The sequence below is a fragment of the Ceratotherium simum genome, chromosome 24, assembly GCF_057802395.1.
Source record: "Ceratotherium simum simum isolate JZ-2026a chromosome 24, ASM5780239v1, whole genome shotgun sequence".
In the NCBI taxonomy this organism is placed as follows: domain Eukaryota; kingdom Metazoa; phylum Chordata; class Mammalia; order Perissodactyla; family Rhinocerotidae; genus Ceratotherium; species Ceratotherium simum.
Genome location: NC_141923.1, coordinates 5,389,775 through 5,671,727, shown reverse-complemented (window position 1 = coordinate 5,671,727; position 281,953 = coordinate 5,389,775). Strand labels below are relative to the sequence as shown.

Below are 281,953 nucleotides of genomic sequence, written 5' to 3'. Positions count from 1 at the left end.
CATGTTACATACAGAGGAACAAAAATGAGGATGAATGCAGAGTTCTTATTAGAAACAATGCAAACAAGAAGACAATACAGCAACAAGATTTAAAGTACTGAAGGAAAAACCTGTCACTCAGAATACCTTCCCTGATACACCTGGTGAAAATATCTTGCAAGAACAAAGGTAAAGTAAAGCCTTTTTCAGATATACAAAAACTGAAGGAATTCATCACCAACAGATCTACACCTCAAGAAATGTGAAAGAAGTCCTTCAGACATAAGAAAAATGGTATTAGTCAGAAATCTGAATCTACACAAACGAAAGAATACCAAAAATCATAACTATGTTGTTAAATAGTCAAGACAGTTTTTTATTTTTTAAATCTCTTTAAAAGATAATTAACAGTTAAAACAAAAATACTACCAATGTATTGTTGGGTTTGTAATATATGTAAACATGAAATTTATGACCAGGATAGCATAGAGTTCTGCTGGGAGTAGAGAAATGAAGTCTAGAACGTAAGGTTCTGATACCATATGTGAAGTGGTATTTACTGGAAGCTAGACTGTGATAAGTTCATGATGAATACCATAAACCCTAAATAATGACTAAAATAACAAAACTAGGAGTTATAGCTAATAAGCCCACAAAGGAGGTAAACTGGATGAATAAAAATAACAATTAGTCCCAAAAATGCAGAAAAAGAAGAAAAAGAGAACAAAGAATTGATGGATCAAAGAGAAAGCAAATAGTAAGATGATTGGCTTATGCTTAAGTAAAATCGATAATCATATGAAATGTAAGTGGTCTAAACACCCCCATTAATAGACAAGCAAGACCTAATATTGCTTACAACAAATGCACCTCAACTATAAAGACACAAACAGGTAAAAAGCAAAAGGATGGAAAAAGATATAGCATGCTCACACTAAGCCAAAGAAAGTTCAAGTAGCTATGTTAATATCAGACAAGTAGATCTCAGAGCCAAGACTATCACCAGGGCTAAGAAGAGTTCATTCGATAACGATAATGGACTAGTTAATCAAGAGGACAAAGCAATCCCAAACATTTATGCACGTAATAACAGAGCTTCAAAACACGTGAAACAAAGACTAAGAGAACTGCAAAGGGAAATAGCCAAATCTGCCAAGTGTAGTTGGATATTTCAATATCGCCTTCGCAGTAATTGATAGAAGAATTAGTAGGCAGAAAGATAAGAGGCAGAAAATCAGTAGGGATATAGTAGACTTAACAGCACCATCAGCCAACTTGACATAACTAACATTTATAGAACACTCCACCCAACAACTGCAGAATACATATTCCTTTCAAGTGTACATGGAACATTTATAAAGATAGATCACATTCTGGGCCATAAAACAAGTATCAGCATATTTAAAAGGATACAAGTCATACAAAGTACATTCTCTGACCACAGTGGAATAAATTAGAAATCAATTACAGAAAGATCTCTGGGAAATTCCTGAGCGCTTGGAAATGAAGTAACACATTTCTAAATAACTCATGAGTCAAAGAGAAATAAAACGGGAAAGTAGAAAGTATTTTGGACGGAATGAAAATTAAAATACAGTGTATCAGGATTAGTGGGGTGCTTCTCAAACTGTACTACGGTGGGAATTTATAGCACCAAATGCCTGTATTAAAAACAAGAAAGGTCTCAAGTCAATGACCTCCATTTTCAAATTAATAAGCTAGAAAAAGAATAGCAAATTAAACTCACAGTAAGCAGAGCAGAAGAAGTAATTAAGATCAAAATAGAAATCAGTGAACGATAAAACAGAAAAGTGATAGAGAAACTCAATGAAATCAAAAGCTGATTCTTTAGAAGATCAGAAAAATTGATAACCCTGTAGCCAGGCTGACTAGGAAGAAAAGAGAGAAAATACAAATTACCAATATTGGGAATGAGAGAGGTGACATCACTATACATCTTCAGGTATTAATAGGATAATAAGGGAATATTACGGACAATTCTGTGCCTATAAATTCTGCAACTTATATGGAAAAATTCTTTATAAGAAACAAACTATGAAAGCTCACCCAAGAAGAAATGGATAATCTAATTAGCTGTATATATATTAAAGAAATGGAATTTGTAGTTAAAAATGTTCCCACCTCAGAAAACCTCAGGTCCCTATGGCTTCACCAGAGAATTCCACCAAACATTTAAGGAAGAAATAATAAATTCTACACAAACACTTTAGAGAATTCAAGAGGAAGGAATACATCCTAACTTATCCTATGAAGCTAGCGTTAACCTGATACCAAAATCAGATAAAGATATTACAGGAAAAGAAAACTATAGACCAATATCCCTCATTAACATAGATGCAAAAATCCTAAGCAAAATTTTAGCAAACTGAATCAAACAATAAATATATAAAAGGGAAAATATTCATGACCAAATGGAGTTTATTCCAGGAATGTAGGACTGGTTTAACATTTGAAAATCAATCAACGTAATTCACTACATTAACGCACTAAAAAAAGAAAAACCATTAGAACATCTTAATAGACACAGGAAAAGCATTTAATCAAATTAAACATCCATTTGTGATAAAAACTAGGAATAGAACAGAACTTGCTCAATGTGACAAAATGCGTCTACAAAAATCCTACAGCTAATGTCGTAGTTAATGGTGAAAGATTGAATGCTTTTCCCCTGAGAACAGTAACAAGACAAGGATGTCTGTTCTCACCATTTATACTGAACATTGTACTGGGGGTTCTAGTCTCGCTATTTGAAAAACAAAAAAGAAAGAAAGAAAGAAAAGGCATTCAGATTGGAAAGGAAAAAGTAAAACTGTCTTTATCTGCAGATGGCATGATCATCTATGTTGGAAATCTCATGGAATCTAGTACAATGAAGCTGCTAGAATTAGTAAGTGAGTTTAGGGGCCGGCCCCGTGGCATAGCGGTTAAGTGCGCTCACTCCGCTGCTGGCGGCCAGGGTTCAGACCCCGGGCGCGTACCGATGCACCTCTTGTCAGGCCATGCTGTGGCAGCGTCCCATATAAAGTGGAGGAAGATGGGCACAGATGTTAGTGCAGGACCAGTCTTCCGCAGCAAAAAGAGGAGTATTGGCAGATGTTAGCTCAGGGCTGATCTTCCTCAAAAAATAAAAATAAAAAAATAAGTGAGTTTAGCAAGATTACAGATTACAAGATCAATATGAAAATCAATTGTTTTTATATACACTAGAAACAAATAATCAGAAATTGAAATAGAAATGCCATTTACAACAACATCAAAATATATTAAGTACTTACGGATAAGTCTGATAAAGATGTGAAAGACCTGTGCAATGAAAACTACAAAACTGTTGAGAGAAATTAAAGATGTTAGTAAGTGTAGGGATAGATCTTGTTCATGGGTTGGAAGACTCAATGTGAAGACATCATTTCTCCCCAAATTAAGCAGTAGAACAACATAATCTCAATCAAAATCCCGGCAGGATTTTTAAAAATAGTCATTGATAAATTCATTCTAAGCTGATTCTAAAACTCACGTGGTAATGTAGAAGACCTCCAACAGCCAAAGCAACTCTGAAAAACAAGAATCAAGTGGGTAGGCTAAAACTGCTGATTTCAAGGCTTATTATGAAGCTATAGTAATGAAAACAGTGCGGCATTGGTAAAAAAGAGAGACAAAATAAACCCATGGAACAGAATAGAGAATCCAGAAACAGACCACACATAGATGGAGTCCTGATTTTTGACAAATGGGCAAAGGCAGTTCAGTGAAGAAAGGATAGTTTTTTCAACAAACGGTGCTGGAACAATGAGATATCCATATGCACAAACCCTCTAGTCCACACTGCACAACAAATACAAAATGCAACATAGACCCAAATGTAAAACCTAAAACTATACAACTTTGAAAAGAATACATAGGAAAAAAATCTTTGTGAGCTTGGTTTAAGATTTCTTAGTTACAACACCATAAAAGAACAAATTGATAAACTGGACTTCATCAAAATTAAAAACTTCTCTTCCAAAAACACTTTTTCTTTTTTTGGTGAGGAAGATTCGCCCTGAGCTAACATCTATGCCAATCTTCCTCTACTTTGCATATGGGTTGCCACCACAGCATGGCTCGATGAGCGGCGTGTAGGTCTGCACCTGGGATTCTAACCTGCAAACCCCAAGCCACCAAAGTGGAGCGTGCAAACTTAACCACTATGCCACCAGGCTGGCCCCTCAAAACTACTTCTATGCCACAGACTGGGAGAAAATATTTGCAAAGCATATATTCGAAAAAGAACTTGCATCAGAATATATAAAAACTCTCAAAGCTTAATAGTAAGAAAACAAACAATTCAAAAAATAGGCAAAATATGAGAGTATACACTTCACCAAAGAAGATACATGGATAAAAAATAAGTACACAAAAATCTGTTCAATGTCATTATTTATTAGGAAAGTGCCAGTTAAAACCATGATGAGAGAATACACACAACTATTAAAATGGCAAAAATTATAAAGACTAACCATATCAAGTTTTAGGGAGAAACGGGAATTGTAGTACATAGCTGAAGGGAATGTACAAACTTTGGAAAACAATTTAGAATTTTTTTTTTAAGTGACAGACATGCACCACAGTCATTCCACTTCTATGTATGTATCATCCACGAGAAGTAAAAGCATGTGTCCACACAAAGATTTGCACATGAATGTTCATAGTAGCTTTTTTATAATTGCCTCAAACTGGAAACAATCCAGGTATCCATTAATAGGTAAATAGATGAACAAATCGTGATATATCCCTACAACGGAATACCACTCAGCAATAAAAAGGAGTGGACTGTTCATAGAGGCAACAACAAGGGTGAGTCTCAAAATAATTATTCTGAATGAGAGACGCCAGGCTAAAAAGAGTACATAGCATACGATTCCATCTCTATAAAACCCTATAAAATTCAAACGAATCTACAGAGGCAAAAAGCAGATGTGTTGCCCTGATGCAGAGGCGTGCTCTTGGGCAGAGGAGCGTGGCAGGGAGAAATTGCAAATTTTGGGAGGTGATGAATACATTCACTATCTTGATTGTGTTGATGGTTTCACGGTTGTGTACATAAGTTAAAACTTATTACTTTGTACAATTTAAATATGTGCAATTTATTGCATGTCAAGTCTACCTTAATAAAGTTAAGAAATAATGCTCCAAATCTCATCTTCTTGGGTGCCACTGGGATGGAGTTAAACACATCTTCAGGCTTTCAGTGGGAAAGAAACTTCTGGAGCATTAGACTTGGAAGAGCCTTCCTTGCCCTCAGGAATGATATGGCAGGACTGGGAACTCTGGACCCTGCCATGTGCCTGCCCTGCCTCGGGCGAGCATGGCTGGCTAGGTGTGGGTTCACTGGAGGATGGGACGGTGAGGCCCTGAGTGCCTTCTACTGCCTCTGGGGCAGTGTCTCAGTGGGGGCTCTCAGGGTGAGAGAGGGTCGGGAGGAGGCTGCTGCAGGTGTTATATGACACAGAAGTTCCCAGAAATACCAATAGGTAAGTATATATGTGCATCTTCCACCCACATCACTTTTAGATTCAATTTTGTCTGAAAATGCTCCGAAAGTCTCATAGGGAACCTACCCCCAGAGCACCCTACTGGCAGAGGGTGTCTCAGTGGGAAAGGAAACTTCTGGATTGCCCTAGGCTGGATGTAAGGCTGTCCCTGGAGCCTCTGACAAATGAGAAAACAGAGGAGTTTGCTGATTCCAGAACCCCCTTGCTCTCTCCCCCAGGTGTGGACGGGTAAGCATCCCTCTCCATCCCTAGGGCCAGCGGGGGCCCCTGCTTTGCAGCTACTTTCACACTGTAAACTCCTCCAATGTCCAACTTGCTTACGGACACGGCTGATGATGCTCACAAACTGGAAATTAAGATTGTACAGCTATTGCAAGGGGGATGATTCCATCCAGGGCTTGTCTCCAGCCCACTGCTGGGCATGGTGCCTGGCCTGGGGACAGAGTATCAACATGGGCTGGCCCCCGTCCTTCTGAGTTGGCGTAGGGCTGGGGAAGTCCCTAACCCAGGCAAGAAATGACATGGGATGGGATGGGGAGAGGATGTATCCCCAGTAAGCCCCAAGCTCTGTCCTGAGCACAGGGCCTGGGCCAGGTGTGTCCACTCAGCAGCCCCTGGGCTGCCCCTGGGTGCCCTCTGCGCTGGCACCCTGTGGTTGGGGGCTCTTCCTTCTGACACCTGCCTCAGGGCCTGCTCCTACCCTACACATACGCAGCACCCCACGAGTGTTCCCTCCATTGCCTCTTTCTTTTATTCTCCGAGGATGTTGGGCCAGCGATGTCTGTGGGTCACACAACTGAGTGTCAGGGATTGTGTTCCCGTGTCCAGTCCCTGCTGCCCGGGGCCAACCTTAATCCCTGGGCACTGACTCTCACCTCAGCATTCCATTTGAGAGGCAGACATGTCCAGATCTCTGTTGCTGAAGAAGGTCAGAAGAAAGAGGTTCCCAGCATGAAAGTTCTGGGCCCTTGGAAAGCATGTCCTATTCTTGGCAGTTTGCTCAGGGCCTAGCACAGAGCCAGCCCCAAGTCATCCTTCAAGGAGTCCCGCCACCCTTCTCCCCCTCCCCGGCCCTACTTACCTTCAAGCCCTTTTTGGGGTGGCCGGGTCCCCTGGACCACTGGGGTGCGCTGTCCAGAAGGTAATCCTGGGAGCCGGGCATCCGGTGCAGCCTCCGCCCTCCATCCAGCGCCGGAAGTCCCGCCTCGGCCGCCACCATCTGGGCTCCAGCAGAAACGCCGCGCTGGGAAATTAGAGTGTTCTCAGGCCGGGCACAACGGGCGTCTGCCTGCCTGTTGGGGCAGACAGATTGCAGCCGTTGGCCTGTGGTTGCCAAACTTCCCCCAGAGACTCAAGGAAAGCTTGGGGCCGTGCTGGGGCCCAGCTCTCAAAACGGCCCTGGGCAAATGGCCTCCTGGTCCTCATTGGAAGGCAAGGCGCCCGGGTCCCTAATGAGATCTGACAGGGCGCAGCCCTCCGGCCGGCTTCCCCATTGAGTCTCCCCTCATAGCAGAGCCCAGGGGGTGGAAGAGGGGCAGGAAGTCGGGTCTGGAGCTGTCTGGGGCCCTGCCCTGCCCTCCTGGGTGGAGAGGAGACCTGGGAAGCTATGGGTCTGGGGTGGGGGCGGAGGAGAGAGTGAAGGAGAGGGAGAGGTGAGATGTGAGCCCAGGGAGGAAGATGAAGTCTCTTTTTTTCTAGGCCTCTTCCAACACCGGACACCTGGCTGAGGAGTAGGGCATAGAGTGAGATGCCCCCAGGCCTTGTATCTTTGCTCAGCAGAATGGCTTCCACTTAACACAGCTGCCTCCCACTGCCTCCTCTGTTAAAAGGGAGTCTGCAAACCTGCTCCCTGGACATTGTGAGGCAAAAGCTGGCACCCCGGGGAACCACTCCATTTCGTTTCAGACCCAGGAGGGCCCATCAAGTAGTCATCCTTCTCTTTGCATTTCTGGAGGGAGAGGATTGTGGGCGGAAGGGACAGTGAACCTGAGTTAGAAGGGAGTTGCATCTCCCGGTCAGCAGTGTCCCTCCCTCTCCCCAGCATTTCGGGGTTTGCCCTCCACCCCAAACTCTGAAATCTGCCTTCTCCTCAGCAGAGCTGATCTGGGAGGAATAACCGCCTCCACAAAACACAAAGGGGTTCGCTGTATCTGTCAGCGCCCTCCCCAATCATCCTCTCGGGACATGAGGAAACCCCTGGACCTGCATAAAAGAGTGGGAGGGGCACCCTAAAACTGAGTGTTTCCCCTGACCCTCCAGTGGTGACATGGAGCTCTATGGAGAAGAAGCTCTGCCCTCCAAGACCACCTTCCCATCCCCGTCCCAGTGGACCGGGGGTGCCGCAGGGGAGCAGGCTGGGGGACGGTTAGAATGGGGGTACGGAATCGCACTTCTCGTGGTCACACACCACTGCGTCCTTCGGCTTTTGTTTTGTGTTGTTTGTTCTTGTCTTTTTTTTTTTCTGGTAACAAGAAACAAGAATTATTCTTGTAATTGTCTTAAAGGTTAAAATATTATGACAGTTCCCTGATTGGGCTGTTTGGAGAATTAAATGGAATGAGGCTCCAGGGAACATCAGCACGGCTTTCCGGAGCTTTCTGACTGTGCAGGAGAAAGGACGGCCCTTCTGCCATCAGGCTCCTTTGCCTCAGTTGTCCATGGGGAGCGCGTTGCTCCCCTAAGCTTGTCACTCACCAAATCCTGGCTACCGGCATCCTCCACATGACAGATTCTCTCCCGGGAGGCCTCGCATCCTGATGGCGCACTTGTCTTTGAGTTGAAGTGTAGTCACAAAGCACTTAAGAGGTGCAATCCTTTTTAGAAGATTCAGCCCCTCCAGACCTGCCACGTTCCCCCCCACCAGGCTCCCGTCTCCAACCAGGACTTGTGTCCCCTGAGCCCACCACTGCGACATTAGTCCCTGAGCTGCTGCTCACCACTGCCCTCCCTGGTCTTTTCTCCAGGGTCCTGTGCCGGGGATTCTGTGCCCCCAACTTCACCTCCTCGGCAGCACACAGGCCTGGGGCAGTCACGAAATTGGGATACAGCCTTAGCGCTGTCAGCGCAGGAAATCAGTGCCCTCACTTTCCTGGTTTAGACATCTGTAACGTTGAACAACAGAAAACACCCCTCCAGGGACTGCCATGAGATTCAACGAAACAAATGCCAAGTAAAGACCCCTGAGATCACAGCAAATTGACAAGGAGGCAGAAACCAGGCACCCAGGGTCCCTGAAGAGCCCTTCTTAGAGTGGCGCTGGAGCTGGAGCAGGGCTGCCCGCCCCGGGCCCCAGGAGGCAGGCGGAACCTGCCCAGCTCTCAGCCCGGAGATCCGGCGGCCCCTGTCCCAGCCTGCGGCGAGGGCGGGGGCTTAGCCCAGGAAGTGAATGGAATTAAACGCCCCCAGGGGATTGCGGTCTTTTGTCCGAGGGGCTGCTCCCTGCTGCTCCTTTAAGAAGGGGAAGAACTCAGGAGTACTGGCTGGAGCTTCCGACAAACAGAATTCAAGTTTTCTGGCCCCTACCTGGTCGTGCTCAATAGAAAATGTCTGATGGGGGTTGGGGAGGGTGGGGGTAGGACTGGAGACATGCGAAGCCCCAGGACTGGGGAATCGGGCCGTAGGTACATACAGGGGCCACGCCAAGGCTACCCGACGCCACTTGGGTGCTTCTTGCCCACTACGCTTACCCTTTGAGCAAACAGAGGGGTCTTGATGCCCAAATGTGTGGGAGGCTGCCTGGTGGCACTGGGGATAAGATGCACTGAAGGCCCCAGGATCCCAAGCAGCAGCTTCCGTCATTAGGAAGATTGCGAGAAGTGGCTCAACCTGGCCTTGCCGCGGTTTGCCGCCGCGTGCCGCGGTACGCCTGGTCCCTGGGCCGTGGGCACTGGCCGCACTGGTCTGGCATGCATTGTCCTGCATTTGTGGTGCCATGGTCACCTGGTTCCCATCACTGGCTGTGCTCCAGTACCCATGCTCTCGCTGTCCATGGGGGGCCCTGTGACCTTGCACGGCCACGTGCCGCGGTTCCTGCATGGGAGTCCCGCGCCCTCTATGGCACTACCACTGCCATCCTAGCAGCTGCACGGTGCCCCACGCATTTGCTAAGTGGCAGGGAGCGGGGCCTGGAAATTGCTCCAGGCCAATGCCCTGAAACCGTCTGCAGAGGAGATCCTGGCTGTGACGTTCAACCCTTTCCCCTGGGTTTGTATAGCCCAGCCTTCCCCATGCAATAGAGGGACCAGTTTGGGATTCTATAAAACTGGAGACTGGAAGACCCATTTCTTAGGTCTGTGTGTTAAATAAATGTACAGCCCAATAAAGCACTATATGTTGTAAGAGTGTGCAGGAACCAGACCCCCCTGAGGACCCCCGAAATCTCTGATACACAGAGTGGAGTGTAGGGAGGGAGGGAGGGAGGAACATCGCACTGGCCTCTCCCCAGACAGGAGAAAAGGATTATTTAGCTAGAATGACTTAGTCAGTGTCACTACAAAAATGTGTGGATCCCACTCTGTGGGTCCCCTTAAGGGAGAGAGCACCATGAATACGTGCACCGCCCACTCCCAGGCTGAACTCGGTCATTTCAATCTTAAACGGCTCCTTTAAACTGCCTGGAGATACTCTACTCCTTTGAGAAGACCTGCTGGGTTGGAAAAGACCACACCACCCAAAGAATTACTGTATTCCTGTATTCTGCACTTGGTAAAGTGTGCTGCTTGGTAAATGGCTCTGTCTGCCTGAAGCCAGAGTACTGGGATGGGCAAAGTGCCCCCAAAGAATGAGAACAGATTCACCTCTTGGTCAAAGACAGCACAACTCCCCTTTTTTCAACCCTGGGGGCTGTAGAATTGAACTTTGGTATTCCTGATGAGGTTTGGCACCTGCAGAGTTCCCCAGACCTCGAGAGCACTCAGCCCGGGTGCAGGACTGGGCTGCTAGTGGTTAGGAAGTGAAGAGGATTTTCATGCCCCAGGCCCTAAATAGAGATTGCAAAGTTTGCCGGCCCGTGAGAGGCAACTTCCCATGGGCTGTGGTTCGCCAGTGGCCCGTGGCCCAGGGTCCACCAGCACCCAGCACTGTAACCCTGCACACAGGCTGAGGTTCGCTGTGGTTCCTCTGGTCTCCTCGCCCTACCCCACCAGACTGTGGTTTGTGCCCACAGTTCACCATGATTTGCCAGGATTCACTGGCATTTGCTCAAATCTCTGACACTTGGGGTGGCAAGTGACCATTCCCCAGGTCGAGGGGACTGGTTTCCAGTCGCACCAAAATGCCTAGGGTCTGCTCTGTGCATCTCTGGCCTAGGGTGACATTGGTAAATTTCTCCCTTAGAGCAGCTCCTTAAAGCCTGTTGGGGATGTCCTGTTCCTTTAAGAAAAGGAAACTCAAAAGCCAACTGAATTCCGGAGGAGACTCTGCACTCCTTTTACTGTTTTGCAAATTACTCTCTCCACCGGAGGCCGGTCTGCTGCTTACTTCTCCACTTTGAGTCCTGGGGTCCAAGGAATTGAGTTTGGGGTCTCTGGAGAGGTTTGGCACCTACAGCTTCACCCCAAGACCATTAGCTACCCCTTTGGGCAAAGGGCACAACCTACTGTTGGGCTGGGGTCCGCCAGTTGCCCGAGGTCCGCCAGTTGCCCGCGGTCCGCCGATTGCCAGCGGTCTGCCAGTTGCCCGAGGTCCGCCAGTTGCCCGCGGTCCGCTGTAGTCATCCTACAGCGCTGTAATGGCCACACTGGGTTTGTCCCGACCCCCTGGGCTTCCCAGCCTTCTTTGCTTGGAGCTAGTTCTCTGCAGCACAGCTCACTGTGTTTCCCCAACATTTACCCTGGTCTGCGACTTCCCAGGTCTCTGTGATTCTCAGGTATGCGGGTTCTCATTGCGAGGTGCCTGCATATCATCACGCCAACCCCAGTGGTCCCAGGGCAAGTTTGTGCACCCTCTCGAGGACTTGCTGAAATTCTGCAATGGAAAGTGCTTCAGGCTTGCACCCTAACTTAGGGAAACTGTTCAAGGGGTCCTAAAGATCCAGTTCTCTTGCTTAGAGCCCATCCATAGTCCCAATTCTTTTCCTTTATGGTTTGTGTGGTCCTGGTCCCCACCTGCTGAGTGAGAGGAGCCAGTTTGGGATTCTCCCAAACTGGAGGACAAAAGACCCATTTCCTAGCATTGTTGTATTGAATAAATGAATAAGTGTCATGGTATAGTTCCTGAAAACACTGTGAATTGTATGAGTGTGCCCAAACAAACCCCCTCAGGAACCACAAAAATTCCTGATCCACAGAGGGGATGTGGCCAACCACACTGGCTTCTCTCTGCATCTGGGGAGGATGGTGTAAACATAATGGCATTGCCTGGGCTGCTCCTAGATGTCTTGTGTCCATGCTGTGGCCATCTCGCGTGGGGTGAGGGAGAGGACAAGAAGCACGGCAACTGACCTCCCCGCTAAGAGGAACTCAGTGAATTTCATCCTTAGAGCTGCTCCTTACACAGCCCGCCTGAGGACACCCTGTTCCTTTAAGAAGAGAAAGACTGGCTAGGGTTGAAAAGATCAACTCCTCTCCCAAACTCCAGGGTGGGGCGGCCCCCCACCTGGTCCTGCAGTTTTGCAAATGGCTCTCCCCTGCGGCGGCCTGAGCAGAGAGGGGCTGCCCTGATCTGTCCCGAGAATGAGATCTGTGGCACCCTTCTCTTTCAGGACTGGGGTCCGAGTTACTGAGTTTTGGGGTCTGAGGAGTTTTGGCACCTATAGTTCCACCCTTTGAGCAAAGAGAGCACAGGCTGTCCTGACGGTGGGCTGCAGGGTGGCTTGGGAGCCAGCACGATATTCATGCCCCAGACTGAAATCAAGGGTTGCCAAGAGTTTGCAGGTCTGTGAGAGGAGACTGCACTTGCCGGGCTGGGGTCCGCCAGTTGCCCGAGGTCCACAACTGCCCGTAGTCCGCCATGCCCGCGGTCCACAATTGCCCCTGGTCCGCCAGTTGCCCGCGGTCCACCGCAACGTAATCCTAAAGCGCTATAATTGCCACACTGGTCTGCCCTGACCCCCTGGCTTCCCGGCCCTTCTCTGCCTAGATGCATTTCTCTGCAGCACAGTTCACTGTGATTCACCTCAATTTGTTATGGTTCGTGATTTCATGGGTCTCCACGAGTCTCGGTTCCGCGGGTTATCTATGGTCCTCGGGCAACTTTGTGCCGGGTCTCAAGTATTTGCTGAAAGGCTGCAGCAAAATTGCTCCAGGCCCTTGTTCTGCACCTCCCCCAACTGAAACTCTGCATTTTAAGAGGAATTGAGACGTGACTCTCAGTCGACCCTCCCCCAAGGCTCTTGGTTACCAGTGAATTGCCAGCCCTGGTGGGGGATGGTGGAGTCTGATGGTGGCGCAGCCTCTGCTCCCACTCCTAGGCGGACTTCAGTCCCCTGGATTGTTTGAGCAGAGGTGGTGGAGGCCTGGCGGTCCTGTCAGTGACACGCTGGGTGTCATGCTCCCGCAGGCACAAGCTAGAGCTGTGTTATGTGCTGCAGCCAGCCTCACTCTCACCCCAACACACGTACACACGCGCGTACACTCACACCACTCCATCCCTGTGAGATGAATCTCAACTGTTTCCTAGACCCAGAGGTGCAAGGCTTAAGTCCTGCATTATTCTGAGGAGGAGCCATTCTTGTTCCCCAGCACTGGGCAGAGCTCTGGGTCCTACTTTTCCGGAAGGAAAAGACTGTCAGGAGACAGAGAGGCTGGCCAGGGGGAGCACCAGGGTTCACCAGGAAGGAGTTCTGCGGCCCCCGAAATTCCTCTCTCATTGGGATGAGGTTTTCACAACACTCGTGTCTCTCCTGGTGAAGAAGTCACACCGGGAAGAATTCTCTGTCCCTGAATTGCCCCACTACCCGTGGCTCTCTGCAGCCTCAGTCGTGACCCAGGTCGAGCGGGCCTCTGGTCCTACGCACACAGCAAGCACAGGAAGTGCCCCAGCTAGCTGAATGGTGCCCTTTTCCTTTTGACATTTGACCACTGACATTGGCCTGCTGCCAGTGACGCCAGGAGATACTATCCTGCAGGACCCGGTACGGTGGGCCCCAGCGTCCCACGCGATTCCCAGGCCTCCTTATCTCCTGGCATCTCCTTCTCAGGCCGGCGACTTCCTCGGGAGGAATGAGGGGAGAAGCCTGGCTGTCCGCAGGCTAGCCCTGCTCTGAGTGTTGCTAAATCAGAGCTGAGAATTTGGGCAAGTGTCTGGGCCTCCTGGAATCTCAGCTGAGGCATCTGTAAAAGTGAAGTTCTGGTGGGCAGGATTTGGGGGTAAAAACAAGAATACAGGACCATATTGCGATCCCCCAAATCACAATAAATTGTAAGAGGAGGCCTGTGCTGGTTCCCCAGGCACCCCCAAAGATCCTGCCTCACTGTGGTGCTGGGTGGACTGCCCGCCCCTTCCCAGGCTCCGGGGGACAGCATGGAACCCACACAGCCTCCGGGATCTGTGGGCTCCTTCCCCCATCCTGGAGCGAGGGGGTTGCCACTTAGCCCAGGAAGTGACTGGACACGAACCTCCCCCCAGGTGTGGTGGTCTTTGGTCTCAGGCTGCTCCTAGCTGGGGTTGCTCTGTTCCTTTAAGAAGGGGCAGAACTCTCCAGTTGGAGTTTTCAGGCCCCCAGCCTGGTCTTGTTAATTTGCAAATGACTGTGTCTGCGATGGGGGAGGGGTGAGGCTGAGGCTGCCCTTCTCCCTTCTCCTGCTCAGCCCCAAGGACAGAGGAATGGGCTTTAGGGTCTGTGAGTCCCAGAGGAGGCTGGCACCTGCAGGGTTCACCCCAAGACCGCCTGAAGCCTCTTGGGTACTTCTTGCTGGACATGCTTATCCTCTGAGAATATGGAAAGGGGACTTTGGGACGTGACAACGCATGCCTGCGCTGCTCGGTGGCTTTGAAAATAGGGTAATTTAAATGCTATAGGCTCCAAATCAGCGATGAGGAACCTTTTGTGGGTCTGCGAGAGGCCAGGTCACCTGGCTGGTGCGCAACGGTCTGCTGGTCGCCCTCCTCACATTGCTGTGCCATGGTTCAGCAGGACTCACCATCGCCGCCCGTGGTCCCGCGGTTGGCGGTGCGTGGGCACCTGCTGCAGTCTCTGTGGGGCCTTTGTGTATACTGCCACTCCCTGAGTGCCACGCACCTCACAGCCACTCGGTCAATGACCCCGGGGCGACCACAGGCCCCCTGGTATTTGCTGACGACTTGGGGTGGGAACAGCTGCAGGCCTTTCTCTCAAGTTGGGAAACCGAGAGTCCCAAAGTTCCTCTGTGGAGAGTCAGCTCAGACTGACCTCTGCGTGGGGCTCCATCTCCCACCGTCCAGCCAGAAACAGCGATGCCCCTCTTCCGTGCCAAGTATGGGGGGCCAGTGGGCCTCATCACATCTGGAAGGGGAGAGAAGGATAACTCCCAGACTGGAAAGTCACACCCAGATGACCCCCCCAACCTCCTTGGGGTTCTCTGTCACCCACGTGGCCAAGAACGTGGCCAGAACCACGTGGTCCTGAACCTTTGTGTGTTCTCTGCCCTCCCGGTGAGTGTGGGGCATGGGCGAAATGTGAACGCAACACAACAGGGAGAAAAGGTGCCTCCTGGCACAAACCCAGGTGTGCTTCTCACAAGCTGTATCTCTTTGCCTCGCTTCCCTTATCTGTAAACACGCATATAGAGTACATTCCTCTTGGCTAAAGATTAGATGAGCCATTAATCGGTGCAAACGCCCTTACAACCCTGCCCAGCATGTAGGAAGCGCAGAGTCAGCCTTGTTTTCAGTTTTCTGATGGACCACAGCTCCATGCCAGATAAGCCCTGTTGCTCTGCATCTTTGCGCACTTGCGCAATCGTTTCTGTGGGAATCATTTCTAGAAAAAATGGCTGGGCTGAGACCCATGTCCATTTAAATGTTTGGTCTGTACAGCCAGAATGCCTTCCAGAGAAGTGGTACCTGGTTAGACCACAGACGCAGCACAAAGTTGATGAGAGAATCTGCATGTGGTGGGGTGGGGGCGGTGTTTGCATGGCATGTTTTTCACTAGGTTAGTAAAAGATTGTAGATCTTAAAAAACAAACAAAAATCCTGCAGGGACATTTGGACCTGGTCCAGATCAACCGTTAACCTTTTTACTTCCTGCAGAAGCCCCTGTGGGGTGATGCTGGCCTCTGGGACCCAGAGTCCCACTGGCCATCACACCTGGCTGCTGGTTGGGGTGAAGGGTGCTGGGCTGGACGCTCACAAAGCTGAACTTGGCCAAGCGAGGAAGTAAAGCAAAGACAGCCCCAGCACACGGCCTTGCTGGGGGCAAGTGAATCCTGGTACAGAGCGGGAGGGATGGGATTTTCACTTTATTCAGAGGGAAGAAGCATTTAAGCGTGAAATCCTGATCTAGGGGAACACATCTCTGCATCTGGGCTCTGCTCAGTGTGGACTTCTACTTGGGGGGCTGCTGGGTGATCCCAGATCCTGGTTCAGAGACCCCCCCACCCCGGCCTGCTAAAGGTGCGGCCTCTGGGGTGAGGCCATCTTGACTTGACTGAAGGGGCTCTGGCAGCAGAAGGTAAAGTCCTTCACATCTCGCTTCTGCCTCATGTGGCCTTCCGCTGGGGTTCGAAATGCAGGCCCAGCATGGCCTTTAACATGTGAGAACATGGCACCCACCTCTACCAAGCACCCAGCCCCCCTCCCTGAGACCCGCCTGAGGCTGTGGGCCTGCCCTGGACTGTCCCTGAAAGCCCGCAGGGTGAGCTGCTTCCTGTCTACTGAGTCAACACAGACCCTCACACATTTCTTGGGTAGGAGGGACACAGCAGGCCTTGGCTTTTGGGCTGCCTTCCTGGACCCCAATCCTGCTCTTAATTCACAGACTGTGCAAGGACCCTAGGGAGGCCCGGAGAGACCAGGTTCCTCCAGCTGTGGGGGTCGGGGCTCCTTTCCTCGGTGCTGAGACAGCCTCTATTGGGGTAGATGACCCCAGGCCTGGGACCCCCATTTCTCCCAGCCTGCGTCGCCCACCGGTGGGACGTGGCACATGCATGGGTGTAGCGTGTCCACCAGGTTTCTGAGCACCTGTTCCCTCTTCTGCTATATTCATTTGGGGGTGTTTGTTTGCGGGCTTCATCCTCCGGTGAGCCCTGCTTCATGGACCACGAGAACCCAGCAATGACATGTTCTAATACTAGACGGCAGTGATGGGGATGCGGAAACAGAAGGGGCTTCTCTTAAGAGTCAGAACATCACTTCTCGCCCCCTTCTTGGCCCACATTTCCTCAGCCATGGTCACTCCCCGGTGGGACTGGTCAGCCTGTCCTTCTGATGAGGCCCTGGGATGGGGCAGGAAGGAGCCTTCCCATTCCATATGGACATGCTCTTCCCTTGTGGAAACCCCACCCAGGGAGGGGACATCGAGTGGGCTTGCCAGTGAGCGCCGGTCTGCTTGACCACTCTGCCCCCCTCCCCTCATCTCCTCTCTCCACCTCCTGCCCCCACCCTCATCCCGGCTTCCTTTCCAGCCCGGTAGGAGAGGGCAGCTCATAAAGGGCCCCCAGCCACTTCCTGACCCCCCTCAGCCCAGATCCATTCATATTTCTCCAAATTAGGGCCCTGATCTGGGCTGCGGAAACCAGCCATAAGTCCAGGCCTGGGTCTGTGCTGGCTGTTCAGGGCATGTGTGAGGGCCCTGTGCGAACCCCCAAAGCAGGGGGCTGGGGTGCACACTGAGGCCTTTCAGGGACAACTCAGGCAGGGCAGCCAGACAGTTTTGCTTGGATCCTGGGGGCGGCCACGTGGCCATACGTTCAATGCCCTGTGATGTCTATGCCCTCAGCCCGCCCGAAAGTGACTTATAGGCGAAAGCAGGATTTGACCGGCTGCTGCTGCGGGAGGCCCCTCAGAGTAAACAGTGAGAATTTCTGGGAAACGTACAGAAGGCCAGACTGTCGGGAAAGGACGTGGGCCCAGAATTCCTGATACTCAGACCGGATGAGAGGTGCCAGCCTTTCATGGCATCCCAGCCCCCACTGGGCTCTCTCTTCTGGTTCGTGACAATTCTTCACTTGTTGATTCCTCCTCCCAGGGAGGGGCCGAGTGGCTTGCTCATCTCAGGGCCTGGCCTGAGCACGCTGTCCACCTGAGATCCGAGCAGAGGCAGCTGGGGCCGAGCTCTGCACACAGTAGGTGTGCAGCCCAGCTCCTCTGAGCTGTAGGAGGCAGGGAGCTTGTCCATCACTGGTCATTTTATTTCTAGCACCTAAGACAGTGCCAGCCCTGGGCACCCAGTGTTTCTTGAACTGAATGAATGAATGCATGAATAAAACCATCTAGAATTTGCCTTTCAAAATTGATACTCAGGTTAAAGATGCAAAACCTGAGCTGGTGTGTTTGGGGGGCAGCCAGTTCTGAGTGTGCCCAGCCTGGCTCCCCAGCCCATGTGCCACCTACGAGGTGACTGGCTCAGCAAGAGCCTTCACCTCCCCAGCCGTGGACGTTGACCCTCAGGGTCCCTCCAAACAATGTGGGAGGCTTTTTGTTTTGAATAGTCTGTTAGCCTGTCTTACGCTGTGTTCAGAGCAGACCTATAGCCTGAGTACTGGTTTTCACATGTTTGCAAAAGGGAACCAGAGGCTCAGTGGGGTGATGTGGGCAGGACCCTCCTCAAAGGGCCAGTGTCCCAGAGGCCTCCACCCCCGACAGCTCACAAAGGCAAAGGTGTCTCTGGTTGGGAGCCGGAGGGAGCAAGCTGGCCTTTGAAAGGTGGCTTCTGTTTGCTTTTCTTTATCATCAAATGTGCAAGGGCAGCTCCGTTTACCTAAAGGCGGGCGCCTTTGAGCTCATCCTTTCCGCAAACACCTAAAGGGTATGTTGAACATCCGAGCCGTGTCTCAGAGGGTGAGGCGTTTGCAGAGCATAAGCCTCAGCAAGTTGGTAGAAGGGGCTGAGGTACCAAGACCCTCGGTGACCCGCAGTCACCCCCAGCACCCCGGGTGGTGAAGTTACCTCTAACGGGGGAAACGAAGCTCTTCCGTGGGCTGGGGCTGCAAGATGTGTCGGCATCCTGGCTCTAGAAAAGGCACGCAGCAGGGGCTAGTGTGGAGGTGCCTGGCCACCCTCAGAATCTTTGCCACTGTCTCTATCCTGGGATTTCTGGGACCAAGAGGCTGACAACTCTCCTCTACCAGGCCCAGAGCTGTTCCTTCTGAATTAGGAGGTGGTGGTGAAGACTTCGTGCTCTGCATTCCTGGGGAAAGGGTGGCACTGTTAGATCTGCTCTCCCTGGGGGCAGCGGGGCTGTCTGCATGGGGTGGGAAGATGCCACCTCCTTTACTGAGCATCTCCTGGTACCCAGGTGAGGGTTTCACGTGTATTGCCTCATTTAACTTTCTCAACAACCCCGGGAGGTAGGTACTATTACTATTCCCATTTTACAGATGAGGAAATTGAGACACAGAGAGGCATAAGGGACTCACCCAAAGTCAAGCTGCGAGTAAGTGGTGGCATCAGAATTTACCCAGGGTCTCACGTCAGAGCCTCCATCCTTACCCACCTTGCCTTGCTGCCTCCTTGCCAAATATTTGATGTCAGCTGCACAGTGTCTGTCCTACCAGGTACAGGAGAACGGCAGGAAAGGGGGGGAGGAGGCAGGCCAAGAGTTCTGGGAATATTTTTATCTTATCAGGAAGATCTGTTTTCCCACTGAGCTTGCAAACCGCATCTCACATTCCAGACTCTGAGACAGGAAGTCATACCAAGGAAGAGGGTTGGCACTTGGTGGAGGTGGGGATGGGGGGTACTGGGCCAGGCGGCTGCTCGAGGGGGCCAGCCTGGTCCAGAGAGAGCCCCCCGGGGCTCAGCACAGAGGCTGCGAGCTGGGAGGCTTGTTTCTCTCTTTGCTCTGACCGATTGTGGGGACTGGCAGAGCCCATCACCAAAACTGTTGGGGGGGCAGGAGCCGAGCTCTCAGCATTTTGGAGAGACCAGGCTTCAGGGCTGTTCCACCCACATGAGAAGGGCGTGGACACATCACAGGCAGGGCGACAGGGTGCACACGTCACAGGCCTTTGCTCACTGACCTAGCACGTATATTGGATTTACTTGTTATTTTTTAATTTTTTTGCTGAGGAAGATTTGCCCTGAGCTAAGATGTTTTCAATTTTCCTCTCTTTTTGCTTGAGGAAGATTCACCCTGAGCTAACATCTGTGCCAGTCTTCCTCTAATTTGTATGTAGGACACTACCACAGCATGGCCACTGACAAGTGGTGTACGTCCACGCCCGGGAACTGAACCTGGGCTGCCGACGCGGAGCGCACTAAACTCAACCACTAGGTCATGGGGCTGGCCCCGGATTTACTTTTTTTAAAAATGGGGCCGGCCTGGTGGCATAGTGGTTAAGTTTGAGTGTTCCGCTTCTGGCGCCAGGGGATCGCAGGTTCGGATCCCAGGCGTGGACCTATGCACTGCTCATCAAGCCATGCTGTGGCAGGCGTCCCACATGTAAAGTAGAGGAAGATGGGCACAGATGTTAGCCCAGGACCAATCTTCCTCACCAAAAAAAAAAAAAAATACAAAATGAATTTATGCTTCTTGTAAAATAAATGCAAACAGCATGGAAAACAAAGATGGTCTCTTTGCCCATCCTCCATATCCTGTAGCTGGGGACCCACAGTGAATACAGTACACGTTTCCCCCCCCTTTTATCTTCTCTCCTGAAGGAGGTATTTTATCCCCATTTTACAGATCACAAAAATGAATTTCAAAGAGGTTAAACAATTAACCCAAGGCCATAAAGGTAGCAAGTGGACATTCACCTGAGGTCTAACCTCAGGGCTGAAACCCTCCACCACCAGGCAAGACAGCTGGTCTACCCACGAGCTGAGAAGGGCGGCCAGCAGTCAGCGTTGTGACTACGGGGCTGCAATCCCCCCGATTCAGGGGCCAGGTGTTACCGACTTGAGGCAGCACGGGCTGCTGCACAGAGGGGCACCCACCTGCATGCCCTGCTCTGCCTTCGGCTGGTTTCTCGTCTCCTTTCAGCTCCAGGATAGCACCAGGCTCTGGGAAGCATCGTCCCGTCTCACGGTGGAGACACAGCCCCATGAGCCCTCGCTCCTTCTCACTTGTAGAGGAGCTTCTGAGCCTTCCCTCAGGCAGGAGTGTGGGTCCTTCTGGCTTTTGCGTGAAAGCTAAGGGGCTGGGGTCCCTAGGTTTGTGGGTGCCCTCCCCGGGGCATGGACTGTGCCATGGACATTGGCAAACCTAGGGTCCACAAGGGAAGACTATGTGCCCCCCATAACGCCTGCCCGCAGCCTCTTTGTGCATGGGGCATCTAACTGCAGAGTCCTCTAGGCACCCTTGACCTTCCGCGAATCAGCTGGTGGCTCCTGGGTGAGCGCTGAGACACAGACATCACCAGGCTTGGCCCAGGGAGGCCCACTGTGGGCTCTGGAAGGATCCAGACCTTGAATGTTGAAATTGAAGGTGTGCTCAAAATTGGCCCCCTTCCCTTCACCGTTAGAAGACAGGTCCTTGCTGGAGTCTTTGCTGAAATCTAGTACAAATGTCTTCTCTTGGAGCCTCTTGGGTGGGGTGGCAGTTTTTCAACTGTCAGCGATCTCTTAGTTAAAAAAAAAAAAAAAGGCAAACTTTCCAGTCCTGTTCTACCTTGAATACATTTTCTCCCGGGGGCCCCTCCCCAGGCCTCTGCAGCTCTCTGTCAACACGGCAGAGCCAGCCCCCTCCCTAGCCGCAGGCGGCTGAATGGAGCGGTTCTTTGCTCCTCCGAAGGAAATATTTCCATGGAGTTGGGCCAAGAAAACCCCCCCGTGTGATTCTGGGGCTGGCCCACGCCTAAAGCCAGGAGGGCTGGGTGGGGGCAGGGCCATGCCAGGTGGCCACCTTTTCCCGGTGTCGGCATGTGACTTCTAACACCCAACCCATGGTGGTGGCTGGCCTCGTCCCCTAGTGAAAGGGGTTCTAGGTCCCTCCGGGAGGAATGAAGCCGTTGAAGTTCACTCTTTTACCAGCTTGGAATTCGTTCACCTCTGCGGAAGGTTCAAGAGGGCCCTTCCAGAAGTCAGGCATGGCTGTGGGGCTCCCCCAGCCTCCCATGCCCACCCCATGCTTGAATTTCTCTGTCTGGGGACTGTGCCTTGAGCTACACAGAAGGGGAGTCCTGAGTCTCTTGCTTTTTATTTGCTTATTAGAAAAATATTTCATGTTTGAGGTCCCTAAGGAAGAGGCTCAGATGGTCAGGCTTCTTAGATTGTTGCATTTTTAGAAATCGCACGTTATAAAACCAATACATGCTGGTAGAGATTTCCATAAAAGTAAAAAGAAGAGAAATTGCCCGGGATCTATTCACTCAGAACAATGAATGGTTTTTTGGGGGGGTACTTTTGGGGTGTTACCTTCCAGCTCTTTTCACTGGCTCTAGTCATGAAAAGTATTCCCAAAGAGCAATGCCCACCCTCTCTCCCACGTACCAGGGACTCCCAGAGTCAGATATATCCATATGCTGCCTTGAACCCCAGCAGCCTACCAGGAAGTAAGCTTTATCCTTGGCCTTTTGCGAAAGGCGGTGAATTTTATTTGTCTTTTAATATCTACAATTTGACAAACTCCTCTATGAAAAGTTTGGGGCTGCACCTGGAACTCAGCTTTCGGGGGAGCAGAGCACACCTGACACTGGGGTCCTTGGTAGGAGAAGTCCAGAAGTGCACAGCCGGCCACGCTCCCCACCTCCCAATCCCAGGATCACGACACACAGCAGGGACCCTCAGGCATCCAACTCGTGGTAATGTGGGTATGAATTGTGTTTGGATAAGTGACCAGAAATAAGAGTGAGGCCCTTGCACCAGTCATTAAATGCCAGACTGAAAAGGTTAGACTTCCTTTGGAGGGCAAAATCGAGTTCCTGAAGGGTTGTTAGCACAGGAGCAATGGGTCAGTGTGCATTCTGGAAGAGTCACTGTCAGTTCCAGGACCCCAGAAGAAGGGACTGTTATTTATTTGATCACTTCCCCCAAATCCTTGACTTCCTGATACCTGATCTCACACCTTACAGGAGGCAGAGGTTGTACCTGATGATGCCAGGCTCCCCCACCCTAAAACAGCCTCATGGGAAGACCCTCTGTATACCATGCTGCTTCTCTGACTTTGGCTGAACTCTATGGGTGAATGGCAGGGGGTTCAGGGACATATGATTTTGGAGGGTTCACATTGCCAGAGGCTGGCACTGAACTAGAGGTTAAGAAGGCAGCAACATCAGCTATCTCAGCAGCTACCCATGGGAAGTGCAGAAGAGAGCCTGGAAAGATCTCTGGAGAACACTACCATTTTAGGGGTACCTGGAAGTCTGGAAGGTCTACTTAGAGGCCTACTTAGAGGGGCTGGCACCTAGAGGATGCTGTTTTGTAAAAGCCCTCAATACGGTTCTTGAGAAGAGAATACATTTACCCATGCCCAGGAGATGGATATAGGAAGACCTTGTCTTCATTTCTTAGCCAAATCTTAAGATGTTTGTACACTTGCTCACAAGTATGTACATGTGGATATGAGACTGCTCACACAGCTTTTGAGGGTTCCCAAGTATGAATTAAAAAAAAAAAGAAAAATGTGTGCTTTGAATTAGATCTAAGTGAAAAAAAAAAAAAGGCAGCAGGCTAAGCCATGCGTCTGGGACACTGGCTCTCCTCCAGGCTCTTCAGCAGAGCTGGGTTCCAGCATGCACAGAGAGAAAGCCAGCCACTTCTCAAACCTGGATTTCCTTGTCTGTTTTGCCCCATAGATATGAATCGAAGCCCTCAAATATCTTTCTCTAGCAAGGAAAGCTCGCTTGACATTGCTCAGATTGAGAAACAGTTTGGGTCCAAATATTACCATCGATTTGGCTCTTTCAAGTTACTTCCTCCAGTGCTTTGGACCAATAAATATTTAAAAAGTTAGGTTCTGAGCCCCAGAAAAGCCAACAAAAACAGTTAAACATATGGATTTTTTTTTTTTTGTTGTGGTTAAACCAGGCTCAGTAGAGATTAGTTTACAGCAGTCTTTTCTTTCTCTCTTTGCTTTTTTTTTTCCTTCTATCTTTTTCTTTCTTTCTTTCTTTATTTTAGGAAGCCAGAAGGATAAACATGTTGCCATGGAGTTCTGTTTAAAATAAAATACAATGGAAAGAAAAGCAGCATGATGAAGTAACCACATGGACTGCAGGATACACCTGATACTAATTACTGTCATGCAGAATGTTCTGGAAGACATTTGACTCGCCTGATGTATACATTCAAATCAAGCAGAGCAGGACTGGAAGGCTCCTTGGGGACCATCTTGTCCAACTCTTTCCTTTTTCCAGACGAGGAAATAGGGGCCCCGAGAGAAGGGCCTGGACCTCAGCCTCCCCGCTAGGAGGGAGCGGAGCTGGGATTCAAACCCGTGGCGCTCTTGTCGGAAACACATACTTTCCAGTGTCCTTTACCTTGGCCTTGTCAGTTAAGACCTTGAAAAAGAGTTGGGTTTACTGCTTAGGAACCAGGAAGCCCAGAAAAAAAGGTTGCGATGGGAGGCCCAACCTTCCTCATGGGGCCTGACCTTGAGGAGTGAGAGGCCCACTGCATGCCTGGAGTTTCTCCTTCCAGGGCCTCCCGGGGGCACCCCAACCAAGGCCGGGGGCTCCTACGCATGCCTGGAGTTTCTCCTTGCAGGGCCTCCCAGGGGCCCCAACCAAGGCTGGGGGCTCCTCCGCATGCCTGGAGTTTCTGCTTGCAGGGCCTCCCAGGGGCACCCCAACCAGGACAGGGGGCTCCTCCGCGAGCATCAGCTCACGTCCTTTCGGGGCTGCAAGGCTGACTCCAGGAGGCACCGTCTCTAAGCCTCCAGGGACCCCAACTGCGTAGCTACTGAGGCTCTCTGGCGGCCGCCTCAGCTCCCACGCAGGCCTCCCACGCGCGGAGGGCCAGCGGGAGCCCCCGCGACAATGCGCACCTCTCGCCTCTGCCCCCGGGAGGCTAGCAACCGGGCCTGCCGGCGTCTGATTGGCCGCGCGGGCCTGACGACAGGGGCTCCTGGCCGCTGATTGGTCCCGGCCGGCTCCGGCTGTTTCCTAGCTATTAATACCAAGGCTAATAAACGTCCTCCTGTTGACTCGGATGCTCGGAGCCATGATTTTTTGAAGCTTTCTTGACGTCGGCGGCTGGTGCGGGCCTATCCGCCTTGCAAGTCCTGCTGGGGGGCTCTAGTCTCTGGGGCTCCTTGCTTGCTCCCCAGCTGTACATGAGGTGTTCTCTTTCTCCCTCACATTATCTGACATGTTAAGGTGCCCCCCGCGATGCCCCCCAAAGCCCACTTTATCTTCATCTCCTCAATAGCACACCTGTGCATCTATAAACGCGCCCTCCGCCCAAGGCTCGGGGTCTCGCGTGACCTGGTGGTCCATTATCATCTCCTTGTTACTTGCTATGGGGTCACAAATAGCCCCGGAACCTCCCGTCTGTGTTACAGCCCCCTCGCAGGATCGCTGGGCACGGGGGGCTCGCTCTGACGCTGCTTTGGAACTCCCCAAGAAGTGCGGGGGAGCTGTTCTAACTGGGTACCCCCGCGGGGCCCCTCTGCCTTTCCCGTTTGGGACCATCACTCATTCTCACCCCTCTTCTGTCACCAGGCGCTTCATCCTTGCCCTCCCGGCTGCCACCCACCTGTCACCCTAAGATAGATCCTCAGTCCCTTTCAACAGCATTTTGACCTTTGCGAGAGGACATTTGATTGACGGCCCTGCCCGTTTTGCCACTCAGTGCCCGGCAGAACTGCCGAAGGCGCCACCTGTTAAGGATTAACTCTCATGTGCCAAGTCCCGGAGCACGAGGCCGCGCAACTATGCTCTGCCGCAACATGTGTCGCTGCCCGTTTCCCCGGGGCGGTGCGTGGGAGGGGGGGGGGTGCTTTTCAAAGCGTATGTGTGGAGAGATCATCTCAGTTTTGGGGGTACCCCATCCAACTCCATGTGGGACACAGTCCTCCTCGGAAAGTACCTTCCCTAGAGGGACAAGGCTCGTGTCTAGATTCTTTTTACAACCCCAGTTAGGGGGTACCCCCTTATTAACGTGGAGGAAACGACTCTCTGGCAGAGAAAGGGACATTGCAGGGTCTGGGTACACAGGTTGTACGCGGCAGAGCCGGGGACTCAAAACCTGTTTTATTCTGACGCGGAGATGCTGTGCCGAGTCTCCCATGTCAAAGATAACCAATCAGAAATGGACGGGTGGGCTAAAAGGGGGGTGACAGCCGCCGACTTGCATTTGGGTACCAGTTATCTTGCCTGGGGCATTTTATTTTCCAAATAGAAGCAGAAAGCATCATTTTCTTTCCCTAAGCCGCATCCTCGGATAGCGGTTCCGAAATAGCCAGGTGTGTGATCTGCTGGCCCCAGCTCCGCGCTTTACCCGCGGTCCGCCTGAGGACACCCATCCCTTGTCCCGTTCTCCCAGCAAACTGTGCACACCAATCGCCCTGCTTGGCGAGTCGGGCTCACGTAGGGAAAAAGCACCAGCGAGCACAGGGTGTTGGTCATGGCGGCGAGGGGCACTGCGGCAGAATTTTTTCCTCTCTTCTTTGCTGCAATCTGGGTGCGGCTAGAGCAATTTGTCATAGAATCTGGGGGGCTCATTTTTCCGGCCAATCACTTTTGGAGAAATGAGCGCATTGCAGCAGAATGCGCTGACGTCAGAGACCACCCCTTCTGCGCCTCCATATAAACCCCACCCAGCCAGCCCCTAGCGCAGACGGCGGAGAGCTGGGATGGAGCGCGCCTTGGCTCGCTGGCCGTGGCTGCAGCTCCTCGGGAGAACCGGGGCGCCCACGCGAGAATCTCCCCACCTGGTGAGTGGTTGGCCATCCTTGCCCAAAAGGATGTGCAAAAGGAAGACTACACCCCCTTCTGGGTTGGGCTCTATCCTTCTGGACATGCCGAAAGACAGACGCCAGACGCCGGAGACCTTCTCCAGAAGGCGGCCACCTCGCCTGGTCCCCAAGGGTCGGCAACAAAATTCTGTCAGGAAGGGAGATCTCGAGGCACATTTTCCTGAGGGGAAATCAGGGCCCCTTACTTGTCCAGTCGTTGAGGTAGGCTGGGTGGTAAGGGCTTAAATTAAGACGAGTAGGAGGAATCAGATCCAACCCCTGTCGGAACCCGGGGTACCGCAGTCATTGAGGTCCAAAACCCCAATTTTCTGTGTTTGAAGCCACCGTTAGAATCACGAATGGTGGGAGATATGGCGCCGAATGTATTTTGCATACCCCAGAATTAGGGGGGAAAAGCACCCGAAAAAAAGAGTTTCCTGGGCATACTTTCCCCTAGTTTTTGGCCAGGTTCTTGGCGGCCCGCAGGCGTGAGGAGTAGAGGTTCCTGTCCGCTAGGGATCCCTAACCCAAGTACACACAGGTTCAGCGCAGATCAGACTCCAGTGACCACTTAGGAGTAAAATTTCCAGCTGGTATCATTTGGCTTCACCCTGATCAACCACTTTAATATTGGGGAGATATGGCGCCCAAGTGCAGACCTGCCCGAAGCCCCCTAGGATCAGTTTCGCAGAGAAGGGCGGCTGGGGGCGTCAAGTAATTGGGGGCGCAGGCAAAATAGAAGCAGGGGGTGGGTTGGGGTGGAGAGAAGGCCGTGTCCTTGGATCTGGGAGAGACTAATCAAGAGGAAAGAAATACAGAAAAGGGGGCGTGTTGCGGGGGTTCTGGGCGCTGGGAGCTGGGAGTTGGGGGTCGGGGGTCTTTTCAGTGTTGTGTGATGGTCGCTGGAAGCTTCTGACGTGTTGCGGGTTTTTGACATTTGATAAAGTTGCCTTTTGCCATTTCCTTTGTCCCTGTCAAGCCCCCCCCCACGCCGCCCCCTCCCCACTCTAGGCCGGCAGGCTGGGGGGGGGGCGCGGGTTGCTACGTGGCAGGTTTCTGGAAGGTTTTCTTTCTGACCGCCAGAGGGCGCTGGTGGCACTGCGGAATTTTGGGGGGCGGGGTGGGGAGGGGAGGTGGCCTTTGTTCTCCTGCTGGAGGGGGTCGGGCGCGGGATTTACTAGAATATTCTGGATTCATTTACCTAAGGGGGAAATGTTTTAAGATGCCAGGGTTCCCTGGGGAGCGGCTGCAGGATTCGCGCTGGGCAGAGATGTCGTGATCCGCATTGGTTGTGCGACTTGGGGTGTCGTGGAAGAGTGTGGACGCAGATTAGTTTATTTCCATCGATTTTGCTTTTGGGGGTCTTAGGAAGATGTGGTTCATTTGAGTAGGATGAAGAGGACTGGTAAAATGGTTAATTAGGCGCCATCGTGCGGGGTCTTGAAAATCTTGCTGTGGCGAAGAAGAGAGGCGAGATTTGGGGGGGTCGATGGTGGTCTGGATGATATTAGGCGGTTTTGGTTTTGGCAGCCTTTATTATTCTCTAGCAATACCATATTTTGTATCATGTGTCCTGAGACCACAAAAAGAGTGAAAACTGGGTATTGAGAACTGGGCCTTTATAATTTTAATTAATTTATGTTTAATTGGATTTACCGAAGGTCGGAGCCAAGAGTTCTGTGTTTTTACTTATTACAAGCGGAATCGTGTTCTGGAAAGACCCTCATGGCGGGTGTCTCCTTGATATCCTCATGTCTCTGGTGCAGAGTGACACCCACAGTTAGAGGGGCGCAGAAGGCCCCCTGGGCTTGTGTGGGAGTGCGGCCCGAGGTCCACAGGTGGATTCTGGCTAGTGATGGCAGACGTGGCGTTTAGGGGACGTAGCGGCCCTGCGTGATGGGCTGGGGTGCGCTGTGCCCGACCTCCTAGCCAGAGACCTGTTGGGCAACCCCGCTCATCCTATGCCAGCTGTGTCCCTGGCAGCTGCAGGCCAGGCGCGGGCCGGGGCGCGGGAGGCTCCCGCTGGGCGCGCGCCTCAGGTGGCTGTGCTCTTGGGCTTTGGGTGCTGGCCGTACGCCCCCTAGCGGTCTGTGCCTGCAAATGGTTCTCGGCCCGCTAAACCGGGCTTCAGGTTGCGCATGCGCACACAGCTAACACTTGTGCCCTGTCAATCAAGTCTTCCTTACCCCCTCCCACTTCTCTCCCTCCTCCCCCTTCCGCTTCTCTCCCTCCTCCCCCTCCCGTTTCTCCTCTTCCCCCTCCTCTCCCGTTTTCCTCATTCCTACTTTCCCTCCCCTTCCTCTCTCCCATTCTCTCCTCCTCCCTCCTCCTCCCTCCTCTCCCCTCCCTCCTCCTCCCATACCCTTCTCTCTTCCCTCCCAACCCCTCCTTACTCCCTCCTCTCTCCCACTGCCCCCTCCCTTTCCCTCTGACTGCCCCCTCCCTCTCTCTGCTGTTCCTGTGCTGGCCATTAGAGGTCATTAAGACGGTTTCTAATCCGGCCCCCTCCCATGCCATAGGGTCTGTCTTCAGGGATGACGTCATCTGTTCACCTCCTTGTCTTCAAGGACCACCTCTCCAAGCCAAGCTGTTGCCAAGGTGCTTGCTGCTCATCTCCACCTTATGGTACCTAACCCCTCCTCCTGGCAGTTTGTACACAACATGGTGGCCCAGATCCCCCACCCCTGCCACCCTCCTTGCACCACCCCCAGACCCATTAGCAATTATAAGACAATTTTAAATTTTAACTAATTAGTTTTAGTTGTAATTCATGTAAATTATAATTAATACCTAGACTTGGCCTTTTAAGTGAGTCCTCTAACCTTTGATCAATTGCAGAGGACACTAGGAGCACCGATTCGTGGATCCCACCAGCATACACAGCAGCCACGGGCAGAGACCCCCAGGACCAGGATGACAAAGGATGAAGAGGACCAGAACTGACAAGCCAGCTGTCCCTCTTGGCTAAAGGCTTAAACCGGTGCCCTAGTGAGGGGGCATTGGCCGCTACCCCTGACCTTTGTTAGTGAGGGGGCATTGGCCGCTACCCCTGACCTTTGTTAGTGAGGGGGCATTGGCCGCTACCCCTGACCTTTGCTATGCTTGTGCTTGGTCTCTGTAAATACTTTCCCATAAGTCCTTGCTGCGTTAATGTGCCAGCGACCTGGAGTGCTTCCCTCAGGAAGGTGTCAGTCTTTCTGAACTGACCCTGCTGTTGCCCTTATGACGTCCTGAATGGAAGGATCCCTTTGGGAACTTTTCAGGAGGGGGACCTGGGCCAGAGGCTCTAGCAGCATCTCACTGGCAATTCCAAGGCCCAGGGTGGGCTTCTGGAATGAGCATGAGCCCTGATGTCATGCTACTGAACTGCCAAGGGCATGCCCACGTCTTTTGAGATCTCCCCGTCCTTTCTGGGAAATGGGGATGAGACGAGCGACCTCCCAGGGCTGTTGTGAGTCTTGAATGAGAGAAGGCAGCCTCGAGCAGGGCTGGGCATAGAGGAGGTGGTTGGCAAATGTTTGTTGAAGAAGTTTGGCAGGTGAGTCCATTCCCACCCCTCTCACTTGTCTGACTTATTCTCCTACAGCACTCTGGACAGCCCCTGTCTGCTGGGCTCTCTGTACACCAGGTAGGGGCTCCTCCTCTGGGTGCTGGGCTGACTTGAGTAGGCACACAAATTACGCATGTGGTCATTTGCAGAGCACTTTCTGTGTACTCTGAGTGTTATTTCTATGTCACATGAGTATGTGAAGGAGGCAGCCTCATTTACAGGTGAGAATGAATTTGGCCTTGACCTGAGTAATTTTAAAAAGGTGAGAGAGCTCAGCGCCCCTCCCGTGGGATAGGACTTACTCATGTTTACAGTGAGGACGCTGAGGCTGGAGGGATGTAAGTATTTTGTCACATTGCTGGCAAGAGAAGAGGTCAGAGTTGGATCCTGGGTGCCATTGTAGTCGCCCTGTACCCCCTGGCCCAGAGTTATGCTAAAAACCCTTTGATGTCCAGTCAGACATTTGACAAAGGGACAGTCTGTTTGAGATCCCAGCTGCCCAGGGTGGTCTCGGGGTCTGGGTGGCCCCAATACTGGTACTCTGTGCCGGCTCCACCTCTCAATAGCAGTATGACCTTAAACAAGTCGCTTAACTTCTTCGAGTCTCAGTTCCTTTCATGGTCTAAATGGGGATTAAAAAAAAAACACAAAAAACCCCCGAATTTATCTACCCCACAGGGCGCTTTTGAAGACCAAATGATGTAACTCCTGTGAAAGTGCTTTGTAAATTGCTGTGGAAATTGCGAGATACTTAACACCCCGAGGCTGTCCCCCATCAGCCACATGCCCAACCCTATTCTCCTTCGTAATAACAGCTAGCACCCAGTAGGTGCTGTGTGTTTGCACTCCATAAATAAATTCCAGAAGAAATAAAACCAGAATGAATTCAACAAACATTTTCTGGAACACCGACAATATGCCCAGCACACCAGGCCTGGTATGTGATACAAAGATGATGAAAACAGTCTCTTGGAAGCTAATTGGGGTCCTCATTTGACTAGCACTTTCTTTCGTCCCCTTTTAAGCCAACCAGTTTTGTCCGGACAAGACAAAAACAACTCCAGCCGCTTTAGAGAAGCCCAGCTTGGTGTAGACAATAGCTCCTGGGCATCTGAAAGGGGCTGATTGGATTATGTGGCAAATGAAGGTAGAAGGATGACTTGGAAGGTGACAAATGAAGTGGGCGGAGATCTGCTTTGAGTTAATCCAGGCTATTAGGAGGCAACCTTTTGTCTTCCAGAGGCTGGCAGGAGCTTTTACCACTGGTTTTTACATCCTTAATGTAAGGACGCATAATTTATGGTCAGTGAAAATCCAGGCCCCAGTGAGATTGGAGTGGGCTGTAAAATTGCGCGTCCCGCGACCAGTGAGTAATTACAGTGAACGTTTCTGTCTCCTTTTGCAGTTTGCAAAGGCCTTTTTGCGACCATCAATTCATTTGAAACTCACAACTCCCTGTCTCGACCCGGGGCTGGCCTGCGCCTTCTAGGGGAACAGAGGCCATCAAGTGGCCTTTCAGATTGGGGTCCCGCTGCACATTTGCACCCCCATTGCCTCTCGCCTTGTAAAGGAAGGGGTGTCCTCTGTGCTGGTCCCTCCTGTGCCAGCCCTGGACTTCCCACCGTCAGTGATTCTCTGAATTCCTAACTTGGCTCTCTCCACAGCCGTGAGCCTCCCAGGTCCCTCCTGTCCTGCTTTCTAGACACTACAGTCTCTCTCTTTCCTTTCGCAGCCAAGCTTCTCGAAAGGCCTGTCTCCACTTGCTGTCTTCCTTCCTCACCTCCAATTTCCTCTTCAACCCACTGCTACCTGACTTGCTCTACTCCGTCGAACGGCTCTCACTAAGGTAATGACTTTTCTGTAGCTTAACCCTGGACGCGTTTCTGGCTCCTGGACACATGGAGACATTTCCATTCTTTCTCTCACGTGGGTTTTCGGCTCCGGTTCACTTCTGTTGACATACACACCTCGTAGACTTCACAAGGACACCTGCTCCTGGCTTCCCTTATTCTTAGCTTCCTCCTAGGAACTCGCATATCCAGATCTCCCAACTTCTGGAACCTGCCTCTTGCCATCTTGCCCTGGGTTTGAGCCTTGCCTAACCCACCTAGTGCTGAGGCCTTGGGGTAGGTCAGTTTTTTCCAAGCCACCTTTTTCTCAGTTGTAAAATAGGGTTAATCATCTTTCCCTGGCAGGTCAGGTGGGCTATCTTGCAGGTAAGAACCAGACACTATTTAAAAGACTTGAAATAAGGTCAATAAAGTACTCATGAGAAAATACAATTGGAGTCACCATTAGATTTTCTTACAGGTTAAGTTCCCACCGGGAGGACCAGAGAGAGAAGAAAGACGGGGCGGGGGGGGGGGGCGGGGAGTGGGAGAGAAAGAAGAAAAGAATTTAAAGAAAAGCACTGAAGACAAAAAAGTAGGGTAGAGAGACTTAGAAAATATTAAAAGACACCAAAAATACATCCGGAGAAAGGTTTCCTCATGTGTCAGGTTCGGCTGAAAGAAAGTAAACAGGAAAAAGGTTTTAAATTGATGATCCCAGTGACAAATCCCAGGAAGCTTTCAAATCAAATTGCCCCATTTTGGGTTTTTAACTCCTCCTATCAAGTTTAACCTTTTTACCTCCTGCATCCTGGTTAAACCCACCCCCCAGCCCTTTGCTGGTGATTAAATCTCGAAGGTACACGGAGTCTTTCAATGAATGAATGGCCAACAGAAAGAGCCCTCCCCCTCTCCCCAGCTGTGTTTTTCAGTTTTATTCCACTTTCCGCCCTTTTCCCTTAATGAACACAGGGCTAATCTCAGGCCTTGTCGAGGAAGAGGCTGCGGACGTTAATGAGGTAGCTCCTGGATTCCAATCTTCGTCTCATAAGGAGCCTTCTTTGTCTGCAAAGGAAAAATACACTGATTATCATAATGAGGTGAACTGCGTCTGCAGGGCAAGGGCGACTTGGTTCTTAGGGCACGCTTCTAGTTTTGGTGCCGGAGCCGAGGTTTCATTTGCTACTCATTTAAGTCTTTGCCTCCGTCCCAGCGCGCAGTCCATTGAGCGGGGTTGAAAGTTGAAGGATTCATTCTCCAAGGGCCGAGGATCGACAGCACACGTTTCCCAGTCCCGCACGCCACCTGGCTTGTTTCAGGACCACTGAACGTGGAAAACTTAACTCAAGGTTGCCAGATGGTAGAAAAGTGCCAAGTCTTGGGTGTAGAAGTCGTGGAATTAGCACAAAGTTGACACCCACAGGATGCTCCATCTAGGTTAAGAAATGGATGGATGTTGGTGCCCCAGAGGGCCACCCCTGGGAAGGGCATGTTTTGGGGTTCACATTTGGCTCCCACATACTGATGAGAGAGAGGTTCAGAGTCCAGCGATCACTGTTGGTTAGGATCACTCAGTGAGCCAAGTGCAGAGGGAACATTACAGCTCAGATCTGGCATCAGAACCTGTAGTCACTCCTTTTACCCTGTAAAGTCCTCCCTCCCATATGTCCTGCGTCCCGCCTGAATCCCCTCTTCTGTCCTGGTCCTTGAACTCTCCAGAGCCCATTAATGTCTCTAGTGCAGGTATGCCCCGAGTCTGAAGCTTGTCCTTATGTGTCCCAAGTTCTGGACATTTCTCACCCCAAGGCAGATCAATCAAGATCAGATCACTCCAATTAAACTTCGAGCTCTAGCCAGACCTTCAGCCAAGTGGAAAAACACTAAGGGAGAAGCGAGGTGGTTGGAGCCAGAAAATTGTATTAGAAAACTTCCTCCTTAACTTATCTGTTGGCTGAAGGTTCCTGGCATCATGGATCAGAATTAGACGCATTTTCCAGGTTACCAAAACCAACTCTCGTCCAGCATCACAATAAAAACGTCAGAGGATGTCCAGGTGGCCCATTTGGGCGACTCTACCCCTTTTGGTGGAGGTCACCCAGATGTTGCCCAGCCTGGGGGCCTGGATGGGGGTGAGTACCTCTGAAAATGGGGATCCCACAAAAACCTACCCCTCTCCTCCATGCAGTTATTGGAGAGTGAAAGAATAGAGCAGTTCCTGGTGTTTCTAAATGAGAGGACTTCTTTTAAATAGTAAAAAAATGGGCAGGACCCTTCCCACCCTCAAACAAATACATACCAATAATTAAAGACGAGCCCAAAAGCCATTAATATTCCAGCATTGGAGAACCTGGGAAGAGGGTGGAAGGTGTTAGTCAGCTAGGATCTTGAGGGTTTTGTGCTCATTCCTGGGACCCTAAGAGTGCCTGGCACATGGTGAAGCTCTCCACCAACCCCGCTCCTGCTTGGGTTTCTGGAAACCAGGCAGTTGTCTTAAACTTTCCTGAGGCTGCCAGCAGAGGGGTCCGAGCGAATTGCCCCCTTGAGTGGAGGGGTTGCCCCTTTCAACTTGTTTCTTGTTTCTGTGGCACCCCTTTCCCGCCTGGGATGGACGCAGCTCTCAGCTGCTTGTGGACCCCTGCACCCCATCTTCCAGCCCAGGGTTGGCTTACCGTGTTGGTCTCCTGACCCCCAGAGCCCGCTGGTCTCAAGATCCATCATTAAGTCAATCCTGGAGGCTCCGGAGATGTGGGAGGAGGCAGCTTAAGCAGATGGGAAACCAGAGAACAAGTGAGGCCAGGAGATGCCCCCCCACTTCTTACGAGTTTCTGTTTTTCTGCTTTTACTGCCCCCACTTCTGTTCTCCATCTCCCCTTTGTCTCCTCCCCTACTCCTCCCTGATGTCCTAACCCGGTCCACTGGGGGTGCCCTAGGCCGGCCCACACTTCCTTGGGGCGTCCCATCACCAGCCTGGCACAAAGTGGGGTTCAGTCAGAGTATGTGGGATGTCTGTTTGGACAGATGAGTCAATGAAGGAACTCGACCGCCGTCCCTGAGCATCTAGATGGGAGGCATTGGGGGCGCGAGGAGTTTTAGGTCAAAAGGTGGGGGGTGAGTTTCCTTTGACTGAGATGAGTGGGAGCCGCCCCCCCAGCCCCGTTTGAGTGGGGGTCTTGCTGGTCTCGCCCCTTCATTCACTCATGCGTCCATCCCGTCAGCCAACAGTTGATCCTTACTGAACAAGCCCACAGCCCGGTCTGGGCTGGGCGCCCGCCACACTAGTGTGTCCCTTGATGGCCTCTGCCACCCCAGGAGGGGAGGCCGGGGGGTTGCTTCTGCTGAGGGCCGCCTCGCAGCCGTCCCAAGCGCTGGAACAGTGGACCCCGGCTCCGCAGAGAAGGCAGGCAGGAGGGTGCGAGCGGTGGGCTTGGTTTGCCTTCCTTTGGCCAGTTGGCCCCCGTGGCCTTTAATTCAAACCTGCCTGTCCCTGCCGCCTGTCCCTGCTGCCTGCCACTGGTCCAAGCCAGCCCTCCTGCCCTCTCTGCCTCCCACACTCCATCCTGTGGCTGAATGCTGATGGCTGTCCTGGATCCCTGGCCCTGAAGCTTGGGACCGAGGTGGGAGCACAGGAACGCTGTGGTGTGTGTCCCCTCGGCTCTGGCCACACAGGTCTCCCTCTTGAGCTGGGGTCTGTGAGCTGGACCCCGCCCTCCATGATGCCTTCCTCCCCCGGGGCTAAAACCAGCTCCTTTGCCCCCCAGTCATTGGCTGGGGCCTGTCCTATGCAGAGGACAGGTAGCTAGGAACCTCCAGGGAGCTCTGCAGGCTCTGCCTCTGTCGGCTGCCCCCCTGCTCTGCTCTGCCTTGCCTGGGGCCCCTCCCCTGCCCTCCATGGCCGGGTTGACTGCCCACTTGGAGCTCTGCTTGCCATAGTCTGTGCCCGGCCTGGCCCGCTTCTCCCTTCTCTGTGCCTGAGTCACCTGGCTCATGCCCTGGGCTCACGTGGATTTTCCTTGCTGAGCCTACGCCTATGGTTACCTGGTCTGCCTGCTGCCTCACCACCTCCTGCCTGCTTGCCCTTTGCCCTGCTACCAGTCCAAATGCCCCTCCCCCTCAGCGATGCCCAGGTTTCCAGCGGCCAGCGGGTCCCCAGTGCCCATGGGACAAGCCCCTGCTGGCAAGCATCTGCCCCCGCCGTTCTCAGATGCCTCCAGCGTGGGTCTAAGTGACTGGGATGCAGGCAGACCTGTCCCCCCCCCCCCCCCCCGTCCAGACCCCTTGTCGTGTCCTAGCAGGAGTCCCCCCTGGCCTGCGCCAGGTCTCCTGGTGGGTTCAGGGGCTGCCACCTGGGCCTGTTGCATTTCTTGCCCGTTGCTCATCCCATGAGCCACCTCCCTCCACCAAAAACCCGGCCACAGGTGAGACTGGGCTCCACGCCTTTTCTTGGTGTGTTTGTGGCTTTTCTGGGGTACTTGTCTTTCGATATTTCTAACTTTCTGTCCATCCCCAAGGTTGGCCCCGCCCTTGGCACACTGGCTGCAACCTGGCTGGGTCGGCTGAAGAACCAGATAGAAGAGGCAGAAGAGCCCCCGGAGGACCACTGCCCCGGACTACCTCCTCGACGGCTGCCTGGCGTCTCATGCCCAGCCCTGCGCCTCTCGCCTCCTCCCTGGTTTGGGGTGAGTTTCCCATGGTCTTGGGATACCATGATTTCATTAGGTTCAGCTTGTATCTCTGCTCGAGAATGTGCACATTTAACCTGGGGAGGGGCCACTACCAAGGGTAAACCCTCTTCTACACCGTCCGGGGCCTGGGGGCCTGGAGGCTGCCTGGAGCTGAGACCCTTGCCTCATGGAGCCAGCATGCACGCGGGCCACCCTGGGCGATGGCCTACTGTGGCCTGGTACGGTAAGTGAGGAGCATCCCACTCTGCTCTGGGCCCCTGAGAACTGGCTAGGCGCATAGTAGGTTGTCAGCAAAGCTTTGCTGAGCGTGTTGATGAAATGAATGATGGTGCATTCATCCATTTGGAGATGTGGAAGCAAGAGTCCCGGTGTACTCTGCAGCTAGAAAAACCTTTCTCCCCGCAAGCCGCGATAATGCCAGTCCCGGAGAGAGTGCGTGCTTCTCACGCCTGAGCCTTTGATAATATCCTGTAATCAAATAGTGGTTTTTGAGTGAGTTCTTCTCTTGGCCTCTTTCCCTCACCCCTGAAATTGCAATGAGATGGGAACGTTTTTATAAAATCGGTAATGGTAGAGAAGAAGAAAGCCGAGGATTACAGCCACATGCTTCACCCCAGGACTCGTCCTGTTTCTCTGTGGCTCACTTACTGAAGACGCGTTAATGGAGCCAGGGGGGCTCGGGGCACCTAAGACCAGCTTTGCCTTAAGGACCAGAGAGTCTAGCTGGGTGCCTTGGGAGGTCCCACATGGTGATGTGGCACATGTGGCAGCTTTGCAAGGTGACAGGGAGAGAGGAGGCTCAGCTGAGGGCACCTTCCTTTCTGGGGTCCCAGTGGCCAAGCCTGTGGCAGGGCCCAGCCCTAGTTTCACGGAGGGACAGTAGGGTATCCACAACCCAGTGAGGCTGTGCTGGTGTGTGGCTGGCTCTGTGCCTGGCATGCCTCAACTGATGCTCGGGAGCAGCTACTGGGGTGAATGGATGAGTGCAGGTCGACTCCCAGGATGGTCCGAGGGGAGATGAGACAGGCCTGGAGGCCGGGGTCAAAGCTGATTCAATTCCCCAGGCGTGTAAGGAACCCCTAGTGGGCCCCAGCACTGTCCTCTCAGTTCAATGCCAACATCACCCCTTGACACTCACACACGGGTCTCTGTGAGAGGGAAGGTGATGCATGAGCTGCCTGCTGGAGCTGGGGCCCCGCCTCTGGGTGCATCAGCCTCGTGCAGCCCGCCGCCCAGTGGGCAGAGCGGCCGGACCCCTGCACTCCCCGCGGGGTCTCGGGTTTCCAGCGCCGCTTCCGTAATGCTCTTTCATCAAACGGAGGTTTCAGAGACGGCTCTTCCGCAGCCCTGCCCTTCTCCCCTGAAATGGAAATGGGGTGGGGATCTGATTTTTAAACAAAACCCATGAGTGTAGGCAGAGAGGGGCTGCCGTACCCAAACCCAGGGCTGCGCCTCCATCCGCTGGTTTCGCTCTCTGGAGAGCCCATCGGGCCGCAGAGAAGTGGGCAGTGTGTGCCCAGGGCTCCATCCAGGGACCCCTGGGGAGGCTCTGCGCTGTGATATTTGCTCCACAGCTGGCATTTGCTGAGCCTTCTGCAAACACAGTGACGTGAAAGAAGGCCTGGGAGGGGATCTTTACACAAGGCAGGATGCGGGACTCCTGGGGGGGGTGTCATATCCGGAGCTCACCAGACAGATCCGTGCAGTGAGTCTGCACAGCTTCTAGACTGTTCCTCAGGGACATCTCAGGGCTCTATCAAGGTGGGCTGAGCCAAGGGGCAGAGTCAAGGTGAAGGTGAGTCTCCAGCCAGATCAAGACCGCGCCGGCCCCCCGCTCCTCACCCTCCTCAGCAGATGGGACGGGCCGAGTGATAGTCCAGGGACCCTTGTGAATGTTCAGTCTCAGGCAAACGCGTATTTTGGGTTTTGTATATCCTTAAGCAGAAAATAGATAAAAATAGATCAAGTTCTCAATCAAAGAAGTTGAAACATAACATCATAAATCAGCCTTGCAGCCAATCATCCCAGGAATTACAGAAAGGCCATTATTAAGTGATGAATGAAATTATCGTTTTTGGGAAAATTCTTTTTTGATGGATTGGCCCATCCCTGAGCAGTAAGTGGTGGAAATGAGACGCTGACCAGCCAGACAGGCAGAGGACCCAGTCACCGTGGCAGGAGGGGTTCTCTGGCTGTTTGTCATGGTGCTAAGCTGTCCCCTGGGGTCTGCCTCTAGCTGGACGCTTCTGGGTGGGCACCGACATCAGGGAAGAGATGGTGGTCTGGTCTGAAGGCTGGCCCACCTGTCCAGCCTGCCTCCACCTGAGTGGATGGGACAGGGAGCCGAGAGCATAGCTCAGCCTCTGTGCTCGTGGAAAGGAGAAAACTGCCCCCTCTGTCTCCTGCACTTCCCACCTGCAGGTTGCTTATGGGGCTGATTGCGGCTTTCAGGGCCCCTGACCTTGTGCCTCCTGACTTGTGATTCAACCCCCAAATGTATTTCTAAGCACATTTCTCCAAATAATGTCAAAACCTGGCGAGACTTAAGGGCAACAGGATGCATGTGTTTCTTATTCGTTCATTTACATGAAGTAATATAAATGTGTTTTTATGAGCAGTCTGACTTCCAGAAAGAAAAAAAACTGCCCATCTTTAATGAGCTTGCTAATGAACTTTTCCTTGAAAAGAGAAAGGTGGCTTTACATAGAAGGGGATGTGGAGGGAGATGCATGAAGGTCCCGGATGGTTATAGGACAGTGGACAGTGTAGAAACCGGCGTTGTCAGCTGAATTGGGAAAGGTCTGGGGCCCTGGGAGCGTCTTCTTTTTAGAAGACTAGAATTTAACAAGTTGTGAATAAGTCCCAAGAATGAGGTCCCCCTTCCCTCTGCTGCTTGAGCCCTGTCCCCTCTCCTAAAGGAGGAATAAGGAAGTACAGCCTAGTCTCCCATCCCCAGTTTGAACCGATGGAAAATTCTGCAAAAGAGTTGCATCTTTCCTAACGACGCCATCTCAAGTGTGGGGTTCCCATCCTGAAAGAGAGAGACAAGACTAGGTAGGGAGGGAGGGAAGGCTCTCACGAAGGTACCTGGTTCCAACAGGCAATTTCCAGTCCTGGCTGCCCTTGTGGGGCTTCAAGAAGCCAGGCCCTTTGGGAAGCCTGAGGGAAGGGATGTCACAGAGGCAGGCTCGCCTCCTTGGTGTGGAATGAGTCAGTTTCAGAGCCAGGAAAGGTGCGAATGGAGGGAGCCCTTGGGACTTTGTTGGGAGGAGGCCTGCCCCCAATGGTGTCCCCTCCTAGCCACCCTGCAGGCCCGGCAGTGGGACAGAACAGTGCCGGGGAGAGGGGTCCCAAGTTCAGTTGGATCCAGCAGAGGTGGAGGGACCCCTTATCTGTGCCAAGGCAAGCTGCCCGGCACCCAAGAGCCCCAACTTTGAGGTGCCCACACATCCTGGAATTTCTAGTTCCTTCTGGATTTTAGACACTTGGTCCCATATCCTAATCTTCACTGTAGAAAGCTGATCCCTCTTGCCACGCCTTTGGGAACTAACTGATGAGAGAGTCTCCAGACATATCTATATTTGTCGTCTCAGCTCCCTTCACCCCCAAGTCCTTGGCGATCGTGGAGATCAGTGGGCAGAGCCGGTGCTGGGGAGCTGAGGCCCGGGTAGGCCCCAACTTGGGGGTTGTGTGTGAGAGAGGAATTCATTAGGGGAGAGGAGGATGGTGGAGGGTGTAGTCATGACTGTCCTAATTGCTCTCCAATTTCTTTGGGCTTGAAAAAAGATCCAGATGGAGAGTTCTTAAGTCCCCCACCCTGGGAGTCGGGGAGAGGAAGGCTGCCCACCACCTTTTGCCTGGCTTCTCTGCGCAGTGAATAGGGTCTTTGGCAGGGGCTTAAGGAGGAGACTCTTAGCCTGGGAGCTCCCAGGGCCGTTTCAGATGGAAACAAAGACGCAGGCAGAAAGGAATGTGGGGAGCCCCCATGGAGTACAGCCACCTGGGGATAATTGGGAGGGCTGAGCACAGACGAGTTTTCCCAGGTTCTGTGAATACATTCTTTCAATAGAAGGTGCCTTTTCTTCAGATGAAAAGAAGAAAACCTCAATTACCTTCCCCTGAAGCGGAGTGTGTGTGTGTGTTCCCTCTGGGACTGACGTGGGGCCCCTTGCCGTTGTGTGCGTGTCGGGAGCTCCGAGGCGCAGACAAGAGGCTGCACAATGGCGCTTAACCAGCCACCCCGTCAGCGTGACCCTGGACCTGCTCATGTCCTCTGTTCTAGGGCTTTCTTTTTTGCAAGTTTCTCAGGAGGCAGAATCAGAGTGGCTGTGCCTGTAAACAAGGATTGGATCAAACTGGGCCTGATGCCCGAGGGACAGCCAAAGAGACAGAATGGGGCCAGGGAGACAGAACTCCAGAACGGAAAGCCAGGGAAGGAGGACAGTCGGAGGGGCCAAAGACTGACCGCACGCCTGTGCTGGCCATCTGGGGCTGCAGCTGTGCTCCTTCTCTGGGCCATCCTGTGGGTGGAGATAGTCATTCCTCCCAGGTTAAGAAATGCGGGCTGGGGGCTCGGAGATCTCTGGGCCGGCGTTTTTGGTTAGAGAGGATGAGTGGGGCGGTCAGCATGGCCCGCAGGGTCAGGGGCAGCCCTGAGCAAGGGGTCCTTGAGTTAGAGGGGAAACAGTTTGCAACAACACTGCCCCAAACTGCCCAGAGGGCTCCAGCCCCTCTGGAGGAACCAGAGCCAAAGTCCCGGCCCCGAGAGGAAGGAGTCCTGGCTCTCAGTCTTGGCCAAGTGTCTTTGTTACTGCTGGCTTCTGGGCCTCAGTTTCCCCATCTGTAAAATGGGACAGTAGCCTGTCAGGTCTGCATATTCTGTGAGGCAGAAGCAGCACAGGATGCCGGGAAGGCAAGGACCCTGTTTCACCAGAGGAGGGGTCGGAGGTCCCCAGATGTCCAGATTGGGCCCCTGTTAGCCTCCTGGCTGGGAGCAGGGCACACTCCCTGCTCTTCAGGACTTGTCAGTTGGAGGAGAGAGTTCTAAACGGGTGCTCTGGGCACAGGGTTAGGCAGCAGCCCTGGAGCAGTCTTCTGGAGACCTGGCTCCAGCCCATGTTCAGCCCCAACTATGGGTGTGACCTTGGCCCCTGTCTCCAGCCCTCTGGCCTCAGTTTTCCCATCTATGAAATGGGGCAGTGCAGGATCACGGTCATCTGAGGGCCCTTGGAGCTCTGGGTTCCTTCTGGCTGCCTCAGTGGTCATCTGTGGTTGGTTTGTTTGCTGGGTCTTTAGAGTCAGGGGGCTGGAGATCCCCCTGGTCCACTGCCTTCCAATGCCCTCTACTTTAGAGACGAGGAAACCAGAGACCCAAGAGGGCTGGCGCCTTGCCCGAGGTGGCAGCCCCTGGACGTGAAACCCAGTGCACGGGTACTGGGGTTGAAGTCATTAGCTGGTCCCCCTGGTCAGCTTTTTGTGAACAGATCCTAATAGTGCCCACGCCCCGAGCCAGCTCCCAGGGGCTGCCGCATGCGGTGGGTCAGGGATCGCATTTTATGGGGTATCCTTTTAACAAGGCGGGCCACCGGCCAGGCCTGGAAAACCTTTCTGGGCTGTGGAGCAATTGCCGTGTAATGAGCCTGCCAGTGGCCGCAGTCCCAGGAGGGTGCGGCCGCTGTGCCGTCCCCTGTGGCTCACCCCGTGCCTTTTGGTCACGAGACCCTGGGCAACACCTCCGCTGGCGCCATGGCCCGCTCAGCTGAGAACTTTCTGAAAAAGCCGTCAGGGTGGCAACTTCTGGAAAAGCGATCAGTAACCAGGCCTGTGCTGGCGGCCCGGCTCAGCCCCAGCTTTGAAAACATCTCGAGCTCTCTCTCTGTGCTTCAGTGTGCGGGAATAAATAGCTCACAGAACCCTCGGTCAGGCCTGCACCGGGTTATTACCATGGGGGGGGCTGCAGCCTTTGTTTCCTGACCTTGGTCGCGACAATACCTGCGAGCTGAAATGAGGAATCCAAAAATTGCCAGCTTCAATTAGACCAGCAGACTGCCTTTCCCGAGGCTGCCTCCGCCACTCGAGCCATTAACGGTAAACATACGCCAAATAGGCCCTAATTCTCTCTAATTGCCCACTCCTGAAGCAAAGAGTGAAATTCCAGGAAGAGGCATATGTAAACATCCTCCATAGCCCGGCCAACTGAAATTAGAGGGCTGATGGGGCCGGCAAGAGAGAGGGGACATGATTTCAAAAGATGTCCCAATTACCTCTCCCATTTTCATAAATGGGCCCATAATGTCCAGGGCCCAGGCCTTCACAAAGGTACAGGAAATAAGCTCTGCAAAGAGCCTGCATTTGTAGGGGGAATTTGTAAGAGAGTGGTCTTGACTCAACAGGTAGGAAGCGTAAGATCTGAGGCTCATTATTTGTATAAAGTACAGGCTCTATTTCTGAAAATCACCATTTTATTAAAAATAATCCTTTTACATCTTTCCCTGCTCTCAACACCCGTAAGTTATTTGTACCGAAGACACGACAGATCAATTAGGTCCTGTTTACCTCCAGAAAAGAGTGACTTTTAAAATCTTGAGATGCAGAGCTAGACTTTTCTAATCCTATTAAGCTGTGGAGAATGTTTCTGGGGTGTTCACCGGGGCTTCCTACGTGGATCATCGCTCAGTGCACGAGTTTGTGAGGTCTTCAATCAGATGCTCATGGCAGTTGTTCCTCTGGACCCCGTAAGGAGGTCTTGTGCTTTCCTTGGGTTCCAGACAGGGACTCACGTCTGCAGCTTCGCTGACGTGTGGTACAATTCCAGCCCGGCGCTGCGTTGTTAATCCATCACGGCAAACCCAGAGCTGGGACACGCAGCTTTGAAACCTAGGCATGACTTTGCCCGGGCTGCGTCTTCACAGAGCAGCCTGGGGTCTGCACAAAAGTTAATCCGGGACAATCAGGAACTCCAAGGGTTCATGGGGCTCCCAGGGCAGAAGGAGGAAAAACCCTGAGCTGCTTTGGATTTCCCCGGTGCCATTAAAACACCAAAGAGAACCAAACCAGAACGACAGCCCGAAGTAGTTTCCTGGCCCTTATTCCCTTGGGAAGTGGCGGGAAGTGGCGGTGCCTGTGGTCTTGCTGTGTGTTCAGGGTCTGGAGTCCTGTTGTCACCGTAGGACCGTGGCAATGATGAGAGGGCCACCCCAGGTGCTCCCGGGCTCCCGGGGCAGGCTAGAAAGTATCTCGGGTGGTATCCAGCACTAAACGGGGATCTCAGAGCTTTTCGATAACCAGAGTCTGCCCTTAGTCCCCCATGAACTGATAACTGCTTAATAACACTTACTTTTTAAAGACTTGTTTCTTGGTTATAAAATCAACCAATTAGGGGAAAACTGTGTTTGGGAAGCTCGAGGCCAGGGAAGGAATTTTTAGGAGGATTTGGAAGTAAGAGGAGTGCCCTGGCCAGGTCTTGGGTCCCCAGTAAGTGACTCGACTGGGGATGGAGGGGCAGAGGCAGCTGTGGGTGTCCCAGGTGGCTTAGGTCAGGGCAGGGGACTTGGAGAGGGCCTCTTCCTTCCTTGGTGTTCCCTGGAGGGCCAGGGGCAGCCTGCGCCCTTTCATTCTTGCCCGGGTCTCTGGCTCTGCCCTGGCCCACCTTACAGTGCAGTTCACACATCAGCCTCTGCAGACTGCCTCTTACCTTCGCTAGACTCAACTGAACATATGTTCAAAATCAACTCATTTTTTAAAAGTATTTTTTCAGTGAATAGACTTTTTTTTTTCCTGAGTAGTTTTAGGTTTACAGAAAAAGTGAGTGGCAAGTACAGAGAATTCCCATGTCCCCCTGCCCTGTTTCCCTTGTCATTCACATCTTGCATTAGTGTCCACATTTATACAATTGATGAACCAATCTTGATTCATTATTATGAACTAATGAACCCATCATTTGCATCGTTAGGGTTCACTCTTTGTGTTGTACAGCCTGTGGGTTTTGACGGATATATAGTGACATGTGTCTACCGTTAGTCAACTCACTTTTTCTAAACTTTAAGGCAGATGCTTGAAGTCAAAAGCTTGATGTGCCTGGTCATGGCTTTTCATGGTGCTGATTAAAATTTGTACATAATTATGAAAGGGAAGATGTCTGTCCAGGTGCCATTCTCTTCCATCTAGTGACGTATGTGCCATGGCTTCAGGACACACTGCCCATCAAAGACCCCGTAAGCCTTAGCGTGGCCCACAGCCCTCTTCTCTAGTCTCACCTGGGGCCAGCTGCCCAACAGACACATACTCGCACCACGTCGCACTGCTAGCTTCTCCCTGAGCACGTGTGAATGCTGGCATGGCTGTGCCTCTACAGTGCCCTTCTTTCATGGTGGAATGCCCTTCCAGGGAGCCATTTCCCTACCCTTTTAGTGTCCAGCTCAGCTCTCATTTGTGCTGTGGCCCTAAACCTGTGGGTTCCGTAAAGCAGCACTTAGCCTCATGGGTAGCACCCACCCAGAGCTCTTGGGTGGGAGCCATGTTCCATGCCCTGCGCCTGCCCCCATCCACTCCATACGGAGCTGGAGCTGGGGTGGGAGTGAAAGCATCAGCCAGTGTCCTGAAAAGAGAAATCCTTGGTTTCACCAATTCCGCACTTGCCAAAAGTTGGGGAGTCTCTGCGTCAGTTGGATGAGGTTCTATTTCAGTGACCCAGTGCTTTCTCATTCTAGCTGAAGCCATCATCCGGAATCTTCCGTGGGAAGGGACCTCGGACATGGGATCCCAGCACCCTCCAGCTTTAAAATCGTAAGTTCCTGGGGTGTGGGGAGCACATCTGTGGTCTCATCACTGAGGGTGGGGGGCTGCACCTGGAGCACGTGGTGAGCCTCGTGGGAGGGACTGGTGAACACTGGTCGGTGGTCTGCTCACGGGGAGGTGGGTGCCCAGCGAGCCAAGCTTGCTGCGTTCTAAGTGGGGCTTGTGTTCTAAGGCAGGACCCCCAGCCTCCTTGTGTTGTCTCTGTGGCAAAAGAATTCTATAGGCGGCTTCGAGGGCCAGACCCCCAAAGACTTTCTTCTCTTTCACTCCTCTAAATGAATGGCCCTTTCATTACTGAGTCTCCCTTTGGCTCTTGTGCCGCAGGGCAGACTAGGATGGAAGTGCCCTTGTGAGCTCGGGGGCCCTTCAAAGGGCCAAGGAAAAGCGCGGGCCAAGGGACCAGCCTCTCAAATGGGCTTCGAGCTCCAATGACCTTCGCTCACCCCCTTGAAATGTCTGGAAAACAGAATGGGCAGATTTTCTGTCTTCAAAGTTTCCGGCTAAACCTCTTCAAGTTCTTTATTGTTTGGGACTGAGACACTCAGCAATGGTAATGGGTCGTTTCTTTTGTATTGGCCTTGAAAGGCCAAAATATTTTTATATTGCTACAGACAAAGCCGTCTATTTAAAAATGAACTCCGTGTCCGTCGTTTCCCACCGGGGGACCGTGTACAACGTGTGTGTCTCTATGTACTCGAGGGTCTTGAAACAGGTTTCTCATGGGGATGGCCATTCACAGGGGTCCATGGGTGTCTGCCTTGCCCAGGGGGCTAGGGGATCTGGCCCTAATGGCAGGTCTGCCCCCCATTTGTCTGGGATGTGAGCCCCACAGGGTCTAGCTGCACTGACATTAACTCTGCCCGTGCCTGCATCCATCACGCATATGTGTGTAAGGACTGTGGGTGTGCACACCTTGGTGAGAGGAAGCAGGAAGGTCTAAGATATTGTGAATGTTCTCTGTTTCTTGTTGGGAGGTCATTTCACTGATATCTGTTGCGTGATCCACCTAGTGAATGGATGAATGAATGAATGAATGAAAGCACAGGGGAATGAATAAACAAATAAATAGGTAAATAGGTAAAATAAATACGCAAGCCAGGATGAGAGTGTACACTGAACAAGATCCAATTTGCTGTATAGATCAACATGTAAATCAATAAAATATGAAATCGATATGTAAATAGGGCCACACAGGAACCAATGTCAGATCATCATGGATGAAGGAATATGTGTAATTCAAATATATAGCACTTAAAGTTTGTCAATAAAAGAATAAAACCTAAGTAAAAGAAAGAATGAATAAAAAGTGGAAATACATAAACTCACGGTGACAATACTGTATTGTATACTTAAAAATCTGCTAAGAGGGCAGTTCTTACGTTAAATGATCTTATCATAAATGGTAGTAATAATAATAAGAAATAAGAGTGGGAGGAAACTTCTGGAAGCTATGGACAGGTGTATGACATGGATTGTGGTGATGGTTTCACGGTATAAACTTATCCCCAAACTCATCGAGTTGTGTGCATTAATTATGTACAGGTTTTTGTATGTCAAAAAAAATTAAAAAAATAAAGAGAAAGTAACTGTGGAAAAACCCCACAAACCAATGGTGAGGATGAGATTATGAGGCACGTTGAAATGAACAGACGCAGGAGAGAGGGGTCAAGTGATTGAAAGGGGGAGGCAAGAAACAAAGTCATAAATAAAAGGGAGAAAGATGATTTTTTTTAAATTAGGGGATGAGTAAATATATAAGGAAGGCCACACTGGGTTATCACAGGCTCACCATTAGGATTGATCCAAATACATGCTCCTGGCATAGAAAAATAGACGACAGAGAAACAGTTCAGAGTCAAAAATGAAAGAAGACCTAGGGGACCAAAGATGAGAGTTAACTTTAACCAAAAGCTTTCTAACTCTGGGCATGCATTAATAAATAAATACTGACATGAAAGAAAGCCAAAAGAAAAAAAAAAAAGAATGGTAAGTGAGCAGTGGAAATACCTGGACCCAGGTAGGAGCATGGCAGGAGCTGAGGTCTGTTATATGAAAGGATAAAAGGAAGAGAATAAAATAAAATATCTAAATAAAAATCAAGAAATATGGAAGGAAAAGTAACAAATGTTAAGTCTAGAAATACACTCCTGGGTGAATAAATAAATATGTAAAAGAAGGCAATGGTAGGCGTGGTGGTAAAAGACCGTCAGGAGTCAAGGATATGGTCAGTCCAATTCTAAAACCCACAGATCAATAAATAATAAGTATCTAAATAAACAAGTAATGAGAATCTAAAGAAACAAAGACAAGACCCGTGACGGGGGGAGGAGCCTGGCCCTCAGGCGCTCCTGATGAGTGGGCTGGGAGGGTTGTAATTAATCCCATCTGGGCACTGAAGCTCCAAGAGAATGAAAGAAGACAATAAGAAAGAGGGAGAAAGGCGGAGATGTGGAGAGCTAACAAAAGAGAGAAAGGAAGGGTAAAAAGGTGGTGATGACTACATGGGTAAATGGGTAGGTCCACCGGGAGGGTTAGGCTAGACTGATCATAAGGGACCCTCACAACTGTGGGTTGTAACTGGTCAAAATCTGAGCCCTCAGTTCCATTAATAGAGAGTAAACACACAATACGAAGACAGAAAACAGGAAGGAAGAATGGTGTGAAGGAAGGAAGGAGGGAATGAATGAATGAATGAATGAATGAGAAGTGGAGCGGCAGGAGCCAGGGATGGGTGTTTATAGGTGGCATTAGGATTCATCACTGCATGGCCACTGAGCTCCAAAGAGGGAAAGGATGCAAGAAAGAAAGAGTGAGAGAGTGGAAGAGAGAAACAATGAAAATTAGAAAGACATTAAAAATTACCTAAAAAAAGAAGAAAGGTAATATATTAACAAACAAATAGATAAATACATGTATAAGAGAGCTGTTCTCAGAATGAGAAGGGGAGGGAGTATGCACCAAGTATGCTGATTAATTCACATCCATGCCTCTGAGATGGGCAACCACCCACCCAACCAGGACGCAGTTCAGAGCTGAACTATTGGATGGAGGACCTCAGAGGGGCCAGGGAGGGGAGGACCCATTGACTATAGATTATCATGTATCCAATTAGGTGCACCTGCCATCTAGAAGTGTAAAAATAATTATTCAAATAGAAAGAAAGACTGAATGGATGCATGAATGCCTGAATGAAGGAATGAATGAGTAAAAAGAGTTGCATTGACCGATGAGGAGGGTGTTGCAGAAGGGGTCAGGGTTCATCCGATCCCTGGCGCCTGATCTCCAAAAGAATGAAAGGCAGAAAGAAAGAAAGCAAGGTTGAAAGACTGGTAGAAAAAAACAATTAAGATGGAGAATATAATCAAAATAAAAAAAGAGGAGTAAAAAAGACAATAAATAGTAGGTCAAACAATGAAGTCTATGAGAGGGGACTGGTTTGGCACAGACCATCCACATGAATTTAAATCTGTGGCCCCGAAGTTTATAAATAATAGAAACAATACCATCAATAAAAGGCTGAAAGAATAAATGTGTGTGTTCCATGAGAACGCAAGAAAAGGAGTTTGAAACATTGAAGGAAAGACCTGGAGAAAGATCTAGGAAAAGAAATTAAAATAGACGTGGAAGAAAAGGCCCTTACTGGATAAGTACTTAAATATAACGAACAGTAGTGTTCATTAAATATAATAAATAGTAAGGGCTGAGGTTCATCAGTAAAAAACCACATACCTAAAAGAAAGAAAGAATAAATAGAAGAATGGCTGTGTGAATGAATGAATGAGAAATAGTGATTTTAATTAATTCACTTCTGCACCTGAGGCTCATAAGAATAAAAGAATGCAAAAAAGAGAAAGCAAGAAAGGAGGGGACACAGAAAATGATGACAAGATGGATATAAGCAATAAAAACATATTGAATGAATAAATAAATACGTAAATATATGAGAGAGAGGGTCATGACCTTCAATACCTTCATGCCTTCCTATCATTCTTCCTACCAAAAATGAGAAGGCATCATGAACCAAGAATTATGATGAGTTCAAAACTGGGCTCTTGAGATAGTTAAATAAATCCTAAATCAATCACCAGTACACGGAATTAGCGAACAAAAGGGGGCCCCACGTGGACTGGTGTTGAGAAGGCTCCGGGAACCACAGATTAGGGTTAATCCAATTCTGTGCACCTGAGGTCCATAAATAAAAGAATAAATGTTGAAATAAAAGGGTAACAGAAAGAGTGAATGGACACATGAACGACTGAATTAGAAATGGAAATGCCTGGAACAGCCAGGAAGGGTGACCCGTGGGATTGTCACTCATCTCCCTCCAGGCACCTGAGGTCCGTGCACGGGAAGAGATGCAAGAAAAAATGCATTACGGAGTCAGAGAAAGATGAAGAAAGGCAGAATGAAGCTAAGTGAAAGAGAAAGGGAAAAAAAACCCATCCAATAAAGAGAGGACCAACCCTAGGTGTGTCTGAGACAGGGGTATCTGTTAGGATTGGGAATGAGGTCGTCATTAATCCTAAAGGTGGATGAGGTCGTCCAGCCCCTGTTTCTAGGGCCAGGGCAAATGGAGAGAATAAAAAAAGAAGCAAAAAAGGAAAAAGGAAAGATACTAAACAAACAGCTGAAGTGATGAATGGGTAGTTAAGAGAGGTTGTCTGAACGGAGATTGTCATCAGTTTACCTCCGCACTCCTTAAATAGATGAATACGTCATGCCTTTCAAAGGATAAATGAAAAATAGAAGAAATACCCGGCCCAAAGAAAAGGTTGCATCTTCCAACACTGCAATAAAGTATATGCAATCAAAGTCCATAAATAAAAGAATAAATACCTACACGTAAAAGGTGACTAAATGCAGGGAAGAAGGATTGTACATGCAAATAAATAATGGGGCAATGATGTTTATTTTGCACATGGGGTTTTGGCTAATATGATTATTTCACAGGAGACTAATAAGTAAAAGAATACCCAAAATAAGAAAGAAAGGAAGGACAAATGAATGAGTGAATGAATGAATGAATGAGAAATGGAGCTCACCGACCAGGGTTGAGGATGTTGGATGTGAGATCCCAATTCATCCTTCTGTGCGCCTGAGTTTGTAAGAATTAGAAAATGTAAGGAAGAGTGAGAGAAAGGGAGAAAGATGGAATCTGGGAAGAAATAAAAAAGAAAGGAATAAAAATAACAAATGAATGAATAAATAGGACTTGCGAAGGGAGGTCTTCATGAACTAAGGGCTGTGGTTGATTTAAAGCTGTGCTGCCACAAAGTGCATCAATAAAGGAATCAAATCTAAATGAATGAATGGATGAGCGACTGACTGGAAGGAAGAGAGGAAAGACGGAAGGAGGAAGATAAGAAGGAAGGAGGAAGGAAGGGAGGGAGGAAGGAAGGAAGAAGGAAGGAAGGAAGGGAGGAGGGAAGGAAGAATCATCCTCCCAGTTTTGTGGCCCTTGTGTTTTAGCCAGCTGAATGAAGTGGGTACCAGGAGAGATGGCTCTTGGCATGCTGTGTGCTTGTTACATGCACTTTACCTGGCAGGGAGGAGCTGGGTCAGGAAGAGCCTGGCCTTGTAGTGCCATTGTCACATCCTGGCTGTGTGGGCCACATCATTTCCTCTCTCTCATGCTCAGTCTCCCCATCCGTAAAGTTGGAATGGCATCAGCTCCCCACTTGGACTGATCATGGGGAAAAGGCTCTCCTGCCCCTTGGCGGTGCCCTACCTATAGCCCTGAAAGGAGGAAGAGCTTAGGTCCTGGGCCCTGTAGAAGGTTGCGTGGACAAGGAGTGTTGGGCCCGGTGGGCGTCTTGGCCTCTCCCTGGGCGTGGGTCACCTGCAAGGGAGGCTTTTCCCACCAGGGGGCAGCAGAGGGTAAGGGAGCAGGAGGCCCTGAGTGGCGGGTGGGCCCCGCCCGCTGCGCTGTCCTAGGTGTGGCGCCACTCACATCCAGGGGCCGTGCAGGAAAAAGGCAGGCTGGCCAGAAAGTGGCCAGGAGCGCTTGAGAAAGGTGACCTAGGAGCCCAGTGACCCAGGCACCCAGAGGCAAATCACCAGAAACCTTGTTCTTGCAACTTTCTGAAATGTGCCCGGGAGTCCTCCAGCCAGGTGTTCTATGGGGCGGGCGGTCCGCCCTTCACAGCTCAGGGGGTGCTGGGGCAGGTGCACCTCAGCCTGGGTTTGCAGACGTGGTCTCAGGATCCCGGCCCCCTTGACGTGGCATCCCCAGAGCCCGTTTCAAGACCTTCCTGTCTCCTCGACTGTTTTCCAATGTACTGTGTATTTCTGCGGAAGGCGCGTTTGCACGGTGTGTGGAATTGTCCTCTCTCTTGACCTGCCCTCCTGGGGCCGCGGGCAGGTCTGGGGGCAGTTTGTACTCATGTTTCCAACCCCAGGATCTCCCTGGTTCTGTCCAGTCTCTCTTCTCTGTAGAGGACAGGATTTGTGCAGTTGTGTGTGGTGTGCCTGTGTTTGTCTGTAAAAACAAGGATCAAAGTCCCTCTCAACTTCTCAATTCCTATTTGGGACGTTAAGAAAAAAAAAACCTGGATTCTTAACAAGTGCCCTGAGCAGGAGGAGCGAGTTTGGCTGGACCCAGGAGACGTGGCTGGGAGCACGCAGAGCCCAGGGAAGATGGGTTGGGGTGGGGCTCACGTTCTCTCTGGTGGGCAAGGGGGAACATGGGGACAGTATGTGGCCCGGGGGGGTTACACTTTGGGGGTTACACTTGGAGTGACTTTGGACCCTGGGTGGGAACAGGGACTGTCGGGTGGAGAGGGGGCACAGGCACGAGGTGGGGCTGTTCTGCCTGGTGTGCGCTGAGGACATGAAGTGGGGGCTGCAGGAATCAAAGCTGTAGGTTTGCAGACAGGATGCAAGGAGGGAGTAGGGGGATCAGGAGTGACTCCCGTGCTTCTAGTATGGGCCCCGAGCTAGAAAACGGCATTTAGAAGATGGAGGACACGGCATTCACGTGTCGGGAGCCACCCTTCCGTGCCTCCAGCACCACATGTCTGGGCCATGTGAGCAGGGTCACATGGGCCCGATGTGGTGCTGGGGGCGACAGGGCTCTGCTCTTCTCTTCTTTTGGAATCTGGGGGCGTCGCACTCTGCCTTGGCCAGCCTGAAGCCTGGGAGTGTTCTTATTACCCCTGGAGACACCTGCTAACATGGGGTCCCTGAAGAGCCTCCTCAACCAGCCAAGTGTCACTGGGTGGACGAGGGTGGGGGCAGGGGGGGCCCAAGGCAGGTAGAGACTGCGAGGATTGTTTAAAAAGTCCACTGAGGCTTAGGAAGACTTCAAGTGTTGGGTGTAGAATGGAGGGAGGCACAGCCATGCGCCCCCAGAGGAAATGTCGAGGAACGGGAGCAAACCTCGGGCAGCCTTCTCCCACCTGAGGGGCTGCCGAGGGCCCACGGTGGGTGGAAATGGGCCAATGGGAGAAGCTGCAGGGAGACCCACTGGTGCCCTGATGGATGGGCGAGTTGGGATGGGGCGAACTCTGTCTTCTTGGAATGCAGAGGGCGTGAGGGTTGTCAGGTCAGGGCTCTTAGAGTTTGGGATCTGACGTTCTAAAGGTCTCCATTTCTGGGATGCTGAGATTCAGGACAGGGTTCCTGACGGCTACAGAAGCCAGGGGTGGAATTCCCCCGTGGGGCCCCGTCGGGTTCCTTCCGTGCCCCACCCACGAGGCCCGAGTGGGGATCTCAGTGCTCCTCTCTGATCAGGGCCTATCTTAAGTGTGTGTTTCTTTCTTTTAATTTTTCAAAACAAAGACAAATTTTGTGTCTTGACTGTGACCTTTGCATGCCCCCCAAGCACAAATCCTTCTCCTGGTGCCACCAGGAGCTTCAAAGCTCCTTGGATTCCCCTCGACTCCAGACTCCACATTCCCTCCTTGGGACGCTTGGCCTCAGGGCTGGCCTTCCAGAGGGCGGAGGATGGAGGCTGGGCCTCTGGGGCAGACGGCCCAAGGGGCCCTTTGTATTCTTAATGTAAACTGTGTGGATGGCGCATGACCTGGAGCAGGAGGTCACCCATCACTCTGACACGTCACCCATCTTTCACCCCTTCAGATTCTTGTCTATGGGCACACTTATTTTTAATGGACATCAATTTTTTTTTAATGAGCATCCATTTCTTAAACCTAATTGCCATTCTTCACCACGTACACTTTTTTTTACATCTTGCCTTTTCCATTTAATATTCTGTTGTCAACGTTTTTCTTTTTTCCATGGTCTTCATTACCTCACTGGCTGAGTCGTGTCCCATTGAGCGGCTATGCCATCATTTGCATCACCGACCTGCTAATGTTATGCATAACTCATTTTTTTTTTTAATGTTATAAATTATGCCACAGCTAGTGGCTTAGCACACCCACTTTTTTTCATTCTTACAAATTACTTTCTTACACCCACAGTGGTCATTGCTTCATGGCATGTCAGTTTCTCCTGCTAGACTGTGAGCCCCTTGAGGGCAAGGAGCTTGTTGATGTGACCTTTGTGTCTTCGATGCCCAACACGTTGTAATGTTCATGGATGCTTGCTGGATGAGTGGATGGAAGGATGGATGAAGATGTGAGTGAGTGGGTCAGTGGTTGGCTGATGGATGAGCCAATGGAAGGATGGAAGGATGGATGAATAAATGGATTGGTGAATGAATGAATGCATTAGGGTTGAGCTTCTTGAGTGAAAGGCCAGGGATTCTTGTATGAATATTGACTAATTTCAGAAAGCTCTCAGCATTTTACAATGTCCAGCAATGTATTAGCATTTTGTTAAGATATTGCTAGTTTATCTCTGTTAAAAAGTGTTTTTCTGTCATTTTAACTTGCATTGCTTTGATTACTAATGAAGGTTGAAGATTTTCACATATGTTTGTTAACAGATTGTATTTTATCTTCTGTGAACTGTTTGTCCAAGTCCACTGGGTCATGGCTTTCTGATGAGACTGGTCAAGGCTGGAATGGACATCCTTGGGATGTAGCGAGCCATCCGTCATTGGAGGCATTTAAGGGGCAGGCCAGGCAGACACTCAATGACGGTAGCTGTAAGGAGATTCAAATAGTGGGTGTGGAGTAGGCTTAGATGGCCTTGCTTCTCCCTGGGAAATGGGTTGGTGGGGATGACATCTTCCATTTGGCATCCCAGCGACTTTTAAGGTCACATCCCTTGGGTGGGCTCGTGCATTTATGATTTATAAACTCTAACTCACCCTCTGTAACTCTTGTGGGGCAGGAATATCTCTTTGACCCTCCAAGGCCCAGACAGCCTTGCCCAGCATCTTGTATAGTTAGCTGGCGGACTTCCCACCAGCCCTGTCCCCGCGCCCCCCCGCCGCCCCTGCATTTCACCTTGAGGAAGCCAGACCCCTGCACCACCACTTACCACCTCTTAGGGCAATCAGGTGAGGCGATCTGCTCCCCTTTGCGCTCCCAGTGTCCTGTGATGTGTGAGCCAATGTCCCCTAGGCCTCCATGGTGGCCTTTAGGGTATCATTGGTTAATGGGACATGTTGGATCGGGACTGATGGAGAATCCTTTGGTTTTTCTTCAATCGGGGCAATTAAATTCTGCGATCCAGGGAGCAGAATGGACCCCATGCTCTTCTCAGACTTTCCCTCATGCCCCATTCCAAAGCTAGCAGGGTTCAAAGGTCATCATGGCCATTTGGGGAGGGCGTATTACCCATGGAGGGCTCGCCCCTGCTTCTTCCCACCGACCCCTCTACTATAGCACTGAGTGCTGTTTGCCTGCATCAGAGTTACTCACCCACATGTCGATCCCAGCATCAAAGCCTGGGAGGCCAGCAGTGGTGTCCCACAGTAATTTAATCCATCCGTCCATCCATGCATTCGGCCTCCATTTCTTGACCTGGTGCTTTTGGCCTCTCCCTCCCCCGAAAGCAAACCTTTCCCTTTTGGGCGGGCTGTGTAGCGCCATGGGCTGTGGTGATGAGGTGAACGCCCTTATTTGTAGCTTTCTCCTCCGGGGTCACTGCTCTGAGCACGTCCCAGCTGGATCTCATTTGCCACCGTCACCCACACGGCTTCCTCCCCATGGCGCTTTCCCATGCATCACGCACCGCGGCAGATCCAGGCCAGGGTCCGAGAGCGACTCCCCCCCCAGTGAGCGGAGATGTCCCCCCCAGGCCACCCTGCCTGGTGCATGGTCCCTGCCATGAGCTTTGCCTTCGGCCTGTCAGCTTCCTCCACCAGACGGCAGTGGTTGCAACTCATCTCTTCATTCCTTCATCCCTCCATTCCTTCACTCAGTCAACAAACATTTTTCAAAATCAGCTAGTGCTATACTAGAGCTGGCTCACAAGGACTTATTGAAAGAGAAGATGAGCATGTTTGCAAGGGGCCATGTTTGTGTGTCAGTGACAAGGCGAGACCCTTGATTCAACTCCAGCTTCTAGATCTGAATTCTGTTGAAAGTTTGATTGCCCTTTCCAACTTTGTTCCTTACAAAACTAGGTTGATTAGTAATCAGCAGACTGTGTTCTCTGGGTGCTCAGAAATCATTGCCCATATTCTCAAGAGGCCAGAATGAGAGCTGGGAGGTCTGAGATGATGGCAGATTCTGGCCGCGAGCAGGCTTTCAAGTCGTTAAAACACCCTGATCTGCCCGGAGGCGGTCTTAGAGCCATTCCTGTCCCTTACGAGATTAGTTAATGCCAGGCTCTATTTAGAGAAAATTGGGGGAGATGATTGCTCGTGTGGATGAGAAGGATCACGCCCGGTGTGGGGGTCTGTGCAGAATGATCCACTGACAGAGCTGGATGTCCGAGGCACGTGGCACTTTGCAAATCCTGGATGCAGCCCTGAGCATCAGTGTGGGTCCCAGGCCAGGTGAGGCCCCCCTTTAGCTCACTGCTGCCTGCGTGGGGCAAGGCATAGGTCTTAGGGGCTCTGCTTAGAATTCTGCATTTTATTTGTTGCACTGGAGAGTGAGTGTCGTGGGTAAAGCCAGGACCCTGGAGCTGGACAAACGTGTATAGTTTAAATTTACGGCGACATCTTGAGTCTGTCTTCTGGGGAGACCATAGTACCCACCTCGCAGGGCTGTTGTGAGGATCTATGTAACCAGGATTTTGAACTGTGATTCTGAAAGGCTGGGCGTGTGCCCCTGGGGGAGTGCTGGAGGCGAGATGAGAGGCCAGGAGGGGCAGCCTCATTTGGGCAGGTTAGTGGGAAACTGTTTTGCCAAACTTGCAGGGGGATGTTGTGGGATAGAATGCTAAATTTGTATGACAGTGTTAGATTAGAGAGGAGTAATTTTGGCAGGAACCTTCATGCTGGGGAATGGGCCTTTTTGGGCAACGCCCCTGGACTCCCCTGGGGTATGCGTTCACCATCGCCTCTGTAAAAGGTTGGAGGTGCCTGGCTGTCTTGCCTACCGCTGGGTCTGGCCTGTGGGCAGCGCTTAACACACGTCCCTCCACAAGAGGTCCCCCCCAGCAGTGTCCTCCCCCCAAAATATTAGGCACCAGCCATCAAAGACACTGCACGACCCCTCCCCAGTTAACGACATTTGGGCTCTGACGCCCACAGCCTGGGTGCCTAACACAGGCCCAGGCCAGTGGTAGGGGTTGCCTCCCATTTTTGTTGAATGGATGGATGGGTAGATGGTCAAATAACGAAATTGTAACCAAATGCACGTGGTGGATGTTTCTAACCTTTACTAAGAGATTGTGTTTTGCTCCTGATTCACCTGTGAACAATCGTTGTATTGTATCTCATGGACTTTTGTATGACGTGTGTTGTTTGAAAACCAGGATTCTTGTTTTGGGTGTCACGAGGTGGAACTCGAGCTGTCCAATTAACGAGTCAGTGTTTTGTGTTAGAAATTAGAATCTGGCAGACCCCGGGGCCACTTAACTGTGCAGTGTGCAAGTTGCTTCTCCTCTCTGACCCTTGGTTTCCTTTTCTCTAAGTTGTGGGTCACCAGAAAGCTCACCTCACAGGGTTGTTGTGAGGGCCGAGGGCTGGGTAAACTGTAAAGTGCTCATCAAATGCTGGCTCTTACTGAGAATGGTCAGATGTTAGGGGTTGTCTCGAAAAGACCAGTGAAGCCTTTGCTGCTTCTAAGTGAATAAAAAGTCAGCCTATAATCTTATGCTAAGATTGTATTTCCAACAGTCAATGGAACGTGTAAGACAGAGACTGAGCAGTCTGCAAGTGTTTAGCGATGTGGGCCCAGGGTAAATATTGGTTTGATTAAATGAGTGATGGCTTTCTTCCTTCTTCGGAACTCCCCCTCCCCGCCCCCAGGCTGCTGCTTCTCACATGCAGGTTAAGCTGGCTGGGGTGACTGCTTTGGGTTTGCCATACCTGTGGGTGCTGTGTCTGCTTGGAGGCGCTTCTGCAAATGTCTGTAGATGCACTGGTGTGGTGTGTCAGGGAGGAAGGGGGAGGCGGTGGAGAGAGGGTGAGGAGGGGCTTCTGGGTACCCCCTGGGGACTAAAACTCTTTCTTCTGCCCTTTAGGGGAAAGGCCTGTGCCCCTAATTTCCTCACGCCCCTCTTCCTTCTCTCCCTGGCTGTAAGGTAAAGGAGTTAGTCTTCAGCCCCCTCTGTGGGCCTGGAGCCCAGCTCGGGGCTGGTATGCCCCCTGAAGTCCCCGCTTGATGGGGTGGGCCCCCTTTGGAGATGAGCAAGTGGAGTATCAGGGACAGCGGGCATGCGCCGGGACTGAGCAGTCCTGCGTGAAAAGCCGGTGCTCTTTCGACGCCAGCCCCGAGCCCCACCCGCAGTCACTGTGGCTGCCTGTGCCAGTGTCCCCGTCCCCACCGTGCGCCTGGCCGTGCTCTGGCAGAGGTCACGCTCGTCCAGAGCTCAGTCGGGTCTGAGTCAGATGCGGAAACGCGGCTGCACTCAGTAAGACATCGCCCCTGCTCTGGCAGAAGACTCGGGGGACATCCCCTCAGGGCTCAGTTTGGATCGGGGGTCTCTTCACGAGACCACTGACTTCCTTTCCTGGCCCTTGTCTTGGGTGTGGGGAGCAGCATTCTGCTCTAGCGCCCCCCAGTTCTGTCCGAGGTGGGGTTGAGCTGGGTATCCGTTCTGCCCCGCCCCACCCTCCTTCACTGGCCTCCCCGTTTTGCCTCCGGCTTTCACAGCCGCAGTGGGCAGGCCCTGGCCCGTGTCTGTGGTCCCCGCTTCTGTCAACCTGGCCACTTCCGTGAGCAGCCTAAGCTGTTCTTCTGTGTCTGGCCTCCACACCTTTGCGCCTGCCGGGCCTGCCACCGGGGCCCCCGCGCAGCTTCCTTGACGCTCCCCTCCCTTGGGCTTTGCTGAAGGGGCCTTGCAGTATCCCCTCTGGTGTCTGAACCGTGGCCAGCCCGAGTCCTGAGAACTTGTCTCAAGCAGAGGGGGCCTTACCTCGGTGCTTCTGAGGGGCCCCACGGTAGGGACAGTTAGGTAGGGCCCTCCTCCCAGGGGACTGTGGGTCTGTGTTCAGGTGACTGCTCCCCGAAGGGCCTTGGGCTCCTTGAAGGCCAGGCCTGTGTGTGACCCAGGGATGAAGGACTCTAAGGTGCCCAGTGTTTCCACATCACTGTCCCCTTGAGGTGGGCAGGACTGGGTCCCCGTCTCCTGAGGGCAGGTGAGAAAGTGGAGGCTCGCTGAGGTCATGGCTAGGCTACACGTGAACCCCATCCCTTACTCCGAGACCTGTGTTTCTTGGACCCTTTACAACGCTGTGTCCTGCACCAGTAGCCACCTAATAGATGTTCACTGACTGATGAGGCAGGGTTTTTAATGGTTGCGAAGAGCTGGCTTGACAGTTGGCTGATGTACAGGCTGACTCCACCTGCGTTTCTCTAAGAGGAAAGGGTGTGTTTTCTCGGCAAAGACTTCACGCAAATCCTGTGGTCCCCTGGTCCTTGCCCTGGGGAGAGGAGGTCTTCTATCTGAAGTCTTTGTCCTCGTCATTGGTGACAGTCAGTGTTGGCGCGTGAGGCACATGCCAAGTCTGGGATGCAGCCATGGGCACCCAGGAAACTAGGGGGATCGGACCCCAAACCTTGATTCTTTTCATCCATTTTCGCCCCCCAAAGAACAGCCTCATGGGCGCACATGGAGGGAGGGGCTCTGGAGGTCTGGCCCATTTGAGTTCTGGTCCTGGTCACCATTTGCCAGCATAGTGGCCTTGGCAGGTTCCTTGAACCACCCTGAGCCTCGGTTTCCCCACCTGTAGAATGGGTACTTACTGACAGTGTCCGCTCAGGGGATGGCGGTAAATAATGACCGTGCTGGCTTCATGCCTCTCTGCACTCCATATGCTGGCTCCCGAGAATCAAGGTCTGGGTTCGAGGCCACCCTAGTGCCTCCCTGTGTGTGACCTGGGCGAGTTTGCTCACCTGTAACCTGGAAATAGTCACATCTGCCTGGCATGGTTATTGTGGGAGTTAATGAGACTGTTTATGTGAAAATAAATGCTTTGTTACCTCGTGCACAAATGCCCTTGTCCTTTGCTCTCCCGGTGGGCCCTGGGGCTGGTCACAGAGCCCTGTGCTCCCAGGAACCAGGGTGGCTCAGACGACTGCTGGGTGGAGTGGAGGGAGTTGGGGAAGCACCCGGCCAGCTCCGGGGAGACAGTGAGAGAAGGAAGGGTTTGCTTTTAAATACAGAGATTTAACAGACTCGGAGGGGAAGGCCTTGAGGCTGGAGTGGGGGGATTAGGGAGAAATTTTAGAAGCCCCCAGAGGAAGAGGAGGAGGCTGATATTTTAGAAAAGATCCAAGTTTAGTAAGTTTTGGGTTGGACAGGAGAGCTGGGGTGGTTTTCAGAAGGGCCAAGAGTTCTGGATTCTGGGTTAGGAGGTGAGACCCATCGGAGGGTACCGGTGCAGGAGGGAGCCAGGACTAGAGTTGTGTATGCTTCCAGAAGGAGACCGGGGAGGGGCTGACTGTGGGACACCAGAGGTTGAGGGGCACTAGGTAGAGGGGCAGGAGCTGGTGGCCGGGTATGCCCCTCACCCCATGGCTGCTGGGGAGCCAGGGCCTTCTCCCCGTGCTCTCCAGGCTCTCAAGTGCCCAGTCTCCTCTCCTCGTCCCCGGCCTGCTGTCTGCATGAGAACTCGTGTCAGCCAGTGAGCCCGGGAGCGGAGGCCTTCACCTGCACCTGTGTCTCTCTCAGCCTCCACAGCCACAGGGACACCCGCGCACGTTCCCGCGGGACAGGCTGGACCCAAAGACTCTGGACCCGGGCCGCCCCCTGCGAGGAGGGCCGTGCCCTCCCTGACCTCCCCTCCAGTAGCCGCCCATCCTCTGACTGATGGACTTCACTGATCTGAGGGTCAGACACGCGGGCTTGACCCCTGCCTGCCCCTCGCGAACCCTGAGACTTGGGGGAGCCACCGAGCCTTCGTTGTCTGCATCTGTGAAGTGGCCTCGGACACCTACCTCACAGGGTTGTTGTGAGGAGCATGTGATGAGGTTTGAAAGTGCCCGACCTGGGGCTTGGCACACCCGATTGTGCTCTCAATAAATGTATTTCTTGCCTTAACAAACAGTGATGGATGTGCTACTAATATGAGGAGGGTGAATGTGGGGTGTCCTGTCGCTGGGGATTCCCTTCACCTCGGGCAGTATGATGGGTGGGGAGGGGCGGGGGAGCCAGCTCCACTCCCAGGAAGCTGCCTGTCCCCTACCCATCGGGCAGGGTGACGGGATGCCCTGCAGCAAAGCTGGCCCGGTGGGAGCCTTGAGGTTCAGGTATTGGATGAACTAACTCGGGCTGGTCCCCCTCCTTCTAACGGTCAGAGGATGCCAGGTGTCTTTCCAGAAGGGAATGTAATCAGGAGGTGGAGGAAGTCTGAGCTGAGCTCACTGCCCCCAGGGCTGCGACTCTTCCTCTCCCTCCTCACACATTCCCAGGGCCTTGGCCGGGGCCTGGCTGAACAGTCGCCATGCTTGAACTGCCGGCGAGTGGATGGTGGAGAGGGTCCAGCCTGGCTGTGACCCAGCGCTGACACTCGTTCCACAAGATGGTTACTGGGCAGGGCCTTGAGGAGCTGCCAAGGTAAAGCCTTGAGGGAGAGCCAGCAGGGCAGGGGCACTGAGCCTTGCACCCCCGCCACCCAGCTCAGGAAGGTCAGGCTGTGGCCAGCAGCATGTGGGTGGGGCTAAATGGGGCAGAGGGAAGGACAAAGGAGCTGTGGACCCACGTCCGCATGGAGTCCTGGGGTCGGCACTCCTGGCTTTGCTGAAGCAGATGAGCTGGACATGCAACCAGTGGGAAGGGAAAGCTGCTGTCACCGCCACTGTCACTGTCAACGCCAAAGCCACCACCACCGCTGCCGCCATCTCCTGCTCCTCCCCCTCCCTCTCCTTCCCCTCTCTCCTTCCTCCTCTCTCCTTTTCCTTCTCCCCTCTTCTCCTCCCTCCTTCCTCCTCTTCTTCCTCCTCCTCTCTCCTTCCTCTTCCTCCTCTTTCTCCTCCCCTCCACCCGCCTCAGGGAGATGCCTCAAGAGAACTACAGGCGTGTCCAGCCGTGAGTGCATGGGGCTGAGCATGGCCTCTTTGCGGAGAGAAAGAACCACCTTGGGGACCGTGGCCATGTCCAGCCAAGGAGACCTGACCCCAGCCCTGATGGAGATGGAGACATGTTGGTGCTCAGTGATGGTCCAGGCGGCAGTGAGAGGAGGAGATGGCCTCTAGAGTGTGCCCCACCCAGATGAGTCCATGCCCAGCCAAGAGGGGGCTGAGAATCCAGGAGAGTCCTGAATGTGGTGGGCAGAGCCCCAGCCTCTGCTGAAGCTCAGGCATCCAGAATGAGGGCCCCCTCGATGTTCTAGAGCCGAAACTCCAGCTGCAGCCTCCAGTGAAGCTCAGACATCCGGAATGAGGGGTTCCATTGAAGTTCCAGAACTGAGACCCCACCTCAAGCCTCCAGTGAAGCTCAGATGTCTGTGGGGAGAGGTCCCCGTGATGTTCTAGAGCTGAGATCCCAGCTTCAGCCTCCAATGAAACTCAAGCTTCCAGAATGAGGGCCCCATTGATGTTCCAGAGCTGAAATCCCAGCTCCAGCCTCCAGTGAAACTTGGGCATCCAGAATGAGGGTCTCGTTGATGTTCCAGAGCCAAGACCCTAGCTCCAGCCTGCAGTGAAGCTCAGATGTGCATGATGAGAGGCCTCCTTGATGTTCCAGAGCTGAGATCCCTGCTCCAGCCTCCAGTGAAACTCGGGCATCCAGAATGAGGGTCCCCTCAATGTTCCAGAGCCGAGACCCCAGCTCCAGCCTCTACTGAAGCTCAGATGTCCATGATGAGATGCCTCCTCGATGTTCCAGAGCCAAGAACCCAACTCCAACCTCCAGTGAAGCTCAGATGTCCATGATGAGAGAGAGGCCTCCTTGATGTTCCAGAGCCAAGAACTCAACTCCAGCCTCCAGTGAAGCTGAGATGTCCCTGATGAGAGGCCTCCTTGATGTTCCAGAGCCAAGAACCCAACTCCAACCTCCAGTGAAGCTCAGATGTCCATGATGAGAGAGAGGCCTCCTTGATGTTCCAGAGCCGAGAGCCCAACTCCAACCTCCAGTGAAGCTCAGATGTTCATGATGAGAAGCCTCCTTGATGTTCCAGAGCCAAGAACCCAACTGCAGCCTGCAGTGAAGCTCAGATGTCCATGATGAGAGGCCTCCTTGATGTTCCAGAGCCAAGAACCCAACTGCAGCCTGCAGTGAAGCTCAGATGTCCGGGATGAGAGGCCTCCTTGATGTTCCAGAGCCAAGAACCCAACTCCAGCCTACAATGAAGCTCACATGTCCATGATGAGAGGCCTCCTTGATGTTCCAGAGCCAAGAACCCAAGTCCAGCCTCCAGTGAAGTTCAGATGTCCATGATGAGGGGCCTCCTTGATGTGCCAGAGCCAAGAACCCAACTCCAGCCTCCAGTGAAATTCAGATGTCCATGATGAGAGGCCTCCTTGATGTTCCAGAGCCGAGACCCCAGCTCCAGCCTCCAGTGAAGCTCAGATGTCCGTGATGAGAGGCCTCCTTGATGTTCCAGAGCCGAGACCCCAGCTCCAGCCACCAGTGAAGTGAAGATGTCCATGATGAGAGGCCTCCTCGATGTTCCAGAGCCAAGAACCCAACTCCAGCCTCCAGTGAAGTTCAGATGTCCATGATGAGAGGCCTCCTTGATGTTCCAGAGCTGAGACCCCAGCTCCAGCCTCCAGTGAAGCTCAGATGTCCATGATGAGAGTCCTCCTTGATGTTCCAGAGCTGAGTCCCCAACTCCAGCCACCAATGAAGCTCAGATGTCCATGATGAGAGGCCTCCTTGATGTTCTAGAGCCAAGACCCCAGCTCTACCCTCCAGTGAAGCTCAGACATGCAGAACTGGTGAGAAAGCCTCAAGGCCGTGGGCTCGCCTGGTCAAGACTGGATGTGGCCGAGGTTTGACTTGCGAGTGGAGATGATGGAGGAGACTGCTCACCACCCATGGTCTGCGGTGCTCCTCACTAGCAACACCAGAGGTAGCATTTGACTCCTGTGGGAGCCTGGGTTCCAGATGCATAAGCAGCTGTGGAGTGGGGACTCCTGATAGGAGGAAGAGTGTTAGGAAGAGCACAGTCATAGATTGTGGGTGGGACACCGCCGATGAAGCCTGCCCATGAGTGTGTATCTCTGCAGCAGAGTGCTGTTTTATGTCTTTTAGTAGTGCTGGACTCATGGCTGGCTGCACACCAGCCTTGATCCACGGAGCTGCCAAGTTGGCTGGACCCTGGAATGTAACCCAAGCTTGTTTCTGCGGCTTAGCTCCTCTCCCAGGGGAAGGTGCTAACCGCCCACTCGCCAGCCCGGCATGAAGCTGCGACCTTGGGGCTGCTCAGATCTGGTTGCCTCTTTCCAGCAACGGAAGTTCATCGAGGTTGGGACTGGGACAGGGCCAGGCCATCGTGATGGGTGTGAAGATGGCATAGATGGCAAAGGAGGCCCCCAAATATATGGGGACAAGATGGCAGCTTCCCACGTGGAGCTGTGTTTTGGGCTGGGACCCTGCCCCGAGCACATTGACCATAGCTGTGGTCCTTCAGGAACTCGGTTGACACCAGACTGTCCACTAAGCCAGAGAGAGATGATGGTCAAAGAAATAAGGCCAAATATATTGACTTGCTCACAAACCATAAGGAGGTCATGGGTAGATAGCATCGAAGCAGTGAAAAGTGTAGACTTTGGGAGGAGACTGCTGAGCGTTATCCTGGATGTGCTGACTCTGAAATCTCTAGACTGGGAGGTTCTGAGAATCTGATATCATCAGTTATGACATTCAGACACAGCTACAATAATACGTCCCAGAAACTGACTTAGTTTTTGCAGTTGGAGTCTGCAGGAAAAGGGAGCAGCTAACAAGAGTTCTTGAAAAACACATCCTAGCGATGCCAACATCATTTTGGTGATATTTCCTGGAAATTCATTTGAATTTGGAACTATGCACACAAAAACTTCTTTTATGAGTAACTAGGACTCGAGGCCTGGGATGGAACGGAGGAGAAATTCATCTTAGAAGACTGCCCTGCCCGCCTCACCCCCACCCTCGTTTGGCCAAGTTATTTTAGGATATTTCCAAGAACAAGTAATTATTAGACTCTCTCATTGCTGATTTCCTAGAAGTCCTCACAACAAACTCTGAGGCCAAATGCAAAACGGGTGAGCTGGGCTTGTAATGTCTGTGAAGAAAATGTGAAGTCTGCTCCTTAATGTCGTCAGCCTCAGGGAGCTAGGCTCAAAGTAGAGCCACAGGAGTGGCAGTAAGGACAGGATGGAACTTCTAGATCATCAGGCAGAGCCCCCTGACTTAAGTGAGATAGGTCAGAGATTATTCTACACCCCCTTCCAGGAAGGTCTTCGAGCTCTCAGATGTTTCTAGAGTGTGCCAGGCATTGTGCTGAGACTCAGGAGGAAGAGATGAATTCAATTCAGCCCCTGCCCTCCAAATGAGAAAGGCCAAATTCCAAGTGTGGCTGTCATGGTCTCAGCGTAGGGCTCACAGTGGTCTCCCAGTCCGCTCCCCCATTTTACAGATGTGGACACTGAGGCTGGGAGAAAGGTTGGTTCCTTGATGCCCATTAAGACCAGACCTCTCTCTCGAGGCTACGGCACTATTCCCTACCCCAGGCTGCCTCTGATTTTACCAAGATTCAGGAAGAGCCCGGAAGGCTGAGTGGATTGCTGCGGTCACCGGTCGAGAGAGCAGAAGTGGGAAGGCTTGGCGCCAGAGCCCCCGCCTCCTTGTGCAAACTGTCTGTGGTGGTACCCAGGAGCCCAGCCCAGCCCCAATGCCATGCTGGAAGACGAGACCAGAGGGAGCGAGGATGCTCTGGAGGGTGTGGGGGTGAGGTGACAGGAGGAGCCTTGTCTGGGAGTCCAGGGAGCTGGGCCCAGCCGCAGTTTGTCTCCGACTCTCCCCCTCAGGGCCTCAGTTTGTGGCTTGCTCTCAAGCGCCCCTCACACGGAGGGCTTTTTCCTGAGCCAGCCGTGGGAGACAGTGCTCCTAACAGCGCCTTCCTGTACTGCTCAGGGGACACTTTGGATTCGACCCTGCCCCTGCACCCAGCAATCATTTAGGGCCTCTGGGGAAGCCAGTCCCAATAGCAGCAATGCCCTCTGTGGAGGCTGGGCCCACCCGTAGGTGGGTGGGAGGACGAACGGGCAGGCAGTGGGTGGCAGGACAGCAGCCAACTGGCCCAGAGAGTCAGGCCAAATTCAAGCCAGATGTTCCTGGATTAGTCAGCAGAGGGGGAACCCCCCACCCCAGGGAGACATTTATTAGGCTAATTTGATAGCTCTGCATTTCCCAGACAGCCCACAACCCCATAGCTGCCTTCACCTGCACTGAGGGGTCTCTATGGGTAGAGCCCCCCAGGCCCCAAATTGCCCTGGGGTGGGTTGGGTGGGGGGCGGGGTGGGGGCTGGCAGGGTGTTGTGGAACGTTGCCTATATACCTGCACTTTACAAAGCACTTTATCTGTTTGCGTGGTGTTGGCTGATGGTGGAAGGAACGGATGGAAGTGTGCCTGTCAGTGCGCTGGGTGCTCATCATGTCAGAGGGGGAGACCCTGGGCTCGGAGACAGGCAGAGGCCATTCGGGGATACTCCCATGTCCGTGGGGGATGGGGATTCGCCCTCCTGGGGCCAGGAGGGACCTTTCCTGTGATGCCATGGCCGGGGCTCCCAGTGCCCCGGAATCAGAAGGCCACACTGCTGGGAGGAAAGCCCCCCAGTGCACCCCAGACCTGGCCTTCTGGGATTATTACCAGGCTGGCACTTGCCTCCCTTCACTTACAATTGACTGTGACCCCAAAGGGCTAGGCCTTAGCCAACACTCCCCATGCAGCTAATACTGATGTCACCTGTGATCACGATGCTTCTGGAGGGTTTCTGCAACCTGGGACCCCTGGTCCAGGGATTAATGGGCACCCCTTCACCCCAACTCCCACACAGCCCCCAGTGCCAGGTAGGGGCCCGATGTTGGTGTCGAGTGACTGGCCCAGATTAGGCTCTGGTGTTGTCCTGGCCCAGGGAGGGCTCAGTGCATAGGGTTGGGGCTGGATGTGTGCCTGTGCCTGTGCCTGCCTGTGTGTGCATGGGTGTGCATGCCTGTGCGTGTGTGCATGTGAGTGTGCATGCACGTGCGGTCTGTGCTTGCATGTGCACGCGTGTGTGCGAGAGACGGATGGTGGAGAGTGACTGGAAGTGAGAGAGAGTGGGTCTCTCCCTAACCCCAGACGTCCTGAGCACAGATTCCCCCTCGGCTTCTCCTGAGACCTGCTCCCCACAGTCACCCCTGTAGCTTTGTCACCAGCCCATCTGTGTGTCCAGCACTGCCGCAGTGGGCAGAAGAGTGGCAGCCTTGGTTCTCCACCCCCTACCCTTCATTGCCGCCCCCCCATTTCCTCTCTTTGGCAATGCTGTCACAGGTGGGGAATCTTGCCCCCATCAGCTGCCGACACCCCCTCTCACCACCTCTGCCCAGTCTACGCAGTCAGCTCCTCCCTCGTGTGTCTTGGAGTGGAGCTTTCCCCTCCCAGAACCGCCCCCCCCAGCTCCTACCCCCTTGCTGGGGTTCTGACCAGCCCCTACCCCAGCCCTTAGACCCCAGCTTCTGGGGCAGCTCCCAGTAGAAGCTCAGCCACCTCATGGAGAGGGACAAGAATGGGTTGAGCAAGGGTCCTGTGCCCAGCCTCCCCAACCTCCCTGGCCGCTGCCTGGGGCATTTGCCGCTCGGAGATGCTGCCCGGGGACCACGCCCTCGACAGAGCCTGGGACCCGAAGGACGACTGTGCCCCCCATGGCACTCGGCCCAGATACCGCCTGATCCAGGTCAGTTCCCAGCGGTGGTCTTTGCGAGGCATGGCCAGGTATCGGCTTGGATTGAAAAGTGCACCAAATGACGTCAGACTTTTTCTGATGAAAGTCTGTCGTGTCCGATTTGTTTGCCAGCGAGATTGAGAGTGGACAAATCGAGGGAGCTTCACCTGCAGCTCTGAGGTTTTGGCAAAAATATACAGTTTACATGTCACATGTATATTATGATATGCAGGAGGTTACATTGTTGCAACTCTTTAAACTTTGTTGCCCGTTGAAATATGCGCTGGGGGAGGGAGAAATGGGGGCTTTTCAAAAATTCCTTTTGGGATATGCAAGCACAAATGTTTGCTGCACAACCCCCCACCCCCCCCCCCGCCCCCTGGTTCTGGGGCATCTGCTGTTTCTCACTGGCAAGGTTCTCGGGCTTGGTAATTGTTCTCTGAGCTTCGCACATGATGGGTATGCTGTTAATGCAAGTGGGCAGGGCGGGGGTGTTGAGCTGGCCGCTGGGCTGGGCTGCAACTGTAAAGGCTCTTGATTTATTTCTCACCTGAACCCTCAGAGGTGTCCAGGCCCAGCTCGTGGGTCCTGGGTTCCTCCTCCTCCCCCTCTAGTCTTTTGGGGGTCCATCTCATGCATGTCTATCACCATGGGCTCCATCTTCGTGGCTTCCTTCACCCAGCACTGCTTCACTGTCACCTGCAACTGCCAGGTGCCAGGACCTGGCCCATCCTTCCTGGTGGGCTGGTCATCTCCAGCTCCCGTCACCTCCACCTGGCCTCTGTCATCCTGGGCACAGCATCTCATCTCTATCACTGTGGACCTGGCCATCACCCATCCATCATCTGCCTCACCTCCATCGCTTCGGGGCTCCCTCTGGCCTCCAGGGCCTTGTACATGGTAGGCTTTCATTCATTCGTTTGCACATTCGGTGAAGGTCTACCGTGTACCAGGCCCTGTGCCAGGCATCAAGTAAATGGACGTTGCCCTTGGGAGTGCACGCCTCGGGGAGACGCACAAGAGCCGGCGGATGGCAGAGAGCCTGGGCCAGGGTGGCTTGCGGACATGATGCTGAGAAGGGCGAATCTGATTGCATAGGGGCAGGGGGTGGGGGTACTCGGTCAAGGTCCTGCTGAATGGTGTTGGGAAGGAGAGGTCACAGTGCCCTCTGTCTTACCTGCTGGTGGCCGACATCTCAGAAATGGCGCCAGGAGCCCAGGGCCTCCCAGCTTGCCCAGGGGGACTTTGCTCCTAGGCCCCTGACATGGTTCCTGTCCCTCCAGGAGCCTGGCTCCTTGCACTCTGCACCCTGTTCTCTGGGTCAGCTGCCTTGCTGTCCCCTTGTTGGAGATTATCCAGTCCTATCCAGATCCTTTGATGTCATTCCCTTTCTAGATGGTAAAACTGGTGCTCAGACAGGTTCCCTGAGTGTTACACGTCAGAACTCACATGGAAGGTTAAGGACCAAATTTTGTGCTCTTATCACCAAAGTTGAAATGAATGAATAAATGAATGAGTGAATGACATGACATGAGAAAGTGGAAAATGGAGGAGAAGAAGACCTTACTTCTCATTGCTCAGCCCTGGAGTGGTTTCAAGGCAGAGTTAGACCACACTGGAGGAGGAGGAGTTATTGAGGGGAAGGAGTGGGCCTAGTCTGTGATGAAGTATTCATGCTTCTGGAGTAAAATCAGAAAATGGTGGACAAGCCAGTGAATTTTGTGTAAAGCAAAATTTATTCCATTGTAAAATTCTGAGCTATGTCTTTGTTACTTTGGTGCTGTTGCAATGTACTTCTGTTCTTTAAAATGATGGTGGTCAAGGATGGGAATTGCTTTGTCTATTGACTTGAATGTCTTTGGTTGGCCAAGTGTTCGTTGTCAAATAACCATTTTGGAAATTTCTAGGTCTCGGAGGGTCAGAATCTGGGACCCTCGTGTGTCCATGAAGACCCTGTGGATGTTTTAGGGAGAGGGGAGGTGGACTTGAGGGGTATGATGGTGGCTCAGATGTCTTAATGGTCCCCTTCAAGAATTGGAGTGGACTCAGTTTTAGGGGACCTTGGTGGTCTTCTGGAGATGTTTCAGGTTTGCTAATTTGGAATTGTACCTTTGGTGCATGAAATTCTGTTAACTCGCACGATTGTTTAGTTACCTGTTTCAATTAGATTCTGAATCAGAATTAATGTGGTGTGTACAGACTGCCTTGGGGTCTGTTAGGATGAGGTGGCCCCCTGGGTGTCCCACCTTCACCCCAGGATGCCCATCACGCTCAGTGGGATGTTCATGGGATGTTCATGAGGGTGAAAACCACTGCTACGTTCATGTGTCAACCAAGCCCCTCCTTGAACATGTGTCACACTGAGCCCCTCCTCCACTCATGTGTCACACTGAGCCCCTCCACACTCATGTGTCATGGATCCCCTCCCCCCTCACGTGTCACAGAGCCCCTCCTCACTCATGCGTCACACGGAGTCCTCCTCCACTCACGTGTCACACTTGTATCCATTCCCTACTCATGTGTCACATTGAACCCTCCCCCTACTCATGACTAACACTGAGTCCTCCCTCACCCACGTGTCATGTGGTGCCCTTCTTCCACTAACGTGTTACACTGAGCCCCCTCACGTGTCACATTTGAGTCCCTATCCCACCCATGTGCCACATTGAGCTCCATCTCCGCTCCTGTGTCACACTGAGCCCCTCCCACACTCATGTGTCTCATAGAGCCCCTCCAGCACCCTTATGTCATACTGAGCCACTCCCTAACTCATGGGTCACATTGAATCCATCCTCTACTCGTGTGTTATATGAAGCCCCTCCCCCACTCATGTGTCACATGAAGTCCCTCCCCCACCTGTGTGTCACACTGAGCCCCTGTGAGACCCATGTGTCACGCTGAGCCCTTCCCCTACTCATGTGTCATATGGACTCCCTTGCCTACTCATGTGTCACATAGAGTTCCTCCGCCACACACATCTCATACAGCACCTCCATCACCCATGTGTCACACCAAGACTCCCCACTCATATGTCACTCTGAGCCCCTCCACTAACCTGTGTCACACTGAGTCCCTTCCACACTCATGTGTCACATGGAGTCTCTTCTTCACTCATGTGTCACACCAAGACCCCCACTCATGTGTCATACTAAGTCCCTTTCCCACCCTTGTCACAACTGAACCCCCCACTCATCTATCATTGTGGAGTCCTTCCCATTTCATGTGTCACGCTGAGCCCCTTCCTTCCTCCACTCATGTGTCACACTGATTTGTTTCCTCACCCATGTGTCACATGGATCCCCTCCCTGGTCATGTGTCACACGGAGCCCCTCCTCTACCCATGTGTCACACCCAGGCCCCTCACTCATGTGTCACACTGCGCCCTTCAACTCATGCATCACATGAACCCCTCGTCCACTCATGTCACTGAGCCCTTCCTCCACTCATGTGTCACACTGAGCCTCTTCCACACTCATGTGTCATATGGAGCCCCTCTTCCTCCCATGTATCACACTGATCCCTTCACTCATGTGTCACACTTGAGTCCATTCTCCACTTATATGTAACACAGAGCCCCTCCCCCCACTCCTGAGTAGCACCGAGCCCTCCCTCACCCATGGTGCCCCTCTTCCACCCATATGTTATACTGAGCCCCTGCACTCAAGTGTCACACTTGAGTCCCGTTCCCATCCATGGGCCACACTGAGCCCGTCCCCTACTTATGTGTCACATAGAGCCCTTCCAACACCCAGATGTCGTACTGAGTCCCTCACCCATTCCTGTGTCAACTGAACCCATCCTCTACTCCTATGTCATATGGAGCGCCTCTCTGACCCGTGTGTCACGTCAAGTCCCTCTCCCACCTGTGTGTCACACTGAACCCCTCCAGCACCCATATGTCACACTGAGCACTCCCTACTCATGTCACACTGAGCCCCTCCCCTGCTCGTGAATCACATGGAGCCTTACCCACTCATCTGTCACGTAGAGTAACTCCCTTATCCATGTGTCAAATTTAGCCCCCCCAACTCTTGTGTCACCCTGAGCCCCTCCCTTATCCATGCATCACATAGAGCCCCTCCCCCACTCATGTCATGCACAGCCCCCCACCAGTGTGCCACATTGAGTCCCTCCTCCACTCACGTGTCACACTGAGCCCATCCCCCACTCATGTATCATATGGAGTCCCTTGACCACTCATGTGTCACAGAGTCCCTCCCCCACTCATATGTCACACTGAGCCCCTCCCTCCATCTTTGTGTCACAGTAGTCCTTTCCCCACTCATGTGTCACATGGAGCCCCTTCTCCACCCATGTATCTCACCAAGATCCCCCACTCGTGTGTCATACTAAGTCCTTCCCCCACCCGTGTGTCACACTGAGCCCCTCCCCTACTGATGTATCATATGGAGTCCCTCTCCTCACTCATGTCACATAGAGCTCCTTCCCTACTTATGTGTCACACTAAGCCCCTTACTCCACTTGTGTCACACTGATCTGCTCCTCCCTTCCACGTGTCACATTGAGCCCCTCCTTGACTCATGTGTCAAACTGAGCTCCTTCCTCCACTCATGTGTTACACTCATCACTTCCCCTGCTCATGTGTCACACTGAGCCCCTTCACCTACCCATGTGTCACACTGAGCCCCTCCTCCACCCATGTGTCACATGAAGTCCCCCCACTCATGTGTCATACTGAGTCCTTCCCCCATGCACATGTCACACTGAGCCTTTCCTCACTCATGTGACACACTGAGCCCTTCCTCCCCCCATGTGCAACACTGAGTCCATCTGCTACTCATGTGTCATGTGGAGCCTCTCCTCCACTCATGTCACACATATGCCCCTCACCATTGTGCCACATCCAGTCTCTGCTCCACCATGTGTAACACCGAGCCCCTCCACTCATGTGTCACACTGAGTCCTTCTCCCTACTTATATATTAAACTGAGTCCCTCTCTCACCCATGTGTTACACTGAGCACTTCCCCCACTCATGTGTCATACTAAGTCCCTCACTCATTCATGTGTCACAGAGTCTCTCCCCCACTCCCCCACTACATGTGCCATGTAGAGTACCTCCTTCACCCATGTGTCACACTAAGCCCCTCCCCTACTCATGTGTCGCACAGAGCCTCTCCCCCACTCATGTCACAAAGAGCCCCCTCCCCCACCTATGTGCTACACTGAGTCCATGTTCCACTCGTATGTCACACTGAACCCCCCCAACCTGTGTGTGACTCACTGAGTCCCTTCCCCACTCATGTGTCACATTGAGCCCCTTGTCCACTCATGTGTCACATAGATCCCCTTTGTCAAATAGAACCCCTATTTCACCCATGTGTCATACCAAGTACCCCCACTTATGTTTTATACTGAGTCCTTTCCCTACTGTGTGTCACACCGAGTCCTTCCCCATTCATGTGTCACACTGAGCCCTCTTCCCACTCCTCTGTCACACCAAGTCCCTCCCCCACTCAGTGTCACATTGAGTCTTGCCATTCATGGGTCACACTGAGCCCCTCCTGCACCCATATGTCACACTGAACCCTCCCTGACTCATGTGTCCCACTGAACCTCTTCCTCCAATCATACACTGAGTCCCCCTCCCACTCATGTGTCATACTGAGTCTCTATCCAATCATTTGTCACACCAAGACCTCTGCCACTCGTGTATCATATGGAGTCCTTCTCCCACCCATGTGTCACACTGAGCCCCTTTCCCTACCCATTTGTTACAGTGAGCACCTCCCTCATTCATGTGTTATCCTAAGCCCCTCCTCTGCTCATGTGTCATATGGAGCCCCCTCCCCACCCATGTGTCACACTGAGTCCGCCCACTCATATGTCACACGATCCTCTCCCCACTCATGTGTTACACTGTGCCCACTTCCACTCATGTGTCTCACAGAGCACCTCCTTCATGCATGTGACACACCAAAATCCCCCACTCATGTGTCACACTGAGTCTTTTTCCTTCTTATGTGTCACATTGAGTCCCTTCTCTACCCATGTGCCACACAGAGCCCCTCCCCTATTCATGTGTCATGCTGAGCTCCTTCCTTCTCTCCTGTGTCACACTGGGTCACTCCCCCAGTCATGACTCACATGGAGCCCATCCTCCACCCATGCGTTACACTGAGCCCCTGTACGCATGTGTCATACTAAGTCCCTCACTTGTTCTTGTGTTATATGGAGCCCCTCCCCGACCCGTGTTACATTGAGCCCTTCCCCCATTCATGCATCACCCTGAGTCTCTCCCTTATCTTTGTGGCACACTGAGTCCCTTCCCCACTTGTGTCACATAGAACCTCTTCTCCACCCATGTGTCACACGGAGTCCATCCCCTACTCGTGTGTCACATGGAGCCCCTCCCCCACTCATGTCACATCTAAACCTTCCCACCAATGTGCCATATGGAGTCCCTCCACCACCCATGTGTAACACTGAATCCCTCCCCCTACTCGTGTGTTAAACTGAGTCTCTCCCCAACCTGTGTTATACTGAGCACTTCCCCACTCCTCTGTCACACTAAAAGTCCCTCCCCACTCGTGTGTCACACAGAGCCCCCCTCACTCATGGACCACAGTGAGTCCCTGCTCCACTCATGTGTCACTCTGAGCCCCTCCCCAACCCGTGTGTGACACTGATTCCCTCCCCCACTCGTGTGTCACATTGAGCTCCTTCTCCACACGTGTCACGTAGAGCCCCTATTCCACCCATGTGTCAAACTGAGCCCCCCAATTCATGTGTCATACTGAGTCTCTTCCCTCCCATGTGTCACACTGAGCCCCTCCCTCCCTCTTGTGTCCCACTGAATCCCTCCTCCCCTCAGGTGTCATATGGAGTCCCTCCCCTACTCATGTGTCACATAGAATCCCTTCGCCAATCATGTCACACCGAATCCCACCATTTATACATCACACTGAGCCCCTCCTGCACCCATGTGTCACACTGATCTGTCCCCCATCCATGTGTCACTTTGAGCCCTTCCCCACTCAGTGTGTCACACTGGCCTCCTCCTCCGCTCACATATCACACTGAGTCCCTCCTCACTCATGTGTCACATTGAGCCCTTCACCTGCTTGGGTATTATATGGGGTCCCTCGCCCACTCATTTGTCACACAGATTCCCTCCCCCACTCATGTACCACATGGAGTACCTTCTTCACCCATGTGTCACTTTGAGCCCCCCACTCCTGGGTCACACTAAGTCCTCACTCTACCCATGTGTTACATATAGTCTCTTCCCTGCTCATATGTCATACTGAGTCCTTCCCCTACCCACATGTTGCATAGAGCCCTTCCCTCACTCACACGTCTCACCAAGTCCCGCCACTTGTGTCACATGGAGCCCCTCCCTCCCTCATGTTACATGAAGCCCCTCCCTCCACCTGCGTGCCACACTGAGCCCCATTCTCTTTGCAACACCTAGTCCCTCCCCCATTCATGTGTCACATAGAGACACTCCCCCACTCATATATCACACTGAGCCCCTCCCCTACTCGTGTGTTACACCAAGAGCCTCCTCCACCCATCTGTCACACCAAATCCCCCACTCGTTCATGTGTTCCCACTGTCCCCCCTCATGTGTCTTACTGAATCCCTCCCCCATCCATTTGTCACATTAAGCCCCTCCCCACTATGCCTCACACGGAGCCCCTCCCACCCCCTATGCATTACACTAAGCACCTCTCTGACCTGTATCATATAGAGCCCCTGCCACACCCATATTTCACGCTGAACCCCTCTCTCTCTCATCTGCCACTCTGAGTCCCTCCCTCACTTGTGTGTCACATAGAACCACTCCTCCACTTCTGTCTCATACTGAGCCCATCCTCTACTCGTGTGTCATATGCAGCCCTTCCCCCACTCATGTGTCACATACAGCCCACCCTTCACCCGTGTGTAACACTGAGCCACCTCACCAGTGTCACACTGATCTCCTCCCCCACTCATGTGCCACACTGAGACTCTCCCACACCCCGTGTCACAACACGCCCCTCCCCCACTCGTGTCATATGGAGCCCCTCGCTCACTCATGTGTCACACCAAGCCCCTCCCCTACTCATGTATCATATGGAGTCCCTCTCCCACTCATGTGTCCCACTGAGTCCTTGTCCCGCTCATGTGCTACACTTATTCCTCCCCACTCGTGTCACATAGAGCCCCTCCTTCACCCATGTGTCACACTGAGCCCTGTGCTCGTGTCACACTGAGTCCCTCCCTACTCGTTTGTCACATGAAGCCCCTCCCTCACTCATGTGTTACATGGATTCTCTCCTCCACCCATGTGTCACATGGAGCCCTCCCCCATCTATTTGTCACATGGAGTGCTTCCCCCACATGTGGTGCCTGGAGCCCCTCCTCACCATGTGTCACATGGAGCCCCTCCCCACCCATGTGTCACATGGATCCCTTCCCCCACATGTGTCACATGGAGGCCTCCCCACACATGTGTCACATGGAGCCCTTCCCCACCTCCCTACCCTTCCCCCCATCCATCCCCAGTTCTCCTTAGGGCCAAAACTCCACACCCTGGAGCTTTTCTTCCATGTGCCTTTTAGGGAATTTTCTATCATTAAACCATTTATTCAGCAATAATGGTGTTTTTTGACCACCTACCATGTGCCAGGCTGTGTGTCTGTGGAAGTGTGTGGACGGTGTTGCTGGTTGGCGAGTTTATGGCCAGGCCTGCAGCAGGGGAAGGTGGACATGGTGATCGAGAAAGATAGGCAGGAACAAGGGAAGCTCTTTATTTTTTTTAAAACAACTTTATTGAAATATCTACATACATGCAATCCACTCACTAAAGTGCACATGTCACTGGTTTTTCACTGATATGGGCAATAGTCAACAATTCAGTTTTAGAATCATTTCCTGGTTTATCCTAGAGCCTTTAGCTGTCACCCCCATCTTCCTCTCTCCGGCCCTTCAGCCCTTAGCAACCCATCATCCACTTGCTGTCTCAGGGAAACTAAGCTCCTGTTGGGCTCCATGACGCCGCGCTAGGTTCCCGGAGGTGTCCAGTGAGCTCCATTTCACAGACACAGACAGTGAGGCGGGAAAGGTGCCCGGGAATAGAAAGCAGCAGAGGGGATGGGATCGGACCCCCTGATGCCCACCCACAGCTCCTCTGCCAGCATCAGGACTACCCCTTCCTGGCGTCCCCAGCCTCCATGATCTAGCTGTCCCCACAGCCTCCTGGGGCCTCTCTGTGGAGCTCAGCTAAGGGACACCCAGGCCCTAGCCAGAGGAGGCAGCGGCAGGGCGAGGTGGGCAGACACCACTGTGCTGCAGGTCCCCAGCAGCGGGCAGTGCCTGCAGTCACTGCTCTAACCTCTAGCCGCAGGTGTCCCACCTGCTGTCGCTCCAGGGTGCACACGGCGCTTCCGGGAGGAGGGTCGTGGCCGTAGTCAGTAGGTGGGGGGTGAGAACGGCTTCATACAGGAGTTGACGCACGGTTACCCAGCTCCTATGCGATGCCTTTCCTCACCCCCTTCAACCTTGCGCAGCCCCCGGACCCTCCTCTGCACCCCCACTGCACAGGGGCATGTCTTCAGGCTGGCTGCTGCCCAGGCATGCTCTTCTCTCTCTGTCTTCTGTAGCTCCCGAGTTCCTGGAGGCGAGCGCCTGAGGCTGGGCCATCTCTGAGGCCCCCGCCTCGGAGGGAAGGCTGTGTCCCTGGTGGGACACTCCCCAGGGCTGGGCCCAGGGCCACACCTCTGACTTGGTGGCCACAAGCAGACAGGCCAGAGGTGGAGACAGGGCCTGCCCTTCTCCCACGGATGGGGCTGCGGCTGTGCTGCCGTAGGGAGCCCTCTGAGGGGACCCAGCTCCCAGGACAGATGGGCAGACTTTGGAGAGACCTGCCCTTTGTTCCCAGGACCGGGGGGCGGGGCTTAGACAGAGCAGCCTGATGCTTCCCACTGCCGCAGGAGGAGGGTCTCCTTGAGGGGCCTTAGCCTCTACCCAGGATTCTTGCATGACCAGGAGGCTGAGGCCCTCACAGGCGGCTGCTTACTCTCTCCTGAAACCTGGTCCAGAGACATCTCCAGCATCTCATGGGTTCCTAACTCTGAGGCTGTCAGCTGGCGCCCCATTCTTTCTCGGTCCAGCCCTACCCAGGCTGGGTGCCCGAGGGTGCTAGACCAGTGTCCCCCTGCGCCATGGCCACTGTCTTTTGTGTCCCTCACTAACTCACGTCCATGGCATGACAGGAGGGGACCTGTGCCAAGCCCCTGTGCTACTGGAATCATTAACCCATTAGCCAGCCATGGCAGCCAGCCCAGGCTCCCGCATGGGGCGGCAGGCTAGGGGAGGCCGTGCCCACAGCGTGATACTATTAGAGTGGGACAGGAGCCGAGGCTGCCTGTCCCCTCCGCCGCCTCCTAACTCTTCACCCCTCCCCCAACCCCCTACCCTCTCCCCACCCCCCCACCACACCTCCCCTCCCTCTGCCTATCTTTGCACCTTTCACCCTTCACAGCGTCAGGAGGTCCTTGTTGAGTTCAGAAAGGCCGTCCTGATTAGGCGAAAGCTTGAACAAAGGTGGGGCGACTTCAGGAGTGGTGGGAGTACATGTGTATGCCTTTGTTAGCTGGAGTGGGTCAGAGCAAGACGTGAGACAGGGAAGACTGAGGTGCCCTCGTGGAAGGTTCCATGTCAGCCAAGGGAAGGCCCTTAACCCCCTCAGGGTATAAACAAGAGCTTCGAGGAGGGGACAGCATGTGACACATGGTGGACGGTGGTTCTCCAGCCCCCTGGGCACCAGGTTTCCCGGGTCTGACGGGTGGCCAAGGCCTCGAATCTGCGGGTTCAGCAAGCTTCCCCAGGGACTGGTGTGGGTGGCCCAGAGCCGCACTTTGAGAAACGCTCCGTAGGAAGAGGTCAGAACATGGGACTTCCCTCTTCCTGCTCCTGCCTCTACTGACTGGACAGCCTACCGCCCGAGGCTGGCCACACTCACTCCATCCTCTCTTTCCTAGGGCTGCTTTCCTTTGCCTCTGGGTCCAGCTAAACTGACCTTCCACAGAGGCCTGGGTTTTGGCTGCCTGGGTGGCTGTGCAACATCTTAGGTTGAAGGCGTTTCAGAAACATGTCCTCTGTTGTTGTGGAGGACCCTGGCCGGGGGCCAGGATGAGGGGCCCTGTTTGGGTTCGAGATCACCTCTTGGTGATGCCCGTGGGCCCAGCAGGGCCTGGGGGGAGTGGGGGGCAGGGTGTGGGAGTGGGCTCTATTGCCTTCCTCTGTGTCACTTTGGGAGCGGGCCCTGGTGGGCGGAGAGGGGACTTCAAGCTTCTGCTAGCCCAGCCCCTGTCACAGTCCCAGCTCAGGGGCCTGCATCGGGGCCCCTAATCAGACCTGCGGCCACCTACAGGAGGGATGAACATACCCGGACCCCAGTGGTGAGTAGCCATCAGCTGCCTGGGGAGTGTTGCGTGTTCCAGAAACAGGCCCCGTGTGTGCCAGGCCTGAAGGCTGGAGTGCTAGGGGCATCTTGAGGGTGGGCTGGGAGGGCAAGGAAGGTGGGAGAGGGGTTGACAGTCTTACCTGGGGTGGAACTCAGGGCTCCCCCACTCCCTGGACGCTGTCAGAGCTCGCCGGATGCCCGTGGTCTCAGGGGCGGGGAGGAGGTGGGCGCAGGCACGTGCACAGGGGTCTGGAACGGGCTGGGGGCCTGTGTCCTGGGAGCCCGCTGTGCAGGGGAACCAGGTGCTTGTCTTGATCTTGCACCTTTTTTGTGGCATGATGTCATAAGCCAGCATGTCGTTTAACACTTTCTTTTTCTTCTTTCAGGAGAAAAAAAGGTTTGTGTTGTGTTTTTTTTTTAAATTCTTTTTCTAGGAAGGTGGGGACGTCATCACCCAATGTTTTTGCCTTGACAGTAGTTCTCGGCCTGGGGTCTGCCTCTCTTCCCTGTCAGTGGGGATAAAGCCCCTCTGGTTGGACTGGGGCGGGGACCCCGTGAGGCCCACATGTGTGCGTGTGTGTACGTGTTCACTGTGGAGAAGCGTGTGCATTGTAGTGGGTAACTGGACTCCCCACTGTAGGGCAGGGCACACTGGGGACAGATTGTCCATTCGGCCTTAGCCGAGAGGTCGTCATGTCTGCCCCTCCACCTGCACTGGCCTGGCAGGAGTGGGCACGTTCCTGGCAGGTGCTGGCTGCAGGGACACAAGGGGTCATCTGTCCAGCCCCCGGTTGCCCAGGGCAGCCCCCACCAAGCAGGCACATGGATCTTGCCCTGGAGGACCCCTAGGTGGTCTGAGCAAGGAGCCAGTGCTGGGTGTGGCCTCCCCACCATGACCCCAGGCTCCACCACAAGGGGGTTCACACCAGCGGATTCAGGAGCCCCCGGAAGAGTGCCATCTGGAAACAAAGGGGGTTTAGGAACCAAGGGCCCTCAGAGGTTGTGCCTTGTTGCCCCCAAAACTCCCCTTTCCTCTCACCATGTCCCCATTTGATGATGGGAAAACGTGCCCGACAGCCACCAGCCAAGGTCACCCAGCAGGTTGGGGTCGGGCCACTAAGCGTTCTTATAGCTGAGCCTCTGACCCGTGGGGACCGCCCTTGGTCTCTTGGGGCTACTGTCAGGGGCAGGTGCTGGGTGGACAGACAGACAGACGTGTGCCCTGGGCTCCTGGGCCCTGTGACTGCAGGCAGGATGCAGGGTGGGCATGGCGGGGGTGGAGTCACCCAGGGAGAGAGGGCAGAGGCCACCAGGGAGGTCCCAGTCCTGCTTCTGTTCCTGACTCCTCCACGGCCACCAGCAGGTTGCCTGCTCTCTTGGAGCCTTGGTTTCCCCAAGTTCATCCTGAATAAGAGGCCCAGGAAGTCCAGGCAGGGGTGGAGGTGAGGATAGGAACCCCGAGGGCTGGCTGTGCTGAGCACTTCCCTCCTGACCCTTTGAGTCCTCACAGCGGCCCTGTGGGGTTCGAGCCACAGAGGAGGAAACTGAGGCTGGGAGAGGGGTGTGCAGCCAGGCATCAGGGGGCAGGTGGAGGAACCCAGGGGTACAGCCTAGCCCCTGGCTTTGACCGTGGAGATCCCAACCGTGATCTCTTGGTGCTGCTCTCAGGGGTAGATGCCTTGGACAGATGGGTGGGTGGGCGACGGCCAGTCGCCTCTGGGGACTAGTGAGTGCACAGGGCGTGAGCCTGGCATGGGGCCGCGGAGGACGCAGAAGTCTGGGGGTCATTGTGGGACGTACCTTTCCTTAGGGTGGGGCCAGGAGGGGCAGCCAGTGAGGGGGTGGGCAGTCAGGCCCCTGCAGAGCCCCTGACCTTTGAACTGAACCTGAGATCTGGTTGGTGACCTCATGGTGCTGCCGTCAGGGGCAGATTCGAGTGCTCAGTGGGCAGATTGGGGGTCCGCAGCACCGTGCATGAGCGTCCATGTGCACGGACCTCAGTGTCAGGCCCCCTCTCCCAGTTGAGGTTCCAGGTCAGGCTGGGAGTGGTCCATGTCCTGCCACTGCCCAGTGTGGAGGGGCGGGGCAGCGTGCCCTGGGAGGGCAGAGGCCGCTGCTGGAGGGTGGCCCGTGAGGCCAGCCAGAGGGTTCCCGGTCAGCGTGTGCTGGACTGTGGGATGAGTGAGCCCTGAGGGAGCGAGTGGCTCCCTCCCTGCTGCCCTCTCCTGGGGGCCCCTCCCCCTTCCCAGGCAGTGCACCCTCAGAACATCCATTTTGCCATTTTTAGGACAGTGTGACCTTGACCTTCTCTGTTGGAGGTGGTGGTAGGGGAATTGCTTGAAGCAGCGGGGCTTCTGGGCTCAGACCCTCTTAGTTAGGGAGGCCTGTCCACCCTGTCTTGTGTGGGAAGAAGGCCCAGGCCAGGGGTGGGATTTGGAATTTTGGGGTCCCTACTCCAGACCCTCAGGAAGAGGCAGCTCCCAGTGTCCCCCACTCCCCGGCTTCTGTGCCAGGCGCCAGGGGGGGTTCGTTTCAGGGGAGAGCCCAGCCCCCCCCGTCCCTCCTCCCTCCACCCTGCCTTCCCCCCACCCTTCACCTTCAGAACAAATCGCAAAGTCAGATAACCTTTTATTCTGCTTTATTTTTGGGGTGGGAAGAGGTGAGAGAGGTGGGAAAGCGGGGGCAGGGTATCCTCCCCGTGGCGGAGAGCGGTGGTCTGGTGGGAGCACTCTCAGCTACTTGGCGCAGACCGCTGGGGGTCTCCGACCTTCTTCAGTGTCTCTGGGAGTCCCCTTCCCTCTTCCTGGGCCTCGGGGCCCCAGTGCTCTCAGTGCTGGTGGGGAGGGAGCCCCTCAGTGTCCCGCGGAGTCCTGGGGACTCTCAAAGATGCACGTCCGGTAAGTACTGGTACGTCGGGATGTTCCATGGAGTGGCACTGTCCAGGTAAGAGCCCAGAGCTCAGGGTCAGGCAGAGTCAATGTCGAGGGAGCTGAACCAGACTGGCGGGGGAGGGGGATGGCTTTGTGGTGGGGTGGGGGTGGGGGGCACCACAGCACAGCACGAGACGTGGGGAAGTTGGGTGGGGGCCCAGGGGAGCAGGAGCACCAGCGGTGGAGGTAGAAGAATTCAGTGGAGCACCCGAGGTCAGTGTCCCAGTGGCACTCGGCAGCCACCCGTCACTCGGGGAGGGTGAGGGGTCCCTGGCATCTGCTTGCTTGGCTGCGTCTGCTGTGCCTGATTCCTCACCTGGCCTTGGGTCATGGGATCATTCCTGCTCATCTCTTCTTCTGTCATCGATCTCAAGCCCAGCTGCAGGCCTGGGACCTGGAGAATCGGGGTTGTGTAGCCCTGAGGTGTCTCTGGGTCTCTGATGGTTGGATGGTCCTTAGCACAGATGGTGTTGCTGGTTGATGAGTTGAAGAAAGTTCTGCCCTTCACGAGTAGGTTCCCCTTGGGTCTGGAGTAGCAGGAAGAGGGCGCTGGGTCTGAGCGAAGCAGGCTGAGGCACGGGGAGGTTCAGGAGGTTCTGTGGGCTGTCGGGCAGAGGAGTAGAGGGGCTCATTGCTGGCGAGGAGGCGTTTTCAGCTGAGGTCCGAGTCTTCCTCGTCCTCAGGTAGTTCTTCCAGCCTTGCATCTCCCCTGGATGGGCTCACCCAGATACTGGGGGGTGGAGCTTGTGTGTAGATGCCGCTTAGGAAGTGGCTCAGGGCCCTGGCCACCAGCTCCGGGCTGACCATGCTGGGCTGCCCATCGGTGCCACGGATGTAGAGCAGGCGGTTGTTCAGGAAGGCGAGGACTTCAGAGTCCTCGGGGAGGTGTTGGCGGGGTCGGAGGGCTACGGTGAGGTCAGTGGTGAGGGCCTCCTGCACGTCGTCCTGCCCGTCCTGCGAGGTGTCTTGCAGGCCGTCATGCAGGCCACACTGACGGTAACGTTGCAGGTCGTCTTGCAGGGCTTCTCGCAAGACGACATCTTCATCACCCACGACGTGCAGCTCCAGGTAGCGGTTCTCGCACGGGAGGGGGCGGGTTCCCTCTCGGGGGGCAACTCTGACAACGAAGAACTCACACAGCATCAGCCAGAACCCGGGCGTGAATCGCAGGCCCCAGCGGGCCTGGGGGACCAGGGCGGTTTGCTGCGAGTGGCCAGGGCCTAGGAATAACTCGGCCAGCTCCTCGGCCGGGACAACATTAGTGCCCATGAGAGGGGGCATCTGGGTGAGCATCTGAGCGATGGCGGGGGCAAGGCCGCTGCCTGTGAGGAGGGAAGAGTCCAGGATGAGTCGTAGCGAGCGCCTTGGTGGCAGCCGAGCCACCTCCAGGGTGGGAGCGGGCAGCGGTGGGAGGTCCCGCCTCAGCTTCAGGAGCACGAGGAGTGCTGCCATGGCCAGGGTGTTCTTCCAAAAGAGGAGGCCGCGGAAGAAGTGCAGAATGACTGCCCTGATCTGGGCTATGCTGAAATGGGCAAGGAAGCTGCCAAGTATTTGGTCAATTGGTATCAGAGCCAGGAACTCCTGCTGGAGGCTCTGGTGAGGGGCATCTTCATTCTCCTCTTCTTCCCCGGATTCTGGTAACTGATCCCTGGGGGATCTTCTTGTAGCCAGAAGCATTAGTGGTCGAGTGGCAGTGTTGTGCTGGAAAGCTTTCCGGCTGAGGTTTCTCAAGGGTGGCAGAGGTCTGCCGCCATCTTGTTCTGGCCGCTCCATGACGTCAAAGTTGAAGTGGGAGAAGAAGAAGACCCAATGCCCGGGGAGAAGTACGGTGAGCCTGTCATTATTCAGAGAGGCTAGATCCTCTGTGTTAAGAAGGATCATGATGGGCTCCTCGGTGTTCTCCAGGTAGCGGCACCACACCATGAAGGCAGCCCTTATTGGAAGAATCTTCATCTCCAGTTGAGAGTAGTCGACCTCGATAGGAGAGATGTTTCGGGAGTAGAAAGCGCAGGAGACTCTCTTGCCGGTTTGGTCGTCTATTTGGATCAGGGAGGCGTGCAGAGCCGTCTTGGTGACGCCTGTCTCCAAGTAGAATGGGTTCTGGGGCTTGGGGTGGTGGAGAAGGGGCGCCTTGCGGAAAGCCCGCTTCAGGCATTCGAAGGCCTCTTGCTCCTCGTCTCCCCAGAAGAACGGTTCAGTGGTCATCAGCTGCCTCACCAGGGGCTCCGTGATGATGGTGAAGCGCTCCACAAAGTGCCGGTAGGGGAAGGTGAACTCGATTAGGTGTCGCAGGGACTTCTTAGAGCCAGGGGTGGGATACCCCGTTACAGTGGTCACGATGCTCTTGTTTAGTTTCACCCCTTTGGGGGTCATGACGAATCCCAGAAATTCGACAGTGTGTCGGTGGAACTGGCTCCTGTCCAGTGAGCAGTAGACGTTGTGATGCCGGAAGCGGACCAGGACGTGGCGGACGTGTTGGAGGTGTTCCTCCTGGCTCATTGAGTAAATCAGGACGTCCTGCCCGTAAGAAAGCACAAAGTAACCTAGCATGTCCTTTAGGATAAAGTGAATCACGTTCTGAGGGATGATAGGGTCTGAGGATAGCAGAAAGGGCTTGTAGCTCTCCATCTCTTGAAGCTCCAAACCAAACGCTGCTCTCCATACATCTTCTGCTTGGCGTATGTTCATGCTTTCCTCCACAATGGTCCCACGCAACTCCAGCTTTGTGAACCATGTAGCTCCGTGTAACTGGTCGAACAGTTCTGGAATCATCTGTATGTAGTCCTGTCTGTTGGTCAGCATGTTCTGCAGATCCCAGAATTCATCCTGTAGCCTGGCTCTTTCTTGCATCCTGGCACCCACAGGTTCCCAAGGCGCGGTGGAGGGACATTCGTAAAAGGTCTCGCTGTGATCACTGTCTCCAGCCTGCTGAAGCTCAGAGGGCTCTGATTCAGAAAGATCATCGGATCCGTCTGAGCTTGGCTGGTCGGAAGTCTCATCATCTGCTTCCTTCGGGTTAAACACGTCGGCCAGGTCGGAGTACAGGGGCGGCAGTCCGGGCAGCAGGCTTATGGCATGTCTTTCCAGTGCAATGCATGGGGGGGCCGGGCGGAAGCAGTTCTTCAGGCAGTAGGGAGAGTGAAAGGTGCAGCGGCCTTTGATCCAGTCAACTTCGGGGGCGTGAACTCGGAGCCAGTTGATGCCTAATATCACGGAGAAGTTGGGTGAAGGAACAATGTCAAATTCGATGGACTCCTGGTGGTTTTGATGAATGCACACCAGGGGTTCCGTGTAGAGCCAGACAGGTTCGTCGCCAATCAGCGAGCCATCCATGGTTCGGATCGACTGTGGATAGGGCTTCTCGTAGAGCTCCACGTAGTGCTCTTGGGCAAACCTCTCATCCATGAAGTTGCCACCTGCCCCTGAGTCAACCAGGGCCTGGACTGCGACACTGTGGTAGGGGTTCACTCTCACCATGAGCAGCAGGAAGAGATGGTCACGATCAATGGTGGGGTGGACTTCGCAGGGCAGCCAGCTGCTGACCATCCACCTCTCTGGAGCAGGTGAGTCAATCCAGGTCAGGTTCCGTGGGCGGGCCTCTGGGGGCAGCCTGAGCATGGCCCTCCTCTCCGCCAGTTTTTCTTCTATTTGCAGGACAAGCACAATCAGACTGTCCAGCGAATCCGGCTGAGGGACCCGGAACAGATAATGCCTGATCTCTTCATTGAGCCCATGGCACAGGTGGGCCTGCAGGACTTCATCTGGCCAGCCCAAGGTGGGTACCAGGCTCTGGAACTCATTGATGTAGTCAATGGCAGCGCGATCCCCCTGTCTGATGTTGAACATGGCCTCTTCCGCCACACGCAGTGCCTGCCGGTACTCAAACACATCGGACATGGCCTCCAGGAAGGCAGGGAAGTCGCTGATCAGGGGGCTGTCTTCCTCCACCAGAGCTTTGGCCCATTCTAAGGCCAAGCCCGAGAGGTGGCAGATGATGTACCTGACTCGCAGGCGGTCGCTGCAGAACATTCTTGGGTAGCTTTGTAAGATGAGTTGGCAGAGCACGATGAACTCGTGGTATTCTCTGCGATCGCCCGAGAACTGTTTTGGGAGTGGCAGTTGGCCTGCGTTGATCCCTTTCATCAAGATCTCTTCTGCTACCCTTTGTTGTTCTCTGAGGTCTTGCATTCGGAAGTACAGAGAGATGATGGACCTCACCATGGCCATGGTTTCTGCAGTTGAGGTCTCAGTCTGCTCTTCAGGGCGCTCCTCCTCTCCCAATTTGGCCAGGTTGGTGTTGTTGACTTGCCCTTCCTGGGCTCCACATGGGTTGACTGATACTTCTTCCATTCTATCAGGTGCCCCACTGAACGGATCCCCCACTTCCTGGCGTGAACCATTGCGTGACTCCTCCAGGTCTTGGAGTAGGTCATTGGGTGGATCCTTTATTTCCCTATGTGGGCCACTGGATGGCTCCTCCATGTCTTGGAGGAGATCAATGGGCAGCTCTTTCATTTCCTGGGCTGGGCCGCTGGCCAGCCCCGCCACCTCCTGCTCTCCGCTGCCTGATGTTTCCACGGTGGAGTTGGATGAGCCCTCGGAGGACTCCATTTGTTTTGATGATGGATTCTTATGCTCCATCATCGTCTCAAATGAGTCTTCAGAGGGTTCTATCATGTCGTCGGATGGAAAGGAGTGTTCTCTGAAGACTGGTAAGATTGTGATGCGTCCGGTCAGCGACTCGGGCCGCAGAGATCAGAACCTGGGGGATAGGGAGAGGGGTTGGGAGTAAAGGCAGTAGTTTAGGGTCTCATGAGGTCAGGGGCAGGTTCTCCAGGACAAATCAGATGCCCAGGTCATCAGAACAGGGAGAAACTGGGGAAGGTCTCCTGGTGTCCATCCTGGGGTGCCCCTAGGGAGAGAATATCTGTCAACCCCTGAGCTTCTCACCTCCTCTCCCAGGCTCACTCTGCCTGTCTGGCCTGCCTACTCCCCCATGGCTGTGAGAAATTCACAGCCCATAAATTTGGTGGAGCGATGGGCCCGGAGCAGCTGCCGTGGCAGGCAGGCACCTGGCAGGAGGCACGGGCCACTTCATTCACCCTGGCACACATGCTGGGCAATTCTTTTTCCCATCTTGGGTCACTCAAAAGTCATAGAGGTCACGTCTCACTGCTGTCCAAAGCTGTCCCTGGTAGGCTGGGTGCTCTGCCAGGGTGCTTGCGCCTGGCATCCTTGGTCGTGAGGCAGGAATCTCTAGCAGAGATGCTACTATTTAACAAGTTTTAGGGACGAGGAGAAAATGGGCAATTGGGTCAGCAGCCCCAAATAGCTCTTATTTCCTCCCCTAGATTCCAAGTAGAAATCGGGGGAGAGCTTGGAGATAGAGATCTGGATTCCAGCTTTTATTTTTGCTATAAACATTTATAAAACACCTACTATGTGCCAGAGACTTGCACATTTGTGACTTGATTCTGACTCGGAATTTTTGCTGGTTTCTCTTTCATCTCCTTCCAATGCTGTGTTCTCCCCAGCTCTGAGCTGTTGAGGAGATCTGTAAATCATCTCCTCACCCCTCCTGAAATTTTCCCTTTCCTAGGATTGCCCTCTTTGCCTGGGGAGGTTCGGGAACTTCAAACATTTGGCCTCAATTCCCCAGGTGCAAATGTATTTACACCCCCTCCAGTCTTATCAGGTGGGGCTGGTCTCTTCAATCGAGCAGACACCTCCTTCTCTGTTGCTGGTTTGTTTCCCCGGATTAGGGGTGTATGTAGAAGAGTTGGGATATGAGTAAGGGGTGGAGGGAGGGCAGGAGATATCTTTGACATCTGATTGTCTTGGAATGGATTTTTGAGAATCTAGTCATGAGTGGTTCTAGTGGACCGAGACTGGATAAAGAGATGTTTTGCTTGGGGTTATTTGCACATTTCTGCTCTGCTAGTGCAGAGCGAGTTTCATTCTGGTTATCTGATAGATTTGCTCTATGGTTACTGCTCTTTATACACTTAGCACTTTTGTTACTTCTCAATTTCCTCTTAGCCAGTGGGCCGATCTATTAAAAAAACATGGATTTTCTTACATAAAACTCCTCATTGGCTAAAATCCAAACTTTCCAACAAGACACAAAATTCTGATCTGCTGTTTCTCAAAATTAAGTAAGTTCTTGTTGGCGTGACAGTTAAATCTGATCCTCCAGGCCCTCTGATTAAAACCTTCTGCTTTTTATTTACTGTCTACAATATGAAATTTAACCTTTTTGCATGAAAATTCCTGACGTAAACTCACCAAAATCATTTTCTGGCTAAAATTTAAAGGCCTTAGAATAATAGAAAATTCTGATCATGTCATTCCTCAAAGCATGATGTACAAATTAGGTAAAATCATCACCATCATCACCATCACCATCACCATCTCCATCTCCATCTCCATCTCCATCATAGCAACATATACATAGCACATTGCATAAATTAACTCATTTCCTCTTCATAAATGTCCTGTAAGGCTATATTATCCTTCTAAAATTCCAAGTCTCTAATATAATGTTCTAATTGAAATACAAAATGTGACTAAGTAATTCATTTGCAGACTCATCTATTAGAAATAATCTCAGTACGTCTCTTAAAATTCTTAAAACTCAGTATTGGCTAAAATTTAAAATTTAAAAATTCAAATCGGCTAAAATTTAAAATTCAAGTTGGCTAAAATTTAAATTTTAAAATATAAAATCTCAATATGTCTCTTAAAACCCTTTATTGGCTAAAATTTTAAATTTAAAAATTTAAATTGGCTAAAATTTAAAATATAAAATCTCAGTATGTCTCTTAAAACCGTTAAAACTCTTTGTTGGCTAAAATTTAAACTCCTTAACAAGATGATTTAAAAACTAGGTTATACCCCCTTCTTAATAGAAAGTCTACACATCTTCACATATTTACAAATTTGGTGTAACTGATTAAATCCTTCAACTTTCCTGTCTTCAACCTAAAATCTAATATCCTTGGCATGTTATAAAAATCTGATCTTAATGCTCTTTAACATCAAAGTTGACATTTTAGCAAGAGGCATAAAAGTTATCCTGTAACGTCTCTATTTAAAACTTAACAAAAGTTTCTTTTCATTGCTTATAATATGAAGTTCCAGTCACTTAGCATAAAAATGAAAATTTTTACCATGCAATTTATCTGCAAACTGATGGATATAAAAACTCTACCAGGCCACTCCTTAAATTCTTTATTGACTTCACTCCAGACCTCTAAGCATGATATAAAAATTTGACCATGTTATTCCTCAAAATAAAAAGTCACACTTCTTGCAAGATACATGAATTGGGTCCTGTAACTTCTGCTTAAAGCCTTATAGTATCTTTTAATTACCTATGAGATAAGATCTAAACTCCTTAGCATAAAATACACATTTTACTATATAATTTCTCTGCAGACTGCTCTTATTAAACATAGAAATTTTGCCATGTCACTCTCTTAAAATCTCTTAATGGCTGAAATCCAAATTCCTTAGCACAGCACAAAATTGCGATCCTGTCATTCCTCAAAATAGTGTCCACACTTCTTAGCATGCTGTGTAAATTCAATCATACACCCTTTGCCTGTGACCTGCCCCCCTCGATATTACTTGCTGTAAATGGTCCAGTTCCTCAGCATAAAGAACAGACAGGGTGCACTTGTACCAAAGGGTGCCTCCTCTGAGCTATGGATGCTGGTTCATTATCTAGTTCATCAAATCCAGACACCTGAGCATAAATTATGTTTTACCAGCTAATTCCCCTGGAGACAAAACTCTCATCAGTTGCTCCTTAAAACCCTTTACTGGCTAAAATCCAAATGCCTCTGCATGAGTGTTCAAACGCGAGATCATATCCCTTCACAAGATGAAATGCTTGAACGCCTTCAACTCTCACATAAAATCACATCTCCTTGGCATGTTATAAAAATCTGACCATATTATCTTCACCATAAAAATCCACTCTTGTAGCCAAAATGCATAAGTTTGATCATATAACGCCCCTATTTAAAATCTTTTAAGGTTTCTTCATTGCCTGTAATGTAAAGTTCCAACTACTTAACATAAAATGCAAAGTTTTACCATGTAATTTATCTTCAGACTGGTCTATAAAAACCCCCAAATCTCACCCCGTCATTCTTTTAAAGCCTTTATTGGCTTAAATCCAAACTTATTAGCATAATAGAAAAATTCCATCTTGCCATTCCTTAAAATAAAATTCACATTTCCTAGCACAGTCTATAAAATTTGATCTTGTGACTCCACCTTAAAATCTCACAGTGTCTCTTAATTGTGGAATTATGGAATAAAAGTCCAAATTCTCAGCATAAAATGTGAATTTTATTTTGTAATTTCACTGCATACTGTTTATCAAATACAAAAAATCTCACCATGTCACTCTCTTAGAACTTTTTATTGGCTAAAATCAAATTCCTAGGTGTGTGCAAAAATCTAATTATGTCAGAGTCTCAAAATAAATTCAAAATTTCTTTGCATATTCCCAACGTTGATCATGTAGCTCCTCTGATTAAAGTCTTTCAACTTTGGTATCAACATCAATCAAATCTCCTTGGCGTGCTCCTACAATCAGACTTTGGCACCCTCTCAACACGTAAAGTCCAAATGTTTTAGCATGATACTTAAATTTGTGGCTGTTAGTTTTCTATTTACAATTTTTCAATGTTTCCTCATTGCCTGTAATGTAAAGTCCAAAGCTGTTAGCCTTCAAATACATTTTATCATGTTTTCCTGCAGACTTATCTCCCACAAGCAAAAATCTCATCATCGCGTTTCTTAAAGCCCTTTGGCAAGAATCCAGACTCTTCAGCATGATATAAAAGTTTGATCTGTTGCTCCTCAAAATAAACTCCAGATTTCTTCCCTCAAACACCAAATCTATTCACGAAACCCCCACTTAAAATCTTTTAATGCATTTTCATCACTAACAAAATGTCTCAACACCTTAGCATGGCACCCACATTTAATCATTGTATTCTCAGTTTAAAACCTTTCACATTTCATGTCCCCAACATAAAATCCAAACCCCTGAGCGTGAAATGAAAATTGGACCAAGTATTTGTTATACTGAAAAATCTTTACATTGTTCTTCATTACTTAGGATAGAAAACCTAAATTCCTCTGCACGAAACCAAAATTTTTCACCATGTACAGTTTCTAGCCCCACTTCCTTATTCCTCTCACAGTTCACTCCTGAAGGACTGGGTTTCTGACTTGCTGCCCCCAAACATATCTTGATTTTATTGTCCCAGGTCTTTTTAATTTTTAAAGCTAGTCTCTCTGCCTGTCATTCATTAATTCATACAGCAGCATTTCCTGGTTCTTTTTCTGGGCCAGGCACTGTGCTAGATCGCCAATGTGAAGAAATGGAGGCAGCCTTGCCTTGCAGAACGTCACCAGCAGGGAGAGGAGGACCACGCCCTCATGTGAAATACCCTGCTGGAGGTGAGCATGGGGTCTTGGGGGGCAAGGCCAAGGGGTCTCCTTCTACCCCTGGTGAGGGTCTCCTTTGAGGCTCTGCTGGGCTCAGCTGTCTGTCCCTTTGCAAAGACGTTGGGCACATTGTCGGGGCCATCATCTCACAAAGTCCAGGTGCCATCATCCTCCCACTTCTCTCTTTAACAGTCACTGTGGGCTTCCCTTCTGACTCCCACCCCTCCATGCCCACCCACCGCAGCTCGGTGTAGCCCAGAGGCTGCCCCTGCCTCTTCTCTGGGCTCTCTAGCAGTGATATTCTCAGTCCTACAAATGCAGCTCGATACATGTTGAGGTCTCAAGCCTCACGACAATTTCTTTAAGAAATATCTACTGATTTGGAAATTCTCACCCAAAAAATCAAGATTTGGTGTACCTGGTTTGAGGTCTTTTTGAGTTGGACCCTGTTCCCCCCAACACTCATAGACAGACACCCCGGCCTCACCACCTTCAGTGCCCAGAGCCTTCTCGGTCTGGTCAGCTCCTTGCTTGCCTCTGAGCAAGTGGCCCATTGGGTCAGGGCTGCCAACGTGTGTCTATGAAGGGTTGGGTGTGCGGGGGGGACCGGGGGGGCCAATCCCTCAGCAAATACCTCTCTCTGTCAGCTCACTTGTACAGTAAAGGAAATCTGATTTTAAAAATAGAGCTTGGAAGAGGAGATGAGAAGATATTTAGGAGCAGAGTTGAGCTGGGGTGGGGGTGGGGGTGGAGGAATTAGGGGAGAGGTAAGGACACAGGGGAGGAGGGCGGGAGGCCCAAGTCGTGACGAGGAAGGTAGACAGGGAGAAAGCGGAGGCGTGAGGGCAGAAGGGGAAGGAGGGAAAATGGGAGTTCCCCATTCTCCCTCTCTGTCCTCCCAGAGAGTAGCCGCCACACCTGGAGCCCTGGCTGTCCAGGCTGCCAGGATGGGGTCAGGGCCAACATTGGATGAAGACCCCTGTCAGCCTTGGCCTGCCTCTAGGCCATACTCAGAGCCACTTGGATTTGAGGGACATGGCCAGCAGGTCTTAGAGGCCAAGTGACCTGGGAATGAATATCTCCCATTGACTCGCTCCACTGCCCCGGGGCTGGTGGTGGCATGGATGGGAGTTGAGCATCACAATGGGGGTGGGCTCGCAGGGACACTGGGAGGGTCACAGGTTATTGTTAGTTATTTTGTCAAACTAATGTCAAAGTCAAGATGTGCCCTTGGCAGGCTAAGCTGGGAGTCCTTCTTGGTTTCCTTCTGTGGACTGGTGGTGTGGTCCCTCTCCTCATTCAGCTTTCTAGTTGGGAGCAGCCGAGGAGAGTGATGGGACTTCTGAGGGTGGCTCCCTGAGGGCCCCTTGAGGCGCTTGGGTTGGGTGGTGGGTCCCAGTGGACTGTGGGACCTACAGGGCCTGCTGGCCTGGCACAGCTCGCGTTGGGGTCCTCCCTCCCAGTTGCCCACTCAACCCTCTGACGTCTGGCTAAAGCCACTTGGGCCTTACAGATGGGAGACCCTTTGCATCTTGACCTAGAGCAGACAGTCTCAGTTACTGCCCTCTCTTCCTCGGACATCACTGGGGAAACTGAGTCTCTGGAAGGGAGTTGCTGTGCCTTAGGACAGACAGTGAGTTATGGCAGAGCTGGGGCCGTTCCCAGGGCTTCTCCTCCAACCCCAAACCGGGCTGGGTTGGGGGCCTCCTGGAAAGGGGCCTGCAGCCCCTCACCTCCCCCAAGCCGTCGAGGTGAAGGGCAGGGCCCCCGACCCAGCAGTGTGCCTGCGGCCGAGTCCCTGCCCCCTACCACTTGACTGGCAGCTCCTGGGGCAGCTGGACACTCTGCCCAGAATAGCCCTGGGAGGGGGAGAGTGCCGCCTGCGGGAGGGGCCGGAGAGGGATCACAGATGAGAGTGTCCTTCTTCTTCGGCTGCCCAAATGGCCGGGCCAATCAGCTGCTCCTGACGCTGCTCTTTCAAGGTCTTGCCTTTCAAGGCAAGTGGGCAGGGGTGGGGGAAGCAGCCTGTGCCAGTGTCAGCGGGACCCACACTGACTTTCTATGTGACCTTCTCCTGGGCCCTCAGTTTCCCCAGATCTGCGAGGAAGCCATGGGCAGTGGTCTTCTCACTTGGCTTCTGCAGCTCTGGAGTCCTGAGAGGCACCCAAGGGTGACCCTGGGGAGCAGTGTGAGGGGAGGGGTTTGGCTGAGCGGGTGGAGCTCAGGAACCCCACCCCTGCCTCATTCCACCAACTGCTCTGAGAAATCGGGGGTCTTCCTACTCTTTCGTTGAAATAGAGGTCCCCACGTGAAGCCACGGTTGGGAGAACAGGTGGGATAGTTCGTTCTAGAGTTTATCTAGGTTGACAACCTGGCTGGGAGGGGTCTCAGTGGATCTGTTCATGTCCTTGATGGGCTTCCTCCATGCCTGGTGTTCTGCTGCTGTGGGGACGAGTCAGGAGCTGTAGGCCGAGGAGCATGGGGACTTCAAAGTGAATGAGCGGGGCTTGGCCTTGGTGCTGGTGGAACTAGGGCCAGAGTGGGAGGCTGAGGCTGGCCGCAGTATCGCCATTTGCAGAATGGAAGGAGCACCTCCTTTCCAGCGGAGGTGGGCGCATCAAGCCCTTTGTAAACGGTGAAATGCTCTGAACAAGTCAGGCCTGTTATCATTAGGACTCTTAGATTATTACCTTTAAAACACTCGCTATAATTGTAATGGTCAAGATTGAGACAGCATTTCCATGCATGGTGTCAACTTTAATTTTCCCATTAACCCCATGAGGTGACAACTCCCTGCCTTGGAGGTGAATGAACCCGAGTCCAGAGGAGTGAAGCAACGTGCCCAGGAGCTGTAATTAGCAGTGGCGGGGGCACTCGGACGTGAGCCCTTGAACACCCCCAGCGATAAGCCGCTGACGCCTGAAGCTAGTGAGGGATGGGGTGTGTAGATGCAGAAGGTGCATGTCTTCCAGCCAGGGGTAGTTAGAATTTATTTATTAAAGTTGATGTTTCCTGAGGGTCTGCTCTGTGTCAGGTGCGACCCTAGCCGTGTGGCCCCTGATACTACTGACTTTGCTCCTTAAGAGGCGGGGAGTGTCCCTGTTTCACAGCGTTACCTTGAGATCCAGAGGGCCCAGTTCAGGAAGGAAGAGGCAGAGGCAGGCTTCAGAGCCAGCTTTTCCTCCCTCCATGGGCGGATGGAGAGGGCAGGGCAATGCCCTGAGTGGGGGAGGCAGTGGCCATTGGGGGCTGCTTTTCATTCCATGGCAACCATATGGTCAGCCTTGTGGCCCAACGGGAGGCTAGACCAGAGGAAGGGGGGCCTCAGTGTCTGCCTCCATCTCCCCAAAAAGCTCATATGGTCATTCCCAACTCAGTTTGGCTAATTTGGTTGTCAGCAGCGGGACAGGACAGCTGATCCAGGACCTGCTAATTATAGTTGCTCAAGTATTTGAACAGAGGTACTGGGTCCCTCATGTCATGGTTTTTTCTTGCAGATAAACTAACCATTTAACCTATGTTCCTGAGCGTTGTCGCACCCTCCATTAGTTGCCCAGGCCCCCCCGCCCCGCCCCCGCACCTGCCCCCCGGTGGGAGGTCACATGAGGACCCCCTGCAACTCTTACCTTTGATGTAAGTGTTCAGCGGATCTGCTCCCGTCCCGTTGACCGGAACGTCGCTTCTTTCTAAAAAGTTATTAGATAAATGGATTTCTTTAATGATCGAAGTCCAGGGTTTGGTGTGTGGATGCATCGTCCACAGTAGCAACCACGCACACTCAAGGCTTCCCTCCTGCTTTTCCCACGTGGCTACCTTCAGGTGCCCCCGTGATATTTCTTTGTGCTGACTATGTGCTAGGCACAGTTTTAATTCTTTTAATCCTTATAACAACATGTGTAAATTACTTTTATTACTTTTATTACCCATTTTTCACAAGAGAAGCTAAGGCCCAGGGACGAACCTCAAGCCACTCGTGGGCCCAACCTTGCTTCTCTAACGGGGACTGACGGAGGCCGTACCTCCTTCAGGCCTCAGGGCCTGCAGGTCAGCCCTGGTCCTCATGGTCCTCCAGCCTTTGCCCTGTGACTCCCGAGCTCTCGGCAAGCCTCCTGTCCCTGCCAGACCCTCGTTTCGCTTCTCCAGCAAATGCACACAGGGGTTGATGTGAGTCTGGGGCCTGGGCCTCTTGTGCAACCTGTGAGTCTCTCAGCTCCTGAACTTTGGCTCCTCAGGCGGCTGTAAGCAGCATCTTCCTAGGTGCTGGTCCCTCCCTCACCTGGGACCACCGTCCATCAGGACTTCAGTGGCATTTTTCCAGCCCCTGGTGTCTGCCTGCCCTTGCCCCTCCCTTGTTCCACCTCCCTTAGCACACAGTAGGGCTGTTGGCTGCAGGTGAGGCCTAAGGGAGCAGCTCGGAGCGGCAGCTGCACCGTGGCCAGGAGCCCAGTGAGCAGCTTGTCCTCTCCCCTCCCAGGTGGCCCGGAGGTGAGACGGTGGCTTCCTCCCAGGAAGGGAGCAGATGCCTGGCCCAGGATCGAATCAAAGGTCTGAAAAATGATATATTTTTTTCTGATTTGTAAATTTGGACACTCTGTAAATGTGTAGACTCCTCGGAATGGAACTAACTTGAGCCCTTCGTTCCTCAGCTGAGGCTCACTGCCCCCCGACGGGCAGTGAGTCGGTGGGTTCCTGAGGCCAGGGTGCAGCCCAGCCCCTGCCTCTCAGGATGGCACACCTGCGCAGAGGGCTGTGGCGCCCTCCCAGGCTGACCTCACAACAGACCAGGTATGTACGCCCTGCTCTGTTACACTGACAGCCTCTTTGGGGAGGCAGGGGCCTCGAGGAACAGGGGGATTATGCAACCTTAATGTAATAATATGATTAAAAATCCAGAACAGCGCTGTTACTCTTGTCTGTCTGTTATGTGTAACAAGGGAGGTGTTAAAATCTCTCTCTGTGATACAAAGAGGTGCCGAGAACTGGGACAGCTATAACAGGGTCCCAAGGGGTCTGCTCGGGGGTGGAGAGGGCAGGCTCCCCTGGGAGGAGGTTGCTGGCCTTAGACAAGTGACTATAAGTCCCACTCGCCCTCTCCTGTACGATGGGGCCTGCAGTCTGCAAATGTGGCCTTGATGCCTTAAATGAAATAAAATGTAAAGTGCCTGGCTCACAGTGGGTACTCAATGCCCACAAAAATTGTTCTTACTTTAGGTGGATCTGTCCCCTAACTGTCCCTTTGAAAGCCCTTCTCATTTTGTAGAGGGAAGACAGGGAACAGAGACAGGGAGGGTCCGTGCTGGGTCTGGAGGGTCTTTTCTTGAGTCAACTATATAACTTTTATTGGCACTGCCTGGCTTTATGTAGCCTTCCGGAGGAGCGAACGTCTTCACGTTGAATTACCCCGGCCAGGAGATGAATGCAGGTAACTTCAACCTGGGTACTGTCTTATTTTTATTTATCACAAAAATATTTTGTTTCCAAAAAACTATGACAAATACCTCAAAGTATTCGCCAGGACTAAACCCAATCCAAAATAAAATGCAATGTAATAGCTAGCAGAGCCTCGCGTGCAGGAAAGGCGATTAAGAGCTGATCACGTTGGCAGAGTACTGGTTAACCTCTGCTCACATTTCTTCTGCACAAAGTCATGGTTGAAAATAGCTCTCTGCCTGGCAGGGGGGAGGAAAGTTCTAGAAGGTCCCTGTCTATGTTAGCTTAGTGAGAGGAGAGACTCTAACCAGTTAACCAATTAGTTGATCTGTGCAGATGGAGGCCAGGACAAAACCGGACGGGGGTTCAGACTGACTTGGGTTTTAAGTTGGCTAAGTTTTGTGTTCTCGGGACCCCTGAGCCTTGAGGTCTTAATCTGTAGATGACAGTAGCATCATCTTTGTGGCTCACCTAGTCCTGTGCCTGTTTGGGGCTTCTGACATCCTGTGACAGCTGAGGGGGGCCTGGGGAGTTGGGTCTGAAGCTTAGTGTGCAAGCAGGAGTTGGGGAGAGGGGGGATTCTGATGGGAGCAGTATGCTCCCCTGGACATGAAGGTGGGGCAGGCAAAGACTGTAAGGTTGCTCCCCACTCTCCTGGAGCTGACAGCTTAGAAATACCCGTCTCCCTTAGCCACACTCTGTCTTGGTTAGAACTGAGGAGGAAACACGGCATCTGCGGGTTCCGCAGGGGAATCGAGCTGTGGGAGGAGGATGCAGTCAGGCCCCGGCTCTTTGCCAGCAAGACGAGCGCGGGGCTATTGACGCATGTGAGCTGCGGGGCTGTGGCTCCCCAGAGGCCCATGTGTCCCCTGCGCTGAGCCTGTCTCATGTCGCACTCTCCCCGAGTTCTCATTCCAGTTAGCTAATCCCCAAGAACATGGGCCAGGGCGTTAGCTTTCGGGGCCTCTTACAGACCGAAAAGGAAAGTGCTCCCTGATGGGTGCATTGCAGGCCCCCGCCGGTGGCCCGGGAGGGATTTGGGGCCTGCGGGGGGTGAAATCGCAGCCGGCAGGCCCACACCTGTTGGCCTCATGTCACTGACACCCCGCCCGGAGGCCCGGGGCTCCAGCTTTAGAACGTATAAAATTAAAAAAGGAATGATCTTTCGGATAAAGTAAATCACCTGTGTCTGCAGAACTGGTTAGGGGAGATGTGCCCGTGCCTGATCCATCAACCAAAATGTTCTTCCTTTTGTATTTGTGAAAAAACAAAAACCCAAATCGCCCACAAATAAACAAAAAAAAACCCCACAAATAAATAAACAGAAAAACCAAAAAAAAAAACCCCAGAACCCCACACAAAATGTTTATTTTAATTATGCAAGAAATGCATTGGTGATTAATATACTCATTACTAAAAATCAAATATTGCAGATAAAGCTGGAGGCATCTTTAACCCCTCCCTCCATCCCAGCCCCCAGCCCCGACATATTGGTTGCTGTTATCACTTTTAGGTGTATCGTTTCAGGTATTTTTCTGTGCATTTGCATATGTATTGACATAGACCTCTAAAATATATGATTGTGTGTATTTTTTACATAAACTACATCATAGTGTACATTTCCTTTCTAGCGGCCTGTTTTTCTTCAATCAGGAATCTGCTTGGAGATGATAAAGATCAGCATCATTTCTTATCACAACCCCTTGGTCTCCTGTAATCCATACACACTGGAGTTCATTTAACTCCCTGGCTGCCGTGTAGAAAGTCCTAGGCCCTTCCACGGTGGGGGTGGATTGTGGCCCCAGGTGTAAGTCATTGCTGGGACCTGGATTTGAGGAGTGGGCTCATGCATGCTCCCGACATTATTACAGATGAATCTATGAACGCATAAATTAGCAAAATAAAAGCAGGATGTTCCTGGACCAATGAGGAGAAAGTGTTTATGAACAAAAGATCATGATTAATCCAGTTCTGCGCAAAATACTGAGGTCCGTTAAAAGACAATGGGTCTCCGCTGTTTGATTCTTTTTAAGAGCTGTTTAATATTCCGGGGTGTGTAGGCACAGTTGTTGGTTAGACTCTGCTCTGTTGTTGAAGGTCCGGGCTATAAGTGTGCTGGGCTGTAAGTGTGCTGGGGGAGGGGGATGTGTACACAGACGCTTGATCAAAGTCCTCGTCATCGAGGCGGGTCACAGGTTCGTGGGTGCTGTTATGTTATTTAGAAGAATAAATAAAAAGGAATACGTAAAATAAAGAGTGGTCTTTGCATAGTTAAATGAGGAGGGCACATCACGAACCGAGGTTTTAATTAGTATGATTCTGCTCAACTGACGTCTGCTGAAAACGACCTAACATTTTTTGTTATTGCTAACCACCCTGCAGTGAGCATTCTTGTACCCGACTCTGTAAACACATCCCCCACTGCCCCTTCACCCCAGCCTCTTCAAGGTGGGATCGCTGGGTTTTAAATGGTTTGGTTTACAGTTTATTCTCGTTGAGTGATCTTTCTAAAATGCCATTTTGCCTTGTCACTGTCTTGCTTTAAATCCTCCATCTGACTTCCCAGAGCTTCTGGGACGTGGTCCAAGAGCCTTAGCCTGGCATGTAAGACCCTCCAGGGTCTGGCTGGAAGCCCCCCAGCCTCGCCCCCCTCCCCATATTCGCACACATTTCCCCACTAGGCGCTGCAGCCCGAGCTGCTCCTCCCTGTGTGCGTCCTGCCTTTTCACACTTGGGGGCTTCGGCTGTGCCTTTCCAGCCAGCTTCTCCTCGGCCTTCAAGACCAGGCTTGAAATGCCCCCTGTGGTGAACTTAAAGTTAGATGCACCTCTGGCCCCCCACCCAGCACCTCATTCAAAAGTCCAGCAAAGCATAGTCCCCGGAAGTGTGATGCCTCATTGACATGTTTTCCAAGTTGACAATGTGTTGCATTTTTCTAGAATTCATTAAACTGTCCACCTGTTAATCGCTCCCTTTCCTTTGTCCCTTTCCAGTGTCCCCGGCTCCCGTGTTGCCTGGGTCTGGTGTCCCCCAACTGAAAACTGCCTCATAGTCTTCCCTGGGCTGATAGGCAGTTTCACAGGACTGAGCTGTCTGCTCTGCGGTGCTGGGTGAGTCTCAGAATGCTGTCACACTGCAAACACACACCTAGGGGGTGCAGGCTGGCGTCCCCCAGTGCCCCAAAACGGTTCTGTCGCATCCTCTTGGGCACCCATGCCGGGTTCCCCCCATGCCTGCTGTAGGCTGTGTGCAGAGCCCCAGAACCCAGAAGTCCTGGGGTCCGGGGTCAGGGTGGTAGCATCTCAGAGTCGGGAGCGCCAGTGACAGGTTTTCGGGGCATAATTACAGCCTGGGAATGGTTGATCGTGTCTTTTGTGGCCTGTTCCTTGCCAGAGGGCCACGGGCCTGGTCCTGGAACACGAGAAGAAGGAAAGTCCTAGCATATGACAGCAGGGCCACCAGCTGGGGTGACGGTGATGGCTCTGGGGAGAGGACAGGGTTGAGTAGTGCTTCTACCTTTGGGAAAGGTCATGTTCTAGAAAGAGCCCAGGCTTTGCGGGGGAGGGACTGTGATGCCAAGTTCGCATCACCCTCGGGGGCAGAGGACTTCACCTGCTTGTCAGGAGGAACAGAAGTCACCAGTGTTCAAGGTTTGGGTCCCCTTTCTTTCCCCGGGGGTGGTGAGGGGTGGGTAGGAGGCATCTCGAGAAGCCACCATCTTGAGCACAAACCCAACTACAGAGCAGACCTAGAGCTGTGTGTCCTTGGCAAGTCCCCAAGAATTCCTGTGCCTCAGTTTCCTGATATTAAAAAAGGAATCATAAGCTCCCACACAGGGTACTGAGAGGCTCAGGGAGAAAATAACACAAATAAATCCCCCAGCACACGGACCCAGGAAAATCAGTGGCCTTTCCCTCAAACATCTCATTCCATCCCGAGACGCTTGACCCTCCCTCCCTCTGGAGACACAGGTAGCTCGTTTTCAGAGCAGCAAGACCACAGAGGAAAACAAAAGGCTGAGAGAGAATGTGAACTGGGACAGAAACCTCAGCTCCCCTCCCCCCCATCACAGACACTCTCCCACTCCCTGGGGGCGGGGGAGGGGATCACAGGCCTTTTCTCGAACACCTGGGGCCGGGGCAGGGCTGCCCCCGCCAGTTTTTATTGCATTCTCCTGAAAAGTTTGCCGATAGTTTATTTTGTTTTGTTAATAAATATATATAAAATGTCAGACTACTCTTCAGGCAGATTTTTTAGGCTTGTATTTTATAGACTTTGGCAAAGGCTGCTCGGAAGGAACAGTGGTTACAGTCTCCAGAGGTTAATAATTCCTGGAAAAACTTCTGGCTAAACCTGACTTCTCCTAAATTTCACAGAAAACGCTCCCTGGGCCGGACCCAGCCTAAATGAGGGGTTTGTGCCTCGGTGCAGCCTTACCTAGTGGAAGTCTGACTTGCCTTTTACACAAAAGTGATTTTCCTTGGCCACGGGGCACAAAGGCTCCACTCTCCTAAATTTTGGGTTTATTTACTCTGGAGTGTGGGCTGGGGCAGACACACGGCTCGCCCCGGGGCTGTTTCTCCGGGCTGTTTGTGCAGCCCCGCTTCATGCCGAAACTCATTCCTAACTTCCTCATGCACAGGCAAGGGAGCTGGGCTCTGTTTGTGTCTGGAGCAAAAAGGAACTATTTGTGGGAGGGGGCTAGTGCCCCCTCCTCAGCAGGAGCCCCTCCCAGCCAGCCTGCCCACGGGGGCTAATGGTTTGCTGCCCCGTGTGTGGCCTCTGCCCCATTAGGGATTTGGGTAGGTGACTTTTCAAATCCACACCAAAGCGATTCTGAGCCCTTTATTTTTCTGCGCCACCAGCTACCCCTGATCAGAAACCCGATTTGCACGATTTCATATGTGCATGACTTCTTGTTCCGCACCCTGCGTTTGCTCCCCCCTCCACCCCCTATGTGATGCCGCAGAGGCCAGAACGCATACGCAGATGCCACTTCACCAAACATTTTGAAATCGACAGTTTCAAAGCAATCCTTTAATAGATTAAAACAACAGCAATGATGAAAATAAAAAACCGAGGCTCTGAGAAAGCAACCAGTTTCCCCAAGGGCTCGCTTGCAGCTCCTAAGCGGGTCGGCCGGGCAGTCTGTCTGTCTGTCTGCGGGAGCCAGCCTGTGCTCTCCACCTGCAACACGATGCTGCCCCCCCACGGCGGGTCGGAGCAGCTGTTGGGACCCTGAGGCTGACAGCGCCCTGGCAGATTGGGTTGTCAGGAGTGGGACAATTAGGCAGCAGTGACAAGGGGCTCTGTCCCTGGGTCCCTGGGTGTCTCTGCCCTCCCTGAATCTTTCTGCCCCTTAGAGGTGTCTCCCTGCCCGAGGGTGAGCTAGGGCAGCAGAGTCATTTCACAGACAAGGAACCCGGCTGGCCCCTCAGCCAGCCTGTTACGTGTGCGTGCACGCGCGCGCGCACACACACACACACACACACACAGGGTGCCTGCACTGGGAACAAAGACAAGAAAACTCCTTTAGAAACTGCAGAACAGAGCCTCGTCTAGCGGGGGTCCCCTGATAAAGGCCCGTCCACTCGGAGTTCCTGGGAACGGAGCCCCCATGAATGGGCCTGGAGAGCCAGCGCCTGACTCCAGCGTGGGCTGCATTCATCAACAGGCAGGCAGGCCCCTGGACCCCGCTGCCGGCAAGGGGGCTTTCACCAGTCCCCAGAGCTTCCAAGTCATGGTCCAGCAGCCGGCCGAATCTGTGGCTGCAGCCCAGCCTCCAGAAAAGGGCCCTGCTTTTCCCATGACCGGGCCAGCCTCTCAACTCACCGTACCCCCCTCCTTCTACTCCCCCCGCTGGAAAGCTCCCCCCACCCTCTGCGCCAGCTTGTTGCCCCAGAGAGGACCCAGGCCAGCCTTTCTGGGCCTGGGAGCCGGGGCGGGCACTTGGCCACTCCAGGTGGCCTGGCCCTTGAGATGGGGAGTTGGCTGCAGGACAGCCCCCCACCTCCCCCCCCCACCGCTGGCCCCGAGCACTCACCCCCATTCTCCGCTCCTCTCCCTCACTGCCTCATTGTCACAGTAGCGCTCCACCAGCCATCTCCGTGCCTCTGCCATTCAGCTCAGGGCAGGGTACATGGGAAAGTCTGCGCATCCTTGCTCTGACCCCAGCCTGCCTCCTCTGCAGCCAGCCCCGCTCGGGACTTAGCTCCGTAGGAGCTTCTCAAAGGCCTAGACGTGCGGGCTGCCAGCCCGGGCAGGGAGCCGTGCTGCAGCCTCCCGGCCAAGTACCGGCCTGCCTCTCTCTGCTCGGATGCCTCCCGTAACAGGGAGCTCCCTCTCTCCCGGAGCAGCCCGCTCGGGGCTCGCACACGGAGCTGCTTTGCCGAGCCCTCCCCTGCTTTCCGCGTCTGCCTCCGCGGCTCCGCAGCAGCCCCCTCGCCCCCTCTGCCCTCAGCTCTTTGCAGGCAGCAAGCTCAATCTCAGTCCTCTCTTTTCCGTGCTAAATAGCAAGCCCCCCATCAACCGTGGGATCAGGTTTGGAGTCCCTGTCACCGTCCTGATCATGGCCGTCTACACCTGTCCTGGGGTGCCTCTGCCCCTGCACGTTTGGAGCTGGGATGGGGCCCTTTGCCCTGCTGTTCTGCAAAGAGCCCAGGGGAGGGCGCGGGTCTCCCCGCCCGGGTCTAGCTGCTCTGTCGCTATCTGTTAAGCGGCTCCTGAGCCCTCTCGGTTTTTTATGGCCCCTTTGCCAGTTGCCAGGGAGAACGCTCTCCATGCAAACCCCCCTGCCTTTTCCACAGGAGCCGCTGGTGGCTGGGCCGGCCCTGGGCAGCCCGCAGCAGCAGCGGCGGTGGGGGCAGCGGCAGCAGGCAGCCGTGGCGAGGCTGTGGGGCTCCTGAGTCAGACAGACCGGGCTTGGCTCCCTCTCCCTAGCTGTGAGACCATGGTAGTTCCCTCTACTTTTCAGAGCCTCGGTTTTTCCTCTGTGAAATGGAGATACGAGGGGCTCCCTCACTGGCTTGAAGTGAGACTCAATGAGATGAGAGTAGCCCAGCACATATCAGACACTTCACATATGCTTGTGGAGTAGACAGCGGGACCCCGGGAGGGAGGCACGCGTGTAACCACTGTCGCAAGAAAGAAAACCGTCTGGCCTTTCGAGACCCTGCACCGAATACAAACGGGAACTTTGCCTGGCAGAGACCCCTCTGCCGGCTTAATCGCGCAAGTCAAGTCAGCCAGAGGTGGCCCCGGGCCTGTGAGCTCACAGTAGATGCAGCAGGAGGCAGAAATGACATGCAAGCCCATATCTGCATTTAATAGAACAAGAATTTGCGTTGTCTATGACAGCATGAGAGGACCCAGGGGTAAGGCAGAAGGGAACACTTTTCCCTGCTGCTTCCTAGAAGGGCCAGCTTAGACAGGGGGGCTTCTGGGAAAGAGAAGACCCGTGGGGTCCAAGCATCTCACAGACTGTGGGGTGCTCCATGCACTCATTCTCCAGACCACCACAGTGCACCTACCTTCCCAGGCCCAGACTCGAGTGGGAGGCTGGCCACGAAGCAGTGCCGGTCGGCTTCCTGTCCTCGAAGCTCAGTCTGGTTGGGGAAAGAGACAGGGAGTAAGTCACTGTAAATCAAGTGATCGAGGGGGGGTGATGGCAATGAGATTTGTGGAGCCCTGTCTGGGGCCAAGCCCTGAGCTGGGCTGTTTGCCTAGGATTCACTCTGGTAGCAACTCTGAGCACTAGCCTCATAATCCCCATTTGATTGATGGAGAAACTGAGGCAGGGAGATGTGAAGTTCAATACTTACCGTCTCTCAGCTGCTGTGAGGCCGGACCAGGATGGAACCCCAGTCTGTCCGAGGCTCCCACCACACCCTGCTGCTGAAGACAGCTCAGCGAGGCAGTGTTGAGTGCTGGGGGGGCGTGGGTGGGCAGGGGATGGATTGATTAGTTATAAGCACCTCCCAGCGGTACTTGAGATCCCAGCTCCTCTGTGGCCCAATCCGTTTGAAGGGCAGATTCAAAATTAGGTGGTAGCACCTATGGGCAGAGGCTTAGGAAAATGGCATTATTAACCTGATGCGTAGAGGGCCCTGCCCACCTCCAGGCAGATTGCAGATGGAGATGGAGGGGGCTGGGGCTTGTTTGTGAAGAGTTAGAGAGGATGGGGCACATCCGGGGGGCCCACTAGGGCTGCCTCCAAGGGGAGGACTGGCTTTGCAAGGGATGTGGGCTTGATGGCTGAGAGGGCCAAAAGGGGACAGTCTTAAGGGCAGCCCCCTCATCTCAGGAAAACGCCCCCCACTGGAGCCCATTCTTGGGGGGAGGGTCCCTACCCCCTTCTCTGACACAGACAAGGACTATGAGCCTCCCTGCACCTCAGTTTCCCCATCAGTGAGATGGAAATGGAAACCAAACATCATTGCATAAGAAGCCCCTGGTCCCGCACCTTCCCTCCGGCCCCGACCACTGTCACAGTCACCGGACACCTGTCTGCGTGTCAGAGCAGTGTTCAACAGGAGAGTTCCAGTTCCGGGAGGGAGGGAGCCAGGAGGGAGAGCTGTGGACCGGAGAGGGAGCAGAGCAGAAGGATGCCCCTGACGCAGGGAGACGCTGAGCTAGGTCTGCATCCGGTAGGAGTTGGGCCACTTAAGATTTGTGCCAACTCACGGTGCGGTGGAATCAGACAGTGTGAGTGCTCCAGACACCAGTCAAGAGTCTGTGGCGCCCCCGAGTGCCACAAGGGGGCTGCCTGGGCCACATTTTTGAGCCCGGAAAGTGAGGAGGGGGAGACAGTCAGGAGGGCCCGGCGCTTTTGGTTTTTTGGTGGCGCTTTTCATTGCAGAGATGCGCGAGGGGGCCGGGCCCTGCCCTGGCTGGGGGCGCCGGGGGGGGGGGGGTCTGCCTGCTGTGCCCCTCCCGCACAGAGGCCTGCACTGCAATGCAGCAGGCTGCCCCCAGGGTCTGGGAAGGGTCCCGGGAGCTGTCCGGTGGCTGGCTTTCCAAAGTGGGAAAGGAAAGATGAGGGAGGGAGTGCTTCCAGGCGGGCATAGGGTGGCGAGGCACCCAGGAAGCCTACTGCGCGGAGAGTCTGCAGCTGCAGAAGGGCCAGAAAGGGGGAGAAGTGGAGGGGCGTGGGGCGGGGGTCTGGGGGCCTGGGGAGGTTGGCGTGGACCTGGAGTTCTGTGAGTCAGTTTTCAGTGATGTGACTGACAGGAAAGAGGGAGGCTGAGAGACACGGGGCGGGGGGAGAGGGGCTGAGGGCAGCTTGGCACACAGTTGTAGGGCAGAAGCACCAGTCCTGTCCTCTCAAAAAAGCAAAAAAAAAAAAAAAGAAGCATTTGATAGCTGAATCCTTCTCAGCCTGGCTGAGCTGGTCCTAGGTAAGGAGACATCAGGTGGCTGCTCTGCGTTGGAGAAGGGAGACGCCCTCAGGCCCTTTGGGAGCCAGTGAAGGGGTTGCATAGAGGCAGGAGAGCCCGAGGGAGGGGGCAGGAGGGTCTTGGGGAGTCAGGAGGGCCTGGGGACCGCTAGTGGTGTGTTGCTGTGCCCCCTCGCACTTCCTACTTAATCACAGCTTGGAATGGCTGGCCCCGTTGCCCGGCGTCTTTCTAGTCCCCTCTGCTCTGAGGCCTTTGTTCCCTGTGGACCAGCTCCCCAGTCCCCTAAGATTTAGCTTAGACCCTGGGCCTTTTGCTCTGTTACATGGCTTCCCCTCTCCCACCCCCTCATCTCCTGCACTGTATTTTTACTTGATTTTAACATTTTAATTATGAGAAATTTCAACCACACAAAAGTAGAGAATATAGTACATATTTTCATCACATTTGACACAATTTTCGTATTGCCATCGCCCAGATGTGGTCACTCTTGACCCTCAGCCCCTCTTGTTCCATCTAAACCTCGGACCGTCCTTCCACCCCCCTACACCCTCAGACTATTTTGAAGCAGATTTCGAACCCCATGTAGTTTCCTCCGAGCCTTTTTCGGTGTGTGTCTCTAAAAGGAAGGACTCTCTTCTGTTTTAAAAGTATAACTACAATGCCATGATCACAGTTAAAAAATTAACAGCATCTCCTTAATGTCACGCAACATCTCTTTAGTGTTCAAATATCCCTGGTTGGCTCAAATTTCTCTTACAGTTGGCTTGTTCAAATCAGTGTCCAGATTCTTTCCTATACTTTCAAGGGACACTTGGATTATAGAAGGTAAGGACAGCTACAAATTCAGAGGTTTGAATATCTACCCACCCCTTCAGTGAGTAACCGAACCTCGGCAAACCTCAGTTTTCTCACTGAACGTGGGGCAAATTCTGGGTCTTCGCTAGGATGATTTAGAGGATTAGAGATAATACACGTGAGTCTAATACATAACAAGGTACTCAGCAAACAGTAGCTGCTAGAATTATTCTTTTTCCCAGAAATCTCTAGAGGGGAGTTGGGTTGGGGTAAGCAAAACAGAGTTGGCTATCGTCCACAAAACAAAAGGCTCCTGGCAGACCGGCCCCCTGAGTGATTAAGACAGTACGTGCACCACATCCCAACAAGGGCAGCCCGCAGTCTGGGGGCTGGGACCTCCCGGCTGGCTCGCAACTCTGCTGCCCAACAGCAGACAGCAGCCACAACCCCCGACCGACCTGGGACCCCACGAGTTGCCGATCCACTAGATGGCACTCTCTGCTATGAGTCCAAGAGGGACCTCCTCCCCAAATTGCTCCAGCCATCACCCAGCCCCGGGTGCCCCAGGGCCTTGCACACCACTAAAGCACTGCAGAAAATTTCTAAAAAGCATCTCAATATGTCGTGCAAGAAGCGATGGTTTTCACCCAGCCTGCAATCCAGCCCGACTGCAGAAGCAGGGGGAGTAAACGTTTAAGGATTATTTGCTCAGGCCAGGCACCGGTATGTCCACTCTCTCTTTAACTTCTCACCCCAGCCGCATCTGATTTGATTTCCCTTTATTTTACAGCTGATAGGACTTTGAGAAGTTAGTGGCTTGTCCCAGATCGGCTAGGAGACGGGACCCAGGATTCCAACCAGGTTTGTCTGGCTTCTCGGCATCATGGAGAGGTGGAAGGATGGACGTTGGGTCTGATGGATGGGTGGATGCCTGCATCAAGACGCATCAGGAGAGGGAGAGGTGGCTGGCTGGGTGATGGATGCTGGTGAGCTGGATAAGTGAATTAAAGTGCAGAGAGTGCATGCATGGGTGAATGAGAGAGGATAGTCAGTTTCTCACCAAGATCAAAGGCTTTCTTGAGCGGTGAAGAGAGGTTTCTTCTGGGTGGAGCTCGCGGGGCAGCTCCTGCCTTCTGTTCTGCCTGAGTGTACTGATTGGCTCCGCTGGCTCTGGGGCATCAAGTGGGATGCCCACTCACAGGGACCAGGTCCCGGCTGTGCTGTTGGAGTTGCTCGGTAGCAGCTCGCAGTCCCAGCTGCTTTCACACTGCGCTGAGAAACAGCAGGCTGCCTCCTCACCACGGCTTCTCTTGGAGGACGAAGCCCTGAGCCCACCTGCATGCTTGTCCTTTTCTGGTCACTTGGCATCATTTTATTTATTTCATTTCCTCTAAATCATCACAACCACCCTCCATGGCAGCAGTTAGCATCCTCAATTAAGATAAGAGGAAACTGAGGTTTAGGAATGGTATGTGACTTGCCCTAAATCATGTAGGGAGCGAATATGGCACCGGGATTTGAACCCTAGTCTGCTTTTCTTCCAAACCCATACCCTCTCCCCAGTTCCTTTTCTGTAGGACTGTGCCTGAAAAATATCTGCACTTCTTGGGGTTCACTCATGTCAGAGTCACCCTCCTGGTGGTCAGGGAGCTGAACTTATCCCCGGGACTCTAAATTTACTTCTCAAGTAACACCTTCTCTCGTTTATCCTGTTTGTTACTATCACACACAGGAGAGTCAGACACATCGCTGACATCTTGCAGTATAGTGAAGTTAAATTAAATTTATGGTAGCTCATATTATGAATGAATGCTGAGGGAAGCAGATGTAAAAATGACTCTAGAACCTGGAGGGGTGTAAGACGCAGAGAGAGGGAATCAGACCGAGGGCTGAAGGGGAGATCAGCAAGCTTCCATGAAGACCTGGCTTAAATGCTGCAGACGGGTCTCGATACCTCGTTTATGCCCCAGCCCCATTAGACTCATCCCAAATGTTCAAGTTTCAGTCCCTGCTCTGCCATTTACTAGTTTCGTGAGTTCGGACACAGTATTTAACCTCTGTGCCTCAGTTTCCTCAGCTGTAAAATGAGGATGCCAATAGTACCTTATAATGAGTACTTGAAGATTCAAACATTTAAAGTGCTTAAAATAATGTTTCCTAGATGATGAGCACTCCATAAATATTTTCTTACAATTAAAAATATAATTGTTAGAACTATTCTCATTGAGATGGCATTTAATATCTCTGACTGCTAAGAATTGTTACCCACATTTTACAGAGAGCCGAACAGGTGCTCAGAGAGGTGTGTGAGTTTGCCTTTGGAGAGGGAGTCCATGAACTAGAAACACCAATACAAATTTAAGATCAGAAGATTTTAGTTGTAGTTATGGAAACAAGAGTCACATGCGCCAAATGGGCCTGATCCCTCTAACGAAAGACCAGGCCCTGGAATAGTGCAAGTGCCCTGGAGGAATTTTCTCCGTGTTGTGGAGAGTTACACAGAAGCTGGATGGGAGCTCAGAAGAAGCTGAGTAGGTGAAGGGCAAGACAAGCAGGTGGAATTCTCTGGGTTCAACTTTGTGGCTTCTAGAAGCAGCGGGTGTTTCCCGAGTTCTCATATGTGCTCTCACCCAACTTCTTTCCCTACCTGTTTTTTTTTGGCTGGGGCGGGGGGAGGAAATAGCCACTTTAGAAATGTTTCTTTGTTTGCTCTTTTGAGGGTGGCCTGTTGGAACAAAGAATTGTTCCAGTTGAGTCTCACACCATGTGGGGCACGAGGACTGGGTGACCTCCCATTTGGAGGCAGAACATTTACAATTTAAGCCTCGGTGGTGTGTGGCTGCGTGTGGAGGTGGTCCTGGGTGGTGAGCGCATTTGGATGCCCTAACGGCCGAGTGGCAGGAGATGCGTTGAGCATTTTACTGACTTGCTGGGCTGTGTTGGGTGGATGCTATGACCCCAGCATGACCTGAGCCCAGAAGCTGTGCAAGTCCTGTGGGACCTTGTTGCCACCGCATCTCCTCCTCCTCCATCCTGGGGATGCCCTGTGCTCCTGGGGCTGCCAGTGTGGGAGGTCAGATAAGCCCTCTGACGCACCCACACATGCGCGTGCACACACTCACATTGTAGGTGACAGTGGGGTATCAGAGAGCAAGAACTGCTACAAAAATGAGGCCATGGGAGTAAGTGGGTCAGACAGACCTGGAGCCACTTTCCATGTTTGCCTCCCAGCTCAGCATCTTCCTAAGCTGTGTGACCACTTGTAAGTCACTTAACTTCTCTGAGGCTCAGTTTCCTCATGTGTAAAATGGGGCTAATAATGTCTTGACTCAAATAGCACCTTCTCAGTGAGGCTTTCTCCTTCTCGTTGTTTCTTATCATCTCCTTTCCTGCTTTATTTTTCTCCATAGTTCTTATCACCATCTCACATCCCACACAGAGTACTTATTTATTTTGAATATTGTGTGTTCCTGTCTCCACCCACAAAAATGTGAGCTCTTAGATTCTGTCTGTCTCATTCGTTGCTGTATCCCCGGCCCCTAGACCAGTGCCTGGCACAAGATGCATGCTCAGAACTTTTTGGGGGAAAAAAGAAAAGAGATTTTGTTGAATTTTACCCATCCCAGAGGACCGTGAGTACATGCAGAGCAGGCAGCATGGTGCCTGGTGCAGCGTATGTATTCAATAAATATTGGCTAATTATGATTATTATGTCTAATTCACAGGACGGTTGTGAGGATCAAATGAGATAACGTATGCTAAGGCACGCTGAGAACACTCCGTGCTCGGTACAAGAGGTACCACATTAATGATCCTCTGCTGCGTACAGGGAGCTTGCACTTAAACCCCATGCTTTTTGTTTTCACACCACCTGGGAGGGAGGGGAGACTGGGGGATTACTGCCACCTGAGGCCCGCAGAGGGGACGGGCCTGCCCAAGGCCCCGCCCGTGTGATGAGGGCAAAGGCAGGAGCCGTTATACACACGTATACGTAATATATGGATGTCTTTAAATTTCATTTATTGTTTATTTTTCCTGTCTCAGTTTCACTGAGGCCAGTGTACTGGGCACCGACCAGGCCAGGCTGGGGGGATAGGAGGGAAGCTGACTGTGTCTGTCAGTAGGGGGCAGAGTAGAGGCCTTTTTGGTTTCTGGGAGACAATTCAAACATCAAGAATCTCGTGGCATAGACTCCCCCGAGGGCAGCCCCATTTCAGGAAATGAATCCCTTAGTCGGATTTGTGTTTTCCAGGGCACTTGTTTAACCTCTTATGCCGTGTCGAAAAAAAGAGCAGATCCCAAAAATTTCCTGCCCGAGGCCCATCCTTCTCGAAACCCTCCGCCTGGCCTGAGCGTTGAGATAATTCGTTTCTTGGACTGGGGGGCTGTGTGGCCGGGCGCGGTGGGGGCGCGGGGTGGGGAAGGGCAGGGGGCAGCTGCTGGGGGACTGGCCGGAGTTTGGTTCACGCTCACCTCGGACTCGCAAGGGTGTCGCTGTCCGCAGTCTGCAAATCGTGCAAGTCGGGGCACAAGATAGAGAGGCCAGGTCACGTCTCTGCAGTTACACAGCTCATGAGTGCCTGCTGGGGTGGAACCTGGTCTGTCTGTCTGTCTAGCACCACAGCTCGGGCGCTGCCGCAGAGGGAACAAAGATTTGGGTGAGGGGCTCAGAGACGGGGTGGGGAGGGGGTGTACCTGGCTGACTCGGGCGTGAAAAGAATAGCTAGTTCTGCTTAGGGACTAGTGCTGTGACTATCTTACAGATGGGGAAACAGGCACAGAGAGGTTAGTTAACTTTCCTGATATCACCCAGCTAGTCAGGAGTGGAAGCTGGATTGGGAGGCAGGCAGTGTGGTGCGAGCATATGTGCTCTAACCATTGAGAACACTACCTCATGACTGTGAGCACAGGTGGAGATGGCACACAGAGTTCAAGAATCTGGGTTCGAGTTCTTTTACAGCTCCCTGGTGGGCGTGCTCTCAAGTCAATCATGCATATTTCATTCTTCCTCTTAACAGAGGCCCAGCAAGCCACTGGCTCATGGAAAATATTTTTAAAGAGTACATATATGTGATAAAATTTTACATCTATAAAAGGAGAAGGGGCGGGTACACAGGAGATTTGAGAGTGATTATTTCAGGGAGAGGGCAGCAAAGGGATGAGAGGGGGAGAAACAGAGGTGGGGGTCACGTGTGGTTATGGTTCTGCTTTTAACCGTCAATAAAATGAGAGGCGTGCTGGGAACAACGATGAGGGTGGGTCATAAACCAAGAATTGTGAGGAATTCCTCACAACCAAGGGACGTACAAAAAGAGATTAGAGCGGTTTGTGGTTGTTAATTTTATTATTAAAAATAATAAGAGAATAAAGAAAAAATGTAATGAAGCGCTTGAATAGAGCAATTGTGAGAATGTGTTCTGGATAAAAGATTATGATTTGTCCAGGTCTGGTAACCTGACATTAACAAACTAAAAAGGTCTGTGCTATTTTCTTCCTCTCCCTGGGGCTTTGTGTTCCATAGAATGGACACATGGGGTGTCTCCACTGGAGGAGATCTTGGTTGGGGGGAGGAAATTGTGGACAAGTATAAGCGGGGCTTTTGTGGGTGTTCACTGAATAGTTAAAAATAAATGAATATGTCAATAAAGAGGGCCAACAATGAGAACGTGTTCTTAGACAAGGATTATGAGTAATCTAGTTTTATCCCTCCAAAACCCAGCAAGTTCTGTGGGTGGGAAGCATATCAATAGGTGTATAGAACAGTCATTGGTCTTGGGCTGAATGGTGGCTTCATGTGTATTTGCTGTGTGGTTAAAAATGAATTAGGTGAATAAATAAAATAAACAACAGCGGCTAGGAATGAACCACCAAAGGTAATGTTCTATGAATTATGGATTAAGATTAATCCCCTTATGTACAATTATGGGCTACTTAAAACAGCAAAACAAAACAAAGCTCTGACCTCTGTGGATAAGAAGCGTTGGTATGTACACAAGTACTAATCGATGTTTTTGTTCTGGGTTCGTGCTGAGCTCGTGTGTGTTTGTTGTAATTAAACAAAATAAGTAAAAACAATAAAAAGGAAAAGAAGGAAACAATGATAAAATTTTATCTGGGATCAAAAGTTGTTATTCCTCCAACTGTCCATATCTGAGTCCATTAGGAAGAAGATCTGGGCAGGTTCCTTTGTGGGTAAGAAGCATAGAGACAGATGCTTGTGATAGTTGTTATTCTTGGTTTTGATTAAGGTGGTGAATTTATGCATGTTTATTGTCATAATAAAATTATTAAATGAAAAAATATGTACATAAATGTAAAAAAAAAAGAAAAAATATGTACAATGAGAGCTATGCTTGGGCCAACAGTGAGACTGTGTCATGAACCAAATTGTGATTAATCTTGTGCTACTCACCCAATGGCCATTAAAAAATTCCCAGGTTGTTTCATCCTTTTTAATATCTGCCTTGTGTTCCACAGAATGAAGGCCTTAAAGTGGGTCTAATGATACCTTGTTGATGAAGATCTTGGCTATGACCTCTGTGGGAAGTGAGCCATGGACCAACCAATGTGAGTGATGGTTAGTGCTGTTGTGTTAAGGTGGTTGGTTGATGGGTGTGTATGCAGTATTAAACATGAATGGGCACAAATAAAACCAAAGATGGCAAAGCATAGACCAATGATGAGACTGTCGTGAACCAAGGGTGATGAATCTCGTTGGGCATAACTTTCATCAAATTAAAAAATGAGCAAATAAAAAGAAACAATTACATTCAGGTATAAGTATATTAATTGTATATATATGTATAATTACATTATACATATATATAACATATACATCTGTTTATATAAATATAATTGTTACTTTTTCTTATTCTTGGGTTGAGTGGTGGGTTCATGTATGTTTATTGATTTATTAAAAATAAATGGATGCAGGGGCTGGCCAGGTGGCATAGTGGTTAAGTTCGCACACTCCACTTCGGCGGCCCGGGGTTCGCAGGTTTGGATCCTGGGCGTGGACCTACGCACCGCTCATCAAGCCATGCTGTGGTAGCGTCCCATATACAAAGTAGAGGAAGATGGGCAGAGATGTTAGCTCAGGGCTAATCTTCCTCAGCAGAAAGAGGAAGATTGGCAACAGATGTTAGCTCAGGACCAATTTTCCTCATACACACAAAAAAATAAATAAATAAAATAAATGGATGCATTCATAAATAAAATCAAAGAGGCTCAAGCATGGATTAAGGAAGACAATGACCCAAAATATATGAATACACAATTCTTCAAATTTGAGGGACATTAAAACAAAAATATCTATGCTATTTTATTTATTTTAATAGCGTTCTACTATTAATTTATACACTATGGTTTATACGAACACTTCCTTATTGATGAATTTTAGGCTGTTAACTCAGGGAGAAAGGTACACATAGAGATGTGAGGTACTGGTAGTTTTCTGTTTGTTGGATAAGATTCGTGGGTATTCTTTTATGATTTTTTTAAAGGGATAAATAGAATTTAAAAAGGCCAAGCTTACCCCAATGAGGATAATGTTTCATAAACTAAGGTTGATTAATTCAGTTCTACACCAGAGCCATTAAAAATGATGTTCAGTTTTTAAACAGTTGCTTTAGTTTAAATAGTTTATTTAATCATGCAATATTTATGAGAATTTTAACTCTTATTTGGGTGTATAAAGTAGGTAAAGAAAATGTAAGTAATGGTCGATGTACTTAAATCTTCAGCTGGAAAGTTGTTCAAGCGTGTTCATAAGCAAGTCAATGAGTGAGTGAGCACATTAACGAATAAAACAAGAGAGGGCAAGCACGGGCCATTGATGATAATATCTCATTATCCCAGAATTAAGATTATTCTAATTCTGTACATGCAAGGTACATACAAAAAATATGTTGGTTAAGGATTAAATAGTCAATATTCTTGTTTTTGCATGGTGGTGTGTTGGATGTTGATTTCAGTACTAAAAATAAATAAATAATTATCTAAATGTATAAAATATAAGCTAGGCCAAAACATAGACTGGTGATGAGAATGGCCCAAGGATTAAAGGATTTTAGTTAAATCAGTTCTGTGCTCTTGATTTTCATAAAAATAGTCTAGCCTGTTTCATTCCTTTTCCCAGCTGTTTTGTATTTCGTTGTGTATAGGTACAGAGTTTATTTAAACATTCCTCTATGGATAAAGACCTAGGCTATTAACTCTTTGAGCAAGGAGCACAAAAGAAGATGAAAGCTATTGTGAATGTTTTACCTGTGGAGTAAGAGATTGGATTTATGTTTGCTCATTAAAACTTCCTCAGAAATGATCAAATCAAACAAAAGAGAATCAGCATGGACCAAATGATCCATAATTATGATTAATCCAATTTAGCTTCATTAGAGAAAGTTCTAAACTATTACCTAAGGGTAAAGAGTCTATACTAGGGTTGTCCCATAGAACTTTCTTCAACGATGGACTTTTTCTATAATTTGTTCTGTCCAAAATGGTAGCCACTAGCTATGTGTGACTATCAAGTGCTTGAAATGTGGCTTGTGTGCATGAGTAACTGAATTTTTAATTTTACTTAATTTTTGTTAATTTGAATTTAAATAGTCCTATGTGGCTAATGGCTACTCTGTTAGTTGCATTTGGTGGTTGGTTAATGGGAGTTTCTTGAATGTTAAATATGAATAAATAAATACATGAATTAATAAAAGAGGGTTAATTATGGGCCAGAGATGAGAGTGTACATGAGAAAAAGATTATAACTAATCCACTTCTGCACAGCTGAGATTCCCTGGTGAAAAAGTCTTTGGTTCAGGAAAAATAGACATACGCTTATTCATTTATTTTATCAGCGATTTAGTATTACCTTGAACGTGTGCCCCACAGTTTATGAGAACATTTCTCTAATGTTGAAGATCTGTGTATCTAGGTGGGAGATGATCAAAAATCTATAGTCAAAGTTGTAGTTGGTGAGTTGAATAATGGTTTTATGGATATTTATTATATTATTATATTATTTACTTCAAGAAATGAATAATAAATAATATAGTCCATGTATGGTGCAAGGATGATAATGTGACATAGACCAAAGTTTGTGATTAATACAAGTCATCACAAACTGTTGTCCATAAATAAAAGGTCTCTTTTACATCTGTTGGTGAGGAACACATGGCAGATGTAACTAATTGCCAATATACATAAAGAAGACCAAGTGTGGATCAATGATGAAAGTGTATCATGAACCAAATATTTATGTTAATACATTTCTGTACAACTGAAGTCCATTGTATAAAGGTCTTTGTTTCTCCATTTATGGATAAGAATTACAAAGATTACCTACCTTTTTCTCTCTCTCTCTCATCTATCTATCTATCATCTATCTATAATTTGTATCCATATATATTATATATGGATATAAATGATAGTTTTTCTTGAGTTTGCTGGTGCAGTTGTGGTGATTTCATTCATTATGTTATAAAAGTCAATAAATGAATAAACTCCTAAAAATAAAAGGACAGACATGTATGAGTTAGTCATTGCTGTGACAATGCTGCATAACAAGCAACCTAGAATTTCAGTGGCTTACAAAATAATAGCAACAACAACAATATTTATTTCTTGCATATGAGTCTGTGGGTCTCTTGCAGCAGTTGTGCTGCAGGCTGTGGGCTGGGTTCACATGTGCCCTCCTTGTCTTCTTATTCCAGGTCCCTAGATAAAGGAGTTGTAGTGTCTGGGACATGCTCTTTGTACAGTGAAGGCTTGAAGCTCCAGAGGCTAAGCAGAGCCACCCAAGCACATTTAAAGCTTGTGCTTTAAGTCGCATGTGCTTTGAGTCACATCCACTCGTACTCCATTGGGCAATGCAAGCCGTGGCCAAGCACAGCATCAGTGGTGCAGGGAAGGATATTCTTCCTGTGGGGGATGGGGAAGGGAGAGGGAGTATTTGCTGACAAATGACGTAACCTGCCACATTTCCCCCAGTTGGTATGAAATATTCACGATTCGTGTCCGTACATGAAATATAATCGTTATCTCTTCAAAACATCCCAGAAGTCCATAAAACCAGGGCTTCAGTTCAAAGTCCAAAGCATCATGATTCACTTCTATTTTGGGTGTGACTCTTCTTTATTCAGAGACTTGTAAACAAGAGACAGGTTATCTGTCCCCACACGGTAAACATGCTGTGTTGGAACCACTCCCACTTGCCAAGGGAGTGAATGGAAGGCACACAGCAGTCCACTCCATTGTAACTCTGGAACCCTGATGGGCAAATGATTTGAGATCCCCCTACCTGTGGCTGTCACCTGTATAGGAGGCAGAATAATGATAGATATTGGTAATGGTCATTTTAGGTGATCAATTCATTGGTGTTCATTGAAATAATAATTGAGAATTGTTAATTGATTAAATCAATAAAAACTGGAATGTTTTTTGTGGGTCTTGGTGAGACAGAGGGCCAAGCATGGACCAATGTTGAGAATGTGGCACAAGCCAAGCATTATGGTTAGTCCAGTATTTCACACTAACACTCATTTAAAAAGTTTAAATCTAGTATCTTTCATTCTTTTTCACACCTGATTTCAGTTCTACAGAGTGAATACTCTAGAGCTGATTAGCCATTCTGTAATGATGAAGGGCTTTCCTCTGTGGGTAAGGAGCGTGGAGGCTGATGTAAGTGACAGTTAGAGTTCTTGTTCTTGGTTTGAATGGTTTGCTCGTGGACGTTGACTGTATTACCTAAAAGAAACAAATGGCTTCATACTTTGATAACATCACAGGAGGCCATGCGTGAACCAGTGATGAGAGTGTGATATGAACCAAGGATCGTGATAAATCCAATTCAGCACAACTTAATTAAAAATACTCTATGGCCATTTTATTTATGTTATTGACATTTTAATATTCCATATTAATTTTATACTACTATTGATTTAAACATTCCCCCTTGGATAAAGATCTGTGCTGTTAACTGATTGAGAAGATAGGCCGTAGGAAGATGGACAGATATTATCAGTGTTCTATGGTGGAAGAAGATGGTGAGTTCATAATAGTTCATCGTGTCATCTTTGAAATATAGACTAATTAAAAGAAAGAGGGCTAAGAACAGACCAATGATGAGTGTGGGATTGCTATGTAGCAAGAATGTTGATAGGCTCCTGTTATTGATCACTATAGAAAGACATCTAGTGTACTATTTCTGTGAGAAATTATGCCCATGTGTTGTCTAATGTAGTGACCACTAGCCACAGGTGGCTGCTGGGCACCTGGAGTGTGGCTAGTCTAAACTGAGATGTGATCTATGTGGAAAGTACACAGCAAATCTAGGAGAGGCAGTACAAAAGAAAAAGTAAAATATTTCAATAATAGTTTATGTATATTGATTACCTATTGAAATGGTAGTATTTTAGATATATTGGGTTAAATAAAATATACAATTATGATTGATTTTACCTGTTTCTTTTTACTTTTAAAAAATGTAGATTCTAGAAAACTTAAAATATATGAGTGGCTTGCATTATATTTTTATTGGCCAGCACTGCCAATAATATAGACCAATGATAGCAGTAGTCAAGGATCTTTTCCTTTATGTTTTTCTGACCCATGGGTATTGATAGCATTATTATTAGCCAAATAATAGATCAGTCAATGAAAAGTGAATAAATGAATGAGAAAAATAGGAAAAAGCATACACTAAATATTAAGATGTATACTGAAATAAGGATTATTTTAAATATTTTTTTGAAACACCAAAACCCATAAAAACAATGTGAAGTGGTTAATCCCTTTGGGTAATGAACATATGAACAGTTGGGTGTAGTAATCAGTGCTGTTGTATTGGGTTGTCGGTGTGTTGCTAGTCTTTAAGGTTTTTTTTTTTTTTGAGAAAATGATCTACATGAACAAATTGCTTATTAAATAACTAACTAAATAGAAAAGAGTCAAGGATGGGAAGTATCGAGTGAGGGCAGCCTAGCGAGCAAAGGTGTTGGTTAATCCATATGGGCACCACTGAAATTCACTGCAAAAAATATCTAGTCTCAGTTCTGAGGAAAATGAGCCTGTCATCAGGCTCATCAGGTTAGGAAGATTACAGGGTCTTAATCTTAGACTTTTGAGGCTCATGGGTTTTGATTATGTTGTTATTATGTAAATGAATCAATGCATAAATTAAACAAATATATAAATGAGTGAAAAAAGAAGGCAAAGCATGAACCAATGATGAGTGTATATAATGAAGCAAGAATTATTGTTAATATGTTTTTGAAGCACTGATGTCCATTAAAAAAAAGCACTGACATTGATTTCTAAAAAAAGGAAGAGTTTTAGATGGTCCCATGATAGATGTTTACATAAATAAGAAAATTGAAGAGGACCAATGTTGACATTGTGTCAGATGATAAGAATTATGATTAAGTTTATTCACTGAGTTCGTTAAAGAACAATAAAGATCTAGTTGGTTATCTCTGTAGATAATGAACAGGTTGACAGATGTTAGTTTTATTTAGGGTTTTTGACCATTTGCTTTGGATTCTAAGCTATGGATTGTCAGGGAATGAATGAATAAATTTATGTCACAGTCAGTTAGTTAAAAGGGGTTAAGTCATGGACCATTGATGAACGTAAGTTGGAAAGCAAGTATTAGGATACATTCAGTCTTCATTGCCGTGTCCATATAAAGGACATAAAGTCTAGGCTGCTACTTAGTCATTTAAGGTTCACAGATAGATTCATGTTAACATTGTTTCAGGTTGGGCTACTGGGGGCTTTGCTCTTGCTAATTATCTTCTAAACAATAGATATAGGATTAAATTAATCCATAACTACTCAAATTAAATAATAAATAAGCAAATAGATAAATACATGAAGAGGGTCAAGAATGAGCACTGGTGGAAGGTGCCATGAAACAATTTTAGATTAATCCAACTTGGAACAAGTGAGGTCCATCAAAAAAAGAAAAGATGGAAGAGGGTGCTTCATTCATTTTGCAGTTGTTTAATATTTCATTTTATTTTTCATTACTGTTGATTTACACATTCCACCAAAGATAAAGATTTAGGTTTCTAACCTGTTGAGAGAGAAAACACAAGGGAAGATGGAAAATAGTTATCGAAGTAAGATGATCCTTTCCTGGATTTTCTTTGTTACATATTTAAAACTTGAACAAATTAAAGGAAGACTAAAGAAGAGGACCAAGCAATGGCCATGACGAGTGTGGGGTTTGCATCAAGAATGTTGATTGATTCATGTGTGCAACAATGAGTCCACTGTAGGAGGACATCTAGGGTATTAGTTCTGGCGAAATTTGCCAAAAGTCAGAAGTTAGTAATATTCTTAAATCTTATTCTTGCTTTGTTGTCGTAAATGGATATTAACTAATTATTAGTCAATCAATGAATGAATTAACACACAAATGTATAAGGGAATAAAGAAAAAAGTCCTGAGGCTAGACCAATGGTGAGTACCCTGGGGTGTCTGAACCAAGGACTTTGATTAAATCCTGTGACTCTGAGGTCCGTTGTAAAAACACACCTGATTTCCTGCCTTAGTGGGACATGAGCTTGTAGCTGAAGATAGGAATACAGGCATCTTGCTCTTGGCTGTGGTAGATCTTAGGTATGGATCCTTATATTAGCGAATCAGGGCATGAGTGAATAAGGAAACGTATCAATGAATGAAGACAAAGCTGGTTAGATAAGCTCTAATTATGAGAGTATGTAATGAGATATAAACGATTATTAAAACAGTTCTGAGGAGCTGAGCTCCAGTGAGTGAAGAGTCCAAGACTTACCATGTTGGTTAGGAACATATGGGCAGAGGTACGTAAGAGTCAATGTTGTTTCTGGGTTGGCGGTTGTTAATTTTATTAAGAAAAGGGAGAAAAGGAGAAACAAAATAATCAATTACAGAACTACCTAATTAAAGAAGACCAAGCATGGGCTAATGTTAAGAGTGTGTTATATGAGAGGAGTTATGATTAAATCAGTTCTTCTCAATCAGTATCATTTTTGAATAACACATCTGGTTGTTTTTCTGTGGATCTTGAGTTTATGGGCAGAGGTTAGTGTTATTGAGGACTCTTGCCCAGGGTATGTTGGTTCATGAATATCGATGATATTATAGGTGAATAAAGGAAAAGATTGTTTAAAAGAGGGCAAATGTGGACCACTGAGGACACTATATCATTAAAAAAAGTTTATTAATCTCACTCTACTCTTCTGATGTCCATATAAATAAAGGGGGATTGGGACTCTGCCCACTTTGGGTAAAGAGCATCAAGACAGTTACCTGTAATAGTATTTGAGACCAGTTTGCATTTGCTTTGAAAAAATGAAAATATAAATAAGTTATTCCATGATTAAGGAAATAAAAAATAAACAAATAAATGAAAAAATTCATAAGTAGTGTCAAGCATGGATCATTGGTGAGAATATGTCAAGAAACAGCGGTGTAAATTTACCTAATTCTAATCAAGGAAAACCTATAAAAAAGATAATCTAAGCTCTTACCTATGTGAGTAAGGTTTAGTAGACAGAATTTGGAACAGGCATAGTTCTTAATTCTTCTACTAGGATGTGGATTCAGCAATTGTCATCATATTACATACATTAATAATTAAAGAAAATAAATAAAAAGGGGGCCATTCTTAGGCTAATGGAATGTGATGAAAACAGGGATTTCTGATAAATCTGGTACAGCAGGACTAACGTCTCTTAAAAAGATCTAAATCTACACTGCTTCTTCAATTTTCTAAAATCTGCTTTTTACTCCACAGAATCAATATACCCCATCTGATTTATTCATTATCCAATGATGAAGATCTTGGCTGTCACTTCTGTGGATAAGGAGCAAAGGGACTCATGTAAGTAACAGAGTTCATGTCCTTGGTTTGCAGATGATTCATGTGGTCCATGGAATTGTTTCCAAGGAATGAATGGCTACTGCAGACATGCATGGACCGCTACTGGGAATGTGTAATGAACCACGGATTAAGATTAATCCATTTTAGTACAACTGAGGTTCATTTAAAGCAAAGTTGGAGGGTTTTACATTCGTTTTCACAGTTGCTTAATATTCCATTTTATTTTTGCACCACATTTTAAGAAAATTTCTCTATTGATAATGATCTAGATTGTTAAATCATTGAGAAGGGAGTGCCTAGGAAGATAGAAAGTATTGTCAGTGTTCTAGTTGTGGGTTAAGATGGTAGGTTCATTGTACCATTTTAAAAATATGAAGAAATTAAACAAAATATGAGCAAGCAGAGAGTGGTGAAACACTTGGGATGGGTATGAAGCGAGGTTATTGATTAATCCATATGTGCAACAGTGAGGTCCAATTAAAAAGAGACCTTGTTTGCTAGCTCTGTGGGAAATAAGCCTGTCAACAGCTCTATGCAGTATTCAAAGATCTTGTTCTTGGGTTTTTGTGATTCATGGAAATTAATATTTTTTAATCAGTGAAGCCATGAATGAAATAATCAATAAATAATGCATAAACAATCAATAAACAATGTATAAATAAATAAATGAAGAAAAAGAGTGTTGAACTTGGATCAATAATGAGTAGTTCTGGGGTATATGAATCAAGAATTTTGATTAGACCCTAAACTCTGAGGTCCTTTAGAATTAGACCTAGTGATTCCCTCTAAGGGAATAGAAGTATGAGCAGAAGTTCAGGCCAATTGGGGATCTGATTCTTGGGTCTTAGTGGTTCCTGAATATGGATTGTATTGATGTAAGTGAATCAGTGAATCCATGAATAAATAAATATGTAAGTGAATGAAGACAGAGAAGGTCACATGTGGATCACTTATAAGAGTGTGTCATGAAACAAGTATTATTAGTAATATATTTGTTTCCCACCGAGTTCTAATATAATACATAGGTAGAGGCTGTTATCCCCTTTGGAGCACACAGGAACTCCAGACCCACAGGTACACATAGACAGATGCATCTAAGTGTCCGTGTTGGCATTCTGGGTTGGTGGGTTGTTGCTGGTTGTTGGTTTTATTAAGAAGAAGGAAAAAATATTTCTATAAACAAATGATTACATAACTATTTAATTGAAAAGAAGCGAGCATTGGCTGGTGTTGAGAATATGTTACATGACACCAGTTATGATTAATCTAATTTTGTTCAATGAGTTTTATTAAAAAAAAAAACAAATGGAGAGTGGTATAGTCAGTTATTTCTGTGGGTAATGAGCCTATGGGCAGTTGTTCGTATTTTTAGTGTACAAGTTTAGGGTCTGTAGATTCTCAGGCAATTATATATTGTTAAAAGTTAAATTATAGACAATATGGAGCATGTGACGTGAAATAAGGTTAATGACAAATCCTGCTCCACCCTGCTGATGTCCATAGGAAGGAAATGGGACCTGGTTTCTTCCTACTTGGATTGTGTATTATATTATTGTATTTTATATTTATCTAATGTATTTTATATATTTTTGTTATACATAATATATACTTTTAGAAAAGTGAAGAGATGATCAAATTATTCCATTGATAATTAGATAAAAAAGTGAAAGAATGTATAAAGGCATAAAGGAAGATAAAGCTAGGATTATTGGTGAGAATGTGTCATGATACTACGTATTAAATCTATCCAATTCCGCACACATAAAGTTCATGAAAATGATTATTAGGCTATTAACTAAAAGCAGGAAGTATACGGCCATGCACCTGTAGTACTTGAAAAGCTTATTGTTGAGTTGGATGTTGGATTCAATGTAGCTTACTGCATTGCTTAAAGTTAAAAATAAACTGATAAATAAAAAGGAGTGCATTTTCTGCACCAATAATGAGAGTGTGATGTGATCCAGGTTTATGATTAATCTGGCAATGCAAAACTCATGTTCATTTAAAAACATCTAATATAGACTGTTTATAATTGGCTTTTTCCTTTACAGCATTAACGCACCACAGCCAACTCAATCATTCTCAACTGGTGAGGATCTTAGTTGTTGCCTCTGTGGGTAAAGAGCATAGAGATCAATACAAGTAATTGTTAAAGTTCACGTTCTCAGTTCAGGGAGTTTTTTCATGGATTTTCAAGGAATTATTTTAAAAAGCTGGTTATATATTTAAATAAAATCAAAGAACACCAAGCATTGACGAAGGATGGGGATATGTTCTTAACCAAGGTTCGTGATTAATCATTTTCAGGACCACATAATATTCTGTTTTAGTTTGGCATCAAAGTATATTTAGACATCCCTTCCTTGATAGAGATCGAGGTTGTTTACTTGTTGACGGTGGAGAATGTAGGAAGTTGGGAGAAAATTGCATTGTTCTAGTTGTGTGGGAAGATGGTGGTTCGTAGTTGTACATTCTACCATCTTTACAATATGGACAAATTAAATAAAGAGACAAGCAAAAACCTATTATCAATATGGTGTTGAGATGAAGCACAGCTGTTCATCGATCCGTATGTACAACCCAGAGGTGCATTGAAAAAAGACATCAAGTGTATTAGCTCTGTGGGACAAGTGTGAATAGACATATCTAGTAACAATCGTTCATCTCGTTCGTGGCATTTGTGATTCATGGATATTGATTGTATTATAATTTATGCATGTAAAAATGATCCAGAAAGGAAGATGTGAATGAAGAAGACAAAAAATGCCAAGTCTGAATCAATGATGAGCATCCGGGGTGTCTGAATTAAGGATTTTTTTTGTGTGTGTGTGAGGAAGATTAGCCTTGAGCTAACATCTGTTGCTAAGCCTCCTCTTTTTGCTGAGGAAGACTGGCCCTGGGCTAATATCTGTGCCCATCTTCCTCCACTTTATTTGGGACGCTGCCACAGCACGGCCTGACAAGTGGTGCGTCGGTGCACACTTGGGATCTGAACCTGTGAACCTCGTGCCGCCGCAGCGAAGTGCGTGAACTTAACCACTGCACCACCAGGCCGCCCCTGAATTAAGGATTTTGATTACACTATGTAGCTCTTAGGTCATTACAAGAAGGTATCTAGTTATTCCCTTGTCTCATAAAAAGGGAATATTCAGGATCCTGTTCTCAGGCTTTGTGTCCCTTGAGTATGGATTGTTTTTATTATAAATGAAGTAATGCATGATGAAGGAAAGAAAGGAAGGAAGGAATGAAGACAAGGAAAGCCACACATTGTTCAATTAGGAGAGTATGTTTTGAAACTTTGCTGAAGCACTGAGGTCTAGGAAAATAAATAGATCAAGTATTTACCCCTTTCAGCAGAGAGCAAATAGGCAGGTATGCCCAAGATTAAATGTTGTTATTTCAGGTTGACTATGGGTTGCTGATTATTTATTTTGTTAAGAAAAGGGCAAAATGTTTGTGTAAATAAATAATTAGTTAAATATCTAATTGAAAAAGAGAACAGTCATGGACCAATGATGACAACAGGTCTTATGACAAGAGTTATGATTGATTTAGGATGTTTACTGTGAGCATATGACCACATGTTAATATTATTCAGAGTTTTTGCCCAGTAAGTTATAAGTATAATAATGACATATTATACTTATATATTTTTATAAGAGAATGAATAAATAGGTTCATATTTTATTTAAATGGTGCAATCACACACCAATGAGGAGCCTTATTATGAAATAAGGATAATGATTAGCCTATTTTACACAACTGATATCCATATGTTTAAAAATCTAGGCTTTTCCTATTTTGCATAATATGCACATAGATAGATGCACATAATAGTATTTTGGTTCTGGGTTGCTGCCCATTTTACCATTTTGCCTTTTCTTTGTATAATGAGTAACTGGTGAAATTATTCCATGAGTAATTAAATGAATGAATGAATGAATGAATACATTAAGTAGAGTCAAGCATGGACCATTGTTAAGAATATGCCATAAAACAAAGATTTAAATTTATCCAATCAGCACAAGAAAGATCCATTAAAAAGGATAGTCCAGGGGCCAGCCCATGGCTTAGTGATTAAGTTTGGTGCACTCCACTTTGTTGGCTTGGGTTCACGGATTCAGATCCTGGGCACGGACCTGCACCACTTGTCAGCCATGCTGTGGCGGCATCCCATATATAAAGTGGAGGAAGATTGGCAGAGATGTTAGCTCAGGGCTAATCTTCCTCAAGCAAAAGAAACGAGGAAGGTTGGCAACAGATGTTAGCTCAGGGCTAATCTTCCTCAGCACGAAAAAACAAAAAGGACAATCCAGACTTTACCTCTGTAAAGTACATAGACATGTTTATATAGTCATAGTTCCTACCTGTGGGTTGAGTCGTGGATTCAATGGTGTTCATTATATTGTTTAAAATTAAAATTAAATAATTGAGTAAATAAACAGTAGTGATATTCTCAAGCCAATGAAAAGAAGTAAGTTTTATGTCTAATCTAGAACTCTACAATTAGTATCCTTTAAACATACCTAAATTCATGTTTTTTCATTATTTTTAAAGCTTACTTTTTACCTCAGAATTAACATACCATAGTTTATTTAATCATATCTAATGATGAACATTTTGGCTGATACCTCTGTGTTTAAGAAAGTAACATTCAAAGTTTTTGTACTTGGTTAGGGAAGCTTCTTCATGGATGTTCACTGAGATATTTAAAAGTAATAAATAGCTACATAAAAGTATAGAATTAAAGAATGCTATCCATTATCAATGATGGGAATAGATTATGAACCATAGATAATGATGATTAATTCAATTCTGCACAACTGATGACTCCTTAAAACGAAGATGGGAGGTGTTTCATATGTTTTCAGAGATGTTTGCTATTGTCTTTTATAATCACATGACAGTTGATTTCAACACTTCTCCCTTCAAAAGATCTCAGTGAGGGAGTACATAGGTGCTACACTGAGGGCCATCGCAAAAAGAGGTCTAATGTAGTAGCTCCATGGGAATCATTTCCCATATAGACAGATCTTAGTAATATTCATGGATCTCATTTTTGAGATTTTATGATTTATTTGTATTGATTATATTATAATGGATCAGTGAATGAATCAATAAGCAAAGGGATAAAGGACTGAGGAGACACAGTACAAAGCCTGGACCAATGATGACTCCTGGAGTGGGGGTTGGGTCTGAATCCAAAATTGTGGTTGGTCCCTGTCTGGAAATCAAGGGACTGTTGCAAAAAAGAGACAAGGTAAACTCTTTGGCAAGTGAAATCATGAATGGATAAAGAGATGTGTAATGAATGAAGATAAGGAGGGCCACACATGGACCACTTATGAAATTATGTAGTCAAACAAAGATTATTCTTAGTCATATTTGAAACACTGGGTTCCATAGATAAATAGATCAAAGCTCTGAGCCCTTCCATAAGGAGAAGAGATGTACTTAAGAGTCCGTGTTGCTGCTTTGATTGATTGGTTAGTTGTTTTAATTAGAAAAGGACAAAAAAAAGTTTACATAAACAATTGGTTAAATAATTGTCTTATTGAGAGAGGGCCAGACATAAATCAATATTGAGAATGTGTCATATGACCAGAGTAATGATTAATCTAACTCTATTCACTGAGTTTTATTTTAAAAAAATCAAAAGAGGATTTAGTCAGTTATGTCCATGGGCTTTGAGCGTGTAGACAGGATATTCAGTGCTCTTGTCCAGAGTCTTGGCTTTCACTGATGTTAATATGTTGTTATAAAGGAATGAAGGAGTGCATTTATATATAGATTAATTATTCAAAGGAAGACTGAGCAAGGGCCAATGGAGAACATGTGTTATGAACCAAAGATACTGATTACTCTTGTTATACCCAAATGTTGTCCAAAAAAAGAAATGGAATTCTAAGTTCCTCCTACTTTGAGTAAAGTACACATAGAAATTTGAATGGAGAGGGGCTGGCCCCGGGGCTTAGCGGTTAAGTGTGCACGCTCCGCTACTGGCAGCCTGGGTTCAGATCCCGGGCGCGCACCCACGCACCGCTTCTCCAGCCATGCTGAGGCCGCGTCCCACATACAGCAACTAGAAGGATGTGTAACTATGACATACAACTATCTACTGGGGCTTTGGGGGAAAAAAAAGGAGGAGGATTGGCAATAGATGTTAGCTCAGAGCCGGTCTTCCTCAGCAAAAAGAGGATTAGCATGGGTGTTAGCTCAGGGCTGATCTTCCTCACAAAAAAAAAAAAAAGAAATTTGCATGGAGAGATTCTTTAGGATAATGGGTAGATAAGTAATTAATTTCATGCCTAACTGAGATACATGACCAAATAAACGAATCACTAGACATGTAAGTCAGAAAAATTCGTGCATATTGTTGGTGAGAATATGCCATAAAACAGAGCTTCACATTTATTCAATTTTGCACAAGTGAGGTCCATTACTAGCAATCACTGAGCTGTTAAATATATGAATAGGGAATATATAGACAGATATTTATGATAGATAATGGTTCTCATTCTCATGCTGGCGTTTATTGTATTATTTAAAAATAAAAATTAAATAAGTCAATAGATAAGGATTGCCATTCTTGGGCAATGATGAAATTATGAAATGACCCAAGTTTATGATTAATATAATGCAGCTAGACTAACTTCCATTAAAAAAAATATCTAACTATAGGTTCTTTCTTTCTTTTGAAAGGGCGTTTTCACCAAGGGAACACCACAGGTGATTTAATCATTCTCTAATGCTAAAGATCCCAGCTTTTACAAACTCTGTGGGTAAGGAGAGAAAAGACTGATGTAAGTAACTGTTAGAGTTTATGTTCTTGGGTTGGGAGGTTGCTTTATGGGTGTTGCTTGAATTTTTCAAAGTAATAAATAGATGTGTTAATAAATAAAACTAAATAACACCAGCACAGACCAGAATTGGGATTTATGATTAAACTGATTTAGTACTACTGAAATCCAATAAAAAAGATGCAGTCCTTCATTTATTTTCAAGGCTGCTTCACGTTGTGTTTTATTTTTGCATTGCAATTCCTTTAAGTACCTCTCCATTGATAAAGATTTAGGCAATTAATTCCTTGAGGGAGGAGCACAGAGGAAGATGGAGAATATTGTTGGTGTTCTAGTTGTGGAGTAAGGTTATGGGTCTCTTGGTTATTCATCGCACCACATTTAAATGAAAAAGGGACCAATGGGACTGATATGAAACAAGGATGCTGATTAATTTATATATGTGAAAAGCACGTATATATATGCTGCAAAAAGCAGCCTCGTCTATTAGCACTGTGGAAATGGGCATATAGACTGTTAACTAGTGATATTCAAGGGTGTTGCTCTTGGGCTTTTTGATTCATGAGAATTGATTGTAATATTATTATTGAATCAGTGAATAAAGGAATAAACAATGTCTAAATAAAGGAAGAAAAAGTGTCAAGTGGAGATCAATGATGAGTATTCCCAGATGTATAAACCAAAGACTTTAATTAAACTCTAACTTTGAGGTTCATTAGAAAAAAGAAATCTAGTTATTTCCTCTGTGGGGGAGGGGCCTACAGCAAAAGTTAGGAGTCGTCAAAGATGTGCTTCTTGGGCTGTGGTTCTTAATGTTTGTGAAATGTATTATAAGTGGAGCAATGCAAGAATAAGTAAAGCTGTGGAAATGAATGATGACCAGTTATGAGAGTCTACACTGAAATAGGGATTATTATTAATTATATTGTTTCCTGAAGCACTGAGTTTCATAAGCTAAATGGATCAAGTCTCCGTTACTGTTTTCCGTAAAGGGTATATCCCATTGCATGAGAGTCCATATTGTTGTTTGGGTTTGGTGGTGGGTATCTGGTTGTTGGTTTTATTTAGAAAAAGGAACAAATTATTTACATTAAAAATAATTGTTTAAGTGAGTGCCTAATTAAAAGAAGGCCAATCGTGGACTAATACTGAGAATATGATAGTAGGTATGCTCAAACAATTCTCTTCGCTGACTATTGCTTAAAAAAGCAAAAAAGAACCTAGCAGGTTGTATCTGTGGACAATGAGCTTGTGGACAGATACTAGTTCTTGTCCAGTGTCTTGGCTTGCAGGTATTTTGAATGTATTGTTAAATGTGAATAAATGAATGAATTTGTATTTTGGTCAATTATTTAAAAGAAGACAGTGGGCCGGCCCCGTGGCGTAGCGGTTAAGTGCGCGCGCTCCGCTGTTGGTGGCCCTGGTTCGGATCCCGGGCGCGCACTGACGCACCGCTTGTCGGGTCATGCTGAGGCGGCGTCCCACATAAAGTAGAGGAAGATGGGCACGGATGTTAGCCCAGGGCCAATCTTCCTCAGCAAAAAGAGGAGGTCTGACATGGATGTTAAAAAAATAAATAAATAAAATAAAATAGGGGCCGGCCCTGTGGCGTAGTGGTTAACTGCATGCGCTCCGCTGCTGGCGGCCCGGGTTCAGAACCCCAGGCGTGCACCGACGCACCGCTTGTCCAGCCATGCTGAGGCCGCGTCCCACATACAGCAACTAGCAGGATGTGCAACTATGACATACAACTATCTACTGGGGCTTTGGGGAGAAAAAGGGGAAAAAAAAAGGAGGAGGATTGGCAATAGATGTTAGCTCAGAGCTGGTCTTCCTCAGCAAAAAGAGGAGGATTGGCATGGATGTTAGCTCAGGGCTGATCTTCCTCACACACACACAAAAAAATAAATAAAATAAAAATAAAAGAAGACAGAGCATGGGTCAGTGAGGAAAAAGTGTCATGAAACAAAGATAATGACTAAATCATTTTAGATGAAAAAAGAGAAATCTAGACTTATCCCACTTTGGACAAAGTGCGTTATCAGCTGCTGCATGAAATGGTATTTCAATTTTGCATTACTGGTGGGTTTTACTCTTTTTCTTTTAAAAATGAATAAATGGTTAAATTATTCTTTGACTAATTAAATAACAGAATAACATGAGTGAGTCAGTAAATGTACAAAATAGGGTAAATCTTGGACCAATGCTTCATGGCATACTCTAAGCAATGCACGAATATGGTCCCTTAAAAAAGATTAATGAGGTGTGAACTATGTGGTTAGGGGGTACGATGTGGTTAGGGGTTAGATGGATAGTAGTCCTAGTTACATTTATTAGTAGTGTTCACTACATTAATTAAAAATTAAACACTAAATAAGTCAATGCATAGAGAGTAGGGTCATTCTTGAGTCAATAATTAGAAAATGATAGGAACCAAGGTTTATGGTTGATCTAGTACTTCGTGACTCCAGTCAATTAAAAAAAGTTGTCTATGCTGTTCCATTCCTTATAAAATGTACATTTTATTTCATAGAATAAAAACACCATAGCTGATTTAATTATTCAATAGTAATAAAGATTTTAGTATTCACCTCTGTGGGCAAGGAGCTTAGAGGCTGTAGTAGATAATGTTCAAAATTTGTGTCCTTGGTTTAGGTAGTTTGTTCATCATGACATTATGTCAAAGAAATAAATACTAAATACATAAATAAAGTCAAAGGATGCCATGCAGGGACCAATGATGGAAATTATCCATTGTTTACAATTAATTCAGTTCAGTGCAACTGAGGTCCATTAAAAATGGTGGAGGACTTTTATTCATTTTCAGAATTTTTAGTATTATATTTTATTTTGTACCATGGTTAACTTAAACATTTCTTCAGTGATAAAGAGCTAGGCATTAACTCCTTGAGAAGGGAGCAGATATAAAGAAGGAAGATAGTATCAGTGTCCTCATTGTGAGATATGATGGTGGTGGTTGATTGTTGTCTTGTATCAGTTACCTATTGCTGTGTAACAAATTACCCTACAATTTAATGGCTTACAACAGCAAGAAGCATTTGTTATCTGTCACAGTTTCTATGGGGCAGGAATCCAGGAGAAACTTCGTAGGTAGTTTTGGCTTAGGGTCTCTTGTGAGGTTGTAGTCAAGATGTCAGGTAGAATTGCAGTCATCTGAAAGCTTGACTGGGGCTGGAGGAGCTGCTTCCATGGCTCACTCACATGGGCAGAAAGTTGGTGCTGGTTATTGGTGGGAGGCCACAATTTCTTCCTCCATGGACCTCTCCTCAGGGCTGCTTGAGTATCCTCACAGCATGACAGCTGACTTCCCCTAGAGCAATCAATCCAAGAGTGAGGAAGGAGGAAGCCTCAAAGTATTTATAACCTAGACTCACAAGTCATACACCATCACTTCCGCAGAATTCTTTTTTGGTCATAGAGGCCAGGCATAATTTAATGTGAGCTATGAATACCAGTAGTCATAAATTGTTGGGAGCCATCTTGGAGGCTGACTACCACGTATACCATCTTTAAAACATGGAAAACTTAAATAAAAGAATGGCAAGCATGGACAAAGTATAAATACGGATTGATGTGAAGCAAGGAAGCTGAAAATCTATACGTATAATGCTGAGACCCATCGCGAAAAAGATGTAGTCTCTTAGTTTTATGGAAAACAAGCCTATAGATACAGCCTAGTAATATTCTAGGATCTTGTTTTAGGTTTTTTGATTCATGTATATTGACTTTATAATTATTAGTGACTTAATGAGGGAATCAATAAATGAGGGTATGAATGAATGAAGTAAAGGGTGCCAAGTTTAGACCAGTAATGAATATCCTCGGGTATCCGAATCAATGATTTAGATTAAACCCTACGACTCTGAGGCCAGAGACCTAGTTAATGCTTATATGGTAAATGAGCTCACAGCAGAAGTTAGTAATATTCAGGATTTTGCTCTTAGGCTATTAAGGTTCATAGGTCCTGATTGTATTACTATAAGTGAATTAATAAATGAATAAATAAACAAATAGATAAATGAGGACAGGAGAGCCATATGTGCCCCAATTATGAGAGTGTGTGATGTATTTATGGTTATTAATACATTTCTGAAGCACTCAGTTCCAACATAAATTGCTTAAATCTGCTACCTGTTTGAATAAGGAGCATATAGAGATAAGTACCTAGAAATCAATGTTGTTGTTGCTCTGCATAGTTGGGGAAGTGCTGGTTGCTTATTGAAAACAAGAAAATAGGACCTAGTTGGTTATATCTGGGAGTAATGAGCACATGAACAGCTGTTAATACCATTCAAATCTCTAATCCCGTTTGTATATTCACAGATATGGATGATATTATGAGTGAATGTATAAATACATCTATCTCGCAACCAATTATTTTGAGAGGCTGGAGCAGGATTTCTCAACCTCACGCTATTGACATTTGGGGCTGGATAATTCATTGTTGTGGCAGGCTGTCCTGTACACTGCAGGATGTTTAGTAACTTCACTGCCTCTGCTCACTAGATGCCAAAATTGACCTTCCTCTCCCAGCTGTGACAATCAAAAGTGTCTCCAGACATTGACAAATATCCCCTGGGGCAACATTGCCCCCCCTGAGAACCACTGGGGTAAAGCATGGGCCAATGAGGAGCATGTGTTAAAAAGCAACGTGAATTGTTTGTCCTGTTGTACCTAACTGATACTCAGATAAAGAAAGAAACACACAAACTCCGCCCTCCCCACTTTGGGTCAGGTTCATATGTATAGTTGCATTTAATTGTATTGCCATTTGGGTTTTGATGGGTTGGTCATATTGTGTTTTCTCTGGAAAGTAAACTGATGTTCAAATTATTCAAATTAGCTGATGTACAAAGATGAATAAGTAAAGCAATGAGTGAATAAATAAATACATAAAGTGGGGTCTAGCTTGGACCATTGGTGAAAATGTGCCATGAAAAAAGTATTTAAATTTATCCAGTCCTGCACAAGTGACATCCATTATTAGGAAAAATGTTCTAGATTCTTACCATGTGGGTAGAGAGTACATAGAGGGATACTTAAAATAGTCATCTCTTATTCTTATGTTGGGTGTTAGATAAGACAATAAAGGCCAGGCCGTTCTTGGACCATTGATTAAAATGTGGCATGAATCAAAGTTTATGATTAATCTAGTACAGGCCTACTAATATCCCTTAAAAAATTTAAATGCAGACTCTTATATTCTTTTTAAAATCTGCTTTTACTCCACCCAGTGGGTACACCATTCCTGACGTAATTATTCTCCATTGGTAAAAATCTTGGCTGTCATTTCTGTGGGTAAAAAGTGCTGAAACAGATCTAAGTATTAATCAAAGTTCATGTTCTTGATTTGGGGGGGTTTGTTCATAGGTTTTATCATTTCAGAGAAATAAATGGGTACAGATTTAAAGAAAATAAAAAAACACCATGCATTGACCAATGATAGGAACGTATTATGAACAAAACCAAAATTAGATCATTCCAATTCAACACAAGTGAGACTGTTCAAAGAATAAGATGGAGGACATTTCCATCGCTCTCAGAGTTGATTGCTATTCCATTTTATTTTTGCACCATAGCTAATTTAAATTTCCTCAAGCGACCTAAGCTTTCGCCTCTTTAAGGGGAGCACATAAGAAGATGGTTGATATTGTCAGTGTTCTTATTGTGGAGTAAGATGATGGGTTTGTGGTCATTTATTTTACCATATTTAAAATGTGTATAAATTAAACAAAAAGGAGGAAGCATGGATCAGTGATGAGTACACGATTTCTAAGAAGCAAAGAAGTTAATAATCCATGTATGTGACTTTGAGATTCATCTGTTGATCTTAGCAATTTCAAGGTTCTTATTGTTGGGATTTTGGGATTTTTGTGTGTTGATTTTGTTATTGTGAGTGAATCAGTGAATGAATCAATAAAACAAAGGTGAAAATGAATGAAGTAAAAGAGTGCCCAGCCTAGACCAATGATGAGTATCCTCTGGTGTCGGAATCAAGAATTTTGATTAAGCCCTATAATTCTGAGATCCATTAGGAAAAGAAAATTACCCTATTATTTCTGAGGGAAAGGAGCATATAGCAAAAGTTAGGAAAAGTCAGATCTTGTTCTTGGTCTGTTGAGGTTCTTGAGTATAGATTATATTTTTGTAAGTAAATCAGTGTGTGAATACAAGAATAAAATATGTAAATGAACAAAGACAAGGAGGGCCTTGATTGGACCAGTTATGAGAGTGTGTAATGAAATAGGGAACAGGACTAATACAATTTGGAAGTGCTGAATTCCAGTAAAATAAATAGATCAAGGCTCTTATGCTTTTGGGTAAGGAACATTAGAAGATAACTGTATGTAAGAGTCAATGTTGCTGTTGATTGGTAACAGATTTTTTGTTTGTTTTAAAATGTTGCCTCCTTTTTTAAAAGACTTTGTTTTTTACAGCAGTTTTAGGTTCATGGCGAAATTGAGTGGAATGTAGAGATTTCCCATAATCTCTCTTCCCCCACACATGCATAGCCTCCCCCACTATCAACATCCCCCACCAGAGTGATACATGTGTTATGACTGATGAACCTATTTTGACATCATTATCACTCAGAGTCCATGGTTTACATTAGGGTTCACTCTTGATTGTATATTCAATGGCTTTGGATAAGTGTATAATGACATGTATCCACCATTATAATTTCATACAGAATATTTCTCTGCCCTAAAATTCCTCTGTGCTTTGCCTATTTATCCCTCTCTTCCATCTAACCTCTGGCAACTCCTGATCCTTTTACTGTCACCATAGTTTTGCCTTTTCCAGAATGTCATATAGTTGGAATCATACAGTTTGTAGCCTTTTCATATTGTCCTCTTTCACTTAGTATATGCATTTAAGTTTCCTCCGTACCTTTTCATGGCTTGATAGCTCATTTCTTGGTAGTGCCAAATAATATTCCATTGTCTGGATGGACCACAGTTTATCCATTCACCTAGTGAAGGATGCCTTGGTTGCTTCCAAGTTTTGGCGATTATGAATAAAACTGCCGTAAACATCCATGTGCAGGTTTTTGTGTGGACTTAAGTTTTCAACTCCTTTGGGTAAATACCAAGGAGTGCAATTGCTGGATTGTATAGTAAGAGTATGTTTAGTTTTGTACGAAACTGCCAAATTGTCTTCCAAAGTAATTGTACCATTTTGCATCCCCACCGGCAGTGAGTGAGAGTGCCTGTTGCTCCACATCCTCACCAGCATTTGGTGTTGTCAGTGTTCTGGATTTTGGCCATGCTAATAGTTGTGTAGTGGGATCTCATTGTTGTTTTAATTTGTGTTTCCCAAATGACATAAGATGTGGAGCATCTTTTCATATATTTATTTGCCATCTGTATATCTTCTTTGGTGAGGTGTCTGTTAAAGTCTTTGGCTCATTTTTTACTTGGGTTGTTTGTTTTCTTATTGTTGATTTTTAAGTGTTCTTTATATATTTTGGATAGCTGTCCTTTATTGGATATGTGTTTGCAAATATTTTCTCCTAGTCTGTGGCTTGTATTTTGTTCTCTTGACAGTTTCTTCACAGAGCAGAAACTTTTAATTTTAATGAAGTCCAGCTTACCAATTATTTCTCTTATGTATTGTGTCTTTAGTGTTGTATATAAAAAGTCACTGCCAAACCCAGGGTCATCTAGATTTTCTCCTAGTTATTTTCTAGGATTTTTATAGTTTTACATTTTACATTTCAGTCTATGAACCATTTTGAGTTAATTTTTGTGAAGTATATAAGGCCTGTGTCTAGGTTCCTTTTTTTGCATATGGATGTCCAGTTGTTCCGTTACCATTTGTTGAAAAGACTGTCTTTGCTCCATTGTATTGCCTTTGCTTCTTTGTCAAAGATCAGCTGACTATCTTTATGTAGGCCTATTTCTGGGCTTGCTATTCTATTCTATGGATCTGTTTGTTCTTTTGCTAATAGGACACTGTCTTGATTACAGTAGCTTTATAGTAAGTCTTAAAGTCAGATAATGCCAATCCTTCAACTTTGTTTTTCTTCAATATTGTGTTAACTATTTTGGGTCTTTTGCCTATCCGTATAAACTTTAGGATCAGTTTTTCTACATATACAAAATAAATTACTGGGATTTTGATGGGTATTGCATTGAATCTATAGATCAAGTTGGAAAGACCTGATATCTTGACAATATTGAGTCTTCCTATCCATGAATATGGAATACCTCTCTATTTATTCTTTGATTGCTTTCCTCATAGTTTTGTAGTTTTTCTCACATAGTTCTTATACATGTTTTATTTGACTTATATGTAAGTATTTCATTTTTTGGTTGCTAATGTAAATATTTACTATGTAAATTGTATCTTTTTACATTTCAGATTCCACTTGTTCGTTGCTGGTATATAGGAAAGCAATTGACTTTTATATATTAACATTGTATCCTGCAATTTTGCTATAATCTCTTCTTAGTTCCAGGAGTTTTTTGGTTGATTCTTTCAAATCTTCTACATAGATGATCATGCCAGCTGTGAACAGACAGTTTAATTTCTTCCTTCACCGATAGTATACCTTTTATTTCCTTTTCTTGCCTTACTGCATTAGCTATAACTTCCAGTACAATGCTGAAAAGGAGTGGTGAGAGGGAACATTCTTGCCTTGTTCCTGATCTTAGTGGGATCTTCTAGTCTCATTATGATGTCAGCTGTAGTTTTTTTGTAGATATTCTTTGTCAAGTTGGGGAGATTCCTCTCTATTCCTAGTCTACTGAGGGTTTTTTTTTTTTTTTTTGAGGAAGATTGGCCCTGAGCTAACATCTGCCAATCCTCCTCTTTTTTTGCTGAGGAAGACGGGCCCTGGGCTAACATCCATGCGCATCTTCCTCTATTTTATATGGGACGCTGCCACAGCATGGCTTGACAAGCAGTGCATCGGTGCGGGCCCAGGATCCGAACCGGCGAACCCCGGGCTGCCACAGCAGAGCGTGCGCACTTAACCGCTTGCGCCACTGGGCCAGCCCCATACTGAGAGTTTTTATCATGAATGGTTGTTGAATTTTGTCAAATTTTCTGCATCTATTGATATGATCAGGTGATTTTTCTTCTTTAGCCTGTTGATGTGATGAATTACATTAATTGATTTTTGAATGTTGAATCAGCCTTGCATACTTGGGGTAAATTCCAGTTGGTCATGGTATATTTCTTTTTATACATCATTGGATTTGATTTGTTCATATTTTATTGAGGATTTTTGCATCTATGTTCATGAGAGATATTATTCTGTGGTTTTCTTTTCTTGTAATGTCTTTGTCTGGGTTCAGTATTAGGGTAATGCTGGCCTCATAGAGTGAGTTAGGAAGTATATGCTCTGCCTCTATCTTCTGAAAGAGATTTTAGAGAATCGGTATAGTTTCCCCCTTAAATATTAGGTAGAATTCACCAGTGAACCTTCCTAGGCCTGGTGCTTTCTGTGTTCGAAGGTTATAAATTATTGATTCAATTTCTTTAATGTATATAGGCCTATTAATATTGTCTATTTCTTCTTGTAAGAATTTTGGAAAATTTTGTCTTTCAAAGAATTGGTCTATTTCATCTAGGTTATCAATTTGTGGGCATAGAATACTTCATAGTATTCCTTGATTATTCTTTTAATGTCCGTGGGGTTTGTATGAGGGCCCCTCTTTCATTTCTGATATTACAGTTTGTACCTTCTCTCTTTTTTTCCTTAGCCTGGCTAGAGGCTTATGATTTTTTCAAAGAACCAGCTTTCGGTTTCATTGATTTTTCTGTTAATTTCCTGTTTTCAGTTTCATTGATTTCTGCTTTAATTTTTTTTTGATGAAGAAGATTGGCCCTGAGCTAACATCTGTGCCAGTCTTCCTCTGTTTTGTATGTGGGATGCCTCCACAGCATGGTTTGATGAGGTCCGCTCCTGGGATCCGAACCCGTGAACCCCAGGCCACTGAAGCAGAGCGTGTGAACTTAACCACTATGCCACCAGGGGCTGGCCCCTTTGCTTTAATTTTTATTATTTCTTTTCTTCTGCTTATTTTGGATTTAATTTGTTCTTCTTTTTCTAGTTTCCTAAAGTAGAAACTTAGATCACTGATTTTAGATCTTTCTTCTTTTCTTTAAATAAAAATTGTATATATTTAAGGTAGACAACATGATGTTTTCTTATACATATACATAGTGAAATTATTACTACAGTCAAACTAATTAACATATTAATCTCCTCATAGTTATCATGTTTTTGTTTTTGTGATAAGAGCACCTGAAATCTACTCTCTTAGCAAATTTCCAGTATACAACATGATATTATCAACTATAGTTATTATGCTGTACATTAGATCTCTAGAACTTATTCATCCCACATAACTGCAACTTTGTACCTTAGTCTCTCACTAATATCTCTCTATTTCCTCCACCTCCCCACTCCTGGTAACCATCATTCTACTCTCTGCCTCTATGAAATTGACTATTTTAGATTCCACCTATAAGTGAGATCATGCAGTACTTTTGTTTCTGTGTCTGCCTTATTTTGCTTAGCATAATGTCCTCCAGGTTCACCTACTTTGTTGCAAATGATGGGATCTCCTTTTTTAAGGCTTAGTAATATTCCACTGTATATTTACCACAATTTCTTTGTTCATTCATCTGTCAACAGACACTTAGGTCTTCTTTTCTAATATGTGCATTTAGTGCTATAAATTTCCCTCCAAGGACTGCTTTTGCTGCATCCATTTTTTTTTCTTTTAGGAAACAGGTAATATTTACATAAATAGATAATTAATTAAGAATATATCTCATTGAATGAAAAGCAAGTATAGACACATGTTGACAATGTGTCATATGAGAAGTGTTAGGATTGATCAGATTATATTCACTAAATTTTATTAACAACTCAAAAATGATCTAGTCATTTATTTCTGTGACTAACCAAGTAGAGGGATGGATGTTAGTATCATTCAGGATTTATTGCTAGTGTCTTTGCATTCATAGATATTGACGTATTGTTATAATTGAGTGAGTGAATAAAATCCTATTTTAATTATTTAAAATAAGACAAAGCACACATCAGTGAGGACCATGTCTTAGGAGACAATGATAATTATTAATTTGAGTTTTCAATGTTGATGTTTATAGAAAGAAAAAATTCCTAGCCCACCCCCAATTTTGATAAGGTACATGTAGATCATTGCATATAATAGTATTTCTGTTCTGGATTCCTCACTGGTTTGCCATTTTGACCTTCTTTGTATAATGAGTGTATGGTCAAATCATCCCATGATTAAATAAATGAACATTGAGTGAATAAATGAACATATAAAATAGAATCAAGCATGAGTCATCACTGAGAATGTGAAATTAGGATTTAAATGTACCCAATTCTGCACAAGTAACATTCATTAAAATATTCTTTTATTCTGTTAAAACTCTGAGGGCTGGCCTCATGATCTAGTGGTTAAGTTCGGTGCGCTCTGCTTTGGCAGCCCGGGTTCGGTTCCCAGACATGGACCTACACCACTTGTCGGCAGCCATGCTGTGGTGGCGACCCACATAGAAAATAGAGGAAGATTGGCACAGATGTTAGCTCAGGGCGAATCTTCCTCAGCAAAAAAATAAAATAAAATAAAATAATAATGATTAAAAAAACTGTTAAAATATAAAAATATTTTTGATAGATATTGTTCTTATTCTTGTGTGGTAGATTCACCAGAGGCTATTACATTATTTAAAAGTAAAAGTAAAATACTATACTAACTAAAAAGGACCAAAGTTTATTACTATCTAGTTTCACATAATTAAGACACATTAAAAATCTAGGTTAATTCTGCTTTTTCCTCCACAGAATGACCACAGGACAGTGGACTTATTCATTTTCTGAGAAACAGTATCTTGGCACTTAGCTCTGTGGGTAAAGAACATAGATACAAATGTAAGTCCCACTCGAAGTTCCCAACCTTGGTTGGGATGCTTTGTTCATGAGTGCTTAGTGATATTTGAGAAGAATCAATGTCTGTATAAGACATGAAATTCCCCAACTATGGACCAGTGATGGGAATATGTTACTAATCAAAAATTATGTTTAATCTAATTTGGCACAACTGAAGTGATTAAAAAAAGATAGTAGTCATTTCATTCATTTTCAAAACTATTTAATATTACATTTTATTTTTCTCCACTAATGACTTAAACATTTTCATATTGGTGTAGTCTTGGCTGATAACTGTTTGTGTGGCGGCTCGTAAGAAAATGGAAGACATTATGTTTGAGAAGTGATTAAAGATGGTGGTTTTCTCATTTTTGATTGACCCATCTTTAAAACATGGGCAAATTAAATAAAAGAAAGCCACAGAAAGACCAATGGTGCATTTGGCCTGAAGCGTGGATGTTAATTGATCACACATGTTCTCTGAGGTCCATTATAAAAGGAGATCTAGTCTATTCGCTCTATGGGGAAAGAGCCACTAATGGGAAGATCTTGTTCCTGGAATTTTTATGATTGTATTGTTATTCATGGATCAATGAATAAACAAATAAATGAAGATATAAAGGAAGGAAGACGTGCCTGGACCAATGATGAGTACCATGGGGTATCTGAAACAGGAGCTTTGATTAAACCCATATCAACTCTGAGGTCCATTACAGAGAGACACGTGAGTGTTCCCTCTGTGGGAAATGAGCCCATGGTACCTGGTGCTTGGGCTTCTGTGGTTCTTGTGGATGCATTGTATTTTTATTATAAAATCAGCCCACAAATAAATAAAATGTATCGATGAATGAAAAAAAGAGGACAAGTCATGCACCTATTATTAAGGAATGTAATGACACATGGATTATTATTAAAATCTACCTGAGACTCTGACTTCTAATAAATTAATAGTAAAGGCTTTTACTACTCTAGAAAGGAGTATGAGGTCATTTGTACATAACAGTCAGAGTTTTTGTTCTGTGTTGGTGGTGGGTTGCTGACTGATTGTTCTATTAAGGAAATGGAAACGCCCTGACTCACATAAATAGTTGGTTAAATAACCACATCATTGAGAGCCAAGCAGAGACCAATGATAAGAATGATTTATATGACAACACTCATAATTAATCCAATCCTTTTTTACTGATTTTTATTAAAACAATAAAAAAGAAGCACGTCTGTTATTCTTGATGTCAATGACTATGGACAGACATAAATTTCCTTCATTATTCCTGTCCAGTGGATAAGATCACAAATATTGGTGTCTTTGTATAAGAGAAAGAAGGTATAATTATCTCAATCTGTTTTTTAAAATTCAGCAAACCATGAACCAATTAGGGCACATGTTGTAATATGAGGATACTGATTTGTCTTGTTTTCCAACGACAGATATTCTAGTCTCTTCAATTTTTTGAAAGTTGCCCCTGGACCTTTCCAAGTTATAGTAATTTGGTTCTGGGTTGGTGTTTAACCATTTTGAGTTTTCTTTAGAAAAATGAGGATATGGTATTATTATTCCCTGAATAATAAAAATAAATGAGTAACTGAGTGAATTTGTAAATCCATAAATATGTATAGTAGAGAATTGGTGAGATTGCACCATGAAACAAATTAAATATGTCCAATTCTGCACAAATAAGTCCAACAGAAAGATGATCTTGGCTGTCCCTATATGGGTAGCAAATGAAGTCAGATGTCTCTAATTGTTATAGTTTTTATTTTGAATTGAGCTGTGAGTTCAATGGTATTCATATTGTTTAATAGTAAAATTTAAATAAATAAAAGAGTGCCGTTCTTGGGAAAATGATGAGAATGTGATATGAAGTAGAGTTTATGATTAATCTAGTCCTCCTGACAAATTTCAACTTAAAAAATCTAACTCTGTCTCCATTGTTTTTAAAAATAGGCTTTTTGTTTTCCTTTATAGAATGAACCCCACAGAGCTGATTTAATCATTCTCTAATTGTGTAGATCCTGGCTGTTACTTCTGGGACTAAGGGGCAGAAAGACTGACGTAAGTAAACACCAGTGTTGGTGTTCTAGGCTTAGATAGGGGTTATTCACTGGATAATATTCAATAAAATTATTTCAATAAAATAAACAGTTAAATAATACATGAAATTAAGGAATGTCAATCATAAGCCCATGACTGGAGTGTGTCATGAACTAAAATTTATGATTACTTTGACTTCGCCAGCTAAGGACCATTAGTTGGTCCTCCAAAGATGATCAAAAGAGATGGAGGGCATTACACATATTTTCAGAGTGGTTTAACTTCCAGTTTAATGTTCTTGTCGCATTTGCTTAATGCATTCCTTCCTTGATAAAGATTGCAGTTGTTAACTCTTTGAGGCTGGAGTACCTCGGAAGATGGCAGATGTCAGTTTTGTCAATTGTGGGCTTAAATGCTAGGTTTATGGTTGTTGATGACACTAGCTTTAATATAGGAACAAATCCACTGAAAGAGGAGCAGGCAGACCTCCAGTCCTAAGTTGGGGATTTATGTGAAGCAAGGGTGCTGATGAATCTCTATGTGCAAAACAGAGGTTCCTTGTGAAAAGAGATTGAGTCTATTTGCTCTGCGTGAACAGGGGCAAGGAAGAGGTCTTGGTTGGTATTTAAGGCTTTTGTTCTCAGTTTTGTGTCATTAAAGGTTATTGATTATGTAATTATTATTCATGAATCCGTGAATGAATGAATCAGTTCAAGAAGGCATAAACGAATGAAGAAATAGAAAGCCATGCCTGGATCAATGATGAGTATTGGTAGAGGTATCTGAATCAACACCTTTGATGGAGCCCTCTGTGTAACTCTGAGGTCCATTACGGAAAGAGAACCAGTCAATATTCTCTGCAGAAATTAGGTAACAGTAGAAGTTAGGAAAATTCAATAAACTTGTACCTGGGCTTTTATGGTTCATGGATATAGATTGTTTTATTTCAAGTGAATCAATGCATGAATAAAGAAAGAAATGTATACATGAAGGACTGAGAGGCCTACTTGTGGAACGATTAGTAAAATACAATAAAACAAGTACTAATATTAATATAATTCTGAAGTAAACGAACAGGTTTAATCTGTAATCCTCTTTCATATGGAGCATATTAGTATCTGTAGTTAAAAGGCAACATTTTGAGTCTTTGTAGTTTGCTAGGGTTTTTTTTCTGTTAGGAAAGGGAAAGTGTTTGCATCACTCAATAGTCTATTGAGGACCATCTACTTCATGTAGGGGGATATTTGTAATCATTATAGATCTTATCTTGAACTAGGGTGCACTTAATAGTGTTTATTATATTATTTATAACTAAGAATTTGATCCTGGATTAATAAAAACTTGCATTTTTTAACCAAGGTTTATTGTTATCTAGTTCTGTCTGACTAACAACCATTACAAAAAAATCTAAATCTAGTCCCAATCTGCTTTTTCCTCCCCAGAGTGAACATAGGACAGCTGATTTAATCATTTAATGAAGAATTGTTATTGTGAGCAAGGAACATAAAGACAAATATAAGTAAGTCTCTTATTTTACGTTCCTTGTTTGGATAATTTGTTCTTTGGTGTTAGCTGAAGCATTTCAAAGTAATAATTGTCTACTCCATACATGAAATAAATAAAACACTCCAGGTAGGGACCAATGATGGGAATGTGTTATAAAACAAAAACTATGTTTAATCTAAATCAACACAACTGAGGTAATTTTGATAGAAGATATTTAATTTATTCTCAGAGCTGTTTAATATTATTCTTTATTTTCTGCCATGGTTTATTTAGCATTCCCATATGGATAGAGCTGGCTGATAACTCTCTGGGTGCATCCCAGAGGTGATTGAAGACGGTGGTTTCATTATTTTTCATTGAATCATCTCTGACAGGTGGATGAATTAAATAAAAGCAGGCCACACAGACAGCAACACTGAATGGGGATTTAATACAAAGCAGGGATATGGACCCATCCACATGTGCAGGTTTGAGAGCCCTTACAAAAGAAGTGTAGTCTATTAGCTTGGAGGAACAAGTGCCTAAAATTCAAAGATCTTGTTTTTGGGATTTTGTCATTGTATTATTTATGAATCAGAAAATTAATCAATAAGTGAAAATAATTTCCTAGCATGGACCAGTGATGAGTGTCATGGGGTTTCTGAAACAAGAATTTTGATTATACCCATCTGCATCTCTGAGGTCCATTACAAAGAGACACCTCATTATTCTCTTGGTGGGAAATGAGCCTATAGTACCTTATTCTTGGGCTTTTGTGGTTTGGGGTGTGAATTGCATTATTATAATAAAATTGGCCCACACATAAGGAAATATATCAATGAGTGAAGAATAAGAGAGATAGCCATGCACTACTTTTTTTTTTTTTTTTTAAAGATTTTATTTATTTTATTTTTTCCCCCCAAAGCCCCAGTAGATAGTTGTATGTCATAGCTGCACATCCTTCTAGTTGCTGTATGTGGGACTCGGCCTCAGGATGGACGGAGAAGTGGTGCCTCGATGTGCACCCGGGATCCGAACCCGGGCCACCAGCATCGCAGCGCGCGCACTTCACCACCAAGCCACAGGGCCGGCCCCCATGCACTACTTTTTAAGGCATGTAATGAAACAGGGATAATTATTAAAACAATTTTGAGATTCTTAGTCCCAATAAATTAACAGTCAAAGCTCTTACCACTTTGGTAAGGAGCATATGGTCATCTGTACATTAGAGTCAATGTTTTTGTTCTGTGTTGGGACTGATTGCCGATTGATCATTTTATTAAGGAAAGGGAAATACATTTGCCTAAATAGTTGATTGAATGAACTATGTAATTGAGAAGGAGAGCATGGAGCAATGATGAAACTGTTTTATACAGCCACGCTTATGATTAATGCAATCTTTTCATGCAATTTTTTGTAAGCAAACGAACATTAAAGGAGCCAGTTTGCTATATATTTTTTTGCTATTCTTTTGGATAATGACATAAAGACAAATGTAAATATTATTCAAGATACTTACCTAGTAGTGGATGGGCTTACATATATTGAAATATAATTATAAGTGAACAAATGTATACATTTATATCTCAATCAATTTTTTTTCAAGTTGGCCAGCAACGCATCAATAGAAAGCATGCAATTGGATGTAAAGATCATGATTCATCATGTTTTACACAACTGATATCCATAGGAAGACAGAATTCTAGGCCTTTCCAATGGTGCATATAGACATATGTAAATGATAGTGTTTCAGTACTGTTTTGATGGTTGTTTAAACTTTTTGGAATTCTTTTAGAAAAACGAAGAGAAGATCTTATAATCCCTTGAAATAAAGCAATTAGTGAGTGAATTAATAAATATATTAAGTAGGGTCAAGCTTGGACCGTTGGTGAGATTGTGCCATGAATTGAATCTCCCATGTATCCAATTCCGCTCAAATAAAATTCAACAAAATTTTTGCGAGTAGCAAGTACAGACAGATATTCCTAATAACTATAGTTATTTTTCTTCTGTTTATTGCTGGATTTAATGGTGTTCATTATATTATTTAAAATAAAAATTGTACAAGTTAATAAATATGAAGTAGAGCTCTCTCTTTCCAAATGTTGAGAATAGGAGGCAAACCAAGGTTTATGGGTACTTGATTATTGATCATTTAAAATTGCTAAATGTAGACTGATTCTTTTTAAAATTTGCTCTTTACTCCTCAGAATGAACAGACCCTACAAGATTTGATTATTATCTCGTGGTGCAGATCTTGCCTTTTACCTCTTGGGGTAAAAAGAGATCAATGTAAGCAGTAGTCAAAGTTCATGTTCTTGCGTGAGGGCTTCACCGTGGTATTCACTGAGATGTTTTGAAGGAATAAATGGCTACATACACAAACAATTCGAGGGTGGTCATGCGTTGACCAATGATTAAAATGTGTATGAATTCAGAATTATGATTAATCCATTTCAGCGTGACTGAATTCCTTAAGTCAAAAAAATGAAAGGCATTTATATCATTTTCAGAACATTTTAATATTCCATTTTATTTTTATATGGTGGATTTAAACACTTCTCCATTGATAGTGTTGTAGACTATGAACCCATTGAAGGGGAGAATGTAAAAAAATGGAAAATTTTGCCTTTTTCTTAGTTGTGGTATAAAATGGTTGTTCATTGTACCATCTTTAAAATAAGAATGTTAAATCAAAGAGGTCCAAGCATGGACCAATGACTAATATGGAATTGATATGATGCAAAGAAATGGATTAATTCATATTTGCAATGCTGAGGTGCATTGCACAATGAGGGCCAGCCCTCTAGCTCTGTGAGAAGTTCACTTCCGTAGACATATTCATATCTTCAAGGATGTTTGTTTTATTTTCCTAATTCATGGACATTGTATTATTATTAATGAATCAATGAATAATTCAAGAACAATATATTAAATGAAGGCACAGAATACTAAGTCTGGATCAATGATGAGTATGCGTGGGGCATCTGAATAAAATATTTTGATTAAACCCAGTCTGTAACTCTGAGGTCCATGGCATCTATGGGAAATGTGCTTACAGAGTAAGTTAGAAATATTCAAGGATTGTATTCTTGACCTTTCATTGTTCATGAATATGGATTCTATTATTTTAAGTAAATCAATGCATGAATAAATAAAGTATAAATAAGGATGAGGGATAACCCTTTATCCAATTATGAAAGGAGCTAATGAAACAAGGTTTATCATTAATATGGTTCTGAAACTTTGAGTTCACATAAAATAGACGAAGGCTGGTCCTCTTGTGGGAATATATACACAGATATATGTGAATATCAATGTTGTTCTGGGTTACTGATGAGTTGGTATCATGGCTTATTTTAAAAAGGGACAAAAAATTTATATAGTTGCATAATAATAATACTTAATATAATATATTCAATAATAATATAGCAAATCATGATAAATACATTAGTATAAAATTATTCTAATAAACCATAATTTAATATAATCAATAATAAAATATAAGATACAAATGATTAGTTACTGAAACATGGAAAAAGTCTAAGCATGGCATTGAAAATGTGAATATAGTAATTACAAATCCTCTGTGTTCATTGATTTTTGTTTAAAGAGAAAATCATAAACGCATTTTCTTGATGATTTCTGTGAGTAATAAACCAATGAATAGATTTAGTGTCACTCAGGGTTCTTGTCCCTCTTCCTTAGGGTTCACCAGCATTGGTGCTTTTATAAATGAATAAAAGAATAATTTCATATGTCAATCCATTATTTAAAAGAACATAAGCCATGGGCCAGTGAGGAGCATATATAATATATGAAGGAGCATGGTTAATCCTGTTCTACTCTCTTGAAATCTACCTAAACAAAAAAGATCCAGGCCTTCCTGTCTTTAGGGAAGGATCACGTAGACTTCACTCTCTAAACACATCTTGCTATTAACATTTAAATTCAAATTAATTGCAAATAAAAATTCAGGGGCCGGCCCAGTGGTGTAGTGGTTAAGTTTGTGATTTCTGCTTCGGCAGCCTGGGGTTTGCCGTTTTGGATCCTGGGAGTGGACCTACTCACTGCTCGTGAAGCCATGCTGAGGTGGCGTCCCACATAAAAGAACTACAACTCTACAACTATGATACACAACTATGTACTGGGGCTTTGGGGAGAAAAAAGAAAAAGAGGAAGATGGGCAACAGATGGTAGTGCAGGGCCAATCTTCCTCAAGAAAAAGAAAATAAAAATTCGATTCCTCAGGAACACAAGCCACAATTCAAGTCATATGTGTCCAGTGGCTACCATATTGGGCAGTGCTAAAAGAGAACATTTCCATCTCTGCAGAAAGTTCCATCAGTGCAGACAGTGCTGAGATAGAAAGTTGCACGTAATGGTATTTAGTTTTAAGTAGCAGATGGCTCTCCCATTTTGTGTTTTCTGTAGGAAAAAGAGAGTAGATAATTAAATTATCCTTAGAATTATTTAAAAAGTGAATAAAATAAGTTAATTGATAAATGCATGAATTGAAGTACAGCATGACCCATTAGTCAGATTGTTTCGTGAAAAAAGAATTTAAATTCATTCCATTTTGCAAAAGTTTTCCCCATTAAAAAATTACCTGGCCTTTTTGCTCTTTGGTAGGGGCATATAGACAGATATTAATAATAGTTAGAGTTCTTGTGTTGAGTGTTAGATTAAAAGGTCTTCATTATATTGTTTCACACTATAAGTTAAGTCAGTAGATGAAAAGAATACCACCGTTGGATTGATGATGAAAATGTGACAAAACCCATGTTTATGATTAGTCTAGTAATGCAGAACTAACTTCTACTTAAAAATCTAAATTTACACTTTTCCTTCTTTTAAAAATCTACCTTTTCCTCCTGAACGAATGCTCTACATTGGATTCAGTCATTGTTGGTTGATGAAGATCTTGACTGTTACTTCTGTGGGTAAGCAGCAATGTAAGTAACAAAGTTTCTCTTCTTGGTTTGTATGGTTTGTTGATGTGTGCTCACTGAAATAGTTCAATAGAACCAAAGGCTATATACACAAAAATAAAATCCAATAACGCCAAGTATGGACCGATAGTGGGAATGTGTTATGGGCCAAGGAGTAGAATTAACCCATTTCAGCACAACTGAAATTAATTTTTTAAAAAGATGGAAGGTGTTTAATTAATTTTCAGAACTGTTTGCTATTTCATATTATTTCTGCACCACAGTTGATTTAAGCATTTCCATATTGGTAGAGATCCAGGCTATTAACTGTTTAGTGGAAGCCTTAGAAGGTGAAACATATTGTCTGTGTTCTAGAAGTGGGATACCATTGTGGTTTGGGGTTGTTTATTTTACCATGTTTAAAGTTGGACAAATTAAATGAACATTGCCGAACCATGTTTTTCATGATGGTACTGATATGAAACAAGCTTTACGCTGAGACCTAGTCTGAAAGCTCTGAAAAATCAGTCTAGAGACAGATCACAGTTATATCAGGGATCTTGTTCTTGGGAGTTTGTGATTCATGGGAAAATGAAGATATAAATGAATGAAAAAAAAGAGTGCCAAGCCTGGACCAATGATGAGATTGGAGGGTGTCTGAATCAAAAATTTTGATTAAAGCCATCTGGAACTCTGAGGTCCATCATTAAAAAGTGGCCTCCTTTATTCCTCTATGGAAATGAGCTTAGAGTAGAGGCTCAGAACATTCAGGCATCTTGACCTTGGGCACACACACTTTGTGAGTATTGATTGAATTTTTATAAGTAAACCAATGAATGAATAAATGAAGAAATGTAAAAATGGGTAAATGTAAAGAAAGCTGGGCATTGACCAATTATGAGAGTGTGCAATGAGACATGGATTATTATACATTTCTGTAGCACTGAATTCCAGTGAAATACATTCATATTTCTCTTTTGGAAGGAGTGTGTAGACAGATATATGTAAGACTCAATATTAAAGACTCAATATTATTGTTTGATGTAGGTGGTTATTTGCTGGTTGGCTGTTTTTATTTAGAGAAGGGAAAATTACATAAATAAATAAATTATTAAATAGTTATTTAATTGGAAAAAGAATGAGCATAGTTCATCTTGAGAATGTATCTTATGAAAAGAGTTATTATTAATCTACCTCTGTTCACTGAGTTTTATCAAAAACAAGGAAAAGCACCTAGTTTTGAAATCTCTGTGGGTAATGTAATAGACATATGGCGATAAAACATATTATTCAGGTTTCCTGTCTAAGGTTAGTTAATTCCCAGATATTGATAAATTATCTCGTGTGAATAGATTCAGTCCTAATCACAGTCAATAAGTTAAACAGGGGGCAAAACATGGCCCCGTAAAAAGCAAGAATAACAATTAATCTGTGTCTATACTACTGATCCTCTCTTCCTAGTTGGGGGGTGGGCACTGAGACTCCTGCACACAAAGAGCGTTTCTATTCTGAGTTGTTCATGGCTTTACCACTGTGTGTGTATGTGTTTTAGTAAATTTGAATACATGATCAAATATTCCATGAGTCATTTCATAAACAAATAAATTAAACAATGAATGATTGAATTAATATATGAATAGGGTCAAGCATAGATCTTGGTGAGGATATGCCATGAATTGCAAATTTAAATTCATGCATATCTACATAAATTGAGTCCATTAAAATAAGAAAGATTATTTAGGCTCTTGCCTACGTGGGTAGGGGTCTATAGGCAGATATGAACAATAGTCATGGTTCTTATTTTTGAGTGATGAACTCGACAGTGTTGGTTGTATTACTTAAAATTAGTAGTTATATCAAGAAATTAAAAGCAGTGCTGTTCTTGGGTCAATGATGAAAATGAGACTTGAACCAACTTCGTGATTTACCTAGAAGCACACAACTAATGTCCTTTAAATCTATCTAAAGCTGGACTGTTCCTTCTTCTGAATGTTGGCATTTGACTCCACAGAATGAAAACCAGGGCTGATTTAATCAGTCTCTGCTGATGAAGATCTTGGCTGTTATTATCCTTGTGGGTAAGAAACGTAATGACTAAAGTAAATAATAGTCAGAAGGTCTTGTCAATTGAGGTGAATTTTTTATTAGTGTTTATTGAATTATTTAAATTAAGCCATACATAGACCGATGATATGAATGTGTTATGAAACAAAGATTATGGTTAATCCACTTTAATACAACTGTGGTTTAAATAAGATGGAAGACATTTCATTCATTTTCAAAGCTGATTAATAATCCATCTTATTTTTGTACTACATTTGATTTAAACATTTATCTGGTAATAAAATCTAGGGCTGCACTGTCCAATGTGGTTGCCCCTATCCGCATGTGGCTATTGAAATTTAAAATCATTAAAGTTAAATGAATTTTAATTGGGGTTCCTCAGTTGCACTAGCCACATTTCAAGTACTTAGGAGCTACAGGTAGCTAATGGGACCGTATTGTACAGCGCAGTTATAAAACATTCACGTTATCATGCCAAGTTCTATCATATAGCTCCTCACTGAGGGAGGAGTACATAGCAAGACAGAAGAGAGTTGAAATAGGATGTGTATGAAGCAAGAATGTTAATTGATCCATACGTACCTCACTGAGAGCCACTGCAGAAAGAGATCTAGTTTGTTGAGAAAAGATCTAGTTTATGGAGAAAAGAGCCTATAAACAGATCTTGGTCATATTCAAGGATCTTGTTCTTGGCTTTTTATTTTTATTCATGGATATTGATTTTATTATTGTTAGTGGATCAATGAATGGATCAATAAACAAAGTATAAATGAAGAAAAAGATTGCTTAGCCTGGATCAATGATGAGTACCCTGGGGTGTCTGAAATCAAGGATCTTGATTAAACCCTGTAACTCTGAGGTCCATTACAGAAAGATTCCTCTTTGTTATCTCTGTGGGAAATGAGCTTGTTCCAGGAGTTAAAAATATTCAGAAGTTTGTTCTTGGGCTTCTGAGCATTGTATTTCCAGTAAATCAATGCATGAATAAATTAAGAAATGTATAAATGAATAAAGACAAAATGGGTTACTCCTGGTCCAAATATAAGAGTATGTAATGTAATATATGTAATATAAAAATCATTATTAATACATTTCTGAAGCACTGAGTTCCAGTAAAATAAATTGATTAAAGCTGACCCTTTTGGGTAAAGAGCATTGAGATAAATAGATGTAAGAGCCCATGTTGTTTTTCTGGGTTGGGTTGTTGGTGTTTTGTTTTATTAAGAGAAGGGCAAAGCATTTTCTTAAATTAATTATTGATTAAATAACTACATAATTGAGAGAGGGCTTACACACTGACCTATGTTGAGAATGTGTCACATGACCAGTTATGATTAATCCAATCATCTTCACTATTTTTTAATTTAAAAAAGATAAGGAAAAATCATCTGATCTTTTTTCTGTGCCTAATGAGCGTATGGACAGGCATTAATATTGTCCTGTTTCTGTGGAGTTACAAATATTAATGATATTATTATAAATATATAAAAGAAGAAGTTAATATTTTAATCAATTATTTGAAAGAAGGCAAAGCATGGACCAATGAGGGGCATGTGTTATGAAACCAGGAGAGTGATTAATCTAGTTCTACACAGTTGCTCTCCAGAGAAAGAAAATAGACCTAGGCTCTTACATTTTTGGAACGGTGAATACATTTAGATAGGATTTCTCTTTCTGGCTTGTTGGTGCAGTTTCTTTAAAAAATGGAAAATAAATGACTCTATGTGTAACCAGATACATACATACATATATAAAGGTGGGGCAAGCATGGACAGTTGCTGAGAATGTGCTCAAATTTATTTAGATTAAACTAATTCTTTCCAAGCAAAGTTCATTTAGAAAAAAGATGTGGCTCTTACTTGGCTAGGTAGGGGGCATATAAACTGATATGTGTAATAGTCATAGTTCTTATTCTTTTGTCTGGTGTTGGTTTCAAAGGTGTTCATTATATCAGTTAAAATTAATACTTAAATCAGTTATTCAATCAATAAGTATGCCATTCAGAGTTTTAATATGCAATAAGCACTAAGGTTTATTCCTAATCAATTATTGTTGACTTGAACTAAATTAAAAAAAATTTGAATCTAGGCTGTTCTATCTGCTTATCTATTTATCTAATCTAATCTAATCTATTTTTATTTTTGCTTTATACTCTACAGAATGGACGCACAATGATTCAGTTGAGTGTAGAAACTGATGTAAGTAACAGTCACAGTAATTGCTTCTGTTTGGTGGCTTATCATGGGTGTTCACTCTATTATTGAAAGGGAATAAACGGATACAGATACAATTAATGAATGAAGGTCATGTATGGGCCAATTCAGCACATCTGTGGTCAATTAAGGAGAAAAAAGCAAGACCATTTTATTCATTTTCACATTTAATTATTAAATTAATTAATATAAAACGTATGATTCAATTTCAATTTTGAGTCACAGTTGATTTAAATCTCTCTATAAAGACATGTTTAGTCACATTCAAATGGTAAAAGGGGGTTAATAGGAAGTATTATATTAATTAATCTATATAGGAAACATTGTGGCGCCAATTAATGAAAGATATATATGGTCAGTGGGAAGTAATTCTATAGAGAAATGTTAGAGATTTTCAAGAATCTTGTTTCAAGTCTTTGTGACCTCTAGGCATTTATTTTATTATTATTAGTGAATTGATGAATTAATCAATAAAAACATGTAGATGTGATTGATGATAATGAGGGCCAATCCTGGACCAATGATGATGACTGGTGGAGTATGAGTCATGGATGATGAATACTGTGTGTCTGGAACTCTGAGGTCCAACACAATAAGAAATCTAGCCTATACCTTCTGTTGGAAATAATTCTATAGACAGAAGTTAGGAATATTTAAGGTTCTTGTTCTTAGTTGTTGTGTTCATGGAATTTGATTATATGATTATAAATGGATCAATGAAAAAACCAATAAACAAATATATAAATAAATAAAGAAGATGAAGCATTGTCCAATTATGAAAATATGTGGTGAGACCAGAAATACTATTAATATATATTAAAAACACTGAAGTCCATTAGGAAATAAATGTCTTAAAGGTATTACCTCTTTGGCTAAGGATGACATGTACAGTTGTTATAATGGTCCATGATCCTGTATGGTCAGGGCCTTGTTCAATGTTGTTTGTTTTCTCAAGGAAAAAAATCACAATTTAATGCATACTTAAAAGACTAAGAAAAGAGGAATACAAGGATAAATGGAGAGAATATTTCAATCTTTTTATCCTCTGTTCTGCTCTGTACTCTCAGAATGGATGCTCCTGGCTGATTTAAGCATCTGGCATGGTCCCGAGCTCTCTGGTTGCCTCTGTGTGTCAGGAGCATGGAGAACAATGTGAGTATAGTCAAAGTCTTTGTCTTGGTTTGGGTAGTTTTAAAAAGATATTCATTGTATTGTTAAAAGAATCCAAAAGGAATAACTATTGCTCACTGATAAATATGACATTGCCACTAACATTATGTTGACTAATCACCATTTGAAAAATTAGGAATTATTTTTTTTTTTTTGTGAGGGAGATCAGCCCTGAGCTAACATCCGTGCTAATCCTCCTCTTTTTGCTGAGGAAGAACAGCTCTGAGGTGACATCTATTGCCAATCCTGCTCCTTTTTTTCTTCCCCGAAGCCCCAGTAGATAGTTGTATGTCATAGTTGCACATCCTTCAAGTTGCTGTATGTGGGACGTGGCCTCAGCATGGCGGGAGAAACGGTGCGTCGGTGCGCACCCGGGATCCGAACCCGGGCCGCCAGTAGCAGAGCGCACACACTTAACTGCTAAGCCACCGGGCCGACCCCAAGAATGATTAATGAGAGAGATATAAACAATGTGGCAAATGATCCTATAGATAACTATTAAGGAACTTAAAGATCTTGTTCTTCAGTTTTTGTGATTCATAGTTTTTTATTTAATTATAAGTGAAGTGATGAATTAATTAATAAACAACTGTAGAAATTAATGGAGAAGAAGAGGGCCAGTCCTGGACCAATGATGACGACTGGTGGCGTCTGAGTCATGGATGATGAATACTACGTGTCTGGAACTCTGAGGTCCAACAAATGAGAAACCTGGTTTATTCCTTCTATTGCAAATTATCCTTTGGACAGATGTTAGGAATATACAAGGATTTTGTTCTTTTACTATGTATACGTAGTTTCAATTTCGTATTTGTAAATGGATCAGTGATAGCACCATAAACAAATATATAAATCAATAAATATCAAGAGGGTTAAGCATTGTTAAACTCTAAATATATGTGCTGAGGCAAGAAATAGTATTAATTGAGATCATTGAAGTCCATTAAGAGATAAATGGACCAACTGTGTTACCCCTTTGTGCAAGGACCGTGTAGACACTGATTAGTAATAGTCACTTATATTGTTATGAACCAGTCTCATGGATGAGGTTGTTCATTTCGTTAAGAGAAAAATATGTAAATATTAGGAAAATTAATAAATAACCAAGTGATTGAGTGAACGAAATGTGAAAGCAAGGATAAATGGAGAGAATGTCTCAATTTTTTAAATCATGTGCTCTGCTTTGTACTCCTCAGAATGGACGCCCTTGAGCTGACTTCGGCATCTTCCACTGTCATGAGCTCTGTGGTTGCCTCTATTGTTAGAGACACAGACGCCAATGTGAGTAATAGTTGTAGTTCTTTTAGTTTGAATGTTTTTTTTAAAGGAACTTCCGTGTTTTAATAAGATGTATTTCATATAAGCAAAGAAAGCCAACTGTGACCCAATGATAAATGCTACTATATGAAATATTGTGTTGATTAATCCATATCTGAAACATTAAGGATAATTAATATAAGAAATATATTGATGTGACAAATGATTATATAGGCAGATGTAGAGATATTTAAGACCCTTATTCTTATTTTTTTTATACATAGGTATTTATTTTATCAGGGAATTGGTAAATTTTAATAAACAAATATTGATGAAAATGAAGAAAAAATGTCCCAAGCTTGGATGAATGATGATGACTGGTGCATATGAGTCGTGGAGAATTAATAATACGTGTCTGGAACTCTGAGGTCCAATACAAAAGAGAACCTAGTCTACTGCCTTTATTAGAAATGATCCTATAGATAGATATTAAGAATATACAAGGATCATGTTCTTGGTCTTTGTGTTTATGGATTCTGACTCTGTTATTATAATTGGATATATTAAAATTATTAAAATATTAATAAACAAATATAAATAAATATAAATTAGTAAAGCATTGTCTAATTATGAAAATATGTCATGAGATAAGAGAATCTATTAATATATGTTAAAAACACTGAGTTGATTAAGAAGGACATGGTTCAAATGTGTTACTTCTTTGACCAATGATTATACAGAAAGTAATCATTGTTCTTGTTCTGCCTTAGTGGCAAGTTTGATGTTCATTTTCTTAAGAGAAATATTAATGAATATTACCCAAAATTAATAAATACCTAAATTACTGACTTAATGAAAGGTGAAATGCAAGGGTTAATGGAGACATTGTCTCAGTTTTTTTTTCATGTATTCTGCTTTGTACTTAGAGTGGGCTCATCAAGCTGATTTTAGAATCTTTCGCGGTCAGGAGATCTGTATGTAGGAGAACGGAGACGAGTGTGAGTAATGGTCAAAGTTCTTGTCTTATTTTTGGTGATTTGTTTAGGATATTAACTGTAATATTAAAAAATAATTAAAAATAATAAAAAAGGACAACCATGGCCCCATGATAAATATGGAATTGACATGAAATGTTATATTGATTAATTGATATTTGCAACAATGTAGATGATTAATGAAATATATATGCAATGAGGGAAATGATTCTATTGACAGATGTTAGAGATACTTAAGGATCTTTGATTCATAGATACTTATTTTATAGTTACTGCTTTATTGATAAGTTAATCAGTAAAGAAATGTAGAAGTGAGTGAAGAAAAAGAGGGCTGAGTCTGGACCAATGATGATGACTGGTGGCGTATGAGTCATGAATGATGAATACTACGTGTCGGGAACTCTGAGGTCCAACACAATAAGAAATTTTGTCTATTTCCTCTGTTGGAAATGACCATATTGAGAGATGTTAGTAACATACAAGGATTATGTTCTTGGTTTTTGTGTTCATGGATTTTGATTCTATTAGTATAAATAGATCCACGAAAGAATCAATAAACAAGTATACATAAATAAATATGAATAAGTGAAGCATTATAAATTATGAAAATTAATAAATACTTAAGTTGCTGAGTAAATGAAATTGCGGAAAGCAAAGTCAATGCAGATAAGGTCTCAGTTTAACTTTTTTTTTGTCACCTTCTGTGTTTTGTATTTCTCAGAATGGGTGCACTGGAGCTGATTTAAGGATTCTTCCACGGTGACAAGATGGGTGGTTGTCTCTGTGTTTGGTACGTAGAAACAAATGTGAGTTTTTGTGGGTATACACTCTGTGTTTGAAAAGTATGAAATATAATCAAAGAAAGCCAACCATGGTCCATTGATAAATATGGAATTGTGATGTAGCATTATATTTACTAATCCCTATATGAAACTTTGAGTGTGATTAATGACAGAGATATATCTATGTAGTAAATGATTCTATAGACAGTTATAGGACTACTCAAGTCCTATGTTTTGATTTTCTTGTGCTGCATAGGTATTTATTTTGTTGCGTTTAGATAAATTGATGAATTAATTAATAAAGAAAGGTAGATGAGAGTGGGAAAAAAAAGGCGAAGCCTGGACCAATGATGACTACTGGTGGCGTATGAGTCATGGATGATGAATACCTGTCTGGAACTCTGAGGTCCAACATAAAAAGAAATCTAGTTGATTTCCTCTCTTGGAAATGACCCCCTAGACAAATTTATGATTTTACAAGGATCTTGTTCTAGAGTCTTTGTGTTCATGGATTTTGATTCTACTACAGTCATGTATCACATAAGGCCATTTCGGTCAACAATGGACCACATATATGACGGTGGACCCATAAGATTAGTACCATATAGCCTAGGTGTGTAGTAGACTATACCATCTAGGTTTGTTTAAGTATACTCTGTGATGTTCACACAACGACGAAATCGACTAATGATGCATTTCTTAGCATGTATACTTGTTGTTAAGCAACACATGACTGTATAATAAATGAATCAATGTAAAAATATACATAAATAAAGATGAAAAGGGTGAAGCATTGTCCAATTATGAAAAAATGTAGTAAGGCAAGAGATAATATTAAAATATTGAGACACTAAGTCAGTTAAGAAATAAATGGTTTAAGGGTGTTACCTCTAGCTAAGGATGCTATAGATAATATAAATAATGGCCAATATTCTTGTTTTGGGTTAGTGAAAAGTTCAATGTTGCCTATTTTTCTTAAGAAAAAATAAAACACATACTATACCCCAAATTAATGTGTAACTTAATCACTGAATAATAAAGTGTAGATGCAAAGATCAATAGAGAAAGTATCTCCATCATGTTATCATCTACTCTGCTTTCTATTTTTTAAGGTGGACACACCCAAGCTGATTTAAGAATTATCAGTCAACAAATCTCTGTATTTGCCTGTAGGAGCATGGAAACCAAGGTAAGTAATAGTCAATGTTGTCATCTTACTTTGGGTGGTTTGTTTAGGTTATTCTTTGTAATATTTTTAAAAAAGTACTCAACATAAGAAAAAAGACCAACCATGGTCCAATGATTAAATTAGAAATATATGAAACCTTATGTTGATTAATCTGTCTTTACAACAATGAGGATGATCAATGAAAGAGGTATATTCAATTAGGCAATGATTCTAAAGAAAAATGATAGACACTGAAGGCTCTTGCCCTTGAGTTTTATGATTCATACATATTTAGTTAATTACTACTAGTCAATTAATGAATTAATCATTAAACAAATGTAGATAGGAATGAAGAAAGAGAGGCCCAAAGCTGGACCAATGATGACGACTGGTGGCGTATGAGTCATCTACGATGAATGCTACGTGTCTGGAAGTCTGAGGTCCAAGACGAAATAAAATCTAGTGTGTCCTCTCTCGAAAATGGTCCTATGGATCCGTGTTAGGAATATATGAGGATATTGTTCTTGTAATTTTGGGTTCATGGATTTCAATATTATTAACATAAATGGATCAATGATAGAACCAATAAACAAATATATAAATAAATAAAATCAAGGATGAAGCCTTGTCCACCTATGAATATATTTGGTGAGGCAACATATACTATTAATATAAACTGATGCATGTTAAGAAATAAATGGACCAAGGGTGTTACCTCTTTTTCAATCATACATATATTTATGCTTGTATATGTGTCTAAATTGTTAAAAAATAATAAATACCTTTATGACTGAGTAAATGAAATGAGGAAAACAAGGACAAATTCAGAGAAGGTCTCAATTTTCTTTATCATCTGCTCTGTTCTGTACTCCTCAGCATGGATGCACTCCAGCGGATTTAAGCATCTTCCGTGGTCACATGCTCTGTGGTTCCCTCTTTGTATAGAGTACAGAGACCGATGTAAGTAATAAAGTTCATGTCTTTGAGAGTTTTTTCCCCTCAGTATTCATCGTATTGTTAAAAGTGTGAAATATAATCCAAGACACCAACCACCATGAATGATAAATATGTGATTGGTCTGAAGCATTATATTTATTAATCCATATATTAAACATTGATGATAATTAATGAGAGATATATCAATGTGGCAAATGATACTATAGGCAGATGTAGAATATTTATTGCTCTTATTCTTGGGGTTTTGTGAATCAATGAGTTTTAAAAATTAATATTAGTGTATTAATGAATCAGTCAGTGAACTTATGCAGATGAGAATGAAGAGAAAGAAGCCCACATATGGACGAATGATGATGACTGGTGGTGTATGAGTCATGGATGATGAATATGACGTGTCTGAAACTCTGAGGTCCAATAAAAAGTAAATATAGTCTGTTGACTCTATTTCACATGATATTATAGACAAATATTAGGAAAATATAAAAAATTAAAAAATAATTTTCTTGGTTTGTGTTTATGAATTTTGATTTTACTGTAAAAATATGGCCCAAGGAAACAATCAATGTACAAGTATAAATAAGATGAAGTGGGTAAAGCATGTCCACTCTAAATGTATATGGTGAGGCAGTAAAAACTATTTACGTTTATTGAAAAGACTGAAGTTCATTAAGAAATGTAAATGGTTCAAAGTCTTACCTCTTTGGCTAAGTCTGATATAGACAATGAATGATGGTTACAGTTCTTATTCTGTGTTAGTGTTAGGTGTGACATTGTTCATTTTTTAAGAGAAAAATAATAGTGTCCCCAATTTACTGTATTCCTAAGTGACTGACTAAATGAAGGTGGGATGTGTGGATCAATAGAGAGTATCTCAATCTTGCTATTACCTGTTCTGCTTTGTATTCCTCGGAATAGGTGCTCAGGAACTTACTTAAGCATTTGGTTGTGATCAAGAGCTCCGTGGATGTCCCATGTGAAAGAGTGTGGAGACCAATGTGAGTCATAGTCAGATTCTTCTCTTGGTTTAGGTGGTTTATATAGGATATTCAGTATAATATTTAAAATTATTAAATATATTCAAAGAAGGCCAAATATGGCTCAATGACAAATATGGTATTGACGTGAAACATTATGTTGATTAATCAATATTTGCCACGATGTGGATGATTAATGAAACAAGTATATTCAGTGAGGCAGATTCTATAGACAGATTTAGAGATGCTTAAAGATCTTGTCCTTGAGTTTTTTGATTCACAGATATTTATTTTATTATTATTAATGACTTAATAAATTGATCAGTAAACAAATGTAGATGAGAATGAAGAAAAAGAGACCCAAGCCTGGACTGATGATGACAACTGGTGGCGTATGACTCATACAGAATGAATACTATGTGTCTGGAACTCTGAGGTCCAACACAGAGAAATCAGGTCCATTCCCTCTGTTGGAAGTGTTCCTGTAGATGGACGTCAGGAGTATATAAGGACTTTGTTCTTATTCCTTGTGTTCATGACATTTTAAAAATATCATTAAAATAGTATCAATGTCAGAATAAACAAATGTATAAATGAATAAAGATGAAGAGGGTTAAGTATTATTCATTACTAAAATATGTAGTAAGCAGAAATAATATTAATATAAGTTAGAATGCATAATAAATGGATCAAGTGTATTTTACATTTTTGACTGAGGATGATATAAACAGTAATAAGTAATGGTCAGTTATTGATCTCAGTCAATTGGAAGTTTGATGTTTGTTTTATTAAGGGAAAAAGAAATAAATGTAACCATAATGAATACATACCTAAATGACTATGTATATGAATTGGGGAAAGTGTGGATCAATGGAGAGAATGTCTCAATCATTTTATCACTTTCTTTGCTTGGTACTATTCAGAATGGATGCCCAAGCTTCTGCCATGATCAAGATTGTCATGTTGCCTCTGTGTTGGAAAGAGAACAAGGTGAGTAATACATGTGTCACATAACGACGTTTCAGTCAACAACAGACCGCATATATGACGGTGATCCCGTAAGATTAGTCCCACATAGCGTAGTGTGTAGTAGGCTATACCCTCTAGGTTTGTGTAAGTATACTCTATGATGTTTGCACAACAACAAAATTGCTTAACGATGTATTTCTCAGAACGTATCCCTGTTGGTAAGCGATGCATGACTGTAGTCAAAGTTGTCATCTTAGATTGGGTCATTTGTTTAAAGGTATTCATTGAATTATTGAAAAGCATTAAACATAATAAAAAAGTGAACTATGGCCCAATGATAAATATGATATGAAACATTATGTTGACTGAGAAATAATGTGCAACATTGAGGTCAGTTAATGAAAGAGAATCAGTCCATATGGGAGATGATTCTATAGAGAAACGTTAGGTATATTCAAAGATCTTGTTCTTGGATTTTGTAATTATGTGTTCATTTTATTATTATTAATTAGTTAATTATTTATTTGATACAAATGTAGAAATGGATGAAGAAGAAGAGACCCAAACCTGGACCAATGATGACGACTCAGGTTGTTTGGGCCATGGATGGTGAATAATATGTGTCTGGAACTGTGAGGTCCAACACAAAACATAATTAGTCAAATCTCTTTTGGAAATGATCCTGTAGGTAGATATTAGAAATATACAAAGATCATGTTCTTACCCTGTATTCATTGATTTAGATTTATTATTATTAATGGATCAATGATAGAACCATTAAAGAAATATAAATAAATAGATAAAAAGAGAGCGAAGCACTGTCCAACTGTGAATACATGTGGTGAGGGAAGAATTATTCTTACTAAAAATTGAAAACACTGATGCTCCTTAAGAAATAAATGGATCAAGAGTACCACCTCTTTGACTAAGGATCATATAGACTCTGATAAATGAATCAATTTTATTTTCTAGATCAGTCTCAAATTTGATGTTGTTCTTTTTGTTAAGAGAAAAAAATCTATGTTATGAAAAATTAATAAATACCTAAATGACTGAATAACTGAAATGTGGAAAAGAAGCATCAATTCAGATAAGGTCTCAATTTTTTTTTCATCATCTGCTCTGCTTTGTGTCCTCAGAATGGACATACTTGAGCTGACTGAAGAATTCTTTCATGGCCGCGATCTCTGTGGTTGCCTCTGTGTGTTAGGTGCACAGAGACCAATGTGAGTAATAAAGAGCATGTCTTCATTTGACGGGTTTTATAAAAAGGGGCATTTACGACATTATTAAAAGTGCGAATATAATTCAAAAGACCAACTATGGCCAATGATAAATATGGGATTATTACCAAGCATTATATTTGTTAATCCATCTGTGATAGATTAAGGATAATTAATGAAAGAGATATATCAATGTGATAAATGATTCTATAGACAGATGTAGAATATTCAAGGTTCTTATTCTTCGTTTTTTTGTGTGTGAATTATAGGGTTTTAAAATTAATAGTGGTAAATTAAGGAATTAATTAATGAAATAATGTATAGGAGAATGAAGAAAAAGAGGTGGAAATATGGACCAGTGGTGACGGCTGGTGGCGTGGGAGGTGTGGATGATGAATACTACATGTTTTGAACCCTGATGTCCAACACAAAAGAAATATATTTTTCTATTGCCTCTGTTTGAAGTGATCCTACAGACTGATTTGAGGAATATAAAAGGATCGTTTCATTAGATTATTTTCATAGATTTTGATTCTTTTATTATAAATGATCAATTTAAGAATCATTGTACAAATATAGAAAAGTAAAGATGAAGAGCCTGGAGCATATGCACTCTTAATATATGTGGTGAGGCAATAAAACAATTAAAATGTATTGAAAATACTGAACAATGGAGATAACGTCTCAATCCTGTTATCATCTGCTTCGCTTTGTACTTCTCAGAAAGAAAACCCCTGAAGTGATTTAAGCATCTGCCCTGCTCAGGAGCCCCAAAGTAGCCTCTCTCTTTAGGTCTTTAGGAACATTAAGTCCAGTGTGAGTAATAATGAAAGTTCTTGTTTTGGTTTGGGTGGTTTCTTTAGGATATCACTTTAATAGTTTAAAAAGTATTAAATATAAGAAAAAAGACCACTATGGCCCAATGATTAAATTGAAAATGCATGAAACATTATGTTGATTAATCTATCTTTACAACAATGAGGATGATTAATGAAAGAGGTATATTCAATTAGGCAATGATTCTAAACAAGGTTGATAGGGATACTGAAGGCTCTTATCCTTTTTTTTTTTGTGAGGAGATCAGCCCTGTGCTAACATCTGCCAATCCTCCTCTTTTTTTTTGCTGAGGAAGACTGGCCCTGGGCTAACATCCTTGCCCATCTTCCTCCACTTTATACGGGACGCCGCCACAGCATAGCTTGCCAAGCAGTGCACAGGTGTGCGCCCGGGATCTGAACCGGCGAACCCCAGGCCGCCGCAGCGGAGCACGAGCACTTAACCACTTGTGCCACAGGGCCAGCCCTGAAGGCTCTTATCCTTGCATTTTTGTGATTCATAGATTTATTTAATTATTAGTAGTAGATTGATGAATTAATATATAAACAAATGCAGATGAGAAGGAAGAAAAAGAGGCCCAAACTGGGACCAATGATGACGACTGGTGGCGTATGAGTCATCTACGATGAATGCTATGTGTCTGGAAGTCTGAGGTCCAAGACAAAACAAAAGCTAGTCTATTTCCTCTCTCAAAAATGATCCTGTGGATCGATGTTAGGAATACGCGAGGATATTGTTCTTGTAATTTGGATTCGTGGATTTCTATATTATTAATATAAGTGGATCAATGATAGAACCAATAAAAATACGTAAATAAATAAAATCAAGGATGAAGCCTTGTCCACCTATGAATATAGGTGGTGAGGCAACATATACTATTAATATAAACTGAAGAAACTGATGCATGTTAAGAAATAAATGGACCAGTGGTGTTACCTCTTTTTCTAAAGATCATATAGACACTGACACTGATAAGTAATATTTAATTTTATAAGCCTGGGCCAGTCTCCAGTTGAGGATGTTAATTTTGTAATATATATGTTTATATTTTCATATGTATATATGTTCTGAAAAATTAATGAATACCCAAATAACTGGAAAAATGAAATGAGGAAAACAAGGACTAATGGAGAAAAGGTTTCAATTTTTAATTATTTGCTCTGTCTTACACTCCTCAGAATCAACACACTCAAGATGATTTAAGCATTTTTATAGTCACGAGATCTGTGGTTTCGTCTGTGTGTTAAGAGCATAGAGACGAATGTGAGTAAAGGTTAAGGTTCTTGTATTTGTTTAAGAAGATTTTTTTAAAGGGTATTCACTGTATTGTTAAAAGTGTGAAATATAATCCAGAAGATCAACCAAGGAAAATGATAAATATGGCATATTATGAAGTATTATATTTGCTGATACATATATGAAATATTGATGATAATTAATGAAAGAGCTATAACAATGTGGCAAATGATCCCATAGACAGATGTAGAATATTCATTGCTCTTGGGTTGTTGTGAATCATAGGGTCTTACAAATTAACATTATTGAATTAAGGAATTAATTAATGAAATAGGGTACATGAGAATGAAGGAAAAGAGGCCCAGACATGGACCGATGATGACTGTTGGTGGAGTATGAGTCATGGATGATGAATATTACGTGTCTGAAACTCTGAGGTCCAATACAAAAGGAAGTATCGTCTGTTGCCTCTGTTTGAAGTAGTCCTATAGACAGATGTTAGCAAAAGAAAAAGGCTTATTCTTTGTCTGTGTAAAGTTTGAGATTGCTTGATTTCTTAAGAGAAAATTAGTAAATATGACCCCAATGTACTATATTCCTCAGTGATTGACTAAATGAAAGGTGAGAAGCATGCATCAATAGTGTCTCTCAATCTTGTTATCATCTGCTCTGCTTTGTATTCCTCAGAATGGACACACCTGAACTGGTTAAGTGTTTGACCATGATCAGGAGCTCCACAGATTTTCCCTACGTATAGATGCATGTAGACCAATGTGAGTAATAGTTAAATTCTTCTCTTGGTTTGGGTTGATTGTTTAGAGTATTCACTGTAATATTAAAAAATAGTATTGAATATATTCAAAGAAGGCTAGTCATGGTCCAAGGATAGATATGGAATTAACATGAAACATTATGTTGATTAATAGGTATTTGCATCCATGAAGATGATTAATGAAAGAGGCACATTCAGTGAGGCAAATGATCCTGTAGGTAGATATTAGGGATACTGAGGATCTTGTCTTTGAGTATTTGTGATTCACAGATATTTATTTTATTATTATTATTAGTGAATTGATGAATTGATCAGTAAACAAATAAAGATGAGAATGAAGAAAAAGAGACCCAAACCTGGACCAATGATGACGACTGGTGGCGTATGAGTCGTATACGATGAATATGTGTCTGGAACTCTGAGGTCCAACACAAAGAAATCTAGTCTATTCCCTCTGTTTGAAGTGATTCTATAGACAGACGTTGGGAACAGAGATCTTGTTCTTGGTCTTTGTGTTCATGAATTTTATAAAATTTTATTATAAAACAATAAATGGCAGAATAAATAAACAAATGTATAAATAAATAAAGAGGAAGAGGCTGAAGTATTGTTCATTCGTAAAAGGTCTAGTAAGGAAAATAATACTAATATAAATTGGAATTGATATTAAGTGCATCAAGCATATTACATCTTTGACTAAGGACAATATAGACAAGTTTCTGCTCTGCATCAGTTACAACTCTGACATTTAATTTATTAAGATTAAAATAAATATTACCATTAATCAATAAATACCTAAGTGACTATGTATATGAATGGTGGAAACAGTGGATCAATGGAGAGAATGTTTCAGTCTTTTTATTGTCTTCTCTGCCTGGTACTATTCAGAATGGATACTCCAAGCAGATTCCAGCTTGTGCTGTGATCAAGACTGTCAGGTCGCCTCTGTGTCAGGAAAGAGACCAAGGTGAGTAATGGTCAAAGCTCTAATCTTGGTTTGGGTCATTTGTTTAAAGGCATTCACAGTATTATTAAAAAGTAAGAAATATAATCAAAAAGTTAACTATGGCCCAATGATAAATGTGATATGAAACATTATGTTGACTGATAATGAAATATTATGTTGATTAATCAACATTGAAGTCGATTAATCAAAGACATGTAGTCTACATGGGAAATGATTCTATAGACTATGTTTGGGATATTCAAATATCTTGTTCTTGGGTTTTGTGAATTATATATTCATTATATTATTATCAATAAATCAATTTATCTGATACAAGTATAAAAATGAATGAAGAAAAAGAGACACAACCATAGATCAATGATGACTACTGGTGGCATATGAGTTATGAACGATGAATACTATGTGTCTGGAAGTCTTGAGATCCAGCACAAAACAAAATTAAGTGAATTTTTCTGTTGGAAATGATATTATAGACAGATATCAGAAATATACAAAAATTATGTTCTTATTTTGGGTTTGTAGATTTAGATTTTATTGTTACTAATGAACCAATGATAGAACCATTAAATAAATACAAATAAATAGATAAAGAAAAAGAATTTTAAGCATTGTCCAACTTTGAACAAATGTGGTGAGGCAAGAAATATTACTAATAAATATTGAAGGAGACACTGATGCCTCCTAAGAAATAAATGAATCAAGGGTGTTACCTTTTTAGCTAGGGATCATATAGACTCGGATAAGTAAGAGTCAGTTTTATTTACTAGGTCAGTCTCAAGTTTGAGATTGTTTCCTTTGTTAAGAGAAAAAACATCTATATTATGAAAAATTTATAAATACCTGAATAACTGAGTAAATGAAATGTGGAAAGCAAGAATCAATGGGGATAACGTCTCAATTTTCTTTGTCATCTTCCCTGCTCTGTATCCTGAGAATGGACACAGTTGAGCTGATGTAAGCATCTTTCATGGTCACCAGCTCTATGGTTGCATCCGTATGTTAAGAGCATAGAGACCAATGTGAGTAATAGTCAAAGTTCTTGTCTTGTTCTAGTGTTTCTTTCTTTCTTTTTTTTAAGATATTCACTGTATCATTAAAAAGTGTGAAATAAAATCAAATAAGGCCAAATGTAGCCCAGTGACAAACCTGGGGTTGATTTTATTGATTAATGTATATATGAAAAACAAGATAATTAATGGGAAAGATATATTGATGTGAGAATGATCCTGTATATAGATTAGGGATATCAGGACTGTTCTTGGGTTTTTGTGAATAATAGGGTCTTAAAATTATTTTTAATGAATCAATGAATAAATCAATAGACAACATAGAAATGATTGAAGAAAAGGAGGGACAATATTGGATCGATGATGACCACTGGTGGCGTATGAGTCCTATGCGATGAATACGTGTCTGGAACTCTGAGGTCCAATAGAAAAGAAATCTAGTCCATTCCCGTTGTTTGAAGGCATCCTATAGACAGATGTCAGGAATATATATGGATCTTGTTTTTGTTTTATGTTCATGCATTCTCTTTCTAGTTTTATAATTGGATCAGTGAAAAAAATCAAAAAACATATATAAATAAATAAAGATGATGGTCACGAAGCATTGTCCAATTATAAAAATATGTAATGAGACAAGAAATACTACTAATGTATATTGAAAACACTCTTATCCATTAGGAAATAAATGGTACAAGGGTGTTACCCCTTTGCCTAAGGATTTTATAAGCACTGTTAAATAGTAATAGGCAATGTTCATATTCTGTGTCAGTGGCAAGATTGTTATTGTTTGTTTACTTAGGAGAAATAAAATAAACATTTTCGAAAATTGCTAATTCCCTAAATGACTGACTAAATGAAAGGTGGAATGCGAGGACCAGTGGAGATTAGGTCTCAGTCTTTTTTAATCATGTGCTCTGCTCTGTACTTCTCAGAATGGACACACTCAAGTTGATTTAAGGATTCTTCCACGTTAACACGTTCTGTGGATACAGCTGTGTATTAGAGCATGGAGACCAACGTGAGTAATCGTCAATGTTCTTGTCTCACTTTGGGTGGTTTTGTTTAAAGGTATTCGCTGTATTATTAAAAAGTGTGAAATATAATCAGTGAATGCCAGCCATGGCCCCAAAATGCAATTCATATGAAGCATTATGTTCATTAATCCATCTATGAAACATTGAGGTCAATTAATGAAAGAGATGGATTGCTGAGGGAAATTCTATAGACAAATGTTAGAGATTAGTCCATGTCTGCCATGGACTAGTGATAAAGTAAGAGGTTAAAATGAAGCATGTATGTTGACTAATCCCCATGTTCAACACTGAGTTGGTTAGCAAAAGAGATCTGGACTGTTCCTTCTGTAGAAAATGATTCTATTTGCAGATATTAAAGCTACTTTAAAGAATTCATGGGTGTATATTATTATTAGTGAATTAATGAATTAATCTCTAAACAAAATTGTAATTGAATGAAGAAAAAGAGGGTGACGTTTGGATCAATATTGAGGACTGGTGGCATATGAGTCAAGGATGATGGAAAAGGCTTATCTAGAACTCTGAGGTCCAATGCAGAAAGGAATCTAGTCTATCGCTTGTGATACAGGTGGTCCTATAAGCAGTTGTTAGTGATATCCAGTGATCTTATTCTTGGACTTTTGGGTTTTACAGTTATTGATTGCTTATTATAAGTTAATCAATGCACTAATAACTAAGCAAATGAATAATGAAGGAAAAATAAGGCCAAATGTGGAATAATTATAGCATATGTAGTGAAACAATCATCATTACCAATCCATTTCTAAAGAACTGAAGTCCACTAGAAATATATCAAGGCTTTCATACCTTAGCAGAAGGGACATAGGGAGAGATGTATATAATTGGTGATGTTCATGTTCTATGCTTTCTTTGGGTTGCAGGCGTTTTTATTTTTTGTTTTTAGTTAGGAAACAGGAAGAAGAAGTTTATATAATTTAATCAACTAACTACATTAAAGAGGGCCAAACATGAACCAGTGACAACAATATGTCATGTGACAAGTTATGATCAATCCAGTTGGCTTCATTGTGTTCTGTTGGTAATTATTCCACAATGTATACGTAAATCAAATCATCACACTGTACACTTTAAATATATACAAATGTATTTGTCAATTCTTCCTCAATAAAGTTGGGAAAAAAGTATATAGTCCCTTGACGCTTATGAGAGTGAACGACTGGACATAGTTACTATGAAGCAGTGTTATTGTCTTGAGACTGTATACAAAGATACTGATTTTATCACTAGAAATTAATAAACAAGTGAATAACTTAAGAAGAAAGAAGATAAAACACCTGGCCAGCGATGAGTATGTGGGGAGACGTGGTTCGTCAGTTCCACTCGTGTTATGTCCCCTCTTAAGAAAAAAACCTTAGCTCTTAACTATCTGAGAAAGAGGAATTAGACAGATATACACAATGGCGTTTGTTCTCTGGGTTTCTGGGGAGTTCAGCATTTTCTATTTTGTTTAAAACACGAATAGTTTGTCAAATTATTTCATGAATTAAAGAATGAAGGAATGAAAATTAAAGCTGTTAAGAAATAGCCTCACACATCAATAAAATAAAAGAAGACCAAATACGGCTTTATGATGAAGATAAGCTATGGCGCAAGGCTTATGAAGTAATCAATTTCAGTACAATTTTTTAAATGTTTGAGGATTTTGCATTCACTTTCACAGCTGTTTATTGTTTTATATTAGGTTTGCACCATAATTTATTTATTTATTTATTTATTTATTTATTTTTTTTTTCAGCAGTTTATCTAAAATTTATTTATTTATTTTTTTTGAGAGTTAATTATTTATTTTATTTTATTTTATTTTTTTTTATTGCAGTAACATTGGTTTATAACATTGCAAAAATTTCAGGTGTACATCATTGTACTTCTATTTCTGCATGGACTACATCATGTTCACCACCAAAATACTAATTACAACCCATCACCACACACATGTACCGAATTATCCCTTTCACCCTCCACCCTCCCCCCTTCCCCTCTGGTAACCACCAATCCAATCTCTGTCCCTATGTGTTTGTTTATTGTTGTTATTATCTACTACTTAATGAAGGAAATCATACGGTATTTGGCCTTCTCCCTCTGACTTATTTCACTTTGCATTATACCCTCAATGTCCATCCATGTTGTCACAAATGGCTGGATTTCGTCGTTTCTTATGGCTGAGTAGTATTCCATTGTGTATATATACCACAGCTTCTTTATCCATTAGTCCCTTGATGGGCACTTAGGTTGCTTCCAAGTCTTGGCTATTGTGAATAAGGCTGCAATGAACACAGGGGTGCATGTACCTTTGCAAATTGGTGTTTTCAAGTTCTTTGGATAAATACCCAACAGTGGAATAGCTGGATCATATGGTAGTTCTATCCTTGATTTTTTGAGGAATCTCCATACTGTTTTCCATAGTGGCTGCACCAGTTTGCACTCCCACCAGCAGTGTATGAGAGTTCCCTTCTCTCCACATCCTCTCCAACACATGTTGTTTCCTGTCTTGTTAATTATAGCCATTCTGACGGGCGTCAGGTGATATCTCATTGTAGTGCACCATAATTTATAAACGTTCCTTTGTAGAAAAGAGCTAAGCTGTTAAGTCAGTGAAAGAGCCCGTAGGAAGATGTACGATATTTACAGTGTTTGGATGTGGAGTGGATAGTGTGTTCATAGTTGTTCTTTCCTATATCTTTAAAGAATCTACAAGTTAAGTGAAAAAGAACCAATCAAGGACCTGTGATTTGTGAATGGATTGTATCCTGAACGTGTCCTGTGATTAATTTTTTTTGCATTACTGAAGTCCATTTCAAAAAGAGATTTGGTATATTCATCTGTGGGAATAAATCTATAGCTAGATTTAAGTAATTTTTAAGAATCTAATTATGGGGTTTAAGTGGATCCTGGGGATTTACTGCCTTATTCTAAAGGAATAAATGAAAGAATCAGTAGATGGATGGACGGATAGATGGATGGATGGATGGATGGATGGATGGATGGATGGATAGATAGGTAAAGAGAGTGAAGCTGGATTAATTAAGAAAAAATGTTGTGAGAAATAAATTTTTGTTCATATAATTCTGAAACACTGCAGTGCATTAAGAAACCAATATTAAAGGACGTTACCTCTCTGGGTTAGGATAAGATAGAGCAGTGGTTCTCAAACTTGGGTGAGCTCATCAGAATCACCTGGAAGGCTGGTTAAACTACAGATTGCTGGCCCCACCCTCAGCATTACTGATTCTGGAGGATTGGTGTGTAGCCTGAGAATCTGCATTTCTAACGTGTTCCCAAGTTCTGCTGATGCTGCCTATTGGGAAACAACATTTTGAAAATCAATGATATAGTCAGATATATGTGATAATAGTTAATGCCCTTGCTTTGGGTCAGTGATGAGTTCTATGTTGTTTATTTTATTAAGAAATAACAAGTACATTAATTAGTAAGTATCTAAAAGTCTAAATAAATGAAAGGGGAAAAGCATGGTTCAATGGAGAAAATGTCTCATTCTTTTATCGCCTTTATACTCCACAAAATGGATGCACCTGAACTGATTTAAGCATTCTGAAATGACCAAAATCTCTAGGCTACTGCTATGTATAGGAATATATATTTAGAACAAGTAAATGGCTACATACGTGAACAAAATCAAACAAGGATGGGCCTGTACTAATGATGAGGAAAGAAAGTTTATGATTAATTTGATTTAGTATTACTTAGGATACTTTTAAAAATAGATTGAGTCCATATTGCTCATTTTCAAAGCTCTTTAAATTTCTATTTTAGGTTTTCCCTAAACATTCCTTAATTGATAAAGATGTAAGCTATTTTCATTATGAGGAAAGAGCACATAGGAGATGTAAGTACTAGTCAATGTTTTAGTTCTGATGGTGGGTTCTTGTTATGTATAGAAAGAATACACAAATTATATGAAAAAAGGCCAACCATGGACCAATGATGTGAATGGAATGCATTCTGAACTATATTTTATGATCAAAACATCTATAACCTACTGAGGTCCATTACCAAAAGGAATTTAAGTGTTTACATCTGTGGGAATAAGCCTGTGGGTAGATTTCAGTAATATTCAAGGATCATATTCTCAGCCTTTAGTGCTTCATGGATTTTTATTTTATCATAAGTGAATAAATGAAAGAGTAAATACATAGGTCAGTGTATAAAGATGAAATGGGTGAAACATATCCAACTATGAAAATATGTAGTGAAGCAATAATTATTATTAATATAACTTGGAACCACTGGAGTTCATTATGTAATAAATGGATCAAGGGGGTTAGATTTTTGAGTAAGAATGGACAGCTGGTGATGTGTAATATTCTGCATTCCTGCTTTGAGTCAGTCTTGAGTTCAAGTGGTTCGTTTACTTTAGAGCAAAAGAAATAAAACACACTATAAAACAATAAATACTTAAATGACTAAGAAAATGAAGTGAGAAAAGCAAGTGTTGATGGGAAGAATGTCTCAATATTTTATCTGCATTGCTTATACTTAGAATGAATGCACCGAGCTGATTTACGCCTTCTGCCGTGACCATGAACTCTGTGTTAGGAGCATAGAGACCGATGTGACAATAATCAAAGCTCTCGTCTTGGTGTGGGTGACTTGTTTAAGAATATTCACTGTATTGTTAAAAAAAAAGTGTTGAGTATAATCAAAGAAGTTAACCATGGCCCTCTATGGGATTTGTATGTAATGCATGTTCCTTAATGGATATGTGCAATGCTTAGATTGATTAATGAAAGATGTAGTTGCTGAGGGAAATTATTCTATATACAGATGCCAGGGATACTTAAGAAGCGCTTCTTGCGTTTTTGTGATTCATGTAAATTTATCTTATTATTAGTCAATTGAAAAATTAAAAATCAACAAATGCAGAAATGAATGAGGAAAAAGAGGGCAAGTCCTGGACCAGTGAGGGACAGCTGATGGGGTGTGAGTGGTGGGTGAGGAATGATACATGTCTGGACTCGGAGGTATTATAGAGAGAGAGGTCTATGGTCTCTGTGGGAAGTGATCGTTTAGACAGATTAGGTAGGAACATGCAAAGATCTTGTTCTTGGACTTTTGTGGTTCCTGAATTTTGATTGTATTATTATGAAAAAATCAATAACAAAATTTATACAATTATATAAATGAATAAAGATGAAGAAGGTGAAGCATTATCCAATTATAAAAACATAAGATGAGACTAGAAATACTATTAATATAATTTGGAAATACTAATGTCCGTAAAGAAATAAATGGATTAAGGGTATTACCTCTTTGGCTAACTATCATGTAGACAGAGATAAGTTATAGTCAATATTATTGCTCTGAATCAGTGGTGAGTTCCATGTTGTTCTATTTTTAGGAGAAGAGACAAATAGTTATTAATGTCAATTAGTAAATATTTAAATGACTAAGAAAATGAAAGGTGGAAAGCAATGGAGAGAAAGTCTCAATCTTTTTATCGTCTCCTCTGCTTTACGCTCCTCAGGGTGAGTGCTTGCTGCGAATCAAGGTTCTCTGTGTGATCGGCTCGGTAATCAGAAGCTTTCTGGTTGCCTCTACGTGTGGGGACCAATGTGAGTAATAGTCAGATTTCTTGTTGAGGTTTGGGTGGTTTGCCTAAGTGTATTCACTGTAGAAAGACCTATGAAATATGATCACAGAAGGCCAACCATAGCCTAATAATGAAGCTGGTGTTGATGTGAAGCATGATATTGATTCATGGATGTACTAAATATTGAGGTCAAATAGAAAAAAAGATCTTGTCTCTGTGGGAAATAATTCTATAGGCAGATGTTAGGGATTTTCAAGAAACTTCTTCATTGGTTTTTGTGATTCGTGTGAATTTATTTTGTTATTATTTGTGAATTATTGAATTAATAAAGAAGACGAAGAATAAAAGGGAAAACCTGGACCAATGATGACGCCTGGTGCATATGAGTCATGTACAATGAATATTACGTGTCTGGAACTCTGAGGTCCAACACAAAAGGAATCTAGTACATTTACCCTGTTTGAAGTATTCCTATAGACATATGTCAGGAATATACAGGGATCTTTTTCTTGGATTTCTGGCCATGGATTTTTAAAAATATTGTTATAAAAGAATCAATGGCAGAATAAATGAACAAATATATAAATGGATAAAGATGAAGAGGGTGAAGCATTGTTTATTGTTAAAATATGTAATAAATAAAAATAATACTAACATAAATTGGAATGGCCCAAGTAAGTAACAAATAACAAATGGACCAAGTAAGTGTATTACATCTTTGGCTAAGTATAACATAGACAGTGATGAGTAATAGTTACAAGTTTGACATTTGATTTATTAAGAGAAAAATAAATAAATATTACTATAAATTAATAAATACCTAAATGGCTATGTATGTGAATGGTGGAAAGTATGGATCAATGGAGAGAATGTCTCAATCTTTTTATTAACTTCTCTGCTTGATACCTGTCAGAACAGACGCTGGAGCTGATTTCAGCTTCTGCCATGGTTAAGATTGTCGTATTGTCTCTGTGTCAGGAAAAAGATTAACGTGAGTAAAGATCAAAGATCTTGTCTTGGTTTGGGTCATTTGTTTAAGGGTATGCATGGTATTACTAAAAACTATTAAATAAATCAAAAAGTTAACTATTGTCCAATAATAAATATGATATGAAACATTTTGATTAATCAATAATGTATAACACTGAGATTGATTAACAGAAGAGATATGGTCTATGTGGGAAATGATTGTATAGAAAGATAGTAGGGATATTCAAGAATCTTGCTCTGGGTTTTTTTTTGTGAATCATGTATTTATTTTATTATTATCAAAGAATTAATGATTTAATTGGTACAAATACAGACACGAATGAAGAAAAAGAGACCCAAACATGGACCAGTGATGATGACTGGTGGCATATGTGTCATGGATGATGAAAATAAGTGAGATCTATCACGAAACGTAATTAGTCCAGACCCTCTTTTGGAAATGATCTCATAGACAGATGTCAGAAATATACAAAGATCGTGTTTTTATTTAGGATTCATAGATTTAGATTTATTATTATCATTGAATCAATGATAGAACCATTAAAGAAAAATAGATAAAGTGAAGCATTGTCCACTTATGAACATATGTGGCGAGAAAAGATATATTATTAATAAAAATTGAAAACACTGATGTCCATTAAGGAAAAAATGGATCAAGAATGTTACTTGTTTGGCTAAGGATCATGTAGACATGGATAATTAAGAGTCAGTTTTATTATTCTGGATTACTTTCAAGTTTGAGGTTGTTTCCTTTGTTAATAGAAAAAATACACACATATAATGAAAAATTAATAAATACTTTAAAACCTGAGTAAATGAAATGTAGAAAGGAAAGATCAATGTGGATAAGGTCTTAATTTTTTTTATCAACTGCTGTGCTCTGTACTCCTCAGAATGGACACACTTGAGGTGATTTAAGCATCTTCTGTGATCATGAGCTCTATGTTTGCTTCTATGCATCAGGAGCATGGAGACCAATGTGAGTAATAGTCAAAGTTCTTGTGTTGATTTGGGTGGTTTGCTTAAGAGTATTCACTGTATGATTAGTGTGAATTAATGAATTAATAAACAATTTAGAAATGAACAAAGAGAAAGTATGCCGATTCTGGACCAATGATGATAACTGGTGGCGTGTGAGACATGGATGATGAATAAAATGTGTCTGAAACTCTGAGGTCCAACAAAAAGAAATCTAGTGCATTCTCTCTGTTGGAAAGGATCATATAGACAGAAGTCAGGAATATTCAAGGATCTTGTTTTTGGTTTTTGTGTTCATTTATGTATTTTCATTCTATTATAATTGGAGCAATGAAATTAATCAATAAACAAATATATAAATAAATAAAGATGAATGGGGTAAAGTGTTTTCCAACTATAAAAATATGTGATGAGGCAAGGAATACTATTAATACATTTGCAAACAGTGAAGTTCAAAGAGAAATAAATGGTACGTGACTGTTAAATCTTTGGCTAAGGATGATATAGGTAATAGTAAGTAATAATCAGTGTTTATTTTCTGGGTCAGGGACAAGTTCTAAGTTGTTCATTTCCTTAAGAGAAAATGAAATGAATATGCTCCAAATTAATGCTTGCCTAAATCACTGAAAAATGAAATGCAGAAGCAAGGATTAATGGAGATTAGTGCTCAATATTTTATTATCTGCTCTGCTGTGTACTCCTCAGAATGGACCACTCGAGCTGATTTAAGCATCTTCCATGGCCAGGAGCTCTATGGTTGCATGTGTGTGTTAGGGGCATGGAGAACAATGTGAGTAATAGTCAAGGTTCTTGTTTTGGATTGAGTGTTTTTTTAAAAAAAATAATTACTATCTTATTAAAAAATATTAAATATAATCAAAGAAGCCCGAACATGCCAATGTCAAAAGTAATTGATATGAAATAATATGATCATTAATCCATATATGAAACACTGAGATCAGTTAATAAAAGTGTTTGGTCTCAGTGGAATTGATTGTGTAGATGGATGTTGCCGACATTCAAGGATCTTATTTGTGATTTATGTTTATTTCTACATTAGTGAATCAATCAATAAACAAATGTAGATGACAATAGAGAGAAGGAGTCAATCCTGGACCAATGATGACGACTGGTGGCGTATGAGTCCTGTACGGTGAATACTACGTGTCTGGAACTCTGAGGTCCAGCACAAAACAAATCCATTCCACGTGGTTGAAATGGTCCTTTACAGATGTCGGGCTATACAAGGGTCTTGTTTTTGGTCTTTGTTTTCATTCATTTTTATTCTATAAATATAATTGGATCAGTGAATATATCAATAAGCATATTACAAATAAATAAATATGTTGGGGTAAAGCATTGTCCAATAGTAAAAATACATGGTGAGGTAAGAAATACTATTAATATACATTGCAAAAACTGAAGATGAATGAAAATAAATGGTACAAGTATGTGGTCCTTTTTGCTAAGTAAGATAAAGACAATAATGAATAACAGTTCATATTCTCGATCAGTGGCAATATTAATATTGCTCAGTCACTTAAGAGAAAATAACATAGACATGATCACAACTTGCTAATTACCTACATGACTGACTAAATAAAGGTGGAATTATGGACCAATGGCGATAATGTCTCAACCTTTTTTCTGTTCTGCTCTGCTTTGTACTTCACAGAATGGCTGTATTCCAGCTAATTTAAACATCTTCCTTGGTCAGGAGCTCTATTGTTGAATGTCTGTTTTAGAAGTATGGAGACTAATGTGAGAAGTGGTCAGTGTTCTTCTTGGTTTGACTGTTTTTTTTCAAAAAGGTTTTCACTGTGTTATTAAAAAGTATTAAATATAATCAAAGAAAGTGAGACACGCTAATGTTAAATATCAGATTAATATGAAGCATTATGTTGACTAATCCATATAGGAAACAGTAGGCTAAGTTAATGGGAGGAATTGGTCTCATTTGGTGGAAATGATTGTATAAATAGATATTAGAGATATTCAAGAATCTTATTCTTGTTTTTTTAGTGATTCATGTGAATTTCTTTATTAATGAATTAATCAATAAACAAATGTAGATGATAATAGAGAAAGAAGGCCAATCCTGGACCAACAATGGTGGCTGGTGGCATAGGAGTCATATATGATGAATATGTGTCTGTAACTCTGAGGTCCAACACAAATGGAATCTGGTCCATTCTCCTTTTAAGAAGGGAACCTATGGACAGATGTCAGAAATATACAAGGATCTTGTTCTTTGTCTTTGAGTGCATGAAGTTTTAAAATATTATTATAAAAGAATCAATGGCAGAATAAAAAAAGAAATTTATAAATTAATAAAGATGAAGAGAGGAAGCTTTGTTCATTACTAAAGTATGTAGTAAGGAAAATGAATATCGATATAAATTGGAATGGAAAAAAAAACAAACAAACAAAAAAGGGGGAAGATTGGCAACAGATGTTAGCTCAGGGTGAATCTTTCCCTGCAGGAAACAAAACAAAAAAACGATATTCATAAAAAAATACTTCAAATTGTTTTAGAATTCGGAAAGATGAATGAGGCAAGCTTCTGTTACATGGAAATACAAATTAATAAAAGGCACAGTCCTTGAAAAAAAAATTGGAATGGATAAAATAAGGGCCAAGTGTATTATATATTGGATGAAGAGTGATATAGACGGTGACAGGTCAGTTATTGCTCTCTCAGGTACTAGTTTGAATTTATTTTATTGAGAAAAATAAATAAATATTACTATATATTAGTAAATTCCCAAATGACTATGCAAATGAATGGTGGAAAATAGAAAACAGTGGAGAAAATGTCTCAGTCTTCTATCGTATTGTTTTCACTTTTCAGAATGAATGCACTGAGCTGATTTCAGCATCTGCTGAGATTAAGATTATGTTACCTTTGTGTTAGAAAAGAGACCAAGGTGAATAATAGTCAAAGATCTTACCTTGGTTTGAGTGATTTATTTAAGAGCACCCATGGTATTATTAAAAAGTAATAAATGTAATAAAAATGTTAACCACAGCCCACTGACAAATATGATATGAAATATTATGTTGATTAGTTGATAATGTGCAACATTGAGGTTGATTAATGAAAAGAGATATAATCTTTGTGGTACATGATTCTATAGACAGAAGTTAGGTTTATTCAAGGGTCTTTTTCTTGTGATTTTTATGAGTCATATTTATTTTGATTATTAATGAGTTAATGATTTGATCGTTACAAATGTGGAAACAAGTGAAGAAAAAGAGGCCCAGAAGTGGACCAGTGATGCCCACTGGTGGCGTAGGAGTCAAATATGGTGAAGACTACGTGTCTGTGACTCTGAGTCCACATGAAACAAAATCTAGTCTACCTCTGTTGTAAATGACCCCAAGGGTCGACCTTAAGAATATACGAAGATCATATTCTTATTTTGGGGTCATAGATTTAAATTTATTTTTATCAATGAATCAGTAATCGAACCATTAAAAATATAAAAAACAGGTAAAGAGGTTGAAGCATTGTCCAGCTAGGAACATATGTGGTGAGGCCAGAAATATTATCAATAAAATTGAAAACATTCACGCTCATTAAGCAATAAATGGAAGAAGCATGTTGCCATTTCGCCTAAGAATCGTATAGACAGTGATAAGTCAGGGTCAATACTATTGTTCTGTGTCAGTCTCAAGTGTAAGGTTTTCTTTTGTTAAGAGAAAAAATACTACATTATGAAAAATTAATGAATGCCTAAATGAGTAAATGAAATGCGGAAAATAGGGATCAATGGAGATAAGGTCTGAAATTTTTTATCATCTGCTCTGCTCTGTACTCCTTAGAATGGATGCACTGGAGCTGATTTGAGGATTCTTCCAGGGTCACAAGATCTCTGGTTGCATTCATGTGTTAGGAGACCATGTGACTAATAATCAAAGTTTTGGTATTAGTTTCAATACTTTGTTTAAGGGATTCACTGTATTGTTGAACACTGTGAAATATAATCAATGAATCCAAATGGCCCATTGAGAAATAAGGGATTTATATGAAGCATTATATTGATTAATGCATATAATAAAAATTGAGAATACTTATTGAAAGAGAGATTGACTTGAGAATAATTCTAGATATATTAGGAATTTCTAGGCTCTTCATGGGTTTCTGTGAATAATCATTTCTAAAATTATAATTACTGAATTATTAATTGATCAAGAATTAATGTAGAAATGAATGAAGAAAAAGAGAAACAGTATTGGATCAATGACGACTACTGGTGGCTTATGAGTCATATACGATGAATACATGTCTGGATCTCTGCGGTCTAATGAAAGGGAATCGAGTCTATTGTCCCTGTTTGAAGTCATCCTATAGACAGAGGTCAGGAATATACGAAGATCCTGGTTTTGGTCATTATGTCCATGCATTTTCTTCCTATTTTTATAATTGGATCAATGAAATAATCAATATACAAATGTGTAAATAAATAAAAATGAAGAATGTGAAGCCTTGTCCAATTATAAAAATATGTGGTTAGGCAAAAATTACTATAATATAGTAATATGTTAATATATATTGAAAAGACCGATATGCTTTAGGAAAGAAATGGTATAAGGGTGTTACCTCTTTGGCTAACGATGATCTACACAGTGTTACGTAATAGTCAATGGTCATATTCTGTGTCAGGGGCAAGATCGAAATTGTTTGTTTACTTAATAGAAAATAAAATATACATTGCCCAAATCACAACTTACCTAAATGACTGACTAAATGAAAGGTGGAATGCAGGGACCAATGAACATAATGTCTCAATCTTTTTTATCATCTGTTCTGTTTTGTACTCCTTGGAAGGGTTGCATTCCAGCTGATCTGAGCATCCCACCAGGATCACGAGCTCTGTGTCTGTATCTATGCATTAAGATCATGCAGAGCAATGTGAGCAAGTTTTTGTCTCGGTTTTGTGGTTTTTTAAAAGGTTTACCCTGCATTATAAAATAGTGTGAAATATAATTAATGATTGCCAATCATGGCCAAATAATTAAAATGAGGTTAATATGAAGCGTTATGTTAATTAATCTATATGGGAAACATTGAGGTCAATTAATGAATGATATGTATCGTCAGTGGGAAGTAATTCATGGAATTACTTCAAGGCTCTTGTTTTGAATTTTTGTCATCCCTATGTATTTATTTTATTATTATTAGAGAATTGATGAATTAATTAATAAAAACATGTAGACATGAGTGAAGATAATGAGGGCCAAACCTAGATCAAAGATGACAACTGGTGGCATCTGAGTCTTGGTTGATGAATACTGCAGGTCTGGGAAGCTGAGCTCCAACACAAAAGAATCTAGTCCTTTCCCCCATTTGAAGCGATCGTATAGAGAGATGTCAGGCATTTATGGGGATCGTGTTCTTGGTCTTTGTGTACCTGATCATTGAAAAATATTGTTATGGCCAGGTTAATAAACAAATATATCACTGAATAAAACAGAAAATGGTGAAGCATTGTTCATTGCTAAAATAAATAATAAAGTAATATTAATTAATATAAATTGGCATGGAAAATAAAAGATTCAAGTATATATGTCTTTGAGTAAGAATGATGTGGATGGTGATAAGTAATAGTTACTGACTGAGTCAGTTTTATTTATTTCTTTCTTTATTTTTTAAATTTTTGTTTACTGCAGTAACATTGGTTTATAACATTGTATAAATTTCAGGTGTACATCATTATACTTCTATTTCTACATAGATTACATCATGTTCACCACTCAGATACCAATTACAACCCATCACCACACACATGTGCCAAATTATCCCTTTCGCCCTCCTCCCTCCCCCCTTCCCCTCTGGTAACCACCAACCCAATCTCTGTCCCTATGTGTTTGTTTATTGTTGTTATTATCTACTACTTAATGAAGGAAATCATATGGTATTTGACCTTCTCCCTCTGACTTATTTCACTTTGCATAATACCCTCAATGTCCATCCATGTTGTCACAAATGGCTGGATTTCATCGTTTCTTATGGCTGAGTAGTATTCCATTGTGTATATATACCACATCTTCTTTATCCATTCGTTCCTTGATGGGCACTTGGGTTGCTTCCAAGTCTTGGCTATTGTGAATAACGCTGCAATGAACACACAGGTGCATGTATCTTTACGCATTGGTGTTTTCAAGTTCTTTGGATAAATACCCAACAGTGGAATAGCTGGATCATATGGTAGTTCCATCCTTGATTTTTTGAGGAATCTCCATACTGTTTTCCATAGTGGCTGCACCAGTTTGCACTCCCACCAGCAGTGTATGAGAGTTCCCTTCTCTCCACATCCTCTCCAATACATGTTGTTTCCTGTCTTGTTAATTATAGCCATTCTGACGGGTGTGAGGTGATATCTCATTGTAGTTTTGATTTGCATTTCCCTGATAGTTAATGATTTTGAACATCTTTTCATGTGTCTGTTGGCCATCTGTATATCTTCTTTGGAGAAATGTCTATTCAGGTCTTTAGCCCATTTTTTAATTGGGTTGTTAGTTTTTTTGTTGTTGAGATGCATGAGTTCTTTATATATTTTGGAGATTAACCCCTTATCAGATGTATGGTTTGCAAATATCTTCTCCCAATTGTTAGGTTGTCTTTTCGTTTTGTTGATGGTTTCCTTTGCTGTGCAGAAGCTTTTTAGTTTGATATAGTCCCATTTGTTTATTTTTTCTATTGTTTCTCTTGCCTGGTCAGACATGGTGCTTGAAAATATGTTGCTAAGACCGATGTCGAAGAGCGTACTGCCTATGTTTTCTTCTAGAAGTTTCACAGTTTCAGGTCTTACATTTAAGTCTTTAACCCATTTTGAGTTAATTTTTGTGTATGGTGTAAGGTAAGGGTCTACTTTCATTTTTTTGCACGTGGCTATCCAGTTTTCCCAACACCATTTGTTGAAGAGACTTTCTTTTCTCCATTGTATGTTCTTGGCTCCTTTGTCAAAGATTAGCTGTCCATAGATGTGTGGGTTTATTTCTGGGCTTTCAATTCTATTCCATTGATCTGTGTGTCTGTTTTTGTGCCAGTACCATGCTGTTTTGGTTACTATAGCTTTGTAGTATATTTTGAAATCAGGGAGTGTGATACCTCCAGCTTTGTTCTTTTTTCTCAGGATTCCTTTAGCTATTCAGGGTCTTTTGTTGTTCCATATAAATTTTAGGATTCTTTGTTCTATTTCTGTGAAAAATGTTGTTGAAACTTTGATAGGGATTGCATTGAATCTATAGATTGCTTTAGGAAGTATGGACATCTTAACTATGTTAATTCTTCCAATCCAAGATTATGGAATATCTTTCCATTTCTTTGTGTCTTCTTCAATTTCTTTCACCAGTGTTTTATAGTTTTCGGTGTACAGATCTTTCACCTCTTTGGTTAAGTTTATTCCTAGGTATTTTATTCTTTTTGTTGCATTTGTAAATGGGATTGTATTCTTAATTTCTCTTTCTGCTACTTCATTGTTAGTGTATAGAAATGCAACTGATTTTTGTATGTTGATTTTGTATCCTGCAACTTTACCGTATTCGTTTATTACTTCTAAAAGTTTTTTGGTGGATTCTTTAGGGTTTTCTGTATATAAAATCATGTCATCTGCAAATAGTGACAGTTTCACTTCTTCCTTTCCAATTTGGATCCCTTTTATTTCTTTTTCTTGCCTGATTGCTCTGGCTAGGACTTCCAGTACTATGTTAAATAGGAGTGGTAACAGTGGGCATCCTTGTCTGGTTCCTGTTCTTAAGGGGATAGGTTTCAGTTTTCCACCATTGAGGATGATATTAGCTGTGGGTTTGTCATATATGGTGACTGAGTCAGTTTTAGCTTTGACATTTGGTCTATTAAGGGAAAAAGAAATAAATATTACCATAAATTAATAAATGCAAAAATTACTATGCAAATCAATAGTAGAATATATAGATCAATGGAGAGGATATCTCAATATTTTTATCACCTCGTCTGCTTGTTACTCTTCAGAATTGACACTTGAGCTGATTTCAGCTTCTGCTGTCATCCAGATTGTTACATTCCCTCTGGGTATGGAAAGAGACTAAGGTGAACGGTCGTCAAAGTTGTTGTCTTGGAATGGGACATTTGTTTAAGGGTACTCATGGTATTATTAAAAAGTATTACATTAATTATAAAGTTAACCATGGCCCAATGATAAATGATAAGAAAGATTACATTGATTAATAGATAATGTGCAAGATTGAGGTTGATTAATGGAAGAGACATAGTCTATTTGGGAAATGATTCTACAAGCCGATGTTAGGGATATTCAAGGATCTTATTCTTGAGTTTTAGTGAACTGTGTATTTTTATTATTACTAATGAGTTAATGATTTAATCGGTACAAATGTAGAAATGAACAAAGCAAAGAGACTCAATCATGGACCATTGATGAAGACTGGTGATGTAGGAGTCACGGACGATGAAAATATGTGTCAGAAACTTTGAGGTCCAGTACAGAACATGATTTTGTCTATTCCCTCTGTAGAAATTGTTTCTATAGAGAGATGTCAGAAATATAAAAAGATCATATTCTTGTATTGATTTCATAGACATAGATTTGTTACTATTAATAGATTAATGATTAAACCATTAATCAAATATAAATAAACATTTAAGGAAGGTAGGGTGAGGCATTGTCTAAGTATGAACATATGTGGCGAGGCAAAAGATATTGTTAATCAAAATTGAAAACAATAGTGCCCACTAAGTAATAAATGGATCAAATGGTCACCTCTTTGACCAAGGTTATATAGACATGCATAAGTCAGAGTCAGTTTAATTGTTCTGCTTCAGACTAAAGATTGAATTTTTCCTTTTAATAAGATAAAAAAATATATATAATATAGCAAAATAGTAAATACCTAAATACTGAGTAAGTGATATGCAGAAAGCAAGGATAAATGCAGATTGTGTCTCAATTGTTTACTCATCTGCTCTGTTCTGTACTCTTCAGAATGAAGGCACTAGAGATAATTTAGTATCTTCCATGGACATGAGCTCTGTAGTTGCCTCTACATAATAGGAGGATGGAGATTAATGTGAGTAATAGTTGAAGTTCTTTTTTTAGTTTCAGTGTTAAATATGGGATATATGAAACATTGATTAATGCACATATGAAAAATTGAGGATATTAGTGAGAGATATATTGATGTGAGAATAATTCTATGTCCAGATTTGGGATATAAAGACTCTTCTTGTTTTTTTTTTTTTAAATTGTACTACTTAAAAATTATTAGTGAATTTTGATTTAATCAACAAACAAATAGACAAATATGTAGAAAAAGAGGGACAATATTGGATCAATGATGACCACTGGTGGCGTATGAGTCGTATACGATGAATACGTGTCTGGAACTCTGAGGTCCAACAGAAAATTAATCTAGTCCATGCACGTTGTTTGAAGGCATGCAACAGACAGATGTCAGGAATAAACGAGGGGCTTATTTTTGGTCTTTGTGTTCACGCATTTCCATTCTATTATTATAATGGGATAAATGTGAGAACCTATAAATAAATATATAAATAAATAAAGATGAATGGAGTAAAGCATGGTCCAATTATAAAAATATGTAGTGAGGCAAGAAGTACTATTAATATATTATGAAAACGCTGAAGTTCAATTAGAAACAAATGGTACATGACTTGTTATTTCTTATGGTGAAGATGATGTAGACAGTATAAGTCATAGAGCATTCATATTCTTGCTCAATGGCAAGATCAAAGCTGTTTGTTTTCTTAACAGACTAAATGTATATACCAATTTAATGATTGCCTAAATAACTATGTGAATGTTGCAGCGGAGATCAATGGAGAGAATGGCTCAACCATTTTTATCATCTGCTTTGCTTTGTACGCCTCAGAATGGACACACTGGACCTGACTTAAGGACTCTTCCTTGATCTCCAGCTGTAGGGTTGCATCTCTGTTTTAGGAGCCTGGAGACCAGTGTGAGCATAATGAAATTTCTTGTCTTGGTGTGAGTGGTTTGTCTAAGGATATTCATTGTATTAATAATATGTTTTTAATATTAACAAGGCTGTCTTTATTCTATTGATAAATAAGAGATTAATATGAAGCATTATATTGATTAATGCATATATGAAAAACTGATAATAAATATAACAAAGATATAAAGATGTGAGAATGGTTCTAGAGACAGATTAGCGATCAAGGCCTTGTTGGGTTTTGTGAATCAGAGAGTTTTAAAATTTTAATTAGTCTATTAATGAACTAATAAATAAACAATATAGAAATGAATGAAGAGAAAGTGGTCTTTCTGGATCAATGATGATACTGCCGGCGTATGAGTCGTAGGTGATGAATAATATGTGTCTGGAACTCTGAGGTCCAACACAAAAGAAATAGTCTTTCTCTTCATGCATTTCTTTCTATTATTATAATTGAACCAATGAAAGAATCAATAAACAAACATTGGATCAATGGAAAGAAAGTCTCAATCTTTTTATCACCTTTTCTGTTTGGTGCTTTTCAGAATAGAAGCTCAAAGCTTTCAGCCTCTATTGTGATCAAGGTGTCATGTTCCTTTGTTATAGGAAAGAGACCAAGGTGAGTCATGGTTAAAGTTCTTGTCTTGGTTTGGGTCCTTTGTTTAAGAGTTTTCATGGTTTTATTAAAAAGTAATAAACATAGTCAAAAAGTTAACTATGGCCCAATGATAAATATAATATGAAACAGTATGTTGATTAATTGATAATATGTAACTTTGATATTTATAAATGAAAGAGATATTGATTTTGGCAATGATTCTATAGAGAGAAGTTAGGGATATTCAAGTATGTTATTTGGTTTTTGTTAATCATGTATTTATTTTATCATCATCAAGGAAATAATTATTTAATTGATACAAATATATAAATGAATGAACTAAAATTGGGCCTCTAATGAACCAATTATGATCACTGGTGGTGGATGAGTGATGGATTGTGAATAGTATGTGACTGGAACCTTGAGGTCCAACACAACACATACTCTATTTTCTCTGTTTATTTGATTCTATGGATATATGTTAGGAATGTATACAGGTCTATTCTTATTTTGGATTAATAGATTTGTATTTATTATTATTAATAGAATCATGATAGAACCATTAAAGATATATAAATAATAGATTAAGAAGCAAAGGTGAATTCTTGTCTAACTATGAACATATATGGTGAGGCAAGAAATACAAAAAATAACAAAAAATTACAAACACTGATGCCCGTTAAGAAATAAATGGATCAAGGGTGTCACCTCTTTGGCCAAGGATCATATAGACGTGAATAAATGAGTCAATTTTATTGTTCTGGGTCAGTCTCAAGTTTGAGGTTGTTCTTCTTGTTAACAGAAAAAAATCTACATTATGAAAAATTTATAAATTCCTAAATGACTGAGTAAATGAAATGTAGAAAGGAAGAATCAGTGGAGATAAAAGTTTTTCTTTTGTTGTCGATTGTGCTTTGTACTTCCCAAAATGGACACATTCGAGTGATGAAGCCTTATCCCATGGCGGCGAGCTATGTGATTGCATCTCTGTGCCAGAAGCTCAGACCAATGTGAGTCATGGTCAAAGTGCTTGTCTCAGTTTCAGTGATATTTTTTCAGTGTATTCAATGTATTATTCGAAAGTTCCATATAGAATCACAGAAGGCTGACTGTAGCTCAGTGATAAATATTGAATTTTATGAAACATTATAATGATTAATGCATAAATGAAAAACATCCTAATTTAAAAAAAAAGAGATATATTAAAGTAAGAATTATTCTATATACTGCTTAGGGATATCATGACTCTTCTTGGGTTTCTGTGAATAATAGGGTTTTAAAATTATTACTAGTGAATTAATGAATTAATCAATAAACACTGTAGAAAAGAAAAGGAGGGAAAATACTGGATCGATGATGACTACTGGTGGCGTATGAGTCGTATACGATGAATACGTGTCTGGAACTCTGAGGTCCAACATAAAATTAATCTAGTTCACGCACATTGTTGGCAGGGATCCTGTAGACAGATGTCAGGAATATACTTAGATCTTGTTTTTGGTCTTGGTGTTCATGCATTTTCACCTATTATTATAATTGGATAAGTGAGAGAATCTATAAATAAACATATAAATGAAAAATATGAAGCATTGTCCAATTATAAAAATATGTGATGAGGCAAGAAATAGTATTAATATATTATGAAAACCATGAAGTTCAATTAGAAACAAATAGTATATGATTGTTGCCTATATGGTTAAGGATGATGTAGACAGGATAAGTTCTAGAAAATGCTCATAGTCTGTGTCAGTGGTAAAATTGAACTTCATTTTTGTAACAGAAAAAAGTAGATACACCAAATTAATGATTCCTTAAATGACTGACCACATGATAGGTGAAAAGCAAGGATCAATGGAGAGAATGTCTCAGTCGTTTTTATCATCTTCTTTGCCTTGTACTCCTCAGAACAGACGCACTGGACCTTAAGGATTCTTGCTTGATCAAGAGCCCTAAGGTTGCATCTCTGTTTTAGGAGCCTAGAGACCAGTGTGAGTAATCATCAGAGTTCTTGTCCCAGTTTGGGTGGTTTGTCCAAGGGTTTTCATTGTATTAAGAAAAAGTATGAAATATACTTAAAGACAGCCAAATGTGTCCTAGTGACAAATGTGGCATTAATAAGAAACATTATATTGATTAATGTGCACAGGAAAAACTGATAATAAATATGACAGAGATATAATGATGTGAGAATGGTTCCAGATGCATATTAGAGCTATCAAGGCCTTTTTGAGTTTTTGTGAATCATAGAGTTTTAAAATTATAGTTGGTGAATTAATGAATTAATCAATAAACAATATAGAAATGAATGAAGAGAAGGTGGTCTTTCTGGATCAATGATGATAACTGCCAGCGCATGATCATGGATGATGAATAATATGTGTCTGGAACTCTGAGGTCCAATACAAATTCATGCGTTTCATTCTTTGTTATAATTGGATCAATGAAACATCAATGAGGAAATATATAAAAAATAAAGCTGAATCGTTGAAGCATTGTCCCACTTTCAAAATATGTGGGGAAGCCAGAAATACTATAAGTATAATTTGAAAACTCTGAAGTCCAAAGAGAAATAAGTGGGACATGACTGTAACCTCTTTGGCTGAGGGTGATATAGACAGAATCAATTATAGACAGTGTTTATGTTCTGGGTGAATGGGAAGTTCGAAGCAGTTTGTTTTCATAAAAGAGAGTGAAATAAATATTCTCCAATAATGATCGCCTAAATGATTGACTTAATGAAAGATGTAAAACAAGGATGGAGAGAATATTTCAACCTTTTTATCACTTTTTCTGCTTGTTACTCTTCAGAATGGATACTCGAGCTGATTTCACCTTCTGCCCTGATCAAGATTGTTGTGTTGCCTCTGCATTAAGAGAGAGACCATGGTGAATAGTAATCAGAGATTTTGTCTTGGTTTGGTCATTTGTTTAAAGATATTCACAGTATTATTAAAAAATTAAGGCCCTGTGGCTTAGCGGTTAAGTGCGCGCTCCGCTACTGGCAGCCTGGGTTCTGATCCCGGGCGCGCACCAACGCACCGCTTCTCTGGACATGCTGAGGCCGCGTCCCACATACAGCAACTGGAAGGATGTGCAGCTATGACATACAACTATCTACTGGGGCTTTGGGGAAAAAAAGGAGGAGGATTGGCAATAGATGTTAGCTCAGAGCCAGTCTTCCTCAGCAAAAAGAGGAGGATTAGCATGGATGTTAGCTCAGGGCTGATCTTCCTCACACACACACACAAAAAATAAATAAAAAAATTAAAAAAATTAATAAATATAGTCAAAAAGCAAATTATTGTCCAATGATAAATATGATATGAAACGTTGATTAATTGATAGTACGTAACATTGAGATTGATTAATGAGAGAGATATAATCTATGTTGGCAATTATTGTATAGATAGAAATTGAGAATATTCAAGTTGTTGGTTCTTCAGTTTTTGTTAATCATGTATTTATTTTATTATCGATGAATTAATGATTTAATCGATACACATGTAGAAATGAGTGAAGAAAGGGTGAGCCTCTAATGAACCAATGATAATGACTAGTGGTGGATGAGTTACAAATGATGAATAATATGTGTCTGGAACTCTGAGGTCCAAATCTGTACATAATCTATTTTCTCTGTTTATTTGATCCTGTGGACAGATGTTAGGAATGGAGAGATGTTAGGAAAGATCATGTTTTTACTTTGAGTTCATAGATTTAGTTTAATTATTATAAATGGGTTAATGATAGAACCATTAAAGATATATAAATAACAGATAAATATAAAAACATAAAGCATTGTCCAACTGTCAACATATGTGGTGAGGCAAGAAATATTAATAAAAATTGCAAACACTGATGCCCATTAAGAAATAAATGGATCAGAGTGTCACCTCTTTGGCCAAGGATCATATAGACGTGAATAGTTAAGAGTCAGTTTTATTGTTCTGAGTGAGTCTCAAGTTTGAGGTTGTTCTTTCTGTTAAACAAAAAAAACTACATTAAGAAAATTTATAAATTCCTGAATGACTGAGTAGATGAAATGTATAAAGGAAGAATAATGGTGATAAAAGTTTTGTTTTCTTTTTTATCATCAGTTGTGCTTTGTACTTCCCCACATGGACACATCTGAGTTGATGAAGCCTTATCTCATGATGGCGAGCTGTGTGATTGCATCTCTGTGCCAGAAGCTCAGGGACCAACGTGAGTAACAAAGTCATTGTCTCCATTTCAGTGATTTTTTTTTTCAGCCTATTCAGTGTATTATTCAAAATTTCCATGTAGAATCACAGAAGGCTGACTGTAGCTTAGTGATAAATATTGAATTTTATGAAATGTTATATTGATTAAATGCATAAATGAAAAACAGCCTAATTTAAAAAAAGAGATATATTGATGTGAGAATGATTCTATTTACAGCTTAAGGATATCATGACTCTTCTTGAGTTTTTGTGAATAATACAGTTTTAAAATTATTATTAGTGAGTTAATGAATTAGTCAGTAAACAATGTAGAAATGAATGGAGAAAAAGAGGGACCATATTTTGGATCGATGATGACCACTGGTGGCGTATGAGTCATATACGATGAATACGTGTCTGGAACTCTGAGGTCCAACAGAAATGGAATCTGGTCAATTGTCCTGTTTGAGGTGGTTCTAGTGACAGAGGTCAGGAATATACAAGGATCTTGTTTTTGATCTTAATGTTCATGCATTTTCTTTCTATTTTTATAATTGGATCAATAAAATAATCAATAAACACACACACAAATGAAGATGAAGGCAGTGAAAAATTGTCCAATTATAAAAATATGTGGTTAGGCAGGAATAGTGTTAATGGATATTTAAAACACTAACATATATAAGGGAATATATGGTACAAGGGTGTTATTCTTTGAGTGAAGACAATATCGTTACTGAGTATTAGTGAATGTTCATGTTCTCGGTCAGTGGGTAGATCGATATTGTTCATTTACTTATGAGAAAATAAAATATACATTATTCCAATTCACTGATTAATAATTAACTGACTAAACGAAAGGTGAAGTACAAGGACCAATGAATGTAACGTCTCAATCTTTGTTTATCGCTTGCTCTGCTCTACTCCTCAGAATGGACGCAGAAGCTGGCTTGAGCATCTTTCTTGGTCAGGAGCTCTATGGTTACATCTGTATAATAGGAGGACGGAGATTAATGTGAGTAACATTTAAAGTTATTTTCTTGGTCAAGTGTTTTTTTTTAAGGTAATTCATTGCATTATTAAAAAGTACAAAATATAACTAAAGGAGGCAATGTATCTCAGTGATAGATATGGGATATATGAACCATTATATTCATTAATCTATCTGTGGAAGACTAGAGATAATTAATCAGAGAGATACATTGATGTTTGAATAATCTATGTACAGATTAGGGACACAAAACCTCTTAAGTTTTTGTAAATAATAGCATTTAAAATTATTAGTGAATTAATGATTTAATCAATGAACAATTAAAATGAGTCTAGAAAAAGAGGGACAATATTGGATCGATGATGACTACTGGTGGCGTATGAGTCGTATACGATGAATACGTGTCTGGAACTCTGAGGTCCAACAGAAAAGAAATCTAGTCCATTCCCATTGTTTGCAGGGATCCTGCAGACAGATGTCAGGAACATACAAGGATCTTATTTTTGGTCTTAGCATTCACACATTTGCATTCTATTATAATAATTGAGTAAATTAGAGATTCTATAAATAAATACATAAATGAAGAAGAATGGAGTGAAGCATTGTCTAATTATAAAAATATGTGATGAGGCAAAAAAGACTATTAATATATTATGAAAATCCTACAGTTCAATTAGAAACAAATGGTACATAACTGTTACCTGTATGGCTAAAGGTGACATAGACAGTATAAATCACAGACAGTGTCCAGATTCTGGGTCAGGGACAAAATTAAAGTTGTTCATTTTCTTAAGAGGAAAAAATATTTACACCAAATTAATGATTGCCTAAATGACTGACTACATGAGAGGAGAAAAGCAAGGATCAATAGAAAGAATGACTCAACTTTTTTTATCATCTTCTCTGCTTTGTACTTCTCAGAACGGACATACTGGACCTGATTTAAGGATCTTTCTTGATCGTGAGCCCTAGGGTTGCATCTCTTTTTTAGGAGCCTAGAGGCCTGTGTGAGTAATCATCGAAGTTCTTGTCTTGGTTTGGGTGGTTTGTCTAAGGGTTTTCATTGTATTAATAAAAAGTTTGAAATATACTCAAAGACAGCAAGTTGTGTCCTAGTGACAAATAAGGGATCACTAGAAGCATTATACTGATTAGTGCATATATGAAAAAATAATAATAAATATAACAGATATAATGATGTAAGAATGGGTCTAGATATGTATTAGAGCTATCAAGGCCCTTTTGAGTTTTTGTGAGTCATAGTTTTAAAATTATAATTAGTGAATTAATGAGTTAATCTAAATGATGTAGAAATGAATGAAGAGAAAGTAATCTTTCTGGATCAATGATGATAACTGCCAGTACATGAGTCACCGATGATGAATAATATGTGTCTGGAACTCTGAGGTCCAATACAGAAGAAATGTGGTCTTTCTCTTCATGCATTTTCATTCTTTGTTATAATTGGATCAATGAAATATCAATGAGGAAATATATATATAAAAAAGCTGAATTGTAGAAGCATTGTCCAATTTTAAACACATGGAATACTTTTAATATATTAATATAATTTCAAATAGTATAAATATATACTATTAATATAATTTGAAAACACTGAAGTCCAAAGAGAAGTAAATGGTACATGATTGTAACCTCTTTGGCTGAGGATGATATAGACAGGATAAATTGTAGACAATGTTTATGTTCTGGGTCAGTGGAAGTTTGAAGTAGTTCATTTTCTTAAGAGAAAATGAAATATACTCCAAATAAAGATCGCCTAAATGAAAGGTGTAAAGCAAGGGCCAATGGAGGAATGTCTTACTTTTTATCATCTGCTCTGCTGTACTCTGCAGAAGGGATGCACTCAAGCTGATAGTACTATTCTTCCAATGTCATGAACTCTCTGGATGCATCTATGTGGTGGGAGCATGCGGACCAATGTGAGTAATGGTCAAAGTTCTTGTGTGAGTTTGAGTGGTTTGTCTAAGGCTATTCACTGTATTATTCAAAAGCATTAAATACAATCAAAGAAGGCAAAATATGCCGATGTTAAATATCAGATTGATATGAAGCATTATGTTGTCTAATCCACGAATGTAACCCTTAGGTCAGTTTATGAAAGAGATTTAGTCTCTGTGTAATATTATAGAGAGAGATGTTAGGAATGTTGAGGGATCATATTCTTATTTTTTAAAACAGTGCGTATTTCTTTACTAATAAATTAATCAATAAATATTTATGAGAATTGGAAGAAAGAAAGAGGGCCAGTCATGGACCAATGATGACGATTGGTGGTACATGAGTCATATACAATGAATACTACGTGTCTGAAACTCTGAGGTATGATAAAAAATAATCTAGTCCATTTCTTGCATGTACAGGGATCCTATATACAGAAGTCAATAAGATATAAGGATTTTGTTCTTGGTCTTTGTGTTCATGAGTTTTAATAATTAATTTATAAAAGTGCTAATGGTAGAATAAACATATGTATAAATGAATAAAGGTGGAGGCATTAACCATTGTTCTTTTGTTAATACTTAGTAAGGTAAAAGAGTGTTAATATCATCAAAATGGATATAAAAGGACCAAGTGTATTATATCTTTGGCTAAGGTTGATAGAGACAATGAAATGTAGCAGTGAGTTGTTGCCTGATTCAATTGCAAGTTTAAACTTTATTTTTTAGTTAGAAATGAATAGATTCTCATAAATTAATAAATACTTAAATGACTATGTATATGAATTGTGGAAAGTATGGATCAATGGGGAGAAAGTCTTAACCTTTTTATCACCTTATCTGCTTGGTATTCCTCAGAACAGATGCTCGAGCTGATTTCATCTTCTATTGTGGTCAAGACTGTCATGTTCCCTTTGTGTTAGGAAAGAGACCAAGGTGAGTAATGGTCAAAAATTTTGTTTTAGTTTGGGTCAATAAGCGTGTTCAAGGTATTATTAAAAAGTAATAAATATAATAAAAAAGTTAACTATGGCCCAACAATAAATATGATGTGAAACATTGTTATTAATTTAATATGTAACTTTGAAATTGATTAATGAAAGACCTATAATGTATGTCGGCAATGATTCTGTAGTAGAAGCTAGGGATATTCAAGCATTTTATTCTTCAGTTTTGTGAATCTTTTGTTTATTTTATTATTTTCAATGAATTAACGATTTAATCAATAGAAGTGTAGAAACAAATGAAGAAAAAGTGGGCCTCTAATGGACCAATGATGAAGAATGATGGCGGATAAGTCATGGACGATGAATAATATTTGTCTGGATATCTGAGGTCCATCACAATAGATAGATTATTCCTTCTGCTGTATTTGATCTTATAGACCGATGTAAGGAACATAAAAGGTTATGTACTTATTTTGAGTTCATAGATTTAGATTTGTCATTGTTAATGGATCAATGGTAGACTATCAAAGAAATATAAATAATAGGTAAAGGAAAAAGAGTGAAGCATTATCCAACTATGAACATATATGGGGAGGCAAGAAATATTAACAAATTTGAAAACACTGATGCCCTTTTAGAAATAAGTGGATCCAAGGTGTACCTCCTTGGCTAAGAATCACATAGACATCAATAAGTAAGAGTCAATCTATTTGTTCTGGGTCAGTCTCAAGTTAGGGGTTGTTCCTTTGATTAAGAGAAAAAAATATTTACATTATGAAAAATTTATAAATACCTAAATGAGTGAGTAAATGAAATATGGAAATCAAGAATCAATGGAGATTAAGGTCTTAACTTTTTTTAATCATTGGCTGTGCTTTGTGCTTCTCAGAGTAGACACAATCAAGCTGATTAAGCATTATTCCATGGTGTGGAGTTCTATGATTGCGTCTTTGGTTTAGGAGCACAGAGACCAATGTGAATACTAGTTACATTTCTTGTTCTGATTTCGGGGGTTTTTTTTGTTTAGGGTATTCAGTGGATTTTTAAAAAGTGCCATTCAGAGTCAAAGGTGGCTAACTGTAGCCCAGTCATAACTATTGAGTTAATATGAAACATTATATTGATCACTCTATACATGAAATTTAAGATAATTAATAGAAAGATACATTGATGTGAGAATGATTCTATATACAGATGAGGGATACCATGACTCTTTTTGGATTTTTGTGAAACATAGGGCTTTAAAATTATTATTAGTGAATTAGTGAATTAGTCAATAAACAATGTTAAAATAAATGAAGAAAAAGAGGGACAATATTGGATCGATGATGACTACTGGTGGCCTATGAGTCGTATACGATGAATACGTGTCTGGAACTCTGAGGTCCAACAGAAAAGAAATCTAGTCCATTCCCATTGTTGGCAGGGATCCTATAGACAGATGTCAGGAATATACAAGGGTCTTGTTTTTGGTCTTAGCATTCATGAATTTTCATCCTATTTTTATAATTGTATAAACGAATCTATAAATACATATATAAATAAATAAAGATGAATAAAGCCTTGACCAATTATAAAAATATGTGGTGAGGCAAGAAAAATACTGTTGATATATATGAAAACCCTGAATTCAATTATAAATAAATGATACATGACTGTTACCTTATGGACAAGGATGATATAGACAGTAAATTCATAGAAAATATTCAGATTCTGGGTCAGTTGCAAGATTAATGTTCTTTTACTTAAGGGAAAAAAATATATACGCCCAATTAATGGTCGCCCAAACTGCTGACTAAATGAAAGCCGGGAAGCAAGGATCAATGGAGACAATGTCTCAACTATTTTTATTATCTGCTCTGCCCTATACTCCTCAGAATGGACACAGTGGACCTGATTTAAGGATTCTTTCTTGATCATGAGCCCCAGGGTTGCATCTCTGTTTTAGGAGCCTGGAGACCAGTGTGAGTAATCATCAAAGTTCTCATCTTGGTTTGAGTAGTTTGTTTAAGAGTATTCACTGTATTAATAAAAAGTATGAAACTGAATCCAAGAAAGCCAACTGTGTCCTAGTAACAAATGTGGGATTAATTGGAAACATTGTATTGATTAAAGCATTTAAGAAAACTGAGGACAATGACAAAGATATAATGACGTGGGACTGATTCTTGGTAGATACTAGAGATATCAAAGTTTTGTTGAGCTTTTTTGTATCATAGAGTTTTAAAATTGTAGTTAGTGAGTTAATGAATTAATCAATAAACAATACAGAAATGAATGAAGAGAAGGTGGTCTTTCTGGATCAATGATGATAACTGCCAGCGCATGATCATAGATGATGAATAATATGTGTCTGGAACTCTGAGGTCCAATACAGAAGAAATGTGGTCTTTCTCTTCATGCATTTTCATTCTTTGTTATAATTGGATCAATGAAATATCAATGAGGAAATACATAAAAAGTAAAGTTGAATTGTTGAAGTGTTGTCTAATTTTCAAAATATGTAGGGAAGCCAGAAATACTATGAATATAATTTGAAAACTCTGAAGTCCAAAGAGAAGTAAATGGTACATGACTGTAACTTCTTTGGCTAAGGATGATATAGGCAGGATAAATTGTAGACAATGTTTATGTTCTGGGTCAGTGGGAAGTTTGAAGTAGTTCATTTTCTTTTTTTTTTTTGTGAGGAAGATCAGCCCTGAGCTAACATCCATGCCAATCCTCCTCTTTTTGCTGAGGAAGACTGGCCCTGGGCTAACATCCACGCCCATCTTCCTCTACTTTACATGGGATGCCGCCACAGCATGGCCTGACAAGCAGTGCCTCGGTGCACGCCCGGGATCCGAACCCAGGCTGCCAGCAGCGGAGCGCGCATGCTTAACCGCTATTGCATGGGGCCGGCCCCCTGAAGTAGTTCATTTTCTTAAGACAAAATGAAATATCCTCCAAATAAGACTTGCCTAAAGGAAAGATGTGAAGCAAGTATCAATGGAGGAACGTCTCATTTTTTATCACTTGCTCTGTACTCCTCAGAATGGATGCACTGGAGCTGACTGTAACATTCTTCCAACATCACCAGCTCTCTGAATGCATCTATGTTGTAGGAGCGTGGAGAGCACGGTGAGTAATGGTCAAAGTTCTTGTGTGAGTTTGAGTGGTTTGTTTAAGGCTATTCACTGTATTATTCAAAAGCATTAAATAGGATCAAAAAAGGCAAAATATGCCAATGTTAAATATCAGATTGATATAAGCATTGTGTTGACTAATCCACAAATGTAACACTGAGGTCAGCTAATGAAAGAGGTTTAGTCTCTGTGTAATATTGTAGAGATAACATGTCAGGAATGTTGAAGGAGTGTATTCTTATTTTTTTAATTTATATGTATTTCTTTAGTAATAAATTAATCAATAAACAAATGTTTATGAGAGTGAAAAGAAGAGGGCCGATCATGGATCAGTGATGATGACTGGTGATGTATTAGTCACGTGCAACAAGTACTACATGTCTGGAACTCTGAGGCCCAACACAAGAGTTATCTAGTCCATTCCCCATGTGTTAGGAATATGCGTAGATTTTTTTCTTGGTCTTTGTGTTCATGAATTTTAATAATATTTATAAAGTATCAATGGTGGAATAAATAAGAAATGTATAAATGAATAAAGGTGAAGATGATGAAGCATATTCTTTGGTTAGTGTGTAGTCAGGTAAAAGAATATTAAGACGCATTAGAATAGATAGTAAATGGACCAAGTGTGTTATGTCTTTCACTGAGGTTGATATAGACAACGGAATGTCAGTCAATTATTGCCTGAGTCAGTTGCAGGTTAGAAGTTTATTTTATTAAGATAAAAATAAATAAATATGATAATAAATTAATAAATGCCTAAATGATTATGCAAATGAATGGTGGAAACTATGAATCAATGGAGAGAACGTCTTAATGTTTTTATCTACTTCTCTGCTTGGTATTCTTCAGAACAGATCATCAGGTTGATTTCATCTTCTGCTGTGGTAAGATTGTTATGTTGGCTTCATGTTTTAATAGTCAAAGTGATTAATAGTCAAAGGTCTTGTCTTGCTTTGGGTCATTTGGTTAAAGGTATTCATGATATTATTAAAAAATATTAAATATAATCAAAAAGTTAACTATTGCCCAATAGCAAATATGATATGAAACATTATGTTGATTAATTGATAATATATAACTTTGAGATCGATTAATGAAAGACATATAACCTATATTGGCAATGATTCTATAGATAGAAGTTAGGGATGTTCAAGTATCTTGTTTTTCAGGTTTTGTGAATCATATATTTATTTTTTTATTGTCAATGAATTAATGAGTTAATCAATACAAATGTAGAAATGAATGAAGAGAAAGTAGGCTTCTATTGGGCCAGTGATGACAACTGGTGGTGTGGGATGATGACTAATACGTGTCTGGAACTCTTGAGGTCCCACACAATACCTGGTGTATTCTCTCTGTTATATTTGGTACCATAGACAAATGTTAGGAATATACAAAGATCATGTTCTCATTTTGCGTTCACAGATTTATATTTATTATTATTAATTGATATATAGAACTCTAAAGAAATATGAATGACAGATCAAGGAAAAATATGAAGCATTGTGCAACTATGAACATATGTGGTGAGGCAAGAAATATTATTAATAAAAATTGAAAACATTGAAGGTCATTAAGAAATAAACTGATCTAGGGTGTTATCTGTTTGGCTAAGGATCATATAGATACGGATAATTGAGTAAATTTTATTGTTCTGGGTCATTCTCACATTTGAGGTTGTTTCTTTTGTTAAGAGCAAATAATATCTACATTACAAAAAAATTTTAAATACCTAAGTTACTCAGTGAATAAGGTGGAAATGAAAGACCCATGGGTATAAGTTCTTAATTTTTTTATCCTCAACTCTGCTTTGTACTTCTCGGAATGGACACATCTGAGCTGATTGGAGCAGCGTTCCATGGTGGCGAGCTGTATGATAGCGTCTCCATGTTAGAAGCAGAGACAGTGTGAGTACTAGTCAAAGTTCTAGTCTAGGTTTCAGTGATTTTTTTTTTTCAGGGTATTCAGTGTATTTCTAAAAAGTGCCATGTAGAATTGAAGAAGGCTAACTGTAGCCCATTGAAAAATATTGAATTAATATGAAACATTATATTGATTAATGCATAAGTGAAATTTAGGGTTATTAATGAAGGAAGGATATTGATGTGAGAATGATTCTAGACGTATATTAGGGATATCAATGCCTTCTTCAGGTTTTGTGAATCACAGCGTTTTAAAATTATAGTTAGTGAATTAATTAATTAGCAATAAGCAATGTAGAAATAAATGAAGAAGAAGAGGGACAATATTGGATCGATGATGACGACTGGTGGCGTATGAGTTGTATACGATGAATACGTGTCTGGAACTCTGAGGTCCAACAGAAAAGACATCTAGTCCCTTCCCGTTGTTTGCAGGGATCCTATAGACAGATGTCAGGAACATACAAGGATCTTGTTTTTGGTTTTTATGTTCATGCATTTTTTTTCTATTTTTATAATTGGATCAATGAAATAATAAACAAATATACAAATAAATAAACATGAAGGGAGTGAATATTGTCCAATTATAAAAATATTGGGTTAGACAATAAATACTATTGATTTTATTATAGATGAATTGTGGCTATAGAGAAATGTCAGGATCAATACAAATCGCTACAAAAATATAATTTTTGTATTGATTTCATATATGTAGATATGTTATTATTAATGGAATAATGATAGAAATACTAAACAAATATGAATAAAAATTAAAGAGGCATAAGGTGAAGCATTGCTCAACTATGAATGTATGTGGTGAGGCAAAAGATATTATTAATGAAATTGAAAACACTGATGCCTATTAAGAAATAAATAGATAAAGGTATCACCTGTTTGCTTAAGACTCATATAGACATTGATCAGTAAGAATCAACTGCATTGTTCTGGGTTAGTCTCAAGACTGAGTTTTTCATTATGTTAGGTTAAATATATATATATAGATAAAAGAATAAATATCTAAATACTGAGTTGATGAAATGTGGAAAGCAAGGATCAATGGTGATTAGGTTTCAATTTTTTTGTCATCTCTTCTGCTCTACTCCTCAGAATGGACCCACTTGAGGGGAATTAAGCATCTTCCATGGTCACGAGCTCTGTGGTTGCCTCTATGTTGTAGGAGCGTGGAGACCGCTGTGAGTAATGTCAATGTTCTAGCTTGAGTGGATTTTTAAGAGTATTCACTGTATTATTAAAAATATTAAATATAATCAAAGAAGGCAGAATATGCCAATGTTAAATATCAGATTGATATGAAACATTATATTGAGTAATTTTTTGAAACAGAGTTAGTCTCTTTGGAAACGATTGTAGAGACAGATATTAAGGATATTGAAGGCTCTTATTTTCAATTCATGTGTATTTATTAATTAATCAATAAACAAATGCTTATGAGAATGGAAAGAAAGAGGGCCAATCATGGGATCAATGGTGATGACTGGTGGCGAATGATTTTTGGATGATGAAAAATACATGTCTGGATACTGAGGTCCAACATAACACCGAGTGCATTCTCTCTGTTTATTTGATCTGTACATAGATGTCAAGAATATTCCCAGTGTAGGTATTGGGCTCATAGATTTAGATTTATTATTATTAATGGATTACTTATAGAACCATTAAAGAAATATAAATAATAGATAAGGATAAAAGGGCGAAGGAGTGTCCAACTCTGAACACATTGGTGAGGCAAGAAATATTATTAATAAAATTGAATATTGAAATTAATTAAGGAATAAATGGATCAAGAGTCACCTCTTTGACTAAGGATCATATAAATACAGATAACTGCATCAATTTTATTGTTGTGGGTCTGTCTCAAGTCTGCTGTTGTTCGTTTTGTTAAGATAAAAGTATCCACACTATGAACAATTCATAAATACCTAAATGAGTGAGTAAATGAAATGTAGAAATCAAGGATCAGTGGGGATACTTTCTTTTATAATCGACTGTTTGTACTTCTCAGAGTGGAGACACTCGAGCTGATTTGAGGAGTATTCCATGGTGGCGAGCTCTATGATTTTATCTCCGTGTTAGGAGCACAGAGACCAATGTGAGTAGTAGTCAAAGTTCTTGTATGGATTTCAGTGTTTTTTTTTAGGGTATTCAGTGTATTACTAAAAATTGCCATATATAATAAAGATGGTTAACTGTAACCCAGTGATAAATATTGAATTGATACGAAACATAAAAACATAGGATATTTAAAGAAAGTGCTATATTGATGTGAAAATAATTCTGTAAGCAGAATAGGGTTTTCAGGGCTGTTCTTTGCTTTTTGCAAATAATTGGGTTTTAAAAGTGTTAGTAGTGAGTTAATGAATTAGTCAATAAACACTGTAGAGAAGAAAAAGAGGGACGGATATTGGATCGATGATGACTACTGGTGGCGTATGAGTCGTAGACGATGAATACGTGTCTGGAACTCTGAGATCCAACAGAAATGGAATCTGGTCCATTGTCCTGTTTGAGGTGGTTCTAGAGACAGAGATCAGGAATATACAAGGATCTTGTTATGGCCTTTGTGTTCATGCATTTTCTATTGTTATTATAATTAGTTCAGTGAAATAATCAATAAACAAATATATAAAGAGATAAAGTTGAAGTGGTGAAACTTTGTCCAATTATAAAAATATGTGGTTAGGCAAGAAATACTATTAATATATACTGAAAACAAATACCTATTAGGAAATATAGGTACAAAGATGTTATTCTTTGATTGAAGATGATATAATTATTAGTAAGTCATAGTCAATTTTCATGTTCTTTGTCAGTTGCAAGATCAATATGGTTCATTTACTTAAGAGAAAATAAAATATAAATTATCCCAATTCACTACCTAACTAAATGACTAAATGAAAGGTGGAATGCAATGACCAGTGATTTAATGTCTCAGCCTTTTTTCTCATCTGCTCTGTCTTGTACTCCTTAGAATGTTGCATACAGCTGAGCTGAGCGTTCCACCGTGGTCGTGGGCTCTATGAAACAATGTGAGTGACAGTCAACATTCTTGTCTGCCTTTTGTAATTTTTAAAAAAGGTTCTCACTGTACTATGAGTGTGAAATATAATCAGTGATTGTCAAACATGCTAAAAATGGTGTTAATATGCAGTTATGTTAATTAATCTTTGTAGGCAATTTTGAGGTCATTAATGAAAGATATATATTGTCTGTGGGAAGTAATTCTATAGACAAATGTTAGAGATATTCAAGGATCTTGTTTCGAGTTTTTGTGACCTTTAGGTGTTTATTTTATTATTATTAGTGAATTGATGAATTAATCAATAAAAATATGTAGACGAGATTAAAGATGAGGGCCAAATCTGGATTAATGATGACGATTGGTAGCATCTGAGTCTTGGATGATGAATCCTACAGGTCTGGAATGCTGAGCTCCAACAGAAAAGAAGTCTAGTCCTTTCCTGTATTTGAAGTGATCCTATAGAGAGATGTCAGGCATATAAAAGGATTGTGATCTTGGTCTTTGTGTGTCTGATCATTTAAAAATATTATTATAAAGCATCAACGACTGGATTAGTAAACATATATAAATGAATAAATATGAAGAAGGTGAAACACTGGTCATTGTTAAAATATGTGATAAAGAAATGTGATAATATAAATTGGAATGGAAAATAAAATGATCAATTGTGTATGTCTTTGAGTTAGAAGGATAGTGACAAGTACTAGTTACTGACTGAGTCAGTTAAAACTGTGACATTTGACTTAGTAAGAGAAAAATAAGTAAATATTACCATAAATTAATAAAAGCCTAAATGACTATGCAAATGAATGATGGTAATTGTGAATCAGTGGAGAGAAAGTCTTAACATTTTTATCACCTTGTCTGCTTGTTACTATTAAGAACAGACACTAGCTGATTTCAGCTTCTGCTGTCATCAAGATTGTCATGCTGCCTCTGGGTATGGAAAGAGACCAAAGTGAGTAATGGTCAAAGTTGTTGTCTTGGATTGGGTCTTTTGTTTAAGGGTATTTACAGTATTACTAAAAAGTATTAACTTAATTAAAAAGTTTACCATGACCTGATGATAAATATGAAATGTTATGTTGATTAATTGATAATGTGCAGGATTGAGGTCTGTTAATGAAAGGGGTATAGTCTACATGGGAAATGATTCTGTAAACTATTAGGGATGCTCAAGAATCTTGTTCTTGAGTTTTTATGAACCATCCATTATTTTTATTATTATCAATGAATTCGTGATTTAATTGATACAGTTATAGAAATAAACGAAGAAAAATAGACAAAATCATGGACCAATGATGATGACTGGTGGCGTAGGAGTCATGGACGATGAAAATACGTGTCTGAAACTCTGAGGTCCAACACAGATCATAATTAGTCTATTCCTTCTGTTGAAATTGTCTCTATAAAGAGATGTTAGGAATATACAAAGATCATATTCTGGTATTGATTTCATAGATGTAGATCTGTTAATATTAATGGAATAATGACAGAAGTATTATACAAATATAAATAAATATATAAAGGAGAATAGGGTTAAGCATTGTTCAGTTATGAATGTCTGTTATTAGGCAAAAGAAATTATTAATAAAATTGAAAACATTGATGCCTATTAAGAAATTAATGGATCAAGAGGTCACCCCTGGTGGCTAAAGATCACATAGACACTGATAAGGAAGAGTCAATTTTTTTTTCTGGGTCAATCTCAAGATTGAGTTTTTCCTTTTGTTAAGATAAAAAATAGACATTAATAAAAAGTAATAAGTACCTAAATACTGACTTGATGAAATGCAGAATGCAAGAATCAATGGTGATTAGGTCTCAATACTTTTATCATCTGCTCTGCTCTGTACTCCTCAGAACAGACACACTTGAGCTTGTGTAAGCATCTTCCATGGCCAGGATCTTCATGTTTGCACCTGTGTGTTAGAAGCATGGAGACTAATGTGAGTAATAGTCAAAGTTCTTGTCTTGGTTCAAAGAAGGCCAACCATGCCAGTGTTTAATATCAGATTGATAGGAAGCGTTACACTGATTAACCTGTAAAGAAACAAACACTGAGTTAAGTTAATGAAAAGGATGTAGTCTCTTTGTAAATGATACTATTGATGAATGTTAGAGATATTGAGGGATCTTATGGTTGTTTTTTTATGATTTATTTGTATTTATTCATTAAGAAATTAACCAATAAAGAAATGTAGATGAGAATGGACAGAAAGAAGACCAATCATAGGGCACTGATGATGACTGGTGGTATATGAGTCAAGGGTGATGAACAATATGAGTGTGGAGCTCTGAGGGCCAATACAAAGGGAATCTAGTCCATTCCCCATATTTTAAATGATAACTGTAGACAAATTTCAGGATTATATAGTGATCTCTTTCTTGGTCTTTGTGTTCATGAATTTTAAATATATGCTTATAAAAGAACCAATGGCAGAATAAATTAGCAAACATATAAATGAATAAAGATGAAGAGGGCAAAGCATTGTTCATTACTGAAATATGTAGTCAGGAAAATGAATATTAATATACATTGGAATGGATAATAAGTGGACCAAGTGTATTAAGTCTTGGACTAAGGATGACATAGACAGTGATAGGTGGTAGTCAGTTATTACCCTGAGTCAGTTGCAAGTTTGAAGTTTATTTTATAAAAAGAAAAACAAATTTTATCATTAATTAATAAATACCTTAATGACTGTGTAAATGAGGTATGGAAATTACAGATAAATGGAGAGAGTGTCTCAATATTTTTATCATCCTTTCTGTTTGATACTCTTTAGAAACAATGCTTCCAGCTGACTTAAGCCTTGTTCCATGATCAAAATTGTTATGTTACCTCTATTTTCAGAAAGACACCAAGGTTAATAATAATCAAGGTTCTTGTCTTGGTTTTGGTCATTTGTTTAAGGTATTCATGGTATTAAAGTACAATAAAAAAGTTATCTATGGCCCATTGACTAATATGATATGAAACATAATGTTGAATAATCAATAATGTGCAACATTGAAGTCACTTAATGAAAAGGATATAGTGTATTAGGAAAGATTTATATCCATAGATGTTAGGGATTTTCAAGGATCTCGTTATTTCATTTTTGTGGATTATGTATATTTTACTATTATTAGTGAATTAATGATTTAATTGATACAAATTTAGAAAAAAATGAAGAAAAAGAGGGCCTCACATAGACCAATCATGCCAACTGGTGGCATATAAGTCACAGACAGTGAATAATATGTGTCTAGAAGTCTGAGATCCAACACAAAACATAATTAGTCTATTCCTTCTGTTGGAAGTGAGCCAATAGACAGAAGTTAGAAATGTACAAAGATCATATTCTTATTTTGGATTCATTAAACTTAGATTTATTAATACTAATGGATCAGTGATAGAATAATTAAACAAATAAAAATAAATAGATAAAGAAGAGGATGAAGCATTGTCCAGTTATGAACATATGTAATGAGGCAAAAAATATCGTTAATAAAAGTTGAAAACGCTGATGCCTGTTAAGGTATAAATGGATCAAGAATTGTACCTCTTTGGTTCAGGATCATATAGACTCTGGTAAGTACAAGTCAATTTTATTGTACTGGGTCAGTTCCAAGGTTGAGATTGTCCTTTTGTTAAGAGAAAAAAATATATGCATAATGAAAAATTATTAAATACTTAAATGCTTGAGTAAACGAAATGCAGAAAGCACAAATTGTAGAGGATATGGTCTCAATTTTTCAAAGTCATTTGCTCCATTTTGTACTCCTAGGGTTGACACACTGGAGATTATTTAAGCATCTTCATGGTCATGAGATTTCTGGTTGCATCTGTTTGTTAGAAGGACAGAGACCATGTGAGTAATAGTCAAAGTTCTTTTCTTGGTTTGGGTGGTTTTTTTTAAGAGTATTCAGTGTACTGTTAAAATTGTAAAATATAATCAACAATAGCTAACTGTGATAAAAATGGGATTGATATGAAGCACTATTTATAATGTGCATCTATGAAAATCTGAGGATAATTAATGAAACAGATATATTGATGTTAGAATGATTCTATAGATAGATGAGGAATATTAAGCCTCCTGTTGGGTTTTTGTGAATCGTAGTATTTAAAATTATTATTAATTAATTAATCAATAAACATGAAGAAATAAATGAGGAACAAGAGGGCCAATCTTGATCAGTAATGATGATTTGGTGGTATATGGGTCGTACAGAGTGAATACTACATGTCTGGAACTCTGAGGTTCAATGCAAAAGGACTGTAGTCCATTCACTTTATTTTAAGTGATACTGTAGACAGAGTTCAGGATTATATAGAGACCTTTTTCTTGATCTTTGTGTTTATGAATTTTAAATATATGATTATAAAAGAACCAATGGAAGAATAAATTAGCAAACGTATAAATGAATAAAGATGAAGAGGGCGAAGCGTTATTCATTGCTGAAATATGTAGTCAGGAAAATGAATATTAATATACATTGGAATGGATAATAAGTGGACCAAGTGTATTAAATCATGGACTAAGGATGATATAGACCATGATAGGTGGTAGTCAGTTATTACCCTGAGTCAGTTACAAGTTTGATGTTTATTATATTGAGATAAAAATAGGTATTACTGTAAATTAATAAATGAGAGAAAGAGAAATATTACCATAAATTAATAATGAGAGAAAAATTAATATTACTATAAATTAATAAACACTTAAATGACTATGTACATGAAGGATGTGGATCAGTGAAGATAATGTCTCAACCTTTTTATCATTATGCCTACTTGGTCCTCTTCATAATGGAGGCACCGAGCTGATTTTACCTTCTGCCATGATCAAGATTATGTTGCCTCTGTCAGGAATGAGAACAAGGTGAGTAATAGTCAAAGATCTTATCTTGGTTTCAGTCATTTCTTTGAGTATTCCCAGCATTATTAAAAAGTATTAAGAATAATCAAAAAGTTATCCGTGGCCCAATAATAGATATAATAGGAAACATTCTGTTGGTTAATCAATAGTATGCAACGTTGAAGTCACTTAATGAAAAAAATATAGTGTATATGGGAAAGGATTCTATGGACAGACATTAGGGATATTCAAGGATCTTGTTCTTGTGTTTTCTTGAATAACGTGTTTTTTTATTAATATTCATAAGTTAATTATTTAATCACTACAAATGTTAAACAAATGAAGAAAATGAGAGTCTAACATGGACCAATGATGGTGTATGTGTCATGGATGATGAATAATATGTGTGTTGAACTCTGAGGTTCGACACAGTACCTAGTCTGTTCTCTCTACAGTTATGTGCCGCATAAAGATGTTTTGGTCAATGATGGACCGAATATATGATGGTGATCCCATAAGATTAGTACCATATAGCCTAGTTGTGTAGTAGGCTATACCATCCAGGTTTGTGTAAGTACACTCTGCGATGTTCATACAAGGACTAACTCACCCAACAACACATTTCTCAGAATGTATCCCTGTCATTAAGCAACATGTGACTGTATTTGAAAGGATCCTATAGACAGATGTCAGGAACATACAAACATCACGTTCTTATTTTGGAGTCATAGATTTAGATTTATTGTTACTAATGGATCAATGATTGAACCATTAAACAAGTATAAATAAATAGATAAAGAAGATAGGTAAAGTATTTTCCAACTATGAACATATGAGGTGAGGCAAAATAAAAACAATTTTATTATTACTAATAAAAATTGAAAACACTGACGTTCGTTAAGAAATAAATGGATCAAGACTGTTACCACTTTGGTTTAAGATCATATAGACACTGATCATTAAAAGTCAATTTTATTGTTTGGATCAGTTCCAAGTTTGAGATGCTTCCTTTTGTTAACAGAAAAAAATCTATATTTATGAAAAATTGATAAATGTCTAAATGAGTAACTGAAATCCAGAAATAAAGGGTCAATGTAGATAAGGTCTGATTTTTTTTAAATCATCTGTTCTACTTTATAGTCTCAGAATGGACACACTGGAGCTGATTTAAGTATTTTCCACCTCAGGAGCTCTCTGGTTGCATCTATGAGTTAGGAGCATGGAGACCAATGTGAGTAATAGTCAAAGTTCTTGTCTTTGTTTCGGTGGTTTCTTTAAAAGTATTCAAAGTGTTATTAAAATGTGAAAAATAAAGATGGCCAACTGTAAACTAGTGATGAATATGAGATTGATATTATGTGTTTGAATATAACATTATTGCATATATGTAAAATTGAGGATAATTAATGAAAGATATATTGATGTGAGAATTCTGTAGACGAATTAAAGACATAAAGACTCTTCTTGGGTCTTTGTGAATCATAGTGATTAAAATTTATTATTAGTGGGGGCCTGCCTGGTGGCGCAAGCGGTTAAGGGTGAGTGCTCCGCTGCGGCGGCTCGGCGTTCGCCGGTTTGGATCCTGGGCGCGCACCAACGCACCGCTTGTCAAGCCATGCTGTGGCGGCGTCCCATATAAAATGGAGGAAGATGGGGGGCCAGCCCGGTGGCGCAAGTGGTTAAGTGCGCGCGCTCCGCTGCGGCGGCCCGGGGTTCGCTGGTTCGGATCCCGGGCGCGCACCGACGCACTGCTTGGCAAGCCATGCTGTGGCGGCGTCCCATATAAAGTGGAGGAAGATGGGCACAGATGTTAGCCCAGGGCTGTCTTCCTCAGCAAAAAAAGAGGAGGATTGGCACATGTTAGCACAGGGCTGATCTCCTCACCAAAAAAAAAAAAAAAAAAAAAATGGAGGAAGATGGGCATGGATGTTAGCCCAGGGCCAGTCTTCCTCAGCGAAGAAAAGAGGATTGGCAGATGTTAGCTCAGGGCGGATCATCCTCATTAAAAAAAAAGAAAAAAAATATTATTAGTGAATTAATGACTTGATCAATAAACAAATAGAAATAAGTGAAGAAAAGGAGGGACAATATTGGATCGATGATGACCACTGGTGGCGTACGAGTTGCATACAATGAATACGTGTCTGGAACTCTGAGGTCCAACAGAAAAGACAAGACTCCATTCTTTTGGTTTGAAGACATCCGACAGACAGATGTCAGAAATACAGGAATACTCAAGGATCTTTTTTTAAAATCTTTGTGTTTATGCATTTTCATTCCATTATTATAATTGGATCAATGAAAGAATCTATAAATACTAAATATATAAATAAAGATAAATGGAGTAAAGCATTGTCCAATTATAAAAATATGTGATTAGGCAAGAAATACTGTTAATATATATTGAAAACACTGAAGTCCAATGAGAATAAATGGTATATGACTGTTATCTCTTAGGTTAAGGATAATATAGACAGTGTAAATTATAGCCAACGTTTATTTTCTGGGTCAGGGGCAAGTTCGAAATTGTTTTCTTAAGAGAAAATGAAATAAATATATTTGAAGTGAATGATTGCATAAATAACTATCTAAATTAACGGTGAAAGGAAAGGATCAATAGAGAGAAGGTATAATTTTTTATCATCTGTTCTGCTCTACACTCCTCAGAATGCACTCACTTGAGCCGATTGAAGCATCTTTTATGGTCGTGAGCTCAAGGTGGCATCTATTTGTTAGGAGCATGGAGACCAATGTGAGTAATAAAGTTCTTGTCTTGGTTAGGTTCATTGTTTAAGAGTATTCACTCTTAACGAAAAAGTTTGGAGTATAATCAAATAAGGGCAACTGTAGCGTAGTGATAAATATTGGATGGATATGAAGTGTTATATTGATGGATGCATATGTGAAAAACTGAAGATATTAATTAAAGAGATATATTGATATGAGAATGGTTCTATATACAGATTAGGGCTACCAAGGCTCTTTTTGGTCTTCGTGAGTCATAGTGTTTAAAAGTTATTAGTTAATTAATGAATTAATCAATAAATATTGTAGAAATGAATGAAGAGAAAGTGGACTAACCTTGGATCAGTGATGACGACTGGTGGCGTATGAGTCGTATACGATGAATACCACGTGTCTGGAACTCTGAGGTCCAACACAAAAGCAATATTGTCCATTCTCTTGTTTGAAGTGATCCTATAGACAGATGTCGGGAATATACAAGGATTTTTTGTTTTTGGCCTTTATGTTCATGCATTTTTCAACTATTATTTATAATTGGATCAATGAAAGAACATTAAAAATGTATAAAGATAAAGGTGAAAAACGTTAAGCATTGTCCAATTATAAAAATATGTGGTTAGGTAAGAGATACTTATATATAGATACAGATATAGATATAGGTATATATTGAAAACTCTGATATTCACTAGGGAATAAATGGTATAAGGGTGTTTCCTCTTTAGCTAAGGAAGATATAGACATTATTAAGTAATAGTCAATGTTCATGTTCTGTGTCAGTGGCAAGACCTATATTGTTTGTTTGCTTAAGAGAAGATAAAATAAATTTCATCCCAAATAACTGATTACCTAAATGACTGACTAAATGAAAAGTGGAATGTGAAGACCAATGCAGATAATGTCTCAAACTTTTTTTTTATCATCTCCTCTACTCTGTACTCCTTAGAATGGACACATTCGAGCTGATTTAAGCATCTTCCATGATCACTATCTTTTTGGTTACATCTATGCATTATGAGCATGGAGACCAACGTGAGTAATAGTCAAAATCACTGTTTTTAAAAAAGATATTCACTGTATTATTTAAAAAGTGTGAAATATACTTATTGAAGGTCAACCATGGCCCAATCATAAATATGAGGTTAATATGAAGCATTGTTTTGATTAATCCTTATATGCAACATTGAGATCAAGTAATGAAAAAGATGTATTGCCATGAATAATAATTCTATAGACAGATGTTAGAGATACTTAATGATCTTGCGCTCAAGTTTTGTGGCTTTAGGTATTTATTTTATTATTGTTAGTGACAACGAATTAATAAAATTCATGTAGACACGAATTAAGAAAGTGAGGGCCAAGTCTGGATCAATGATGACTACTGGTGGCGTATGAGTTATGGACAATGACTACTATGTGTCTGGAACTCTGAGGTCCAATACAGTAGAAATCTAGTCTGTTCCTCTGTTGGGAAAAATCCTATAGATAGATGTTAGAGATATTTAAGAATCTTCTGCTTCTAATTTTATGGCTCATGGATTATGATTATATTACTATAAAAGAATCAATGAAAGAATCAATAAAAATATTCAAATGATTAAAGATGAAGAGAGTGAGACATATTCCAAATTATTAAAATATGTGGTAAGGAAAGAAATACTATTAATATAATTTGGAATGGACCAAGGATGTTACCCCTTTGGCTAAGGATCACATGACCATTGATAAGTAATAATCAGTGTATTGTTCTGGGTCAGTTGTAAATTCAATATTTGTTTTATTAAGAGAAAAGTTAGCAAATATTACCATAAATTAATAAATATTAAATGATTGAGTATATGAAAGATGGAATGCAAGGACCAATGGATAGAAGGTCTCACATTTTATTTTCTGCTCTTTCTGGTACTCCTCAGAATGGCACCCATGCACTGATTTTAGCATTCAGCCATGGCCTCAAACTCAATGGTTGTCTTAGGAGCATGGAGACCAGTGTGTGTAATGGTCGAAGTTCTTGTCTTGGTTTGGGTGGTTTAAGAGCAGTCAATGTATTGTTAAGAAGTAGGAAATATAATCAAAGAAGGCTAAACATGGCCTCATAATGAACATGGGATTGATGTGAAACACTGTGTTGAGGCATCCGTATGTGAAACACTGAGGTCAATTCAAGAAACAGAGCTAGTGTCTGTGGGAAATGATTTTATAGATAGACTTTAGGGATATCTAGGCTCTTTTTCTGGGTTTTAATGGTTTGTGTATATTTCTTTATTAGTAAGTAGTAAATTAATGAATAAATCAATAGACAAAGTATAAATGAAGAAAAAGATTCATGAGCTTGGACCATTGATAACGAATGGTGGCATATGAGTCAAGGATGATGAGTAATATGTGTCTGGACATCTGAAGTCCAACACAAAAAGACATCTAGTCTATTCCTCTGTTGGAAACGATCCTATAGACAGTTGGTAGGACTATTCGGTTATCCTGTTCTTACGCTTTTGTGGTTCATGGATAATGATTATATTATTATAAGTGAATTAATGCATGAAGGGTTTAACAAATAGGAATACATGAATAGACACGTGGCCATGCCTAGACCAACAATACATACGTAATAAAACAAATATCATTACTGCTCTATTTTTGAGGCATCAGGATTCATGTTTTTTTATCTCTCAGAATGCAGCGCATAAAGACAGATACATGACTTGCCAATGTTCACGTTCTGGGATATCTTTGGTCTACTGGTTGTTTGTTTTATTATTAAATAGGAAAAATGTTTATAAAATTAAATAAAAGAGTAAGCACTATTTAAGTTAAAGAGAGCCAGTGATAAAAGTTTGTTGTATAACAAGAGTATCTGGGAGTTTAAACATTGTTCCATTTCTTTAAAAAGAATGAATAGTTGTCCAAATTAATTTAGGAATGAATGAATGAATAAAGTAGAATCAAGCATTGTTCATTGGTATGAAATTGCTTTGAAATAAGGAATTAAATGAATCTAATTCTGCACAGTGAGTTTCAAAGATTTAGGTGGTTATATGGATGGGTAGAGGCATTGAGACTCATGTGTCCAACAGACATCTCTTGTTCCTGCTTCACGTGGTGGATGCAAAGGTATCCATTTTTTAATGTAAAATTAATCATTGAATTAATTTGATTAAAAGAGGGATTATTTTTTGGCCTATTGTAGCAAGTGACATGGCCCAAAGTTTAAGATTAGTTGAAACCTCCCATTGCATCCATTGGATTATTAGAACAAAGTAAAAATCTAGGACATTTCATTCTTTTTAACATTTGCTTTCTACTCCCCGGTTTGGGTCCTCTTGGATGAAGGTCTTGGCTGGTGAGTCTCTGGGTAAGAAACCTATAGACCTATGTAAGTAGTACACCAAGTTCTCATCCTTGGGCCGGTGGTTCCCTCATGGGTGTTCAAGGTATTATAAAAAATGGGTAAATGGCTACATACATACATAAAATTTAAAAAGACCAGGGTGAGAATGTGTTACACACCAATGATTAGGATGTGTCCAGTCAGTACAACTGTTGAACTATATTATTTTTAATATCAACCTGGAACACTGAGGTTCATTAACAAATAAACAAATCAGGGTTGTTACCTCTTTCGGTAAAGGTCATTTAGGCAGAGAATAGTACTAGTTAATGTTCTTGCTTTGGGTCAGTGGTGAGTTCTAGTTTATTTTATTAAGAGAAAAGTAAATAAATAATTTTATCAATTAATCAATACTTAAGTAGCAAGTAAATGAAGGAGGAATCAGTGGAGTGAGGAATCATGGATCAACGGAGAGAATTTTGCATATTTTCCCCTTTTTTTGCAAGAGATACTCTCACATATTTTCTTTAAATTTTTCTGTCTTTTTTTTTTGGTGAGGAAGATCGGCCCTGAGCTAACATCCATGCCAATCCTCCTCTTTTTGCTGAGGAAGACTGGCCCTGGGCTAACGTCTGTGCCCATCTTCCTCTACTTTATATGGGATGCCACCACAACATGGCCTGACAAGCAGTGCATCGCTGCGTACCCGGGATCCAAACATGGCTGCCAGCAGTGGAGCGCGCGCACTTAACCGCTACGCCACGGGGCTGGCCCCTAAATTTTTCTTAAGTTATAAAAGAATACATATTCATATTTCTTTTTTGTTTTCCATCTGCTTTCTACTCCACAGAATGGACACACGCGAGCTGATAATCATTCTATAATGATCAAGACCTTTATGGTTCAATGAGAGTATTAGTCCAAGTTCTTGCCTTTGTTGGGGTAGTCTGTTTAGGGTATTCAGTGTATTATTAAAAAGTATGGAATATAGTCAAAGCACATAAGGACCAATGATGAGATTGTGTCATAAACCAAGATTCGTGATGAATCTAATTCAGCACAACAGATACTCTTTCAAAAAAGAAGTTCTAGGGCCGGCCCTGTGGCTTAGCGGTTAAGTGCGTGCACTCCACTACTGGCTGCCCGGGTTCGGATCCCTGGCGCGCACCGATGCACCGCTTCTCCGGCCATGCTGAGGCCACGTCCCACATACAGCAACTAGAAGGATGTGCAACTATGACATAGAACTATCTACTGGGGCTTTAGGGGAAAAAAAGGAGGAGAATTGGGAATAGATGTTAGCACAGAGCCAGTCTTCCTCAGCAAAAAGAGGAGAATTAGCATGGATGTTAGCTCAGGGCTGATCTTCCTCACACACACAAAAAAAGAAGTTCTAACCTCTTAGCTCTGTGGGTAAGGGCCTCAGAGTCAGTTGTCTGCAATACTCATTGCAGTGGTTCATTTAAGGGTGCTCATTATGTTATTAAAATGGATAACTGAATGCATTAATTAATAAAATAGAGCTCCATTTGTGAACCATAGAATGTGGCATAAATCTTTGTTTACAATTAATTTCTGTCATGGTTACCTCATGTTCACTAAATTACAACTGCGATATAGGCCTTTTCATTTGTCAACATCCTCTTTACATTCCACAGGATGGATGCACCATAGCTAATTAAATTATTCTCCAATCATGAAGATCTTTGCCTTATCCCTTTGGGGAGGGAGCATATCGTGCTACGTAAGTAATAAAGTTCTTGGTTTAGGTGGTTAGTTCATGGGTTTCCATTGTATCATTTAAAAAGAATAAATGTAGTTAAATTTTAAAATGCCATGCATATATGTATGATGAGAATGTGTTATGAAGCAACGTTTATGACTAATCGGATTAGCACAGATGAAGTACAGTCACGTGTCGCTTAACGATGGGGATATGTTCTGAGAAATGCATTGTTAGGTGATTTTGTTGTTGTACAAACATCATAGAATGTACACAAACCTGGATGGTACAGCCTACTACACACCTAGGCTCTGTGGTACTAATCTTATGGGACCACCATTGTATATGTGGTCCATCACTGACTAAAGTGCCGTTATGTGGTGCATGACTGTACAAGAATAAAACTTAGCTTTTTCCATTCATTTCAAAACTTAAATGTCCCATTTTATGTTTGTCCCATTGATTATTTAAACATCCCTCTCTTGATAAAGATCTAGGCTGTTACTCACTTAAGGAGTCAGTATTCTAGTTGTTGAGTAGGATAGTGGGTTCATGGTTGTTCATTGTAACATCTAAAAATTGTTCAAATTAAATGCAGAAGGGCCATGCCTGGACCAATGATGTGAATGGAATGCATCTGAGTAAAAATTATGATCAATCATTTTTTGAACCACTGAGGTCCATTGCAAAATGAGAACTAGTGGATGACTTTTTTTGGGAATGATCTCAGGAAAGTTTGAGAATCTAGTTGAGAGTGTTCATGGATACTAATATTATATTATTAGTAAATTAATGAATGGATCAATAAACAAATATATTCATAAGTAAAGAAAAAGAGGTCAAAACATGGACCAGAGAATATGTTATAAAATATGAGAATATGTTATAAAATGGAGAACATTATTCAGTTCTGAAAAACCTTAGTCCATTAAGAAAAAAAATACATAGATTAAATTTGTTACCACTTTGTGTAAACAGCAGCCAGAGGTACTTAATAGTCAATATTTATGCTCTTAGTTTGCATTGGATTCCTAAATGTGTGATTAGTGAAGAAAAAAAGTTAAAATTAAACAAATGTTTAAATGAATGACTGCAAAGTATGAACCAATGATGAGCGTATTTTATTCTTTTTCACATCTGCTCTGTACCCCAGAATGGCTGCACCTTGGCTGTTTCAATCATTATTTAATGATGAAGATCTTGACTGTTACCTATGTGGCCAAGGAGAGTGTGGATCAGGGTAAGTAATAGATTAAGTTTTTATTCTTGGTTTGGTCATTTTGTTTATGGATGATGGCTGTATTATTTAAAAAGAATAAATGGCTTCATGCAATCATAAAATCAAACCAAAGAAGACCATGCATGGACCAATGATGAGAATTTCTCCTGACAAGTGTCGTTGTTAATTCATTTTGCAAAACCAAAAAAATAGATTTCCATTGAAAAAATAGACTTAGACTGGTACCTCTTAGATTAAGAAGATTATAGACACTTTCCAGTCTTCGTCAAAGATCTTGTTCTTGAATTGATTGTGTTTTCCTTGGGTTTTATTATTTTATGAAAAATAATAAGTAATTAAACAAATTAAAAGTAAATATGCTAGTAAAATTACAATGGCCACCGGTGACCAATAATGTGATTATTCATGAAACAAGGATTTAACTCGAGTTAATGTGATTATTCATGAAACTAGGATTTGTTTAACTAGGGTCAACTATTTTACCTGTCTGTTTAAGGAGTACACGGAGATATTTAATGGTCAAAATTTTCCCTCTTGTTTGGAAGTAGATTCTTTGCTGTTGACTTTATTTTTGAAAATGAGTTACTAACTAAATTAATAAACAAGGAAAAATCCATATATAAATAAAATTAAAATGATCAGGAATATTCCAATGATAAAATTATGAATTATGATCAAGAATTATGAATTAAAAACAAGAATTATGATCAAGCCAATTTTGATTCTCTGAGCTCCTTTTATCTGGAAAGATTTAATGTGTTACCTCTGTATATAATGAGCTCAGACACAGATGTTAAAATATTCATTGTCTTTGTTTTTGTATTTTGGTGGTTTCACAGATATTACTATTACTGTTATTATTACTGTTTAGTAAATCAATCTGTGAAAAACTAAATTAGAAGAGGCCAAATCATGGGCTAGTGATGAAAATGTGTTTTGAAACAAGGATTATGATTATTACAGTTCTGCACCACTGACATTTATGAAATAAAACATTTATCTTTTTTATCTTTGTTTCAACAGTATGTAGTGTGTAGTACTACTCTGCTTGTTGTACTGAAATAATTTGGATATTTTTGCATGCTACTTACTTGGATTATTTTCTTCCCTTATCTCAGGCACAAATACTAGTGACCTGATTTATTTGGAGGTGGTGGCAGGAGGCCCCTATACCCCATATTTAAAAATTTTCTGGCAGTTGTATCTGAGAGAGTGCTAAAATAACTGATACTAAGGTATTAACTTCAGCTCAACAAGTATTGACCCAAAACTGTGTCAGGCTCTGTATTGGGCATGGCATCCATATCTGAATCTGATCTAGTTCCAGCCATCAGGTAGCTCTTTGGTATTAGGTGGAAACCTACTTATACATGCAACAATTCAATGTAATAGGGCAAGTAGATGAACTTTCCAGAAGCACAGATGGCAGGCCCTCAGCTCAATCTTAAGTATCAGATGCTTTATAGAAGAGATGATGACTGAGCCAATGACAAACTCGCTAGGCTGTAAGTTCCATGAAACTAGGAATCATACTCCTCTTCTCCACTGCTCTGCCCTTTGTGCCTAGCACATAGAGCACATGTCATAAACATTTGTTGAGTGAATAGTTGAGTAAATGATGAATGACATAAAGAGTGAATGAATGAAACAGTGAGTTAGTGAACGAATGAGGCTGAGTAAACAGAGGGATGAAAAAAATGAATGAAAATGTGGAGGAGTACACAAATGAGTGAACAAATCTACAATGAGTTGAATAAGTCAATAAGTACATAAATGCATGTGAATTAATGACTGGATGAGTCAGTGTGTAAGTAAAAAGGTCAAAAGGTGAATGAGTGAATGATGAATGAATAAGTCAATGAGTGAATGAATGAAAGACTAGTAGGTCAGTGAGTCAATATGAAAGATGAGTGCACAAATGGATGAGTAAATGAATAAGTGAATCCCTGAATGAGTGTATGAATTAATGAATATACAAAAGTTAATCAGTTAGGAGGAATGAAGGAACCAGTGAGTCAATGTAGGAATCAATTAATGAGCAAATGAGGCAATGATTGACCAAATGAATTAATTGATTAATAATTCAAAAATCAGTCAGTGAATAAATGAATAAATCAATGAAAGAGGAAAAAGTTGAATAATTTAACTAATGAGTAAATAAATAAGTCAATGAATGAGACAAATTAATGAGAGAATGAATAGATAAATAGATGGAGGATTGAATATATTAGAGTGAATGAATAAAAGAATGAATTAGTGAGTGCATAAATGAGCCAATGAATGAGTATGTAATCTAAGAATAAATTAACTGCTATGTGAATGAATGAGTGAATAAGTGATTGAATCAATAAATGAGTGATTGACTCGGGGATCCATGTGTGAGGCAATGAGGGAATGAACTCACACTGGGCTCCCTTCCCTGACCACTCCAAAGAGAGTTAGCCACACCCCAACCTCACAACACATTATAAATACCTCAGCCCATCTTACTCTATCATGGGCATTTGTTTTCATGTCATCACTAAATTGATATGTCCTGGGAACCAGAAACTGGGTCAAATTCTTTTTTGAATCCCCAGCGCCTGCCCAGCCCTGAGCCTAGGAGGTGCCCAGTAAATTATTGCTGAATGAATGAACGAATAACTAAAAATACAAGTGCTTTTGTGGAACCAGGCTGGCCCTTCTCAGAATGATCTGGGAGCTGTCCTGTGGGGAAGTGTGTTGTGTGTCAGATGCTCCGTGGCATCCTCCTACGCAAGCCCAGATTTCCCCTTGAGTCCAGCTTCCTGTGTCCAGTGCCAGACAGTGAGACAGGATACTGGCAGTTCTGACTGCCCTGGACAGTGGCCCATCCTTGGGCAATGTTGGCTTGGCATAGTGGAATGGAAGCCCTGGGTCTTCCCGAAATCTGCCCTTGCCTCTGCCAAGACAGGAGATGGAAAATAACCCTATCTTGTTTTTATGCCTCCAGTGAGTGGGCCTGCTCCTTGCCTTTCCAAGCAAACTGAGTCCCTCCTGGGTCTAGCTGTGGGACTTGGGGTTAGAGGTGAAGCACCTCTGGACCTACAGCCTCAGCTTTGTCTGTGAGATGAGGATAATGATGCCTCTCTGGCTGGATTGTGGTGAGAATTAAACTTGTCTAACAAGAGCTTGTTGTAAGGCCCTTACATGACATGATATATGTCATGTACATAGTTTGGTACCTGGGAGGGAGTAGATGCCTCAAAAATTACCCAAAGTAGCTGTAATTGATGGTTTCAATTGCGTTTATTCCAAAGCTCCCAAATGGATGATGTGTTACCCAAATTCCTCTGTTCCAGAAAAATGGAGAGTTCAACTAAGTTCTGGAAGAATGCCAGTTTGGATGGGACAGGCCAGCCCAGACCATGCACTTTTAAGGCAGCGTAACATGCCCTTCTACCAGGGACAGACAACAAGAAAAGTGACACCTTTGTTCCATGTGGGGCATTTGCCCAAGACCCACTCACCCTCCTTCCCTCTCTCCCTTCCTCCCTTTCTCCATCCCTCCCTCCCTTCCTTCCTCTTTCCCTTCCTTTCTCCATCCCTCCCTCCCTCCCTGCCTCTCTCTCTCCCTTCTTCCCTCCCTCCCTACCTCCATCCCTCCATCCCTGTCTCTCTCCCTCCCTTCCTTCAGCCCTCTCTCCCTTCCTCCCTCTCTCATCCCCTTCCTCCATGCCTCCCTCCTTCCACCATCCCTTCCTCCTTTCCTCAACAATTATATATTCAGCACACACTATATGCCCAACACTAACCACTCCTCTTTCTTTCTTGTCTTGGCTGGCTCTGGACCCTGATTCCATCTCCTGCTCCTGGTCTTGCATCCTTCCTTTGGACTTGGTGATGGTACTCAGTCATTTGGCCTGGAATATAGCCCTCTCCTTCATGAGGATTTGATTTTAGCTCAAACCATTGGCCTTTCTACTTCAGACTGAATCAGGTAGACTCCTCCTTCTTAACTGTGGACCCTCATTTTGAGTCTTGTAGGTTGGCCATGTCCCATCTGGGAAGGCTCCCACCCCTCCTGAGAGGAGTTCAGACCATGTTGGTAGGAGGTGGGCCATCTGAGTACTGAGGGTGGGCAGCAGGATCAGCATCAATGGCTTTGGGCTAGACTCTTTTGACTGGCAAGTGTGTGCAGATACAGGAGACAGGAGATAGGTTCTCACGTTCCCCAGAATTCCCGGGTAAATGCGGTATATTGAGCTCACAGCGTTCAACAACTTCCAGTTGACCTTAGTCTGTTACTTGCCACTGGTTACTCAGCTTTGTGCTGAACCTAACACAGATGTCACCTGCCTCTCACTCACACAGTCCCTTGCCCTCTCCTTTGGCCTCCCACGTCCCTTTGTCCAAATTTGCCCTTTCTCACTCATTCATCCCTCATCCATACCCCTGACAGAGCCCACAATCTTTGTTAATTATGAGCTTCCAATTTCTTCCAAAGGGCTATGAACTTCTGGAGAACAGGGTCTTCTTTTTGTGTCATTAGACCCCATAAGAAGGTCTACACATCAGGAAATGTTTCGTGAATTAATCATTCATTCTTTCATTTATTCAAAAAATATTGGGGCCTTTCTATGGTACCAGAGGCTGGGTGATAAATAGCAAGAAATAAGACATACCCCATCTCTGCCCCTGTGGAGCTCCAAGTCTTGGATGGGAGAGAGACTTTAAACAAATGTTCATGGCAAAATTACTTAATGACCCTTGTGCTGAGGGCTGTGAAGCCAAGGTGCTGGGGGTTGTTAACCTGCCAGCCAGGCTGGTCTTCACCCTCATGATAATCTCCCTCTGCTTCTCTCCCGTGTTTTGGGGAGACACTGAAAGCAGGCCAAGGCTATAGCCATGGTCAGAGCTGGTCGATGGCTTTGGCTCCCTGGGGTCAGGTCAGTGGAGTCTTCGGACGTCCTTGGAGGAGAGAGAGATGAGTGGATGTTGGAGTTCCTGCGGCTGCTGCCTGGGCGGTTGTGACCAGGCACGTGTTGCGTTTCACTCAAGCCCCGTGCTCGTGAAGGAAGGCTGTAATGAGTGTCAGGGTGTGATCTGCCCTGTCGACTTTGAGATATTTCTCTTGGATGTGTTGCCAAATGACAAAGTGAGGGTAGAATGGAATATGTATTGACCTTTTCTCGCTCCGCCACATTTTATTCTGAGTTTCTTGAAAGTGCTGCCTGGGAAACCATCCTGTCGCTAACGTGATGGTCATGTTCTGGGGCAAACCTGGCAGTTGGGCTCACATTGTTCAGTCACCACCCCTGATGCCTCCCTCCCTCCCCCTGCCTCCTGCTCAATCCTACCCCTTTAGCATCTCTCCAGGGAGCCCCTGAGTCTACCTTTCTCCTCTCCACCACCACCATGTCAGTGCAAGCTTCCCCCATCTTGGGTTGGCATCTGCCTCCGAATGGGTCTTCCTGCCCCCTCCTCCAGTCTGTTCTCACTGCAGTCAGTGCGATCTTTCTAGAATGCATGAGGAAGAGTCCCCTGCTCCTTAGAGCCCTCTCATGAGTCCCAGAAACCGTAGCGTGAGGTCCAAACTTCTTGGCTTCACACTCAAGGATCTTCATGACTTGGCCTGTGGCCACGCCTACGCCCACACACTCCCTGGCCCTGTGTGCCACTTGGCAGACCCTCCCCAAGTCTGCATGTGTCTGTGTCTCTGTGCCTTTGCACAAGCTCATCCTCTAGTCCTCTCCTCACTCGACTCAGTAGCTGGAGGGCTTGTCCCCCTCCCGGGTGGGATGAGTCACCCCACACTTCCAACTGTTACAGGGCCTGAACTTGACCTCCATCCGGAAACCTGTCCTGTAGCTTGGTCATGATCTATTTAGGGGTCTGCCTCCCCACTGTGGGTGCTCAGTCTTGGGTGCCTCGGATCCCCCACTGTCCAGTACGGAACCTGTGCAGGGCAGCTGATCGTCACTGAGAATGCTGGTTGAATGAATGAAGGAATGAATGAATGAATGCACAAAGGAATGATTGTAAGGCCATACCAGGGGACAAATTATATCCCTGGCAGAGCCCTTGGCGCTGAGGACTAGCACCTCCTCATTACTGAGGCCTGTCCTCCTCCTCCAGCCAACTCCACTTTGCCTTCCGCCTGCGACTCATTAAGAGATATGTAACCTTAATCCTTGAAATTGCTGGGGCTGGAGCATGTTTTCACTCAATGGCATGAACATGGGGATTTTATTCCTTTCTTAAACAAATCTCACTCCCCCAGGAAGTTTGGACAGGATGTGGGCAATCGGACCAGTGGTTGAAACTGAACATTTTGCAAAAGGCCTGTTTCAAAATTTGAAACCCCGTGGCCGCTGGCCAGAGCCAAGTCTGGCTTTTGGGGGTCGCTGGGGCCTCCTCTCAAAGAAGGGAAGGGAAGATTGAAAACAAACCTTCAGCTGTCACTGAGTAGGCTGATGGCTTGCAAGACAGAATTCCGCGGTTTGGTGGGTTTTGCCTCTCTGATGAAACTTGAGTGAGCTCGGTTGCCCTCGTTAGCTCTTCTTTCAAGCTTTCGGCTGAGGCCTCAAACTCTCCTGAAGCCGGAGGGGAGTTTGAGTTGGTGCTGAAATCAGAGGGACAAGCATGTGAGGGCTAGATGAGACGGGGACTCTGGCCCAGGCCCAGGGGACCGTCTAGCCCAGCTCAGGGGACCGCAGGGGCTGGAGGCTCACCCCTCCCCTGGGGAGGAGGCACCAGGTGGAGCTGAGGAGCCTGGTGGGCCCTGACATTGAGGAGAAGGAATAATAACATGACATTATGCCTGTTGTCACCAGGCACAGCCAGAAGTTTTCTCGTTTCACCCCGAGGTGGGTGACATAATTCCCCGTTGCAGAGACAGGGAGCTGAGGCCTGGGAGGGTACTGCTGTGCCACGGGTCCCTTGAGGGCCACAGGCTGGCCCAGGCAGCCCGGACTCCATTCTCTTCTCAGAGTTCTCCTCAGTGGGTGCCCGCCACGCAGCGTGAGGGCTGAGGCTGGCGCTCCGGGAGCACGGGTGCGTGGGCTGGAGGGGCGGGACACAGGGTAGACAGCCCTGGGGACCAGTTCTCAGTGTTCGAGCCCGCGTGACTGGCTGTCCCGCTGCCCTTGCTGTCCTCAGAGAGTGGACTCTCGTCTTGGACTGGCGCCCAGGACAGGGAGATTCCATTGTCCCTCGTTCTCTTTTGACTTCTTTTTTCTTTTTTCTGACAGGAAAGACAGCAGTTCGTGCCTTTGGGGGCGTCACCAGAACCCTCCAGCCTTCCTTCATGCCTTTCGTCTGTAAAAGGGAAGTAAATTTCATTCATGTATTTGGCACAAATCCTGATGTGCGCTGGGAGCCACGCGCTGTCAGTGAGCCGCGGCCCCTGCCCGCCGTGCGGGGGGAGTCGGGAGCTCGCACCCCGGCCAGTGAGCGTCAGACTCCTAACACACGTGTTACTCTCCTGTCCCTGCCCTTCCTAAACCTTACATTGTTGTGACGTAGTCATTTGCTAGGACACTGTGTGACCATTCGACATCACGAGATAGGAAATTGCTGAATGGCGCAGGAAAATGTTCAGGATATACAGTTAGGCAAAAAAATTAGGATGACAGTGATGAGTCCAATTAAAAATATGCGTACGTACAAGTACACACACACACTCTCTCTCTCAAAGGTGCCACCAGTTCTCGCTCACATAAGGACTCTCTCCACTGCCTTGCTGTCCCCACATCTTCCCTCCACCGGCCTCCCCAGGCTCACAGGGACCTCAGTGTCCTCAGCGACCTTCACAAAGGGTGACATTTCCTTCTTCACTCCATCTGAGCCTTGAGCTGGAGTCAGTGAATGCCCAGCTCAGCCTCGGTTTCTCTATCTGTAAAAATGGGACAAGGATGATGACACAAATCTCTGCCATCACCATTTGCCCATTGGGGAGAGAGAAGAGATTTCTCTCCATTTGACTGCAGTCCCGACGGTCTTCCTCTCTATCCTTCCAGGCCCTTGACCCTCACTCAAAATCTGGGGGCCAGTTTGTTATATTTTCTTTTCCTTTGGATCTGAGGCTTCTCCTGCCAGCACATGTTTTATCGACTTGATAAAATAAAAGACAGTCCTGCTTGCTTGGCGGGGGCTAACCCTGTCCCCGGCTGGGGTTCCTGGTGTCAGCAGGAGCTGGTGACCCCTGCCAGCCAGGGCTGCTAGCAGCTGCCCAGAGGGGGCAAAGGCAGGCCTGGGCACCTGTGTCTCTGCCACGCCTCCCTTTCCTCGGCTGCCCCCTCACCTCCACTGCCCCCAGGTGCAGCTGGGCTCCTGCCTCTACTGATGCGCCCTCCTGCGGGGTTCTCTGGGGGGGCCCTGGGCCAGAGTTCAGACTTCTTAAAGGGCCCACTTGTCTAGCTCCCTCCACCCCTGGAGTCCCCCTGGTGCTTCCCTGCCTCCTCTCATTCATGCCCGGCCTCTCTATACATACCCTTCGCACTGTCCCCCCACCCCCCAAAATACTACTGCTCTTCAGGTCGCATATCCAAATATTTAGTGCCCTGGAGAGCCGTGGGCCCACATTCCTTGGTTTGGCTGTTTATCCAGCTGGCGGGCCCTCATCGAACCTGGAGAAGCCATACTTGAAGTGTGGGGGAGGTCACCAAAGGTAGCGCAGAAGACAGGGAGCAAGAAGGGCCGCCTGGGACCCTCTGGTCCGAGTCCTTCACTCCGTGGGTCTCCTGGCTTGTCCTCCCAGGCTTTCTCTCCTTGCCGTCCCTTCTCAGGGACTGCAGCTGTGTGCCAGGGCTGGATTTGTGCTGGGAGGACGGAGAGGCAGAGTCGGGGATGAGAGAGGGGCTGGGGCTGCCTGGAAGACGAGGCCCTGCTGCATAGTGGTCATTCTCTGGGTTGCAAGGGGCCACCAAAGAAAGGGATTGTGTGAGCTGGACAGTGCTGGGCAGATGTTGGAGAAACCAGGGAGGGAGCAACCCTTTGTGGACCCCAAGCCCAGCCCAGCCCTGCATGGCCCCCCAGGGAACTGCTGCGTCAGTGGATGCTGCTGCATTTACCACCTCACAGAAGTCCCTTCTTACAGAGAAGGAAACTGAGGCTCAGATGTGCGCAGTGAGCCCAGCTCAGCCCCCACAGCGACCCCGACGCTAGGTGTCTCCCCGGGACACACAGGGTGGAGAATGTGAGGCAGAAAGGGGGCTCTGTACACTGGGCCTGGTGTCCGTTGTTTCCATCCGTGAGGCTGGAAGCAGCATCCTCTTTCATGCCAGGGGCTCAGGTCCTGAGAGCACTGTAGCCTGTGTTCATGGTTTGCTCATCAGGACAAAAGAACTTAACAAACTTCCCTGGCCAAGTCTACCAATTCGGTGACCTTTCCTAAAAATCCCGCAGGGAAGCATCTGGAAAACTCCCTTCCTGCTCCTGACAGTCGCCCCAAAAAGTTTCAAAGTACACAGAACGTGCGCTTGCAGAGCTCAGAGCCTCGCTCCCGGCCCAGCCCGTTCGGGGAGTGGATGCAGGGCTGCCCTCGGCCTGCCGGAGCTTGCCCCCCAGAGCCCATTTGGTGCCCACTTGCCCCCAAACTCCCACTTCCGTGACCTCAGGGAGAGCCTCAATTGGGAGGCTGTTCATCCTTCTTGAGCCCATTTCTTTCACGTTAACAAGAGCCTCCCTGAGTTGGCTCCTGGGCCAGGAAGGCGGGGCAAGGGCTGTGTTGATGGCAGCAGAGTAAACAGTGAAGCTCAACTCCTGAATCCAGGTCTGGGGCGGAGCCAGGGTGGGGCTCAGGGCTGGCGGGGAGCCACAGGACCACAGGATGAAGGAATGTCCACCAGCACAGGGGGATGCATGTTACGGTCAGTGTTCTAGCTCTGGGCTGGAGCCATGGTGGGTTTATGGATGGGCATTAAATCTTTAAAAAGTTGAGTAAAGAGTAAAGTTAAAGAGCTTTCATGGACCAATGATCACTGGTGTCGTGGAATAAAGATTGTCATCAGTCCAATTCTATGTATACTTGGCGTCGCAGACAGTAATAGTAATATTAATAATAACAAGAACTTGATGCTGATCTGCCGGGCCAGTCCTGTGGACTCCTGTGTTCCTTATCTCCACGAATGTCCAGGTTAGTCTTGAAACCAAAGTCGCCCACGTCTGCTCCCTCTCCTCCACCTCTCCTGCCTGTGTTTCCTGTGATTCCCCAGTGCACACCTCCTGTCAGCTCTCTCACTCTAGGAAGGTCCCCCTGACACCCCCAGACCTCCCAGAGCTGCTGGCGATCTGCCCCCTACAGAACTGCTGTGTTTAGCTCCATAGCTGTGTTTCACATTCATTTATGAGTATCCTGAGGGCAGGAGCCGGCTCTGATGCAGCTCCGTGTCCCCAGTGCTAGGCCTCGCTGTTCCCAAAGTGCCCCTCCAGGAGTGTTTACCCGTTACCCCTATGCTGTTGGTCAGACACGCACTCCAACAGTTGGATTTGGTTTTGTGATTCAGCCCTCTTGTCTTGGAAGGTCGTTCTGCATGGAGCCCAGAGCTGTGAGGTGTGGTTGCTTGAGCACAAGTCTTCCTGAAGACACTTCTGATGGGGGAGCACTGACTTTGCCGGGTGAGTGACGCTTTTCCTGGTAACACTCGAAAAGGTGTGTGTGCCTGTGACGAAGGTCTAGATGATGATATAAAGATGATATAAAGACTACAGACAATCAAAGATGGGCTGGAGCATGTGTGAAGGCCTCACAGGGGCCTGAGTGCAGGCACTGCCCACCTGGAGCATCAGCAGGCAGAGGCCAAGCCATTTCTGGCAGCTGCTTCTCTGAGTGGAGGGCGGGGCTGGCCAGAGAAGCCACTTGAAGGTTGCCCAAGGGGTCACTAGTGAGAGGGCAAGCAAGGAGGTGAGGTCAGCAGGGGCTCGACTCCACACAGCTAACCCTCATCTCTGGTCCCGCCCAAGTGGTTGGGGCCATGTTCACTTCGCAGCTGACTGGTCTCCAGAGTCCTTTTTGGCAGCTTGAGTTGGGGCTCAACGTTACCCTCACACCCCTGCCCCAAGTGAGTCTCTTAAAAATTATGCAGAAGGGCCGGCCCGGTGGCGCAGCGGTTAAGTGCACGCTCTCCACTTCAGCGGCCCGGGGTTCGCAGGTTCGGATCCCGGGCACGCAGCAACGCACCGCTTGCCAAGCCATGCTGTGGCGGCGTCCCATATAAAGTGGAGGAAGATGGGCACGGATGTTAGCCCAGGGCCAGTCTTCCTCAGCAAAAAAGAGGAGGACTGGCAACAGATGTTGGCTCAGGGCTGATCTTCCTCACACACACACAAAAATATGATGCAGATAATGGCATTTTATTAACTCACTACTGTAATGGGCCATGCGATAAGTGGAAGCCACACGAGTTTTTCCCATAAAAGACCCTAAGCTAATAGCTAAAATTTATTGCACATAATAATTCTTAAAAGTAATATTTTTCCTCAATTAAAAAGAAATATGTGTTTATTGTAAAATGCTAGAAAGAACAAAAGGAGGAGTAGGATTCCCCCTAGTCCCACCACTCAAGGACGACCACCGCCAACGTTTCGGTGACCAGCCTCTGGTGTTTTGTTTTCTCCTGTAAATCACATAAATGTGTGTGTGCGTGTGTGTGTACGTATATGTGTATTTTTAACCGAGCTCATCATCATCCTAATTTTTTCACCTAACTACATATCCTGAACATTTTCCATGTCATTAAGTAATTTCCTATCTTGTGATGTTTTAATGGTTACATAGTAAGTAGCCTAGCACATGACTGTATCTAGATTGATTTAATTGGTCCACCCTACCAGATATTTAGATAATTTTAAAAGCTGGATTGTGTCAATTGGGGTGAGCATCTTTGTTTACTCATCTTCACCATGTGTCTCTGATTTGTTTCCTGCAGTTCATTCTGAAAGTGGAATGGCCATGCCAAAAGGTGTGAGCATTTTATGGCCAAATTGTTCTTCTTAAACTTTGTACCAACTTACATTCTCAGAATTAGTTTAAGAAGTGCCTGTTTCTCTGGGAATTATCAAGGTTTTTAACATTTGCCAATTTGTCAAAACATGACGTTTCATTCTTTTCATTTCAGTTCTGTTATTACCTGTGATAAGAGCATTTCCTTCATATCTTTATTGGTTCTTTGTATCTGAATTGCCCGTTCAGATTCTTTGCATTTTTCATTTAGTTTTGTTTTTGTCGAAGTCATGCAGATGCATCATTTTAAGAGTCAAATAGTTCTACAAGATTAATGTAGAAGCATCCGTCCTCCAGCCCCACCCACTCCATCCCCATCACCTGCTCCACAGAACCAACAGCTTTTAACTCTTTTAACTGATTTTCTTGACATTTACATCCATTTTTCTAAGTAACATCTTATTTTTCTACTTCTCAATTTTGGTCTAGCTTATGCATTATCTTGCCTTTTCATCCATAGAAGATGAGGACTTAAGTCTCTTTCACATATGCCTTTGGCCTCACCACACACAAGAAGCCCTCTGTGCCCCATCCTCTCAGTATATTTAGTTCATAGCTTTGGTTTGATCAATATTCAGTGTTCAGATTATTATAACAGTGTAACATTATAACGCTTGACAGCTAAACAACAGCGCTATGATTATTTACCTCTCCTTCACAACTTCTTGTTTTCTCTGAGTTAATAATTATCTTGGTTTTTGTTTATTTCTTTTTTGCATTCTTTCTTTGATCAATTGGTTAGTTTTTAATGAACTTATCACAGATTTATCCCAAACCTCTCATACATTCAAACACATTAGTGGGTTTTTTTTTTGCCTTATGTGTTTTATCTTTTTGAAAAAAATCTCTTCCTGGAGTCTTCTCGCCTGTCCTGTTCTGGATTGGTTGATCTTTGGCCTTCCTGCCCTTATCTTGGGATCTCCCCCTCATTCTTTTCCTGGGGATTCCCTTGATCTACTCTCCTTGATTGATCTCTGATTCTGTAAATCTTGTGTTATCTTCTTTTTTGGTTTACTCCCCTATTTTGCTAGAGTGCATCCTCAAGTAGTTTCCTGAGAAAGGGTGCATGGGAGGTAAATTTTTGGAGACCTTTCATATCCGAAAAGGAAAATGTCTAGTCCGCACTGTCATTGATAGTTTGGCTGGGTAGAGAATTCTGTTTGGTAATTATTTTTCCCCTCAGATTTTGAATTCATAAATAATTGTCTTCCAACTTCTAGTGCTGCTGATGAGAAGTCTGAAGTATCTGTGATTCCTCATCCCTTGTATGTGATCTTTGTTCCCCCTCTAGAACTTGTAGGATTTTCTCATTGTCTTCTAGTGTTTTAAATTTCATGTGTATGGGTCTTGATGTGGATCTGTGCTCATCCATGTTGCCAGGCCCTTTTGATCTGAAAACTTGTGTCCTTCCGTTTTGGACATTTTTCTTGGACAATTCCTTGGATAATATCCTCCCATCTATTTTCTCTTTCTAGAACTTAGGTTGTTTGTACATTGGATGTCTTTGGTTCCGTAATAGTCCCATATTTTTCTTCTGATTTTCACCGCTTCATTTCTTTGTTCTCTTCCTGAGAGATGTCTCTGTCTTTATCTTTTAACCTATTTTCATTTCTGCAATCTCTAATTTTCAGGATTTTTCATTATACTCTAAATATTATTTTATAATATTTTGTTCATGGATACAATTGCTTCTTATATCCCTGATACTATTAGGTTTTCTGGAATTTTCTTTTCTCTATAGAGTCTCCAAGCTTTTTTTTCCTTCCGTGTGTGTGTGTGTGTGTGTAACTTCCATGTTATATGCTTTTCTTAACTCTCTGGTGATATAGATGTAGATGCAGATGATATAGATATAGCTATAGATGATACAAATATAGATATATATAATACACACGTACAAATACACTAATGAGCTCTCATATGTGGTTGGGCCTGGTGAACCGTGGGCTTTACTGTAGAATGAGCTAGCTGGTCTTTCTATTGGGGACCCCAGGTTTTAGCATTTTTAAGTCTTTTTCGTTTGGACTCCTCAGATGCTCCAAAGAAGGTTTTTCAGTTTGTGATCTGGAGTATTGCTAGCTGCTGGTGCTCTGGCAGTTTTATGGAGGAAGATTGGGCAGTCTCCATATCCAGCTTGTAAAACTTTGCCACCTTCATCCTTTTAATTTAGAACTCTTGCCCTCAACTCTGCCTGTGTCTCTGCTCCATCACCTTTGCTCTGCCTTCTCCGTGTGATACGTTTCCAGTCTTCTCTCAGAGTTAGGGAACACTTTGCCCAGTGGGTGAGCATTTGGGGAGCTGCCTTCTTCTCAAACAGACTTTTAGACAGTTCATCTTATTTAGACCCAGATTTTCCTGCCACAGTGAGGTACCTGAGATAATTCCTGGGATTTCTTTGGGTTCCATGGAATACACTGGACTTTAGTTCAACTTCCCTCACTGCCAGTTTAGGATTGCCAGCTCTGAATCTCTCCTGTCTTCTTTTCTTTGTTCCTCTGTACTTACACTCAAAATGAAAATCTCTTCACTCTCATTTAGCACAGTTTCAAGAGGGAGGGCAGGTGAACAACTGTATTCAATTCACCACATTAATTTAAACCGGAAGTCATTTAACCATTTTTCTGTATTGGTGTGTTCATCTTTTAATTTTGTTTTCTAAGACCATTTAAAATAAGAATAATAGCTCTTTTTCTATCATATATTACCAGTTTTTCCCCCATTTTTCATTTGCCATTCCATTTGTTTATGGAACTTTTAATTATTTTTATTTAAAAAAACTTTATGTTCTAAAATCTATCACTAATTTTTACTATAGTTTTTTCTTGCTTAGCTTAGAATGTCCTTTTCCACTCTGAGCTCATAGGGTCACTTTTATTTTTTTCTAGTTTTTTCATGATTTCATCTTTTATATTTGAATCTTTAATCCGTTAATTTAATTATTGTGAGAAATAACTATCTGTCTTGTTTCCGCATTTACCACATGCTAGATACTTTTATAGTTTTGTTTCTTGTTGTGCCTTTCTATATTCCATTAATCTGTCTATTCTTACACCAGTGCTGCTTTGTTTTAATATATTGAATCGTTATAATGTGTATTATTATTTGGTAGCAATAGTCTTCCTTCATTCTTATTTTTCAAGATTTTCTTGATTAGTCTCACTTTGTTTATTCTTCCAGATGAATTTCAGTGATATTGTGAATTTAAAAACATTCTTTATAGATTTTCTGTGGAATTTTATAAAATTGTAAATTAAAGAGAACTGATATTTTTTGATACTTGGACTTTGCATGATATTTTGCAGTTTAATATATATATAGTCACAATTCGTGAAATTTGACAAATTCACAGTTTGTCATTAAGCTTATTTCAAGAAATTAAGTATTGCTTCTATTGTGAATTTATTCCCTTTTCTTATATTTTCCAACTGGTTATTACTGGTATGTAGGGGAGAGATTATATATTTATTGTTATTGGCTGCCTCATTGAATTCTCTCATTTGTTCTACAAGTTTTTAGTTGAATGTTTTGGAATTTCTAGGTAAAGAGTCATTCATATCTATATAATACAAATTTTGCTACTTTTTCAATATTTTATTTCATCTATTTCCCTTTCTTGTCTTATAGCATTGGTTGGATCTTCCAAAACATTAAATTGGTGATGATAAAAATCTTTGTCTTATTTCTGGTTTACTGTTAAGTATGATAACAAATAATTTTTTAGGCTATGTGTTTTTTGTAATGCCAATGAAGTATTTATTTCTAGTTCATATATGACTTTAAAATCAGGAATGGATTTAGAATTTTATGAAATGCTTTTTTGATGCCTATAGAGATATTTGTGTTGTTTTTCTCTGTTGGCCTATTGATGCAATTAATTATAATAATGTTTCATAATTTTGAAACATTTTTAGATCAAATTCTACCTGGTTATGGTGTATTGTTCTGTTAATATACTACCTGATTTGCTTCACTAGTATTTCATTTAGGACTTCTCAAGTTTATTTTTCTGTTGGTTTTGGTATCAAAGTGATTCTGGCTTTATAAAATGAATTAGGGACCATTCCATCTTTTTCTATATTCTGTACCATATATACATCATTTACGTGATCTGTTCCATGAAAGCTTGAAAGAAGTCACCCGTATAACTCTCCTGGATAATTCTTGGACAACGTTTCCTATTTCTTTTGTATTTATTGGATTCTTTGGATTTTCTACATCTTTAGAATGTTTGCTTCTTTTTCTAATGTGGCTCAGTGTTTAAATGTGCAGGCACTGGAATCAGACAACTTGGGTTTAAATTCTTGCTCTGTCATTTCTCATGTGACCTTGGGAAAACTATGTCTTCTCTCTAATTCTTAGTTTCCTCATTTGTTAAATGGATAAAATGGGAGCCTGTAGCTAAGAGGGCCACTTTGAGGATTAAAGAGATAAAGTACCTTCCACTGTGTCTGGCACGTACTGAGGGCTCGGTGATGTTTTTAAAGCTATTATTAACCCTAGAAAATTGTCTGTTTTTTCCAAAATTTAAAAATGTCTTAGCGTAGAGTTATAAATATTATTTTTTATATTAAAAATTTCATCTATTTCTATGATTATATCACCTGTGTCATTCTCAATTGTGTGTGTGTGTACTTTATCTCTTTTTTTATCAGAAGAGCTAGAGGAGTGTCCTTTTTAGAGGTTTTTCAAAGAATCAGTTCTTGGAATAATTTATTGATTCAACTGTTTTTGTGTATGTATGTGTTCAAATTCAACAATATCTGCTTTTATCTTTATTTATTCCTTCCTTCTGCTTTCCTTAAGCTTGTTTTATGGATCTGTCCATATATCCCTTTTGTTGTTCTTTAATAATGAAAATATTTCGTGGTATGAATTTGCCTCTGGTTGCAATTTTGACTGCATGTCGTAAGTTGCAATATTTTAAAATATTTGTAATTTTGCTTTTCATTTCTTCTTGTTCTTAGAAGAAATGATTATCTGAATTAAATGTGCAAAAGTGGAGCTTATTTTTTAATTAATTTCTAATTTATTTGGGTTGTGTGTTGTTACTTATACTTTTTTTATTCTATTGTGGTTATATTTCATTGTGGCTAGAGAATGTGGACATACAAATTCTAGTTTGGGGAACTTATGGTTGTCTTCTTTGTGCCCTATATAATCAATTTTGTAAATGTTTCATGGGCCTTTAAAAGTAAGGTGCACATCTTGTTTATAGGGTACTGATTTTGATGTAAAGACATGTAGTTTAATTAGGTTTTTTGTTGATTCTTTTGGATTTTCTTAGTAAAGAATGAAGTAATCTATAAATAACCATAATTTTAATCTGTTTCTGATAGTTTAGAACATGGATCTATTTTTTGTTTTATTACATTGGTTAGAGCTTTTTGGATCCGTATAACCTAATATTGATGAAGTAATAACCATCGTTTCTTTATTTCTCACTCTCTGTTAAGTATGATGTTGCTTGACTCCAGATTTGAGGTCTGTTTATCATTTACTTTTTGCCTATTTGATGACTTTAGGACTGAGAGGGCTCTGGAAACTGTGTTTCTGTTTCCCCCATTCTGGGTGCTATTTTATTCCTACTGTAAATGTTTGTGAATGTTATGTCCTTGTTGCAGATTGCACTTTCCATCTCTGAGGGGTGGTTTTCGTCGACCCGTGTAACCGTTCTGTTCTTGGGTCCTTGTAATTGCAGAGGCACTTCTGCTTTATTTTCATGTGTGTTCTCGAGTTAGGTAACCCTAGTTTCCTGTATAATTGTTTCTAGAAGCCTGTATTCAAGGCAAAACGTTGTTTGAAAGTTGAACCAGAGGCTTGCGTGTTCTAAAGAATTCTGCTCCTCGAGAGCTTAATATTCTGCACATTTTCAGGCAATTTCTAACATTCCACAGATGTTCTTTAATTTCACTCTTTTCAAACACATAGTTGACTGACTTAAATTCAATTATTGAGACTAAAGATTGGTCACACTGGGTCTGCCTAATGATTTCCATCTTTGTCTTAATTTCTTAAGTGTCTGTGAGATCTATGCTCTTACCACAGGTATCAGCAATTTTATTTTTCCACTTTCCACTTATTTTTATAAAACAATACAAGCAAAATGTAGTTAAATACTGGTTTTCAGATGCAGCCAAGTCCTTTATTCAGACTAAATATTACCCAGAAGCCCAATAAGTAAAATAGATCAAATCCAAGCTGCCCTATTTGGAGCTGGGCAGTGACCTTGAGCTGTGGGCACCTTCCTGACAGGGTATGGGGGGCCCCAAATGCCTCTCAGACTACCCTTTGAAAACCCCTGTAATGAGATATTAAAGCAATTGCACAAACAAATTGCTGTATATACAGAACTGTTGGTGCAGTTGATGGGGAGCTGATTGCTGGCAGTCAGCTGCAGTCTGAATTCCTTAGTTTTGAGATGTCAGCACAGGATAATGTAGGCCACCTGAAAGTCAATGCTTGGAAATGGAGGCCTTTCTATTTGTCTATGCGCATCCCTTGAATTTGAATTTTTTTTGTGTGTGAGGAAGATCAGCCCTGGGCTAACATCCAATATCAATCTTCCTCTTTTTGCTGAGGAAGATTGGCCCTGGGCTAACATCCACGCCCTTCTTCCTCTACTTTATATGGGACGCTGCCACAGCATGGCTTGACAAGCGGTGCATCAGTGCGCGCCTGGGATCTGAACCTGCGAACCTCTGGCCGCCTAAGTGGAGCGTGGGCACTTAATCACTGCACCGCCTGGCTGGCCCCTTGGATTTGAATTTTTTTGAGCTAATTTATTCAAAGTGTGTCTCAAATAGATAACATATAGTTTGGATTTGAGGCTTTTGCCTTGAATTGGAAAATCCCCTTTTTAAGGGGGTATAACCATTTACCTTTTTATTTCTTCATTGTTTGTTTGGACTTAAAAAAATTGCACTTAATGCTTGTTTTATTTTTTTCATCCTTTCTTTCCTGCTATCTTTTATTACATAGACTACATTTTTTTCTTTTAAAATTTTCTTCGGTGATTCAGAAAGTACACAACGAATTTCTAAGTCTCTCAGTGCTTACATTTCAGTTTTTTAAAAAAGCCGCGCTTACATCTATATTTCGCTATGGTAAAAAAAATGACTTTTCCCTATGTGTAACTAAGTTGAGCGTGTATCCGTTTCTTCCCATTCCTCCTGTTTACACCCTTCCAAGTGACGTGGTATGAGTGGATTTTGTCACTGTTTCCTCTCCTTCCCTTCCCCGCCCTGCACCCTAGTCTTTGGGACAAGAGAATTGCCTCCCTTCTTTCTGGTCTGGCCCCCTCTGCCGGAGCAGAAACTCCTTATTGTTCCTGGATTATAGATTGTGTCCATCTGAAATCCTACCACTTTGTACATTTCCATGATCTCCTATCAATGCGTGGGTTGAGCGGCCATCCTCCTCCCATCTAGACTGTGAGTTCCTATGAGGCAAGACCACTGGGTCAGGGCAGCCTCAGCCTCTGCACAGGGCAAATGGCTATCAAAGGTGTGTTCACGGCTGAGTGTCTGAGAGTACATGTGGGCGAGTCAATGCAAGGAGGGGTAGCTGAGGAGTAAACGAGTGCACGAAGGAGAGATCTCTGAGAGAGACGAGTGCATGGGTGAGCCGGCGAGTCGATGTGCTGTTGAAAGAATGGCCGAGCAGAGTGACAGGTGAGGGATGGAGGTGGAGCAATGACTGGGGCCTGGGGAGCTGAGAAGGGCCACCAGCCCTCAGCTGTCTGGGGTTAGGAGCTGTTCAGCCCAGCCTTGGTGTCTGCATGTTGGGATGCTGGGTGTGGGGGGGGGGCTTGCCCACCTCTTGGGATCCAGAAGGCTAGTGGAGACACATGTCACTTTAACCAGGAGTCCAAGGACATTTTAGGGTCCATCTCTGCTATTTGGAGTTGTCCATTCTTTCATTCCTCACAATTTTGTAGAATGCCTGGTTCTGGGCACTGGGGATACAAAGCTGAGGCCACTGTGACCCCTTCCTGCCTCACAGGAGTTCCCATACCAATGGGGGACATCAGTGACTTCCTCTCCGATCACAGATACAGAGAAATAAAAGCCATCAGAATGAACTCCCCCACCTCCCACCATTAGCCTGACCCCACTGCTTCCCTTACCCTGATGACCTCCCTCTAGCTACCCTCTTGGTGGTTTTTCTGTCTCATTTTTATTTGGCTTCCCACCCTGCAGCTCCACTGAGAGAGCTTTCACTAAGATCACCAGTGACCTCCATCTGATGGCTGACTTGGCATCTCCACTAGGATTTCTCACTGGCACTTCAGATGCGGCCACTCCTGCAGCCCCATCGGCACTCGTTCCTCATCGGGTGCTCCCCAGCTCAGAGAGTGGAGCCTGCAGGGGTTCTTGCCCTTTTCTTGTTGCTCTCCGTTCCTCACCCATGCCCGGGGCATTACCAAGTCTCTCCTGCTCTTCTTCCTAACTATTCTCAAACGTGCCCATTTCCCCCATTTCCCCGACTCCTCCCCTGTCCGTGGGGCCATTCTTTTTTTTTTTTTTGGACTCCTATACTCCTTCTCCCTGGCCTGGCTCTTGCCCCCATGAGCACTCTCTTCCCACATCAGCAAGAGGTATCTCATAAAAACCTGAAGCTCATGTCTTATCAGCTATTAAGGACTTTCGTTTGGCTTCAGGATAAAATCTATGCTTTTTAACCTTTGTTCTAAGGCTCTGAATGATCTCTCCCCCACTTAGCTCCTCAGCCTCATTTCTGGCATGTTTCTGGCATGTTTCTGGCATGGCATGCTCCATTCACAGAGATGCTCTTTTGGTTACCAGGCTCCATCCAGACTATGCTCCATTCAGACTATACTCCATCTTTCTGGTCCATGAGCCATCTGTCTGGTCCATGCCCCATCTGGTCCATGCTCTATCCAGGCGACTGTCCATCCATTCCATGCTCCATCTACCTGATCCATGAGCCATCTATCCGTTCCATGCTCCATCTGCTCCATGCTCCGTACAGTCCATGCTCTATCCAGGCGACTGTCTATCCATTCCATGCTCCATCTGCCTGATCCATGAGCCATCTATCCATTCCATGCTCCATCTGCTCCATGCTCCATACAGTCCCTGCTCTATCCAGGTGACTCTCTATCCATTCCATGCTCCATCTGCCTGATCCATGAGCCATCTATCCGTTCCATGCTCCATCTGGTCGATGCTCCGTACAGTCCCTGCTCTATCCAGGTGACTCTCTATCCATTCCATGCTCCATCTGCCTGATCCATGAGCCATCTATCCGTTCCATGCTCCATCTGCTCCATGCTCCATACAGTCCCTGCTCTATCTAGGTGACTCTCTATCCATTCCATGCTCCATCTGCCTGATCCATGAGCCATCTATCCGTTCCATGCTCCATCTGGTCCATGCTCCGTACAGTCCCTGCTCTATCCAGGTGACTCCATTCCATGCTCCATCTGCCTGATCCATGAGCCATCTATCCGTTCCATGCTCCATACAGTCCCTGCTCTATCCAGGTGACTGTCTATCCGTTCCATGCTCCATCTGGTCCATGCTCCGTACAGTCCATGCTTCCTCCAGTTCCTGCTTCCACTCTGCATTGTCTGCTCTTGTCCCTCTCTTCCTGGCTGCGTCTCCTCATCCTTCATCTTTTACTCTAAACTTCCTCTGAGAAGCTCCCCCCAGTTGGTCAGATCTTCTTATTAAATGCTCCCTGCTCCTTCACAACACTTTGGCCTCTTTTAACTTTGAAATCAGTGCTCTGTAATAATTAATTCAACGTGGGTCTCTCCTGCTAAGCTAGAAGCTACGGGAGAGCAATGACTGTGTTTTGCTCACAGCTCTAGTTCTAACACTTCATGAGTGTTTAATAAACATGAGATTATTTCTATGACTGACCACATGGAAGATGTAATTGGGCTGGAGGAGAGGCACAGGCAGGGTGCTGGGGAGCGTCAGGGGATGCCAAGGCCTGACTTGGCTGAGGCAATTTCAGGGCTCAGGGAGCAGGCCAGAGAATGGGAATGAAGGATGAAGTCTTGAATGCCATTCTAAAGAGTTTGGTCTTCAACAACTGGATTGTGAGCAGGGGGTTGACATGCTCAGCACTGGGCTTCAGGACTTTGGAAGATAGCCGTGCCCTCCCATTATGCTGCCCAGGAGCCTGCCTTTGCCCTTCCTTGGAGGCTAACCTATCTCATGGCCGTGCATCTCATTCCTGTGGGGCGGTGGTATTGAAAGTTGGGCCACAAGAGGGCATGGAGAGACCCAAGGAAGGCCTCTTGAAGGAGGTGGAGATGTTGAGCAGGAACTGGAAGAGCCCCCTTCCCACTCAGCTCGGTGTTTGGCGTATACCAGGGTGGTGTGGTATATCACAAGGACCGTCATAGCCTGGATGAGCTGGGGCAGGCTGTTACCCAGAAGTTGAGGGACCCCCTTTCACATAGGAGCTTTTTCCTTAGAGCTTCCCATTCTGCCATGCAGCGCAAACCACTGCCCTTCACTTTGATTAAGAGCTAATTGACCATGTAATGGCCAAAGCATGGTCAGTGTTGCATAGTTTGTCTCTTCTCTATCTTTCCGAGTTGGCATGGCCTTCCCAGGGGAGATGCTACTTCAGGGCAGAGGCGCCTCTTCCCCATCAGCGCCACTCCCCACACTTCAGGAGGGGGTTATGTTCACCACGTGCCTGCTTCCCAATGACAAATCAGGCCTCAGAAGGCTTTCTGGAAGTGACACCAACTTCAGGGACAAGCCCTGGTTCTGGGGTCAGCACCACTCCATGGTTCCTGAAGAGATGGTAGACTATGGAACGTAGGCTTTGTGATTTTTGACCTATGTAACATGGTCCACTAACTCTCAGTATCCACTCCGTCCTCGGAGGGCACCCCGGAGGTGTTGCCAACGTGAGGGACGAGGACACTGGGTTTAGCTCCAGCACTGCTCCGTGGTAATTCCTGTTGCCTATGGTTGATGTCTGACTCGTGCAACAAGGCCTCTTAAATGCCCCCTCTGAGGTGATGCAACCTGGGGGCAAAGACACCGGTTCCAGCCTCGGCCATGATTCCTGAAGAGATGGTTTGCCATGCGGCATATGCACGAGGAAAGATTGCGTGACGTGTTCCACCACTTCCCAGTAGCCCAGCCAGCTTTGGAGGGCTTCACGGAACCGATACCACCTTCAGGGGGACCCACCAGGCCAGCCGCCATCACGCTCGGTGGTATTGAAGAGAGACTTCCGTAGATTGAAGTGCCCATGTTTGTGCTAATGTCCTCCTCTGATGGATAGTAAACTCAGTCTCAGAGGGGTTTCTGGAGGCAGTGCCATGATTAGGGATGAGACGAAGGTTCTGACCTTAGGGAGTGGATTGACCAAAACGACATCTGCTTTGTTTATGAAGATGGCATGGTGGTTACTGCTCAGATCCCATCCGGCCTAAGAGGACCTCCTGGAAATGCCCTGACTTTGAGGCAGAGATGGCTATCAGTCTTTCCTGTGGCATAATTTTTTATGGCCCAAACTAAGGCTCACAACCTGGGCTTCATATGCCCTGAGACTATTTGCTTGGCCTGCTCAGTATAACTAGAAGATGTTCCTTGTGGTTGTACACAGGCCATCTTATAGTTCTTATTTTGCTCAGCACTCCCCCACACAGTTCTATTAGCCACATGCCATGCCCACCCTCCCTCTATGCCCACCTACCCATTCCCTCAGATCCAGCACAGTGCCTGGCACATAGTATGCACTTAATCAGTATTCCTGGAATGAGGAAATCCATAACATCGTCCACTTCTGCTCACTGGGACTTACAGCCTTGGAGGGCTTCCTGGAGGAGTTGCCGGCTTTGGGGATAAGCCACCAGTTCCACCATCAGCGCCAGGCCCTGACAGTGGAGACAAGACTTCTAGCCTGTGTGTGCTTGTGGCATGATGCATGTGTTGTGCTCGACCTGCCCTCTGATTCCCCCCAGCTTTGGAAGGCTATCTGGACGTGTCCTCAACCTCTGTCTTCGGCGTCCCTGTGTGGTACTTGGAGAGATAGTAGACCGTATAGCGTACGCTTTATCTGTGACGTATGTAACACGGTCCACTAACCCTCAGTATCAAATCCATCCTCGAGGCTCCTGGAAGCGACGCCGTCTTCGGGGAAGCACCAATGGACCCAACATCAGGCCTCTCCGTGACGCTCGAAGAGATGGTTTTCTGTATGGCATGTTCTTTTCTGCATGATGCGAAATGACATACTCTCGCTCTTCTTATATCAAGTTCTGCCTCGGGAAAGCTGACCATCTCTGGGGAGGAGATCTTGATTCTTTCTGGGATCAGTGCTGCTCTATGGCATTCAGTGACATGGTTGACTGCGCAACTCTTGTTTAGTATCCACCATGACCTGCTTCTTCTCAGCATCAAATGCAGCCTTGAAGAGATCCCCAGAGGCACCTTGGTGAACGTGAGCCTTCTTCCCGTCATCACTGCCATTGTGCGGTACTTGAAGAAATGGTTTACCGTCCCACATACATTTTGAGTATGTATGTGGGATGGTAAACCGCTTCTTGGTATCCAGCCCAGCCATCCAAACCATCCTGGAGAGAGCCTGAAGTTAGAGGAACGACACTGGTCTCAGCATCCTCCCTGCTCCATGGTACTTGGAGGAATGGTAGACTGTTAGATGTGTACTTAATCTGTTAATGCTTGCAACGCAGTCTTCTCCTCAGTGTCAAACGCAGCCTCCAAGGCCTTCCCTAGGACAATGATAACCTCTAGGAAGGTGTCCTGCTCCCACGTTGACACACTCCCCATGGTACGTGAAGAAATGGTGGTCAGTGCCGCGAATGTTGATGAAGGAGGGATGTTACGCGTTCTGCCTCTCATCATCCTCAGAGCTATGCGCAGATGGCTTCAGGACCGAGTGCCCACGTAGAGCAGATATGGGTACACATGAGATGATGCTCCTGCAGGTACTTGAAGACACACTGACTCGTTGTTTTCGTTGACGATGCATGTACAGTCTATCTTTTTTCCATATCAAGTCTAGTCATCTTGGGGAAGATGCCCTGGCTCTGGACTCAACATTGATCCTCCACGAAGATCTGATTGGTCCTGCCGTGTATGCTTACAGATGATGCACATTCCATGGCCCACTTCTTCCCCATCTCCATTCCAACGTTGGAGAACTTACTGAAGATGCTACCAGCTTCAGAGTCGAGTTGGAGCATGGTTCTGGCGTCAGCACCGACCTCACGGTACCTGGAAAGGGTTCGACCGCACTGCATGTATTTTATTAACAGCGTATGTAACATGGTCTACTTCTTTTCAGTATCAGATTCAGCCTTGAAGGTCTCCAGGGAGGTCATGTCAACTTCTTGAGACGAGGTACCAGTTCTGGCACCAATGCTGCTCTGGGATACTTAGTAGAAGTTGACCATGCTTCATATGTTTTACTTACAATGCATGTTACTTGGTCCACCTTTTCGTAACAGCAAATGCACCCTGGGGGGCTTCCAGTAGGCAATGCTAGGTATCAGGCATAGCACTCGTTCGGCGTCATCTCCACTCTGGGTCCTTAAGGGGTTTCTCTGTGCTGTGTCCACTGCATCTATAGCAGACTTTGCATGGTGGCCTCTTCTCAATACTGCATCTAGCCTCAGAGGGCTTCCTGAAGGTGATGCTAACGTGAGGAAAGAGACGCCGGTTCTGACATCAGCCCTTTCCACGGTACCTGAAAAGACGGTTGACCATACAACATGCGCTATCTCTGTGTCGTATGTAATATGGTCCACGTCTTCTCAATATCAAATTCAGTCGCAGAGGGCTTCCCAGAGGCAAAGCCAACTTCGTGGGAGACACATTGGTCTGGCTTCAGCACCATTCCACAGACATGGAGAGATGGTAGACCAGAGAGCGTACATGTTGTTTATGACGTACGCAACATGGTCCACTAATTCTCAGCCAGCCTTAGGGCACTTGCTGGAGGCCATGCCACTTGAGAGCAGGGCCTGTGTGGTAGGCACTATCCAGCAGAGATCACTAGGTGCTTTGGCTGTAGACCACGTGCTTTATTTATGACATTGGCCACTTGGTCCCCCAACCAATACTCAGCACCCAACCTCAGCCTTACAGGGCATCCTGGAGGTGGTAGCAGCATTGGACTTGGGTTTGTGGTCATTGCCACATTTGCTGATTGCTGATAGTTCATGACGCATATTGCAAGGGCTTCCTAGAGGTGAAACAAAATTAAGGGAAGAGAGGCTGGGTCAGCGTCACTTCATGGTATTTGAAGATGCGGTTGACCATGGTGTGTACGCTTTATTTATGACGTAGGACACATGGTCTACTTCTTCTCAATATCACATCTCGCCTTGGAAGACTTCCAGGAGGTGATATCAGCTTTGAGGAAGAGCCACTGTCCTGGTGTCAGTACTGCTGCTGCTTGGTACTTGGAGAGAGGTGGTCCGTGGCGCGTTCGCTTTATTTATGGCGCACATTACACGGTCGACCTCTTTGCAGTATCTAATCCCGCCTTGCAAGCTTTCCTGGAGCTAACATCAACTGTGGGGTGGGGACACTAGGTTTGCGCTCAGTGCAGCTCAGTGGGGTTTGTGATGCGTTTGTCTTGTGTGTGATGATAACTCCTGTGTGGCAGCCTTCTTCTCAGCAAACCACTCTGGCTTGGCGACTTCAAGGGCAGGGGTAACTTGCCGACAAGGAGACTGGCATCAACACGTGCCTGGGTACATGAGATGGTTGACCAGAGAGCACACGCTTTATTTGTGCCGTTTGTGACCTGGTCCACTAACCCTCAGTATCTAACACCTCCTTGGAGAACTTCTGGAAGAAATGCCAACTCTGGGGAAAGAGACGATAAACGAGGGCCAGCTGGGCTCTGCTAGACTTGGAAGAGAGAGCATCTACAAGGCTTTCGCTATGCTTGTGCCAGACATGGCAAACTTGGACTTATTTTCAGTAGGATCTCTTTTTCTTGGAGGGCTTCCTAGATGAGGCCCTCCAAATTCAGGGGAAGGAGCATGCTGTCTACACCACTCCAAAGTACTTGAGTGATCAGCTGACCAGACCAGACTATGTGCACTTGATTTATGACACAGATCACTTGACCCACCACACCTCAGTATCCAGGGAGTCCTTGGGAGGACCCTTGAGAGAGCCAGCCTTGGCTTGGGGCATCTGTGTCTCTCTATGGTAACTGAGAAAAGTTTGCCCTGGGGGTTAACTATAAATATGACAGCTCTTGTGACTGGCCTATCTAGAGTACTCCCACCCTCTGGCCATGATGCTGACTTCAGGAAGTTCAGGATGTCATTGGGGTCAGCTCCACTGGGGTACTTGGATGGGTGGTTGACGGACAGCATGCATTCAACTAACAGCTCACACCAGCAAATCGACTAATGTGCAGTGTCCAATTCCATATTAACAGGACTTCCAGGACTGAATGTCAAGTCTGGGGAAGAATCAGTGTTCTTGTGAGTGTTAATCAGTGGTACCTGAAGAGAGGTTTTCTGGGTTTCTGTTTCTTTAATGAAGATGAAACACACCTGGTTAACCTCTTTTCCAGTATCAAATCCCATCTTGGAGGCCTTCTGGTCCAGACCTCAGCTTCAGGGAAGGGCGTTACTGTCAGCTCCCATCCAGTGGACAGAAATAAGTGGTTGACCACAAAGCCTGTGCCTTACATTTATGACTAATGTCATCTGTTCTGCTAACCATCAGTGTCCAATCCGTATTAACAGGACTTCCAGGACTGAAGGTCAAGTTTGGGGAAGAATCAGTGGTATCCATGTCAGTGTTAATTGGTGGTACCTGAAGAGAGGTTTTCTAGGTTTCTGTTTCTTTGATGAAGATGAAACACACCTGGTTAACCTCTTTTCCAGTATCAGATCCCACCTTGGAGGGCTTCTGGTCCAGATCCCAGCTTCAGGGAAGGGGCACTGTGGACATGAGTAAATGGTTGACCACAGAGAGTGTCCCGTATTTCTGACTTTCATCACCTGTTCCACTAACCCTCAATATCTTATCCATTCTTAGGAGGACTTCCCAAGGTGATGCCCACCTGGAGGAAGACAGCGGTCCCCATGACAGCTCCATGCCCTGGAGCATGCAGGTAGGTTATCTGTGGTTGCATTTATCTTGCTTCTGATAAATCACACAAAGCCAGCCTAGTTCAGTATTCAGCCCCACTTCGGAGGGATGGCTGGTGTTTGCCTCCTTCAGTGATGGGTTTGGAGTTAGCCCAGCCCGTGTTAGGTGAATGCTTATTGCACGGAGAGCATGCCCTGCACAGACAATGCACGTGGCCTGGACCACTGCCCCTCAGCATCCCATTCATTCTGAAAGGATGTTAGGGACATAATAACATCTTTGAGAAGAAAAGTTGGTTTTGAGATCAAGATGAGACCTTGAGGGTCTCTGGAATTGGTCTGGGGTGGGACCTGTTTATTTCTAACAAGAATTCTTTAGTTGATTTATTTTTAAATCTGGAGGAATGCGTGATGTTATGCCAACTTAGGGCAAAGGGCTCTGTCATCAATTCTGATCCAGGAGAAGTGAGCAGATAGCTGACTGTAGGCCACATGCTTTACCAGGGACACACCTGGTCCATGGACCACTGTATCCAATTCATCACTAGGAGGCGATACTGATGTTAGGCGAGAGGCTGTGTTTCTGTAGATGGTTCTTCTCTGTCATACTAGCAGAGGTTTCCTTTGGTGTGTTCATTTCTTTTATGACAAATCATTCCCTCTGACCACTCTTCAGTCTTAGACACCACTTGAAAGACTTCCTGGACAAGACAGAAGTTGTCAGCCCCAGTCCAGGCTGAGTGAGCCAAGGCATCTGCTTCCGTCGCTCTGCACATCGTGTCTGACACTAATGCTCCTTGTCAGTCCTTCTCAGGAGGATGTCATGGAGGCGACGCCAACCTTCCGGAAAGGAAGTGGTTCTTGGCCAGCTATGAGGCCAAGGCACAGAGGTAGGTTGTTGGCTGTACATTTGTTTTGATGGCAGTAGGCTGTGACTCTGGGTTCTGGGCTCTCTCATGGCATTTGGGGAAAGGGCACGGAGGTCTCAAGAAGGTCCAGGTCTTTCCACTCAAATCTTCCTTTGTTTGATGAGAGCTGGAACAGATGCAGTGGCAGTGATGACTGGCACAACCAATCTTTCATATTAGCTGATGCCCAGACCATTCCTTCCACCTGAAAAGAGCCCTGGGGACAAGAGAGAAAGACAAGGAAATGTGACAGTGGTGAGCGTGCCATTGCCTCTGATGTGTCCAGGGCTGGTGGCCACTGAGTTCATGAAGCCTGGGCACTCTGGGGGTTAAGCAGGAGTCAGAAGAAAGATGCTGAGGGTGTCGCGAGGCAGCACTGCTTCGTGACTCTCTGTCCTCTGCTTTAGAGGTCAGCTTAGGAGAAAGGGCAGGGCACAGTTGCACTTTATTAGGAGGAAACCTGGAACTTGCTTTCCCTTGATTTTTGACTCCTATCTCTCCAGTCTTATCAGGGTTGGCCTACCTCCCTACTGCAATGAAAAAGGGTCTGGAGATATCAATATTCCCCCTACAATGAAAAAATGATGATAAAATGAGTTTTATAGCAAAATAGAAAAGCCAACCCAGAGTTGGTGCAAACATTTGGCAAACTACCTTCAGGAAATGAAATTTGTTTTTATTCCTTAATTCCCCTGAATTAAACGGAAGGTGGCGGAAGGTGTTAAGCTGGCCCTGTCCCAGCTTTCCCTGCCCTCCCTCGGCAGGAGGTTCTAGTGGGCACTCACTCTACGTAGGATTAACCCGGTGACATGCATCTGTTTTTAGCATCACACCTTGCTTGGAAGACTGCTTGGACCCATGGCCAGTTCCAAGCGGGGGCTAGGGGCCATCCCAAAGCAGACCACACCACCTGCCCCTTGACCACGGGACACAGCGTTCGTTTGTGAACTCTTTCCTGATGCACCGACATCAGGATGCAAACCATTGCTGGGGGCGCTTCCTGAGGCCTGAATTCCAGGAGACTGTGGTTCCACCATCAGGAAAGCTCCAAGACCTGGAGAGAGGTTGTACACTGAATGTTCTCCGTATTGGTGGAAAATATTTCACAGGTGACCTCTTTTCAGTATCAAGTCTTAAAGGGTATCTTGGCTGACCTCCAGAAACAAGTCTAGGATGCTTGAATCAGAATCTCCATTTGTATACGACATGTGACATCTGGTCTACCTGGTGTAATGTAGACTCGGGGAAATTTCCTGGAGGGGACACCAGCGTCGGTGAAGATTCGGAAGTTTTGTTTTTGTTTTTTTCGTTTTTTTTTTTGATCAGTGCTAATCTTCGATACTCGAAGGAGAGGTTGTCCGTGTTGTCTTCTCTTTATTTATGATGAAACATACACGGGAAACCTCTTTTTTAGTATCAAATCCCACCCTGGAGGCACTTCCTGTTCCTGATGCGGCCTTCAGGGAAGGGACGTTGCCGGCTGCACCCTGACTAGGCCCGAGGAAGGCGGACTGTGTGACGTGTCATGGGGGGCGGGGGTGAAGGATGGTGTGTGGCCCTCAGGATCCAGCCCTCCCATGGACAGCTCCTTGGAAGGGAAGCCACGTTTGGAGAAGGGCTCATGTTTCTGTGGTGGAGGGAGATTATTCGTTGCGGTTTTCATCCATTTGATGACTCAGGCTGGGCGGTGGCTCTTCAGCTGTGGGGTCCTGCTCGGATGGCTTTCTGGACACACTGGCAGCGTCACTGAAGGGACTGTAATGCCAACCACTCTCCAGGGTAGCTGAGGGGATGGTAGACCGGTGACGTGCACTTCATTTATGATGTAGGTCACCCGTTTGACTATCCACCAGCACCCAGTCCATCTGTGGGATGACATCTTGGTGCACATGGCAACTTTGGAGAAGATTAGGAGGATTTGGGGCCAGTGTGAATCCACAGTATTTCAAGAGGGGTCGCCCTTTTGGGGGCTCCCCCTCCTACCTTTTAAAAATAAATATAAGCAATCGTTAGTGAATACTCTCTCTTTGTGTCAAATCCTGCCCAGGAGGACTGTTAGCCTGACCACAGAAAATGTCAAGGAAGAGGGCTTGGTATCGGTGCCCCCCACCCCCCAGGGGAAGGCCCACCCCATAGCATGTGTTGAATGTAGGATGTTTGTATTACCTGGTTCAGGGGTCCAATCTATTTTGGGGAGGGTATAGGGTGGGGTGTGCAATGTTGGGAGCGCCTGTGGTTGTGATGTCAACTCCGTTCTGTGGTATCTGACAAGAGCCTGTCTAATGAGCTTGCCGTGTATGTGATGAATGTTACATGGTGCATCTCTTTTCACTAGTAAATACCACACTGGAGGATTTCCTGGAGGTGAAGCCAGATTCCAGGCAGGGCTATCGGTGTCCAAACCACTACTGGTGAGCGAATGGGCGGGGGACAGAGGAGCTCGCAGTGTGGCTTTGATCCCCTTGTGGGTCATTACCACTTAGAAGCCAGCTTCTTCCTGGGTGGATTTCAAGTCCATCATCATTACTTAGGCAAAGAGGCTTTGTTGTCATCACACACCTCTGTGTCTGTTGTCCAGCTTTGTCTGACTTGTGAGGATCCAAAGAGATGGGATGCTTTTCAGTGTCAGATCCTGCCTAAGACGCATTCTGGATGTGACAGCAACTTCAGAGAAGAGACGTTGGCGTCATCATCAATGAAGGTACAGGTGTGGATGTTGCACTCAAGAGCACACGTTCTGTTTAGCATGTGTCTTCCTCTAATCCCAAGTATCCATTCCTTACACAGGATGACTTCTGGGGGTGAAGGTGGGACACGACATCGCTCACCCACCTCTTGGGCTAGCTGGCACATCGTCCTCACAGCGATGGCAAGACCACAAGAAAGTAAGTAGAAACCCTTCGGCTCTGAAGACTGAAACTGGGAGCTGGCACATTTCTGCCCAGATCACATGGCCACAGAAGGTCACAAGGCCAAGCCCCAAGGGGTGGGAGGTACACCTCACCCATGAGGAGGTTACGGCGAGGGTGTCGATGCGGGAATGGGTGAGGGTGTGAGCCAGTGGGTCAGTCGTCCACATGGGCCACTGAGAACTTGGGTTTCATTCATTATTCACTCATAACTCATTAAGCTCCCGTTTCCTGTCTGCCATGTGAGCACGTCCTCGAGCCAAGGCTGGCCAGCAGTGGTGCCACTGTCAAGGCCCTGGGTCATTCCATTTCATCTGAGGCAGTGTTGTCTATGAGCCATCTTCTGTGTTTTTGACAAACATTAAACATCCCTTCTGGTACCCGTTTCGTGAAGGCGTGTTGCCTGGCCTACTAACAGGACCCGTTTGCTCTCAGGATGTCTGCGGAAGTGACGCCAACCACGGAAGAGCAGCGTTGCTCGACGGTTCTGACGTGCGGTACTTAGTGAGAAGTTGCCCGTGTTTTTTTCGCTTTATTTGTGACGAAACATTCGCGGTGCACTTCTTTTTCAGTATCCAATTCTGCCTCAAGGACTTCTTGGCTAGGGTGTCAACTTCAGGGAAGGCACCTTGGCACGTGTAGTGGACTTTGGTCAAGATTTTCACCACTCTGTGTCTTTTCTCCCTCCCTCAGTTTCCTTTGATTTCTCTCATGAAAGCTCACCTCTTCCTGCCCTGCGGCTTGGGTTGGATTGAAACCTCACACAGACACACACACACACACCTGCCCAGGGTTAAGGGAGTCGCTTTATCCCTCCCCCTTTGCTGCTGTGATTGGTTCAGTGATGGGCCCCTAACTCCACTGAGCCAATGAGATGCAAGGAGATGTTTGCTGGGGCTTCTGGGAAAGGAAATATTTCTCCTTCTCCTGTGAGAGCTGCCTGAAGCTTACAGTGCATCTGCACTTTTCAGTTGCATTAAGCCTATCAGAGAGATAAAGCCTATAAATCCCTTTACTGTTTAAGCCAGTTTGAGTTGGGTTTTATCTTATTTGGGATATAAACAGATGATACCACACCACTGTGGTGACTGGAAAACCTGCATTTTTCTTCAATGATGTGTATCTCTTGGTTCAGCTATCCTTAGTATCCTATCTAAGGTGGGTTCTTGGTGGAAAGTGACTTTTTCTCATGGACTTACTGTGTTTGTACTTCAGAAGTGTTGTCCTAGTGGTTTAATTTATCAATGACAAATAATGCATGATTTCTGTGTTTTGTGTCCAGGGAAGGGCCGTTGGTGTGAGCCCCTCTCTGGGAGACCTGAAGGATGGTGGAGTCCAGAGCGTCTTCCCTGACTCGTTCACCCTCGGTGTCCTTCTCTTCCTGGGAGGGCTTCCTGGAAGTGACGCTGACTTTGGGGACAGTGTCTCCTTGGCCCCTGCCCTTTGGCTCTCTGCGATGGATTTGCTGTATTTGGCACAAGTCATGCTGAACTGCTGGTGTTTTAGAACCAAACCATGCCTCCAAGGAACCAGGAGTGTCCTCGGGAGGGGATACTGGAGTCAGAACCATGCAAGACACACGCACGGAGGGGTCCCCAGAGAGCTGATGCTGCACTGGGCTTGTCTCCCCTAATTCCACATCCTCGGTTTCCCGTCTCTCAAGACGCCTTACAGGAACCACTGACTCACAGAGAGGATTTTATTTAAGGCCCAGGACCATCCTGTTTCCTCTGAAATGATGCTCTCCATGAACATTTGTGGAGTTGACAGTAAACATTCCGGAACCCGTCTGCCCTGATTATTGAATTCTGCCCATGAAGACTTCTTGGGGTCCTGAAGCAGCAGCAGTCTGGAACTGGTTTGCTTCATCCATGATGGCGACCACACAACCCATCCCTGCTCAGGGTCAGCTTCGCCGTGCCGGGCTGCAGGCAGGGAGCGGCCATCCCCGTTGTGTTCAGCGCATGTGTAACGGACGGTGTTTGCCCGGCCATGCCCCCACGCCCTAACCCCCAGTATCCCTTCACACCCAGGTGGCCTGCTGGAGGTGAACAAGTACAGATGCCTGCCCGGCGGTGCTAATCTCTGGTACCTGAAAAGAAGTTGCCCATGTTATTTTCGCTTGATATGTGACGAAACAAACATGGTGCACTTCTTTTTCGGTATCAAATCTCACCCTGAAGAGCTCCCTGGCCCGATGGAACTTTGGGGAAGGGGCCTTGGTGTCACTCCCTCTCTTGGTATGTACATGGGGGATTTGCCCCTTCCAACTGTGTGTTGGCGGGTTCAGGGACACTCGGTGTCTGGCCATCCTCAGTCCAACCACGGGCGATGTCCACCTCTAAGAACGGGCACAGTTGGTGGGGCCTCAGTCACACGCCAGCTCCCCACTGCAAGGGAGGCCCAGGAAACATGGTTCCAGGTTCTGTTGGGAAGAATTCTCCCAACATTTGAAATGAGTTCAGAGGAGAGCAGCCAAAGAACCATATAACTAAACAGCAGCCCTAACAACACAAACAAGTAGCCAATGTACCTTATCCACCAGGTCTCTCCAGAGACGGAAGTGGGTGGTCGCCGGGTGTGTGTATTTTAACTATGACCTGTCACTTGGTGGACTGTCATCCTCACGTCCATCGTAGAATTGATTGGGGACACCAACTGTGGTGGAAGGCAGCGGTCATGGTTGTGGGAGAGGGTTTCCCAGAGCAGTCACTTCACTGGAACTAATCCTCTCCAGCCTGCCTCTTTCCAGGTTCTGCCTCAGAAGGATGTGCTTCTCGACACCATCAACAGAGAAGGGACATTGGTGTCAGCCCCAAATCGGGACCAGCAAATGGATGTGACTGCAGAATGTGTGCCTCATGAAAGACACTGCTGTCTTGGTCTTTCAGCCTCCACATTCAGTCCATCCTTAGGCCGTCTTCCTGGAGAAGGTGTCATGCGGCTCCATGGAGGGTTCTGTTCTGTGGTACTTGAAGAGAGGTGTTCTCAGGTGAATTCGTTGTATTTAGGACAAAGCATTCTTGGTCAACCTCTTTTCAGTATCAGATCCACCCTGGAGGAAAGGCTGTTGGAGCTGAGACTCTTGGTGGCATCTACTCTCTGGGGCGAGTGGCAGGTGGTTGTCCATAGAGTGCATAAGTCGGAATTGTGGTCATCTGGTCCACTAACCCTCAGCATCTGTCTTCCCTAGGAGTTCCTGGAGCTCTGCCAGCAGGGGCAGGAGGCCACGGGGTTATTCTCAGTGCTACGTTTTGGTACTAGAAAAGAGGTTATCCATGTTTCTTCACTTTATTTATGACGAAAAGTATGGGTGCACTTCTATTTGGGTATCATGTCGCATCACTGAAGTCCAGCACCGACTTCCGGGAAGAGGTGTTGATGGCAGCCCCACATGTGGCTCTCGGGCCGCGCTGGCCTCAGCAGCTGCCTGCGTAATGGCTGGCTCTCCTGCTCCGCCCAGCCTCCGGGGCCTGTCCTCCCCTCCGAGACCTGCCTGGAGGAGAAAACACCTTTGGAGAAGAAGCAGCTGTCTTCAGGTCAGTCTCTCAAGAAAGGCTGTCCAAGAAGTGGCATACACAGCTGACTTGTTCTACTCATTCAAGTATCAGCCTTCTAGAGGATGAGGCACCAACTTCAGGGAAGGCACAGCTATGGGAGCACCTCCCCATGGTTTCTGAACTGAAGACGGAGGGCAGGCTCTGCATCCTGTGTCTCACACGTGCCACCTGGCCCATGGACCTTCAGAATCTCTTCAGCCCAGAGGACCTCCTGGTGGAGTCCGTTTCTGCGTCACCTGTGGAATGTGAAGAACGGTAGTCCCATGATGCCTTTGTTTTATGCCTGGGGAAACATGAAAGGTACAGTTCTCTTTCAGAGTGGGGCCTCGTTCCCCATCTTGGAGGGCTTCCGAATCCTGCTGCTGATGTCAGGGAGGGCCACTGGGACCTGCACCACCCCAGGTACGTCAAGGGAAGGCCCCGAGGGAGCATCACGTCTTTGATAGCGTACCTTCTCTGTGCGTTAACTCCCACCATTGAGTTCCTTTGCAGGAGGATGCTCTGGCAGCCGAGGAGAAGCAGGGTCACAGAAGCTGGTCTGAGATGTTCGAAAGGAGGTTGTCCGTGATGTATTTGCTTTGTTCATGGCAGATATTGCACGGTTGATCTCTTTTCCTCATCAAATGCCTTCTTGAAGGACTTGCCGCTCGTGGTGTCAGGTTCAGGATGTGAGTGCTGGCCCCTCTCTGAGGGTGTGTGAACAGATGGTTGACCAGATGGCAAATGTTTTTCTTGATTTGTTTTTCATTTTGAGGATTGAGAATTTATTGAATGAATCACCATATAATCCTGTTTCCTAAGGTAAATCTATAAGTGTGAAGAATTAGGTTCTACAACACCAATTTCTTTTAAAAAAATTGACAACGGAACATGAACAAAAACATGTATAACACAGTTTTCAGATTTTTAGAAGAATCCCAAAATATATGCTATCTGGTCCCTTGGTTTCCAAAGCTTACCTCTAATAGAATGAATAAGACACATATATATACTGAAAAAAATTAAAATGACAAATACGAGATGATAATGGGAACTTTTATGAATATGTTGGAGGTGTACTGATGTTTTAGTACGTGACTTATTTTAATGTAACTTTATTTTAATAATGACTTTTTTTTAAAGAAAGGCAAAATACCCAGTTTGCTTGGGAAAGTTACAATTTCCAGATGCCTAACAGAAAGAGAGACTATGAGGTCTTTACACACTCTTCAAATGCCCCTACATCGTCAGGAATACACCAGCTCCCCAGAACAATCTCTGACTTATCTTTCTGTAGTCTTCCTGGAGACCATACCGCTGTTATTAATATATACCTTTTTCTTAAGCTTGGAGGGGGCCCCTCAAGATTTGTGGGCAAGTGGTTTATACAAGATGTGCTCTCAAGGAAGGCCATTCCACGAGGAAATGGGGGTAGCAGGAGAGCAAAGGGGATGAAGCTGTGCAGTGGGCAGACCGCTCCCTTGGCATCCTAGCTGGCGTCTTAGCCTTAGCAGGACACTCAGGGAAGGATGCCAGCTTCCTGGAAGAGACAACAGGTGAGTTGTCTTTTCCTGGATACCTGAGAGGAGTTCCTTGGCTGGTCACTACATCTATCCCAGATCTTGACTGGCTGTCTGCATTTCAATTAAAAAAAATAACCCGGCCAGGATTGATTCCTCGATAGCATGCTCTCCTCACTCATGGCTGTGCTTGCAAAAACCACTCCTGGGTACAAGAATGATGTTGGCCACAGAGGATTTCCTTCACTTGTGACTTAGACCATCTGACCCCCAGCCAGCCATGTCTCATTTATTCTTGACAGAGCTTCATGGAGGTAGCACCAACCCGGGGGCGTGGCCTCGTGAAGAACACTTGGCCATGCGTTTGCTTTCTTTATGACAAATTGTGCTTGGGGGACTTCAGAGGATCAGGATTGCTTTCCCAACAAGCTTCAAGTGTAGGGGAAGGCCTCTGGCTCTTTGTAGATGATGGGTATTACCTGGTCCACTTACCCTCAGTATCCTCTTGTCCTCAGGAGAAATGCCTGACTCCACCCTTGTGATAGGCAGTGGTTTTCATATAGAAAACTTTTTTGAACCAATTCCAACTTTAGAAAAGCAATATTGGTGTTGGCGGTCCTTCGTGGAACATGGACGTGTGCTTTGTTTACAAAGGATGCCAACTGGCCCCTTTGTCTTCAGTGTTGAATCTGTGTTTAGGAGGACTTCCTGGAGGTGACGGCAACCCTCCAGAATGGGACTGAGTCTGGGATTATTGGAGCTTTATTTTTTGCTTTTAGAGGCACGCTTTGCCAAGGAGTCATAGCACCTATTTCAGTAAGTCTCTGCATCCAATCCACCTGGAAAATGATTTTTCTAGAAGCTGTGCAGTTTTGGGGGGAGGGGGGTGGTGGCTGGTAAATATCATGCTTGGCTGCCACTCAGTTGTATTTGAAGAAATATTGTTTGTAATCTGTTTCTCTAATATAACCCTAACAGCCTATTGCATCGACTTATTGAGTCCTGCCTACTGGAGTCTCTGGACACAAGTCTCACTTTCCGGAAGGTTTCTTGATGTCCTCTCCCTCTAAGGTATGTGAAAGGATGCTCGACTATGCTGCACACACTTTTATGTGACTTTTGCCATTGGGTACTTTAGGAGGGCTTCATGGAGTTGATGCTGACTTTATGAACTTTGTAGGATTTTTCTCTTTTTGTCTATGATATTTTGGGAACTTAAAGGATGGTCATCCCTACCATGCTTGCTTTATTTATGGTGAATTTTTGAAGCACATCCACTTTTTCAGAATCAGACCCTGCTTTGAAAATCCTCCTGGCCATGAAATCCCCACTGAGGAAGAGACATCAGGGTTGCCCATAGCTGGATGATTGACAGCAGGCCAGACCCAAGTCGTGTGCCTTTTAATCAGGTCCGTCATCTGGTCGTGACGAGGCCGGGGCTGACGTCATAGTTCCTTCATGGAACTTAAAAAGTGCCCGCCAGCCCCATGTTGCTCTTCTTCTTGGTGAATCGTGTTCAGGTTTGTGCTTTCCAGGGCTGTTCAAGTTTGGGTATTCAAAAGGTGGACGTTCCTTCTATGTTTACGGGATTTATGGTTAATCATAGAGGAAAATCCACATTTTCAGTATCTAAAGTTGCTGTTAAAACATTTCTGAACATAAAATCCCCCTCAAGGAAGAGAGAGGAAAGCTAACGGCTCCCCAGAGGGAGCAAATGGAAGGCAGATCCCAAACCTCCGTTTTCGTTGGTAATGGGACAGGTGCCCTTCTCAGAGCTCCCCGTCACTGCCGCCACCCCGGAGGCCCTGCCCCATGTGCCTGTCCTGTGTCACCTTTGTTTCTGGCGGATCCTGCTCAGCTTCATGCTTTCCAGGACTAAATCCTTCTTTGGTATTTAAAAGGTGGATATTCCTTCTATGTTTATGTTATTTATGGTTAAACATAGAGGAAATTCCACGTTTTCAGTATCAAATGCTGCTTGGGAACATTCCTGGACTGAAACCACCGTCAGGGAGGCCGGGGGGGCCAAGCCCCTCCAGGGTAAGTGGAAAGATGGCAGGCCCAGCACATGTGCTGCATTCGGGCCACGTATCCGTGGACCACCCACCCGGCTTGAGGAGACCCTGTCGCCGAGCTGCCGCCTCGGGGAAGAGGGTGGGGTCTGTTGTCACAGTTCTCCATGGCAGCTCAGCGGTCTTTTCTGTGTGATGTTCTCTCATTTTTGAGCTTTGTGCATGAGCTCATGCTTTCTGGGATTAATCTTCTTTGGTATTTAAAAGGTAGATTTTCCTTCTATGATTACGTGTTGGTTGGTTAATCATAGAGGAAAATCCACGTTTTCAGTATCAAATGCTGCTTTGGGAACATTTCTGGACTGAAACCATGGTCAGGGGAGCAAGGTGGGGCTAAGCCCCGCCAGGGTAAGTGGAAAGGTGGTGGACCGCAGGACATGTGCTGCCTTCGAGCCGTATGTCTGCCGACCAGCACCTTTAGAGGCCTCCTCTCATTGAGGAGCCAATGGGGCAACGACGCCGTGGTGTGTCGCCACAGCCACGTCATGGGACCGAACACAACGTGCTCTGCTGTCTCGCTTTGATGAGCTGTCCACAGATCTGTCCTTTCCAGACCTCAGTCTTTCTTTGGTATTTAAAAGGTGGATATTCCTTCTATGTTTACGTGATTCTTAGATAATCATAGAGGAAAATCCATGTTTTCAGTATCAAAAGCTGCTTTGGAAATATTTCTGGAAGAGACTGCAGGGCTAGCCCACTCCTGGCCCCCTCGGCCTGGGGAGGTGGAAAGATGTGGGCCACACGTCGTGTCAATTGAGGACGTGTGCCTGAGGATCATCCCCTTACGAGCCATTTCTCGCTGAGAAGCCAACTTGGTGAAGACGATGTTGTGGTTCTGTCGCCCCAGTTGTCCATGGAAGCTTGTCTGCCCTATGTGACTTTCATTTTTGATGACTCGAGCACAGGTTCACCTTCTCCTGGACAGAATCCTTCTTTGGTATTTAAAAGGTAGATTCTCCTTCTATGAGTACATTATTTATGATTAATCATAGAGGAAAATCCACGTTTTCAGTATCAAATGCTGCTTGGAAACCTCCGAGGATGTGAAGTCGCCATCAAAGAAGAGATGGTATCGCTCCCCGTCCTGGGCACAGGAATGGACCACAATGTAGCCCTGTGCTTTGTATGACATATGCCCTCAGCGAGTAATGTGTTGTTATGAGGCTAAGCTCTCCATATTGCTTCCTTGACCTTCAATGAATTTCGTTCTCTGTGTGATTACCATGTTTATGATGCATTTTCTGGAATCCACCTCTTCTGCAGTAACCTTAAAGGATAGCTGGGTAGGCTGTCCGTGTTAGGAAGGGACACTGGTGGGGATACCGCTCTGGGGGATATGGAAGGAATGGACGCGTGATTGACCCACAGCACGTACTCCACACGGCACGTGCCGCCTGCCCACTAACCCTGCGTATCCAATCTGTTTATCTTAGGCTCACTCCTGGAGCTGGTGCCAACTTTGTCACAATGAGAATGGCTTTCCCGCCAGTGGTGTCGTTTGCTACTTGAAGAGAGGTTCTCTTTCATGTGTTTGCATTATTTGTAATGAATATACAAGGGAAAGCTCTCTCCGAGGAGCAAATCCTTCCTGGGAAGGCTTCTTGGAACCAAGGCTGACTTCAGGGATCCATCAGAGGGCCAGGACTGCTCCAGGGTATGCAAATGCATGGTTGACCACAGGACATGTGCCTCTCTCTTGCTGTTTGTGACCTGATCCTCTTGCCCTCCTCATCCCATGCATCCTTCAGAGAACTTTCTGGAAGAGATGGGGACTTTGGACATGATGCAGTGGTTTTCTTTTTAGAGCTGCTGTCCTGTTTAGAAAGTGGTGCCTTCCTTGGAGGGCCTGCTTCATATAATGATGAAGCATCCGTGAGCTGCTACTCTGGCAAGTCTTCCCAGGCATGATGCCAGGCTCTGGGAAGAGACCTCATGGTCAGTTCGTCTCCTAGATGTATGAAAGGATGGTCAACAGCAAAGCCAGTGTCTAATTTAAATTTGGGTCATTTGGTCTACCCATCCTCCATACCCAGCCCATCTTTGGGCTAACTACTGAGGCTTAATGTCCACTTGAGGGAATGGGGTGGGTGGTGGGTGTTGGTGCCAGTCCAGAGTAAGGGAACGGGGTGGGCCCAGAGCCCCATATTTTTACGAGACTTGCCACTGGGACCATTAAGCCCCAGTGCTCTCTTCGTCCATAGGCGTCCTCTTGGCATCCTTGCCAATTGTGATGGAAAGACTCTGCATTACTGATGTCATTATCTGTTTAAGTAGAGAGAATTGACCCATGGAGGTTTCGTTTTCTTTTGGTGAATCTTGCACAAGATGAGTGCTTTTGAGTAACAGCTCGGGTGGCTTTCTGGACACAATGCCAAGTTCAGAAGGGACGCTCATCTTAGCTTTGCTACACGGTTGGTGAATGGGCGGTCCTTCATGGAGTGTGTTGGTTTTCTTTTTTGCTTTTTGTCTTTAATGATGCATGCTATTGTGTCTTCTAACCCCCAGCAGCCAATGTGTCATCAGGTGGACTTCCTGGAGGCCATGGCCTTAGGCAGAGGCAGTGGTTCTTTGCCCTGGGTGGTTTTGCAGGCCTTGAAGGAATGTCAACCATATTACATCCACTTTATGTCAAGTCATCCGGGATCACCTGTCTGGGGGAGACAATCCTGTCTTGGAGAGATGCTGAGAAGTACAGCCCATTTCAGGGCTGGGTCACAGCGTGCAGGGTGCAGGGTTGTGGCTGGTCCCTCCTGCTCAGTCTCAGCCCCGCAGGAGGTGAGCCCCCTCTGGGGAAGATGCAGTGTGGTCCTCTCTGGAGCTGCTCTTTGGTACTTAAAGAGAGGATACCCTTTGTATGTTCACTTTATGAATGGCGAATATACAGGGGGAGACTCTTATTTGCGTATCAAACTCTGACCAGGAAGGTTCGGACCCAGCTCCATCTTCAGGACAGAGAGGCTGGTGTCAGCCCCAGGTATGTCCTGGCTTTCCGGGCCCAAATGTGGGCTTTGGCTGTGATGCTGGTGCCCGGGTCCTCCTCAGGAAACTCCCAAGAGGCTGTGCCATGCCGGCGGGGGGCAGGGGCGGGCCTTTTGTGCATGCTGTCTATTGTCTGCACTGAGTTTAACGATGGTTTGCATTTTTAAAGATGAATCATGTATGGACTTGCCTGTGGTCTGCACCAAGTCATACCCAGGAGGATTCCCAGTGCCATGTCAAGCTCAGGAGAGAGACCCTTTCAGGGTAACACATGAGTGACAGTGGACCACAGAGCACTGGCTTTGTTTATGATGGTTTCAAGCCTGATTGACCAACCCTGTGAGTCCATCCCAGAGGGCTTCCTGGAGGTGGCATCAGCCTTTGGGAAGAAGCTGAGACTTGCTCATTAATGCTCCTCTTTGGTGTTCAGGCAGACATTCTCCTGCTCATGGTCCCTGAGATGAGTCTGTAAGAGCTAGTTCTATTTGTGATTTGTGGGTCAAGGCCCGTCTAGAGACAGTGTCCTCCACAGGAACTGCATGGCTCTGGGGTGGAGCTGTGGGAGCCACCCCCCACTGGGCCAGGTAGGTGGATGTCGGAAGGTCAGAGGGAAGTGCTTCTGTCTCGATGTTTGTCCTCCGGTCCTCTGACCTCCTGCATTCTGTTCCCCTTAGGACGATGGCCAGAAGAAGAGGGCTCTGGTTCTGTGCTTACCGAGACATTTCCGGGGCCATGTGACCGTCCACTTTGCACACCCTGACTGCCATGGGGGGCATCTGGCCCTGAGGCAGGCAGCAGCAGGGAAGGGGCATGACAGCAGCCCCTGTCAAGGAGAACGAATGTCGTCTGATACAGGTGAGCTCCTCACTGGGGATGAGTCAGGTCGCCTGCTCACCTGTGACCTTCAGTTTCTGCTCCTTCCCTAGGGGCTCTCTCAGGAGGCGAGGCTGCCATGGGGAACTGCTTTCTCCATTAGTCTATGGCATGTGGGGTTGACTCTCTTCCAGTGTCAACTCTTTCCTAGCGTGGCTTCCTGGGCATGGTGTCAACCTCCAGGATGGTGGTGGGGAGGAGGCTGGTGCTGGGGAACGACATCGACGTCCATGCCTCTGGGAAGTATGATGGGACAGTGCCACAGAGCCTTTGCTTTGTCTATGGTGTAAATTTACCTGGTCCCCTTGCCCTCAGTGCCTAGTGCATTATCAGGAAAACTTCCTGGAGGAGGTAGCCATGCTGGTTCTGCACCCGGCATTGTTCTGCAGAAAGCGAAAAGCTGAGCTCGTACACTCGAAGGCCATGGGATTGATCTCCTTTTCAGGAACAAGTCCTGATTTGGAGTGATTCCTGGAAACGATGCCGATTTTAGTGAAGCGGTGCTGGCGTCTCCCCTCCTTGGCCTCTGTGGGGTAGAGAGCTGACCAGCAGGCACACACCTGACAGGAGGCGGTTGCCCCCTGGTCTGCTGATCCTGCCTCTCCTACCCCCTCCCTAGGATGAATCCCGGGAGGCAGGGCCAGCCCTGTGAATGAGAGCGATGGACCTGCCCAATGCTATTGTTTGGTACTTAAAGCGAGGTTGCCCTTTGTATATTCGGTTTATTGACATAGAATATACAAGGGCAAGCTCTCTGTGAGTATCAAACCTTGTCTGGGAGTCTTCTTGGACCCAGTCCACACTCAGCGAGGGATGTGGTATGTGTGTGCATGACTGTGCGTGTCCATTTGGTGTGTGGCAAATCGCTTATGGGTCACCATTTTGCAGACATGACTTTAGGGAAGCAGGGGCCTCGGGAACGTCACCTGTCCCTGTTAGGCATGTGTGGGTCAGAAGGCATGCGCTGCGTGTGTGGTCTGGGTCCTGGGATGCCAGGTCAGCGTTGGTGTGGGGCGGTTTTATCAACACTGTGGTGTCTTTACTTGAGTGTGCACAATGATGCCTGGTGTGCATGACCTGGGCCACTAACCCTCAGCATCTAATTCATCCCCAGGACTGCGCCTTGAAGACATACCAAGTCCTCCCAAGGCAGTGGCTTTCTTTTCCGTGCTAACCTTTGGTACTTGGAGAGTGGTTATCCCTGTCCTGTTCGTTTTACTCACGTCGAATCGTACAGGGTCATCCACTTTTTCAGTATCAAGAGCGCTGACTGTAGAGTCCGATTTCCTGTGTGTGGATCCCGCCTCTGACACTTACTAACCGTGCAACCTTGGGCAAGGATTTCGTCATGCTATGCCTGCTGTCTCTCGTGTCCTGTGGAAAGCAGAGGGCTGCTGGGGGCTGGATGAGTTAAGACTTGTACGTGGCTTAGACCAGAGCCTGGCTCGGCACTTCATAGTAGTAGCCGTGACTCTTATGTGCTATGCAACTATGGGTGGTGTGGTGTTATTATTAAAATCTCTCCTTGGAGTTTTGGAGCAATGTCGAGACGTGGACATCAAACCCTTCCCCAGGTATGTGAGTGGATTATGGAGCCCAGAATTCATGCCATATTTACAATTGGGTTGACTGAGGCTTTTGATGTGGAGCAGCTCAGCCCTTCCATGATGGCGTTTGGAAAACGAGTCCAAATGCAGTGGGGTCAGCCAGCCCATGACAGCAGGGCCACCCGGAATGTTTTCTCCACGTAAGAGAGATCATTCTTGGATTCTTGACATCAGCCGCCATCCACCCTTGGGAGGACTCCTGGGCATGGATGCTGCGCAGATTGAAGAGCAAGTTCTGGGGCGCCTTGCCTCCCTGGTGCTTCAAGAGAGGTCATCCATGGTGCATGCATCGTGCGTGCGTGTGTGTGGTGTGTGCACGCGTACGTGTGTGCCTCAGTCATTGTCCAACCTTGAGCCAAAGACCTGGAGGTGCCGGTGTTCTGTCCATGCTGCTGTTTCATACTTGAGGAGAAATTATCCTTGGTGTGTTCGCTTTATTTGTGATGAATCATACAAGGACAATTTCTTTTTGAGTATCAAATCCTGCCTCAGCGGACTTCCTGGACTCTGTGACAAGTTCTGTAAAGAGAGGTGTGCGCCAGCCTCTCCCCGGGGCTTGCGTCGGGACGGGGATGAGAGAGCATGCAGCCGCTTGTGTTGGGGGCACTGTGCTCTAACCTTCAGGACCCTGGAGATGGGGCCTAGCTTGGCGGGGGCCAGTGGGCTCCTTGGTGCTGCCACTGACCTGCGTTGGTCATGGGTGTGCTTTATGGGTGACACAGCATTCATAGCTCGTCAAATCCTGATTCTTGGTGGTGCTTCTTGGATGTGAAGCCAATTTTGGGGACAGGTCATTGGTGTCAGTCCCCCTCCTCCTGCCTGAGGATGTGATTGACCCCCAAGCATGTGCCTGACTCTCAGTGTGTGAAGCTGACCCTCTAACCCGCATTGTCTGGACCACCTGAGAAGAACTTTCTGGAAGGGACAATGACTTGGGAGAAGATGCCGAGCTCTTCTGGATGGCGCACTTCTTTGGTGCTTAAAGAATGGCTGTCCGTAGTATGGTCTCTATATTCATGGTGATTAATATCGGACAACCATTGTTTTAGTATCCAAATTTGCTTCAGAAGTTTTCTCAAGCACAGTGCTGACTTCAGCAAGAGGACATTGGTGCCTGGCCCACCACAGAGCATGACTTTATTGAAGATCTATAATAACTAATTCAGTGGCCCTAGAATGCAAGCCATCGGTGTGGTTTCCTTGAACTAATACCAGCTTTGGGGTGGAGATACAATTTGGGTGCTGGGGGCCATTTGGAAGCTGTTGATAATTATTCATCTGTCTTTCTCTTCTTGTTATTAAATCTTAGCCATGAGGAATTCCTTGAAGAGATGCTGGTGTCAAGCATCTCTCTAGGCATCAAGATGGTAGACTGGGCATCTGAGTCCACATCCCCTGATCTTTGGCATATATTCTGAGCATGGAAGACTTCCTAGAGGAGATGCAAATGTTAAGGAAAACAGTACATTTCTCGCCACTACAACTGTTTGGCGCTTCTGAGCAGCTATGCATTGAATGTTCAGTTGATTCTGAATGGACATGGCATGACCACATGCCTTCTTTTGGATCCACGTCATCTTAGAGATTCTCCTATGGAATACAAACTTTAGGAATAAGACATTGTGGTCAACGGCACCTCTGGGGTGTGTGTGTGTGTGTGTGTGTGTGTGTGTTTGTGTGTATGTGCGAGTTGTTGGCTAGAGCAATGTTTCTCAAACTTTAAAATGCTTCTAAGATTTTCATCACCTAGGGATCTTGTTAAAAGGCAGATTCTGATTCAGGGACCAAGATTCTGCATTTTTAGCAAGTTCCCAAGTGATGCTAATGCTACTGGTCGGTGGACAACACTCGGAACAGTTTGGGGCTGGAGATTATGTGCTTTATTTGTGACGTGTGTCCCCAGATCCCCCACCTTCCATATGCCATCCATTGTCAGAGAACTTCCTAGAATCAACCTGCCACTTTTTGGTTTGTGAACAAGGGTTATCTGTGATGGGCTCACTTGATGCTTAAATGTCATGAGGTCACTCTTCTTTAGAATCGAATCGTGCTTTAAAGGGCTTCTAGATACAAGACCTGCTTCAGGGAGAGGCCACTAGTGTTCTCTCAGTGCAAGATGTGTCAGGTGCTGGGTCAACAGTGTTACTGGTGACTTGGGCCATCTAATTCTATAATCCTCCATTTCCAGTCCATCTGAAAGAGGAGTTTCTGGAACCAAGGCCATCTTGCAGTAGAGACCCTGTCTTGGGGATTCGTGATGCTCCGTCTTATCAGAAGAGGTATTGTCCACGATGGCTTTGCTTATCTATGACACACATTCCTCTGCTGGTTTCTTCTTGTCATCAAATCCCATCTCTCAGGAATCCTTGGAGGGAAGTCGTTTTTAGGGGGGGAATTAAACCTGCTTTGGAAGTCTTTCCGAGCATGGTTCCAATGTTAGGGTTTGGACTTTGGTGTCAAGGCCACATCTAGTCCCTGGGATCAAGGTATGGGAGTGGATGATTGATGCCGGCACATGTACTTTCTTTATAGGACGTGAACACCCAGCTCCCTAAGCCTTGGGATTCAGCTCCTCCTAAGAAGAACCTTCCAAAGGCAAAGACCACAGTGGGGAAGAGGCCATGGTTTTCGTTTCAGAACTATTCAAGGATATTTGAGGAGAGGTTATCCGTGTTATGTTCGCTTCATTCATCATGAATAATACATGGTTAACCTCTTTTTGAATATCAGACTCTGCCTCGGAGGGCCGCCCACACCAGAGACGTGAGAGCGTGTGCCTTGTGTGAGATGTGCCTGGGGCCGTCCTGAGCTTCGGAAGGCATGCTTCCTGGAAGGGAGGCCGGCGGCGGGAAGAGCCCGGATTGCTTTGCAGTGTTTTTGCAGTGAACTTGGTGTGTTTTTATGATTTGTCTAAAGTCGCCCCCCTTTCGATGCTGACTTGCCTTGGAGGGAGGGTGCGACGCAGGGTCAGCTCCAGAGATGGGGCCTCTGTGTCCACGTCACTGCAGGGCGAGTCAGTGCGTGCTGATGGCGAGCCTGGCCCCAGGGCTTAGGCTCTCCCTGGCGGTGATCCCCCAGACCCAGTCCTCTGCAGGGTGGCTTCCTGGAGACTGTGCTGGCCCTGTGGAGAGGATGTGGTTCCCGCTCCATTGGGATGCTCGAGGAAAGGTTACTTCCTTCACAAAGACTCCTCGGAGGGCAGTCTGTTTTGGAAGGTCAAGTCCAACCCAGGATGGCTCCCTGGATGCAGGGCCACCGTCTCCCCAGGTGTGTGAAAGGCCAGCCGACGTCTGATCTACCCCTGTTTCTCTCCGAGGGCCCTGTCCCCGGTGTTCACTTCCTCCTCGGTAGATTTCCACGAGGCACTGCCCGCAGAGCCAGTGGGGTTTCCTGTCCCGCTGCCTGGTACTCGAAGAGACTGGCTCTGAGCTGCATGCCCTTCACTCTTTCATGATGGAGGCCTCTTTGCCTCTGCAGCTCTGCCTCAGAGGGCTTCCTGCCCATAGCACTCAGTGTGGGACTAGAACACCTGCTTTCGGGGAAGGGAGGCTGGCCCATATATCCTAGATTTGGTGGAGGTGTCACTGGGCCCCACCTGTATTGTGTCTGTGTTGAGGACGGCATCCTGGAGCTGCTGCAAAGCCCTGCTGTTCCCCGTCTTGATGGCTTTATCCGGTTTGTGATGACCAGCATGGTTGAGGCCTGTCAGGGAATCAATCCAGGATGGATGCCTGTTGGGGACGCCAGCCTCACAGTAAGAAAACTGTCTGCCTGCCCCTAAGGTATGTGAATACAAGGTTGACGCTGGGGTGTGCACTCTGTTGATGAATGTGTTCCCCAGGCCACTAACCGAGAGAATTCATTCCGCTCTTAGGAGAAGCCCCAGGAGTGACGAAAGCTTTGGAGACGGGATGGCAATGCTCTTGTCAGTGTCCGCACGTGGGGGTTGACAAGGACCGTCGGGGCGCTCTTTCGTTGTTTGTGCGAGATGATAGCACACACTTGACCTTGTTCTGGTACCACGGGACATTGTGTGTGGCTGCCCCATCTTCAGGAAGGGGATCTATGTCAGCCTTAGCACATGGTCACATGGGCAGAGAGTCAGCCTGTGAGGGTCCACGGGCCTTCAGAACACAATCCATCTTTAGGGAACTTCCGGGGGCCAGGCCATTTCAGTCCTCAGCTCCACCCCATCTCCCTTGAAGAGAGTTTTAGTCTGTATTTATGGCATATATTAAATGGTCTTTCAGCTCTCGTTATCCCGTCTGGCCCATGAGGACCTCCTGGAAGAGGGGAATCTTGCAGTATGACATCCTTCATGGATATGGATATAATTCTAACCTTGAGGAGGCATTACCTCCCCCAGTAGTTGAAAGGACGGTCTATCATAGATCCTGTGCCTAATTAGGATTAAGTCACGTAGACCCCCAGGCTGTAGCATTGAGGCCTTGGATGCTCCGCTTCCGGGGCTGAGCGGTATTGGGGTTGATTGTTGGGGCTTTACCGTGTTTGTGGTTAATCACTTAGGAGCTGCTGTTTTTCAGGACAAACTGCCGCCTGGAGATGTGCTCCGACAGGACCCCAAGCTGAAGGCAGGGTGTTGTCCATGATAGGGGAGTGGATGGTTGATCAGAGAACATACATTTTATCCATGATGTATGTCAACTGATCCACAGTCCCTACCTATCCAGTGACTTCTCAGGACAGACTCCGGGAGAAGAGGGGCAGTTTCCTTATCCTTGCTAGTACTTGGCCTTTGAAAAGGCCCTTGTTTATGCTGAGTCACATGAGGGAAGGTTTATTTAAGTATTGATCTTGCCTGGGAAGCTTCCTGGGAAGAGCTTTTGGCCTCAGCCCCTCCCCAGGGGACAGGAATGCATGGTTGGCCAGAGAGCATGGGCTTTATTTACAACGTGCACCACCCAACTCTCCTAACCGTCAGTCCCCAATTCATCCTTAGGAGGACTAGCTGGAGGCAAGGCCGACTCTGGTGAAGACACGGTTCATCAGCGTTAGCCTTTGGTACTTGAAGGGTGGTTATCCCTGCTGTGTTCGCTGTTTTTATGACGAATCATACAGGGACATCCAGTTTTTCAGTATCAAATACTGCTTTGGAGGGCTTCCCGGACAGCGTTCCACCTTTGGGGAGGAGGTCTTGGCTTCCGTACCCACCCAAGGTACGTATGTGGACGGTGGTCACAGTGCACATGCTTCCTTTATGACGAATGTCACTCGATGCACTGTGACCAGAATCTAATCTCTGCAGAAGGTGGCTGCTTAAGAGGGCTGTGGTCTTCTGGAAGGGTGCTGATATCTGCACCAAACCATCATGGGAAGTTGACCAATGAGGATCCCATTCACACAGAACATCTGCTACCTGTTCCAAGTGAACCCAATCGTTCTGTAAGATGAATCCCTGGAGGTCGTGCTAACCTGAGGACGTGGTAGAGATATTGTCTGATACCTAATTGGTCATCCTTATTGCATTTGCTCCAGGGATGACTCTTTTTGAGTGTCAAATCTTGCCCAGGAAGGCTTTCTGGAAGCAGTGCCAACTTCAGGGGAGATGTGTTGGCATCGCCTCGTTCCAGTGTACATGAAGAGTTAGTCGAGCAGAGTCTACTCTTTGTTTCTGATGGGTTCCCTTGGTTCACTCTGAGGTGAGACCCAGCCCATTCTTATAATTGCTGTGGGGAAGGGATTTCTGCTTTGGCCATGATGCCTTTTCAACAGGGCTCTGTTTTTTCTTTATCAAATTCTTTTGTTATTAGCATAACCACACGGTCCATGAATTGATCAATCAACGAGGAAGGATTCATCCATTCCACAAATAATGATTGAGTGCATAATGTATACTAGATGATTCTAGACCTTAGCTGTTTCCTCTAAACTGGGGGTAGAGCAGTGAATAAGATGAAATGCTTGCTCACATGGACTTTACAATCTCATGGGAGAGATGGACAATAAAATGCAAACTATGAAACATAATTTTTCCCACTGTTAAGTTTTATGGAGGAAAAGAAAGCAGGCAGGGTAAGATGCCAGCAAGAGGCAGAAGTGGATGTTATGTTACATACAGGGGTCTGGAAAGGTCTCTGGGAGTGGGGGAATGGGAACGAAGTAAGGGAGTGGGTCAGACGGAGATCTGGAGTAGGAGCGTTTTAGAAGGAGAACATGGCACATGGCAAGCCTTCTGGCATCTTTGAGAAAAAGCAAGAAGGCCATTGAGACTGGACTGAGCCATCGGGGAGTCACTGGAGCTGAGGTGAGAGAGGCAGCCTAGGAGGCGGGGGCCCGTTCAGATTTTATCCTGAGTGAGATGGAAGCTATGGGAGGGAGGGATCTGTGGTCTATGTTGATCACTCTGCTCACAAGGGTGGCAATAGAGAGCCCATCTAGGGGGCTGTTGTGTAGATCTGGGGGATAGTTGATGGAAGCTGGGACTAGGATGGGAGCCCTCGCCGAGATGAGAGACGTGGAGGATGTGGGATGTCCTAAAGGTGGAGCCTTTCTGATTGGATGGATTGGATGAGCCCAGCCAGGGTCAGGAGGGAGAAAGTGAGAGAGGGGATGGACCAGAAGTCCTAAAGGTGATCATTGCTGAGTCAGGGTTCAAGAGTGAGCCAGTGGGTAGCTAGGAGCTTTGCGAGAAGGTGTCATTACCAATATCGTCAAGATCCAAGCTGAGGCAGTGGCCCTGGGGCTGGAGGGCCAGGTGAGATGGAAGCAAAGGTAACTGGAAGTGAAGAAGTTCCCAGGTCAATGCTGGGGAGCTGGGTACAGCATTGACATGTGGTTGTTATGATACAATAAGGAAATAGGGAGGTGTTCAAGGGAGGAAGATGGTGACCCGGAAGCTATCAAGGAGGACCTGGGTGGTCATTATGCAGGTGGTGGGCAGTGAGGTCTGATGAATGGGCTGTGAATGAACTGGAATTTTGAAAGGAAGAGGGAGAAGTGGTCTGGAAGTGGAGATGCAGAGCAAGGATGTCCCCCACCCACTGCAAGCCTTTGGTGTGGGAAATGGGAGGACAAATAGCCCTCCACTGGTGGAAGGTGAAACATGTGGAGATGTGGTGAAGACGTGAGGGACTTTGCTAGTGACGGGCCGTGATTCCAGGTGTGCTATGGAAGAGTTGTGGGGGCATGGAGGAAAGCTGGGAGACGGGTTCTGATGTTGAGCCTTTGAGCATGAGGATTGGGTTCCTTCAGTGGTGAATTCAGCAAATGGAACCTGGTCCTACTGGTCCAAGGTTGTTGGGAGAAGGTGGGTGAGTGACTTTTGATGGCATCCTTTTTGAAATTGCTTTCTTGGGCAGTTATCTGGGTAGGGAGTGGGTAGGAAGGGAGTGGAGGTCTCCCCGGATCATGAAGAGCTTGGTGAGCCTCTCTCAGATCCTCCTGAGGGTGCCCTGGGGCCCCAAGCTGGGAAGACTCCCCCAGAGCAGCCTGCAGTGGTCATGGGACTCTCTCTGGAACTGCCCCCCAAGTCAGGAAGGAGCTTGGCTAGTGCTTCGATGTGCGTGATGGATAACCGAGTGTGCTCTGTTGAGAAGTCCAAGGTCCCCGTTCAGAAACCCTTGGGTCCACACACACATGGAGACCTCCTGACCTGTGACGAGTTCACATGGTGAAGCACAAGTGGCCTCCCTCTTCTCATTTCTAAACCCTGCCCCTGAGGATTCAGGAACGCAGTTTCAGCTCCAGGGAAGGGGAACTGTGCCAGCACCACTCCAGGGGAGGTGAGTGGATGGCCCCCCAAACCCTGGTGTGTTCTCAGGACACACGTCAACCACCTCACTAACACTCGGTGTCCAATCTGCCTGCAGGACGGTGGATGGAGGCCACACCCCTCGGAGAAGTGGAAGGGGAACCCTTGTCTGTCTTGTCTCTGCCTTTCTGTGGTACTTGAAGAGAAGTTGTTCGTGGTGGATTCGCTTTACTTATGACGAATCATTCACGGACAACACTTTTTTCAGTACCAAATGCTACCTCTAAGGACTTCCTGGACACAATGGCAGCTTCAGGGAAGATGTCTCATGTTGTCAACCACATGGAGAAGATAAGAATGGATGGTTGGCCAGGGACACCATGTTTGGTCTAGCTGTAAGTCATCTGGTCCACTAGTCTGAGCATCCGATCCATCTGTAGGAGGCCTTCCCCTGGGCCATGCCAACTCGAGGGAAACAGCTGTGGTTCTGTCACCAGTGTCACCTTACAAGACTGAAGAGAGGCTTCCTGGGCCCAAGGCCAACTTCCAGAAGAGATGCTGGTGTCAGCACTGTCCAGGGTGTGTGACTGGTTGACCAGAGGGGCAAGCACTCTGTTCACCCTGTGGGCCACCTAGTCACCAACCCTCAGCACCCACCCCACCCACCCAGGAAGACTTCGAGGAGGTCCTGCCAACTTTGGGCAAGTGGCAATGGACTTGTGGCTGCGACTGCTCAGTGGACCTGGACAGCTGTGGTCGGGAGGGTGTGTTCACTTAAAATTTGATGAGTCATCCTTGGTAGCCCCTCATCACTGTCACTGTCACAGCCTCCTTGAAGCGTTCCTGGGACCTGATGTTGCCTTCCACTGAGGGACCTGAAGTGAGCAGGCAGCTCCTCTCCAGGGTGTGTGACTGTTCACAGAGCATGTGCTTTATGTACTAAGGATGACACTTGGTCCTCTAACCCCCAGCATCCTGTCTTTCCACAGGAGGATCCGTGGAGGCGGTGCCTGCTTTGGGAAGTGGCCGTGGTTCTCTGGTCAGTGCTGCTCCATCGTAGGAACCGAAGGGCTACCACTATGTGCTTACTTTATGACGGCTATCGAATGGCGCCCCCTCTTGCCCAGGAGGACTAGCAGGATCCGCCCCCCTGAGGGTAAGTGCGTCTCGGGTGAGCATGCAATTAATATAGTAGTATGTCACTCGGCCCACTACCCAATATTGTCCCACCCATTCCTTACAGGGCTCCTGCGGGGGGCAGCCGCCTTTGCAGGAGGGGCAATGGATGTCTCGCCAGTGTTCACTTATGGTACTTGAAGAGAGGCTGGCCGTGATGAATTCGATTCATCAAAGCGAGTCATACACGGCTCTCCTCTCTTTTAGTGTCAAATTCTGCCTCGGAGGGCTTCCTGGGCCAGTGCTGTTTCCAAGGTAGGTGCCTGGATGGCTGAGCCCATGGCAAGTGCTTTCTTGAGGATGCATGTTCTTGACACACTAACCCCAGTGTCTGAGCTGACCCTAAGGCGACTTCCTGGGGCACTGCTAACTTCAAGACAAGCCAGAAAGGTTGCTGGAATGCCCTAACTTTTAAAAAATTAACATTGAAATACACGTGGCTAACTTTTTTTACTATCAAATCCAACCTTGGAGGGGCAGTGAGAAGCATCTTTTATTAGTCAGCTCTCAGATATAGGAGAGAACAGGAGACAGGACCCGTGGGACCCCTGGTTTACTAACCCGCAGCAGCCCCACATCCTCCAGGGAACTCCTCTGGGGTGACCTCAGGTTTACCAAAGAGGCAGTGGTTCACCTTTTCTTGCAAACGTGTGTTCTTTCAAGAGCTCTTTGCTTCATTTGTAATGACTCCCAAGCGGCTGACTTCTTTGCATTATTGACTGTTGCTTGCATGGCCAGCCAAGTACAGGAAGTGGCTTTCCTGTCCCTACTAATCCTGGCTTGGTGCACCAGGGGTTGGCCAGAGAGCATAGGTCTGACTTGGGCATTGAGCCAGTTGGTCCACTCATCCTCAGTGTCCCGTCCACCCTCAGAGGCCACTCCTAAGCTGCGCAGACTGCGTGGACGCAGGGATGCTGTGAGCACTGCCACCTCACGGTACTCGGAGGGAGGTTGTCCGTGGTGAGTTCGCATTAATTAATGATGCCCAATACACGGTCGATCTCTTTTCGGTATCACATCTCACCAGGCATCTTCTTGGATGGAGCTGATGCCGATTTCGGGGAAGCCATGCTTGTGTTGGCTCCGTGACAATGTACTTGAACGTGTGGTTGGCCCTAGAACTACTGGATAGGTGCTGCTGGCGCTCCTTGTCCTCATTCAGTCTATTCATGGAAGACACGGCCAGTTTTGGGGAAGAAGCATGTGAACTAGGTTTAAGACCCTAAGTGACTGGGGAAAAAGGGGTGTCCATGATGCTTCTGGGTATTTTTGTTTTTTAAAGAAAAACAATAGGTAGTTCCCTTCTCTTTCAGTATTAAAATTTGTTTTGGAGGAAGGGCCTCTTAGATATGTTGGCAAAATCAGGGAAGGGGCATCAGATTCAGCATTTCTTTCTGGGCTGAGTGAGTGATTAACCACATCTGTTGACCTGGAAGTCGCACCAAATTTGAGGACAGAGGGCAGTTCTATTTTTAATTTTTTTCCAAAAAGAATAATTATTTTTCTTCATTACCATATTTATAAAAATGACATGCTTATAATAAAAATTCAAGCAAGATGGAAAAATATAAATAAAAGGGAGAAAATTACCCAATTCTCTATGCACCCTGAAATACCCATCAGGGTTTTAGAAATTTCAAATACCTGTCAGAGCATATATGCAAATAGAAAGGTAGATAGAAAAATATTTTACAAATATGAGATCAAAGTGTACGTAATCTTTTTATTAAAAATGTTAACTATAATTTTACGAGAGTTTAACATAAAGAATAAGTTGAAGAAGATTGGAAGAATTGATCAATGTTTCTTGCTCTACCATAAGAAGTATATAAGTATCAATTCCTAAAAGATCCCTGTAAAATGAAGAAAAATTATTGTGTACAACATTAAGTGGTTGGGATCATTATATATTTTAACTGTTTCAATTTTACTCCTACTTCTGAAATATAAGAAAATCATTCTTACATTTTGCCCTTTTGTCCTGCTTTTCATTTTTTTAGTTATACAATTTAATTTTTCTATCATAAATGTGCATTTTCTTCTATAACCAAAATTTTTGCAGATGTTTAATCATAGTTGTATGTTTAAATGGATTCGATACTGACCACTAGTTTTTTTTTTTTTTCTCTTAAACTAAGCCTTCTCTATTCCTGAGTTTTTAATTTTCATGCATCTCTCAATGGAATGGATTTCATCATTGTTTCTTCAAGAATGGCTCATAGACACTACCCCTCAGTCCATGCACATTTGGGAATATCTGCCTCTCGCTTTTATACACAAGGGACAACTTAGCTAGGTATAAAATTCTCAGCCTACTTTTTTTCCTTAGAACCTTCTAGATACTGCTCCACCATCGTCTGCAGTTAGTGCTTCACTAGCTTTTTTGATGTGGCCTCCCCCAGAGAGCTCTTCCTTGGCTGGGCTGTATCATCTAGTGGCTTGTCGTATACCTTGTTGGAAGGAATTTGGGGCACTGTGTTCTGGGAGGTCTTTCATCTCTGAGAATGTCTGACCACTGCTCTTACACCTTTACTCCTCTGCCTATTTTGTTTCATACTGTTCTATTCAGCCCCATGATTTCTAGTTCTTTTTTATCTTTTTGGTCCCCTTAAAGATGCTTCTTGTGTGGTTTCTCTCAGCTGTAGGGGTCTAAGTCCTTCTCTTTGGTGAGTCTGTTGACTCGTGATGGTGCTTTTCTTCATGGGCTTAGTAACTTTCATTGTGAGATTACCATCAGTGCGGATTGAAGTGTTGCTGTTTTGTTTTGTTCCCTGAGCAAAACAGCTGCAGCATGTGGTTCTGCCGTTGGTTCTGTCTGGCCCCCAGGGGTTTCACCAGTTGGGACCAGTTTTCCTGCTCATTTGTTGGCTTAAGGATTACTGTACCCTATGGCTGGTATAAATCCTCACCACCACTTTGTCCTGGAGCTTTGACTTCTCACAGGAGAACTCATTCTGCCCACTGCCGAGGCAGGAGCACACTCTGTTGTCATTTCTCTGGGCCAGTATAGAATTTTCTGGCTCCCCATCTCTTGGTCCCCATCTCTCTTGGGCCCAAGGTCACATCTCCCCCTCAGACATGACGACTACAGGCTCTCCAAGCCTCCAGCCAGTGCAGTGTCACTTAGGTCTCTTGGTGGCAGGTTCCAAACTTGTTGCTATGAATTAAATTCTCTCTTCACTGGCAGCTGGGGGCGCTCCTTTCTTCCATGCCTTTCAGCAGTGCATTTATTTACCAATTGATTTTGGCTGTGGTTGCATTTGATCCAACACTTCTCTGAGTTTGTGGAGGAGAAAGGTTCTCTGTTAGCTCTTTACCAGGGTCTGATTCAGTCGCTATTTTTCTTTATCAATTTTTATGAATCATATTATGCCTTCTTGATTAGTAAAGTTAGTTGTATCCTTCATTAGAAGAAGGATATCTTCTTCTATGATTTCTGTAAGTACTTTTCTACTCTATGTGTTAGTTTTTCTTGGGTTAAATGATCACATATTATTTCATCATATACTAGAGGAGGAAAAATCTGTGATCTGGCCCCATGCTGCCATCTGTATCTAGAAGTCTCTCTATTGTCATTCACACTCTGCATTTGCTATTGAGAATGAATCATACCCAGATTCCCCCTCTCAGTATCACCTTCCACCTTGGCAGGATGTCTCATTGCAGTGCCAACTTCTGGGACGGACATGGAGTCAACACCGTTTGCTAGGTACGTGGATTTACCTTTAGTGATGGAGGATTTATTTTTTGATCATATGTCTGCTGGACTGTTAACCTTAAGTATGCAATTTATCCTTAGGGAGACTTCTTGGAAGTCATGCCCACCTTTGGAGATGAGGCCACAATTCTGAGGTCAGTGCCACACCGTGGTATAATCAAGTTTGCATTCCGTGCCATCATTTTCTTTGTGATCAGCATTGCAAAGTCAACTTCTTTGGCATGAATTCCAACTTTGGAGGGCTTCCTGAACACAAGGCCTGTGCGAGGAAAGGATTCCTGCTGTCAGCTTTGATGCTAATGTGAAATGAGGAAATGTTCCCTGCTATGGTCTTAATAGTTAATTTTTATGCACTTGACCTCTCCACACTCAACCGCCCCTGCAAGTGCTTCTTAGATACCCTGCCAAGCATGCGAAGGTGTTGACGTCTGGGCCACTTCAGGGTCTAGGATGGGACGGTTGAACTGGGGAATGTGCTTCATTCACGACCCTCTCTCAGTTAGTCTGCTAACCCTTGATGTTCACTCTGTCTTAGGGGGACTTCCTGGAGGAGGCCAGCTTTGGAGAAGAGGCACCGGTACCTGATTGGTGCTAATCCGCGGTACTTGGAGATAGGTTATCCGTGTTGCCTTCGCTTTATCTGTGACGAATCATACACGGTTCACCTATTTTTCAGTACCAAATCCCACTTCAGGGCGGGAACTTGGTGTCAGCTCCTCTCCAGGGTAAGCGGAGGGACCGTTGACCACAGGTGGCCACCGAGCATGTGCTTTCCTGATGCTGTGTGCCCCGGTCCCAAGCCTCTGTGTGTGCCCCATCCATGGAAAGATTCCTGGAGGTGGAGCCAACTCGGGGGAGGAAGTGGAGCTTTTCCTACCAGAGCTACTCGGCGGTCCTTGAAGAGAGGTCTTCCATGATGCATTCGCTTTATTTTTTGACGAATCATACATGGTTGACCTTTTTTTAAGTATCAAATCTGGCCTTAAAGCACCCTGGGGCGAGGCCAACTTCAGGAACTAGAGTTGGCGTCCGCACACCTGAATGGATGGTCAAGCTGAGTGTGTGCACGTCTTCCCATGTGTGCATCATCTGCGTTCACTCACCTCGGTGTGTCGTCCACCTCTAGGGTGGCTCTTGTCCTCGATGCCAGTCTCCCTGCAGGGGCGGTAGTTTCATTGTAGCTTCACTGCGTGATTGACAAGAGGCCACTGTGTTGCTCGCTCTTTATGTATAACAGATGATGCTCTGCACATCTCCTTGTGTCAGCGTGTCCCCCCTTGAATGGCTTCCTGGAGGGGGTGCTAATTTCAAGTAGGGGACACTGGGCTCCGCACCTTGCGCCTGGACCACAGAGCATGTGTTTCGTTGACATTGTGTATTGCCAGCATCCTCACTCTCAGTATCCCATCCATCCTTAGGCCTGCTCTCTGGAATGCGCCGGAAGCCAGCACCCAAGCCAGGTACTCGAATGGAGGTTGTCCATGGTGTGTTCATTTTATTTATGATGAGTATTACATGGCCAATCTCCTTTCAGTACTAAATTCTTCTCGGGAAAACGTCATGAGGGGAAGTTTCAGCCAGCGCCCCTCCAGGGTAAGGAAACGGATCATCTACCATGATAAGTGCTTTATGTGTGATGTGTGCCGCCCAGCCCAGAATTCCCAGGGGTGATGCTGACTTTTTAGGTGAGACTGTGGTTTTCCAGTCATGGTTACCCTCCCTTCCTTGAAGACTCACTAGTGAATAAAGCCTATTTGCTAAACCTCTTTTTGGGGATGAAATCACCATGGATCTGAGGCACATTTTAAGGAAAGGGACTTTTGTGTCACCCCAACAGCCTGGCCGAATGGAAGGCGTACACTTTATTTATGCAACATGTTACTACCCCCTCAGTGTCCTGATCCTCAGGGTGACCTCTGGGAAGCAGAGCCAACTCTGGGGAGGTGGTGGTGGTTGGGGGTTTCCTCGGCAGTGAGAATTGATGGTATTTGCAGATGGGTTTCTGTGGCATGATTCGTTTATCCCTGGTGCAAGATAAGAATTATTAATAGCATTTATTATTACTTTATGTTTGCTAGCTGTGTGACCTTGGGCAAGTTACTTCATCTGCCACCTCTCTGTGCCTCAATTTATTCATCTGTAAAATGGGGTTGATGCCTATTCATAGGGTGGGTATAAAAATGCAGTATATGTGCAAAGTATCTGCAGCAGCTGGCACATAGCGAAGTTGAGCGAGCACTGGCTCTGGTGATGGCCATTATTATCATCTTCTTATTGTATCATCGATCTTCCTTTACTGTCCTCTCGCCCACAGAGTGCCAGCTCCCCGAGGGCAGAGGCTCTGTCTGTTCTGCCCACCGCTGTGTCCCGAGTTGAGCACACTAGATGTGATGCTGAATGAGTGAGTAAATGGCTGCTGACTTATGTTCTTTATCAGATGCCTCCTTTGAGGCCTCCTGGAAGGAAGAGTGAATGAAGGACGGTAGCGAACCTGTGCTTGCCTGATGACGCGGTACGCCCACCCTCGCAGAGGGGTCGCCGGTCTTCTGGTCAGAGATGCCGGGCTTGGAGCTGGATGGACCCTGACGTGGTCATGACACTTAGGGAGCAGGTTAGACGCTGCTCCCTTCTCTGTGTGAAATCCCAGCTCAGGGACTTCCCGGAGGAGACGCCAGCACTGGGACAGGACCTCACTGTCCATGCCCCTCTAGGGTAAGTGACCAGATGCTGCCCAAGCCTGGGCCTGACTTGTGATGTGTGTGCTCAAGGCCTCAGCCACCACCCACACCCGGCTGAAGCCAGCTCAGGGGACGATCCCTGGTGCCATTCGAGCTGGTGCATGATACCCTGCCTTACGACACGCCGTGCTCCGATCACACGTGGGGCTCTTCGGATGCAGCACCAGCCTCTCCAGAGAGAGAGGAGCTGGCGTCAGCACCAGCCCTGGGGGATGCACGGCCAGAGCCCGGAGGCTTGCTGTGCTGGTGAAGAGGCGTCTTGGTGGTGGGCTTTTGGCCCTGCTGACGTTTGATCCTTGAGCAGAGGTTGCCCTTGGTGAATTCGCTTTATTTATGTTGAATCACACAAAGGCAACTTTTGTTTGAGTATCAAATCCTGCCTGGGATGGCTTCCAGGACCCAGCTCAGGGTCTACACCTCTCCCGTGAACAAGGAGGCATGGGGTAGATGTGGGTGTCTGCACCGCTCCAGTGGGCAAGAACGGCTGTTGATCAGAGCACTCAAGCTTGACCCGTGATGCGGGTCACCTGGGGCCTTGAGCGAAGGTGTCGGTGCTGAACCTGCGGCCATTCTTACCTGGGACCTCTGTCTTTGTGTCACCATTTTGACCATTGACCCCAAAGACGTCCCCTCCACCACTTTCTCTCTGAAGGTGTTTTGACCTTGTGGATAAGTAAAGAGTTTGCACTCGATGATTTTAAAGGCTGCAGCTTCTCATTCTCTCTCTCTACCTCTCCCTCTCCATCCCTCTCACTCCAAACTCCTCTTGTGTTCTCTCTGTCTCTCTGAATTTTTTCCTATGCCTCTCTCTTGGTCTCTCTCTCTCTGTCTTTCTATCCACCTGCCAAACAGTGTTCTCCATTTTCTCTTGGGTTATGAAATGAATAGAAGCTGTCAGTATTTCATTCCATCTATATTAAATAACAGTGACAAAAATAATCAACACAAAACTAAAAACAACCATAGTGACATGGAGTAAAACGTGTTCAATTGACTACAAATTGGCAGAAGAATTCAATTTCCTTGACAACATTTAGGCAGCCGCGTCTGACCTGGGGACAGAATCCTGTCGACATGGCGGCTGCGGGAGGAGGCTGACGGTGGCGGCGGCTCTGAACAGTGATATTCGATGTACACAAAAGCACATCGAGGAATCCAATCTTCATTCAGATTTTTAAATGGAAAAGAATTGATCCTAATGAAAATGATTTCGGGAAAATAACAGGGGAAATAAAAGAGATGAAAACAGCTCAACAGCGCAGTCTGGAAAGCCAAGCAGGGAATTAGATTAGTTTAATGGAATTTGCTCTGAAAAACATGTTTTTATGAAAACCCATGTTGCTACAACTCTCATTAAGGTGGTTAAATTCGTATGTGTTTGGAGCGGAGTTGACAGGGTCAGTAGGAACATAGGGGCTGATGCACGGTGTTTTTATGCAGCCCGCCTTTTCTTTCCGTCCCAAGTCTTCCCAGAGAGCTTCCCAGATGGGCGTGCTGACTTCAGGGTGACACGCTGGTAAAGAGGGTGCATGTCATCACCAGGGCATGTGCCATCTTGGTGACATGCATCACCCCATCTGCTCCCTCTTGGTGTCCCTCCATCCCCTTGTGGGGTCCCGGGTGACATGCTGGCTCCAGAAGAGAGGCAGAACTTCTTCGGTTGGTGGGGTCTGGTCCTCAGGACAGCTGTCTCCAGTACCACTTGTTGGATACACAGGAGGCTGGGGCATTCCCGGGTGCAATCCTTCCTTGGACCCCAGTGTTGGCACCTCTCAGGGCTCCATCCTGGTCCCAAGGACGTGCTCCTTATTGCTGCTGAATGTCACTTGGTCATAGAGGCTGAGCCTGTTTGGGAGGTGGCCCTGTAGTTGGTGCTTCTGGGATGAAAACCATGGCCCGGGACGTGAAGAGAGCCTGTCCTTTGCTGGCACACTTTATTTATGACCGACATTGTGTGGTGGGTCTCTTTCCAGATCAACCCCTGCCATGCAGGACTTCCAGAAGCGTGCCACCCTCAGGAGGTGGCCGGCAGCTGGAGCCCTCCCCAGGGTAGGTGCGTGGGTGCAGCCCCGGACGTGCCCTGAGTGTGTTGATGTGTGTCATCTGGTCCACTAGCCGTCGTGGTCCAGCCAGTTCTCCTGGGTGCTTGTGGAGACGACGCCAGCTCTGAGGAGGAGTCTCTGAACTGCAGGTCAGTGTCCATGGTCCCTCAAGGGCAACTGTCCGTAACGTGTCTTCTTTCTTTAGGACAGGCCTTAGGTGGCTGGCCTCTTGCTCCAATCGTAGCAAGACCGGAGGGCTTTCTCAGCTCATGCCAACGTCAGGGAAAGGATTCTGCTGTCGGTCCCACTCCAAAGTTTGCAAAATGGGTGGTGGGCACAGAATCCGAACTCTGCTTGTGGCCTCTGTCGTCTGCTACCCAGTCCTCACTCGCCGCTCCAATATATGGGGCATAGTCTGGATGTGATGTCAACTCCGGGGAAGCCTAGGGTTCTGGTATGGGGGCTGATTTGACTTTTTGACCATCTGCAGTGCATTTGCTTTTTTCTTCCCCCTTCCCTTTGGTGTTTCACTTGCTTTGTTTATGAGGGTAATCAAATGGTCAACCAGTTTTTTGTGTTAAATCACCCTCTGAAGGATTCTGGGGTGGCGATGCCTCTATGGGGCTAGAGGTGGTGTTGGTGGGACCTCAGCGCGTGTAGCTCTGGCATTAGCGTCACGTGCATGCACGGTACCCCACTGAGCTCCCTCCAAAGGCATCGCCCTCTGGAGGGAGGCTTGCTGCCTGTTTGGGGACCCTGGAGTCCCTCCTCTTCGGGGTCTGGGAGTGAAGAGTTGAGCACAAGCAGGGTTTCATCTTCGTCAACTCTGCTTCAGGGACTGGTCCATCTTCAGATAGGCCATGTTTGGGATAGTTCAACAAAAAGGGCCCTTTGTATCTGTGAACTCCTGTGGGGAGTTCATCCGGGGCACCCTCTTCTCAGTATTAGGTGTCCAAGCGTGGGCATCCTCTGCCTAGTATAAGATCCCACCTGGGTCTTGAACTCACTCTTGGCACAGGCTCTAGGTTTGGCTCATTCTGGGGAGGTAATGGAATGGCTGACCTCGGCGATGGGGGGTGGTCCTTGTAGAGGGTGAAGTCCCAGTCCCTGAATGCCCAGTGGTCAAGCTACCCTTGGGGAGGGTCTTCTAGAAGCATGGCCACCTTCAAGCATCCACATTAGTCCAAGCGTCCGAGCCTCTCCATGGTACTCGGGGAGAGGTTACCCGAGCAACTTTGCATCTGGACGACGAATGTTGCTCGGTGAACCCCTTTACGGTATCAAATTCCATCAGAGAGGCCGTCTCAGAGGCCGTGGCAGCTCGGGGAAGAACGTCGTATCAGCACTGCTCCGGGTACAGGATGGATGGTCGACCAGTTGGAAAGTAATTGTTTCTAATGTACTTCACCTGGTCCACTAGCCGTCCGTATCCACCGCAGCTGGCGGGGCCACGGGCCTGGGCAGAGCTGCCCGCTCCTCAGCTCAGCACCTCTCCTGGTACTTGAAGGGAGATCGACCGTGTCATATTCGCTTTCTTGACTTCGAATAATACATGGTTGATCTTTTCTCAGTATCAAATCTCACCTTGGAGGACCTCTTGGAGATAAGGCCCTTGTGGGGGTAGGAATGGGGTGGGGGCTTTTGGGTCACTGGCCCCGCGGGCTGCCAGGAGGCAGGCCTGGTCCCCGAGGCTGGGCTGGGCGGGGCGTGCACGGCTGGTCCTGTGTCCCCTCACCTTTGGTATCTGATCCCCCCTCAGGACGGCTTCCGGGAGGCGCCCCTCGCTGCTGCAGCGGCCGCGGTCCTGGAGTCGGCGTCCATTGGGTACCTGAGGAGAGGTTGTCTGTGATGAGTTCGCTTTATTAATGACGAATATAACACAGATGGCCTGTTTTCAGTACCACTTACGGCTCGTGTGCAGGGCCAGGCGGGCCTGAGGCTGGCCCCTCGAGGGTACGTGAATGCATGGGCTCTGCGATGACCTTCAGCATTTGACCCATCTGGGGGATCTTCCTGGAGGGCATGTTGACTTCGGGGAAGAAGTGGGGGTTTGCACCGGGGGGGGGGGGGCTGGTCATGAAACATTTGCTTGACGTGTGACGAGTGACGCGGGTTCCGGCTGTTTCCGTGCTCAGTGCCACTTGAGGCAGAGGGGTCCCCATCGGAGCCCCTCACCGAGGGCTGAGCACATGCATGGCCTGCACCTGGGAAGTGTGTCCCGGCCGCTTTGCCTCTCATCCCAGTGCCTCGGAGACGCCATGGCAGGAAGACTCCTCCCGGGGAAGGGCCGGGGGTCTGCTCGCTGTGCGTGCTGCTCCACATGGTGTTGAGGAGAGGTCGCCCGTGGCGCGTTCGCATTCATCATGACGCACAATACACGGTCGACCTCTCTTCAGTATCAAATCCCGCCTTGCATGCCTCCTGCACGCCCGCCGTGTCCGGGGAGGGGGGGCGCCGGGGAGGGCGGGGCGCCGCTGCATGGCGAGGGCCGGCACCTGCACCTGCCCACTGCATCCCGCGGCCCGGGGCGGGGGCCGCGCCGTCCCTGAGGAAGAAGCCTCAGCTGGAGTCAGCCCTGCTCAGTGGTACCTGAAATAGGTTGCCTGTGAGGTGTTCACTTTCTATACGATGAATATTATACAGTCAACCTCTTTCCGGTATCGAATCCCGCCTTGGACGACTTCCACTCCAGGTGCCGACCAGGCGGCGGCAGCCTCTGTGGTGGCTGCCCCGGGACCTGCTGTAGGATCTGTGCCTCCGGGCCTCTTAGTTTTCCAGCTCCATCCGTTCTGGAGGGCTTCTGAAAGCACCTCGGAGGGGCCTCCGAGTTCCTGAGTCAGTGGTCCCCAATGTCCCTGCCCCCAGCAGTTACCTCTCTTCTATGGGCTTCCTCCTCAAGCCTGGGGTCTCTCTCTGCCCAGTGAGGGGCTGCCCCAGCACCAGGGAGACCAGCAGGGACCCTGTCAGCAGAGCACCATCCCTCCAGGCCGCCTCCCCTCCCCCGTACGCTGGGTCCCTAAGTTCTGCAGGTGCACCTTCCCCTGCCGTCCATCCCCGCCCCTCCCTCCAGCCCCTCGGCCACAGCCCTGCCGGAAGGGCTGCCCTCTCTGGCCTGGACCACTGCACAGGCCCCACTTGGGTCTCCCTCCAGTGCCTCCTCCTCCTTCTGCGAGGGAGAACTTTCCAGAGTACAATCGGGCTCTCTCTGCATGGCCCAGAGCCCCTCCCTTGCA

The 281,953-nt window shown here is 44.7% G+C and overlaps 1 protein-coding gene, 3 long non-coding RNA genes, 61 other non-coding genes and 3 pseudogenes across 119 annotated transcripts in view; 67 read left to right on the top strand and 1 right to left on the bottom strand.

Annotated features, from left to right (window-relative positions):
• Nucleotides 1-2,400: 2,400 nt before the first annotated feature.
• On the bottom strand, nt 2,401-8,823 carry LOC147913871 (uncharacterized). Of its 5 annotated transcripts, none has more exons than XR_015556107.1 (5): nt 8,226-8,823; nt 6,613-6,823; nt 3,515-3,551; nt 3,276-3,325; nt 2,401-3,116 (listed from the first exon to the last, which is right to left on the bottom strand). It is a non-coding gene; the product is annotated as an uncharacterized LOC147913871 (long non-coding RNA). The 5 variants fall into 5 exon arrangements; XR_015556106.1 differs by having other exon boundaries at nt 2,401-3,112; XR_015556110.1 differs by having other exon boundaries at nt 2,401-3,112; nt 6,613-6,774; nt 8,226-8,819.
• A 23,551-nt stretch (nt 8,824-32,374) lies between these two features.
• On the top strand, nt 32,375-60,821 carry LOC147913870 (uncharacterized). Of its 2 annotated transcripts, none has more exons than XM_087447932.1 (4): nt 32,375-36,239; nt 36,333-36,500; nt 45,215-45,290; nt 60,447-60,821. In XM_087447932.1, the coding sequence occupies exons 1-4, from the start codon at nt 36,056-36,058 to the stop codon at nt 60,583-60,585; spliced, it is 567 nt and encodes a 188-aa protein (XP_087304058.1). In that variant the 5' UTR covers nt 32,375-36,055; the 3' UTR covers nt 60,586-60,821. The 2 variants fall into 2 exon arrangements, with proteins under 2 accessions (XP_087304058.1, XP_087304059.1); XM_087447933.1 differs by lacking the exon at nt 60,447-60,821 and adding an exon at nt 45,627-47,406.
• Nucleotides 60,822-82,136: 21,315 nt separating this feature from the next.
• LOC147913805 (uncharacterized) lies at nt 82,137-250,835 on the top strand. 50 transcript variants are annotated; one of them, XR_015556071.1, is made up of 72 exons: nt 82,141-86,253; nt 91,336-91,443; nt 95,906-95,976; nt 96,078-96,216; nt 96,796-96,853; nt 99,855-99,971; nt 107,842-107,912; nt 113,529-113,618; nt 121,828-121,914; nt 128,617-128,717; nt 140,569-140,655; nt 142,619-142,705; nt 144,127-144,203; nt 146,380-146,461; nt 149,072-149,124; nt 151,112-151,178; nt 153,324-153,362; nt 154,445-154,529; nt 155,744-155,828; nt 156,731-156,802; nt 157,521-157,589; nt 158,694-158,770; nt 159,626-159,709; nt 160,622-160,701; nt 161,604-161,670; nt 162,189-162,239; nt 162,789-162,875; nt 163,596-163,688; nt 164,888-164,972; nt 165,633-165,718; nt 166,606-166,684; nt 167,618-167,703; nt 168,624-168,709; nt 172,518-172,590; nt 173,245-173,345; nt 174,229-174,316; nt 175,208-175,285; nt 176,178-176,263; nt 176,968-177,410; nt 177,938-178,033; nt 185,247-185,331; nt 186,154-186,240; nt 186,786-187,848; nt 188,744-188,826; nt 189,647-189,724; nt 190,933-191,038; nt 191,948-192,031; nt 192,929-193,014; nt 193,861-193,947; nt 194,824-194,901; nt 195,802-195,887; nt 196,790-196,876; nt 197,946-198,032; nt 198,890-199,947; nt 201,070-201,155; nt 201,986-202,072; nt 202,952-203,009; nt 203,885-203,960; nt 204,866-204,951; nt 206,776-206,859; nt 207,807-207,873; nt 208,990-209,080; nt 210,517-210,601; nt 211,538-211,623; nt 213,925-213,946; nt 215,581-215,666; nt 216,799-216,885; nt 224,097-227,463; nt 244,876-244,951; nt 245,605-248,537; nt 248,624-248,721; nt 250,028-250,834. It is a non-coding gene; the product is annotated as an uncharacterized LOC147913805 (long non-coding RNA). The 50 variants fall into 50 exon arrangements; XR_015556061.1 differs by having other exon boundaries at nt 82,137-86,253; nt 211,538-215,666; nt 250,028-250,650; nt 250,779-250,835; XR_015556066.1 differs by having other exon boundaries at nt 82,137-85,738; nt 86,143-86,253; nt 211,538-215,666.
• On the top strand, nt 98,780-98,856 carry LOC147913869 (small nucleolar RNA SNORD112). Its single transcript, XR_015556266.1, has one exon. It is a non-coding gene; the product is annotated as a small nucleolar RNA SNORD112 (small nucleolar RNA).
• Nucleotides 120,500-120,571, top strand: LOC147913868 (small nucleolar RNA SNORD113/SNORD114 family). Its single transcript, XR_015556241.1, has one exon. It is a non-coding gene; the product is annotated as a small nucleolar RNA SNORD113/SNORD114 family (small nucleolar RNA).
• LOC147913867 (small nucleolar RNA SNORD113/SNORD114 family) lies at nt 122,604-122,675 on the top strand. Its single transcript, XR_015556242.1, has one exon. It is a non-coding gene; the product is annotated as a small nucleolar RNA SNORD113/SNORD114 family (small nucleolar RNA).
• On the top strand, nt 134,696-134,767 carry LOC147913866 (small nucleolar RNA SNORD113/SNORD114 family). The gene has a single exon (XR_015556243.1). It is a non-coding gene; the product is annotated as a small nucleolar RNA SNORD113/SNORD114 family (small nucleolar RNA).
• Nucleotides 141,290-141,363, top strand: LOC147913865 (small nucleolar RNA SNORD113/SNORD114 family). The gene has a single exon (XR_015556240.1). It is a non-coding gene; the product is annotated as a small nucleolar RNA SNORD113/SNORD114 family (small nucleolar RNA).
• On the top strand, nt 143,437-143,514 carry LOC147913864 (small nucleolar RNA SNORD113/SNORD114 family). Its single transcript, XR_015556239.1, has one exon. It is a non-coding gene; the product is annotated as a small nucleolar RNA SNORD113/SNORD114 family (small nucleolar RNA).
• Nucleotides 144,803-144,877, top strand: LOC147913863 (small nucleolar RNA SNORD113/SNORD114 family). The gene has a single exon (XR_015556238.1). It is a non-coding gene; the product is annotated as a small nucleolar RNA SNORD113/SNORD114 family (small nucleolar RNA).
• On the top strand, nt 147,128-147,204 carry LOC147913862 (small nucleolar RNA SNORD113/SNORD114 family). Its single transcript, XR_015556223.1, has one exon. It is a non-coding gene; the product is annotated as a small nucleolar RNA SNORD113/SNORD114 family (small nucleolar RNA).
• On the top strand, nt 149,731-149,804 carry LOC147913861 (small nucleolar RNA SNORD113/SNORD114 family). Its single transcript, XR_015556293.1, has one exon. It is a non-coding gene; the product is annotated as a small nucleolar RNA SNORD113/SNORD114 family (small nucleolar RNA).
• Nucleotides 151,957-152,029, top strand: LOC147913860 (small nucleolar RNA SNORD113/SNORD114 family). Its single transcript, XR_015556233.1, has one exon. It is a non-coding gene; the product is annotated as a small nucleolar RNA SNORD113/SNORD114 family (small nucleolar RNA).
• LOC147913859 (small nucleolar RNA SNORD113/SNORD114 family) lies at nt 153,891-153,965 on the top strand. The gene has a single exon (XR_015556264.1). It is a non-coding gene; the product is annotated as a small nucleolar RNA SNORD113/SNORD114 family (small nucleolar RNA).
• On the top strand, nt 155,172-155,246 carry LOC147913858 (small nucleolar RNA SNORD113/SNORD114 family). Its single transcript, XR_015556252.1, has one exon. It is a non-coding gene; the product is annotated as a small nucleolar RNA SNORD113/SNORD114 family (small nucleolar RNA).
• On the top strand, nt 156,165-156,238 carry LOC147913857 (small nucleolar RNA SNORD113/SNORD114 family). Its single transcript, XR_015556224.1, has one exon. It is a non-coding gene; the product is annotated as a small nucleolar RNA SNORD113/SNORD114 family (small nucleolar RNA).
• Nucleotides 157,138-157,212, top strand: LOC147913856 (small nucleolar RNA SNORD113/SNORD114 family). Its single transcript, XR_015556261.1, has one exon. It is a non-coding gene; the product is annotated as a small nucleolar RNA SNORD113/SNORD114 family (small nucleolar RNA).
• LOC147913855 (small nucleolar RNA SNORD113/SNORD114 family) lies at nt 157,922-157,993 on the top strand. The gene has a single exon (XR_015556253.1). It is a non-coding gene; the product is annotated as a small nucleolar RNA SNORD113/SNORD114 family (small nucleolar RNA).
• Nucleotides 159,121-159,195, top strand: LOC147913854 (small nucleolar RNA SNORD113/SNORD114 family). Its single transcript, XR_015556259.1, has one exon. It is a non-coding gene; the product is annotated as a small nucleolar RNA SNORD113/SNORD114 family (small nucleolar RNA).
• Nucleotides 160,047-160,121, top strand: LOC147913853 (small nucleolar RNA SNORD113/SNORD114 family). Its single transcript, XR_015556275.1, has one exon. It is a non-coding gene; the product is annotated as a small nucleolar RNA SNORD113/SNORD114 family (small nucleolar RNA).
• LOC147913852 (small nucleolar RNA SNORD113/SNORD114 family) lies at nt 161,048-161,122 on the top strand. The gene has a single exon (XR_015556270.1). It is a non-coding gene; the product is annotated as a small nucleolar RNA SNORD113/SNORD114 family (small nucleolar RNA).
• On the top strand, nt 162,218-162,292 carry LOC147913851 (small nucleolar RNA SNORD113/SNORD114 family). The gene has a single exon (XR_015556229.1). It is a non-coding gene; the product is annotated as a small nucleolar RNA SNORD113/SNORD114 family (small nucleolar RNA).
• On the top strand, nt 163,224-163,298 carry LOC147913850 (small nucleolar RNA SNORD113/SNORD114 family). The gene has a single exon (XR_015556230.1). It is a non-coding gene; the product is annotated as a small nucleolar RNA SNORD113/SNORD114 family (small nucleolar RNA).
• LOC147913849 (small nucleolar RNA SNORD113/SNORD114 family) lies at nt 164,294-164,368 on the top strand. Its single transcript, XR_015556271.1, has one exon. It is a non-coding gene; the product is annotated as a small nucleolar RNA SNORD113/SNORD114 family (small nucleolar RNA).
• Nucleotides 165,314-165,388, top strand: LOC147913848 (small nucleolar RNA SNORD113/SNORD114 family). Its single transcript, XR_015556273.1, has one exon. It is a non-coding gene; the product is annotated as a small nucleolar RNA SNORD113/SNORD114 family (small nucleolar RNA).
• LOC147913847 (small nucleolar RNA SNORD113/SNORD114 family) lies at nt 166,075-166,146 on the top strand. Its single transcript, XR_015556265.1, has one exon. It is a non-coding gene; the product is annotated as a small nucleolar RNA SNORD113/SNORD114 family (small nucleolar RNA).
• On the top strand, nt 167,035-167,110 carry LOC147913846 (small nucleolar RNA SNORD113/SNORD114 family). The gene has a single exon (XR_015556281.1). It is a non-coding gene; the product is annotated as a small nucleolar RNA SNORD113/SNORD114 family (small nucleolar RNA).
• On the top strand, nt 168,045-168,116 carry LOC147913845 (small nucleolar RNA SNORD113/SNORD114 family). Its single transcript, XR_015556274.1, has one exon. It is a non-coding gene; the product is annotated as a small nucleolar RNA SNORD113/SNORD114 family (small nucleolar RNA).
• LOC147913844 (small nucleolar RNA SNORD113/SNORD114 family) lies at nt 169,183-169,257 on the top strand. Its single transcript, XR_015556292.1, has one exon. It is a non-coding gene; the product is annotated as a small nucleolar RNA SNORD113/SNORD114 family (small nucleolar RNA).
• Nucleotides 174,651-174,724, top strand: LOC147913843 (small nucleolar RNA SNORD113/SNORD114 family). The gene has a single exon (XR_015556279.1). It is a non-coding gene; the product is annotated as a small nucleolar RNA SNORD113/SNORD114 family (small nucleolar RNA).
• LOC147913842 (small nucleolar RNA SNORD113/SNORD114 family) lies at nt 175,627-175,688 on the top strand (annotated as a pseudogene).
• On the top strand, nt 176,391-176,465 carry LOC147913841 (small nucleolar RNA SNORD113/SNORD114 family). The gene has a single exon (XR_015556260.1). It is a non-coding gene; the product is annotated as a small nucleolar RNA SNORD113/SNORD114 family (small nucleolar RNA).
• On the top strand, nt 177,375-177,449 carry LOC147913840 (small nucleolar RNA SNORD113/SNORD114 family). The gene has a single exon (XR_015556268.1). It is a non-coding gene; the product is annotated as a small nucleolar RNA SNORD113/SNORD114 family (small nucleolar RNA).
• On the top strand, nt 178,362-178,433 carry LOC147913839 (small nucleolar RNA SNORD113/SNORD114 family). Its single transcript, XR_015556291.1, has one exon. It is a non-coding gene; the product is annotated as a small nucleolar RNA SNORD113/SNORD114 family (small nucleolar RNA).
• On the top strand, nt 179,530-179,603 carry LOC147913838 (small nucleolar RNA SNORD113/SNORD114 family). Its single transcript, XR_015556228.1, has one exon. It is a non-coding gene; the product is annotated as a small nucleolar RNA SNORD113/SNORD114 family (small nucleolar RNA).
• LOC147913837 (small nucleolar RNA SNORD113/SNORD114 family) lies at nt 180,499-180,570 on the top strand. Its single transcript, XR_015556284.1, has one exon. It is a non-coding gene; the product is annotated as a small nucleolar RNA SNORD113/SNORD114 family (small nucleolar RNA).
• On the top strand, nt 181,510-181,584 carry LOC147913836 (small nucleolar RNA SNORD113/SNORD114 family). The gene has a single exon (XR_015556227.1). It is a non-coding gene; the product is annotated as a small nucleolar RNA SNORD113/SNORD114 family (small nucleolar RNA).
• Nucleotides 184,672-184,745, top strand: LOC147913835 (small nucleolar RNA SNORD113/SNORD114 family). Its single transcript, XR_015556225.1, has one exon. It is a non-coding gene; the product is annotated as a small nucleolar RNA SNORD113/SNORD114 family (small nucleolar RNA).
• Nucleotides 185,589-185,660, top strand: LOC147913834 (small nucleolar RNA SNORD113/SNORD114 family). The gene has a single exon (XR_015556257.1). It is a non-coding gene; the product is annotated as a small nucleolar RNA SNORD113/SNORD114 family (small nucleolar RNA).
• On the top strand, nt 186,571-186,644 carry LOC147913833 (small nucleolar RNA SNORD113/SNORD114 family). Its single transcript, XR_015556282.1, has one exon. It is a non-coding gene; the product is annotated as a small nucleolar RNA SNORD113/SNORD114 family (small nucleolar RNA).
• LOC147913832 (small nucleolar RNA SNORD113/SNORD114 family) lies at nt 187,196-187,270 on the top strand. Its single transcript, XR_015556231.1, has one exon. It is a non-coding gene; the product is annotated as a small nucleolar RNA SNORD113/SNORD114 family (small nucleolar RNA).
• On the top strand, nt 188,185-188,256 carry LOC147913831 (small nucleolar RNA SNORD113/SNORD114 family). Its single transcript, XR_015556263.1, has one exon. It is a non-coding gene; the product is annotated as a small nucleolar RNA SNORD113/SNORD114 family (small nucleolar RNA).
• Nucleotides 189,165-189,238, top strand: LOC147913830 (small nucleolar RNA SNORD113/SNORD114 family). Its single transcript, XR_015556287.1, has one exon. It is a non-coding gene; the product is annotated as a small nucleolar RNA SNORD113/SNORD114 family (small nucleolar RNA).
• LOC147913829 (small nucleolar RNA SNORD113/SNORD114 family) lies at nt 190,375-190,449 on the top strand. Its single transcript, XR_015556290.1, has one exon. It is a non-coding gene; the product is annotated as a small nucleolar RNA SNORD113/SNORD114 family (small nucleolar RNA).
• On the top strand, nt 191,381-191,452 carry LOC147913828 (small nucleolar RNA SNORD113/SNORD114 family). Its single transcript, XR_015556254.1, has one exon. It is a non-coding gene; the product is annotated as a small nucleolar RNA SNORD113/SNORD114 family (small nucleolar RNA).
• LOC147913827 (small nucleolar RNA SNORD113/SNORD114 family) lies at nt 192,360-192,431 on the top strand. The gene has a single exon (XR_015556262.1). It is a non-coding gene; the product is annotated as a small nucleolar RNA SNORD113/SNORD114 family (small nucleolar RNA).
• On the top strand, nt 193,346-193,420 carry LOC147913826 (small nucleolar RNA SNORD113/SNORD114 family). Its single transcript, XR_015556280.1, has one exon. It is a non-coding gene; the product is annotated as a small nucleolar RNA SNORD113/SNORD114 family (small nucleolar RNA).
• On the top strand, nt 194,279-194,353 carry LOC147913825 (small nucleolar RNA SNORD113/SNORD114 family). Its single transcript, XR_015556283.1, has one exon. It is a non-coding gene; the product is annotated as a small nucleolar RNA SNORD113/SNORD114 family (small nucleolar RNA).
• On the top strand, nt 195,232-195,306 carry LOC147913824 (small nucleolar RNA SNORD113/SNORD114 family). The gene has a single exon (XR_015556289.1). It is a non-coding gene; the product is annotated as a small nucleolar RNA SNORD113/SNORD114 family (small nucleolar RNA).
• LOC147913823 (small nucleolar RNA SNORD113/SNORD114 family) lies at nt 196,231-196,302 on the top strand. Its single transcript, XR_015556269.1, has one exon. It is a non-coding gene; the product is annotated as a small nucleolar RNA SNORD113/SNORD114 family (small nucleolar RNA).
• On the top strand, nt 197,211-197,284 carry LOC147913822 (small nucleolar RNA SNORD113/SNORD114 family). The gene has a single exon (XR_015556286.1). It is a non-coding gene; the product is annotated as a small nucleolar RNA SNORD113/SNORD114 family (small nucleolar RNA).
• Nucleotides 198,363-198,437, top strand: LOC147913821 (small nucleolar RNA SNORD113/SNORD114 family). The gene has a single exon (XR_015556236.1). It is a non-coding gene; the product is annotated as a small nucleolar RNA SNORD113/SNORD114 family (small nucleolar RNA).
• LOC147913820 (small nucleolar RNA SNORD113/SNORD114 family) lies at nt 199,306-199,373 on the top strand (annotated as a pseudogene).
• Nucleotides 200,290-200,361, top strand: LOC147913819 (small nucleolar RNA SNORD113/SNORD114 family). The gene has a single exon (XR_015556272.1). It is a non-coding gene; the product is annotated as a small nucleolar RNA SNORD113/SNORD114 family (small nucleolar RNA).
• LOC147913818 (small nucleolar RNA SNORD113/SNORD114 family) lies at nt 201,441-201,514 on the top strand. Its single transcript, XR_015556234.1, has one exon. It is a non-coding gene; the product is annotated as a small nucleolar RNA SNORD113/SNORD114 family (small nucleolar RNA).
• On the top strand, nt 202,386-202,457 carry LOC147913817 (small nucleolar RNA SNORD113/SNORD114 family). The gene has a single exon (XR_015556267.1). It is a non-coding gene; the product is annotated as a small nucleolar RNA SNORD113/SNORD114 family (small nucleolar RNA).
• Nucleotides 203,344-203,418, top strand: LOC147913816 (small nucleolar RNA SNORD113/SNORD114 family). The gene has a single exon (XR_015556221.1). It is a non-coding gene; the product is annotated as a small nucleolar RNA SNORD113/SNORD114 family (small nucleolar RNA).
• On the top strand, nt 204,294-204,367 carry LOC147913815 (small nucleolar RNA SNORD113/SNORD114 family). The gene has a single exon (XR_015556276.1). It is a non-coding gene; the product is annotated as a small nucleolar RNA SNORD113/SNORD114 family (small nucleolar RNA).
• On the top strand, nt 205,236-205,310 carry LOC147913814 (small nucleolar RNA SNORD113/SNORD114 family). The gene has a single exon (XR_015556235.1). It is a non-coding gene; the product is annotated as a small nucleolar RNA SNORD113/SNORD114 family (small nucleolar RNA).
• Nucleotides 206,198-206,272, top strand: LOC147913813 (small nucleolar RNA SNORD113/SNORD114 family). Its single transcript, XR_015556222.1, has one exon. It is a non-coding gene; the product is annotated as a small nucleolar RNA SNORD113/SNORD114 family (small nucleolar RNA).
• Nucleotides 207,182-207,257, top strand: LOC147913812 (small nucleolar RNA SNORD113/SNORD114 family). Its single transcript, XR_015556232.1, has one exon. It is a non-coding gene; the product is annotated as a small nucleolar RNA SNORD113/SNORD114 family (small nucleolar RNA).
• LOC147913811 (small nucleolar RNA SNORD113/SNORD114 family) lies at nt 208,212-208,276 on the top strand (annotated as a pseudogene).
• On the top strand, nt 209,941-210,012 carry LOC147913810 (small nucleolar RNA SNORD113/SNORD114 family). Its single transcript, XR_015556278.1, has one exon. It is a non-coding gene; the product is annotated as a small nucleolar RNA SNORD113/SNORD114 family (small nucleolar RNA).
• On the top strand, nt 210,933-211,007 carry LOC147913809 (small nucleolar RNA SNORD113/SNORD114 family). The gene has a single exon (XR_015556258.1). It is a non-coding gene; the product is annotated as a small nucleolar RNA SNORD113/SNORD114 family (small nucleolar RNA).
• On the top strand, nt 211,956-212,030 carry LOC147913808 (small nucleolar RNA SNORD113/SNORD114 family). The gene has a single exon (XR_015556256.1). It is a non-coding gene; the product is annotated as a small nucleolar RNA SNORD113/SNORD114 family (small nucleolar RNA).
• Nucleotides 212,925-212,999, top strand: LOC147913807 (small nucleolar RNA SNORD113/SNORD114 family). The gene has a single exon (XR_015556285.1). It is a non-coding gene; the product is annotated as a small nucleolar RNA SNORD113/SNORD114 family (small nucleolar RNA).
• LOC147913806 (small nucleolar RNA SNORD113/SNORD114 family) lies at nt 216,256-216,329 on the top strand. Its single transcript, XR_015556244.1, has one exon. It is a non-coding gene; the product is annotated as a small nucleolar RNA SNORD113/SNORD114 family (small nucleolar RNA).
• Nucleotides 250,836-281,236: 30,401 nt separating the features above from the next.
• Nucleotides 281,237-281,953, top strand: part of LOC147913804 (uncharacterized) — a 6,446-nt gene continuing 5,729 nt past the window's right edge. The window contains exon 1 of the long non-coding RNA XR_015556054.1: nt 281,237-281,953. This exon is cut by the window's right edge and continues 4,209 nt beyond it. This is a non-coding gene — a long non-coding RNA (uncharacterized LOC147913804).

Bases quoted from the DNA above. Each gene is read 5' to 3' on its own strand.
- LOC147913870 (XM_087447932.1), top strand. From the start codon at position 36,056: ATGCAGGCAGACCTGTCCCCCCCCCCCCCCCCCGTCCAGACCCCTTGT. The intron at 36,240-36,332 runs GTGAGACTGGGC...TCCATCCCCAAG, and splicing joins CACCAAAAACCCGGCCACAG to GTTGGCCCCGCCCTTGGCAC. The intron at 45,291-60,446 runs GTAAGTTCCTGG...TGTCTCTCTCAG, and splicing joins CACCCTCCAGCTTTAAAATC to CCTCCACAGCCACAGGGACA.